This window comes from Mytilus edulis, chromosome 7, assembly GCF_963676685.1.
Source record: "Mytilus edulis chromosome 7, xbMytEdul2.2, whole genome shotgun sequence".
In the NCBI taxonomy this organism is placed as follows: domain Eukaryota; kingdom Metazoa; phylum Mollusca; class Bivalvia; order Mytilida; family Mytilidae; genus Mytilus; species Mytilus edulis.
The window spans coordinates 82153662-82442019 of NC_092350.1; the positions used below are offsets into that span (position 1 = coordinate 82153662).

The window sequence follows — 288358 nt, forward strand, 5'->3', positions numbered from 1 at the left end:
AATGTAGGAGGTTGGACATGTTTGAGAGCGTTTGACCCTTCCCTAACGTGGAACAGTGGTGTGAAAGCACGACATGAGGACAAAATATAAAAATCAGCTGAAAAGGGCTCATAAGATCAATACAAAGAAAAAACCAAAAAAAAACCACACACACACACCTGGCAAGGCAGGATATTTACTTACCCCTCATCCCTAACGAAAACGGGACACTAAATGTATATATGAGAGCACTCGAGGTAACTTCCAGCTAGTGTAAAGACTATATCAACTAAGAGAAAAAAAGACATGTATCTAAGAATAACATAACAATCAATACATATCCAACATTCACTGGATTAAGTGTAGAGGCGTCATTTACAGTCAGAGAAACACATTGCCTTCTGCAATGCTAAAATAAAGGTATTGACAGACGTTAGTATCTTGAAATTACATATGCGTATAACAAAACAATTAAATATTGTTTTAAATTACCGAAAACAAAATCAATATCCATACATGATAAACTAATAAAAACAGTATCCAAAGATCTAATTACAGAGTTTAATTCAAAACTTTTAGAATATGTTTATTCAAATGATTAATAAGTTTACCTGGATCATGTTTACATTTTTGGTCTTGGTAAACAACACCATCATACAATTCAGAATGTGCTATACTGTAGCACAGCCAACCCTACAAACCAAAACTTTGTATCTGTTGAAGAAATTAGTAAAGATTTGAGTAATGTGTTGTAACGAAAACATTGACTTACAAGATTGCCATTAATGAATTTTTAACGCTCAATAATATCTTAAACGTCACTTTCATCTTGCGAGATAACACTTATTACTGTAAGTATCTGATGTATTCAAAGTTAGTTGCTGTGGGTAAAATTTGGTGGTATATTTCTAGAATTCTTCCTTTTTGACTTGAAGATAGGATCAATATAACGGTAAGGGTTGTTGAATTTATCAGTCGTAAAAAATTTAGACGGATCTTTACTGAGTTTGGCCATAAATTGTGATTCTTTACAGTACAGGAACGAGTTTGTTTTTAAAAGAGCACAATTGATGCCTATGGAAATACCTACAATATGTCGATAAATCTTTTGCCGAAATATTCATAAATGTTGTCAAGGACAAAATGTATGGATGTAATCATTTCTATCACATTTCCAGTAAGTATATCTAGCATCTTTATATAATAGAAAAACAAACAAATATTGGGTATCCATATATGACACAAAATTAGAAAATGCACAATAAAAACATACAAAAGCAGCACTTTTATTCATATTCATCATCTAAAAGTCACAGTTAGGCATAAATAATGAGCAACTAAACTCTCATCTAACTGCAAGTTTGAGACGACTCCTTGCGCTAGTTGAAATTTTTTGCAAACCTATTTTAAAAACTTTGTAAGATGCAACACCAATCAATCCGGACCGGTCCAAAAAGAGCATACTGGAAAAGAATACATAACACAGTCACTATGCGCAGTTCAACCTTTCTCGTTTGAATTTCAACTGTGATTAAAAAAGGGTTGATCAACTCAATACACTTTCAGCTGTTGAGATTGTATCTGGTTTGATTTTCTACTGGCTGTTTTTTTTTTAATCCTATTTTGATATATCCTGATTCTGACAAATTTTAAGGGTATATATCTACCTATAGTCGCGTATCATTAACTTCAAAATAATGTAAAATTTACTCAAAGGTCTACATAAATTGATTACTAATGGATACTACAGGTGAACAAAAATATCCTTTATGAAATGCATATTAGATACCTATCTTGCGTTGACTTACAATGTAACACTTATCAAAAAGGTTGATAAAATTGATATACCGGAAAAAATTACAATAGTTATGAAAGACTGCTGACATAAGTACAATTGTGTTGATATAAAAACCGAAAAATTCACTGTAATAGCATCAGTTAAATACAGTTTACGGACATTGTGGTACTGATTGAAATGGTGGTAAAAGTTTGGTTGTTTGTGTGTCTTTTACTTCATTGCACACAACTTTCAACATGTGAGTATTATTATGTACTGTGATATATTCGTAAGCTCTTCAGAAATAAAATGTTTTTAAAAGAGCTTTCTTCCTTTTCGTTTCTCTTAAATAATTCACAACATTTTGAACGTTGGTAGATAATTGTGTCCTTGGCCATCATACTGCATGTCATTGTTGTATATTCAATGAAACATAAAGGTAAATGCATGCATGGTCAGATTGTTTATAAATACGTGTACTTTTTTATGTATCAAATACAACCTGAGGACACTATCCCAAATGGGTGTATCTAATTTGAATCAATATATCATTTTCAATGATGCATGATTGTTTTCAATAATTTATATGGGAGAGTGACTGCATTTCTGCAATTTGAATTTGTTTGATAAACATGATAAATTAGGGGTATCCAATTTCATTTTACATTATCTTGTCCTAAATTAAGATACGATCTCATAACAAACAGTTTCACATACCTTTGTATGCGTCCAGTATGCGATTTCTATCTGTATTAAGTGGACATCATTTACATATAATCAATAAAAAGCATGTACGGTTAATTCGGTTGTTTAGTGGTAATATGTTGTACCTTGACATAAGAGAGTGCAATAATGAAGGTCGAAAGCATAAGTAAACTTGACGACGGATAATGGCATATTGATAACAAATCGAAGTAGAAACACAACCAACCATTTGAGAAGAAAAAAAGATTTTGTATATTTGCTCGATCAAGATACAAAATGACGTCGTTAGTTTGTAAAAGTTGTGTAAATCTTGATTTTTTTGCGTTATATTTGTTTCAATTCGGTTGTAAGATTAAACAAGATAACGACTGATGCACCATTCAAATTTATAATTGCGTGTTTCATTCATTGTGGTTGCGTACATATCGTGTTTGTTTTGTTCTACTCCCTGCATAAACGAAATTGACCAACTGTTGTTGTGGTAACTTGTTGAATTTGTTTGTTTTTACGTTTCTGTATGTTTGTACGATAGAAGAATCATTTTAAACGAGAGGTTATTCAATTCGTTTTATAAACATAGTTTGTATTTATTAATCACGCGATCTAACTTGTATAAGTCGCATCAAACTCCAATATATTGACAACGATGCATTAACAAAACAACAGACATAGGAGGTAAACATGTCAAAAAAAGGTACACAAGTCAACATTGTGTTAAAATCTAAATCACTATAAAAAACAAACAAATATGTAACAAAGAAACCCCAAAAGGCATATATCAAATTGAACAACCCCATTCATTGTTTATTTTTTATTATAAGATTTGATTTGTCTATGTTAAGTCCACCCATCAAGGACTGAACTATTTTATAACTTGGACCAAATCCTTTCTCTGACAGGCACATGGTTAGGATAACAGTATCTCTCACGTAAAATCGTGCATTTGACGAAGAACAGTTGATCGGCATGTAAATATCACACAAGAAGATATAAAATGAACAGAATACAGTTTATAGCTCATTCATGTATATCCTCTGCAAATCTGAATTAAAAGTGTTCCTTGTCCGTCTTGTCGAATGTCTATATGCGTATTGTGAAACTCTTCTTAAAAGAGCCACGTCATTATGTCTAACAGAAACACAGTAAAAAATATAAACAAAGTATAAGACAAGAATACAAAACATTATCATTGAACAGTAACGCAATGGCGGGATGTATAAGTCCGGAGATACGCCATATATATCAACGAAACACACGACAAAATATATAGACAAAACACATTAGCAAAAAATGAAAGTTAATAATACAAAAATGATATAACATAAATACAATGACGATATGGATGAGTCAGTGATAATGTCGAATGGATATCACATAAAGCAGACTTTACAGTAAAAGTAATACTAATAAAGACAAATAATGAATATTAACGTTATTAAGATGATAAACAATGCCAGTACGCTTAATCTATTATTTATGAAGGTGATACGGACTATTTATCAACATGGTCTTGGAACCTCCCGATGAACTTTAGAAAAAAAACAGAAACGTTCTTTGACCTACCCCTGGTTCATCAAGTTTCAGATATTGGTAACGTTTAACAAAGTTTTAAGTAGAAGCTACAAGCTCTTGAATACCGAATAAGTTTAGAAATGTATATCCAATATGCAGGTGAAATTGGTATATTGCGACTAGGGTGGGAGAAATTAATAATTGCAAACTTAACATCGTCTCGTTTGTCGAAGATTATGGTACTGAGATTTCTGTATGTCAAATTCGAGGTATACGTCTACAAATGAGGCGGAGGAAGTCGTGGTTCCTGATTCATTGATTTACATACAAAGAAAATATAATTTTAAGCTTTGTTCGCAGGAACAACAACATACCTATCATGAAGTTAAATTAAAGTGTAGGCTATACCCGTGGTTTTACCCAATTGATTGTTAGGTGGTAAATGTTTTCATCGCTATTTACGAGATTTTACCTTTGATCTTACTGACTGATAATTTCCTTTCTCAACATAGTCGATTGATATGATATTTTTTCTCTAGAAACTAAGCGTACAAATGCCCGTTTCCAATGTTATTAACAACGTCGTCAAAGCTTAAATAGCGATAGATTGCCATTGCTCATCTCAACTCGATTGCTTTTCTCACTTTCGCCGTACTGGCACAAACAATAAAAACAATCTCGTTGAGATGAACAACGATAATCTTTATTTATCTAAATTATAAGGAAAATATTCTTGATCTTTTTTCAGCTTTCTCAAGAAAAGTTTTGTATTCAACTATCAATGCAATTATGGAATTTGATATTGATACAGGAAATGTGACTGTACTGGTAGAGCACGGAAGTAGTAATGTGTTTGCCATAGATTATGATTACAAAAACAGATTCATTTATTTTCCAAGATACACTTATCATGACATCGTTCGGTAGGTAAACGTTTATTCTGATGACGTTAATAGTAAGAGAAGTATTGATCGAAAATAATAATAATAATAATAATAATAATAATAATAATAATAATAATAATAATAATAATAATAATAATAATAATAATAATAATAATAATAATAATAATAATAATAATAATAATAATAATAATAATAATAATAATATAATTCCTTCAGTGTTTAAATCTAAAAAAAAATGCATGGACTTTTTTTCGTTCATCTTTTTTTTTTCGCTTGTCATATTCTAAACCCTTCATAAAGTGTAATATTACAATAACTTCAGATAAAACATTCCTTATAAAAAAAAACATGTTAGACTCACCTCATAAAGGAAAATCATTCACGTACAGACATACACATGTCAACGTATACATAGACATACATTATTTATAGAACCACTAATAAATGTTTAAAACACACAACCTTAAACATTAAATATTTTCTGAATTCACATTAAAAATGTATGTTGCTGCTAGTTCCATCGTGCTGTTGGAATCAAATACTTTACAATACCTCTTGACTGAGATGCAATCTATTACATATATTTTCTCCTCAAATTATGTAGTAGCTTTTACGGTTGATCTTTTGCGTCTATATTTTTTTTTCTGAAAAATTTAATATATACTTCTATTTGCACGAGCATATGGCATAGCGTACTGATATTCAACCGACTTTAACTTGATTCACATCAGCATGACGTTTATTTTGAGAAATACTAACAATAGGTATTATTTTGATATGTACACTTTTTACTTGGACATTAAAAGTAAGCTAGAGGGAAAATGTCAATCGATTCTTAAAATCATGACATATGTGTCTTCCAAGGTATACCAATAAAGCGACACCATAGGTATAAACAAAAGTCTAATTTAATACCATGGTTTTATCGTTTTTGGCAAGTCAAGTAGTGTTTGATGTGTAGTTGATATTCCTAATGAAAGAATGAGAATTTATATTGTGCACCTAAATCAATTTATATTTGTGTAATAAACATATATCCAGAACTAGATATGGGATCGATTTTTCATATCTTTTTTTTATGTTAGGAGGTGCGATGTGGACGCTGAAATGCGATGGTCACGCTGAGGTGCGATGAGGACGTTGAAGAGCGATAGTCACGCTGAGGTGCGATGGTCACGCCGAAGTGCGATGGCCTGTTCGCTGATGTGCGATGGTCCATCGAACGCATGATGGCGAGTTTAAAATTACACAGATCATTTCGAGAAGAACATGCAGATTTTATTAATAGTTAGTTACTGTTTATAAATCTACATTAATCATTTGCTATGTATGTCCTTAATAACAGTTGCATACTAAATGAGAGATCGTCCTTTATGATTTTCTACATGACTTTTTTGTGAACATTATAATTCTAAATTAACATTTTATTTTTGTTCCTTTTACAAGATCGTCGTTTACCGGAATATCATAACACGGAGAGTATGTCTGCTAACCCGTATGTAATTAAAGAATGTCATGCTCCAACGTATACGTAGAAAGGATAGTTATCAAAGGTACCAGAATTATAATTGTGTACGCCACACGTGTGTTTCGTCTACATAAGACTCAGCAGTGACGCTCATATCAAATATTTGGAACCTTTTGTAGATTTTTAAAAAGTCGCTACAGAAAGTTAACTTTCCACTAATCTTCCCCGTTTGCTTTTGTAATTAAATTAAATCAACTTAAAACATATAAAACTGCTTCTTACATACAAATTGTATTCTACACTAACATATGAAAATCATTGAAAGTGTAGTTTATATAGACCATCGAACTTCAACTTGACCACCATCGGACCTCGGCGTTAATATCACGATAACGTCACAATACCACCATGCCACTTCAGCGTGATAAAAAATGCCCTTCAGTATCAAACCATCGAACATCAGCGTGACCATCGCGGATCGGAGAACCATTGCAGTTCAGAGTCCTACATAATTATGTACTCTTAATTTCAAAGCTGATTAGTTAAAATAAACATGCTTGGAAGAAAACTCAATTGCACGCTAATCTCACTGCATGAAATGATGCATTTTTAAGAAAATTATATCCATATTAAAGCTAATATATATTTAAAATTTCAAAATTTATCTTTAGTATAATCAATTTGAAAATATCTTATTTACACCGTATTTACTTTACGTTTAATATACCCAATACACTTGAGAATAAACCCAATTTACATATACTTTTAAATTTGTATAAATCTAAAATTTATTTTCTTTTAAATTGCAGTAAACCTATTTAAATAAGAATTTAAATTTAGGGAAAATTTAAATAAATTTAATAAAATTAGAAATTTAAAGCAGAACAAATGTCTTTATTTTTCTGATTGAAATCATTTACTGTGAATTCAATTTAAAGTTTACAAATGCAATAATTAAAATAAACTTTTTTTAATTGTGTTATATCTGTGTGTGTTTTGTATTATGAAGACTATAATATTCTAACGAGGAAATATAAACGTAAACGACCTATCTGAAATCTCGTATTTCCAAAAAAATCAATTCCAACTGATCATTTCAGCTTATCAGGTCAATTTATTATTTTAACAAAAAGATGACCGGATATCGTTGCCTTTACCAATTATCACACTCAATTTATTATGATTTTATCAAATATTTTATACTGAAGCGTTTATAATGTGCACAATATGTGATTTCTTTATTTTAAAAGTAATAGGTCATTGGATCAAAATCAAAACAAACATACACGAAAATAAACGATTTACGTCTTCGGTAGATAAATCTTTAAGCTATGCTGAATAAAAGAAGTTGTTTTCATTAAGAAAAAAAAGTAAAACAACACGTGAACCTGATGCCTCTTTGCAAAGTCCTTAATTTAATCTTTATTGCAAAATTACACCCACATGACCCATAAGGGTCAAGCAATACACACACACAATGATTCAATTAGATAAAATACAATGCAATGATATGCAATACAATAGAACATATTCTAAGAAAGAGTTCAATTTACAAATATTTAGCACACAAAAACATTATGTGAAATTACACATTTTTTATATGAAATATAGTAAACTGATATGAATTATATATAAATACAATTGGCTTAGATGCTGAGAGGACAAACGCGTATTGCCAACCAAAGAAAAGTAAATTATCGTCCCCTTAACGATTTTAACGGTTTAACTTATTTTTTTTCCTTAATCCATTAAACAGAAACAAAGTAGTTGTTATACAAACTAGTCTAATGGAAGCAGGTATTATCAATTGTTATATACCCTATAAACAACATGTCACGGGGATGATTGCAAATGAGACAACTGTCCTAAAAAAAAAACCCCCAAATAACTTATATGTAAACAACTATATGAAATACCATATGACCTTTAACAATAAGCAAAATGCACACCGTGAGATTATATTCATCATAAATGTTAAACAATTTAATGAGAAAGTGAGCGTTCCGATTTATGGAAACGTAGGAAAGGATAAACTATTATGACAGAAAGCGTTCAAAGCTAGCCAATGAATAATAAATTTCTGACTTAGGATATAGAGATGTTTTGAATGGTTGGATTTACTGTGTTTGCAAGCTTTAAATCACTTCTAGAGAGTTGCTGTATTTATACCACATGTCTAGTTAGATAGTCTGCATGTTAACGATTTCTGAAATAAAAACTATAAAATGTGTAAAGAAACAGCAAACATGATGCTATCATGGCAAAACTTGGACTTTTTCACCATCTTTTATTTTCTATTCCGTTGTGTCATTTACAATTTTAAAGCTCCTGGTTCTCACCGAAAAGGGTAGGGTTTGTGATATACACAGTGACAAACGACAACCACTGATAGAAAAGATACTGACTTTAGACAGGGACGTACACAATTTAACGGAATACATATTATGTGTTTGCTGGAACCAATCCCATCCCCTTATTGTTCGCCAAAGGACATGCATTTGTGATGATCATATATAGGCGGTATGATCTAACTTTTATATTTTGTGAACGGGATGACAATCGGAATTTATTTTTGAAAACTTCGGAAATTAGTACATATACATGTATAAAAAAGTTCTTACTATTAATCGTGTCAATAAAATAAGTTTTATATATATTTTGGTAGGAAGGTTGGCAGTCACCACTGTTCTTTTATATTCTTAAATGTATCTCACTACGCGACATGCATTGTGGTAGACATTAAACTTTTGGGCGTCCGAATGTGTCCGTGTTTCTGTCATTCCACCTGGTTAGTTAGCCCTCTCATGTAAAATTCTTGCCAATTGTGTATCAAACCTATATCAGATAAATCGTCAGTAATGGTTCGGACGGTAAAAGAAAAGTGACCAGTATTGAATTTAAAACTAGTACTAGACATTGCTCAACGATATACTTTTAATAAATATCTGTCAAAAATTGTCGACATGAGAGCTCTTTGGTTCTCAATGCTCTTCAACTTCGTAATTTATTTGGTCTTTTGACTCTTTTGGATTCGAGCGTCACTGATGAGTCTTTTGTAGACGAAACGCGCGTCTGGCGTAAATACAAAATTGAAATCCTGGCATCTATTAATATGATGAGTTAGTTTACTTATAATGCAATTTTCCCTAAAACTGTTCCGTATTCTGAAGCTATAACACATTTTTAAAAAGCTGATCCGACCAGATTTTCAAACTCGTCCGAACTATATATTGCTGATGATGGGCGTATGACATTTTCGCCGATTTGATACAATACACGAAGTATTTATTTTTAGTGTACAGAAATGATCATCTACTCATGTCTTTAGTATAAATACAGGATGCTAATCTATTTTAAGAACCGTACAATCACTGTTAATAAATAAAAATAAATATGTCTGCCTGTGTGTAGTGACAACTGCAAAGTATACCTTGTCCATCGGATTTCTTATGATTAAGAAATGCCAGGCCTTAGAATATGTATAAAGTGCCTAGAAAATCAACCTAACGATGTTAGAGTAGATTTGATTCCTAACTTCCGCCATGGCACCGGAGCTGGAACCTGCACTTTTGTCTAACTTCTACGACAACACCGCCTAGCATTGCACAGAGACCTTATCACCTCCTCTAACTCTAGCTTATAAAAATAAGCTTCGTTTCGGGAAGTGTTACCTTCTTGTAGAAAATGAAACAAAGGATGCCATTTTTATGCCCCACCTACGATAGTAGAGGGCAAAATGATTTCTGGTCTGTGCGTCCGTTCGTTCGTTCGTTATTCCGTCCGTCCGTTAGTTCGTCTGTCCCTCTTCAGGTTAATGTTTTTTGTCGAGGTAGTTTTTGATAGAGTTCAAGTCAAATCAACTTGAAACTTAGTACATATGTTCCTTATGATAATGCCAACTTTGAATTCTGACTGCAATTTTACGGTCCACTGAACATAAAAAATGAAAGTGGGAGTGGGGCATCCGTGTACCTGGGACACATTCTTGTTGGACATATATTATAAGTTTTATATTCACATTCACCTTTTAAAATTGAACACATATGTTTATTTAAAATAACAGATAAGTTTTCATCTTATAACCCCCACCCCTTTTTTTTCTTTTATAGGTTGTATTATAAAGACAAGATCTGATTCAGAGTTAACATCTATTTTTATCTCTGATCATGTTCATTGAATGAAGCTGTGTACCTAGCTGCATGGGGTTAATCTAAATGACATATTAATTTGAAGTTATGCAGTTAACTGATAAAAATAAGACTGGAGCGTTGTAAATGTGCACAACTTTTGTTTATTTTTTAATTATAAAATTTACAAGTCAATAGCAAAGTCACCATTCATGAAATTGAATGAATACCTATAGAAGACAAAAGTTTAGTCATAAGAATAACCTGCTACAATAAAGACGTTCGAAAAGCATCTTTAACTGTGGTTTTTGAAAGAGGAGTCGTCAAATAATATATTACAACCAAAGATGTTAAAAATTATCTTAGAACTTAATGCATTAATCCCCAGGGGTAAAGGCTATAGAGATAGCTTGAATAGGTCTTTCAAGCTTCATAAATATTTATTAAAAGGCTGGGAAACTTAAAACGGTCAGGGTTATTTCTGATTAAGTGTCTGATGTTAGTATTTATTTTATTGCGGTTAAAACCACATTATTTCCCGCATTATTTTGAAATTTGCACCCAATTGACATCACAAATAGACTGTAAGAATTCCCAAGTGTCGATAAGCTTTATTTTAAGAGGTAATAGCAATGTTGCGCATATTTAATCGTTATAATAGGTATAGTTCTCCATTTTGGTATATAAATATCTGGAAATATACATGGGTATATAGCATGTTAACACACAAAAGAATGTATCTTTATACATGTATGTTTCTGTACGGCTTCGTTATTGCGTGGTTATCCATCCGTAACATACCATATCGTCATAGTTGTATGCATATTTGTGTAAACTATGTTTGTATTTTAACCCGTCTGGGTAATGCGCTCTCATAAGTAGACCTTCCGGAAATGAGAACTATGTTGTACAAACGCGTAATATGATTAACGATAGAGTCAGGAGCAAATACAACCAGAATACAGAAAAATCCCGTTTACTTCGTGAATATTCAAAAATTTGCGCTTAAAACAGCTTTCACTTTTTTTATTGTGTCCTTTTATACTAGTATGTGGCAAATTTTGTTAAATTTATAAGGAATTATCCATCCATTCTTAAACTTGTATTAAATATGAAGAGGAAGACAGATTTCATATGTATTTTTTAAGCTTTACCAAAGCAATGTTATGGGGGATAACTTAATTTAAAAACAAATATTTTCCTCTGAAACAGATAATGGTGTATCCCATTATACATATTACTAAAGTATTACGATATTTACGAAATACCTGAGACAGTACACTGTTGAGGGAAAAAATAGTATATATATGATTATTATAAATATTATCAATTGTAATTAAAATGTCATAAATGTCAAAATATATTTAGTTTATTATAAGGGGGATAATCAAAACTGCTTGTTTTCAAAACAAATATTTTATTGTATTGTACATAATGTAATTCAAGAAATTTTTTTGTTGAAGCTTATTAGAACTGAATAATTCCTAAAAAAAAAAACCTATAAAAAAAACGATGAAATTTAGCAATTATTGAAGCTCTTGTTATTTGCTGTGTCAGTTTTGTATTTTTTGTTATTGAGAAAAATAACCAGAATGTCTATGGAAATCCGAGAACGACCTTTATTTTGGTTTAACTATACCCCTTATTGGTGGACATTGTGAAAAGTTTTGGGATATTCAAAATTTGAATATTTCCTTACGTAAGTTTTTGATATATTTGCAACGACACTTTCTATTTTTTTTTTCTGTTTGGACAATTTTAATAAGCCGGATTGTAATGTTGTCTTTTTCTTCTTCTTAATAACGCTCGATTTTACTTTGTACAACATGTGTTCTTCAGTATTGAAGCCTTTTTGACACAAAGAAGAAGAAGGAGAAGTAGTCCTGTGTAATAAAACAAGATACAAACACGTTACGAAATCTGGCATTAAATTTCAAATTTATTGAAAAAAATCCAATTTAAATTCAATTACATTGTCTTATATTAGTAGTTTTGTAAAAATATAAACGTATCTGTTTAATGAGGATAAACTAAATTTAAATCTTTTAAATAACAAATTTAAACTGGTATTATTTTTCAAATAAATAACAAATTTAATAACCCATATATCGGAATTAAACAAACAAAAAATTGAAATTTAACAAAAGCATTACATTTTCATAAACTATTTAAATAATTTTTCGTAAATCAGAAGTTAAATTTTAAACTAGAAATTTGATATGAGAATAAATTTGTAAACGTATCATTTCATGCAGTGTCTATTGTATAGATAAGTTGTTACGGCCAGAACTCGCCTTTAAATTGTAGCCAACAAAAGACACAAATCAATAATAAAATTTAACAATATTTGTTATACAAAAGTTTACAAGAAGTATTACACAAATATTACTGTCAACTTAACTGTCAAAATATGAGTCCAATCTTTTATCTGTATCTGTATCCGGATATCTTTCGGAATCCAATCTGAATATTATGTTCACTACTACGGCCACAATCCAGTATGATGTTGTTTGTAGAATTAAAGTTTCAATCTAAATTGCTTTGAATACTAAAGTCTATCGATGTCTAAGTCTAAGTCCAAGAGTGCAAGAGTGAGAGTTTAACTTTAGTGTCTGTATATATATATAGTTGTCATGGAAGATTCTAGAACAGTCTATAATGGAACATCCTGGAAAGTTACAACGGAAGTTTCTAGTAAAATGTAGAAGTTTATATAACGCATCTTTTATTAGGATCATTCTGGAAAGTTCCAATCGTTCTGTAATTGTTCCAGTGATTTCTAAACTGCACAGTTCTAAGATTATTCTGTAAACAACTATCAGGCCACACAACACAAATCAGGCCAACATAAATAAATACAATAATTACAATATCATAACAAATATACGGGTAAAGCAACTCAACACAAGGCAACAAATAATATTCCACAACGGTGGAAAGAGGGTGTGGTTGAGGAGAGAGCTGGAATCTCTGTAGAAGTTATTAAACGAGACCCATAACATTTTTGTGTACATTTTTTGCAATTCTACTATTGGGGAACGGGAGCGGGTTTTCAAAAACAAAATGAATTTCGGATGTATTGTTTTTTTGGGAGAGGGTGATTCAATATATTTGTCTTCGTATGTCCTTTGGTTAAATAATGAATGTAGGCATATATTTTTTTCATATACTTTGATATGTTGGTATGATATTTGTATACTCCTATTTCGTTTAAGTTTGACATGTGTCATCACATACAGTTTCATATTCCTCGTATCTAAACATTGAGGAAAACACCATCAAAGTCCAATTAAAACCTTGATTATGATTATATAATCATATTTTGAAAAGATTCAAAATAGAGGATCCATCCACCGGATGTGACGTATGATTCATCAACCGTATGTAGCTTTGGCAAATCGTAACAAAGCTTTAATAAGACGAAACGTTTGAAATATGCTATGTTAATTACACTTATTGCGTAGACAAACTGGACGGGATACATAGTGAAACAGCAGAAACTGAAAATTATTTTTAAGTTCAAATGTAACAGCCGACACTGAAAATAAATCAGATAATTCCTCCTTTGTTTTTCTAGAACGAAATTGTTATAAGGTCTAAAAGAATATCTCACTTCATGGAATGTCCTATATGCAAAAACAAGCCGGAGTACATGAATGGCACGTGTGTATACATTGTACTACAATGAGACAACAAACGTAATTGCAAAGACAGACAACTAAAAGACATCTTAAGAGCAATATACAGACACAAACAAAAGAAAGATTAAAAAACATAGCACCATTTTTTGAAAATGATTATGTTGTGGTCTTACATTTTTCAACAACTGTGTAAGTTTTCGGTACAACCAACCCTTTAATAAAGATGATATTTTACGGTAACGAATGCATGAAAACAACAAAAAGGATATCAAATAGAGGGACATACAATTGGCTGTCGATTTGCAATGTTAATCTAATTGTGACGTCAAATTGGGACGTTCATTTGAAGAACGAACGTCTATTAGAGACCGGTCGTCGATCTGAGTAAATCATTCGTTATAATTGTACTGGACATTTTTCTGTTAAATGATGTGTAATTGATATGTTGAAAATGACACAATCTTAAGGTATCTGTTAGATGAAAAAAACATCGATTGTCATTGTATATTATTTACACTATTACGATATTATGATGTAACAGTAGTGTGTGTGTGTGTGTAAATTATGAATTAGACAGTGAAGATGCATTGGTGTAAAATACAAGATGAGTATAGTCAGTGAATCTAGTTAATATCAATAACTTTTCTATTATTTATATAGATTTACATATCCCTCGAAGAACATAACATTACAGACAGTTATCCAGAAAGCTTTACTTCCATCAGGACTAGCTGTTGATTCAGCAAATGATCATCTCTACTGGATTGATCATGGTGCACACATACTTTCAAGATGCAATCTTGACGGAAGCAATACGACTGTTCTGCATGTACTATCAGCTCTCATATATCCTTTTGTGATACGACTTGATGTTACAGACAGGTATTAAGTTTTATGAATTGAGAAATTATGACAAAATTTTATTAACCAAACTATACAACTGTTGTGGTTCGTGTTGCTAATTCTTTAGTTTTCTATGTTGTGTCATGTGTACTATTGTATGTCTGTTTGTCTTTTTCATTTGTAGCCATGGCGTTGTCAGATTATTTTTGATTTATGAGTATGACTGTCCCTCTGGTATCTTTAGTCCCTCTGTTGTGTTGTCGTTCGTAAGGTCTAGACAATAAATCAATATCATAATATGTACTATAAGTGTGATTGGTTGAAAGGTTTTATTTCGTGCTATGACATCAAACCATTTAACAAAATGCCTTTCTAATGACTGCCAATGAACAGGCTATTTCTATGTTCGATGTTTCAACTGAAGAGCGTTTGTGTAGGTTCTTCCCTATCAGTTTTGATCTAAAAAGTTCGAACAACTGTTTAATTGTGCAAAATTGTACTTCTAACACTCAAATTTGGAATGAAAAAAATAACAAATTTATCACCAATAACAATACGAATAACGGCATGCAATGTCATTTTATAGGTAGGGAATTTGAACATATAACATGAACCGGTTGCCATAGCTAGCTTATACAATATGTCAATTGTAACACATTGTGGTCATTATATGTGTATAAGTAACAACATGTGCATGATTTAAGAGTTTTTATGAAAGTGTTTTAAGTATTTTTTTTTTTTTTTAAATTCCTTTATTTTCATCAGTTGCTTGTTACATTGTCTTCAACAAGTCCAAGCTCCTTGTGAAGAATACATATACATTTCAATTCTATTATATTAATAAATAAAACATCATTCTAATAAATGATTGTACAATTGTTTCATATGAAATTCTGTGTGTAATGGTAATACATTTAACCATACATTTTTACCAAAAGGTTTCACAATTTTTTTCTTTACTAATATGTTATATAATAACTTATTTGACAAAAAAAGAAATGTCAATATGTTTACCATTTATTGACACACATTGTCTTTTTATATTGACTATTCTTCTTGTGAATTCTCTGATCTAGGACATTGTAACCAATCTTTTGGAATTGCTTTTTTTAGGGATTTTAACTATTATAATCCATATTCATATAAACTGCTAGGCATTTTTTTCCTTAGAATTGTAAATAATTTAAAGATATAAGATGCCATTTGACCATATCTGTATTTAAGATTTTACCTTTCCATGATGCTTTTAGTGATTCAAAAAGACTTTCAATGTCAATCATATTCAAACCCCCGTTTTCATAACTACCAATCATTGTATTTCTTTTAATTTTATCTGGTTTGTCATTCCAGATAAATTTGACCCATTTTCTTTCTATATCTTTTTTATATTTTTCTGGACATACGCATGAGCTAGCTAAAAAAGGTAAAAAGTGGTATAATCAAAGATTTGATGATCATTATTTTACCTAAACTAGTGATATTTTGCTTTTTCCAAAGAATAAATTATTTATCCATTTTATCTATTTTATTTTCAAAATTCAATTTCTCACATTCGTCATTATTATGTCCAAAATAAATCCCTCAAGCTTTTACAGGTTTATGTGTCCAGTTAATATTTGCTATTTTGTCTTTACTATTTTTGAGTTTTTCTATCCATATCCTTCTGTTTTATTTTTATCTATAATTAATCCGGAATATGATCCGAAAATTTCATTTTCATTCAATACTAGTTTGATATCATTTTTATCATTAAAAAATAAAGTTGTGTCATCAACTAATTGACTTATTTTAATACAATGTGTTTTTCTATCAAATTTTATCTGAAATCATTTTATGTCTTCGTTATTTCGAAGTCTCAGTGCCAATGTTTCAACGGATATGACAAAAAGTAGAGCAGATAAAGGACACACTTGTCTAATCCCTCTTGAATACTTAAACATTTTTGAATTCCACCCATTATTAATTATACATTTTGAATATCAGTATATAAAGTTTGAACGCCATTTTTGAATGATTCATTGAATCCAGAGTGATATAAAGTATCTAACATTAATTTCCCTTCAAGAATGTTAAAGGCTTTTTTAAAATCGACAAAACAATAGCCCCTTATATACACAGCTACTTTTGCATAGGTACTATTTCTGTACTGAAAATATATAAAACTTGAAATTTACTTTTAATATTGTAATAGTTAGGTACCTGTATTTTACAGTACTTAATTTGGACTTGAAATTTAGGTATTACATATTTTTGGTTACTACCGTTACATTTTCAGCATTTTGAAAGTTTTTCTATTTCAAATTTCTTAAAATTATGATTTTCAAACATGGAATATTGTATTATTTCTGTACCAAAATATTTAGTACAAATCAAGTACGCCAATCTTTGCTCCTTTATTATAATATTCACTAACAAAACAATTATGAAGCTTAGAAATGGAAAATTACTAAATACTAAATTTGTTCAAAAGGTATCTACACGTCTCAATCTTCAAAATCGGTTATCTAAAAATACTACCATCGCTAACATTTTTAACAATAAAAATCGTGGTTACCCTTCTATCGATTAGTGTCATGCCAATAAATGACTTACATGTCCCCGTCTTTCCACCAACAATACGATAAGGTTCATGTTTAATGGTCGCACATTTTCTTTTCAAAATTTTGAAACTGATATAACTTGAAAAACAAACAGTATTATTTATTTACTCACATGAAACAAACCGGGGTGTGGTATTCAGTACGTAGGAGAAACTGGACGATATTTATCTTAACGCACTCAAGAACATCTGTATCGTTTTAAAAGACCCAATAAATTCAAAAGTATCATTTACCAACACCTTAAGAAGCACAACCATCCTTTTAAATATTTAGCAGTTCAACCTTTAGAAGAAGTAAATAAGCAGCCTGGTGAATTGCATTCAAAGTTTGTACGATCACGGAAAATAATTGAATTAAATTGGATTAAAAAATTACAGACAGTTTACCCTCTCGGTCTAAATGATAATATCATGGGAATTGGTAATATATCTAGAACCAATTCCGTTAACATTTTGGATATAGTTTCTAAAACTGTTCGTAAAAAACGTTCTCACGGTCGTAGAACAAATCGCAATCAAAGAAAATTTCGGGGCAATCATACCAATATTTCGGACCTAATTTCTATTTAAAAAAACAACGACAGACATTATCTGGTAACAAAACTCTGTTCGTTACCGGTTAATAAGTTAAATAAAATTTTGGAGGATTGCAACACAATTTCATATAGCAGTCCTAAGTATGTAATTGTTCAAATTATTATGGCATATTGTTATTTTAAATTATTTCCCAAAATTGATCGCCCTGAAGATCATAAAAAACATTTGATTAAAATTAAGTATGTCAATAAAGGATTTGATTTTGTAAAAATTGCCGGTATATTTAACGACCATTCTGTTAAAGAACAAATTCCTGGATATTTTGACAATACTTATGTGTTATATTTACAAGAAATCTACCCGGAAATTTGTGTTTAATTATAGTCAATTGTGTAAAGATGTTAATATCGGTGAAAATACACCTACTTCATGTAATTGCAGTAATTCCGAAGATATTTATGGACCCATTTCCCATGTTATAACAGGAGATCTTAACATCGTTAAAGACCGAGAGTTAAAATCATTCCTCAGTAAAGGACCTAAATATCGTCCCCGTCTATTATTAATTAGAATGATTGTCGTAATAGCATCAACGACTCACTCCATACTTACTGTATGAAATGGATAAAACGGGAAAAAGCTGACAAAAAATCTTTGGACTCTTTTTTTAATTCAGTAATGAAGATAGTTGATATACGTATTCAACATTTTAAAGAACATTTTACTATTAACAATAACCACAATAAACCTTTTTCTCGTATCAAACATAAACTCAAAGAATTAGCCAAGGAATTTGTGTTTGTCCCGGCCGATAAAGCTGCTAATAATAGTATTATTGTTTGACGTAAATTTTACATTGAGGTTCTGAAAAAGGAAATCACCAATTCACCAACATTCCAACTGACTCCATTTTCAGAAAACGAAATCTGTAACAAACATAAACTTTTAGCCACCGCTTTACAAGCAGAGCCAAATACAATGAAAGTCACAACTATGTATTGGCTTCCGAAGCTACACAAAACCCCTTACAAATATAGATTTATTTCGTCTTCAAGCCATTGTTCAACTACTAAATTGTCTATTCTTCTTACCAGCACACTTGGTACAATTAAAAACCTGATTATAAATTGTTCAAATAAGGCCTTCAAAAATAGTGGAATAAAATACTTTTGGAGTGTCAAGAACTCGTTGGAAGTACTTGATAAATTGCATGCTTATATTGGTGATTTTGAATCTGTTCAAAGTTTTGATTTTTCTACACTGTATACCACATTGCCTCACATTCTCATCAAGAAAAAATTCACACACTTAATCAAAAAATCAGATTGTGAATATATATGTTCGACTCTTTTAGGTCATTTTTTAGTAGCAATAAACAAAAAAACTATGTTAATTGGACATGCTTTGATACTATATATGCCCTTGAATTTTTACTAGATAACATTTTTGTTCGCTTTGGGGCTTCCGTATATCGTCAGATTATCGGAATTCCAATGGGGACTAACTGTGCACCACTTATTGCGGACCTGTTTTTGCATTTTATGAGTTACAATTTATGACAAAAATAAGCAAAGACCCATCGAAACAACATCAGATAAACAAATTTAATAAAACTTTTAGATATTTGGATGATATTTTGGCTCTCAATAATGACGACTTCAGTATGTATATTAATGAAATTTATCATGTTGAACTTACTTTAAATAAAGCTAATAATAACAATGACCACTGCCCTTTTCTCGATCTTGATATCTATATAACTAATGGAAAGCTGAATACTAAAATTTATGATAAAAGGGATGATTTTTCATTTCCAATCGTTAATTATCCGTTTTTAGATGGTGACGTTCCCTTGTCACCATCTTACGGTGTTTATAAATCTCAACTTGTACGATTCGCTCGTGTATGTAACAATTTTTAACGAGAGAAATTTATGTATTACTGAAAAATTATTACACCAGGGTTTTCGATATCACAAACTAGTCAAAACATTTACTAGATTTTATCATCGGTATAAAAACATCATTCGTAAATATAGCTCAACATGCAGACTTCTAATACGTTCAGGTATTTCACATCCATTTTTTTATGGAAGTATTCTTTATAAAGCACAAAGGTGTCAGAATTCACCTCAGAAACTTACAAAACATTTGAATAGACTTGTTAAGAAGGGATATAATTACGCATACTGTTGTCAAGTCATTAAAGATTGCATATTTTGGCGTTAATATTGAGTCACTGATAAGGTCTTTGCATCGGAACTAAACACATTTATTCTAAAAACAGTTGTTGGCATGACACGGGTTATGTTCTTCTCATATATGTTATGTAGGTATGATACTAAACCCCTAACGGGAAGGATTGTGCCTGATGTTCATATGATGAAATCATAATCTTTCAGTCAGTTTAATTGAAGTCTGGAGCTGGCATGTCAGTTAACTGCTAGTAGTCTGTTGTTATTTATGTATTATTGTCATTTTGTTTATTTTCTTTGGTTACATCTTCTGACATCAGACTCGGACTTCTCTTGAACTGAATTTTAATGTGCGTATTGTTATGCGTTTACTTTTCTACATTGGTTAGAGGTATAGGGGGGGGGGGTTGAGATCTCACAAACATGTTTAACCCCGCCGCATTTTTGCGCCTGTCCCAAGTCTGGAGCCTCTGGCCTTTGTTAGTCTTGTATTATTAGGTCTTTCCACTTTTCCGTGGAAAGACCTATTGCTTTTCTTCTGATTATTATTAGGTCTTTCAACCTTTCAGTTGAAAGACCTATAGGTTTTGTTCTGATTATTATTATTATTAAGGTCTTTCCTTTTACTAAAGGGAAAGACCTTACTGTATTTCTTCCGTTTATTATTATTCTTTTTGTTCCGCCAAACTTTGACAAAATTTCCCTCCGTAACCGTAAGACGTGTCGCTTTCATATTCACACTTTGTATCGGTGTCATGAATACCTATCCGGAACTCACCCTGTGAGTCGAAATATTTTGTCGGTTCGGAGTAATCCCTCCGAAACCAAAAAACCTTGTTATCGTTCCAACACCGTAACCGTAATAGGTAGAAAAAAAACGAAGGGTGAAATTTGTTCAGGACCAGACCCCGGTTCTTCGTTACATTTGGATCGAAAAGATTCAACGACTCATTGGTAGGGTTATGCCCCTATGAAAATTAACCGGTGTCGGTTGGCCACCAAAACTCAGAAACAGTAAGTCGTAGACACCTAGGATCTTCACAAATCATCATCAATTCATGTATCTTTGAAAAATACCTCAAGGTCAAATTTGTATGTTGACCTTGACCTTTGACCTAACACCTTGTTATGGGATAATCTCAGAAACCATTATACTTACAGAAATTTTAAATAGTGGAAAATGTTTGGGTCATTACGGCGCAACTTTGTTACATTTTGACCGCAGAGATTTGACCTTTTTTTAAGGGGCATACAGCCTCTTTTACGTTTCTGAAAAGACAAAATCAGCTTTTACTACATAACCGAAGGTCCTAGACCCATGGGGTCTTCAGCAATGACATTGGGGACTAATGACCTTGACAAAGGTCAATAGGTCAAAGGTCAAGGTCATGTCCAAGATAGCGAATTTAGTGTTTTTAACCTTATTTAAAGGATTTTCAGTGTGTTTTAAAGCTTTTCAATACATTCTACGTCTATTTGAACATGTATTTTACATTGCAAAAGGAAAGACCTCTCAATTGTTCAAGAACAATTGACAGTTTAATTATTATTTTTTTTTTTCTTCCGCCAACTTTTTTTACCTTCGCTGTTTTTTTGTTTCGCAAGATGTCGCTTAGATATATGGTATATGATATCGAACAGTTTATACGCTTTTGAAACCAACTCTGCTTAACCGAATACTTTCCCAAATAAGAGTTATCTCCCCGAACACTGTTTTTCTTGTTATCTCTAAGGCTTCGCAACCGTATAAGAAACCGACAAATTTATTTTTCCAGATTGCTCGTTATATTCTCAGGATGTTGAGTTTTATTTTGACCGAAGCTATCCGGAGACTCCATATGAGAGGTATCCCCCCTTTTGTATATGATATAAGTGATATGCATTTCTTACTGGTGAACCATAAGTGATAGAGACCTAGGGTCTTTTGATTTAAGATCCTTGGTCCAAAAAAATGAAAATTAGGTCAAGGTCAAAGGTCAAGGTCAAATTCTAAATTTTGATTTTGGGTTATTTTCACTTATTTTCATTAACCTTATAAGATATTGACAAATTATTTTTACTAAATTGTTTGGTGCGACATGTCGTAACTTATAAATTTTGGTTGCAAGGGTGCGTAGAAAATAAATGGGAGTTTTGGCCCCTCTTATATTTAGAATTATGCGTAAAGTGATATTACTCATGAACCATACATATTAAGGAACTAGTGTCTTTTGATTCGAGATGTTTAGTCTATGACCTTCAAATTGAGGTCAAGGTCAAAGGTTAATTGGACGTTCTAGATTTTGACCTTTGCTTTAAATTCATATTTATACATCATAAAGCCATAGGAACTGACATTTTCAACTGAATTTTAATATTTTCATATCAAAATAGATCTTTATTAGTTGAAAGACCTTCAATTGTTCTCTGAACAATTGGTTTTTAATTATTTTTTTTTTCTTCCGCCAAATTTTTTTCCTTCGCTGTTTTTTTGTTTCGCAAGATGTCGCTTAGATATTTGGAATATGATATCAAACAGTTTATGCGCTTTTGAACCTGACCCTGTGAAACCAAATACTTTCCTATATAAGAGTTATCTCCCCGTACACTGTTTTTCTTGTTATCGCTTAATCTTCGCAACGGTATAAGAAACCGACAAATTTATTTTACCAAATTGCTCGTTATATCCTCAGGATGATTTGATTAATTTTGACCGAAGCTATCCGGAGACTCCATATGAGAGTTATTTCCCCTTTTATATTTGATATAAGTGATATGCATTTTTAACTGGAAAACCATAAGTGGTAGAGGCCTAGGGTCTTTTGATTTGAGGTCCTTGGTCCTAAAAAATGAAAATGAGGTCAAGGTCAAAGATCAAGGTCATGATTAAAATTTTGATTTTGGCTTGTTATCTCTTATTTTCAGAAATCATATAAGATATCAACAAAATATTTTCACACAATTGTTAGTTACGACATGTAGTAACACATTAATTTTTGTCGAAAAGGGTACGTAGACATTTGACACGAGTTTTCCCCCTTTTTATATCTAATATCATACGTATGGTAATATAACTCATTAACAATATACAGTAGAGGACTAGAGTCTTTTGATTTGAGGTCCTTGGTTTATGACCTTGAAATTGAGCTCAAGGTCATATGCTAATTAAACGTTCTAGATTTTGACCTTTGCTTTTACCTCATATGTACACATGATAAAGCCATGGGACTTTTTGCATTCAGTTGTAAGCAATGTGACCTTTAAAAACACAACCGGAAGTGACCTTTTGTAAACCGGAAGTAGCTATTTTTTATACTAAATCAATGTAAAAGTATATGGAACCATATATTTTTGGAATCAGTGTCAAGTAAACTATCAAACAATACCGGAAGTAAAAGATTATCTCCCTTTTCTGTATATTTTTTTTTATAGAAACCATATATTTTTGGAATAAGCGTTGAATAAGCTGTCATTTGACGCTAAAATTGACATTTAAAACCAAATTTTAATATTTTCATATAAAAAAAGGTCTAAACTGGTGGAAAGACCATCAATGGTTCTCTGAACAATTGGTTTTTAATTTTAATTTTAGTTTCTTGTGTACAATTTGGAAATAAGTATGGCGTTCATTATCACTGGACTAGTATATATTTGTTTAGGGGCCAGCTGAAGGACGCCTCCGGGTGCGGGAATTTCTCGCTACATTGAAGACCTGTTGGTGACCCTCTGCTGTTGTTTTTTTATTTGGTCGGGTTGTTGTCTCTTTGAGACATTCCCAATTTCCATTCTCAATTTTATACTGTAAAATACAAGTACCTAAATATTACAATAATTTTAAAGTTAAGAAATAGTACTAAATATTAAAAGTAAAGGAGAAGGTCCGGTAAGGACTCATTTTGGCCTCAAATTTCAGTTTCATTTGACGAAAGATTTTGACCACTTTTTAAACACTTAAGTGTCTATTTTACTTGATTCAATTAGTTTATGTGAAAGATTTTAACTGAATAAGTCATTAAAAACGATCCGATTCCAGCTCAAATATGAAAAATCTACCAAATATGCTGAAAAATGTCACTTTACAGATGGTTTTTGTCAAAAATGAAAGTGGCCGCATCCGTGTTCATCCACAACCTTTATATATGTTATGTATTATCATAAAATACAACTTACATTTCAATATTAAGGATGAACACGAATGCGGCCACTTTCGTTTTACATGGAAACCGTCTAAAATTTAACTAAAATGCTAGAATTTTGAAGATTTCAGTAATTTAGCATGACTTAATGGCGCTACAACCCGATATATGTGCATTGTATAGTCAAAACAGCCCATATTTATGTGGCAGAAGCATTCAACTGTCCAATAAATAACTAAAAGTTTACATTTTAACAATTTTGTAAAACTGTTATATTTTGGGGCCAAACAGGGGTCTTACCGGACCTACTCCTTTCCAGTACTACATATATTTAGTACAAAAATAGTACCTATGCAAAAGTAGCTGTGTATTATATATATCTTCATAATCTATAATGTCCTGTATTTGCCTTAAATTAAATCCAATGAATCTATCTTTTATGTATCGAGACTGATCTGTGTTTATGAGTTTTGGTAAATCCTTTTTTAGTCGTTCAGCTAGTACATGGGACAAGATTTTAAAATCGACATTTAATAATGAAATTGGTCAAAAATTTTCTAATTTTAATGGGTCCATCTTTTTGAATATTTACGAAAACACAAGACCGCTGAGAGTAAGTCAATACATTATCTTCATGACCCATATTATATACTTTAAAAAGTAGATATTTAAGCTTCTCCCAAAACGTTTTGTAAAATCCTACGGTTAGACCGTCAAGTCCAGGAGACTTGTTTAATTTCCTATTTTTTATCGCTTTAGAACACCCCTCAAGCGTTATTGAACCATCACACAATAGTTTTTTTTCATCATTAAATTTATTTTCAAATTTTGTTTCTTTAATGTATTTTTGGGATGATATATCATAAGGATTTTGTAAAGAAAACAATTTTTCATAGTAGTTTTAAATTTCAAGTAAAATCTTACTTTGATCATTTAAGACATTGTTTTTTTATCTAATAACTTATTTATCGATTTCCTAATCTGCCTTTGCTTTTCAGGTCCCCAAAAATACGCTATTATTTTTTTCTCCTAATTCATCCCATTTTTCTCTGGCTCTGATTTGTGCACCAATGGCTTTCTCATCATAAATCTTATCCAGATTTCAAAATTTTTAATACGATCATCAAAATTAGAGTTTAATAAATTTAATTGGTCTCTTTCAACCATCTTTTCCTGTAATTCTTTTTCTAAGGTGCGTGTGACTTCTCTTTTGGTTTTAGCTTTTGATTTACAATATTTTACAGTGGCTTCTTTAATTTCAAGTTTTAATAAAAGAAATCCGACAGTCTGTATCTCTATTTTGGTATTGATTTAAAAAGTTAGTTATCAAATTGTTAATTAAGCTTTGATAATCTTTATTTTCTAAGACAGAGATATTTAGTTTCCAAAACCCACGTCCTTTTTTCTGACGCCCCCGTTTTAAATATTAAACAAACGCTCAGATGATAGGTATACTGAATTGTTGCCGGTTTAATTTTACATGTATCTATCTGAGGTCTTAAATTGCTATCAATCAATATTAAATCTATTCTACTCGCCTGAGATTTATCTTTGCGAAATTGTTGTTATATCAGCAATATAGAAGTAGATATTTATTTTCTGAAGTTTTAGTTACTATTTAGAATGCATTTTTAGATAAAATATTTATTTATAAAACAATGGTATAACTAACAAAAAGTTGCCAGAATATCATGGTAATATATAAAAACATCAGCTGCACGACAATGTTAATGGCAATTATTAAGTCGTCCATGGATAGTATTTTGAAATTCCCACATTTTGTTTATACTTGAGATAACTTGATAGTCTTATTTTGTTTTCTATATACAAATACACCAAATAAAATGCCAAAAATAAAACAGAAAAGCGAATCTTTGTTTATAATCTAAATGACGTGTCATCTCGTGTATGGAAATGAGCACAAACTAAATGATATCACATAGATTCACTACGGAATTGAAATCGTGGTAATTTTTGCCTTTATGACATTCGAATTCGGTTATTTCTTCATGACCGCCAAAACATTACTAGCTAACTGAATTTGATAATAACTTGTTATGATGTATATGCATTTTAATGAATATTCAGATGAATCTTTCTAATCTTACACGAAAAACAATAACTGGTACGATGATCGTGTTTGTTTTTGAATGACCAAACAGTAAATAATAAAAAAAAAAAGCATCGAGGAAAGATCTGAACAAAAAGTCCACATGCAAATGCCAAAATCATAAGCTCAAACACATTAAATGAATTGATAACAACTGTCATATTTATGACTTGGTACACAAAAGACACAACAGACACAAAATGGAGCGTTTACAGGACACCATATGGCTAGCTGGAAATTCTATAAAAACGAGCTTCATACTTGTATTTATTTTTTAGTCAAGTGAATAACTCAAGCAATAATTAATACTACCACTTTAAAAGGAAAACACTTCTGGGAGACAAAAACAACGACAATTACTGTATTTCGGGCCTCTGTCGTATGGACAGACACATTTTGTTTTTTGTCCATGGATTTATGAGTTTTGAACAGCGGTATACTACTGTTGCCTTATATATAATGTTGTTGAATGGAATATGTTGAAAACTCTTCAATCCTCCACTAACATTAGACATGAATGAAACAATACAGCACCATTTACTTCAATAAACTTACAATTTATCATTAGAACGTTTCCATTTGTAAAGATTAACAAAATAATATGGTTAAACATGCTGAACATGATGCAACAGTTTTGATGGGGTATTTTTTAACAGCTAAATAAAGGCAACAGTAGTATACCGCTGTTCAAAACTCATAAATCCATGGACAAAAAACAAAATCGGGGTAACAAACTAAAACCGAGGGAAACGCATTAAATATAAGAGGAGAACAACGACATTACACCGAAACGTAACACACACAGAAACGGACCAAGCATCAGACAAAACACCACGAGAATAACAAATATAACATGAAAACCAAATACATGAATTTGGGATAGACAAGTACCGTGCCACGTCTTATCTCAATTTCTCAAAAATAAGAGAAAACACAAACGACTCAACGTTAAAATGCAACACACACAGAAACTAACAATAATTCCTCATTGACAAATCCTCAAATTCAAAAGTTACAGACAAAACATTCTTACATGTTCTAAAATGTTGTACAATGCAAAAGGTATAGCATGTACAAATATAAATAAGCCATGTTATAACATGTACAAGATATTGCTTTAAATGGTTTTAATGTGTTTAAAATTTGAAGAAAAACAAGGTTTCTATTATTCACACATGCAATTAACCTCAATGATATTTTCGTCATTTTTTTCTTATTGTCCATTCATGATTGTGTCATACCTTTATGGTATAGTTAATTACCTAATAGCTAGTTTTAGTAGTTAACTAATAATGTAAGGGCCTTTAAAATACACATGTAGTCAACACACCCTATTCGGTATTCTCACTTGATATTCAAACCGAAGAACAGTTAGAAGGAATATGTGAATCAATTTCTGTATCCAATACTACTGATAGTGTAGACGCTTCTATCGAGGCTGAAGATAATACCGACACTGGCATTGAAACTGACAAATCAATGTCAGAGACGAACATTATTAAATTACACACAAACTAAAACTGATGGTCAATTAAATGGTCATGATTCAGCAGTCAACAATGAACAAACCATTGAGCTGATTAATCAAATTTCAGCATGACATCTACTGGTATATATCCTCATAAGTGGACGCTTTCTGATATACTTGCTGTCAATAATAGTGAATGTATGTCTGGCATTTCAAATATTAACATCAAGCGTGTACCGAAGCGGGCCCTTTCTTGTACAAGCTGAAGCCTTAACAAAAAACACCAACAAACTAGATTAATTCTCCTTAGGTGATACCGTTTTAATATATATTCTTGTCCGTTGAGAGAAACACAAAAGACCTTTATTAGGCAAGTTATGCCGTCTTTACACTCATTAGATGTGTAAGCAATGATTTAAAAGATTGAGAAACACGATTTTGGTATAGGTTATAATTTGATTTTAACTGTCTTTCAGTGTCTTTTATGTGGATATGATCAAGAGTCACGTCATTTTCTGAGTGCGATAGTTATTTCTTATCAATAGCTTTATTGCTAATGTCTAATATAATGTTTCAGGTGGTCCATTGCACACACGTTTGACCTTGCTATACTATGTACGTTCATATCATGAAACATTTGTGATCGTCTATCAGATTTCCATTATTTTATGTATATCAACATATCAATTTAATTTCTTTTTAATGTGTAAAAAAAAAAGAGTATACGAGTATAATTATTTTCTGCACTGGCAAACAAGAACAATACGATTTTTGTTTACATAAGAAAAACTCAGGTCTCATATGAAAATTCGTAACTCTGCAATCTGTCCTAAGTAGGCTTTTCCTTAGGTTTGGTCAATAGCACACTTGTCTCCAGGTCTGATCTAAAGCAGACTTGGCAAAAGGTCTGAAACACCTATAACAATCAGTCCTATATCAAAACATTATACAATTTTTGGGGGTAATATAACTGTTGGTATATCTTATTTTATGAGTTGTACTATCCTCCGCTTTCATAATTGTTTATACATTATGTCACAACATATACAAACACAAACATGAAATGAACCTGAAACTTTTTATTTAGGTGGATATACATAGCTGAACACCATAGAGGAATATTAAAATCTAGTTTTGATTTAGCTGCACATAAGAAAATCGTTAACTTTACAAAACCTGTTTATTGCATGGATATAGGTACGTCATTACTAGTAAGCTTTGTTGTAATTATGCTTAAAATGTGACAATCTCTCATTTTTGTATTATAAGATACAAAAGTTAGGTTCAGATTTTTCCAATCAAATTGTATATCTACTTGTATGAATATTTTATAAAAAAAAATCCAACAATCGACGTTCAAGCCTTCCTATCTTTTTATTATTAAAAAATGTTTAATCTCTCAAAAGCGATGTAAACAAAAAGAACATAACAAAGCTGTTCCGCTTATCAGTGAACTTGGGTGTATGCTCCACATTACATCCTATTGACGTGTGGTCTTACAGTTTTGCTTTTGTAAACATTTCTTTTTATTGCTTCACTATTCACTTAAAATATCAATCCTACAGTTTACAGCAAGTTTTAGAAAGTTACTGTGATACATCCGTATATAACTACTATAAGAATGAACTGCAATTGTTCCAATATTTGTTTTCAAATACTGAAGACCCAGATGAAAACAGACTGTATTGGATTAATGCCAACGGTGAAATGAAATCAGCTAAAGACGATGGCTCTGACGTCAAATCAATCATTTCGATACAGTTTGATAGAAATTACTATGCTATTGGTGTCCTTGGTAGCTATATTTATTATGCAAAATACAAGCAGTTGGTAATGGTAACTAAAACACCAGGATTGAAACCGACTGTGCTGTATAACGAAACCAGGCATATTGACAGTATATTTGTATTTAATCAATCCGGTAGGTTAAAAGTAGTTCATTTAAACGTTTTACAATAAGCAGTAGCATGAATCCACTTTATTCATTATTTCGTGTTTGTCATTTCATATATCATTATGATACAACACACTTAAGAAGTGCATAGTTACATTAATGAATAATCCTACATGTGCATAGACTTTTTAACACGAATATATGCCATGTTTGTATATGTTTTAAGGTAGAGAGAGTCGTGACATCTTTATCAGCCAAAATGTTGAATTTTTACATTTTTTTATTTCCAATTCCCAATGAAAAAAAAAAATGAAAAACCAGTTCTTAGAATAAACAAAAAATATTGTATATATAATTATTTTTTACGATATTTCATTTTGTTTTTTTGTAATTTTAAAGACTACTGATGATTTGACTCATGTGTGTTAACATCGTATATCTAATTGCGTGTTGCTTCCTAATGTTTCCTATTAGGCTTTTAACTTAGTATATACACATCTGATTAACCAACAGTACATGAAGTAATTTTGGTATTTAGTTATTTTTGAATACACTTACAGTATCAATCTCGTTAATCTATCTACTGTTGATGATAATTTCTTGGAATAAGGTTATGAAGCTGTTAATTTATATTGATAATGTTACAACTCTTGACAACAAATAATCAATTAACTAAAATGTTCTAGAAAGGACTTGTAAATTTACTTTTCGTAAGTTTATTTTTTAATTAAATTTATAAACTACTTTGCCACGTTTGCCATGTTAGTATTCAAATACAAAAATGTAGTCTCATTTTCGTAAAACGAGCGCCAACAAAAATCAAATCAAATCTTTATCAACCTTTATTTTTCATTCTTTATTGTAATACATCTCATCTGAGTGTGATACAGCACTTGCATTACCGGATTGACGTCAGGGTTAGATGTACAGATCAAACACGTAGCAACATATCATGGGTATGGATCATAGATCTAGAACTACACACAGGTAAATTAAATGGTAATAAGGTATGCCCAAGTTTTCATCAATACATACACAATTTTGATATTATTCCATTGTAACAGTAAATTTATTCGTTTAGTTGGTCTACGAAGTTTGATATTGTTACAAAAAGAAGAAAGATCAGAACAAACACGATTTATCGTATATTGAATCAGCTGTGAAATATGAAAATATAATATCATAGCGCATGTTTCAAGTGCTAGGTTTATACTGAAAAAGAAAATAATTCAATTTTTAAACATGGCAACAAATATTTTTTTATGAAAGATATAAATAATCTTTATTTTACGTTTTGTTTTTTAAACTGACATTTTCAGTAATTGTATTTAATTTACTGGTTCATTTACCTATCCGTTTGTTTCGGTGTGTATAGTATTTCCTCAATTTGGACATTCATAGTATTGAAAAAAGAATGATGTCAACCGTCTTGGTTTTTTTCTGTTCCAAACACATTCATTTTTTTGTGGACATTACACAAGATTGAGCTTTCTTATAGTTTTCATTACAACCGCTTGCATTAGATTCTAAAACAGGTAATGTCTTAGAAATATTACTGATGTATTCATTATTGTCAGTTATTTGTCATATGAAAATAAAAACTTTTAGCATGATCACAATATACTTAATGACTTAAGGCAGAATAAATAACTGTGTATACATCAACAGAGAGAAAATTATTAACAGTATAGTAAGATAAAAAAAAAGCCTTGAAATAATTAATGTTAAACACGAAATCAAGAAAACTAACAGAATGATTTAATAAGATGTATTAATAGTAAGCTAGCCCACTCCTTCTTAACAACCATGATTTATTTACCATACTTATACTTATAGAAAGTATTTCTTGATACAATTTTAACTTTTATATTTGACTGGATAAGTATATATATATATTCTTTAATATATCATCTCGTCCGAAATTTTGAAATTATATATTTTTAGTACATTTCTATTTTTATGTATATCATTTTCTCACTCCTCTGTAACCTGTGTAGTTGTATGGTTTTGTGAGAATAAACTATCTATCTATTTATACAAAATAATAAAAGAAAAACAAATATGAAATACAGTTTAAAACGACAACCAGTGAATTACTCCAGACTTGGGACATGCATGTACATAATGTGACAGAGTTAGATATGTATCATCCCAGAAACTGGAACAGTGGTGTTACAAATTGAATTTAGAACATGTCATAAAAAGAGGTCGAAAAGGAATTAACCCGTCAAACAGTTACCATGTGTGTTTTGTTTGTATCTTTCTTTTGTTATAAACGATATCGCTGTTTTAGTGTTTGTTTTGTTTTAACTATCTTATATTAAACGGAGCGATACTTCTGATAACGTTTAAATTGAATGCGATACCGACAATTGTAAATAAAAACCCCACCCATTTATTGTTAACAGATTATATCTGTGTCCTGGTGTTGGCGTCAACTAACTGATCTGACTCTTACTTAAACAGGTCAATCGTGATTTTCCCATAATTTATCATCGTTGTTTATAGAATAAAAATCATCAACAGATTTCATAACATTGTTTATAACAAGTTTACAGTGGAACTTCTTTAAGGCGGAACCCATAAGTTGGCATGTTAACCAGCTTCTTCCTATAATAGTTATCGCTTTTATCGAATCGTTAGAAAAGTTTGAATCACATTAAAAGAGGTATCAACGGTAGATATTTGTTCTTTTTCTTTTGTTTTCTGTTCTTTCATTTTTCTTGTTTTAATCATTATGAGTTGTTTTTATTTGTGTGCCAAGTTTGTTCATCAGCATAATGGAAATAGCTAGCATGGCTTACATGACCACGTGTATTAGAATAATAATCACGTATTATATTTTTTTAAATAGTTTATTGTAAACCAGGAAACATAATAAAACATACAACATTATACATTAAATTCATGAGTATTATATTCTATTATGCTCAAAGCTTCACGCGGCATGAACACACGAATGTACACTTTTTTTGTGTGACCCACATTAGTAACGGTAATTTGATTCATCCGTTGTAAGATAACATTTGTTTATAATTCTTTTGACGACGTGTCAACAGTTTGTGGTGCTTATTGCAGTAGAAAATCGTTAAGTTTCACAACATAGTAAAGTGAAAAAGAGTTTGAATCCGTATCTGCTTCTTTTGTAGGAACTTATATTAACTTTAAAACTAGATTCAAAATATTTATTACATTAATTAACGAACTAATGTGTTTGTATCTTACATTACATATTACAATTCCTAATTCGTAGTTATGATTTACATTAAAGATGATTTCTTATTTGTCTATTCATGCAAAGAAAAAGGTACGTAGGCAATTTCTATACCAAATATGTCTGTAGTCTTTAATGCAGAACACCCACACATGATATTTTGCAATATGCATGACATCTGTAATGTATGAACACATGTAGTATTTTTTTTTACATCATTCATTTACAGATTGAACCAGAGTTCACGTGATGCAATGTAATTTAAATGTCAAACAAAAACTAAAATGTAAGATCGAATGATAAGAATAACGTGTTGCTTATGTTATTTTAAAATATGTCGAAGTCAGCCGGACAAGAGAAATATTTCGAGATACACGTAGTTCGACTCAAACGAACACCGGAAGTTCGACAATCTAAGAGCCACAACTCTTGCTTAACTTGGTAAAGCTAAAATAAATCCGGGTGAATATGGCAAGGGGATCGATATTCTAGTATCAGATCGATGTATTTGTATGTCACATTCTTTTATTATCATAATAACATTATTTTTACTTATTCAATTGTTTCAATTAAAAAAAATCCTATGGCTTTTCCAAGAGAGTAATTTCCAATCGATAGTTTCGTTATTGAGGTCGGTTATCCATGTAGCTGACAAAATTGTTTATTCTCGGATACAAGAGATTTAAGAAAATTTTGATTTTTATTCATTTTGTTTTATCTCACTCTTTCTTTTCAAAAGAAAATATAACAAGATTAAAGACGCCGTTTGAGTAGTTTTTAGGTGATCATCAACGGAAGCCACACTCCTTACTTTATACCAACCCGAGCTCATTAGTGTAAATCACAAATTAATTGTTTTGTAAACATTTTAAATACTTTTTCATGAACATTAACAATGTATCACTAATTATTTAAAAATTCTATAAAAGATAATCTTAGGTAAACACTCATGGAAATAGCATGCCATAAATCAATACAGTGATCAGTGATCGGAAATTTAAATTCAAGTGTATTGTCAGATTAACTCGTCAATCCATTTAAATCCCGGAGGTCATGTCTTGACATATGTGTATAAGTTCGATGTTCACGTAAGCCATTTACGGACTTATAAGACATAATATAAATTGTGGTTGTCCCCATCAGCCAGTCTTAGCATTTCAGATTTCAGTCGGATAGTTATAATATTGTTTAATTTAAAAATAACAGTTATGTATCAGACGCGGACCATTCGATTTTTGGAGTTGTGGTGTAGGGTTTGAGGTGCTCTGAACTGAAAATGAAGATATTTCTGACTCTGATTTTGACAAAATGAAATGGATTGCACAGTTGCCAGCACCGTAAAAAGGGCCTGTCTTTTGGCCATTAGATAATTTTCAAAAACATATTTCCGCATCAAAATCCCTGCCAACGAAACAATAATGATCGATCAAATTAAAATTGAGGGTGCTCGATGCATCAATGACAAGTTAAACAATTAAACTGCTACTTTTTATTTGATTACAGACGAAAAACAATTGCAAATCAAAGTATTGGTCGTGCCAGAAATCGCCACACCACTCAAAACTTTCATCCGTAAAGCTTGAAAATTATTCGTATTGATCAAGAATAACACTTGCAAATCAAGTTACAACGAACGACAATTTCCAAGACTCAGTACTTCTAGGAGCCGACTACTATTGGTGAATTATAGAAAACAATATCATTATTGTTAAGTGACCTACTGACATGAAGTCTAAAATTGGTTATGTATTATCAGGATCACTTCACATTACATCAAGAAACAGTAACCAGCAAACATCTCTTATGAATCCAGGGGATTCACAATAGACAAAAGAATGCCACCGGAAGAAGTCATTAAATTCATACTCATTTGAACTTACGTAAATTGAAGAGAAGACTAAGAGAAACAAAGAATATAAGATTTATTCAAGATGACATGTATAAGTTACTATAACAACAGATATGTCGCTACTTTATCACAGATAAAAGATCGTCTACCGTCAACGGTGAATAAAGTGATAACATAGTGTAGAACATAAATTGTAATTAAAAGACTGTTAAAGGAACCGCAATTATTATATCCGCCAGAACTGACATTTGAAGAATACCATAGACCGCGTAATGAAATACTACCAGCAAGGTGAGCGATGACCAAAGCAAAAGAAAAGATACGAATGTGGACTAAATTAGACTATCGGATGTGGATGTGGATACCGGGATTTATGTACCAGAATGTTGTAGACTGTTCAAATTGTTATTGAGTTTAATCGTGATTTATTATATATACTGTGAAATCATTGTATTCCATGCATACACATTATCAAAGAGATTCCAAAGATATCTAAAGTTTAATGTTTGTTAGAGACAGTAATTTACGGTGACTTTTCATAATTTATTATGTTTCATTGCTATTTAATTCATTTGCAGGCTCCAATAATGTTAAGGATTGCATATGAGGCGTTCCCGCTACTGCTCTCTATGTACACGACCTATCTTTTGTTATGACGTTATCTATTCAGGGTTCCAAGACGAGTACGTTGCAAACAAACGATCTAATTTCTTAGCCTAAATTTGTTTCCAATACAACCACTCTCAATAGATTTAGTGTAAAGACGTCATTGAAAGTCAGAAACAAACATGGCATTGTACAATGCTAAAATAGAGGTATCAACAGATAATACCGTGAAATTACATATTTGTAAATATATAGTATAGTTTATGTGAACTGATAACAAAATCAATATCTATACCAATAAAAATAATATTTAAAGATTTAATTACAATGCTCTTCAATTTCGTACTTTATTTGATCTTTTTAACATTTTTGGACTCGAGCGTCACTGATGAGTTTCTTTTAGACGAAACGTGCATCAGGTACACATAATAAATTTGAATTCGGGTTTATATGATGAAGTGGTAAATAGTTAATCTTTTAGAATAACTTTATTTTAAGGGTTGAGAAGATAACCAAGCTCGTATCTAAATTGTTGGGCTCGGTTCACAACATAACTGTAACATTAAATATGTGCCATTCTTTTTAAAATCAGTTTTCTACAGGTACAGGCAAATTTGCCTGTGAAAGAATTTAATTAATTTGTGTTAAAAGAATCCCTCACATCAATTTACTAGTAATACATAAATTACCCTAATCAAAATTATAAACGTCGAGGAGAGTGAACCAGCTGGCATATTTAAATATCGCAAGACAATGCCAAATACTCATTACCGCCAAAGAAGTGAAAATATGCAATTGGGAAAGAAAAATCACTGTTGCCGTGCTAGTTTGTATATAGTTTCTGGTGTAGTACTGAAACATCTAAATCTAGGTAAGAACAGCTATTGCTGTTGATATTAGATTGATTTTGAGTTAGTTCCTTTGGGTAAATATCAGCATTATATTTAGAGAATTTTTGATTATTTAACGAAACAAAATTATCAAGATAACTGTAAGTGGTGTTGAATTTATTAATTTAATGAAATTTAGACGGTTATTTACTGAGTTTGGCCATAAACTGTTATTAAAACCAGTAAAAGAACAAGTCTGTAATTAAAGGGGCAAAATAAATGCTCAGAAGGAATACCTACATGTTATTAATAATCTTTATTGCCGAAACGTACACCAATGGTGGGAAGTAGAACCATGTACTGCTTAATTTATCTCAACACACCTGCAGTTAGTATAACTAGCATGTTTACCTTTCTTATTAGACGGAAAAAAGACATAATTTCTTTATAGAAAAAAATATGGCTGCCTACAATCAAATAATAACCAAAAAGAAAGATAGGTAGCAATTATATTAGTTAAAAAGAAACATGTTAAATGAATTAATCAATTGACTTAAATTTTTTAAAGTGTTGCAAAAAATCGAAAACAACACGTCTGTCGTATTACATTATAATCCTGGTACCTTTGATAACTATTAACACCACTGGGTCGATGCCACTGCTGGAGAACGTTTTGTCCCCAGGGTATCACGAGTCCAGTAGTCAGCACTTTCGGTGTTGACATGAATATCAATTATATGGTCATTTTGAAATATATCCTGTTACAAAACTTTGAATTTTTCGAAAAAATAAGAATTTTCTCATTCAAGGAATAGATTACCTTAGCCGTGTTTGGCACACATTCTAGGAATTTTGGGTCCTAAATGCTCTTCAACTTTTTACTATTTTGACTTTACAACTATTTTGATCTGAGCGTTACTAATGAGTCTAATGAAAACGAAACGCCCGTCTGGCGTTTTAAATTATATTACTGGTACCTTTTATAACTATTAACACCACTGGGTTGATGCCACTTCTGGTGAACGTTTCGTCACCGAGGGTATCACCAGCTCAGTAGTCAGCACTTTGTTGTTGACATGAATATCAATTATATGGTTATTTTAATAAATTTCCTGTAAAAAAACTGCGGATTTTCTGATTCCATGAATAGATTACCTTATCGTATTTGGCACAACTTTTTGGAATTTTTGGCCCTTAAATCAACTTTATAATTGTTTAGATTTACAACTATTTTATTCTGATCGTCACTAATGAATCTTATGTAGACGAAACGCGCGTCTGACGTCTTGAATTATAATCCTTCTTCAGGAACGCTCAAAGCCAAACATTTGAAATCCGAGGATGTATAAGTAACGAAACCGTTGACGAGCTATATAACAAAAATACCTACAATAAATAGCCAAATTCATATAAAGTTTAATTTTCCTGATAGAGTTTAAACTTTATTCTTAATAACTTCTAAATTTGTAAACGGAAAATTTTAGAATAGTTTGTTAAATCATGTCAGTACCGACGTGCTGACTACGGAGCTGGTGATTCTCACGGAGACAGATAGTCCACCAGCAGAGGTACATGTATCGACCCAGTGTTGTAAACAATTGAAAACAACACGTTTAATTATTTGTAAACGGACATATATATTATATCCTATAAAACAGCATCAAATTAAACTAAATATTAGGACAGTATACTCATTGCATTCTTTTGTTTTTAATGTTGTGTTTTGTGTATTAGTTCATTGTATGTGTATTGGTCTTTTTCTCTTTATATATATTGCGTTGTCAGATTATATACGACTTCTGAGTTTGAATGTTCCTTTGGTATCTATCGTCTCTCTCTTTCTGATCATCTCTGCATTCAATTACTGTTCTCGTGATTAATGTTTCGTTTGAAACGCTTGACTCCAACAACCAGTATCTGTAACAAATGGCAATGATGTTTTAAAATAAGTTCATTTCTATTGAATATTGATTAAAGTTATTACACTTTTGCAAAGGTCAAATACAGGTCCATATCTATTTAATATTGTTTAAATTTAATTTTCTTAATAATTCGTTGAACATAACTCCGAGAATAAGTAAATACAAAATCACTTGAAAATAAACAATGATTTATGAAACAAGAACACAGCAATCTTATAAAAAATATATCCTTTTCTATTTAGTTACAGACAGATCTCCTTTCACTTTTTATATGATAAGCCAATTGTCCATGCAAGTTATAATGTAAACAAATGTATTTCAATTTAATAATATATCAGATAAAAAAACCTTTATTGCTTTACAATAAAATTGGAGCAAACCCTTTCGGAGTGTTATGTAATTCAAATACATTTCAATTCGTACTTTTATTAAAAATTATATTTTTGACAATTGCAGAAAAACATTATGAAGTTTTACCGTATTTCATGTAACTAAAAACATATACATTTATACACTTATTTGCATATTTTTGTAATAGCTGTATAAAAAAAAACAAGGCATACACGACACACACACACACAAACCAAAAGACTTCAACGTATCTTTGATCAGTAGCTAAATAAATATATACTCGTCTTGTTAATCTTTTTTAAGAGAAATGTGTGACACTATTTTGAAGTTTTCAAATAGTAGTATCAATAGGCAAAACGCGTCTCACACATTCACAACATTTAACCTGCAATTAATTAAATGGAAATCATGTAATTAACATTCTATTAAATGTGTTATCAACATAGGCTTGACAAATGGTTATACTAACAACACAAATGTACTTGTAATATAATCCCCGTTTTAACAACAGGTTTGTAATATTTATACACCGAGGTATAGGTGTGTCTGGATAAGAAACCCCGTCAGCCGGTTCTTATCCAGACACGCCATATCCCGAGTTGTATAACTAACTTACACCCCATTCTAAACCCTATATTTGTTAACATGGATTATTAAATGAAAAATATATAACCAATAGCATAGTTATTGACAATTTGAACCACGAAATCCCCTCTAGTAACATTATGATTTAGTTATCTTCGTTTAAACTTTGACAAGTGAGCATATTTTCCAAATGTCAAAGCTGTTTTGCATATTTCCGTTAGATTTGTGTACTTAAATGGATCAGCAGGTCAAGGTTGCCTGTATCGTGTATTCTTATTGACATTACGCACGATAATGCGTTGGGATTTAAATTACCTTATTACATGATTTTAAAACAGCAACCATTTGCCAATACAAAATCAAATCACCAACATGCATATATCTACAGAAAGGCCTGGACATAATTTTCTTATTTCTTAGTTAATTCTATACATTTTTCCATCATGAATTTATTTTATTGATCACACAAATCTTACTTTTGCGTTAAAAATTGCATGTCCGGCGTAACATTTCAGATTAAATAAAATGCATTTTTCTATATTCCGTTGTCATTTTGCACATCAAATCTGCGAAATTTAGTATATCAACTTCCTACTAGATTTACATTATAACGCCATACCCGTTTTTTGGTATTGGCTCAAATTTGAAGCAAGCCTTCAACGAAATGATCAGCAGAGGAACCTGTCTGAATGTGTTATGACGAAAGTTTATCAAAATTTCAACTTTGCTATTATCCCTATAAAATAATCATATCATATCAAATATATACTCAATAGGAAGTTCTGAAAAAGATAAACACGGAATTTGATGAGACTGTCATTAAAGTGAGAGGGTTAGCGCTATAGAACCAGGTTTAATCCACCATTTTCTACATTTGAAAATGTCTGTTCTAAGTCAGGAATATGACAGATCTTGTCCATTAGTTTTTGATGCGTTTTGTTATTTGATTTTACCATGTGATTATGGACTTTCCGAATTGATTTTCCTCTAAGTTCAGTATTTTTGTAAGTTTCAAATGTACAAAAAAACCTTTACATGAAGCAGAATTTAAAAAAAAAATAGAATGTTTAGCCACTATGTCCAAACATATGTTTTGTCCATATTATAATACAAAACTAACCTATGTATAAGATACAAACTATAGGTTCATACAAATGGCTAAACTCGTCGGGTGTTTTCACAAACATTTTGACCTTACAATTTTTTTCGGAAAGCTTACCCTATATCTAACCATTATGTCCAAGGGTGTCATTTTGACGTTTCTGTACAGTGGCATCTTTTATATAAGTACACACTTTTAACGAACTGTTTTGGCAGTAACATGATGCTGGGAACATGTTCATTCTAAAATGGTCTTCTGAATCAAAATAACACTCCGATTAGATAAACACATACACATAAGGAATAGACCCTTTTTAGACACAGAGAAAAAAGGGGGATTGACCGAGGGATAATTTCTAATGGACAAAAGTTTTCACACAAATCGAAAACACCTTTATACATGCGTAACTGATTAGAATCCGAGGTATAATGGTCTTATAAATTTTAAACATTTATATAAATATGTATTTGTAAAAAAAAAACATCAGTGCTAAAAAGATAGAAAAAAAGCTTTTTAAATATAGTCTGAAAATTCGCACAGACACATTCAGATATTGGACAAACGTGAGTTCAATCTAAAACAAATCAATTCAACTAAAATTATTATAAAATTATAGCTTATTAATATTATATGACCTATTTTTATGAAATAAATGCCATAAGTTTTTATGTTTAATTTGTTAAAAAAAATGTGCAGGCTAAATTTATCTTCTCCCTCCGGAAGCAACATTTTTTTAAAGGTTGCTATGAATTCTATCCAAAATAAAATTGAAAAAAATTGCATTTGTTTTTAACTCATCACAGATCAGAAAATAAGAACGATCCTTACGTAATTAATTGCCTTATCAATGATGAATTTTGAAACATTTCTTCAGCCTAATATGGTATTTATTTGATACAAGTCGATCGAGTAGGTACTCCGCTCTTGATAAAAAAATGTCAAAGTTAGTATATGGCGTCAAATTTGTCAATTATACACGTTACGTCTTGCGACACAATACCGTGCGTAACGTCATCACAAACAACAAACACATCATGGTCCTTGCATACATTTTTTAATAAGGCCCGGTAGAAGACGGACGACATTTTTTTGCAAGCGTTAATTTTGGTAGGAGATACTATATTAAAGGGCACAGTATTACCCAAAGTACTAACCTGTATCAGTTTAACACATGTAATCATAACTTCTATCTTATGGTTTTATTTTAAAAACCCTTCCTTTTCACTCTTCACGAGAATAAACAAACATTCATACTCGGACATACTAAGGGATAGGTGTGTCTGCATTAGAAACCCGACTACCAGACACGCTTAATACAAAAAGATAAAAACTTAAAATATTTGACTAATATACCGTCAAAGAAATATTATTTTTTATAAAGATTTGCAAAATTAAGCATCCTATTTTACCGACCATACTAAAAGGGGGATATTCCTTTATAATGCGTTTAGGTTTAAATACGCCCTACGGCTCATTTAGATGTGAAATAAAACTCACTAATTAATCCAGATATAAAACCTTTAAAAAATTATTATCCATACACAGTAAAAATACTACTGTAACTGCATGAAGAAAGAAACAAATGAATAGTCACCATCCGATAACGGTGTATGACAAATACAAGACACACTGTAGGTAATTTATTGTACCAACTTAGTTTATGAAAAAGGGATTTTGTTTTGTGAGATACCGTTACGTGAATGTTTTTCAATTGAATATAAAAGTATCTTTTGATAGAGCAAAAGATATACATAAATGTTAAAAAAAAGTTTAGAACTGATACGAAGACAAATATAAATACATGTGGATCACAGAATGATTTCATTTTTAATTGTATCGTCCTGAACATGCATGCAATATTTGCAACTGGACGTAAAGCAAGCATTATTCAATCAACCTATTCAGTGTGACTCAATAGATTTTCAAAATCTTACACGCGAATAAGTTAAACCTGACTTTATTTTATGTAGGTTTACATTCAAATGCATCTTACATATATGACAATGTTTCTGTAATGCAGCGATAAATTAACAAAATTTCATGTTTTATTTGTTTCCGAAATTAAAATGCGGGAAAAGACGATTTCTTTTACACCTGTCATCGATTGAACTTTGAAAAATGAATTCCCAAATCGGCAACAAAAAACGATCAGACCAATATAATTTTGAAGATTGCATTTTTATCAAGGAAAATTATGACCTGAAGCAGGTCATTATTTTATGCCTTGGAGCACATTTCATTGAAACATGGTATCGTCTGGGTTGATTCTGAAAAAGAATCACCTATGGTTCTGAATGAAAATAGTTCCATATTGGTATATAATGTTTAAGAATTTATTTTTTGGGGAAATCAGGGTCTGACTCAGCCGGGGGTACCCAACTAGAGATAAAAAGGGGGCTCAAACCAATCAAATGCATTGATCTTTTAAAATCGGGTCCAACAGTCTTTTAAAAGTCGGGTTCAACGCGCGGAACACTCAACCCGGATCGACCACTGGGTAACCAGGTGAAGGAGAGTAAGAATCCCCCTTTTGTTTTTTTTTAGAGATCATTGCTTTAAAATAGAGAAAAATGACATGGATAAAAAATTACCAAGCAATTGAGTATTTAAAGGAATGTATCTGTTTTCAAAATAGATGCTTAATATTTTTCCCTATTGATGGAATTTCCTGAAATGTCTATTTTAATATCTTGAAACAATTTGTAGTGCACACTCTTAGTAATGTTCAGTTATTAAAAAAATATCTATAATTACGAATAACAATGGACTTTGCTCGCGGGATGTAGAAGCGGGTAATAGAAGCAGGGGTTTCCAGAAATTCTGCTCGTCACACCCTGTGGTAAAAACCCATTGTTAGTCGTAACAATGATCTATTCAATTTGCATGTGTTTCAAACATAGAAACTATGATGTATAACAATAGAACGGATATAAAACTAGTTGTGTCCGTATTTCACGTAAATATCACTACAGATCCTATATGACTTATTGAATGAACAAGCATTGATGAAACCATTATCAAGTGCATAACAGGGACATTTTTTTTTATTTACTTTGGTACAATATCTTTTATAAAAATCAATTACGGTGTTAAGTAACTAAAAATCCCAGTTTGTTGATATAAAAGCTGGACACGTTAGGGTTTACGGGTCTTATAAGTTGAAGAATAAGATTCTTACATTGACGACAATGGATATTATTATATGGCTTTTGATGTGTTTATTACCTCGATGCGTACCACAGTCATCACGTATGTATGTTTCGATATTGTGTTGTATAATTTCAATATTGAATGTATGCTGAGATATGTTTGTTGTAAACGACTTGAAGTTTGTTGTTCCCTTCTGCTTTCAATTTGTTATTGGAGTGACAATATTTTGCAGACTCGAACACATATAAATTACATATGTAAATGAGACATTATAAAGTATGTTTAGCAGAAATTCGAGGTTATAAAGACATTTTACTTTAACTTCGTGTTTGCAAATCATTTGATCCCTCAGTCTATACTGTACAATAACATAGTACATAATAATAAAATAAACAATACCAGGAAAAAAACTGTATTAAATAGTTAAAAGTATGAATTAAACAAATTATAAGGCGTGTGTTCTTTGCAAGAGGGGCGAAAGATACCAGAGAGACATTCAAACTAGTAGATCAATTATAAATTGACAACGCTATGGCTAAAAAATATAGATAGTGAAGTTCCCTTGTCACTACTTACGGTGTTTATATATCTCAACTTGTACGATTCGCTCGTGTATGTAACAATGATTTAGATTTTAGCGAGAGGAATTTATGTATTACTGAAAAATTATTACACCCGGGTTTTCGATACAACAAACTAGTCAAAACATTTATTAAATTTTATCATCGGTATAAGGACATCTTATACGTTCAGGTATTTCCAATCAATTTTTTCATGGATATATTCTTTATGAAGAGCAAAAATGTCAGTATTCACTTCAGAAGCTAACAAAACCTTTAAATAGCCTTATTAAGAAGGGATAAAGTTACGATACTGTTGTCAGGTCATTAAAGATTGCATATTTTGGCGTTAATATTGATTCATTTATAGGGACTTTCCATCGGAACTAAACACATTTATTTAAAAAAAAACAGTTGTTGGCATGACACGGGTTATGTTTTTCTCATATATGTCATTATGGTATAATACTAAACACCTAACGGGAAGGATTGTGCCGGATATTCATATGATACAGACATAATATTTCAGTTTAATTGAAATCTGGAGGTGGAATGTCAGTTAACTGCTAGTAGTCTGTTGTTATTTATGTATTATTGTCATTTTTTTTCTTTAGTTACATCCTTCTAACATAGACTCGGACTTCTATTGAACTGAATTTTAATGTGCGTATTGTTATGCGTTTATTTTTCTACATTATCTAGAGGCATAGGGAGAGGGTTGATATCTCATAAACATGTTTACCCCGCCACAATTTCGCGCCTGTCCAAAGTCTGGAGCTTCCTCTGGCCTTTGTTAATCTTGTATGATTTTTCATTTTAGTTTCTTGTGTATAATTTGGAGTTTAGTTCGACGTCAAATCAGTCTGAAACTTATAGGGACTATTTATTATTTCAATCAGAGACAATAGTTTATACATAATTTACATGATAAATGCCATGCATCAAATTGTATTGAAATTTTGTGTATTTCGGTTACTTTGTTAAAAAAAACCATTGGTTAACAAATAAATTACACTCAGTTAAGTCGGTACATTTGAATGAGACAATGTAGAATACTGCTATTGTTATATAATGTTTTCCTGTTTTTTTTATCAATCCTTGTTAAACTTTCCTAAATCCTATCAAATCAATATTTAAATTCTTTACATGTTGTCACTGTCTTGTTTACATATTTCGTCATTTTAAACCCCTAAATACAATCAATTGATAAATTGATCGCGAGTTAATAAAAAGTGACACCGTTAAGTTTTTAGGAAACTATTTTTGTATAAAATAATTAGCACTAATATTGTGAACATTTTATTTCAGCTTGTTTGGGAAAACTTCTGTACTCCAACTCCATTTCAATTATCAAATTTGATGTTGAAACACGTAATTCGACTGTACTGGTTAAGCAAGTGCAAAGTATTGTGTACGCCTTAGACTACGATTATACAAACAGATACGTTTATTTACCAAGATTCGATCAATTTGACATTGTTCGGTATGTAAAATTGTTTTCTGATAACTTGAAAAGTAATAGTCAAATCATATACGACACAAAACTACATTCCTATCAAATGTAATAAGACTTTTAATGTGATATAGTTTGACATCGCTAGTAACATCTAGCCCACTGTTACATAATGTAAATCGAACCCGTGTACATTTCAGACTCATTTTTTTCCAGATATCAACTGTTATACAGTAATTACAATCACAAACAAAAAGTAATGTAAAACAGTTAATACATAATAATTCACTTGAATGAAATTGATCTTGAAATAGTGATTAATTACATATAATAAAATAAATAAATTACAAAAAAAAAATAGAATAAATAAAAAAGAAATGTATTGATTACAAGATAACTATATTAAACATTTAAATGAACATATTAAATTTCAGTATTTTTTTTATAATCTATATAGATTTCCATATCCCTCAACGAACATAAAATTAAAGATCATTATCGCGACAGATCCACATCCAACAGGAATAGCTGTTGATTCAGTCAATGAGCATATCTACTGGGTTACTTATGGCGCACTCTCAAGATCCAATCTAGACGGAACAAATGAAAAGACGGTGTCAACTTCTCTAAGCGTTCCTTGGGTGATACGCCTTGATTTTACAAACAGGTACGACATTTCATGCAGAAATTGAGCAAGTTTGACTATATTTTGATAACCAAACTACAGAATTGTGTATACATGAAGTAGCAACACATACACACACAAACACACATCTAAAATGAAACTTAAATATTCTTAAGTTGTCTAACACTATTTGTGTCTTTCAGGTGGAGTTATATAGTTGAAGAGAATGTAGGAATACTGAAATCTAGATTCGATGTATATGAACGAAAGACAATCGTGAAATTTATATCAACACCTGTTCGATGCATGACTATAGGTACGTTGTCAAAAATTATCGTTGATGCGTTGTTCCTAAAATCTGATAATGTAGCATGTTGTGTTTTTATAAGATACTATATTCATATTCATGTACGATCAGTCGAACTGTATATGTATATGAATAAGTATTTTAATGAAAACGAGTAACAACTAAGTCAAATCGAATACAAATTAAACAACACATGTAAAAAACTGTCAATGTTGTGCAAAAAAAAAAAAAAAACAAACTTATCACACAAATAAAAATAGAGTGTAAGATTCCTCAATACATTGCATGTATTGTAATTGACGTTGTAAAGTCCTTCTTTTACAATTGAATAGCATCTAGGTCCCACATAGTTTGCTTGTGTCGTTCGGCAATATTGGTCATTGGTATAATTATTATTGTTCAATACCATGTTTATAGATCATCAGCATCAGCAATATATTAAAACATTAAAAAGTTCTAAATCTACACTGCTACTGTTTCTATTTTGTTTTTTCTCTGAACATCTAAAGTGCAAGCGTTTGACAGACACTGCAAAGTGCTTTGAATACATTTTTAAAACAATTACATCATAGTTATTCACTTATCTAAGCGATTGTTTCAAATGTAGAATTGGTCGCATATTTTTCGCAATTAAAATGTAAGAACATTTGTTAGTCACAGAAAACCATGTCATATTGATATACGATCAGAAATGTAAAATGCAATATCGTACGATTAATGAACTTGAAAGTATGTCCTCTATGTCACTTGACAGGCTTTCTTCAATTATTTCGTCTTTGTGTTCAACAGCTATTTGTTCATGACTGAATATTTCTCAGGTCCACAACTTTAGTAATTCTTATCAGATGTTTTTGTTTTACAAATGTAGAAATTAAAAAAAATGCATACTAAAATAAAGGTAACAGTAGTATACCGCTGTTTAAAACTCGATTGAGAAAAAGATAAGACCGGGCTACAAACTAAAACTGAGGGAAACGCATCAAATATAAGAGGAGAACATACATGTCTTTGTTCATTGATTGCTTTGCATTTAGTTTCTCGGAGGGATTCTATCGTAATATAAAGGGTACAACAGATAATCAGATAATATTTGTTTTCTTTATAATAAATGTAGACACTGATGAAAACAGACTGTATTGGATTAGTAACGATAGTATAATGACATCAGTCAAAGACGATGGTTCTGATGTTAAAACAATACTTTCAACACATGTTACGAGACGCTACTACGCTATTGGTGTCTTTGGACGTTACATATATTATCATAATTACAATCAGTTGCTGATGGTGAATAAAGTACCAGGATCTACGCCAACTCGTCTATATAACGATACCAGTGAGATTACCAGTTTATTTGTGTTTAAACAATCAGGTATGTTGATAAATATTGACATATTGCTCATATTTGAAGGCCGTACGGTGACCTATAGTTGTTAATGTCTGTGCCATTTTGGTCTTTTGTGGATAGTTGTCTCATCGGCAATCATACCACATCTTCTTTTTTATATATTGTTAAACAATACGCCGCTGCACATGTCGACTTCATTTGAGATTTCATTTTCTATATCTAATCAAGAAGTGCATACATTTACAAATCATCTACTTTTATGCCATGTATAGGCAATGCAGGAATTTAAGTAGAGGTCGAAGAGACAGTATGTGCATTCAAAATACTTGATCTTCAACTTTCGTGAATTATAATTTCTGAATTAATATACAAGAGTAAATTTCATTTATTGAAAGTTAATATGCGCATGATAGACAATCACAAACAAGTAGATAAATGATTATTCACATGACAAATGTTATTGTTATAATTAACGTCTTTAATAAGTAATGCTACCTAGTAAGTGACATCAAAATTTAGGTTGATATCGAACAACATCTATTAGTTTATTTGAAGAATTTAATTTGACCAAACATGTTTAGTAACGCATTGTGTGGTTTAAAGATGGTTCGTTTCTATGCATTTAACGTTGATTAAAACAACTCAACATCCTTGCTTACACGGACATTCGTTTGAAAAAAAAATATATGTTTAAAGTGTCACAACTGAGAACCACTACTAAGAAATATAAACAAAGTCAGTGTTACAAACAGTTCATAACAAAATATTTTGTTTTATATTTTCAACTTGTTAAATAAAGGCAACAGTAGTATACCGCTGTTCAAAACTCATTAATCCAGGGACAATTTATATTTTTATAAGATTAGTAATTGGTACTATACAAATACTTGTACTTATACTTCTGTTTTATTAGAAGATAAATGAGATCCTATGATGTTATTATACATGTGTTTATATCTGTTATACGTTGCGTTCTGAATATTCACATTTGTCTTTTTCTAAAAATAAACATATCTTGCTATTTTGATTAACCACATTCAAAAATGCAGATTCAATGTAACGTTGGCTTCAATGTGTTTCATGCAAGTTGCTGATGCAATGCTTTTTCTGTACAATTAATGTTGCCATTTTATTTTATAATTCTAATATGATCTTCACAAATGAAATATATTATCATTTATATTTGCTTTTATTAATGCAACTCCATAGAAAGATTTCTCGAATTTCGTTTATTCATTTTAATTTTTATTGATTAATGTTACTACCGTTTTTTAAATTTTATTTAATAATTGCATGATACAATATGATATATTTGTTACTATTGCATAAGTTATGTACTTTGATAATTAACTGACATTGCTTTGAATGAAATTGTACAACACGAACACGAGGTAAGTGATATTACCTTTAGTTGTATCTTTATCAAAGAAATATATAACTTAGCTCTATAAGTTAAAAAATGTGGTTGCATTGACACAAGATAAATTTTAATAGGAAGCATATCGTGCTTAATCTTCACTAAATACTTTTACTATTCAATCTTGATAGCACCATACTACAAAACTGGGGTAGCATTGTTAACTGTCCTCAGTTCAATAGACTGTTTTAAAAGGATCCTAGCTTATTTTCCTGAGTTTGTGACTTTGGGTTTATTAAGTGGATATTCTCATTTATCAAAAAATCAAAATACACTTTTTTTTTATTATTATGGTTATATTACAGTATAAAAAGAAATGAATTTCATCTTCAATTTGTTTTACAGTTTCGGCATAATCTTTCTTCTCTTTGTACTTCAAGGTATCTTCCCTTTTATTTTAATAAATTATGGTGACTAACAATTGTTATCTAAATTTTGTTATCTGTTTTCTGAATTCAAGTTTTTAGCAATTTAAATATTTTTCTTCTGTATTATTTATTTTTACATGTGTATTAATAGGGAGTTTGCTGTTATCCTTTATATATCTGATAGTTTATCTTTTACTAGTTTTCATAAAAATGCTTCAATTTTAATTTTATTTGTTCACTTATATTTTTAGTTATCTTTTGTGATGAATATGTTTTCAAAGTGTCCAAATCCATATCAGTTTCTTCTACTATATTTTTTACATATGAGAACCAGGAATAAATTTCTGCCGAGTCAAATTTTGGGACAAAATAAAGGATTCTTATAAGAGAGAATTAATTCATCAGAATATAATCTAATAAAATACAATATAGATTGGAATTTAATATTAATTTCCAGAGGAAGTCTCCCCAGATCAGCTCTTGCACCTAACTTTGATGATTTTTTTCTTATACCACGTGCATATTTACAAAACTGTAGGTGTCACTTTTTAAAAGATGTTTTATCAATGAAGAACAAAGGGTCTAATTGTTTTCCAGAGTTCTTTGGTTCTTTTTTTTGGCTCTAAAATATGTTATATAGGAGTCTAAAATATGTCACTTCTAAATTATATAAAGCTATAGGTTTAACTAACGAATCAAATAGACTATTTGCAACTTTAACTGGTATATTATTCAATAGACCAGTATATGACTTCATCGCAAAGATAACTTTTTTTTAGCTTTTTTTTTAGATCTATAGTACTGTGCGAAAGATTTTTATTATTTTTAATCAACATTCCTTAAAATTTATACTCATTTGTGTCTGATATTGGAATATCTGTGTATATTGCAAATGAGTCAGCGGTTTTTGGAACAGTTTTGCTTTAAAATGATAGTTTTAGTTTTATTTACATTTACATCTGATTGCAAACAATAAAAAAAACCTCTAAAATTGTTTAAACTATTTTGTAATCCCTCTTTAGTTCCTGATATTAAAAGAAGATCATCTGCAAAAAGAAGAGAGTTAATATTTGAAGAACCTAATGCAACTGGATCTGTTTTTGTTTTTGTTTTATCAAACTCTTTGATTACATCATTAATAAAAAAAATTTATAATGTGGGATTCAATGGATCCCCTTGTTTTACCCCTCTTAAAATATTAAAATATTTAGAAAATTGACTTTTACATTCAATTGAAGATTCTGTTTTATTATATTGCTCTTTAATAACACTGGAAAATTGTTTTTCAACACCTGTTTTCACTAATTCATACAAAACACCTATTCTCCACACAGGATCGAAAGCTTAACGAAGGTCAACAAAACAAAGATATAACCTTTTGTTATCTTTTTATGAATGTATTTATTAATTAAAGATTTTAATACAAAAATGCTCTCAGAAGTCCGATGGTTTTCTCGAAAACCAAACTTATTTTCACTGAGTTGACCATCTATAATTTTATATATATATAACTTAGAGGTAAATTGTATCATATTATGATCTGGAAAGATGCTGTATTTTTGGTAATTGTTATTAACATCTTAGAAATGTTTGATTCAATTCTATTTTAACAGTACATTAATTCATTATAGATACCAGGAATGAAAATTTGTAAATGTGCCAGACGCAAGTCTTCAAAAGATTTACCAGTGACGTCCGAATGAAAAAAAGCTTAAACGTCGAATAAAGTATGAAGTTGAAGAGTATTGAGTACAGCTACATTTGTTCTTTTTGTAACGCTAAGAAATTCGAATTGTCAAAGAAGGAAGACATTATTCAGACACTACATTATTTATTGCATATTTATTCAGCTCTAAAATTTAAGTTCATAATATCCTGGCGCATTTTCCGAGCGAATTATTCTGATGGTATTGTATTATCAATAAATATTAGGGATTTGAAAATCACCCTGTTATCTTTCGAAACATTATTGGAATTTTGTCCAAATTTATACAGTTCATATCACTATATGATTTGCAATCAATGTATTCAGTTCTATTCTTAGGCCATTAACAATCAAATATCAAAGCATTGTCAATCTTGTATTGAGTAGACAATATCAAAAAAAAAAAAAACTATTGTTAAATCAAACAAATGTCAAAAAATATAATGTATGCCTCAAATCAACCCTAAATAAAAATGTATAAGGTGTAATACCACCAAATCATGGCACGTCACATCCGGTTGCATACGAAAGTAGGTCTAAAAAAGTATTCCCTTACATTTGACAGTTGTAGAAAATTAACCCTGCATTTCAGTGCACTTATTTGTTTCTGAGTCATTAACATGTATGTTGGGTGTCTGAAAGCATCATTCTTTTTTTATTTGATGGTCTTATAAAATATTTTGGAAAGTTAAGGTTACATAGTAACCAAAGCAGGTAACCAGTAAATAACAGTGTAAACATTGGGTTGTTTACCTCCGGTGATGGTTACTTTCTTATATGCAATGAAATGTAGTGTGACATTTTTAACTGTAGAACTGGAAAGGATTTAACTTTATTGATGCAAAGTATTTATTTGGTTGAAATAAAAGTAAATACTGTACATTTTTTTTTAAATGTCATTTTAACAAAGACTAATAGGGGAAAATCAATGGTGGTATTACACCTTTTTAATTTGGTTCAGTGACAATGGACGTCATAGTTAGCTCCAAAACATGTTATTGATGCATATTGAAATACGTACATGACTTACAGTAACCAGGGTCTCCTGTCTTGGCTATTTTGTCCTACTATAATACATAAAGATATATAAAGGCACTATGACTATACCTGATATCACAATCATTATAAAATGCGAGTTCCGCACATATTCTGTTTGTTGTCGTTATAATTTTGATTTCATAGACATTCAACATAAAGTTAAATGTTTTATTACATGTGTTATACAATAAACGTTAGTACTCTCAAACAAAATATTATCAATATAAGTTTATCGTTAACACTTATCTAATGTAAGAGACAAACAAGTGAGATTGTAACTCATATGTGTATTATTTTAATTCCAGGCCAAACATAACTGTTAAAACGACCATATCGAGCACAGTTACAACGTTGAGATTGACTGAATTCATATAAAAAAGGCAACTTTAAGAATTATTATTAATAAAACATGCATGTACCTAAATTAACCGAAACCAATGAAAGGAAAATAAATTGTAATAACAAGTAAACTAAGGATGTATGCATTATTCAAACAAATATCGTATGGATAATAAAGCCGTATGCATTCAGAACGAGAGACATAATCAATGATAAACTATGTCAGTTTCAGACTAATTCATGTGATACCGATTTTGGTTAACTCATATCGCTATAATTCTTCATCAACTGGTACAAATATCTACTGGTCGACAGTACTTTTTTCCGTGAATTGCCAGCGTTGTAGCTTACATACATGACATGACAAAAACAAGTCCAAAAAACAATTCAATGGATGACACGTGGTCAAGGATATAGTACTGTATTGTAAGTGATATATTGTCAAGGACACATATCCACCAGAAGAAGTAGGTGGTCCTCAGATCTTAAGTTTCAACAAGAAGTTGATACTGAAGATAGTTTTAGAACAGCACATGAATCGCTTGCATACGAAGTACATATTTCGTATGTAATACAATATTCCAGTTCTTGAAATCTATATTATGATTTATTTGATATTTTTTTTTCTATCTACCAGGAAATTATCAATCCCAGATAATCAAGAGGTAAAGTTGAAATCCCCAGTTTTGCCTACGCCATCAATAATTAAATGACCGTTGTGGAATTTTTGCTTCAATGATAACCATAGTTAAAATGTGACGTTACCAACCGAACAGGACTGAGACTGGTCACAAAGAGTATCGAAGAGAGAAAAATAACGCTTTGTAAACTGTGTGTATATTTAGTATCTTAAAGAAAATAGATGTCAATGTTGAGTAATTTTAGTGCGGAAACATGACTGTATACAATAAAGTTATCTTATTTTACTTTTGAAACTAGATTTGGTAATGTCACTAATAAGAATAGTTTGACACAAACGATATGTTAGTGTCACAACACGATAGCGACATGGTGTCCACAGTCTTAGACATGCACGATGATAAACGTGGTCTATTCTGTCATTTAAGGTGGTGGTTCGCTATTCAGTTTCAAATAAACAAGCTTTTCATAACACTAGAATATAATGATAGGTGATTATTAAGGTAACAGGTGCGTAAATGGCTTGTCCTGCGATTTTTAAAAGAAATTGCATGCACGTAGAACTTATTAAAAGATAATGAAAAATCGAAAAATTTAAATTGGTCACCGATCTAATTTCCGAGTTCCAGGCATTTGAAAATGGTAATGAAACAACATAAAGTACATAGACATAACGTCAAATTTGAACCAAAAATAAGAAATTTCAAGCTTTATTTATTCTACAGTTTAAACCAATCATACGATTTTTCTATAAAAATCAAATGTTTTTAAGGTATTATTTTCCTTTCTTTTGATATATAATTTTCATGGGGTTACCGAACTCCTCTTTCATATATCAGCCGTTGAAAGGGTGTTGCTGACGGGAAAAGAGACAAAAATCATGACGTCGCCGAAAGGATTACGCAACGTCAAGGCTATTTCAGCAGAATTGTAAAGACAACGACTGCCTCATTATAATTTGTTTGGTTATTCAAATGCGCTATAGAGTATATTATCCTTCCTGGAAAAGGATTGATTACCTATTATTGTTTTTTCAGTGATTATACGAGGTCCTACGTATTTATAACGTATTTCTGGAATGATTAAAAACACAACGTTTAAGGACATATGTTTATAAACTTATTGAACAGAAACGATAAAAGATATATCATTAAAATAGATTCTCCGAATGACGAGATACATTCATTGTTCACATATTCGACCACAATTTTGCTGCCTCACAATATCGGAGGCGAAATATACCCCACAACGGGAAATTGAAACTTATAAGCCGAAAACATACTGACAATGTCATGTGAAAAAAACGAAAAACGGCCAAAAGACAAACAAATTCATTGGCAAATAAATGGGGAATTGTGTTATGGGACACAAATGATGCGCCCGCTTGCATATGATGTTATAAAGTGATCTTACTAAAAAAACTTTAAAAGTGACGCCACCAAAATTTAAATTAGATCTGTGATTTGGTTTGGTAATCAGCATTGTGTATAAGTCTTCTAACATTTGTTTGAGGCAAACTAAAGTTAGAGAACGGAAACCAATTTTGGACGGTACGATAAACGGACAGACGGAAAAGTGTTAAAAGTAATGCCCCCTCCGCTACGGCGTGTGCATAAAAAAATCACAACATTTAGCTTTTAATCTTCCGATAGTTGCAGGAGGTCATGCATATAAAATACATAAATTTATGGTTCAATGACACGAAAACATAACATAAACATGAACACATACTTCGATCCAAATAATACTGGTCATTTGCAAACTTTAGTAGTGAGTTTAATATGACACGAAAGTTTGTTACATATTATACCGGTGCATATTATCCCTACTTTTTTTCTCCATCGTTGGTTGTGTTCCGTTATTATCGTACGGAGAGTCCATAGATGTGAATATCTAAAAACAAATGTATATAAATTCCAATTTATTTATCTTTTGCTTTTTTTTTGTTATTTGGCTTCGCCGCGGTTGACAATGTTTTCTCGGGATACCAATCTGCTCTATCCCCCACTCAGCTATGTGTTGTTATAAATTGTTCAACATAGACTTTGAACACACTTTATATGACGTTCAGATAAATGTATCCAGTCTAGATTTTGTTTGCTGTAATGGTCAAGCTAACAATATACTTAAATCGCCAGCAGCATTATGGACCTCGTTCGTATTCCTGTTCGGACTTTGCAAGTTTTGCGAAAATTGAGAAGAAATACGTAAAGCAAAGATAAAAACTTTAATTCTAAATTTTTATAGCAGCATTTGCACATGTATATAAACAGTATCAACTAAAATCGAAATAACTGTAATTCCGAAATTTTGTGCAATTAAAAATTAATTGATTGATGCAAGCAAAAATTTCTATATCTTCAGTATAATAAATATACTTTGCTAATTATTAATTTTTATTTTATTTTATTTTTGAAGTGGTGGTAAAGCCGTAAATTTCAATCAGCGGATCTATAGTTTTCCCTTGCCGCTTTTTCATGGTGGAAGCTTGTAATTCACAATGTTCCATTCAATTCAAATTGACCGAAAAGCAACTTGTATTCATTTCTTTTAAATTTTCGTTCATTTTGAAAGACAGTTTTACTTCGGAGTTCCCGTTTGTTCATGCGGAAGTAGGTCCTATCACCATTATAGTCATTACGATTCTCGTTCAAGTTTATTGTCTTGTTCTCTTGCTTACCCGTCTGAAGTAATTTCCGACATTATATTTTACAAATTTCATGTCACACAGAAAGCAATTAAACTCTTATGCAATATTTATTTTTACTAAATATAAATTATTTGTTTTTTAAAATAGCACTAGTACTTTCATTTTCAAATTCTATTTATAGACCATATCGCGGACGTGAAAGAAAGCACTATAAAGAAAGATTTATATGTTTATATTTATATGAGAAAATGGTTATATAACAGTTATAACAGGAATATCAAATTAAAAAATATTAGTATAAACCTCTTTTTTTTTGTATCGAGGATTGAATATGTCCTAGCCGTTTTCACTCACGTTGTTTTGGGAAAATTTATTTCTTTGAATGCAAAAGACTGAATGTATCCGTGACAAAGTTTGCTTTGGAATTTCAATAAATAAAATAACAATATATAGTGGGAGTTTACGTGTGTAATGCATGTACGTGTTTATGATATTCTTATCAATATACTACATTTCGTTTTTACGTCACATATCAACATTCCCGATTTTTTAAGTCTCTGATCTTTGCCGATTACCGGCGTATAGTAAGTTCATGTTTGGACAGTTACCCCAAGGCATAAACAAAATAGTTCCGAGACCCATTCTTTGTACTTCAAACAGTTTTGTAGAAACATAATTTATATGCAAGCTTTATTAATTTGGTCAGCTAGTATTAGTAAACCCAACTCAGTCGCTTTTCGGCAGTCACGACATGTCAAGTTTCTTTCATTTTCATGATAGGAAAGCACTGTTTAACTGTTACAAGATATTTCATTTTACATTCTTCAATTTTAGTTATATTTTTGATGAGATGCATTCAATACTCTTCCACCAAATTGACCATTATTCCGACGAGGCGGAATATATTCCGACATCTTGAAAATATTTTTTTATGGTGTACGGGAGATAACTCCCATAGTAACAAACGCCTATTTTCCCGTTTTCCGCTAGAGGCGTTCATTTACGTACCTCTCACCTTAAAGGAACCAAAAGAGCAAAAAAAAAAATATACAGGTCAATGTGCTTGTTTTCAAGATATTAGCCATTGAAATGTTGGCGTCAAAATGTTCTTTCTTGACTTTTCATAGCTTTATCATTGACAAGTGTAAGTGCACAAAAACGATCAAACAATAAGTTTTTTTATAAGACTTGCACAGATGGCTTATAATCATACAAGTTAAAGATTTATAAAAAGTAAAATGGGGGTCAATGGGCAAAAGTTTTTAAGGCATTCAAATAGAAAAAACCAGAAGATTCCGAAAATCTGTCAAAAATTCCAAAACATGACCAGCGAACATCCTTAACCGATAGTTCTTTACTCACAGTGGTACATTGTTACCTAAGCTTGGTTTACGGTTGATGCATGCATAGCATGATATACATTTTTGTCGATATTCGTAATACTCTATTTGAAGTTCATGTGATTTATTTCGTTAGTTCATTCATTAAGTTGACATTGTTATCAATTGGTTAGATTTGCAAATATGTATACTTCTGTCCCAAGTCAGGAGCCTCTGGCCTTTGTTAGTCTTGTATGATTTTAAATTTTAGTTTCTTGTGTATAATTCGGAGTTTAGTATGACGTCCATTATCACTGTACTATTATGCATATTTTAGGGGCCAGCTGAAGGACACCTACGGGTGCGGGAATTCTCGCTACATTGAAGACCCATTGGTTGCCTTCGGCTGTTGTTTGCTCTATGGTCGGGTGGTTGTCGCTTTGACATATTCACCATTTCCTTTCTCAATTTTATTCTGTTTTCTTAATTAAGAAAATCCTCGTTCATATGAAACATTCTTTTCTTGTTCTTTATATACTGTATTTTTGTGTTTATTTAATGTCATTTCAAAGACAATTAATAAGAAATAAGACATGTTTTGTTTTTCACTATGTGTATCAGTTGTTTTCATGGAATATAGGAATCAATTCATTAACCTTGTTAAATGAACCACACAACTTTAAATTAGGCACGAAAACAGCAACATAAATGAGAAAAGAAAATTATTATTACCCAATCTTATATCATACATATGTTTAAATCTATATAATTCTTCACATTTTGCTTCTTCTCTACTCGTATTCAAATTCTCAAAATTCCTTGTGATTTGTAATCATTCACTGACATGATCGTTACATTTTAGTAATAGTTCTTTGAATTATAAAAAAAAGGAAGGTAAAAAAACGTTGAATATTGGATCGTTATTGTGATCATCAAGATAGTGAACTCCTAATCGTATATGGATATCTGATTGAACAGTTTGAAAGCATTGCAAATTCTACCTATTTACCCGTGATTATAATCAGATTATAACATGGTGTTTCTCATGTCAGATGTATTATTATATTTGATATAAGTCAAAGAACGAGACTCGTAGGGCTGAAATTGACCACAGGGCTGATACTCCTAGGTCAGCCTGATATATTGAATATTTTAGCGGTTTGCAAGTTCAAAATGTGAAAAGTTTACAGACGGAAGACATCAAATGTAATACATTCGATATGAAATATCAGTTGCCTCGACAGAGGAGAAAAACAACAATAAACATTATTTTGAAAATTGACGATTAAAAATTTTAACAAAACAATAAAACATAATGGATGATAGAATAACATTTTTATATTTACTGTAACATTTTACCTATTGTGTCTTTTAGAATTGTTCACACATCGTTGTCAATTTAATGAAACTTGATGCGACTGTCATACAAGTGAAAGGTTTAGTAAGCATTCAAAAATAAAATCACAAAAAACGGAACTCCGAGGAAATATCAAAATGGAAAGTCCTTAATCAAGTGGCATAATCATATGATAAAATACATCAAATGCATGGACAACAACTGTCATATTTCTGACTTGCTACAGGCATTTTCGAATGTAGAAAATATGGATTGAACCTGGTTTGATAGCAATCCTCTATAATGTACACAATAATCGTCCCATGTTATTCATAAATGTACTGCAACATTTATCAAAGATATTGTCAATTCGAATGTTTTGACTGTCATACAGATTTTATTTAAAATAAATATATTGTTGTATTTATGTTCCGGACCAAATGTGTATTTGGACCATACGCGTACAATCATGACCATATGGGTATATACTCATATGGTCCGACCGTACGCATATGGTCGGGATAATTAACAAGTTTACAGGGTTGCGTTCAATATCGTAGAGGCTACGTAGTGCTACGTAGATTTTGACTATAGAACGTGTAGCTATATACTATGCATAGATATTGATAGCAGCTGCGTAGCCGCTACGTAGCTGCTACAATATTGAACTCAACCCTGGTAACACCTAACTTTTCATAAGGTATAACCCTTGTAGTTGTCACGTCAATTAACAAGACGATATCAAAGGCAATTTCATTATATTATATTAAAAAAAGCGGTTTCGTGCATTTAATTTTACTCACTAATCACTAAAGTAAACACATTTTATACATATAGTCATTACTGACTTGTTGTTACGAGTGCATGGCAATATGTCGACTTAGGTAGATATTTCCATAATTTCTTAATGCTGTAATGGAATTTCCCGGTACATCGGTATCACTGCACGCAGCTGATAAGAATGCTAGCTTTTTGCTCGAATGCAAATTGTGTAATTGCAAAGGATCATGCACAATCAAGCCGTGCAAATGCAGTAAAAGTTATGTTACCATGTGGAAGTAAATGCCATCCTAAGCGTAAATTTAAGAATACAATTCGCGATGAAAACTAACTGTGTCAACTTTATTTGATTTTTATATAGCCTTTGAATTATAAAATTAATACATTTGCATGTCAACATCATTGTTGGTTTTTTTTTAGATAAAGTTTATTAATATTTGGAAAAATACTTATATGGTCCAAATACTCATATGGTCCGGCCTGTTAATAACCAATCCAGTATATATACTCATATGGTCCGACCATATGAGTATACGCATAAGGTCATGACCATACGCGTATGGTCCAAATACTCATATGGTCCGGAACATTTTTATGTGCTTTGTCCACGTCTCATTTTTGAAACGGGATAATAGAAAAACAAAATGAGATTTGCACTAAACGAACCTTAGCTGTTGGTTGACCGTTATGGAATAACCGTTTCACAAATGATATCGGATATGTTCCTTACGTCGTAACTACTATCCCCTTCCCTTTCATGAATATGACCTACCGAATTAAGACTATCTACCGGATTTGTAATCACATAAGCAACACGACGGGTGCCACATGTTGAGCAGGATCTGCTTACCCTTCCGGAGCACCTGAGATCACCCCTAGTTTTTGGTGGGGTTCGTGTTGTTATTCTTTAGTTTTCTATGTTGTGTCGTGTGTACTATTCTTTTTCTGTTTGTCTTTTTCATTTTTAGCCATGACGTTGTCAGTTTGTTTTAGATTTATGAGTTTGACTGTCCCTTTGGTATCTTTCGTCCCTCTTTTAGCAAGGCGAAAGCTTTTATTTCAAATAAATTTAATAATTCAGGGAAGTTATTAGACCAAACATCTGTATTTTTTCAAGTACAATCATAAGTTGACATCAATGTCAATTTTCAGACCACGCATTTCTATATTAAACTTTATATTCAAGTGTTCTTTTGGGAAGTAATTTTACAATCAAATGATTCATGCATTGAACATTGTTTATATAAGAGATCATTTTTTCTTTATAAGCTATAAAAATACAATTCAGCTAATTCACAAACGTCAATTGATGTCATGACAAACGCATACCATAATATTTACAAGAAATCGATTTGTATTCATGTTTTTTTTTTTTATCACAAAACATATTGCTCTTATAACATTTTGTATAAAAGTATATACTTTGGTAGGATTTGATGAATATAATGAAATTAGGAAGTCGCTAGGCTGTTTTGCTTTCTTCGTAGTTGTTATTTCGGATACATAATTTACTACTAGTATGTATCCTACCTTATATGTTATAAATAAGACATTACAAAATAGTATATACCGTGGGAATAAAAAATAACCGGACACCTCTCCCATCTTGTAGTTCGTCGCCTCTTACATTTTACATGCGCAACATTTCTTTGGTTGCACATTTTAAAATATCCAGGTTAAAGCTGATAGCTGGATAATAGATCAATACAAAAAAAACAAAAAAAAACATAAAGATTATTATGCAAATGTTGACACAACTTATAAATGACTCAATGATCTAAAGCACAACAAGGATATTATAGCAAAATGTATATTTACAATGATCTTGTTGATTGCACGTTGTAAATGTCACTAATTACAAATGCATACATAAGTTTTATATGCCAATTAGAGATCAACGTTAAGATTGCTCTAGTGCAGGGAATCTGAATATTTCAGTAACTGGCACTTTTATTGCCTACAAATTTATTAAATTTCAAGTTTGTAATGACATTATTTATTTATATAAAAGCCGAAATAGTTACGTTCCCATCAATTGATAAACTTAAAACTCGGTTCTTGCATTGAAGAACATGGCAGTCAAAATGTTGTTCATTCTAAGTGTGTTACTTCACTGCATACTACTGACATTATGTAAGTTTTGTTATTTACTGTACTGTATTGGCAATTTCATTGAAATTGAGCTATTATTCAGCTGATCTTAATCTCATTATATTACCGTGATTACATGTATTTAAAGTACGTCCTTTTGTAAGCTGATATTGGCGAACGAGTAGTGTATGTATTTGAGGGCGGTATTTAAATCAATATACTTAATTATTTCAATATTTTTCTCAATACGACGAAGATGATACGGATGAGCTGATGTTAGTTAGTGTTGCTGATTTTTTCGACAGGTATTTTTGCACCTGGGTATTTATCTACGGGTATTGTTGCATCCTTGGTATTTATTAACGCTTAGAAATAAATCTAGCCTATATCAATTTGGTAAGCTTTGTAAAGTAGCAATACATTTGAAACGAATATATAAAATGTTTCATAAAAGTTTGGAGTGAGTATTACGAATGTAAATTCTATCATACTAGATGTATATTTCATTTAAAAAAAATACCAGTTAATTGCTACTTATTCTAAAATATCATGTAAAGTTTGCCATTGCTGGTGGTAAATAGTGCCATTAGTATAAAAAATCATATTTTTACATACTATATATTTTAAATTCAAATAATGCAAGTAACTATGAGAAAGCCACCGTCCTCTGATCAAGTTGTTTTTCATCCTAAACAAAGGAAGTTTGTACATGCAAAAACATATCTGACACAATATCTGAAAAAGTCTAATTACCATGTTCCATCTTTTATCAGCAATTATTTTTCTATTCAACCATCTTTTTTGGAAAATTCAAAATTTCAGTACTAACTAGAGTATATAATGAACAAACTATTGCTATTTACACACTTTTTCTTATACTTCTTCCAATAAAATATTATAATTTTAATGTTCAGCACCTATAGGAAATGCTTTTATTTTTCCTAAGGTTTTTTTTTAATCCTAAGGGAGAAAATCTATCATATACCTGAGAAGTTCAAATTAATCCAAGAACATGTTTATAGAATATTTTGTAATCTAGAGGTTACATGGTGACTAAACCTTGTACACAGATAAAATAATGGAAGACATTTGATTGGTTAACTTCCAGTGATGGCTATTTTCTTATATGCAATGAAATGTTATGTAAATTTTTTTCTATAGTACTGGACAGGATAAAACTTTACTCATGCGAAGTATTTCTTTATTTGAAACAAATATAAATTCTGTAAATGTTATTGAAAAGTGAAAAATTAACAAAGACTAATAGGGGACAATCATTGGTGGTATTACACCTAATAAGGGTCTCTAAAATTGTTTCCCAAGGGGGCATCCCCCAACCTGTTACCACTGGAAATGTTTAAAAGACCAATATTTAATTCCTTGTGTTGCAATGAGAAGAGCAACATTTGCTAAATGCATGACTACATATGTATAGGCGATTGGCAGCCAGTTTGAAAAATCAGATTTTCCAAAAGATCAGAATTAAGAGAAGAATAGATTTGTTGTTCTTTCTTGTTACAGCCTTTTTGAGCACTTTCTGGAAATATTTCGTTGTCAGCACCATACCAGTATATGTGTTTTTGTAGTTTTTTATTAAATTGATATGAAGATGGAGGTAAACTTCCACATAATTTGGACAATGGCACTGTGTAATTCTTTTCTGTTACGTTCTGTCATGTAACTTGATTAAAAGTAACAGTATAGCCGTAATAAGTAACAGCAAGGCTGTTACAGACAATTTCACTGATGAATCACAAAGTTAATCTACTAAATGCCAACAATATAAGTTATTAACATCATATTGAATAAATATCAATATAATATATAGTATAATGAATGAACACAGTATATGTCATAACCTTTTGTATTGAAAATGCTAAATAAATAATTGGCATTTTAGAAACTATTGTAGTATATACTAATTAATCAGAAATCGTATATTTACCTTATTCCTAATTCCCATTAGAAACTTTTTAAAATTGATAACTAATTAAAGGAACTGCAGATTGGTCAAAGTAGTATTTTTTATGAAGTAATCATGAAGGGACACTTAATTTAGAACTTACAGAGATTTATTTTTTAAAGTACGTCCACTTCTCAATATGAAATTAATAACGTATCTTTTGAAAGAAGATATTTCCCCTGTTCCGATAAATCACGAACGCATATAACATTTGTAAATATATAAACGTAATATATGTCTATTATTTAACACTTCCTTATTTCATCTTTGTAATACTTCACAATATATTAGATCCTATGCAGATGACGTGGCACTGGTCTTCGTGTAATAGCAGGGATAATTATTCAGTTAGAGGATAATATTTCTGAATGCAAAAATAACTATTATTTATTAGTCTTCTTTATATATAAAAGCACGTTTTAAGCGACTGCTGTACGATCAAAATACATATCATATATTTTTTAAAGGATCACTTAAATTTATGAGTCATTTAATCTCATATATGTCATACCCAGTCATTTTTCTTTGTTGACTACTTTTGAGAAGAGTGAGACTTTAAATATTTGTCTCAAACATACTAATTTGATCTGCAAACTTAATTAACTTTGAGGTAAACGTGATATGATCATGGATACATGTTATATTCATTACATGACAAACATGTATTAATAAATATATAATACCTTTATATATAAATTATTCTGTGAACTTATTATCGAAACTTGATCTTAAGATGTCAAAAGGCTTGAATATGACACTGTATAATTTAAATAAATCAAATTTGAGTTTAGAATCAATGAAATATTATCGCTTGAGAAGCCGAAGTGAAAAAATAGCTTTGTCATTAAATGTGAAGGTGTTGTTACAATATTATGACCATTGAAACTGTAATTCATGTTAAACAAGCATAATCTATTTCTATATACGGATGATTTTAACTAAGAAGACAATGTTCATGTCCCATTCTTCTCGTAAAAGTAAAACAAATTGCGAATTGAACTAAAGTCTGTTCATCGTATTTCATTGTGAAATCCATGATACATCAACACAAACATGTTTGCTGCAACTATTTTCGATTTTCAATAAGGATTTTCCGCAAAAGAAGAAAATACAAATAACAAAGATGTTGTTGTGTTGACAATTGTGTCACTTTTCATGTTAATGCTTATTTTTAAAAGTGACATTTCTTGGATTTTTTTTTATGTCAGAACATGAACTGTATGACAATTTTCAATTTGTGTTAATATACATATCATTTAGCCGCATGATCAGCATATATTTTGTAAGTTTGTTTAGGTTTGACATTGAAATGTCCAGAACATTTCTCCAAAAAAGAATACTTGTACAGTCGTTTTTGGAGATCTACTTAGTTGTCTCTTGTAGCAATCGTGGAAAGTAGAAACAATGCCAAATTAAGTAAAGTATACGTTTTCTAGCATGCAACTTCGAAATAATATCATTATACAGATGAGAAGATTTTTACTAAAAGAACGACGGCAGCAACGATAGATGACGGAAGGCGAGTTATTCTGTATACTTATATGCGTTGTAATTAGATCAGGCCGTTTAAATAGGCGCATGTTTGTTTGTCACTGTACTTCCGTCGATCTTTTGTAATTATCTGCTTATATTTACAGAGACTCAGAATGTTCATAAAAAGTAAAATAGCTAGTAGAAAAATCTTGGTAAAGCATTATCACATAATCATTGCAAACATATTAAACAAAAAATTAATTTAATCTGCTGTCCGTATCAATTGTACAATTGTACGATAATACATTATATTAGAAATATGTATATTATGTGGTCAATCTGTTTATATTGTTTGTACTTTATCGTTATTGATATTTGTCAGAATATGTTATCACGAAACTTTATCGTTAGAAAATGACTCTTCTATTAGGGACTTTACTTTTGATTTTTCTTCGGAGTTCAGTTTTCTGGTAATTTTATTGCTTTTCCAAGTATAATTATTTGCACAGGACGTAATTCATATAGCTGTTTGCTACTGTATTCTTCACCGGCTGCTATATTTACCACTGAGCATTAACAGGGATTACGGTGTTTATAAATCCAAACTAGTTCGTTATGCCTGTGTCCGTAGTAAGTTTTGGATTACAACGAGCGTAATCTATGATTGACTGGTAAATTGTAAGTCAGGGATTTCATTTTGACACATTACTCAAAACATTTATCGAAATCATTTTTATATACAAAGATTTTATTTTTTTAATATGATGGTACGGTACCTGCAAATAACATATTTCAGACTAATTAGCACGTTCTGACCATTTACAGTTATTTTGTTAAACGACCCCGGAAATTTTTGTACGATCTAGGTAAACTTATCAATTGATCAAATACACTCATTTTAAATGTTACCAATTCAACACTGTTACTTGATCTTTGAATATTGTTTTTTTGTTTGTATGTAAATATTAATCATGTTATCAGTAAATTAGATTCTAGAAAAAAGTACTGTTTCATATACGTTGCCTTTACTGGTACCACTGTAGATATCCGTATTTGTACATGGTTAGGTTTTTCCCAGCCTGTTAATGAAGTTTTTACACTGATTCCCTTGGATTTGGGATGATAATTTAGTCTCCATATATATGATTTGTTTACTAGTTTTTATTTGCTTTCAACTGCGGGTACTCTTAGATCTATGCTAAGCGTATTTTTTGTTGTAAGGGAAGAGGAATGAACAACTATACTGCTATTTTTAGCATGTGTTTATGTTTGATGTTTTTTTCTGCTTTGAATAGATCTGATCTGTTGAGTTACGCCTTTTGTAACTGACATTGATAATTCGTTTTTATATTGTGATGTTACGTTATTGTGCCGGATTCATCGGAGGGTTGAGCACTCACAAACATGCTGAACTCCGCCACATTGGTTACAATGGGTTATGCAACTGTCCATGATCAGTAGTTGTTTTGGGTTTATCTGTTATATTTATTTTTCGTAAACAGATTTGATTATGAATAAGGCCGTTTCTTTCAATTGAGCTGTTTTCATATTTTTCATGACCGGCCCTTTGTTTTAAATTCGATAACAAGGTATGCGTTTTCTAATTGTTAAAGGCCATACGTTTGCCTATGAATTAAAACATTCACCTTATGTAAACTTAAAGTTATATCAGTTTTATATAGTGTTTAATGTCATGTAAAACTGAGATAGAGCATACACTCATAGAAAAGCTTTTTATCAGAATGACCTATAAGTCGGCAAGTTGGACAAATTTCTACTGCCTTAAATTAATAAATGCTATGTTTAGCTTAACCAAGTAATAAAAACTAAGTAAATGTAAAGAGAGCCTAAAAATACCAAAAAGAATGTAAACTCATAATTCAAAAATAAACTTGCAACATCATGGGTGAAAAAGAAAAGAACCAAACAGCCAAACAGCAATTTCAAAACACAACATAAAAAACTTAAAGTTGAGCAACATGTAGTCCACAAGTAATTGGAGGCGATCGCAGGTGTTCTAGGTGGGTTTAAACAGATCCTGCTCCAAATACGGCAGATATTTCTTTCCAATTTTGCATTATGTTTGTCTTCGTACATTCTGTTAGTAAATCATAAATAAATACTGACGTATTAGAACAAAAACAAACTTGTCAAATTAAGAATAATGCGTACATGTTGTAATGTATGACGATAAAAAAAATCCTCCCACGCATTGTAGGAATTTTATAACACAGGAAATATACAATACATATATATTAAACTTGCAAGTACTTAAATATATGAAATTTTAATGGAGTTTAGCGGTACTACTATACTTTGCTCACAAAGTCTTTCAAAAATAATGTTTATTGATAAGTTTCATACATATTTGATCAATGTTCACAAAGTATTCAAATTTTCAAGTACTTCAAAGAAGTCTAACTTTTATGTTTGAATTGGAAGCAACTCTTAATTGACTTTGAAACGCCTAATTAAAACTAGTTTAGTTTAAACTGTTGAACATCCAGAATAAGAACTGACGTAGTGCATGTAGTGCTTTTTGACAAAAAGGAAGGTAAAACAGCTTAATGGAATGAATTTATAAAACAACATGTGAAGTATACACAATTCAGAAAGTTATTACATGCAATCAATAGACAAAGTAACAGGATATCAAAAAATTGAACGAAATTCAGGTTCTTTCCTCAACTCAAATGATGCAGTTTTCTGTACGCAAATTCTATCGAATGGTAGGCAATTTTAAATAAAAAAACTCATCTTCAATACCAATCTAATTAAAAACCGATCTCTCATCGCTCCTGTTTCTGATATGTCGCGTGGGAGATCTAACGAAACCGGCTTTGAGGTCACATGTGAGTGACCTCGTAGGTGTGTCTTTTTCGACCAATGAAATTGAGTCTTCCACGATCTTGGAAGTTTAACGTAAGGCAAAGGGATGTAACTCATTTTATTTACGACGAAATCGTCAGTCAAAATAATTCATAAACTTTTTTGATTGGCTTATTAATAGGTCGTCAACTCATTTGCATATCTTTATAAATTCATAACTTTTAGTTCACTCACATGTGACCTCAAAGCCGGTTTCGTTAGATCTCCCACGCGACATATCAGAAACAGGAGCGATGAGAGATCGGTTTTTAATTAGATTGCTTCAATACTGAACTATAAATACATATAAATAAGCATACTGTGGAACTAAATTGTAACCATATCACATAAGGAACGAAACGGTAAACAATTTCATCCACCATATGGTACGAACTGGTCATGGTATGGAATGTTTATGGTACGCAATGGTTTTTGTGATGGTATAAAATGGGTAGTCGGAATTTATTTTGGTATGAAATGCCTATTATTTGTAACAATTCATCAGCAGTGGTATCGATCCATTTGTATTCAATGAAAATAACACTAGTATGTTTTAGCCCGGAAGCTTTTAGTAATCTACTTCGATCAATAATAAAGATGAGGAGTAGATTTACGAGATTCAATTTCAAACAGTGACCCCTAACGGATCATCGAAGGTCTACTTTGCCTGAATTGGAAACTTATCGATTTTAATTATTACATAAGTTATATGTGTATCAGCCGAACAATAAGATAAAGGAAAAGCTGTTATAGATACGGACGCGCCTTCCTTTTTATTCAAAATGTATGCATGTCTATTCCTGTCCTTACCATTATAAACGTACATAAATGTGTGCCAATCTTAAAAAGCCAATTATCATCGAAAGGGTTCCGAATCTAGGGGATCTATAATTAAATGAGAAAAGTATTGTTTTTGATGAGTAATGAAAGTAAAAAGATAATGTACATCATTGACATTGTAGATACAAATGTCAGGCTACTGTTTTCAATACAAATACACACACTACTGTTTTTTTTAATATCGACAATTCATCGACGGATAATTTAACGAGATAGTTATTATAAATCATTTCAGTACAGAGGCACGGATTTCTTATTTGATGATATCCTGAGTCGACTAACAGTGCCTCCAGCAATGACTTCAAAAAATATGTTATAAAGGAAACTAACACTGTTACTTCAAATGTCAGATGAATAATTTGCTCAAGAGTTTCTCAAAATATCCAAGTTCCCCAAAACGGTAGCAGTAAAAAAAAACAAGTTTCCAAAAACGGTAGCAGTTCTTTGCCTACAACAATGGTGTGTGTCGCTAAAAAAGGAGAATACAATAATACAGTCACTATGTATATTTGTATTTATATTTTGGTATTACAGATATTGGAAATTAAATCATGAAGAAATTAATTGACATGTTCTCTTCCCCAATACTTGTTTAATCTTTTTTTGCAGGATTGCGTACGTGTCAATAAGGTCCTTAATACGCTATTTGTACATATAATATCCCAGTGATATGTAATATGCCGGTAAACATACACCCATGATAAAGATTCGCTTAACTAAACACATTGTTTCGTTTATATTAATACCTGAAGATTTCAGTTTACATATTCAATCAAATTAAGGATGATACAAGCCTAGCTCTGACTTAAATGGAAGTACAAATTTTGTTGTGTTTGTGTGTTTTACTGCATTGCCAAAAATTGACATCGTGTAAGTATTCTTGTGTACTGTATTATTGTCGCAAAAAAATATTCAAATTTTCAAAAAAAACGTCATTGTGAGATCCATCATGTTGACTCTAGTTGATAGTCTCATTATCAATCATACAGCCTGTTTTTATTTTATATAAAGGAATCTTGAATGTAAATATCAAATGGATAAAATTACATGAAATATTAAATGGATGTAATATGTAATTAAATGTACTTGTTTTAATAGGTGCTTATAAAGGTACGACTTTACAAAATGGAACTTCCAGTGAAGTCTTACAATGTTTTGTATAAGTCCTTTAGATGTTTATATCTTTTTTGGGAGGACATCATTAATAACAAATAAATAACGCAAACATGTATAGGTAACGAGAATGAAGAGTGTTGTAACTAGAGATAATATTTTGAATGTTTACAAAAAATGATGGAATTTAAAAAAAGTCAAAATATATATTTTAAGTTCACGACGATGATAATGACATTAGATACTGAATCAGTGTGCGGGCACACAATCAGACATTTATAGTTTTAAACATTAACCAAAAGGGCTTGACATTTGAAATCAAGATATAACATTGCGTGATAAGTTTGGATCGGTTTGTTTTGATCTGATTTGTTAGGCGTTATTTTTGTTTTATTTATTAGGACTTTCCACTTTTCTGTGGAAAGACCTATTTTATTTGTTCTGATTATTATTAAATTTTTTTCCGCCACATCTCGAAATTTTTGTTTCGCATATGTCGCTTAGATATTTCTGATAAAGTGTCGCACAATTTATACCCTTTTAAATTTCACCCTGCTAAGCTGAACACTTTTCTTTGTAAGAGTTATCTCCCTATTCACTGTTTATCAAGTGAGTGCATCTCCTTCGTAACAAACCGGAAGTGACCTTAAAAACCGGAAGTAGCCTTTTTTGCAATTTTTTCATGTTAAAGAACTCAGAATCAATATATTTTGTCATATAGATACATAAACTTACCACACAAGACTAGAAATGACTTCCGTCAAACCGGAAGTGGCCAATTATGACCCGTTCTACATACACAAGTGTATAGAAACCATATATTTTTGAAAACAGTGTGATTTATCGCATCAGTAGGGAGAAACTATCTTCTTCTCAAAATTTCTGTTGTGTGGAAAGACCTTCAATTGTTCTCTGAACAATTGGTTTTTAATTTGTCTTTGAATTTTGAACAAGAATACATCTACTGAACTACCCAACACTCCCCTTTTTCGTTTTCGTTACTTGTCTTATTCATTCCATTTGCTTGTTTCATTCAATCCAAATTTCGTTTAGAAATGAAAAAAAATGCTACAGTACTCGTATTTTTTCAACATCTTAATACTGATGACCCTCACACCGATCATACTGACTTATCATAGTACATGCATTTAGATATAATAACACAATAGTGAACCGTTGATTTATGTACAAAAAAGTTGTCTCGGGCCTATTACATTGTCTTGTTTACCAACATTATACGAGACTGTTTTATTATAAAGATAAATACATAGTTAACCGGTGTAGTATGTGAGAAGGTTATCTAAATACACATACAGTTAAATTTGCGAAATCCAATCCTAGACTTAACCGAATTTCTTTTAAATGTCGTAAAATATTTCATTATCAAGATGAATACATAGTTAACCAGTATAGTAGGTGAGAAGGTTATCTAAATACACATACAGTGATATTTGCGAAATCCGATCCTTGATTTAACCGAGTTTCTTTTAAATGTAGTAAAAAATAGCACTTAGTTGTTCAATGTTAATAAAGAGAAGACATACCATGCAGTGTAGGAAACGATGTATAACATTATTTAAAGGTGATCATAAATAATCAAAACACAGACATGCATTGTGTTTATTTATACGCAAGTAGTGGTGTCAAATGTGTGTGTAAAAATATATTTACTTCTACAATTTCAAATGGTTATTATAATTATGAGTTAATTGTGTTGACATATACTTGAACATAAAAAAGGTTTATCACAAATTTCTTAAAAATATTGAATTGAATAAACAATGAATAATTCGGGAAGGTTTCTATATACAATTGTTGCTACATACATCAACAATAGTTTTTCCACTGTGGGGCTTTATATCAACTTGAAAGAAATGTGTATACAAATTAACAACTTAAATCACTCTAAACAAATATTTTTTTTATCTGCGCTTGGCTTAGATACATTTTCATTTTATAGTATAGCTCAAATTTTAGGCACCATAATTGGGTAATTTAATATCTTATTATTATAATGTGTCGTGTATGCTGTACTTATCTGTATGATTATAAAACGTATCATAACTGCATTCCTGTCATCAAGTTGTATTTCTCATTGGTTATCTTCAACGGTAGAAATTTCAAAATAGTTTAGGGACATGTTAGCATATGTCGATTCTAGAAAACAAATATCGTCAAAGATTTTTTTTAGAGAATACAAGGAATGAAACATAAGTAAATTATAATAACATACAATTTTCACAGTCAATTTAACTTCCTGTGAAACAAATCTTAATTGTTTTATTGAGTCACAAATATCGAAGAGATTATGGGTTTATGGTGTCTAAAATATTCGTTTTTCTCTGGCAGACTCATTTTTTTTTATATTTGGCACTTTTATAGTAAAATATGCATATTTTCAAGTATGATGAAAGATTAGACATGTTAAAAGTTGCAATTTCCCGTTGTTTTCCTTACAGTGTTTGCAGTGAAGGCATAGAACCACTAGTTCCGGCCTGTCATAACGAAAATACAAGAAAGCAGTACATATTTTAAACTTTATATTTCCTACTCATAACTCCATCTTTTTCCATAGGTGAAAAACATACACCTACCTCAAAACTGCATTTAAAAGCAATATTATCCGAATTTTGAGTGTTCAAGTTACAATAAAAACATTCAGCCGTAACGTATAAATTTGTTTGTCGTTACGTTTTAAATTGATCTCAATGCGTCAAGAGCAATTATAAAAAATTGCAGAATTGGATTTCAAAATGAATTTGTACATTTTGTCGAGCTATAATGCATAAACTTTTTTTTGTTTTGCATCACATCTATAGGTATACAAGATTTGGCTTAAAAAACCTGCGAACACGGCATATGATATGCAAGTAGGGTGCAATACATGTGGATTTACCTTAGGTATAGTTTGTTCATCCATAAGTCTGCCCTAAGTATAGATAAATTTAAAAGATTTCAATATTAGCACAGTGTTGTTTAAAAGAGAAATAAGCATGCCCGTTCATAATTCACATGAACTGTGGGTTTTTTTCGACACTCAAAATGTTCTTATTACGAACTTGAGAAATTAGTGAGGCCGTTTTGCTACGTTTCTGTAGGGTTTTCAGTCAAACGATGATTTCTTGATACGAATGTTGTATCAAATAACGTTTCTGTTAACCATTCTAGATGATGTGCTGATATGCCTATCGAAGAAATTAGTAAATGATATTTACTATGTTAAATCAAAGAGTTGGATCTTCTGAAACATCGCGAAAATCTGATGTATGGGCGCTTGTCTAGCTTACGATTTTCTTTATTGTCCATATTGCCATGTCGAAATATACTTTTCCAGTTTAAAATGAAAAGTCTCCATGGTTTTTTTTTTAAGAACACAAGTTGAAGCGAACAAAAACATCAACATACACAAATACGTATTGCAGTGAAACATATTTTTTTGTTTAAAACTATAACTAATTTAAAACGGAAATAAAACGTCGATTTGAAAAGAGGTTTTTTGGTGTTGTTTGTAATATACAATAACCTTGAACATGTTGAAGACCTTTTGAAAATATATAAACCCGATTCCAAAAAGCATACCTCAATGTCCAACACATGCATGTATAATGAACACCTGACCGATTTTATTAAATAAAAGATTCATACTAATTTTTACATTCAAAATCAGAGGGCCAACATATGACATTCTCCATTTTTCGTTTTATAGACAAGTGTTACCCTATACGTAGGCACATTTTAAAGAATTGCTATGTTTTGTAAGTATATTAATTGTAACTACTGATAAATGGGAAGTTAACAATTGGAGCAGAAACCGTACTCAACTTCTTTCATTTGTTCGTAGAAAACTTTTAATTCAAATGTATGAAATGCAATGAAATAGTAATGATTGACGAGAATATCAGTATGGAAAAGATAGAATTATGTAGACGAAACATATAACAGATGTTATGTATAATTACATTTAGAACTTTTCTTTAAACATTGTTAAACGTGAAAAAAGAAACACAAATGCAAACAAAGTAAATGATTGAAATATGGGACAAATTATGACAGATATTTCTTCTTAAGTAACATCATAACATGTTTATTTCTACGAATTGTAAAGTACCGACCATGTCACACTCCCAATCGCTACATTTTGACTGCGTAAGAGTTTGATGACAGGATGAACCATACATTTTAAGACACACCTACATTTTGTACCTTGTCGATTCACTTGGAATATTCCCTTAGTGAGTTCAAGAATATTTTATTGAGAATTTTCAATTATTTTTGTGTAAACAGGTCAATTTAGATAATTCGAAAATCAATAAACTAATGTATCATCTTTGTACAGATATTTAAAAGTTTCAAATATCTGAAATTAATGAATGAGAGTCCTGAAGTTCATGAGCTTCAGTTGTTCAAGGAAATTTTACTATGCAAAATGCAGTTTTACTAGTGACGTAGACCCAATCAAATCCATAATGTACGGAAGCTACATAACAGCTATATTATAATAATTCCTTATTAAATAAATAACACTATGAACTTCTGCGTTGTTACATTGCATGGACATTTTTGTATTTGTCAATACAAAATTGAATACCAGCAAGCAAATTTAGCGGCCTAATCATTTATTCCGACAGTCAATTTTATGATAGTTCGTTCTTATGTTGTACTGTTACACCACTGTCCCAGGTAAGGGGAGGGTTGAGATCCCGCTAACATGTTTAACCCTGCCGCATTATTTATGTATGTGCCTGTCCCAAGTCAGGAGCCTGTAATTCAGTGGTTGTCGTTTTTTTATGTGTTACATATTTGGTTTTCGTTCATTTTTTTGTAATTTAAATAAGGCCGTTAGTTTTGTCGTTTGAATTGTTTTACATTGTCATACCGGGGCTTTTATAGCTGACTATGCGGTACGGGTTTATCTCGTTGTTGAAGGCCGTACGGTAACCTATAGTTGTTAATGTCTGTGTCATTTTGGTCTCTTGTGGACAGTTGTTTCATTGGCAATCATACCACATCTTCTTTTTTATAATCATAAATGTAATAGTAAAGCAGAGCTTATAAACAAAATGTATTTGAAGGTATCGTTTGTCATGGCTACGAGGGATAATTCAAATTGAAATATGACATAAAATGTTCAGTCCATTTCAAATTAAGGATATGTCCGAAACTTACTGTTAGTTTAAGTGATGTCGTATTCCTGAACGTATCAATTTTTTTTTATATTAAGTCATAGGACTTTGAAAAATCATTATCAATCAAAGATGTATTTTCTCAAGACGTTAGCAGTTAATGTTATAAAATTACCTTTATGTGTGGACAATTACTGTTTTCTTGTTTTCATATCAATATAAGGGATATGTATACTATATGGTATAATCGTAATTGAACGTAAGTGAATTACTAATTCCCTTTCATTCATGAGATTATTATATTTTTCTGTATTGCACGCATACAGTTACCTCATTATCAAATAAAACCCTTATCAAAATGAGTATGCGCATTGATACAGTGACAACTACTAATTTATTTGACAACCATATAGTTATGCTTGAATACTTGAGAAACTATATGACAAAGTTTGAAATACGACAGTTAATTTCCATTCGTTTGATGTGTTTGATGTGTTTGAGCTTTTTATTTTGCCATTTGCTAAAGGACTTTTCTTTTGGAATTTTGCTGGGAGTTTTGTATTTTTGTTGTTGTACTATTTTATTAAAAAACAAAAACATGTCAATACTTCAACACATAAAAAAGATGTATAACGAACTGATAATTAAAGTAATAACATTAACGGTACCAGTTTTTTCTACACCAGATGCGGATTTCGACAATAAAGTTCTGATCATAAGGTACTTGGAGGCTCCTTTTCTAATTATACTAACATATATTAACTTATAGCTTAGGAAATCAAATGCCTACACACAAGTGAAATTAATGATGTAAATGAGTTAGTGATCAGATGGGTCATTGTTGACAGTTTGACTCCCCGATTCATTATTTAAAAAATGGAATATGTATACTGTTTTATATTTTCCTGTGCGTGTATATGTGGTCATATCGTAGCTGCACCTTTCGTAACAATAAACATAGATTCTTAACAATGTTTGTAGAAAATGAGTCAGTAAATTCATTCGGAATCCTCTTTCTTTTAGAAATTTACTACTTTCTTCTGATTGGTTAATCTTTTCTTTTATAGTTTTGATTACTTCAAACAAAAGGTAGAAAAAAGAAAAATATCTTTTGAACATCTCTTTAACAGGATGTTTTTCTCTTTAAGAGCGCACAAGCGATATTATTCAAATTATTTTAAACATGTCTTTTTTCTTTGTACAATTATCTTATAAATAAGGACTTCCAAGTGCACTTAGCATTCGATTCGATATATCCACGTATAGTGACAAAAGTAAACGTATGGCCATAAAAGTAGAAACTGATGATTGTTTTTTAAAAAGATATAACAAAATGGGCAATCCTCTCTATAACGTCAATTTTTTGAAGTAGATGTCGTCCCAAAAAAACATATTACTGATAATTCTTTGTTTAAAGTTAAAAGATAAAAAACACGCCATAAAATTTTCGGAACGTTGCAATACGTTCATGTAAGGTGGTCCTGTGAATTATCATATACATTATTGTAGTATCTTTATTTAGCACATGGAGTGGTGTCGAATATTGGTGAAAAGTTATCATTACTATAATGTAATTTCATGGGACCCATATAAAAGCGAGAGGTTTGTCTAGCTTTAAAACTAGGTTTATTCTACAATTTTCTCCAAGTCGGGGTATACCATTTATTGTCCATTTGTTTGATGTATTTAGCTTTTGATTTAACCATTTGATTGACCACTTTCCTTTTTGAATTTTCCTGGGAGTTTTTTTTTTGGTGAGATTACTAGTTTCCTTTGCTTCATTGAATCTTAAAACTCTGAAACACTTCCAAGAGAGGGGCGACATATACCCGAGAGACATTCAAACTCATAAACCAATAATAGCTCCACATTTTGTACCCTTTTCAAGTATTTATAAAATTATTATACCATTTTCATAGCGAATTATATCTGAGCTCATCTAACATAAAGAATACATTTCACCCTACTTTTTTTGTAAAATAATTTGTTATGGTAACATTTTACCTTTTTCTGTGATTTACTGTTTGCCTAAATTTTTACCGTACACTGCATCTTTCCAAACATATACTTTACTAGATGATATGTTCCCGTAAGGTTTTGATATGCTACATATCATGTAAAAACCACAACTAAGAACATGGTAAATGTTAAGCGATCAATCAGAGTAAGGAAGACTGCCTTATGAACATTAAGTCATTACTTATAAAACAGAATATATGATGTGATTGCCAATGAGACAACTCTCCACAATAAACCAAGCACAACACAGACATTAACATATATAGGTCACCCTACAGCTTCTAACAATGAGCAAAGCCTATACTGTATAACTAGCTATAAAAGGCCCCGCAATGACAAATGTAAAACGATTCAAACGAAAAAACTAACGGCCTAATTTAGGTACAAAATATTAACGAAAAACATATCATAGTAATTTGCTTTCTTCGTTTACTCAATTTCGAGTGGCGCACATATTTTCGTTTACGCAGTCTCCAATTCAGCACATATGTTTGCTTACAAAATTTCGAATGCAGCACAACTGTTTCAAACAGCAAGTCAATAATTGCCAAGTCTTTAAAACAAAACAACAACATTTCTTCCACATCTATAAATGGTCAACAAGATATTAATGTCTTAAAATAAGTAAAAGCAACCTTTCTGTATAAGTTAACATAACGAACTGCACGATAAAAGCTCAAAAAATGACTGTCCTCAGTTAGAATAATATTTTTACAGTAGTTGTTTGCCGTTTTGTCTGCATTCAAAGTAACATTCTGTATTTAAACTTTTTTAGATGAATATAATTAGAAATTAAAGCAAGGTCATGGTATAAATAGATTTAAAGAGAGCATCACAGGGTCACAAACTTGACCCTAAACGTGTATATCCCCGTTTTATCTCGATATTTTAAAAACGATATGTATTAAAAAGTAAAATCACAGAAATACTAAATTCCGGAGAAAATTCGTACCGGAAAGTGCGCAATCAGATGGCAAAATCAGAAATTCAAACAAATCAAACAAATGAACCACAACTGTCATATTTCTGACTTGAAAATAGTGGATTAAAACTGATGTTCTAACTTGCTAAACCTCTCACTTGTATGACAGTCGTATTAATTTGTCCATTATTTTGACAACGATGTGTGAACAAATCAAACAGACATGATGTCTATAGATGTGAAAAAAGTGTTACAGCAGTCAATGTTGTGTATTATATTAATCACTATTAAAACAAAAATATATATATACAGATATACATGTCAACATTGAGCCAACACACCTTTTGAGTTAAATACTTATGATGAGAATTTGTTATTATCAAGTCTTGTAACAGCATACATGTGTATGTGCACTGTACAAATGCATATGCTCCTCACCAATGTTTCCTATTTTGAGTGGTCAAAGATAAACTGCAAAATGTTGAACGATATCGATAGTTTTTACATTTTAAAAATCAAAAACTATATGGGATACAAGATTAGCCCTGTTAAAATAGCAAATATATGACGTACATTATATATTTAAATAAAAGTTAAAGTAGTCAAGGTTTTTGTAGTATAGATTTTTATGAGTATTCGTGTTATTTTTCAGCTTTCACAGGAAACATTTTGTTTTCAACCAACACTGCAATTATAGAGTTTGATATTGATACACGCAATTTGGCAGTACTTGTGGAGCAGAGCGACGTTGTGTACGCCATGGACTATGATTACAAAAACCGATTCATCTATTTTCCGAGATACAGTACCCATGACATCGTTCGGTATGTAAACGTTTATTCTGATTATGTCAATAGTAACATAAGAATGCAAGAAAACAATCAATTGTAACAAGACATTCTAGTGATATACATATATATAGACATCTATATTCTAATTTTCTAAGGAATAGTGATACCTCAACGCAGGAGACAAGGTTGAAACTATTTTTCAACATTTCATTACTACAACCTCCAAACAATTATAAATATAAAGTAAGGATATCTACTCAATTCAATTAATGGTTCAAATTTTTAAATATGTCTTGTGTCATGAAAGATTTGTTTTAAAAATATCAAAAAGTATTGTTAACATAATTATCAATATCAGATATTTCTGACAATTGAACGCTGCATTGACATATTGTTTTATGTTCCAGTAGCTTCATTCTACAAATCCTGATTGAGCTTGTATAGTGTAGTGTCTACACCATCTCTCGTTCATCTATTACATTTTGTCTCTATATCATAGTCTCAGCCCTTCGTTAAATTGGGTAGTGGATTAACTTTAGATAAAACAATATTTATTAGAAAACCATGCTCAAACTCGCCTAATAAAGGAAAATAATTCAAGAACAGACATATAAAAGTCAGTGGGACAATTAGCACTAGTTTGTTGCTATATTTTGTCTGGTAAGTTATGACGGATAGCATTTGACATCTTTGGCCGAACAGGTTTATCATTTTACATAATATAATTTATTGTATGCTGGTTCATATTCTGAACGCAAATCTTTGCTCCTTTCTATTAAAATCCACACACAAAAAACAAATATGAAGTTTAGAAATGGAAAAAAATAAATAAAAACCAAAAGCGTTGAAAGTGTATCTACACGACCCAATCGTCAAAATCGCTTATCTACTACATGTATTACTACCATCGCTAACATGTTTAACAATAAAAATCGTGGTAACCCTTCTTTCGATAAACGTCATGGCGAAAATGACTTACATGTCCCCGTCTTTCTACCAACAATACGGTAAGGTCCACGTTTAATGTTCACACATTTTCTCTAAATTTTGATACTGATATAACTTGAAAAACAAACAGTAATATTATTTACTCACATGAATCAAACCGGGATGCGGTATTCAGTACGTAGGTGAAGCTAGACGATATTTATCTAAACGCACGAAATAACACCTGTACCGTTTTAAAAGACCCAATAATTCAAAAGTATCATTTATCAACACATTAAGAAGCACAATCATCCAATTAAAGATTTAACAGTTCGACCTTTAGAAGTAGTAAATAAGCAGCCTGGTGAATCTCATTCAAAGTGTGTACGATCACGGAAAATAATTGAATTATATTGGATTAAAAAGTTACCAACCCTCTCGGTCTTATGATACTATTATGGGAATTGGTAATTTACACATGGAAAAAAGTATTGCAACACCTTGATTTTTTAAAACTTGAAAAACCAGCCTCTTATTTTGGATGAAATATGATAAAATATTTGTAAAAAAATATTGAAACGTAGTTAATGAAAACATTGGCATTAAAACGAACAAAAAATGCATGAAAAAAAATGTTTAATCCAACCAAAATTTTTATAACAAAATGAAGTGGTTTTTTTTAAAAACGCATTTTACAACGTTTACTGTAGTCGAAATTTAAAATGTCAGACATTTCAAAATTATTCATTAGATGATTGATCACATCATGGTTAATCGTTATACGCCAAAGAGTTGTACTTTGTGCGCAGCCTCCATTCAAACGGATAACCGCATATTAACGTCTTCTGATTCCTGCCATAAGTCGACTAATTTGTTGCTAAGGAAGTAGAAACCATTCCTGATAAATGGTATTGTTTATTTCATGACGTGTTTCAACTGGGGTGTCCTTTCGTGCACTTAACGCCTAAAAGTGTCCCATATACGCTCAATATGGTTCAAATTTGGGCTACAATCGGGTCAAGAAAGATAAACTGAACGCCATTTGAACAATGGATCTTCCTCCAAGATGCTAATTTCCAACTTTGGCTATTAGATACGGACAGCTGTGTGTCTGTTCGTAGGCAAAGGTCCAAGAAATGGTCTTTTCGCACGATAACCAGTAGCGACGAGCCGATGTTGAACAGTTCTTGTTTAAAGGCTCCTGTATGGTCATCACTCTCATTTAAGAATTGTATTGTTTGCAATTGGTTTCCTTCTGACCAACCTTCAGTATGATTGATTTTCCCTAGAAGATGTTATATGTTGCACTTTGTAAATACAACCGTTTCTCAAAACACGCCTCTTTTTGGGAGATCTTGAACATTCAATTCCCAGTTATGCTATATGTGTTCCATCTCACAGAGACATAACTTGGGAATGTTACCAGTACATTTACATGTGCATATTGTTTACATTGCGATCTGTGGCAACCTTTCATTCGAGGTAGGGGTAGTTAAGAAAATTAGTGTTAGTTTAAACTCTGAGAAGTTCAGGGTATATAAACATTGAAAATATACCGCACAGCCCTATAATTTGACCTTTGAAAAAAAATAGGGGTGCAAATCACTGCATGAAATGATACGTTTACAAAGTTTATTCATAAATTAAATTTCTAGTTTTGAATTTAAGGTCTGATTTATGAAGAATTATTTTAGTAGTTTATGAAAGTTTAATAATTTTTTTAAATTTCTTATTTTCTTAAGTTTAATTCCGATTTATGGGTTATTAAACTTGTTATTTATTTGAAAAATAATAGCAGTTTAAATTTGTTATTTAAAAGGTTTAAATCTAGTTTATCACCGTTAAATTTTTCGTTTAAACATACGTTTATTTTTTATCAAAACTACTAATATCAGACGATTTAACTGAAATTTAATTTAGATTAAATAACAAGTTTATACTGATCAATTTTTGTTCGGTAAATTTGAAATTTAATGCCAGTTTTGGTATACGTTTATTTTTTATCGAAACTACTAATATCAAACGATTTAACTGAAATTTAATTTAGATTAAATAACAAGTTTATACGGATCAATTTTTGTTCGGTAAATTTGAAATTTAATGCCAGTTTTGGTAACGTGTTTTACATTGTTTTAACGGGGCCATTTATAGCCGACTATGCGGTATGGGCTTTGCTCATTGTTGAAGGCCGAACGGTGACCTATAGTTGTTAATGTCTGTATCATTTTGGTCTTTTATGGATAGTTGTCTCATTGGCAATCATACCACATCTTCTTTTTTATATTATGTTTCTTGTTTAATTTCAATGATGAAGTAATTCTTCTTCTTAAGGGTCAACAAGGCTTCACTACTGTCATATGAATACATGTTGTACAAAATAAAATGGAGCGAAAACGTTATTAAGAAAACAAGACGACTTTACGATCGGGCTTATTATAATTGTTCAAAAGGAAGAAGAAGAAAAAAGAAACTTTCGTTGAAAAAATATTTACACATTACGTAAATCAATATTTAAATCTTGAAAATCCCCCAAACCTTTAGAGATTTTCAAGTAAGTAAAGGTCTTCGTCAGATTTCCATGGACGTTCTGGTTATCTTTTATCCCAGTAACAGAAAATACAAAACACAACAAATAACAAGAGCTTGGATAATGGCTAAATTTCATTGATTGATTTTTATCGTCTTTTATAAGGAATAATTCAGTTATGAATAGTTTAAACAACATGTATTTATCGAAGTACATATGTACATATCAACAACACAAATAGAATATATTTTTAGAAACAAGCAGTTTTGATTATCCCCCTTATTATAAACTAAATATATTTTGACATTTTGACATTTTTCTTTCATTTGATATTTATAATAATCATATATATACGAAATTTACTTCTATACAGTGCACTTTGTCAGATATTTTTTAAATATCGTATTACTTTTTTGATAATATTTATGATGGGATGTAACTCTTTTTGTCAACAATCATAAAATTGAGAATGGAAATGGGGAATGTGTCAAATCATATCTGTTTCAGAGGAAAATATTAATTTTAAAAATAAGTTATCTCCCATTACATCGGAAAAGCGTAAAGATTTAAGATTATACATTTTAAAATTTGTCTTTCTTTTTAATATATTCAACACAGTTTTACAGATGGGTGGATAATTCTTTAAAAAAAAAATAACCAAATGTGCCGCATACTAGTATAAAAGGGCACACTAAAAAAAAAGTAAAAGCTGTTTTGGCGCAAATTTCACAATATTCACGAAGTAAACGGGATTTTTTTTCCCAGTCGTCGTATTTTGCTAACGACTCTTTCGCAAATAATGATACCCGTTTGTACAACATAAATCGCTTTTCCGTAAGTGAAAGTTATGCGGACGCATTTCATTTGCGCGCATTTTGTGATTATTAAGTCTCCCAAACAAAGTTTGGAGACTTATTGTTTTTGCTCAGTTCTTATTATTTTTATTATTCTTCTTCTTCCTCTTCTTCTTCTCCTTCTTCCTCTTCTTCCGCCACTTTAAAAATGAACTTGTCCTCAGCGTTTCTCCAAATCGCTTGTCAGATTAACTTAGGGTTTCATAGAATGTTAGACTTATATGTCTAGATGAGCAATTTATTGTTCGTTTGTGCATTGGGTTCTATTTAGGGGTATTTTGGGGGGCAGAAAGAAGGGAAAGGCATAGGATTCTATTTTCTAAAATTTTCAAAAGAATATAACTTGAAAACTATAAGTGATAGACACATGCAGTCTTCAGAAATGCTCAAAGGACAATAAAACAAATTGCATAAAACATAGGGCAAGTCCCATGGGGGTCATCCCCACCCCCTTCAATTTGAGAATATGCTATTATCTTGTAAACGACCCAGATACCCACCCCTAAAAGGAAGTCCCGGGGGTCACCCCACCCCATTCAATTTGAGAATGTGCTATTATCTTGTAAACGGTCCAGATCCCCACCCCTAAACCATATATATTCTTATAGAGGACAATAAAACAAATCAAATGTAAGAAAAGGGAAGTCCATGGGGTCACCCCCACACCTTTCAATTTGAGAATATGCTATTATTTTGTAAACCATTCAGATCCCCACCCCTAAACCATATATATTCTTGAATGGGACAATAAAACAAATGAAATAAAACTAATGGGAATGTCATGGGGGGTCACCCCCACCCCATTCAATTTGAGAACGTGCTATTAACTAGTAAACGGCCCAGATCCCCATCCCTTAACCATCTATATTATTGTAGGGGACAATAAAACAAATGCAATGAAATAAAAGAGAAGTCCCTAGGGAGTCACCCCACCCCCTCTTGTTTGAGAACTTGTAAACGGTCCAGATCCCCACCCCTAAACCATATACATTCTTGAATTTGAGGATAAAACAAATCAAATGAAATTATAGGGAAGTACCTGGGGTCATCCCCACCCTGTTCAATTTGAGAATGTGGTATTATCTTGTAAACAGTCCAGATCCTCATCCCTTAAACCATCTATATTATTGTAGGGGTCAATAAAACAAATGAAATGAAATAAAAGGGAAGTCCCTAGAGAGTCACCCCACCCCCATCTTGATAGAAAACTTGTAAACGGTCAAGATCCCCACCCCTAAACCATATATATTCTTGAATGGAAGAATAAAGCACATCAAATGAAATATAGGGAGAGTCCATGGGGTCAACCCCACCCCACAACTTTTAAATGATTGAGATCCCCACCCCATAACCATATATATTCTTGTATGGGACGATAAAACAAATCTAATGAAATGTAGGTAAAGTCCCTAGTGTTCACCACCACCCCCTCCTGTTTGAATACTTGTAAATGGATGGTACCATAGGAATGGTGAGTTATGGGAGCTTTGTTTGGGAGACTTCGTAACAGCATCCTGTTACAATTACTTCTTGGTTTTTTTTTTACGTTTGCGTAATTACATTGACGCGCATTAGTTTTTCAGAAACACTATGACAAGTAAATTAAGATAATTCATTTTTAAAATGACTGTACATATGTAGTTATATTGAACTGAACATGTTCAAAAGTTGAATTTTATATGTTTCACAATTCTGTATTTTATTTGTTTCTGAAAGAAATCGAAATGATATAAAAGCAGACCGCAATGAGGACCCCAAATTGGATGTATTTCAAATAGATATAGGAAGATGTTTTTCTACAGCGGAGATCTATGAACATGCACTGATACGCCTAGACTGGGAAAAGGATATCAAGGTTGGGGTAACCCACCCTTTTTATTCTGTTTTATTTAGTAAACAGCTTTTTTTCTTTTTGTTTCTATCGTAAACACAATCTAACGTTTGGGGCAGGTTACACGTGCTTACCTTTTTCTCTTATGTCCTCTGAGTCATTCAAAAAAAAAATGCAAAATGACGACCTGATTTAAAAAAAAAAAAGAAGGGGAACAATAAATGCAGGACCTTCTTTTGGAATCATACAGTGGATATAACTTCTGATCTCTCGTTAGAATTGTCAGAATAATCTGTCATAGAGCTGTTGTAAACTCTCCTAGAACAGTTCTACCTAGAACAGTTCTACCCCAAAAACTGTTCTAAGTAGAACTGTCAGAACCAGTTTTAGATAGAACTGTATTAAACTGTTATAGGTAGAACTGTTAGATCTGTAAATTTACTCTCGCATTTTTTTTTTTTTGTTCTGCCCTATATATATATATATATATATATATATAACAAGAACAGAACAATTGCGAAAGCAAATTTACAGATCTTACATTATTGGGTTGATGTTTAGACGAGTTGTATATACAGAATGTACACAGTCATGTATCACCATCACTGTAGATACATCTGTTGTAAAATTGTCACTGGTTCAGACGTACTTGTAAATATAATTATTTCTGTGACTGTATCTTACATTAATTTGTAGGATCCTTCACTATATATATAGATAATAGCTGATCTGTAAAAATAACATCTTCATGCCTTTTATAGTATGTACTGTAGAACGATTCTAGATTAAAACTGGCGAGGAAAGGTAACACCCGGCCAGCGAAAGCTTCATTTTTATGAAGCCCATGTGTTCGTGTGATCTAGCGCGCCGGTTACAGTGCAGGCGATTTAGTGCCACGATATCTCAGTAGCATGGGTTCGCCGGGATTCGAACCCATGCTACTGACATATCGTGGCACCAAATCGCCTGCACTGTAGCCGTCCCGCTAGACCACAAGACCACCTGGGCTTCACAATAATAAAGCTTTCAGCGCCCGTGTGTTACCTTTCCTCGTCAGTTTTAATCGAACGCCGGCGAGGGAAGAACAAAAAATTTTCGAAAGCAAAGTTACAGATCTAACATTGTTAGGTTGATGTTTAGACGAGTTGTATATATTTATATATTTATATATACCACTCGACCACCTTGGCTTCACAATATGTATATATTATTATTAATAAGACTTATTTACATTTAAGATAAAGAGTTCTTAATACTGTTCTATGTATAGAATTGACTAAATCAAATCTAGCCAATTTAGAATCGATTCTATGTGAAAGTTTGATATCAGAAGTTGATATAGAAAAAGAAATATATTAAAATATTTATAATTAAACTTTAATTTATTCTATGTCAACTGCAAAGGGATTATGTTGTATTGCAATTTTAATTGTTTTGCACAGCAGCAAATATTACACACTTTTAAAAAGAGAATGACATAGGTTCAGATATTGTCAAGCATTAATGGGCAGGCTGGAAAAGAAGAAATTGATAAATACATTGTACTGTTATGGGGGAGAAAGGGGGATAGTCATTTGGGGTGTAATTAATATTTTTCGTTTATCTTTTGATAAAATTGATTTTGACAAGGGCGTGTGCGACGTTGAAATGACACCAAAAGCTACACCATGTTATTTATCAAATGACATATTTACCTCAGTTTTTGTAGAAATGGAATTTGGCAATATGCCTTTATTGACTTGCATAGGAAGACATATGTAAGATATCTTTAGAAATGCCAAAAAAAAGGTGCAAGTAGTTATTACAACAAAAAGGAATGCTTATCAAAACAATCATACTAATTAACCAGATAGGTAAATACAGGTAGCTGAAACAAGTTCATGTTTTTCAAGTTTTTGAAAATCATGTGTTGCTGTTACTGCATTTGTACTTAAATAAATATGGATTTGTTATCTTAAAATGAAACAAAGTCATGTGCATATTGTCATAAAATCCAGTTTGCTCAAATTCTCTTTGGACTTCAAAGTTTATTTTTCAACATTTATATCTCGATTTATATAGTTGTGTGTGCTGTAATATTCTCCCATATTACTTGATGGAATTTCTTGAAATTTTGTATCGCATGTTAGTTAATTTACTATGTTTTATTTTCTTCAGTTTTTTCAGATATTTTTCTTGTTTTTAATATTTCTCCCTTTTTGTCGAGCCTGCAACTTTTGTCGCAAAAGCGATACATAGCCATCCTACATTCCGTCGTAGTTGGTTGCGGCCTCCACAAATATTCATTCTGTGGTAAAAGGTTTAAAAATGATAATAACCTTCTCAAACTGTCATTGATTTCTGCCAAACTTGGATAGAACCTTGTTTATGATCAAAAGCTAGTACATGTATCTAGTTCCGTATAGAACCTTTTAGAATTTTCTATAGTAGGGTTTCATAGAATAACATTGTGAAGGTGATTCGTTATGGTCACAAATCATCAGAATTCTTGTTACCCTATTTTATGGATTTTCTTTAAACCTTGTAACGTTTCCAGCTTGGAAATTATCAAATTTACTTATAGATTAATTAATTCTGATGATTTTTAAAGTTAAACAAATTGTTTAATTGAAATCTTCGTATAGTTTATATTAACTTATAAAATATTCAAAACGAAATGAAATTGAATAAACCGTTCAAACACTTGCAAAAAAATGTTACAGTAGATTGTCTTTCAAATACAGGTTTCTTGTCAGCAAGTCTTCATTTTGCACCTATTCCAGATTTTCTTGTTTAGGGTCAAGGGTGTCTATCAAAATTATAATCAGGAGAAAGTGAATGCAACTTTGGACCTAAAACCTTTGCTAAAGATATCAAGGGAGAACTTTTTTCCCAAGAAAACAAAATATTTAAGAAGATGAATTACCGTAAGCCAGAAAGAAATTGTCACGCAGAAAAGTCCCAAGGACTACGCAGTTTAAGTAAAATAAATGGTAGCTAAAATGTCAAAACTACTTTACTCCAAAGTATGTTTAAGTTCAATCAATATCTAAAATTTAAAATAAATAAAAAATGAATCCATAGATCAAGGACAATATTTTTGTTTAGCCCTCCCCCTTTTTCCAAGATCTGTTAGTTTTTGTTTTCTATTAATTACAGCTACGTATTACACTTGGAATTGAAAGTTTGTTTGATCATTTAAACAAACTAGACAGGCAGGGCAATGCATACCTCGTGCCTACTTAAGAGTTAATTTTTACGCACGAAAATATATATATATATCAGATCCTTTGTCGATGCTGGAATAATTGTTTATGGTACATCTTTGTTTTTTCCTGAATTCACTTCAACAATAGTTTTAAAAAATAGGAAGTCATTAAGTTAATGAGAAATTTATCTAGAATTTTTTTTTCCATACATTTTATTAAATTAAATTAGATTAAGAAATACAAGGAATAGAAAATAAATATTCGTTTTTTCATTATCAATCTTGTATTTTTTTCTTATTATAAATGTTATCTGGACTATTATACTATTAGTATAAGACCCTGTTTACACTGGCAACGAAACTGAATCGATCTTTATTTGAATCGATCTTAAATTTGAAAGACAAGGGCCGCGTTCGATAAGATCGATCTTATTTGTCAGTGTAAACGGGGTCTAATAGTCCCAGATTTTTTTTTCAAAATCATCATATTTTTGACCAGAGAGAGCAGAAAATACAATGAAACCTGTGGAAGGACAGGGACATACCAATTATACAAAACAATTTCTGATAAAAACAGTTTAACATTGAGGTTTACTTAGTCAACATACATCTGGTTACAATTAGTGAACCATAGAGAAAGTGTGACCACAAAGTTTATATATGTAACAGATTACTGATAACATGCTGAGATAAAACTGTAAATTATGTGTAAAATCAGGGCTTATGACTTAGAGTGAAATATAAAGTTCAATGAAAATCTTTATTCTCCCTGCAACATTGTTTTCTCTCACCAATTTCAAACAAACCTACTAGTAAATAGTTTTCAAATAAGATGTAATCTTAAATATTTTTTTAAAAATATAGACAGGGTTAGTAGAAAACAAAGATTTTTAAACTGGTCTTTTATTCCTGACTTTTATTTTCTGATTTGCCATGCATGCAGTGGCGGATTAAGAAATGTTCATAAGGGTGAGGATCACTGACTGCCGAAGAGGGGTACGCTGCAATCATGCCGCGGCAATTCCCTGTTTGACCAACCATTTTTGTTTTACCAAAAATTGGGGGGGGCTGCCAACTTAAAAAAAAAACCTCTAAATCCGCCTCTGGGCCATGCATGTGTCTATTTTCGTAAGCACGAAGTATGAAACAACGTGATTCTGTCACATGTAAAATTAAAGTCTGTGTTCAGGGTAAAATCAAATTTTCAGGGACCTGATTTTTTGCTTTCTGTCTTATCATGTTTTATCATAACATACCGAAGGCTGTTGGTGATCTTCGTTTGAATTGTCTAACAATTTATTACATTTTATGGCTTTTGCTCATTGTTGAAGGCCGTCTATCAACTTGTTTGTTTAATTTACCGTCGTTTGGTCTTTGGCAGATATTTGTGGTATTTGAAAATAAACAATATATTTCTTATTTCTATATTTTAGCCATCCTTCAATTATGAAATATTATGGGTGCTCGATGAAATACGAAAAGTATCAAAAACACGACATGAACATTATAAAGATTGCAAAAAAGTTAGTATTCAATTTGGGCCTACCCATATATCATATATGAACCGCGCTGAAGTACGTCCATTATTCATAGTTCACTATTCACTATTCAATATTAAAAAATGAATGATGAATAATGAAATGGTTTATGTTTCATTATTCAAATCGAAGCGGTGAATAGTGAAATAAATATAAAAAAAATTTGACTGTGACACTATAGCTATATTTTGATTCACAATGACCATAAGAGGGTTTACGGAGGACCTAAATGCAACAACATGCGTAAAAATGAGGAAATATAAAAAAGAAGATGTGGTATGATTGCCAATGAGAACAATATCCACAAAAGACCAAAATGACACAGACATTAACAACTGTAGGTCACCGTACGGCCTTCAACAATGAGCAAAGCCCATACCGCATAGTCAGCTATTTAAGGCCCCGATAAGACATTGTAAAACAATTCAAACGAGAAAACTAACGGCCTTATTTATGTAAAATACTGAACGAAAAACAAATATGTAACACATAAACAAACGACAACCACTAAATTACAGGTTCCTGACTTGGGACAGACACATACATGTACATAAATAATGTGACGGGGTTAAACATGTTAGCCCATTTTGAATAATGAAATGGATATTTTAAATTATGGAATGGACTGCTATGACCCTTCAGCCCCTAATTACAGATATATATTATACCTCAATCGAAAGCTTATTAAAAGAGGAACAAAAGGTATATAGTCAATATGTTCTGCAACGGATATTACAGGAGTAACCAAGGACTGAAATATCGAATTACGCGTGAACATTGAAAAATAGCCAATTTTAAATAATGAAATGAATATTTTGAATAATGGAATGGACTGGCAGGACCCTTCAGCCCCTAATAACATATATATATTATACCTCGATCGAAAGAGTGTTTCTCGTTTATCTTTTTTTTATATATAGATCAGACCTGGACCGTTGGTTTTTCCCGTTTGAATGGTTTTACACCAGTAATTTTTTATCGACCTTTATATCTTGTTGTTGGGTGTGAGCATAGGCCCCGTGTTGAAGACCGTACCTTGACCTATAATGGTTTACTTTTATAAATTGTGACTTGGATGCAGAGTTGTCTCATTGGCACTCATACCTCATCTTCCTAGATATGTGGATATCTTTCATAGAGTCTTATAGCGATCATTTGTACTCGTGCATGTGCATGGTTAAGTATAGGAATCAAAAGGCGATCGAGTTTGGTGGAGTCGAATATAGGTCAGGTTTGGATTTATTAATGGTGGCAGTAGTCAGCCAGTGATCAAGAAGTATTGTTCGAATAAATCTAGAAAACAGATAAAACGCAGATTAATGGCATTGAGCTCCAAGCGTCGTATATATTTATTTATCAAGTAAAAGTCAAGTTTATCAAGTACTGACCATTAAAATATGTAGGAAAGAAAGTCACTAGACAAAAAGTCACGGACAAAAAGTCACTTGGCAAAATAGTCACAATTTAGTTCTGAGATTAGTTTTCTTTGAAAAAGAAAACACTTAATAAAAAAACTAAATAGGGAATGTGTGCATGGGCCATATGCAGATAATCCCCCCGCTTGCATAAGACGTTATAAAGGCTCATAAATCAAGAACCTTAAAAGTGTGTTCCTGATGTGAGTTTTGTGGCAGTAAGCATTTTTAAACTTCATAACATTTGGTTGAGGCAAATTTGAGTTAGAGACAGGAAACGAAATATTCAGCAATTTTGCATATTTGTAAAAGGCATAACTCTGGAACGGTGAAAATTATTGTGACCAAAATTCAAACTTGATATGTGTTATGTGGTGATAAGCATTGTGTGTGAGATTCTTACATTTGGTTAAGGCAAACTAAAGTTAAAGAACGGATACATTTTTTTGAACGTACGGACGTATTTATAAAAAAAGAGGATGTGGTATGATTGCCAATGAGACAACTGTCCACAAGAGACCAAAATGACACCGACATTAACAACTTTAGGTCATCATGCGACCTTCAACAATGAGCAAAGCCCATACCGCCTATAGTCAGCTATAAAAGGCCCCGATAAGATTAGTACATTTTTACGTATACGTACGATCAGACAAGGTTAAAAATTAATGCCTCCTCGGCAACGGCGTGACTGATTGTAAGTGTGACTGTTAGTTTGTCCTATCAAATTTTCACTTTCTGTCTTGTGACTTTTGTCCTGTGACTTTCTGTCCGTTTACCTCAAATATTTGTATGATGACCTTTCTTGATCTCTCTCTATATATACTAACATTTCCCGACGAATATCTAGTGCATGGATTCTACTTCTTGATCCCTATTCGAATTTTATTGACTTTCAAAGGTTATCGCATAGAAATTGGAATCAGTGTCAAGCAAGATAGACACCCGAAAATTTTCGTTGAACGAGTCAAATCAATCTTCTGGTGGCTTCATCGATCAGTGTTGATTGAGTCTGATCGACAATGTGAACCTACTTCGTTAACTCGATACTTAAACATTTATCTTCTCTTTTCTTACTCGATGTTTGACTTTAATATTGATAAGAACTCGATTATGGGAATTCTTTAATATGAAACATGCCTGGACTATAATATATACATATTTAGATTTTTTTTGGCAGTCAAGTTGCTAATTTTTAAATAAAATTTAAGCCCAAATTAGCGGCCCAAAAAACCCAAATAAGTAGTTTAATTAGCTGATAATCTTTTTGCAAACCATAATACCCAAACGGGTTAAAATGCAAACATAATTTACACAATTATGCATATACATGTAACCAAGACGATGTGGTATGCTACGGATCGATAACGAAGCCGTACAGTAACATACATGTATATAGATACATGTTCTGCGTGCTGTCATTTGAAAGACAATTTCTCTTTATTTTCAAGGAATCCCCATTGCGAGTAAGATTTTATTGAAATATTATTGTATGATGTTTATAAATATTAAAATAAATAGGCATTTCAAAAAAGTTATTCCAAAAAGGCCGTTTTGTAATCTTGAATTTAATTTGTTCATTTATTTGGAGGTAGATGTCAGCCATTAAGACTCCATATACCTGCAGTGGCGATCCAGAACTTTTCATTAGGGGTTTGGGCAATGACTGACCTAAAGGGGGGGGGGGGGGGGGCCGCTCTAATCATGCTTCAGTGATTTTCTATATAATCAACTCTTTTCTTCAGGAAATGGGGGGCGACCCCGTCGCCCCCCCCCCTAACCCCACCCACCCGGATCTGCTTATAACCTGTCTCTTTTCTAATGTATATTTTTGTTTAAACATGATATATATGTCCATGTATATTTCCAGATATTTATATACCAAAATGGAGACCTACACCTATATAATGATCTGATTTGCGCTACATTGCCATTCCCTCTTAAAACATTTTTAAAACAAAGCTTATCGACACTTGCAAATTCCTACAGTCTATTTTTGATGTCAAATGGGTGCAAATTTACAAATAATGCCGGAAACATCTGACACATTTACAAAATTTTAATGTGGTTTTAACCGCAACACGATAAATACTACTAGCATCAGACACTTAATTAGAAATAACCCTGACCGTTTTAAATTTCCCACCCTTTTCATATATTAATGAAGCTTGAAAGACCTATTCAAGCTATCCCTATAGCCTTCCCCTGGGAATAAATGCATTAAGTTCCATGATAAGAAAAATATATAGTATGAGAATAGGGAATTTAACTAACGGATCCAGAAATGTTATACGTGGGGGGCACACTGACTGCTTAAGATAGGGGGGGGGGTGTCCGCTCTGGTCATGCTTCAGTGATTCCCTATATAATCAACCAAACTTCCCCCAGAAACCCGGGGGGGGGATCCCTGGTCCCCTCTAAATCCGCCTCTGAATTTGACACATCCTCTTTTATAATTTTGACGACTCCTCTCCCAAAAACAACAGTTAAAGATGCTTTTCGAGCATCTGTACAATATTGTAGCAGGCTATTCTTCCGACTAAACTTTTGTTTTGTCTTCCAAAGGTAATCATTCAGTTTTGGAATGTTGACCTTGCTATTGAAATTTTATAATTTAAAAACACAAGTTGTGCACATTGACAACGCTCCAGTCTGAACACTCTTAAATTATCCAGTAAAACTGACAAGGAAACTTATCAGTAACTGCATAACCTCAAATTAACATGTCATTTATATCAACCCCATGCAACTAGGTACACAGCTGCGTTCAATGAAACATGATCACAGATAAAAATAGATGTAAATTCTGATTCAGATCCTTTCTTTTCGATACAACATATAAAAAAAAAAAAAAAAAAGGGGGGGGGGGGTGTTCAGAAGAAGAATTATCTTTAATTTTAAATAAAACTGATGTATTGGAATTATTTAAAAGGTGAATGTGTAATATAAGCTTATAATATATTTTAGACGGTTCAATAGAAAAGTATATTGATGCATTTTAAAAAGAGATCATTACTCTATATACCTTTAACTTAAGGGGAAAAAATACATCACCAAAGATTAACCAAAATATTTTAACTGACAATACTACTGTGATAAAAAGTTACTAAACATCTTTACACATTAAAGACATGAATTTAGGAACACGAACTGAAAAATATATATTTATATAACTTCAGTGAAAATTGAAAAACAGTTAGTGAAATATGAATTGTACAACTCAACATGTATTGATTAGTAAATGCAAAATTATGTCCGTAACGCGTTCATCTCTATGTATACAACTAAACTGACATTTTCAGTTGGAATGATTTCGGAGAAGCAAAGGGTTTTTGTTTCTTTGATTAATAACTATCTAGGTTTTACAAAGTATTCAAAAAGTCTTGTTTTGGCCTCTATTATTATAACAATTTTAAGCAATATATCCTTAACCCCTAAATCGACCCAACCTTTCTTTTGTGGAATGAAACCTCAGTGGCGGATCCATGCATAATTTTTCATAAGGAGGGGCCCGTCGACTGACCTATAAAAGGGGGCGCTCCAGTCATGATTCAGTGATTCCCTATATAATCAACCATTTTGTTCCCACAAAAATGGGGAGGGGGCCTCTGGGTCTTATGAATCTTGTGCTTTAAATTATAGATATTATTACTAGTATACTGATATTCCGAAAATCATTAAAAATACCCATTTGTATTCTTCACCAACGCTAGCAGAGGGGCATTATGTTTTCTGCTTTGTGCGTCCGTTCGTCTGTTCGTCGTCCGTCTGTCCCGCTTTAGGTTAAAGTTTTTGGTCAAGGTAGTTTTTTTATGAAGTTGAAGTCCAATCAACTCTAAACTAAGTACACATTTTCCCTATACTATGATATTTCTAATTTTAATGCCAAATTAGAGTTTTGGCCCCAATTTCACTATCTACTGAAAATAGATAATGATAGTGCGAGTTGGACATCCGTGTATTGTGTTTACATTCTTGTTTGCACTTTACTCCTGAACGGTTTGAGCTATAACCAACAAAATAAAACCCAACCCTCCCTCCGTTGTGCAAATATTTGTAGTATAATTTTATAGATATCAATACACTTTTACACAAGTTATTGTCCGGAAACCAGAAAAACGTTGTTTTGCTTATTATGGCCAGTTTTTGGTCCCTAATTCTTTTAAACCATGATATGGGACCATAACATTCAAATTCTAATTTAACGCTATCATTGATTACTCATCATTTGCACAGGTCTGATCTGCATTTCTTTTGCGCTGATTTTTTTTTATTTCTTTTTTGCCGAATTAGTGTTTCATTTGCGTTGTTTGTGTACATGTTACTTACAGGGTCGTTTTGATCATTATAAATCTCTTCCGTTAGCCAGTACATAAGTTATAAATTGTCAATCATAACATGTATATAACTGTTGTAACATACTCAAGAGGAGGTGAAAGTAGGCTTCCGAGCAGGATTATAAAAAAAGAATTTAGATGTGGTATGGTTGCCAATGAAACAACTCCCCACAAAAGACAAAAATGACACAGAAATTAACAACTATGGGTCACCATTTGGCCTTCGACAATGAGCAAAGTCGATACCTCATAATCAGCTTAAAAAAGGTCCCTATCTGACGATGTAAAAAAATTCAAACGAGAAAACGAACGGCTTAATTTTTGTACAATAAATGAACGAAAAACAAATATGAAACACATATACAAACGACAACCATTGAATAACAAGCTCCTGACTTGGGACAGGCACATTACATAATGTTTCGGGGTTAAACATGTTAGCGGGATCCCAACCATCGCCCTAACGTGGGACAATGCCAATGGTATAACTGTTTAAAAACATACCAGTAAAATTAAAATAAAAGCACTCTGTTTACATCCATGAAAAACTGCACCGTTATTCTTACAGTTTTCAACGCGTGCAGCCGACCAGCAATGAGATGGCTAACTTGAAGTTCAGCATATACAAGTACAACATCTTAGAATGCATGGATGACGGCTTCGAGCGTCAGACATAATGTCAAACGTGAAGCAATCCTCGATTTCATGGGGGAAGGAATGGTCACCGCAAAACTGCGATAGCCATTTACCAATTTCACTTGAGTTTTCTCTCTACTAGCCCAACAGACTGGACCCCCCCCCACACACACACACCAGTTATTTCTGCGCCAGATGAAAACGACAGCAGCCTATTTGCAAGGAACAACAATTATTATGACAATTTATAAAGCCCCAGTCCCACTTAACCACGATCGCACCACGCTCACCGCGATCTAAAATAAATTTAGATCGTGGTGAGGTCGCGGTATGAGCGGCATGAAAATATTAATTTTCGTTGCTTTCACGATGCTACTACGTCCTAATTACGCTTCTACAACGATCCCGCTACGATTAAACCACGTTCTCACCGCGCTTATTCTGCGACCTCACTACGCTTATAAAGATCTTTCTACGCTCTTCACGTTCTCACTACGACCATACCACGAGTTATTCGATTGCAACACGATCTTACTGCGATTATAGCACGTTCTTACCACGATTATACTACGTTCATACTGCGATCTTACTACGTTCTCATCAATACCGTCAATATCGTGTTTCATATCAATATAGTTCCATTCCATCTATTTCTGTTGTTGATGTAGAGGCAGAGGGAGCAAAGTATGAACGCCATACTAAACTCCAAATAGTACACAAGAAACTAAAATTAAAAACAGTACAAAACTAACAAAGGCCAGAGGCTCCTGACTTGGGACAGGCGCAAAAATAGTGGGGTTAAACATGTTTGTGAGATCTCAACCCTCCCCCTATACCTCTAGCCAATGAAGAAAAGTAAACGCATAACAATACGCACATTAAAATTCAGTTCAAGAGAAGTCCGAGTCTGATGTCAGAAGATGTGACTAAAGAAAATAAACAAAATAAAAATAATGCATAAATAACAACAGACTACTAGCAGTTAACTGACATGCCAGCTCCAGACTTCAATTAAACTGATACTATACACATAAGTAGTATAATACTTGTCATCAAGAGATGTCGAAACGACCAATCAAACCTAAATTACAACATATTGCTGGTCCTTAAAGCTCAAATGACGATATTTTAGTGAACGATAGCAGAGATGACACAGATGTGTCAATATATATAGGAAGATGTGGTATGAGTGCCAATGAGACAACTCTCCATCAACATGGAGACGCACTGTAGAAAATGAATTAAAGGAAAGATGATATACCTGGGGCACAGTGGAAAGAAAAGCAAACAACAGAGAAGAGTGGAGGAATCTTGTCCTTGCCCTATGTGCCACTAGGCATAGCAAGGACTAAGGCAAAAGGCCATCAACGTAAAAATCTATAAAAGTAAACCATTATAGGCCAAGGTACGGCCTTCAATACGGAGCCTGCTTGGCTCACACCGAACAGCACGCTATAAAGGGCCTAAAAAAATACTAATGTTAAACCATTTAAACGGGAAAAGCCAACGGTCTAATCTATATGTAAAAACGAGAAGCATGGTTGAGCCGTTAGAGCAAATAGATAAATACATTCAGACAAACAAGATCTATAGGGAGTTTTTTAATATATTTTATGTGAAAATGACAATAAAAATGATGGTCGTAGTGTGAACGTAGTAAGGTCGTGAGAAGAGCGTGATGAGGACGGCAAGGGCGTGCTAGAATCGTACTATGGTCGTGAACAGCGTGGTGAAGTCGTAGTGGAAGCGTAGTTGGGTCGCGGTAAGAACGTGATGGTCGTAGTAAGGTCGTGATAACATCGCTGTGAGATCGTAGCACAATCTCTCCGAATAGAATCACGCTTTCGCTACGCTCTCGCTACGATTGTACAGCGACCTTTGCGATCTTACTACGATCTTAGTGCGCTCTCACTACGCTTCTACTACGACCTAATTTCGCCACGACCGCACCACGATTGTTTTGAACATGTTCAAAGTTGGCCACGCTCTTCACGATCTTGAAGACCTCACCACGACCGTGGTACGACCTTACTGCGACCTACACGATCGTACCACGATCATCAAAATTTGCAATTTTTTCACAGATCGTAGTGCGATCGTGGCCTAGTGGGACTGGGGTATTACATGTGTATATAAATAGCGAACAGTATAGGTTTGTAATAATAATGATGATAATAGTAATAATAATCGGTGCAAAAGAGAGATCAAATATTTAAAAAAATGTTAAAATTCAATACTGGTCCGAGCCATTTGTGACGATTCATCTCTGATATAAGTTTGATTCACAATTGACAAGAATTTTACATGAGAGGTGGCTGGACAGAAACACGGACACGTTCGGACGCCCATGAACAAGTTTTATGTCTACCGCAACGCATGTCGCGTAGGGTGGTACATTTAAGAAATATAAAGAAGAACAGTGCTGACTGCCAGGTTGTCAAAATATATATTAGAGCGATATTTTTTACACGATTATAAATAAGAACTTTTTTTTTTACATGTACATGTATGTACTAATTTCCGAAGTTAACAAAAATGAATTCCGATCGTCATCCCGTTCACAAAAAATTATAAGTTATATCATACCGCCTATATATGATTATCACACAGTCATGTCCCATGGCGAACAAGGCGGGTGCAAATAGCAGAAAGAAGTGTGTTTTTTTTTTATTAATTAACGAGTGTGTGTTTACGCCATGTATCTAAAATTTGGGCGAATAAAAAAAAATAATGTATTGGCGAAAATGAAAAGATGTTCATCGAATGTTTTAGAAAGACTACATAAAAAAGGTGATGTGGTATAATTACCAATGAGACAACTATCCACAAAAGACCAAAATGACACAAATATTTAAAACAACTATAGGTCACCGTACGGCCTTCAACAATGAGCAAAGCCCATACCGCATAGTCGGCTATAAAAGGCCCCGATAAGACAATGTAAAACAATTCAAACGAGAAAACTATGCCGGGTAATTCAGATTTAAATGAATATAGTATAAAATTTTAGGAACTACATATGCATGCAGAAGATCCCTCCCCATCCCCCTTGTGACACCACTGCATAAAACAACATAGGTTTGCATACATTTCATTTAGCAAAAAGCAATACAGAAGTAAAACGTAAATTATGTGTGTCTATAAGACACGTTTAAATACCCCAGCCATAGTTGATTTAGTCCAATTATTAGTTATAATGTATATGAATGTATATTTGAAAAAAATATCCTATATATATATAAAAGAAGATGTGGTATGAATGCCAACGAGACAACTCTCCACTAGAGACCAAAATGACACAGAAATTAATAATTATAGGTTACCCTACGGGCTTCAACAATAAGATAGGCCAATACCGCATAGTCAGCTATACAAGGCCACGAAATGACAATGTAAAACCATTCAAAAGAGAAAACTAACGGCCCTATTTATATAAAACATTGAACGAAAAAAAAAAATACTAGTATGTAACACATAAACAAACGACAACCACTGAATTACAGGCTCCTGACTTGGGACAGGCACATTCTTATATTATGTGGCGGGGTTAAACCTGTTAGCGGGATCCCAACCCCATGCACTTAACATGGGACAATAGTATAACAGAACAACATAAGAACGAACTATTAAAATCGTTTGAAAATGGCTTAACTCATCAGATGATAAAACTACAAGTGGACGTGGCCGGGTACTTGTTCATCCTCCAACAAAAAGACACTATAGGAACATATCTCAAAGTACTCGCAGTTAACTGACAGCTAGTTCAAAGCCACCAACAACTAATAAAACAAATCATGTATCTAAGACTAAATATGGACTTGCACATCACTATTATGCGTATAAACATCCCAGTTGCGGAACTAGAAATTTTCAAAAGTGGGTCTCAGTACTGCCGAAAAGGGGGCCTGTGCCAGTCATGTTTCAGTGCTTCTCTTTATAATCAATAACAAAAAAAAAGGGGGGAGGCCCACCTGCTACCGCATTCCTTGATACGCCTCTGCATCCTACAAGATATCAAGGTCGTTGCTTAAAAAAATGTAGGAGTAGCTCTATAGATGCTGGTTATATACATAATTGTTAAGGTTCAACTTCCTGGCATTTAAGAATATTTGACAAAAATCAAGATGCATATATAGGAATACATGCATGAACATCTCAATTGTATGTTCAGGCAACCTCTGAAATATTAATTAAAACTATAAATTTATAGTTAAAAAAATGTCGGAAGAGGAAGCAGGACAAACCATGATCTCTCTCTGCATTTATAATAAAATGTATCCAACTACCTTGAATTTTGAGGATATTTGACTCAAAATGTTTCAGTTGCAACTCAAAAACTGTACGAGGCGATAGCCAGACAAACCAATCTATAGCTTGACGAACAGACGAACGGGTAGACGAACGAACCTGTAGGCGATACATTAATATACCCTTCGATGAAAGTGAGGTCATAAAATAAGCTTGAAATTGCAGTTGATACTTATAAAAAATCAAAACCTCATAGTGCTCAGTATGCTTAAACATTTCTCTTCAGCTTTATAGCCATGAATTCTAAGATTTCTAAGATCGTAATACATTTGAGTTTCTGAATTGAAAGTTATTTTTCAGGGATGCAATGGTTGCTTTCTATCAAATTTTGTTTTTTGTTTTGTTCTTGTTTTTACATACTCTAGGCTATTGTTTCACATTTTGTCACATCGGGACATTTTATAAATTGTTACGTATATACATTTCGCATGTGTTGGTTTATTGTCGAAGGTCGTACGTCGAGTTTTTCGATTGAATCGATGGGTGCATGGATAGTTACAATACATGTGTCGGATCGGCAATTATAGAACATTTTCTGTTATATCCGTATTTTGCGTGGAATTCTCGCCGCATTGAAGACCCAATTGCCTTCGTCTATCGTCTGCTTGTTTTCGAGTCGTTGTCTCTTTTACTTATTTTCAATAGCTGCAAATGTTAAATAACACCAAGATTAAAAGCACCAACAGCTAGTGTATAGTTCGGTTGGTATAGGCGGATCCAGTGGGGGGGGGGGGGGCGTGTCCCCCTCTCGTGGGATTTTTTTTAGTGATTATATACTATATAGGGAATCACTGACTTGAAAGACCCCCACCCACATTAGGTCAGTCAGCACCCTGTCATGTATTTGTTAAAAGAAAAAAAATATATTGCCATTCACTCTAAAAACGAAGCTAAATACTTAAACCCTCTTTTAAGAAAAGTTATATTGTTTCATTTTTACAATTTATTTTCAATAGCTTAAGATTAAAAGCGCCGACATCAAGTGTTTAGCTCGGTTGGTATAGGCGGATCCAGTGGGGGGGTGGGGGGGTCCCCCTTTCGTGGGATTTTTTTTATTGATTATATACTATATAAGGATTCACTGACTTGAGAGACCCCCCACTTTAGGTCAGGCAGCACCATGTCCTGTATTTGTTAAAAAATATATAAAAATATATCAATATATATATGCCATTCACTCTAAAAACGAAGCTGAATACGTAAATCCTCTTTTAAGAAAAGTAATATTGTTTCATTTTTACAATTTATTCTCAATAGCTGCAAATGTTAAATAACACCAAGATTAAAATCGCCAACAGCAAGTGTATAGCTCGGTTGATATAGGCGGATCCAATTTTTTTTTTTTTTTGGGGGGGGGGGGGGGGGGGCCGGGTCCCCCGTTTGTGGGATTTTTTTTATTGATTATATACCATAAAGGGAATAACTGACTGGAGATACCCCTCACTTTAGTTCAGGCAGCACCCTATCATGTATTTGTTTTAAAAAAATACATATATATTGCCATTCACTCTAAAAAAAAAAAAGAAGCTGAATACGTAAATCCTCTTTTAAGAAAAGTAACATTGTTTCATTTTTACAATTTATTTTCAATACTGCAACCAAGATTAAAAGCGCCAACAGCTAGTGTATAGCTCGGTTGGTATATTTAATAGAAAGATATTTGTAAATATGGTAAATAAACTCATCATAAATACCAGGATTGAAATTTTACATTCACGACAGACGGGTATTTCGTCTACAAAAGACGCATCAGTGACGCTTGACTAAAAAATGTTAATAAGGCCAAATGAAACTGACCATTTAACTTAAAAAATGGCGAAGTGCAAACATTTTTTTAGTTTTTCAACGCTATCCTCTTAATGTGTTTTCATCAAAATTGGAAATGATAATATTTTATAAAGAAAAATCTTTACCTACGTCGCATTATATATACTAGTATACTAACATATTGTGTTGTAAAATGATGCCTTTTATGGGTTCTTGATTAGATTAATAAAAAATTCTCTACTATTAACAAATTCAAAATATACTGCTTTACAAAAAAGGTAAAACAACAGATACATTCAAGTCAAATCTATCTTAATTTCTGTCAAGTTTTTCCATTTTCAAGTAAAGAAAATCACGCATTATGGTTCCATTTATTTCCTGTAATAATAAGATCACTTGCATACTTGTAACACACACACAGACAATATGTATTGTTTATTTGTTGAAATATATTAAAATATGCGCTGCTGAACTTATATTAGTCAGTATAGTATATAGACGTGTATACCAAAGACAAATTTATACATTGTTTAATTTCCTGTAGTGTTTGATAATGACCCAGTGACCTGCAACTTTTATAATAAATAAACTACATAGACAACGCTTCTGAATCAGTATAAAAAGTATGAATTATTTGTTAAACTAGTGTAAAATGTGGTGTGAAATAATTGGTAAAGGCAACGATATCCGGCTAATTAAATTGACCCGATGAGCTGACATGATGTTGAATTTATTTTGGAAATATTACACTTAATTTAACCTTACAATTTTTCATTATGTTTGTTTAGTCTATGTATTTGCAATAATCAAAATTGTTTTTTGTTTGTTTTGCAAATAAAGAATCATTATGTTGAATATTTTAATGAGAAAACCTTAAATAATCCATTATTTTCATTTTTGTTCTTAACTGAAAAAAAATGGTAATACTAAATCCATTATAGCACAACCAAGTAAAAAAGTGTCCTTTAGTTTATACTTAAATCATAAATGAGATCATAGAACATTTCTAATCCGACAAAATGAAGATTAATAAAAAAAAAATCGTTTATTTGAAAAAAAGGGGGGGGGGCTTTGATAACTGTTACCCTAGCTTGCCCTACAACATAATACCCCCCCCCCCCCCCCAAAGAATATAGATTTCGTATTCATATACATGTAATTATATCCTACATTGCTCATGTTATCAATTTATTATTTGTGTATTACTTATAATATTGTGTATTTCACTAATGTTTATATAATCACTGTATGATGTTTTTGTATCTTGCCTGACAAGGGCCCATGATTGGTTTAATAAAATAATGTCTAATGTAAGTCTGAAAATCAAACCCAATAGAGTTAGAATTAGATTTTTAGGCTGACAAATATTTTCTGTCAATTTACATTTGCACAAGTCTGTCTACATGTTCACCAGTTTTTCAATTATCCACTAGTCTGTTTTACTTTCACAAGTCTTTCTTATAGCCCCCTAGTCTGTCCATATGATTTTCAACAGTCTGACTATGTCCACAAGTCACTACGTTTTAACCGCGGTCTCTATGTGTCCGTCAGTCTGTCTCCGTGTTTACAAGTCGATATACATGTTTACCCGCCAGATTACGTTTCTAACAGTTTGCCTTCATGTCCTACACGTTCACCAGTCTGCTTATATATATATATATATACCAGTCTGGCTACAAGTATACAAGAATATTATTTGCATCATTGACTAAGTCTGTCTGGATATGTCGTCTGGCGGATTTGCTTGTCTCTCACATTATGAAGATGATGATATTCCTCGTAGTGAAATCGTTAATACAATGTACCAGTACTTAAGTATATCAGTGTCCATCTCCATGCAAGACTCGGGTCTGATGAAGGTTCTAAAACAATTAAAGATTCGTCTATACAGTCCTTCTGAAAGTCTTCTCGGTCAGATGCAAAAGAATGCCCGGTTAGCGCCTCTGGATTTGCCCGGGGCATGTGGAGGATCAGTAGATATCGACACACCAAATTCAGTTATTCGACGAAGAATTTCAACACCTATCTCATTTAACACCAACATTACACAAATTGAATAATGTCAACATGGAGTCAGTAACTGAGGTAACATTAAGTTAATTTAGAAGTCAATATCTTGTATATTTCTGTATACAGTTTATAATGCATATATCATTGTCATGAATCAAGGATGTGTATAGTAATAAGGGTCTTACTATCATCGGAACTTTGTTTTTTTTGGTAACACGCCATTATTCCGACAGCCCATTAGTCCGACAGCCTATTGGTCCGACAACCAATTAGTCTGACAACCCAATAGTCCGACAACCCATTGCTCCGACAGCCCAATACTCCGACAACCTATAATTCCGACACTTATCAAGTCAAATATCAGGATATCAGGTGTCTGTCTGTATTATTACGTTTATATTTGTAATAACATATTTTAAGAAATAACTCCGTATATATAATACATATATATAATAAGGTAGTTCGTATACTTTCAATGTTAATTCTCAATTCGAAATCTGTATATAGAATAAAACAGAAAATAATATTTTATTTTTCAAATTAAAGGATCTATGTAAATCAACAACAAGCATTGATGGCGCGAGCTACTGATGATACCCTGCCCAAATATTTCGGTAGATAGAAAGTTTTTGAGTTGTGAATCTGAAAAAGCATTACACAGTATAACTGACTTATATAAACCTTGAAGTTAAATATCAGAAATCATGGTATTGTAGTACCTGAGAAAAATGTGACAAAAGTTTTCAACTTGGCTGTCATGTAATGAGTAATGCGTTTGAAAAAGCATCACACGATATAACTGACTTCAATAAACCTTTCAGAAATCCTTGTAATGTAGTTCATGAAAAAGATGCAACGAAAATAGTTATGGGACGGGCGGCGAACTGACGGATGGACGGTTGGACGGACGGACAGACAGAGATAAAACAGTATACCCCCACTTTTTCGAAGCGGCGGTCTAATGATTGTGTCAACATTAAGAAATTACAATACTAATATGATATAATTATATTTATAGCACTATAAGCCTCAGTCACAATCGGAGCTAAGACAAAATATAAAAAAAAATACGTATTAATATCAATTAACAGTCAGTATCCAGACATGTACTACATTATTCAAAAGAACTAACGATATGATCCTCATTTTGTTCTCCATAATAGTAAAGTTTTCTTGTGTTCACTTCGAAATTAATCATAATTGTCTAACGTTTTAAAGTTCTGATATGTGCTAGAAATATGGCGAAAGAATTCCTCCCTCAAATTATAATGAAGTGAGCATTCGATTGAAAAATGACGCTCATCCTAAACTTTATCAGCTGTACAATACGATTTTTTGAGTATTTAGCATTTTCAATTCTTCATGTAATGGAAGAGCACCGATTCTGAATTAACATATAAATTACCTTTCTTAAAATCAATGATATCTAAATATGTTTCTTCTTGAAACCAATTTTTAAATGAAAAATAAGTTTCCCACAAAACACATATTACTAAGTTTTTACAATTAAACAATTTGACAAAGACACAAGGACAAGAATGTCACACATTGTCTTATTCTACTAGTTTGTTATTGTCTTTTATACTGCACTCGTTCTACTTGAGCAGTCAAAATGCGTTGACTGTATATTTCTATGACATATACAGTCACTGACACGATATCACTTTTCCTTATGCATATTTAGATAGAAATTGCCGAAATATTCATGTCCGTCATATTTGTTTTTCGTAATAAGTTTTGTTGTAAATCATCATGCAGTCCTGCATCTCCACCAATCATTAAAAAAGAGGCATATCTTTCTAGAATTTAAAATAATCTTAGGATACAAAATCAGTCTCCCAACAAAATATTGAGTGTCTTCTCTCGGATTATGTCTGAACGATCGCTATTAGAAGTGCTACATGTACTGTCTCCGTATTTCGTGGATTCTCATTCCCGAACATGATACCGTATTCATGATTGATCATGATTGGAATTGCTCATCTTTTCTGAGCACATATTTCGTCCTATTTGTCTTCTTATTTTTTAGGTTCTGGGTACGTATTTGTCTCTTTGTTTTTCTTATTTTGAATGACGCTACTTTATCCCATTATTTCTGCAACAAAATAAATTTAAATAAAACTCAGATGAGTAATACAAGGAGAGAAAGTGTTGCGACCAAAAAGGGCGGGTAGTGTTTTCCAACTCCGATGTATTATTTATTTATGTAGTTCATAGTGGGGGAACCTCACTCCCCTGATACCCGAAAAGGGGGATTCGAAGATCTAGTGAAAAGAAGGTAGATCAAGACACACATGCAAGAAATAGCGAGCTAGAACAGCACAGACTGATAGTAGACACACAAACAACGAAATATAAAGATAAATAAAGTAACTAGACACGCAAAACGAAAGAGGGGCGAGGTTAAGGACTGAGCAGTTGCTATAATCATGTGTATCAACTCCAATATACTGAGACAAAATTAATGTCCGCATGCAAAAAATAATTGGAATCATAACGGACAACCACAAAATTATCAGAGAGCCGAGTTGGGTTTTTTTTTAGAGAAAATTTATCCATACACTAAGAAAAACGCATATTGTCGGAATAATGGGCTGTCGGAGTAATAGGTTGTCGTAATAATGGTCTGTCAATAGTACATGTTGTCGGAGTATTGGGCTGTCCGAATAATGGTTGTCAGACTAATGGGATGTCACCATTTTTTTACCCTCCCCCTTTTTCCAATATCCGTTATTTTTTCGTTTTCTATTTTAAAATTCACTCTCTTTAGTAATATATCCGTGACCAGGCCATTCATTAGGAGGCGGTACCCGGTACTTTTACCCTCCTATGCTATTGACAAGTAAAAATGTACCGTCTAAATGTAGGAATTTTTATATAAGATATTCATGGAATAAATTGAAAAGTACCACCTAGAAACGTGGAAAGTACCAGTCAACATGAAAGATAATGAAACCCCTGCGTGACCGTACGTTAGATAGTAAACTTGGAATTGATAGTAAATAGCAAAACCAAGTAATTTGTAGTGTACATGTATTTATGTTCTAATGACACGTACAGACAGACGCGAACAAAATAAATAATACGAAAGTGAGAAAACGAAAATATAACAGATTTTGGAAAAAAAGGGTAGGGTAAAAAAAATGTCCTGTACCCAAGTACCTATCTTCTTCTTCTTCTTCCAGGTAAGGAACCGAATTCAAATTTTGAATGTATGAGGTCCCGCGAAAACTAACGCAATGTCGGACAACACAGAAAGTTTTCTCTTGCACTACTGGACGAAAAAACAACTGTCCATACCAGTAACAGTCGTTGTACGACTGTCTTAGTCTGTGAAAGACAAGTAACGACTGTCAAATCTGTCATATTTCGTTGCAACAGTTCATTTATGTCGGTCCCAACTTTTTTACGGGTTGTGAAAGTCAAAAAATGCTACCATCAGTCATTTCAGAACTGTCGCAGTGGTTTACGGTGTTGTCACAGTCAAACTCTATTTATTACAGTCTTTCTAATAGTTGTGACAGTTGCATAATGTCCTTCCCAACCTTTTAATAGTTGGGACAGTTAAAATTTGTTTGTGTCAACTTTTCAGACGTTGATGCAGTCAAAAAATGTTTGTCACAACGATTTTAGAGTTGGGACAGTCGTTAAAATGTTTGTTACAACTTTCAAAAGGTTGACACAGTCATTAAATGTTTATTACAACTTATAAAAGGTTGACACAGTCGTTAAATGTTTAAAACAAACACTGTATAGGTTGATACAGTCGGTAAATGTTTTAATGCAAATATTTTAGCGTAACGGTAGTCGATCAGCGTAAAAAAAATCACGTCTCACCCGGCTCTCAAGATTTTATTTAGTTGTGAAATAGTCCATAACTTATACTATTATCGTCTATTGTGCGATTGTAAACTTGTTTTGCTGTTTATTCATTTATTTTGCGATCGTTGTTTGTCTTTTGTCGTTTTCCATTTATTGCCGTAGCATTGTCCGTTTATTTTTGGCAGTCATGTGCGTTTGACTTTAAATAATTCTTTTGATATCCTTACTTTTTATTTTATAATATCTGTCGTTCATAACTGGTTTTAAAAACCAGAAGCTGTTGTTTAAAATGGAGTTTTAATATTATTGCAGAAAAATGAGAAGATGATAATGGATTCCAATATGCATTCAAATTTATACTTGAAAAAGTTTTGCCGGATAGATTCTGCGGAATAAAAAAATGTACTATGAGTGTACCTGAAATAAATTTAAAGATTATGACTAAGTTACCAATATTGTACAGCATAATAAAACAGGTTTAATTCGAATTACACCCCGAGGGACATTTCCGATGATTAAAAAAATAATTAGTAAAATCTGTCAAGTTTCATTAAAAACGGAAAACAATTCTTCACCGTAAACGATTTACCCTCTTTAATTTTTTGTCGGCATAAAAAACGGACCTCAGGTCGGCAAACTTCTAAGTACATCTTTACACAGAAAACTAGATGTTAGACCACATGTACAATAATCTGAGCTGGAAATTACAATCGGTGAGTAGAAATTATCAATATTTTAAAGCATGTCTATCGAATAATCATGGTTTCATAATTTTGAAGGGAAAATGTGCACATTTGTCAGCTTACAGACCTTACAGTTTGTTTAAACTCATTGGCGGGTCCAGGGGGAGGGTTCCGAGGGTTGGAACCCCCTTCTTTTGGCCGCTCAATGCAATTGAATGTGGACATACAGTTGGAACCCCCCCCCCCCTTTTTTTGTCCTGGGTTGGAAACCTCCCCTTTTTAAAACATGTAAAATGGCTGGATCCGCCACTGTCAGATCCTACAGATTCCATAATGAGATACTCCGATAGACTATATAGCTATGAATCGACATTCTATACTACCACACTCGTGCAAAGTTGCATATTCCAGGGAAAATTGAGCTTGTTAGTTGTGCATCATAACAAATCATTGAAAGTCATAAAGGACACCGTTCCCCTCCCCCTTTTATCATGTGTATGTCATTTATTCCCTTATTTAGTTTGCATACATCACCCTGAGTGGAATGCAAAAAAGGGTACTCTATATCTTCCCCTTTTTTGTGGGAAAAATTTGTTTGATTATATAGGGGCCCCTTATGAAAAGTTCTGGATCTGCTACTGACCTATACATCATGTAGTGTACATATTGTATGTTAATGAGGGTGGTAAAGGGTTATTTTTGTGCAAGTTTTCCGCCTTTTTAATTCATGTGTTTTCGTGTTTTGTAGTTTTATTTCTCGTTTTCTCGTGTTTGGCTCGACGTGCGTGCCTCGTGTTCTCCTTTATTTATTTTCAGTGTTTCGTGTCGGTACTCTTAATTTCTCGTGCTTGTCCTTCATTTGATTAAAAGTAAGGCCGGGATTAAATTCAAAGCCCTGGTTAGTCAGGAGATTGTTTTAAATTATGTGTTCCAATGCAGAATATTTAAAATTGCTATGAAATTAATTATTATGAATAACATTTTTCTTTCAAATCAGTTGCGTCTAGCGGACTCTAAAATGTGACTGTAGGGTCATCATGTCCATCATATATAATGGCTAGATGATCTCCAAGAACGGCTGATTTATAAATTATTTTACGTTTTACATTAATATTTACTATTTTATTTCTCGTGCTTCGTTTTTTCTGATTTTTATTTTACGTGCAACGTTTTTGCCATTTTTATTTCACGTGTTTCCGTGTTGAGGGTCCCCTTTACTACCCTCGTTAATGTATTGCTTACTCTGGACCTAAATTTGCATGAAATACTTGTCACTGGACATTTTATAACCAACAACCAACTGATTTTTACCTGTACGTATCCGTATAAATGTGTTTCTTATCATGCTTATGCTGAATTACTAGTAATTTCCTGGTTTTGCTTTATCATTTTCATGTTTATCAGCTGATAAAAAAATCTATCTGTATGCATATTTTTTTATGTTAACATGGTTTAAACTTTTTTAAAGTATTTCATTGTATTTTGTGAAGCTCAAAAAAAATATTTTGTAGATATGATATTATTCAGTAAGTTGTCATAAAATTTACTGTGTTAACTGCATTGTACATGTTGTATCTACTAATTTAGTCTAAAAAATTTTTTTATTCAAATTCAAAATAAACATGATAAATAATTAAAATATTTGTATTTACTGAATATGACCATGCAAATGTGACATTAAAATAGGTAATAATCAGGATGTTTTATATAATTATTAATTAACACTGGATAGGTAATAATCAGAAATTCTTATAGTTATATACATGATGTAGCTAATATACAAATTAAGACACAATAGTTTATTGCCTTGGGGATGACATTTAATCTGTCATGGGTATATTGAATATGATTTTATAATAATGTTCACAAATTATGATTAAAATTGTCCTCTTGTACACAAGTATGTGTCTGAGGTTATGAATAAAATCTTGAATCAAATTTTTGATAACTTTTTCAAAACAAATTATAATTTAAGAAAAATATGAAACAGCATGATATACTATAATCATGATTATTGTGGATATAAAAATGCAAATTTTAAAAGTTATCTGAATAAAACAGTGCATTTTTTTTTTTCATTCCTTAAACTTTCTTTGTCATGTTTGTAGTAGCAATATATTTCATATTAAACATGTTAAATGATTAACATAATTAAAATGAACAAAAGAAATAACCTGTTGTGTTTTAGAGAGGAATAACTATGTCTATGTCCATGATGTCTGACTTTAAAGAATTGATGAAATAAAGTATGATGAGAGCCTCAATAAGATAGTAACTCTTCAACATGTTCAATGAAAGTACACAGTCACACTTAAAAAATCATTAATGCAGGAAAAAAGACAACACTATATAGAATTTAAAAGATTTATTTTTCTTGTTAATAGGCACTTGAAAATAGAATTGTATAAGTGCTAGAATTTTTGGGTCAATTAAATGAGAAGTGCTAGTTTTATCTAGGTAAATACAGTTATTGTAATTGACTTTCTTATTATTGCACAATGTATATACATGTAGTATTATATATTTATTATTACATGTAGTTAAAAATTTACTGTACTCGAGTCTAAATGTATATTTTATTTTGTAGAATCATACTGAATATGCATTGGTTTGACCATGATTCCCACTTAGAATATATATGACGCCTGCTAGTACATGTGCACTTTGATGCATAGGAAATATAGATGTCACTGAGTCGCTCTTATAGCTGCAAATTGTGAAACAATGGATTAATTCATTATTTTATGCTAGTTATCTATTGTTTTTGGAAATAATGAATACGGTGTGCAACATTATTCCATGATGATGATCTGATGTTCTGATTAAATTGGACAAGAAGAAAATTGTGCCTTGTACAAATAGGAAACTTACAAATTGTATTAAAGGAAGACCACATTACTGGAGGACTAAATACCTTGGATTATCATGATAATTATTAATTTGCTATATCAATCATGATCAATTGTGAATTTGGAATAACAAAATTTCATAGTTGCAGTGCATATTAATAGTGCAATCATACATGTACATTGTTTCTGTATTCCATGAATACCCAGGATAATTATTCACTTGAAATAGTAATTTGGAATAATGAAAATTCATAGTTTCAGTGAATACTACTAATAATAGTGCATCATATCTGAATTCATGAATACTTTTGATTAGTGGATAATCAGTCATTTTAATATAATAACAATATGGATAATGTGAATTTCTAGTTTCAGTGAAATTTACAAAACAGTACAAGTATATCACATCTGAAGTTTATGTTGGCATTGCAATTGTTAACTACCGCCAGCATGTCCAGGGTGTGTAAAAAGATCTTAACCAACTATTAGGGTCTCGTGCAGTCCGTGTCAATTGTTTAGTGTCAAATGACTGCTTGCTGTACTTAAATTATTAAAGTCTGAATTAGAATTAAATAAAAATCTTAATTAGCATGATTAGTGGCCAAGTATTTGAAACAAATAAATCATGCATGTACTTTAAAGTATAATTTTATTATCCCTCCTGCAACAAAAGTTGAAGTACATGCATGCAAGAAATAGGTACATGTACATGTATTACAATCTGGCAGTGGCTACAGCGTACCGTTTTGTATTTAAGCTTCACCAGATACATTTTAGAACCTGAAAGGCCTGGATATTTCCTTATGTTATGAAGTTCCTGTTATAAGTAATAGGATAATTATATTTGGTATGTGCGTACCTTGCAAGGTCCTCATGCCTGTCAGACAGTTTTCACTTGACCTCGACCTCATTCATGGATCAGTGAACAAGGTTAAGTTTTGGTGGTCAAGTCCATATCTCAGATACTATAAGCAATAGGACTAGTATATTCGGTATATGGAAGGACTGTAAGGTGTACATGTCCAACTGGCAGATGTCATCTGACATTGACCTCATTTTCATGGTTCAGTGGTTATAGTTAAGTTTTTGTGTTTTCATGGTTTTGGTCTGTTTTTCTCATGTTTCTCATACTTTATGCAATAGATCTACTATATTTGTTGTATGAAATGATTGTAAGGTGTACATGTCTAGCGGGCAGATGTCTTCTGACCTTGACCTCATTTTCATGGTTGAATGGTCAAAGTTAAGTTTTTGAGTTTTGGTCTTTTTATCTAATACTATATATGCTATACATGTAGGTCAACTATATTTGGTGTATGGAAATATTTTATGATCTATATGTCAGTCGCACAGGTTTTATTTGACCTCGACCTCATTTTCACGGTTCATTGCTCAGTGTTAAGTTTTTGTGTTTTGGTCTATTTTTCTGAAACTATAAGTAATAGGTCAACTATATTTGCTGTATGGAAGCATTGTTAGCTGTACATGTCTGCTTGGCATGGTTCATCTGACCTTGACCTCATTGTCATGGTTCATTGGTCTTTGTTTAGTTATCTTGGTTAATGTAAAGTTTATGTGACAGTTTTTAATAAAGATTTATACTTAGACATGTTAGAACTATCAACATGATCAACATAATATCAATGATAAGTAAAGAAGGCGAGACATTTCAGTGTATGCACTCTTGTTGTGGTTTGATCTATTTCCAAATGTTTCTCAGATACTACTACAGTATAAATTACATGTACATGCGTGATCACTATTTTTTGTGTCCGCTCCATATCTAGAGAACCATTATGATTTCATACTTTATACTTTACATGTTTATTAACCACCACCAGAGGGCGTGTCATGATGTATGTTCCACTTCCTAGGTCAAAGGTCAAGGTCAAAAAACTTTGGTTTCAGTTGACAACCCTGTGTCCTGTGGTGAACATGGTGAAGATCGTGTCCGCTCTATATCTTGAGAACCGTTATGATTTTAAAGTTTATACTTGACATCCATTTTAACCACCACCAGAGGGCGTGTCATGATGTATGTACAACTTCCTAGGTCAAAGGTCAAGGTAAAAAAACTGGTTTCAGTTGACAACCCCGTGTCCTGTGGTGAAGATCATGTCCGCTCTATACGTTATTGACAGCGGGGCCCACAGAGATGGCTCCCATATCAATGGTATCTAGTTCATTTGATAATAATAGGTATTGTAGTCTTGTATAACATGTATACTGTATGATAACCAGAATAAGGAGATGTGGTATGAATTTCAATAAGACGACCATCAACCGTAAACCAAGTGATGTAATTGTTAGTACATGTAACTGTACATCCTTCAACAATGAGCAAAATCAGTTCCGCATAAGTGTGATAATGAAAAACCTATAACCGGCCTAGCCATATTGGATGATGTAACACAATGTAAGCAAGTTTAGATGAGAAACCAAAGTTTGATTTTTATACCATGTATACAAAAGCAACATTGATACATCAGTGATGACAAATATATTGTGGTTAACCAAAGACTTGTACTATAATAGGTGATCATCTGCCCTTATTTGTGTTTTTTTCTACAAATCCATTCTATCTGCTTTTGAATAAATGCCTTCTAAATATATATCCCAAGATGTTAAGCAACATTTTCCCATTGTTTTCCATAAACACAATAAGCATTACAAAGTCATACATGTATATAAATGCACAATAAGTGAGCTGTTTGTTATAATTTAATTATAATATTTATGTTTGGAAGCATATTTTTGGGGTTTTAATTTGCCATTGTTTTAAAAACTTCTAGCAAAAGAAAATACTAATCTTGTGAAATTGAGTAAAGTGCAGTGTTATTTGAAAGAGACATCAACACATTGTATATATATACGTTCATTATACCGACACACCGTTAGTCCGACACCCCTATGGTCTGACGCCCCATTAGTCCGACACCCCAATAGTCATGATAGTCCGGCACGAAATAATTGAACAATATTTTAAATAAATAGTCTGTATTTCAAGAGGTTAATTAAATTATTTTGAATTGATCTTCATGAGAGTCTCAAAATAACATTCATTAATTACTTACAATATTATAATGTTGCTTATTGTCCAGTAGCAAATATTACATGCACGTTCAGGACAAGAATAATTTAACAATAAATACACTTGGTAGGTTCTTTAATAGTTGCCATCCGGAATGAAACGAGTCACTGAATCTTTGACTGAGAATGGACAATGAAAGTAACTACTATATTGAATACGGTCAGAATTTTGCCATTCAGCAGGCTTAGACAAGAGGTTACAGACGGCCCCGCAAAGAGTTGTTTCAATGGTTCTTAACCTGCAAAGAACCAGGATATAATGTCACCACTCTGATATTTGTGAAAAAGTATACATCCCGCGCAACCAGATGCATGTCCAACTTTAGCAAGGGTTTACTGGAAGTCGGAAGAAGACCAAAATGACCACCTTTCTATTCCCACTTGCATTTTATATTAAAAACCAAAACTAACTGCACCTTGTCCATCAAATGACTAAAGAACAGGTAATGCAATCGATCAAGGTTGGTTTTCAGTCCATCCTTCTTTTAAAGTGAGTCCAACAATTTTTTATGATTTTTTAAATTTTTTTTCTAAGGTGTATATATTCAGAATATCGGACCCATTTGCCTAATTTATAAATGTGACCATTTTTTAAATTTCCAGTACTATACTGTCATAGATATAGGAAGATGGGGTGTGTGTGCCAATGAGACAACTCTCCATTCAAATAACAATTTATAAAAGTAAACCATTATAGGTCAATGTACGGCCTTCAACACGGAGCCTCGCCTCATACCGAACAAAAAAATTTAAAGGGACCCAAAATATTGTCTGTACATCTAGCTATATATATATATAGTAACATTGTTAGTTTTCTTTACTGATTGAATAATATGTCATTATTGTACAAGCATTTATAAGATTAAATAATTTGAATTTGAACAATTGAAATGGGAAAATATTTTGGATAAACGTTAGTACGACATCTGATCAACTGAAACCACATAAGAGAATCCTATGTCAGTCTTTAGAATTTAATAAGACCGGAGTCTAAAGAATACATCAAGTTCTAAACCGTGATGTGAAAAATATAAAAAAAAGATTTGATTTCCCTGTCTGAAATAATGCGAGTTTTCTTGTTTTGAACATTTGAACTTTCACTGGCGCTAGTTATTTTTGTCGGGTCTTGTACATGTACAGTACGTCCATCTACTAGTATTTACAAATGTACAACATATGTATGGTAAATTGTTTGCGAAAAATCCGGTGAAAATATTAATTTTTCTTGCGAGTGATAATAATTTTTTACCTCAATCATGATTGCTGACGTGCTATTTACATGTATCATGTGTATCAATTACAATTGAACTTCAAATAGACCATTCCGTACAATATACAATACAAAGTCGAGTTAATATTGAACTATTCAAAAATAAAATACGGTAAAACAAAATAAATTAAATTTAGATAGATTTAAGATTTGTTTTCCATAGCTGCAAAAGATGTGTTAAATGTCTGATTATTTTTTTTTACATGTATAGAAATCAAAATGGTTAATACGGCAATATTTATAATTTTACAAGAAAAAAATGTAGCACCAAATAAAAGCTCAGAATAAGTGTGTGAAATAAGCCCTCAAGAAAATATAAAGCAGTTTTATATGGGGATAAGTTTGACAAGTGTGTGTATTAGGAGTTCCCCGCTAGGTTTAGAGTATATCATGTATATTGAGCGCGTTATTATAAAGTAATGTGATTCGTAAAACTACGGATATTGAAAACAACCGTGTATGCATGAATGATTTCACACCTAACTAATTTAATAAAAAATATTTAAATTTGTTATTTAGATAATATTAAAAATTGTCAACTTTTAATTCAGTTATAAAGATACATTTGGTTACAAATATATTGGGTAACGTTTTCGATTTTTCTGTTAGTAGTTATCTTTTATCTAGTGAAATTGCAGGTATCTAGTGCTGGTTCTGATTTTATTTGTTCGAAGAGATAAGGGCGATGAAGTGTTAAAAAAATATATAAATTCATCACATTCACTAAATAACCGAGGAATAAAAAAATGTGTTCAGCGGCAAATACTTCAAAATACTATTTTTTTTAAATCAATATCTATCTGAAAGTAATGTATTAAATGCGAGTGATAGTTGTTTCTCTTTGTCACAACATTATATTTCACACGGTAAAATTGTTTTACAAATGCTTTTAAATGTACATGAAGATCAATGTTTGGAAGTTGCTACGCTTATAAATTAGCTATGCCTATACAATGGTTGTAGCTATCATATTTTAACTGTTACAACTTTTTCTGCGTTTAAACAGTTTATTTATGACTGTTTCAACGTTTTCCGTGTTGGGACAGTTATTAAAAAACTGTTACAACTTTCAAATGGTTGCATCAGTTTTATTACGACTGTGACAACCCTTTAGGCGTTTAATCAGTTTATTTATGACTGTTGCAACGTTTTTCGAGTTGGGACAGTTGTAAATCAACTGTTACAACTTTGAAATAGTTGTATCAGTCCTTTAATGACTTTGACAGTTATTTCTTGCGTTGTTGCAGTCGATTTATGTTGTAGACAAACACTTTTAAAGTTGGGACAGTTACAAAATAACTGCAGCAGTGAAATTTAACAACTGTTACAACTTTAACAAACATTAACAGTCTTAGAACGACTGTTACTGGTATGGACAGACGTTTTTTCGTCCAGTAGTGTTGGCTATTTACAGGATAAAACGTTCTCTATATATATACAATTAAAACTATTTACAGGATGTTACTGTCTAAATTTTAGCAGAGCATGCCTTCAGGGCAGCTCTGAATCCATCAACTGTGTCAGCTGATGTTGCTGATGTTGGAAGTTGGTTCCAGTCTCTAATGGTCCTTGGAAAAAATGATTGTCCGAAGGCGTCTGTTGTGGCCCTTTCTTGGAAGAAGCGGTTTTTTCCTCTGGTCCGGCTATCGTTTGGTGTCAGATATTGGTGCCTATCTATGTCTATCAGATCATGTTGAATTTTGAACAGCATGCATAGCCTATTTTGTTTCCTGCGGTCTTCGAGGCTTTCCCATTTTAAAGATGTTACCATTTTTGTTACACAGCCAGGTGTGCGGTCTGTGTAGTTGTTGTTTACAAATCTAGCTGCTCTTTTCTGTACTTGTTCGATTGCTTTTATTTTAGCCTGTTTCGTAGGATCCCATACTGTGCAAGCATACTCAACTGAGGGTCTTACTATTGTTGAATATGCTGCTGCTTTGACCGGTTTAGTACAATCCTTTAAGTTACGTCGTATGAAGCCTAGTGTTTTGTTTCCTTTTCCCACTATGTTGTCGATGTGTCTGTCCCAGGTTAAATTGTTGCTGATAGCAACTCCCAGGTACTTACTAGCTTCAACGGTGTCCAGTGTGTGTCCGTGTAATTTGTAATTAGTTGGTATTACCGGACGGTTCTTGGGTTGTATTCTAATTACAATGCATTTTTTTGCATTGAAGCTCATTTGCCACTTATCTTCCCATTCCTCTAATGATGTCAGATCTTTCTGTAGTAGGTCACTTTCTGCTTGGTTACTGATAGTCCGATAGAGGAGGCTGTCGTCTGCAAAAAGTTTGGTCTCTGATGATGTTGCTGTTTCTGGCATGTCGTTTATGTAGGCCAGGAACAGTAGCGGTCCAAGAACTGTTCCTTGAGGAACACCAGAGAGTACTGGTACTTGTTCAGAGACAGCTCCTTCTAGGATAACGCTTTGCATTCTGTTTTGCAAGAATGATCTTATCCACCTGTTTGCTTTAGGGTTTACTCCGTAGTACTCAAGTTTATGTAGTAGGCGATGGTGTGGCACTTTATCAAACGCTTTAGCAAAATCTAGTAGGATGATATCTACCTGGCTGTTACTTTTTAATTTCGAAGCAATATCATGAATGGTGATGATGAGTTGGGATTCGCAAGATCGTCGTTTGCGGAATCCATGCTGTGCATTTGTGAGAATTTTGTATTTGTCGAAATGGTCCATTACGCTGCTGTGTACAATGTGTTCTAGGACTTTGCATGTAATGGAGGTAAGTGAAACAGGCCTGTAGTTTGATGCTAAGTGTCTTTCATCTTTTTTGAAAAGTGGGACTACATTAGCATCTTTCCAGTCTTGAGGGACTTCTCCGGTGTTGAGGGATGCTTGGTACAGTTCTGTAAGAATTGGAGCAAGTTGGTCTGCTGCTGTCTTTAGTATACAGGATGGTATAGCATCTGGTCCAGTAGCCTTATGTGGTTTCAGGTTCTTCAATAATTTATGAACTCCTTTTACATTGATTTGTATGTCAGCCATGGTGGTATATGGACTTTTCCCTTTATTTGGGAAGTTGTTCAGGTTCTCTTTTGTAAATACCGACTGGAATTGGTCGTTAAGGATATTCGCTTTGCTTTTGTTGTCGCTTTGGAGGAATCCCATTTTGTTCTTTAATGGTGCTACTCCTGTCCATTCCTGACCTTTGCTTTTAATATAGGACCAGAATTTCTTGGAGTTGTCCTTGTAGTTGGAGCTGACTTCTTCCATGTATTTCTTATTGGCTTGTCGTATTTCCCATTGTACTTCTTGTCGTAGTCTCTTGTATCTGTCTTGATCTCTTTTCTTTTTGGTTTTCCTAGCTTTCTTGTGCGCTTTTTGTTTTTGGTTGATCTTGCGTCTTATTGCTGTGTTCATCCATGGGTGTGTGTGTCGACCTTGAGTCATTTTTGTTGGTACTCGCTTCTCAATGGTTTTTTGAATTTCTGATTTGAAGCTTTGCCACATGGATTCTACAGTTCTGTTGCAGGTGCTTTTAAAAGATGTCTTGAATGTTTCGAGGTCTTCCTTTATCTTATATGTATCTGCTTCTTTCCACAGGTATATCTTTCTTTTAACTGGTTTGGGTTTTAAAGGTTTACATGCTATATCAAGTAAGACGATGTCATGGTCGCTGTTTCCTATTGATGGTAAAGGTTTACATCTTAGTTTGAATGATGGATGAGAGGTAAGTATTAAATCCAATGTGTTTTCTTTGCGTGTTGGGAAGTCTACGATTTGTTCTAAACCATTATCAGCTACAGTGTCTAAAAAAGCTTGACTGATTCTTGTGGGGTACTGTCTATTTGTGATAGTCTGTTCTTGCCAATTTATATCTGGTAGGTTGAAGTCGCCTCCAATCAAGAAGATGTTTTTTTGATGTTTTGATTTGATGGTACTTATTTCCTCTTTAACTGTATTAAGGTAGGTGTCATCTGTTTTATCTGGAGGGCGATAAAATGCTCCAATAAGCATTTTCTTTTTTCCTTCTAAGGCGATTGTACCAGTTAATAGTTCTATCTCACCGCTTTTTGTTATGTTCCCTAGTTGTAATGTTTGTTTGGCTGCTATCAAAACTCCCCCATGTGGGTCTTTGGGACGATCCCTTCGTTCGATATCATATTGAAGGTAATCAGGAAAAATTTCACTTGATTTAATGTTTGGGTCTAGCCATGTTTCTGTGCCTATTATGATGTCTGGATCAGTTGACTCTATAATTGCCTCCAGAAGTTTACCCTTTTTTCTTAGACTCTGGAAGTTGATGTTCAGCAGCCTTAGTTGTTTCTTAGGGGTTGGTTTCGTTTTGGCTGGTTTAGGTGATGATGTCATGATCGGTATATCTGTACTGAATGATGTTGTGTTGAAAGATGGTGAGTTAATACTTGATCCTGATGTTGATGGTATTGATGAATCTGATATACTGTCTAGCAATAACGGATTAGTCGATATATTAAAGGAGGTATGTTTGCTGTCGTCTCCACTTGGTATAAAGTATACTTTTGTCGACGAGTTGTTGGGTTTTGAGCATGATGGACATGTCCATGTGTCTTCGCTCTTGCCTAGATTGCTGAATTCTGTTGTAGACATTCCAATGCAATTTCTGTGTGTCCATTTGTCACAGTCGTCACAGGCTATTGATTCTAATTTGCATGCTTTTTGACAGATTGTGCATGGAAATCTTGGTCGTCTGGGGCCTGGGTTTGTTTCTATGCCACTAAGTAAGAGAAGCAAGAGTCTTTGTGAGCTCCTATCTCTGGCGATCGAGTATTTAGACTGTGTCAATTGAATGTGTTTTTTGACATTCTTTATCCAATAGTAAGTTTGTGCTGTTGCTGTAATTGGGTTACTAAGGCATTCTGTTAAGTATATATTCACTCCTTCAATGGTGTTATGCGAGTAAATAGAGTCCTGGTGAGAATGTTGGTATTCATGGCTAGGATTCAATTTTATATGATGTACCATGAAAGCCTGTTTAGTCAAGATGGTAAGTGTAAGTGTAAAGATAGCATAGTAGAACATTTTGTTGTTAAGAGGTTTATACTACTGGTACTTACTGGATGAAGGAAGCTCCAGACTGAGTCTTCGTGTTCCAAACCAATCAGCTGTTATCCACTTCTGGAAGAGAAAGTATGTGTTTGAGTGTTGTTACTTGGTAGTGATGCAATACGAAAGGTAAGTAGTAAAACCTGATAAGATAAACTAACCTAGAATTTTACTACTCGTCTCGACTGTTCACTGGTAACTCTGTTCTCTAAAGCGGATGAAAGCGTTGGTTCTAGAATAGTGTGTTCAGTTCGTCTTGTTCCACTCTGATTTGTAGTAATTCAGATTTCTGATCAATGTTGAAACATTCAATGTATGTGTCTAGTAGGATGGATTTGGTGATAGCTAGACTGAGAAGGCGTCCTGGATGTATACCGTCCTTGTTGTTTATTGAAAGGTTTACTGATTTTCGTATTTGTCCTTTCCTTCTCTTTCGTCCTCTAAAGAAGTACTTGCTGACTTTGACTGATGTTTTATTGAGTTTACTATTGAGTTGGTAGATTTTGTAGTTCAATTCCTGTATTTGCTTGGTAACTAGGAAGTCTTCAACTTTGTACGTCTCTGGATTTTTGTGACCTTTATACTTGTTCCAGTTGGATATCGAAAGTAATGGGCAGTCGATGAATTTTATTTCTGCGTTTTGGTACTTGCTTACAATATTAATTGCTCTATTGTATTGTTTTTCTATAGTTTGAATTGACTGTTTACTGTGAGATTTGAGTTTTATAAATCTCCCTTCTTTTTTGGTGAGGTCGCATGTACCGGACCAGAGGTAAATTATGACGTGTTGGTGTCTTTTGATGGATTTTTCAATTCTACTTTTGATAAGATCTACGAGTACTTCGGTTGTAGCCCCTGATTTGCACCAGGATTCAAGTGGGAATTCCTTTTCTTTGCAGGCGTTTCTTAGTGTGAAGCCTTTACTATCAGAAACTAGGATAGGGGTTTTGTATTGGAACCCATCTGGATATTGAGGCTGGTTTTCGATGTATTTTTCGAGTTTTCTACTCATGAGTTCACTCTAGATATCGTTAGTTGTTTACATTGGAGATTTACCGGAAGTTGGACTGTCACAAAGAGATATGTTCCCGCCGGTTGTCAAAATCATAAAATCACAATTGGATGATTTTTTATCTGGAATTTAGTTTTATATGTGTGTATTGTTGTATTTTACACCCTGTATATATATAGATATGTTTTAGAATGGTCGTAAATGATGAATTTCAAATAATTTTCAGGAGCCGTCGGAAGATCAGCTGTGTTGTCCGAGCATGCGCATTTGAAATCTATGTTTACTATTAAAGCAATAATTTGAGAAATATATATTAAAGGTTATACTAATATGTGAATATTATGAGTCCAGGTAACTCGATCAACTTGATTTGTACGTATGAAAAATTATATTTATTATCTGGTCATGTCCCGCGTTTTTTTTGTATTGTTGTTATAATAACAGTGGAAGTTAAGACCAAAAAGTAGACCAGGAAAATACTTTATTATCTTTAATAGTTAATTTCTGGAGATCATGTGTCTGTCATTTATTCTGTTATTCACATCTTTTAAACAATTATATTATATACGCATCATATCAATCTATCAATTAGGATACATTATTTTATTTGGCTTAATAACATATTATTGGTATTTAGTGCGACCGTGCACCTTTCGGTTGTCTCGAGTGTTTTCTATTATAGCAATGTTTAAGTCGTCATGTTGCGGGATTTTCAAATCCCAAAAGAAGAACACACTTCAAATTCAACATGATTTTCGATTTGGTAACCGCATTACTTTAATATAGATCATTATATATTACATAACCTTACACAATCAATTTACTTTTTATGATTAATCTGATAGATGCATGCCCAATATATTTTATTCCCAAAACCTTATTTAAAAAGGAGGGGACATGGTCAAATTTGTCGTGCAAACCAACTTATTGTTTATTGTCACGGAATAATTACAAACTGTGCTATAGTTTGTAAGATTATTGGATAATTGACTTGTTCTATAGGTACATGTACCTTACTTACCCAGGTGACATATCAGTTGTACCCTTGATATTGGTATAAATTCAAATCACAGGCACTTGTTTCTATCCATTTGAAGACCCACTATTAACGTATATATTTACCAGAAATAATGGTTTTAAGCGGAGAGGTGAAAAAATTACTTGGGTACCTTCTCGAAAATATACATTAATAGTGGGTCTTCCAATGGATAGAAACAAGTGCCTGTGATTCAAATGCTTAATGATATATTAAAAGAAGATGTGGTATGATTGCCAATGAGACAGCTGCAGGGGCGGATGCAGGAATTTTCGAAAGGGGGGTGCTAACCCAGGGCACCCAGGGCAAAGGGGGGGTGCAAAACATATGTCCCGATACAAATGCATTGATCGGCAAAAATAAAGGGGGGGGTGCGCACCCCCGGAACCCCCCCCCCCCCCCTGGATCCGCCACTGAGCTGTCCACAAGAGACCAAAATGACACAGACATTAACAACTATAGGTCACTGTACAGCCTTCAACAATGAGCATAGCCCATACCACAAAGGCCCCGATATGACAATGTAAAACAATTCAAATGAGAAAACTAAGATACATGTATATGTACATGTACATTGTACATGTTGTATATGAAGATTAATTAGATTAAAGTAAACAATGTGGTATGTTTCCAAAATAAATGCTATCCGCTAAAGACCAACTGATGTTGATCCAATTACTATAGCCAAACAAATGATACATACATGTAGGTTACCATACTTCCTTCATTTATATTATGATTATTGAGTATTTTTTTGGAAACATTTCAAACCTTTACATACTGTTTATATATATGTTACAGTAAATAGGTGAAATTAGGAATTACATGTAAAATTTTACTAAAATTTAGGAATTACAGGTAATTCCTGATGCACTTAGTTAATACAAGTAATTCCTTAAACGGCCCAGTTATTACCAGTAATTACTAAATTTAAAATGAATATTTACAACTATTTACTGACTGCTAAAACAACCATAACTTTTGATCACCTGACCATAATACAACATTGTTTTAGCTGTGTAATACTAACTAGAAGATCAGTTAGTACTCTTAAAATTTTGAATGGTTGATATGTATAAAAAATATCTTAAATAAATATGGACTTTCAAATATTTGGTTAAATCAGAGTAACTTTAGTTTTAATCCAAAATAGTTTAAGTTGAGCATTATAATACAGATAATTTTTGACCAACTTCAAGTGTTTAGTAATTACATGTAATTCCTAATTTCACCTATTTACTGTAACATATACATGTTACTACAGTTCAGCGACTCAAGTTTAAAAGGCATTTATATAAAAGAATTTAAACTTAATATCATTTTGTATGAACATCATGTTGAATATTTACATTTTCTCAAAAAGTTTTTATTTTACTTAGCTAATAAAGAAGATGATGGATTCCCAAACAGAAATCTTGATGACAGTGAAAAAATTGAAGAATTGCACCAATTGTTACAGAGAATCGATTTCAAGCAGAAACAGATGCTCAAAGATAAGGGAATACAACAGCCATCCATGTTCCTTCACATATAAAGGTATATATTGTATATATATATTTTGTCTACATTTTCTGAATTTATGATTTTAAAAATCTTTCAAAAGATATAAATGTACATTGTAAGTCATGTAATTCAAATAGAGATGTGCCATTGTCTTTGATAAAAGATAGAGTTACATGTATGCCTTTTTAGTATTATCAGCTTATATACTTACTTAGCCTTGTTAAAATCTATAAATATACCTTATGTATATTACATGTATGTTGAAATGTCTGTCAGAATATATACATATATCATATGCATGTGATCATAATGTTTCAAATAGCCAAACATTGTAATATATATATATACAACTCGTCTAAACATCAACCCAACAATGTTAGATCTGTAAATTTGCTTTCGCAAATTTTTGGTTCTTCCCTCGCCTGGATTCGAACCCATGCTACTGTGATATCGTGACACCAAATCGCCTGCACTGCAGCCGTCCCGCTAGACCACACGACCACCTGGGCTATACATGTATATATATATATATACAACTCGTCTAAACATCAACCTAACAATGTTAGATCTGTACATGTAAATTTGCTTTCACAAATTTTTGGTTCTTCCCTCGCTGGTATTCAAACCCATGCTACTGTGATATCGTGACACCAAATCGCCTGCACTGCAGCCGTCCCGCTAGACATATATATATATATTGAGTATTGGAAATCCTGTACACCCTTTCCTTAGACCAAGTTTAACAAATATAATATGAATGTTTAAATTCAACTAATTATCTCCTGGCAATACACATTTATTTTAGGAACTTTTTATGTTTTATTTTGCAGTAAGCAGCTGTTTGTGATGCTTATAGGCATAAACAATCTAGTCTGGACATGTAAAACAGCAGCTGGTTCTATTTTGAAGTAAGCTATTTGGTGATTACATTAATTTGACAGACCAGACCAAGTCTTGGGATAAGTTAATAGTACTCATTGTCATGATTGTACTAGCTTTTTATTGTTTTATATATTTTATGGAAAATACTGTTAGTTGTGGCCTGCAAAAATTAATTTATAAGGAGATGAAGTGTTGTTGCCAATGAGAGTAGAGATATCTAACAAATAGCATGAATAGAGTCATGGAGGATTGAATTCATACTCATTTTTATTAGAGTGTTACAAATAATTGCAGGAAAAAAACAACAACAACAAAAATCAAAATAATTGTGTATTTAGTAGAATTAGCCAAATCAAACAATAACTGACTTAAATCTTGTTTGAAATTTTCACATTTCTATTGATTAAATATTATTTTATAGATCAAATAATAAATAGATAAAAGGGCAGTAATCCAGTCTCAGATTTTTGTTTTGGTTATATTGTATACAGCTGATTGTATTTTAATACTATTTACAAATACTTCTTATATGTCAAAAGAAAAAAAAATTGCTGTACCTGATATTGTGATTTATATTGAAATTGATAAAGACAACAAACTCAATAATGAGCTATTCCAATATCAATCTCCCTATGGAAAAAATGGGGTGCTACCTAATTTTAGACCTCCATAGTGCCCATAGACACATCAAACACTTGCCAAAATATAAGCCTGAACCCCTGAGGGGATCACACATCAAATTATAAAAGTTGTATATATTCTACACCGTGAATAAGACCAAACAATGATAGAAGGAGTTAGTTTTAAAATATAATTGAAAAACTAAACTGATACAAATCAATAATTTTTTTGATGTTGATAAATAAATCACAATGTGTAATAGTTGTAATAAATTGTTATGCCAGCCTACAATAGTAAAAGGGGTTTATGTTTAATGATCCATGCTTTTGTTTGTTTATTCTTTCATCTGTTCTGCTTTAGGTTCAAGTTTTGGTAAAAGTTTTTGGTCAGGATAGTTGTTAATGATGTTAACGACCAATCAACTTAAAAATAAATATACATGTGCCTTATGTTATGATCTTTCTAAGGATAAATTAATGGTTTGACCCCAATTTCATGGTCCATTGAAAATAGAAAATTTATCACAACTTCTAGCTATTCTTTTTATAGAGTTATTCCACGAGATATTTTTGGGTCACTCATTAGAATATCTTTTAAATATATGATTTTGATTACAACTGCATTAAGATAGAATAATTGCATGCAGAAAATTATTGCTTTTGTCACATATATATCACTTGTCAATTTAATAAAATTAAACATTTTTTTTTATTACTTTATTACAGAAGCTACAAAATAGAGCTAAGGCCCTTTAAGCCAAGAAACTGCCAGTGTCAGAAAAGGACAAACTTAGAAAGGCCATGCAAATTGATTTAATGTCAAGTTGGGACAGTGATTCTGTAGATAAACTCGCCTGATCACAACTGGGATTTGACTGTCACAAGATTTTAAATCTTACATGGATAAACTAAAGTTTACTAGACTGTAAATACCAGAGACAGCTGAATGCACAGGGCAAAGAGCTGAGGTCCAAGTAAATCAGAGAGGCCTTGTCACAAGAAATGTACAGAACTTGCATGGATTTTTACTTAAGGGCATATGACACAAAATTGAGAGATATCAATAAAAATTTCTTTAAATTTTAATAAGGACCAATTCAAAGGTACACTTTTGGAATTTGCAAGAACAAAAATATCTTCATGTTTACTTTTGAATTATAGTTGACAGTTTTCAGTTTAAGGGGGGAACCCTTAAAATGAAGTGGTTTGGTTTATTGAATTTGATTATTTTTTAAAGTAAAAAAATGAATTACTGCTCTTTTATTTCAACATTTGCATTTTTTATTAAAATTATTTACAAGTGCAGCATATCGGTTACATCAGATTATGTTAATGTGTTTGGTTAAGCTACATATTTCTTTTTACTTAAACTTTCTGTTGCCTTTTCTAATTAATTAAATGCTGAATAATAATTTGAGTGTTGCTCATTTCAGTGTCTTGTATTTGCTGTCAAGATTTTTCCTGTAAGATTTCACATTATTTATAATCGCTTGGTCAAAGGGAGATAACTTTTTGAATCTTCACATTAGATAATCTGCGAAGAGGATTATGTAAAATGTAAATAGTTGAAAATTAATTTTATGGTTCAATAAAATCAAAATAAGTTATTGCCATTCATTATAAATAAATTTCTATCAAAAATAAGGCTCAAAGAATTTTTTTATTCTATTTATATAAATAATAACAAAGTACACACATCATGCACATGTTGACTTCATAAAATTTGTAAACAAAAAAAATTGAAAATAAAACTAAAAAATTTTAACTAATCAGGAGACAGTCAATACACAAAATATATTTATAAGCATATAAACTTATTATTTTCTTCAATTGTCCAAGTACATATTCAATATTGATAATTTTTTGCTTGACATTACATAATTTTGTTGATAAAAGTTTATTTGTGTGCTATTTTATTCAATTGTACATATTTGAAGTATTTCATTACACCTTATTATTTTTATTCTTGCATACAGCATTTGGAATGAAATTTTAATCAATGTTCGAGCAGCAGGATGTTTTTTTTGTCGAGCCTGCAACTTTTGTTGTAGAAAGCTCGACATAGGGATAGTGATCGGGCGGCGGCGTTAGCTAACTTTTTAAAAGCTTAATATTTTAGAAGGTGGAAGACCTGGATGCTTCATACTTTGTATATAGATGCCTCATGTTACGAAGTTTCCGTCAGCCACATGTCAAATGTCCTTGACCTCATTTTCATGGTTCAGTGACCACATGAAAAAAAAGATCAGAGTTTTTGTAATGTTGAATTCTCTCTTATTATAAGTAATAGAATAATTATATTTGGTATGTGCGTACCTTGCAAGGTCCTCATGCTCGTCAGACGGTTTTCACTTGACCTGACCTCATTTCATGGATCAGTGAACAAGGTTAAGTTTTGGTGGTCAAGTCCATATCTCAGATACTATAAGCAATAGGGCTAGTATATTTGGTGTATGGAAGGACTGTAAGGTGTACATGTCCAACTGGCAGGTGTCATCTGACCTTGACCTCATTTTCATGGTTCAGTGGTTATAGTTAAGTTTTTGTGTTTTGGTCTATTTTTCTCATACTATATGCAATAGATCTACTATATTTGTTGTATGGAATGATTGTAAGGTGTACATGTCTAGCAAGCAGATGTCATCTGACCTTCACCTCATTTTCATGGTTGAGTGGTCAAAGTTAAGTTTTTAAGTTTTGGTCTTTTTATCTAATACTATATGCCATAGGTCAACTATATTTGGTGTATGGAAATATCTTATGATCTATATGTCAGTCGCGCAGGTTTTATTTGACCTCGACCTCATTTTCACGGTTCATTGCTCAGTGTTAAGTTCTTGTGTTTTGGTCTATTTTTTTAAAACTATAAGTAATAGGTCAACTATATTTGTTGTATGGAAGCATTGTTAGCTGTACATGTTTGCCTGGCATGGTTCATCTGACCTTGACCTCATTTTCATGGTTCATTGCTCTTTGTTTAGTTATCTTGGTTAATGTTAAGTTTATGTGACAGTTTTTAATAAAGCTTTATTCTTAGGACTATCAACATAATATCAATGATAAGTAAAGAAGGCGAGACATTTCAGTGTGTGCACTCTTGTGAATTTACGAATTATGTTAATCATGTAAATAATGTTATGTTTTTTGTTTTTAAAATTGACAAATAATGCTAGCAGGGGAGATTATTCATTAATATTTTTATGATGCCAAACTTGAAATTTAGAGGTGCCTATGTTTGTTATTTGTTATAACCCAATTGTTATGATTCTTAAATAATCTATACAAGTAAGCATGTTAATTTGTCAATAACCATTATTTTATTAATTAGTTTGAATTTGATGAGGTTCTTTGATGTAGAACTTGACTTTTTTAAACAAAAGTGTTTTTTTATTTGTTTTAAATGTTTTTAAAATTGTATAACAAACTTTTTGACATTTTATTTTAATTTATCACCAAAACAACTCTAATTTGTCTGACAGTATCTGAATAAAATTAATTTGTTAGATACTTTGTTTCTTTTATTGAAGTATATACAAAGGGAGATAACTCAAAATTGTTTTTTTTTATTATTCTGACCCGATTAGAATTGATGAAAATAACTATGCCCTAGACAGGATGACAATTAGAAAATGCTAGAAATTGTTGTGTATGGTTATGCTTTGTCCAAAAGTTTTTGTTATCTCCTGTATTGTATATTGCTGCCATTGTCAAAATCCAAATCACTCATAGATAGCCTTGTCCTATAGTTTATATCTGGTGTTTGTGTTTTTTGTATGTCTTAGATTCTAACTCTTCAAGTTCTTATATAAATTCAGATGCATTGCCATTCTTTACATATAGGTAAAGGCATATTTACAAAATGGTATTGAGCTTTGCAAATGAGTGACATGTATTCCTTGGATTATTGTTTAAGTTTCATCTGAAAAATACAGTCTTCAATGTTACTGACAAATTATACATTTGCACATTGCCATTTGAAACCACAAATATTATTCTACTGTAAATACACAGAGCAGCAATCCATGCCTTTCAAGTCTAATACTTTGTAAACATGGATCAGAAAAGTTGGAGGATCAATTTTATATGTACAGTAGCTACAAAGTTATTACCATTAAAGATTCCTGTTTTTCCTAATTTTTGTTTTTTTATTTAATTAGATATTTTCAAACCAGATGTTTGGGTTAAAGTAAAAACAAATCCCCAACATCCCTTTTCCAAAAAGCAGAGGGAAAAATTCTGCCTTTTCTTTATTATTCATTTGCACTATTGTTTTGTAAGTAGTTATACAGGATTATATTGACTTTAAATTGCATTAAATTTGATGGAAGTTCTAATTTAAATAAGTCATAAACAAGAAATTTATTTGAATTTACATGTAATTAAATTACATAATTAATTAAATTTAATTTATATTTAAAATTCTTTAAATTTGAAATTTATTTAAATTTAATTTATATTAAAAGATCTTTAAATCTCAAATTTATTCAAATTTAAATTATATCAAAACTTCTTTAAATTTGAAATTTATTCAAATTTAATTTATATTAAAAATTCTTTAAATCTCAAATTTATTCAAATTTAATTTACATAAACATTTCTTTAAATTAGAAATTTATTCAAATTTAGTCTATACTTAAATTCTTTAAATTTGAAATTTATTTAGATTTAAAAATACCTTTAAACTAGGTTGAAATTTGGGAATTTATTTGCAATATTAAATTTAGTTTAAATCTATATTAAATTAGAAATTTTCCAGCAAAGTAAATGCATAATATTTTTTGTAATTTGAAATTTAATATGCATAACATATGCATTTAATTTTATATTAAATGCATCATTTCATGCAGTGAATGAACTTTCAATTCTAGGAAAAGATTTTTTTTTCAAATTTTCATAGTTAAAGTGGTACAGTTTGAGCCTTAAAAGGAGTTCCTATGGGAAATTGCATTGTCAATATTTACAAAAATACAACATATAGGGGTACTTCTTGATCTCGGAAAGTCTTTAACATCGATTGTTGCCTGATTGTTATTTTCAAAACGACTAACAGTGGAATGGTGATGACCAACAATACGTTCAATTGCCACAGCAACATACCTGCTTTTCTCATGCTGATTATCTGCTATCTTGCTGCAGTTATGAGTTGTGGATGACCAATTACAAGGTGTCAATCACATAACTTTATGAACTTGGTTATTTAAAGTGTTGAAAACAATGAGGATAAAACATCTGTTTTATTGTTTACGAGTACAGTAACTGCATTTGCAGATAAGAATTTATCGAGTCGATATTTATTAAACTCGGGTGATATTTAAAAAGTATTTAACTAGTTCTATTTCAACAAATTATATCACAAAAAAATAAAGAGTGTTTTTTTAATTTGAATTTCAATGTGGTGTTGCAATACTTTTTTCCATGTGTATATATTAAGAACCGATTATGTTAACATTTTGGATTTAGTTTCTCAAATTATATGTGAAAAAACGTTCTCATGGTCATAGAAAAAATCGCAATGGAAGAAAATTTCGGACCAATCATACAAATATTTCGGACCTAATTTCTATTTAAAAAAACAACCACAGACATTATCTGTTAAGAAAACTCTGTTCTTTATCGGTTAATAAGTTAAATAAAATTTGAAGGATTGCAACACAATTTTATAAAGTAGTCCTTAGTAGTAAATCAATCAAATCATAATGGCAAGTTGTTATTCTAAACTGTTTCCAAAAATTGATTGCCCTGAAGATCATAAAAATCATTTTATTAAAATAATGTATGTCAATAAAGGTTTTGATTTTGTAAACAATGCTGGTATTTTTAACGATCATTCTGTTAAAGAACAAATTCCTGGATATTACTGAGCTCCCTCTTATTTGTTATATTTACAAGAAATCTACCTGGAAATACTTGTTTAAGTATAGGCAATTGTGTAAAGATGTTAATATCAATGAAAATACACGTACTTCATGCAATTGTAGTAATCCCGAATTATATTTTATTTTGGCTTTAATATTGATTCACTTATAGGGTTTTTGCACCGGATTAAACACATTTATTTATGAAAAAAAAACAGTTGTTGGCATGACACGGGTTATGTTCTTCTCACATATTTTATGATGGTGTATTACTAAACCCCTAACGGAAGGATTGTGCCTGATATTCATATGATGAAGACATAATATTTCAATCAATGTAATTGAGGTCTGGAGCTAGCATGTCGGTAGCTGCTGGTAGTCCTTTGTTAATTTATGTAATATTACCATTTTACCAACAGCGGTACACTACAATTGCCTTTATTTATAGACGAACAACACGAATATAAGTCAAGAAAATGTGAACAGGGTATGCAGCTGCTAGTAACATGCAGATGCTTATATACAAGTGTAATAATCTATCAAAAATATCAATTTACAAAAACGTTCACAAGTCTAGTTTGAAATATGCATTAATAATGGACTGAATATTTTAAACTCTAATTCAAGCTTGTACAAATTGAATACAATTTAGAAATAGGCCAAACAGAAGACAAATGCGAGAACAAAACTTTAATTAACAATACGGAACAAAAATATATCATAGAGGTAGCTTGCTAATTCATTCGGAAGATGTTTTCATATTCCATGTGTGATTTTTTAACGAATGTTTGAGTTTGATATCGTTAATAGCTTTAAATAGGCTTAATGGCATACATCATATGCATGCAGTTAACAAAATACATGGTACATTATACACCTCAAGGAAAATAAAAGTATAAACCATCATATATGTACATGTCATGCATTGCGTGCGGCATCTCTCCTTAATGACAAAGACTTGTGTAGTGAATGAAAATCCCTGATATCTATATCAGCCATTTCTAAAAAGGTATTTTTTATTTCTTGTCAAATTCTTGTTTTACGCATTGTTGGGGGTAATTGTCATCATTAAAGGTGCAGTAGCTGTAAATTTCATGTTCATCGATTTGACTCAAGTTCTCAAATTTGATTTATAAAAATGGAAATTATTTATCCATATTATTAAACGTCCAAAATAAACAATTTTCAGTGCATTAGCTCGATATAATGTGGCTTTATTTCGTGTGTACTTTAGTCTAGACGCCATCTACAAAACTATCATGTTGACCAAGGAAAACCTCCGATGGCCACATAAGGTATATAAACATGAATTTAAATATAAATAGATTAAGCTAACTCGTGCACATGGATTTTTCTAGTCCTATTAAATTTTATGTTATAACTTAAAAATATATGAATAATAATGCTTTTTTGTCGATCGAATCAGTCATTTAAATAATTTACCTTTTTTTCACTTTCAATGTGAAATTATTTTCCTTTAAATGACGGATCACGCACGATCCGTGCGTATCCATCTCTAGCTAAGGGGTTTAATTGAAGTTCACAAGAATGCAATTGTAATGAGGTCGAATTATTCACTTGCAAGTGAATGACTAATCTTCAATGTTTCTTAGCTTATTTTGTCAAAAAAGCGAATTATTATTTCACTATTTTACTTTCAATAATGAACAAAAATAAATGCTATTTTAGATTTTGCATGCATTTCGTAGCTAGTGTCCCTTTAATCAACTTGATTGCGTGATAATTATTATCATTACTCGGCTAAAATCTTATTTTATGCTTTTTAATTTAATTAGCTACTTTTCAAAATACCTGTTTTTAATTACATTCTGAGTAATTATTTTAAGAAAGTATATGGTGCTAACGTTGAATAACAATAACTGAAATCAAATTCATATATGTTCGTTGTACATCTTTGTGGCTGTCATATGATAATCAAATTGATGAACTTAGAGTGTCATCTAACAACATATCATCACAAAAAACCTAATAAGTGACTCCGAAAAATGGTGTCATTTTTTTTTTAATTTAATCAAGTATATATGTTCCGGACCATATGAGTATTTGGACCATACGCGTATGGTCATGACCATATGCGTATACTCATATGGTCCGACCATACGCGTATGGTCCGACCGTACGCGTATTGTAGGACCATATGAGTATAATACTCGTTTGGTTATTAACGGGCCGGACCATATGAGTATTTGGACCATATAGGTATCTATATTTTTTCAAATTACATTATAAACGTTTCAATAATACAAAAACTTTATCTAAAAAACAGTGATGGTTTAAAACATGACAATTTTTTTAATTTCATAATCCAAAAAACTACGTAAAAATTTGATATTGATGCCATAGTTAGTTTTCATCGCTAGTTACATTCGTGCATATGGGTTTGGATGACACTCACTTCCACACGGTATCATAGCTTTTTTGCACGATCTTTTTCATTTACACATTTTGTTTGCGAGTAAAAAACAAGCCTTTTTGCAGCTGCGTACAGTGATACCGAGGTCTTTGGCAATTCTGATGTCTACGGTGTTTTTAAGACGCTCTAGATCTCCAATATCGTAAAATGACTGCAATACACCATCTTCACAACACAACTTAAATAAACTAATAGTATAGTACTTTCCAGTGACTTCTTATGTAACAGTTCATTCAGAAATTTTTGGAATTTAATTTTTTAGTCGACGTATTGCCATTTTCTCGAAATAACAAATCGGTAATGACCATCGGTATAAAATGTGTTTACTTTAAATTTGACAATTAAGAAAAATTAACTATGTTAAACTTCTTATTTTTATTTAGCTTCTCTTTTTATTATAATATAATGACAAAATTACCTATATGATAGCGTATTTTGAATGAACGGTCATACCATATGAAGAGTTTAGAAGTATTAAAAGTTAACTATAACAGAGTGTTAATTACCCCGACCATACGCGTATGGTCGGACCATATGAGTATATACCCATATGGTCATGACCATACGCGTATGGTCCAAATACTCATATGGTCCGGAACATATATACATTAATGCAACCCATGTCTGGTCTTACGTTTTCACTGTGTACAGTTAAAAAAAAGGTGACCGTAAACAGTATATATTGTTACACAACAATGTTGGCATAACATTGAACAGCACATCGGGGGACTTACCTTGTTTGTATTGGATACCCAAGCTTCAGAAGGTTCCATAAAAACAACGGTACATTGATAGCTTATCTGCATATTCGACGAAATAATTGTCACTATATTGACATAGAGTATGTCTGCAGTAAAATAAGGGTCTTTAGAAACACAGTGAAAATGTTTACTCGAGTTGTGGTATTTACCGTATGTGGATTCTTAAACATTGTAAAAAACTTCTGGATGACTATTATCTCGATTTTTCTCTGAAATTATTTTTATCAAAACTTTAGATTTTTCAACCCTGTTTACCACCATACCCAATATGAAATTATTAAAGATCTTAAAGAAATAATCCACGACGCTTTTAAACATAAAATTGATAACAAACCCTTTAAAGTTTTCTCTTCTAGTGAACAAAACAGTTAACACTTGCTACACAGAGGACGCAAATGCGTATGCTGAAGGTTTCTTATTGACAACATATTTGTTGAATTTTGAATTTATTTAAAAAAAAAATGGTTGTAAATAACTCTGTGCCTGTAAAAGATGGACGACAGATACCAAAAGAGACAGTCAAACTCATAATTATTGACGACATCTTCTTATTTTCATATGAGCCGGACTTCTGTCAAACACTTGTCAACACAAGAATATCAAAGAAGCCAGATTATTTAATATCCGATCACATTATGATACATTGAATATGTTCTGTCCATTAACAATTTAAACTTTTCTGATTGGGGTCCATCTATGTGCCGTGTACATTTTATAATTTTATACAAATTATTACTTGTACAAAAACTTTGTACGGGCAAGTACTTGTATCATGCTATCATACAAGTTATTACTTGTACAAATATAATTGCACCAGTAATAATTTGTACATTTTTTGGTGAGAAAAAGATAATTACTTGTACAACACAATTTGGATTCTATTTGTTTCTTCTATCATGTTCATTGCTTCCAATGTTTTATTCACAAAATCCTTGTGTTTGTAAGTTTGCGGATTTTTGTAAATTGTTGGGTATTCGTTTATTCGTTCTTTTTTTTTATGTATTCTTATCATTCAGCGTATGTTTTTAAAATCTATCTTTGGTTTGTTTTTCTTTTCATTTTAATCAACTGAGTCTCAATGATATTTTCAAATGGTAAAAGATTACCAAAAAAACCAACTGACGCAAAGTAACAACATAAGGTTACCTGACACCTTGAGCAAATTAAGCTAAACAACTCGTGTCACATACAGACTACTTGTGCAAAGTGCAAAAGTCGTTAAAATCAAGAATAACATAAAACCCTTCTACCATTTATGTTCAGACATAAATCATGATAAAAAGTTGCATATGTAATATGATATATTGGAAACAAAAGTAAAGCTTGAAAAATCAAATAACATATTGGTTAACACAAGACAAGGAATCATGACATCTGGAACTATACAATAAGCTCAACCTTTTGCATTTAAATGTGCCTGTCTTATAACCAGTTTGGCAGCTGCAGTGAACATGGCCATGGTAACCACTTAAAGTAAGTAATTGTAAGATGCTTTCATCACGTTCAACTCGGTGTTCTCTGGTATATCCAACATTGACTCTGAATCTTTCCGATTGATTTTGTCCCATTTAACCAATCATGATTCCTTTTTTTGTTTCTATTTTGTATGAATTTTTTAGGCAATATTCAGCACAACTCTTTTGATATTTCTACAGTAATGCTGACCTCGGTCTATTAATTTTTTCCTTTGCGAATGAGTTTTTCGATTTCTGCTACATTCAAAACAACACACTGCCGTAAGAAATATCTTAGATGTGCTGTCTTTTTTCTAATTTAACCTCCTTTACATTACCAATATTCTGTGTGAATGTCGAATTATTAGAAGAGTTGTCATGCCATCATTTTATCATGCTATTTTGTTTCTACACTGTTTTCCATCTTTCACTTTAGTTTTGACGTTTGTAAAAAGTTTTCCTCATATATTTGATAAACAAAAAAGTACACACATGTTGAATATATGCTTATTCTTTAGTTTTCTATGTTTTGACATGACTTTTTTGTGTACTATTGTTTGTCTGTTTGTCTTTCTCATTTTTAGCCATGGCGTTTATTTTCGATTTATGAGTTTGACTGTCCCTCTAGTATCTTTTATGCACCCTTAGGTTTGATTCATAAATTATTTGTTTAATAGGAATAATTTGTTGAGAACACATTACATGCCATAGGCCTATGTAGAATAATGATTTGTACAAGATATTATCCTTTTCTCAGTAAAAATTGTACAAGTAATTACTTGTACAATTGTTTTTGTACAAGTAATATCCTGTATGATGACTTCATACAAGTAATTACTTGTATAAATTGTTTGGAAAAGTAATAACCTGTACAAAATAATAACATGCACACGACATATATATCTTTCAGAACTAGAATTTAAAGAAACAACAGACACCACTTCCCTCTTCCCATTTTAATACCCGAATTTAACATAAACGGTCACAGAATCGATGACAACTCGTCACGGAAAAGTGGAAATACATAATCAGAACAAAACCAAAGGTCTTACCTGAAAAGAGGAAAGATCTATAATACTGCAACCAGAGGTCATTTTTTTAATTGTAATGTTCCACAAGAAATTATATATTGATTGAAAGAGGAAAACGTGTACAATAAGAAAAAAATGGTCGTAAAATTCCAGAGTGAAGTTTGGGTCAAAGGTCAGGCCTAAACATAACAATGTTTTAACCACAAGGACAAAAAGGAGATATTTTCTGATATTTATTCATTAAAATGTTACAGTAACAGTTGAATCACTAGCATATGCTTCAAAGTATGTTTAAACGACAAATTTGACTTATGAGATATAGAGCTGTTATTACAAAAAGGCGTTGATCTGGATCCTTTTGATTTATTCCCATGTATGACATAGCAGAAGTAGAAATTGCCTTGACCTTTTTACATCCAGTAAATTTCATATAGCTTATAACGTTTCACTACAATATACAATGGTATACTACAGAATTATGTTATGAACTATAAAACAACAGTTCAAATTATTTCAATATTATTTTCTTACTATGGAAAACAAACAAGATTCGAACACTGAATCAGTGTTTTTAATTCTGCGTTGTGTTTTTTGAGAAAATTATAATCTATTTACAGATACATAATTATTATGTGTTTGCAAAGTCTTGACAGCTTAGTTATTACATAACAAAGATAATAGTCAACCGAGTCGGATGTGAGGTTTAAAAATATCATAAGTGTGACTTAGATTGATGTAGCGGTTGGTTCAGTGTAAAACAAACTCAGTTTGGTTTATCAACATCTTAGTGGGACTAGCCTTATAAAAACGTGTTAACTCATACATTTTTATGGAAGTAATGGAAAATACAATATTAATGTAATGCGAATTTGCTACAGGGAATTTTATGAAATAACCCAATAAAATTCTATGTGCCAAGTCAGTAAAAATTGACCATTGTTACATTATAATTCGTTTATGTGTGTTACATTTCGCTGTTATATCTCTGTTGTGTCGTAGTTCTCTTATAGTTGATACGTTTTCCTTAGTTTTAGTGTGTAACCCGGATTTGTTTATTCTCTATCGATTAATGAAATTTGAAAAGCGGTGTACTACTGTTGTCTTTATTGTGACCGGATATAAAAATTATTTTTCTGACTCCAGGCTTGAATTTTCGACCTAGAAGACACAACATGGATCGATCCCAACATTTGACAAGGGAAAGATACCTGCAAAGATAAATCTTTTTGCTCAAAATTTGTGTCTGCTTTAAACAAACTCTGTCCGCCACCGATCTTGTTTGTGTCAAGAAAGTGAACTGTATTGTAATGCTAATACGTGTACTGAATCTGCATACGATCAAATGCAATTTGTGGGTTGAACCTGGTTCTGTGTCAAATGGAATAACTTGATGGTCAAACGTTTCTGACAACAGAAAAATGTCTGACATATTTTGACATAGAACGCAAAATTACCCAAGAAATCTCCGATGTGTTTTCCATTTTTCAGCACAATTTGAAATGTTTTTTTAAAGCATTTTGAACATGAAAAGGACACCTCTTACCTTTGGTATAATGAAACAGGATCTACTGTCAGTCAGTTGAAAAGTGTAATCTTGACCTCTGTTCATTTTCATCTGACGCAGACAGGAGCCGATTGTTTATTGACAAACCTGAAAATCTACTCGTATCATGGAATAAAACGTTCCTTACTATCAATAATACCCGTGTTAATGAATATATTGTCTGCACCTTTTTGTATTTCAAACCCCCCTTGGAGATTTGAAACAATGCCAAGCAATTAAGAGTTTTTATCCTTAGGGACACAATACGATTCAGAAGCCACTTTATGTGTTTTTTCATCAATTTACTAACAAATAAAGTTAAAAAAGCGATGCAGGCACTTTTTCGTATAGCATATGACGAGGACAGAGTTCCTCATCAGAGACATTCTTGAGTAAAAGTAATCGGTAGATGTGGAGTCTGTGCTACATGACAAAGGCCTTTTTCTTGAAGAACATATCATCATTAACAATCGTTATCAATGAATTGAAAGCAAGTTCATATTCTAATTCTTCAGTAACAGATTGCACAGGTGTTGACTTCAAAAAGTACTTGGTAATGCATGCTGAAAGGTAGACTGCATTAACAAATAAATATGTACTCGCGATTATCTTAGCTAGGGATAAATGATAACTCAAATTAGCACACCTCAAAAGACTGTCAACACGTTCCAGGTACTCATTTTTTTGTTGTTTTTGTCTTTTTTAAAAGTTTTGTTTTTACACAAAAAACATGTTTTCATATTCAAACTACAACTGAGCGAGAGATCGTATGAAAGTATCAGGTTGTGAGGATACATTGGGATCAGAATTATCACTTTATTGGCTTTCTGGTAACTGGGATATACTGTGGACACTTTAAGGCGAACTTAAAGTTTACAATGACAATGAAGACTAACGTGATGACAAGAAATAATAAAAGGTTAGAAGTAACTTATTTAAAAAAAAAATGTGTACCTTTAAGTTCTTTATTAAAGAACTCCATTTGTAAGTCCATCTCTATATTACGATTGACACCCCCGTGGACATTGACTGTTCTGTTCCATGTTAGCTGCTTGGCTATTCTTAATGACATTGAACCATATGTGTCCATCAATAATCTATGTCCACATAAAAAGTACTTTGTATGTCCCATTTTAAAGAACTCAACCATGTCTTTTTTCCAGTACATTAACATTTAAGGTCCATTGTTGGATCTTATTGCCTTATGACGTATCATCTCTCCAATACCTCTCCTAAGTAACATCTGGCTATATTCATACACTAAATCATCTTTAAATTCAGAACTTGTTTGACTGACCTTGCAAACTTGACAACAGTACCACTCTTCAGAAAGAATTTCATCATTTGTAATGTCTTTACATGAATAATGAAACCATTTTCCCCGATTGCACTTCTTATTGTTACTCCTTATCATATCTTCTTCAATGTCATTTTTACATACACAGTACTTATAAATGTCTTTGCATTTAAAATAGACACAGTATTTGGTGGGTGGAAACACATTTCAACTATCTTTTCTGCAATTTCTGACATATACAGAAGCAAGTCATCTTGTTGGGTTAGGAGATCAGTGGGATTGTCATCAATAGAAGAGCAGTTCATGAATGACAAAGCTGAGGCCACAATGTATGCTGTTGTTGAAAATCTAAGTAACTCGGTTGCTTTATTAAAGCATGCAGACATTTTCTCCTTCACATTTATTTGTCTGTATGAGTTTCTTATGTATGACAATGATCCAGCACTTCTAGCACTTTTTTGGAGAAGCCTAAAAATATCTTGAAAAAAAACCCCATGCATATTGAACATGTTGAAATCAAAGATAACAGTTTCTCTTGTCTTGTTTTGTATATAGATTAGATCGTTGATTTTCCTGTTTGAATTGTTTTACACTAGTCATTTTGGGGCTCTTTAAAGTTTGATGTTCATTATGAGCCAAGGCTCTGTGCTGACTACCGTACTTTGACCTATAATTGTTAACTTGTATGGAGAGTTGTCCCATTGGCAGTCATACCACATCTTTTTATTTATATGGATAAAGAATATAAGACAATTAAAAATGTTTTTAAAAAATATAAATCAATTGCTTTTAAAAAGCAATTGTAGGGGGTTTTTCCCCCTCTGAAATTGATTGAATGGGGGGAGGGGGTGTTTGTTTGTTTGTTTGTATGTTTGTTTGTTTCTCTATGGGGTCTATATTATTGTCACCGGAGAAGTTTCACGTTTGGTTTGAAAAGTTTTTATTTTATTTTAGGTACAGCGCGCGCGCCAGATTGAGGAGACATCACGTGACTTGGGTTTATAATAACGAAAAGTTAGTCTTTTTATTTCTTTTTAGGTGGGGACTTTGAACAGACAACATGTTTAGAGATGGAATGTACACAATGTAATTTCTTTTGTCATTGTAGGAAATTGACATCTTAATGACAGTTCACGGGCAGTGCATGTTTTGGATTTAATTGAGCCGGTGTAACTTTAAAACACATTTATTGATTATTTTCTGATATTGTACATTTTTCAGCACCTGTTTGTAACACAGATTAGTATTTCAATCGCGGAGGGGACATTTTATTGTAGGTTTTTACTGAGATTTACGGACCTAGCAAGCGATTTTTACGGCATTGTCATTTCTTTTCTCTAGGAAAAGCTTTGAAAGATATCTGCACCAAGTTTTTTTATAAACTTTTAGTACATGTATGCCCTACTGACAGGTCGATTGGACTTGTAGTTTCAGAGTACATGTGGATTTTTTTTCAGAAGTGACGCAAGAACAATATTAAATTTCAATTTTTCAAGAAACATGATTGATTGATCATGATCATGATTGATTGATTATTTGATTGATCATGATCATGATTGATTGATTGATTGATTGATTGATTAGTTGGTTGGTTGGTTAAACACGTTGGATAGGGTCAATTGAAACAGCGAAAACGAAAAAAATAGATCTTGGATCGTATATTAAACACATGAGACGAATACATGATTGATTGATCATGATTGATTGATTGATTGATTGATTGATTGATTGATTAGTTGGTTGGTTGGTTAAACACGTTGGATAGGGTCAATTGAAACAGCGAAAACGAAACAAAATAGATCTTGGACAGTATATTAAACACATGAGACGGATACATGATTGATTGATTGATTGATTGATTGATTGATTGATTTATTTATTGATTGATTGATTGATTGATTGATTAGTTGGTTGGTTGGTTGGTTGGTTGGTTAAACACGTTGGATAGGGTCAATTGAAACAGCGAAAAAAGAAACAAAGATCTTTGACCCTATATTAAACACATCAGACGGAAACATGATTGATTGATTGATCATGATCATTATTGGTTGATTGATCATGATCATGATCGATTGGTTGGTTGGTTGGTTGGTTGGCAGACAAACACACATAAAACTCTTCAAGTAGTGCCCCAAATCACATATGTACATGACATTGACCTTTGACCTTGTGACCTTTGTCAAGGTCATTGTTTCACAATGTCATTGCAAAAGACCCTATGGGTCAAGGTCATTTTGTTTAAGAGTTTTGCCTAATAATGGCTTTATATAAACCATCTATGGGGATTATGTCCCTTACACCATGGTAAAACCAATACAGCCGAAATGTAACAAAGTTGCCCCTTGAGGTACCAAACATTTTTCACTATGTAAATTTTCTGTATCTATAACCATTCCAAAGTTATAGGGAAATCAAAGACCAATAAAAATCTCAAATACGACCTTGACCTTTGACCTTGCTCTAATTTTGTAAGTGAGGAATCAGGGGACTCAAATAAAAACATTCCAGGGTTATACGGTTAACGGTTTATGAGTTAAAAAAACATACCGACAAATTTATTCTGTAAAGGTATATAAACTCCTATAAAATTTCATCGAATCGCTTCGATCCAAATTACCCAAAATTCCCTGAGGATGTAACGAACGATTTGTCAAAAGATTTTGTCGTAATATTTTACGGTTGCGAAGGAGTTGCGCTCACAAGGAAAACAGTGTTTGGGGAGATAACTCCTACAAAGAAAAGTATTCAGTTACGCAGGGTAAATTTCAAAAGCGCATAAACTGTTCGATATCATATACCAAATATCTAAGCGACATATTGCGAAACAAACATTTATCGCAAGAACAAAATTAGGCGGAAGAAAAAAAAATCAGAAGAAATACAATAGGTCTTTCCACAGAAAAGTGGAAAGACCTAATAACGTATCTAACAATTTCAAGTCTCCCACAATGCTCAGGGTTTATTTTCATTAAAGAGAGTGGTTAAGGGTTATTTTCTTGCAAAGTGCTTTTTTGCCATTTTCTATTTCATGTGCTTCCATTTATAAAGCTCTTTATTCACAGTGTTTCGGGACATACGCAAAAACAGCAATGTACAAGCATTTTGTTCATGTTCTCTTCATCGTAAAACGGTTATTTTATTTCACGTTTTTTAGTGCACATACCCCCCTTTAGGACCATCATTAAAGTTCTAATAATCTTGGCAATAACATAAAAATTATGATAAGCTAGACTGGTAAATTTTAAAGTTTGTTTCATACCAAACATAATTAAAGTGTATGCCTTATTGCAAACATAATAAATCAAGTTGCTCAACCATAAAAAAACATTTTACCTGTAGCAACATTCCCAGCTTGTGCTATTTTTGGATGGATGGATGAAGACCCTGTAACTGCTGCCATGGATCACCTGCATTGATGCGAGCATCTTGAGCATCAAAGCCCCTTTTTACACTTAGTCCATCTCCAAATAGAGGTATTATCATAGGATTTTCATCTCTTGTACCAGGAACATATTGGTGGTAGTCTTCCATGATATCAACTATTTCTGCAATTCTTGCTTCATCTTTATTAAGGACTCCCGAGGGATCTGAAATTAAAATAAAAAGCGTGACAACTATGTAACTAAAGCAATGTAACTTTTTGCCTGCCTTGCTTCAAGAAATGATGTTACATTATTGAGATATTTATGAATATAAACACAAAAAGATGTGGTTTTGTTGCCATTGAGACAACTTTCCTTTCACATTTTTATACATACCAAATTGCTTTTTCTAGATGAATGTTGCTCATATAAATGGACACGAGAATCTTCATATTCCAAATTCTGGAAGCAAGGAATATTGGCAACCAAAACTTTTTTCACATGCTGTACATGATCTAATCTGAAATAAAAGGCCAAAATCAATTTCACATTAAGACGTTGACTATTTAGAAAAATTAAATGAAGTTTTTGAAAATACTAATGGACACTAAATTGACACTGTATGACGTTTTAACTGATTTGTGTACTATGCTGATTTTTTACTATGTAAGCAAATACTCACCAAAATATGCCTGGTTTTCCCCGTTTAAATTGTTATACACTAATCATTGGACACTTTATAGCTGGATGTTCAGTGTTAACCAAGGTCAGAGTTGAAGGCCCTTACTTTGACCTAAAATTGTTAACTTTAAATACATTGTAACTTTGATGGATAGTTGTCTCATAGACACTCATACCACATCTCCTTATTTATACTAATTGTATACAATAAAATGCAATTAAAAGTCTAACCTGTCACAAACACTTTACAATTAATGTGTTTTATCATATGACACTGTGATCTATAATTCCTTATATATACTACTTTAGGTCATGAGTTGTCTTATTGGCAATCTTTCCACATTGTTTTATTCTTATATATATGGTTGTGTGGTCTACCGCACGAGATACAGTGCATGCGATTTGGTGTCAGATATCTCAGTAGCATGGGTTCGAATCCCGGCGAGGGAAGAACAACAAATTTGAGAAAGCAAATTAACAGATCTTACATTGTTGGGTTGATGTTTAGACGAGTGTCATTTTTCTTTGGTTTTATAAGAAATGTCTGACAAAGAATCAGTTACATATATATATGTATTCTATAATGTGTGACAGAATTACCTATTGAATAAACATGGTAATTGACCTTTTCTATGGGTCTGTATAAAACTATAGCATTAAAAAACGTCGCAAGTAAAATATTCATACCTTATGCTTTTAACCTCTTCCTCATTGGTTAAAAACACTGAGCATGGTATTTCAGAAACTTCTTCAGGTGTTGGCTGTTTATCATCTAGGTGCCTAGTAGGAATGCGATCAACAGCCGCATATGCCTGCACCATATTTTTTTCATAATGTTCCCGTTCGTTCTGCTGGTTTGCTTTGCACGCAAATTTTTGTTGACATTGTCAAAGATCAAGCTGTATAAACAAAGCTCATTTTCAGAAACTTCTTCCTATCAAATAACACAAAAGTAGCTATCAAAGTCATATTTGGCTCAATACATATTACCATCCATAATTGATTGAATATCATTGAATATCATAACACAAGGAAAATATACTGAAACTACAAGCTCATGCAAAATAAAATTCTAAATGTAAATCGATCCAACTATTTCTAAAGTTATAAAAGATACAATGTAAGTCCCTTTTTAATAATGGTCGGTGCTAACACCCCTTTATAAAATATGAACCTTCCTCTTCTTGCAAGTGACCATGTAATACAATCTCATTCAAATCATACAAGTTAATTACTGAAGTAATAGTTTTTAGGGGGTTACTTTTTTGCTGAGGTTGAGTCTATAAATGAATTTTTAGATTTAGCCCCCCCCCCCAAACTGGACATGCCATGCCCTGCCTAAACCTCCCCCTGTTTTTTTATGGATCTGTCACTTAATACTACAGTTAGAGTACCCGGAGGAACATTAAGTTAAAGTTTGAAGGTATTTTGTCCAGTAGTTTCAGAGAAGATTCTTGAAATAGTTTACGACAACAGACGCAGAAGGGTCATGTAAGCTGAAAATCTAACACAGACAACGACAGCATCATCAGACTCAAAAATTATTCCTCATTGTCAACTTCATTAACAACCATTAAATCCTCATTAACCTCCTCTAAGCCATGTCTTTGAGCTGGTGTAATCATAACTGCTTTTTGCAAACCATCAGCTAAAAAAGCTAAAATTTAAATAAAAACTTATTCCAGTGTACTATGTTATTCTTGAATCTATTTTTAGCATGACTTAATACTTGCAATCACATTATTTTCACCATTAATCATAATTATTCATTTAATGTCAAGAATCAAATGATCAGTAAACAGTTATCAGATAATCATATATAAAATGGAAAGTAATCATGAGAAAAGAGGTTCCCCCTTAGTAATAACAGGACTTAATTTTCACTTACAAAAATGTCAGTTTTACTTGTCCTTGCTACTTTTAAATTTTAATCCTAGCTGCTCAAGAAAGTAACCTTAACCAACATTGTCAAGTAATTATTGAGTGAAATTTTGACATTCTATTTAAGTTAGACATCCTCTTTGTTCCTTTCAAATTATGAACTTTGTCCTTTATGATATTTACAGTTTTTACTGTAATATGTACATTCAACTTCATCTTCGTCTTCAAAAGGAATTGTGTTATTTAAGCTTGTTGCATCCTCGTCTCTTTCATTATTTAGATTGTCATCCTCATTGTCACTTTCTTCTGCATACGGTATAGTATCATCCAAAATAGCAACCCCTTCTCCCTCTCCTTCTTCATTTAAAATTGATTTTTGAACTGTTCAACACAAAAGTCAACTAATGAAATATCTGATGAAATATTGAATTGTATTGACACTGCTAAAATAAGGGTAGACAAAAATGTTGGACAGATAGGTGACAAATAAAGAGAATCAGTATATGTCAGCTTATTATCCATCTTTCATATCCAGTTGAGACTGGAGTTGGACCCCCACCTTCTTTTTGTTGATTTTTTTTTAATTTTGTGCAGAATTTGAGAAAACAGTACATTTATGGAAGACTTGCATACATTTGAATTTTACGAAATATAACAAAAATTCAGTTATGAAATTACAGATAAGTTTCACACTAAAATTTAGAGTACATATGTTCAAATTTAATTGATAAGCTAGCACTTTAAGAACGCATCAATTGTATTTATTGTTGTCTGTAGTAAGTGTGCATTTGAAAGTAAAGATTAAATAAAAAAAAATTATGTATCTTTAATTTTTATACATGAATATAGCATATGATACCTTCTTCATCAAACAACCTTCTGCGTATATGTACAGCTGCTCTGTTGTTACTGGTTAAATGCTCTTTCATCTCTGTTAGATCTTTACTAAACCCCTGTCTTATCTTGTCCACTGCACCACGTGTTGCATCTGTTCCTAGCGTGATGCCTAAATGGTTTAGCCGTGTAAATGCTTAAAAAATTAAAACAAATCTATCTTCATGATTTTAAAATTCATACATACATTAAAGTTGAAATCTGTACATTTGTTAGTAAGATAAAGAGTGATTGTGTTTGGGCCATGTGTCTTTTTATCACAACAAATAATGTGAATTACCTTCTATCGAGAAACATGATTAATGTGTCCTTAGATATCTCATTGCTACATGTTTATAAAAAAGTAATGTACTTGTTTTTTGCTTCAAAAGTATTAAATCAAAATGATTTATTCCCAGTTCAAACAAAATGCACTGAATTCTAACATTTTGATAAAAGAAGGGGGTAGCTTTGTGTATGACTTGTTTCTATATATTATACATAATACATTGTACTGTCTATTTTTAACGAACCAATAATGGCGATTTGGGGTTTCATTAAAGTTCAATACAACATGCATATTAGTTCTAGTTTAATTTTTATGGACATACACACATATATCAAACCAATACAGCCTAACCTGTGTAACAAAAAAAAAATAATTGTACAATAACATTGAGGTGGTACATATGTAAATTTACAATTAAAATTTGTCGGACAGTCTCAAATTAAGCTGAACATTTTTAAACACTTTTTTTATTTTTTTTTATCTAATTTTTGTCTCTTACATTTGTCTTATATACACAGGTTTGACTGATTTGTTATAATTTTTGACTTTTTACCTTTCTGGAGGTTCCGGACATCCACATCTGCAGCCCAATCATTTCTTGTAAAAAATTTCATTGTGTAGGTGTTCCTTGCAAAGACAATGTGTCCAATGATGCAACCTAAATTCGGCAGTAAAGACACTTGCGTTTTTCCAACCTTTCTCTGTAGGTTGATGTTATTTGACAAAGATGATGACACAGTTGCTACTAACAGTGGACAAAACCTTTTTGCTTCTTCTACTGCACTGTTCAATGAAAATTGATTGAAAGCATTGATGCCATTTTTCGAACCAGAGCGCCAAACTGTATTATTCTTTGCTTTGCAAAGCTCAGAGAACTCTTTTTTATTTCACTGACAATAATCTTTTTGAAAGAAGTTCTTGCAGCCTTAGAGTTTTTAATCAAAGTTTTAAAAATATTAGAGTATCTGCTAGCTGACAGATAAATTGAAGCTGTTCTTTTATATCCAAAAGAGGAATGCTTTTTGCTTTTCAATTGCAGTTTTACCGACGTTTGGACAAATTGTTTCATTGTATGTTTTGGGGTACCAGTCGTTCGGACACATTGTTTCTTTGTCCTGTTTCTGCAAGGAGTTCTTGGTGATGCACATGTCACTAATATTTTTTTCCCAATGTAAGTTGAACTATCTGCTACTGTTTTAAGCTTCTTCTTTGGAATACAGTAATTGTCCATATTTGGAAATTTTGGAAGAACAACTAGAACAAATGTATGACTGTTCATCTCTATTTGGGGTAAACTAAACAAGATGTTCGAGTACATCACTCACTTTTTCTGGTTGTTTATGTAATTTACTGTCTATGCTTGTTCTATCAAATATTTTTCTTTTTACTTGATAAACAAATTTATCATTACAGATACTACAACTGTCATTGCAGCTGTCAGCAGGTTTCTGACTTGCCATTAATACAATGTCATGTATATCTTACGTTGTTGCCTTTAAATAATGTTATCAAACTATTCCATACATGTGCATAGTACACAATTATGGTTTCTGTTTCGATCATGTGATCAAATTATCTCCCTTCCCATGAAAATGAGGAAGTGATTTTGATTGGTCAGACTATTTATGACTGGAATCCATTGATATTTAAAGTGGAGTGAATCAGAGATGAACAAATATGATAATAGGGGCTATTCTGAGGGAGAATAAACATCGAGACATAGTCGGATATATGGAATAATCCATAAAGAAACGATCGGTAGGTGTTTGCAACACTCGGGAAGCAACAAAACACTGAAAATCCACTGCATACGAATTGTAGGCTTTCTACTACTTTTTGATAGTAGCACTTTCTGTCTCCGTGTGGACACAAACAAAATATATATAAAATAGCCAAATGATGAAAAGAAAATATGAAATGACAAATGTACCCACACTAGAGACAGATTATTCGGTCTAATTAAAGGTGAACATTCACATACAATGTATTTTTACACAAAATCTCTTTTTGGACTTGGGTGAGTAAACTATACAAAACTTCTATAACTAGTCATTACCGGAAAAACATCTTATCCAAAGGATTTTGTTAACTTTTATAAAAAGTCAAAATGCAATCAACAAAAATATAACTTATTTACAAAAAATACATGAATGAATTGCAATTTATAATCAAATCAAAATTCAAAATGTATTAACTTATCCAAGGAAATGTACATCTTTCTTTTTATATATAATCACATCGAAACTATCAAATTCATTGTGAAGGAAAGAGTACATGATGTAGCTGAATTACGGGTATGACATTTTTGTAATATAAAAATAGGTATGATTGATGTTTTTATTTTTGAGTTTTTCAAAGACTGTTTATGAATCATATGTTTTCTTGTTTTTAAAGAAAAATGCATTTAATTTCCATCTAAAAAACTGCAAAGTTTCTGTGTGAAAAGTTGACTCGGGAATGGTTTGATGACTCAATCATTCAGATGATGCTTGATGATATGTGCATCGAAAATATTCATGAAAAAGGCTGGGAAAATGTTTTTCGATTTTAAGCTGATTACCCAAAAACGTAAATTGAGTGGTACCCTATTAAACGTCAAAAATTCTAGTCCAAATAATTATGACGTCTTGAAAGGCTATTATAATTTTTTTCTTTGACGCCTTACATCGACGTCATAACGCCAAACTCATATATTCAGTTGGACTTTGAGAAGGAATTTACTGCTTTATTAAAACGTTTAGCTGATTTCTCCTAAAGATGCTTCATTTTAGGTGTATAAAATATATTTTTTAACCAAACTCGGTACATTTTCACCGACCTGAATTTCCGGATAATGTAAAACAATGGTTCCGGAAATTCGGGTTTTACCGAGTTTGGTGTGAAAATTATTTTATAATCTTCTTAAAGGAAATCAGACAAACGTTTTAAAAAATGCAGTCGACATGTTCCCGCCTCGGATGGAATTGTTCCTTATATTATTATTTCTGTAGGGATTAATTGGAAATATTTTGCACAAACAAACACATAAAAGGTAAGAATTTTTGTTTATGCATTTTGTTTTAGCCTTCAATGAAAATTTGATGGCTAAATTGGGTCTCAAAATTGAGAGCAAAATATGCTCTCAAAGTCCAACCGAAAATGGCGGCTTCAGCATTATGACGTCGATGTAAGGCGTCAAAGAAAAAAATTATAATAGCCTTTCAAGACGTCATAATTATTTGGACTACAAAAATTCAAAAATAAGAACTTTTTACGACAAGACAGAAATTCAAATATAGATTTTATTATATTATTTAAAACAATGTGCAGCCGTGTGTTTTTCCGGAACATAAAACTCGTTAACTAAGCGTCTTTTTCGAGGTCAGTTGCTGTACTACTAATGATAAACAGAAATACAATAGATATAATACTAGATGTACTACTGGTACAACGACTAATAATAACAGTAATAAATATAATAATACTAAGAGTAAAAAGAATATCTTCAATTTTGCAGTTTATTTTGTATGTTGTCCTTTCAGATAAAAAAACAACATTGTCATGATTATCTTAAAACATCACCAACTATTAAATTTTCCTCGAACTATGACCATGTGACTTAATACCATACACCAATAGTATTACACTAAATTTGAAGTTGAAATTAAAGATAACATAAGTCTATTTAGAAAAAGGAAAACAATGGGTACATTAAAGTCTTTACGCTTATTGTAATCTATCAGTTTTACTTGTTCTGGAAACTTTCTTGTCTTTATTGTGCAGCCAACATTGTAACATTGACAAAATCATATGTTCATCGTTGCATATCATTCACATTAGTCTTCTATCTTGATGTAACAAATTCAGCATAGTGTGTTTGTACAATATGCACCATATAGTGGAGAGGTTTTATTAATCAATGAATTAAGATAATGTAAATCATATTTTATGATTGATATAGATTTGCATATCCCTCAAAGAATAGAACATTACAAACAGTTATCAAGTCATCACCATATTATCCAACAGGAATTGCTGTTGATCCAACCAATGGCCATATATACTGGACTGATAATTCAGGACAACGACTCTCTAGATGTTATCTAGACGGAAGCAATGTGACTGTATTATCAAGTCTAAGTCTTCCTTTTGTGATTCGACTTGATCTTACAAACAGGTATTAAGTTTAATGTTTTTAGAATTGAGCAATGATGAATAAATGTTGTTAACAAAAGTACACGTTAATCATTGTTTTATCAATTAGGTTTTACTCCAGAAAGCAATATCATAATGTTATTAATAATATATATTAATGGTCAAATCGTTATCTTTCGTCTTTTGGCATAGAACCATTTGGAAACAAAATATGCATAAACTGTTTGTTAGAGTGAAGACAAATACACACGTGCACCAATAAAATGAAAAAAAATATCATTACTGCAAATACGAATACCCATTGATGGAGGACGGATACACAGGTAAAATAGCTACGGACGTTTTACGTCCGTAAAAAATCCGTAATACGTCCGTATTATACGGCACGTCTACGGACGAATAGTACCACGGACGTAAAACGTCCGTTGCTTCCCATCCGCAAAACGTCCGTAAAACGTCCGTAATACAGATATTTAGTACCACGTCCGTAATACGGACGTTTAGTACCACGTCCGTAATACGGATGTTTTGTACCACGGACGTAAAACGTCTATTATTATTATGCATTATAATATATATATATTATAGTTTATAACACACTTATTGTAGTATATATAACACACTTATTATAGTATATAGTATAGTTTGATTTTTATGTAACAGTTGCATTGTATTGCTGAAACTTTTGATGGAGCTGTCAATGATAAAATGCTATACTTTTTTTTAAGGTGATGATACTTTTTATTTGCATTTCCTTATATCATGTATATAGTCTCCTAGTGTTCTATCTAAAAAATATATTCTGTCAGATGCAATACACATACAATGATTTTGTCATAGAATTTTCTGTCATACAGTGACTTGTTGTTTAACAAGTTGAATATTGATGATATATTACATGCCATTTCAAGAGTAAATCAACAATAATCAGAAGTATTTCAGTGGTGGTCTTTGGTTCATATTAAACCAGGAATTTTGCTTTCATGTATTAACTTGATAAAATAAGGCTCTTAGTTTTCTCTATTTGTCATGTCCAAACCTTTTCACAACACACTATATAGTTCATTTTTTTTCATTGTTGGAGGACATATGGTGACCTATAAATGCTCACTATCACATCATGTAAACTCTGGTGGATATTTTTCTCATTGGCAATTCAACCAAATGTCCTTACTTTTATAAGTCCTTTTAATTATATATCAAGAGTAATTGATCTCAAGAGTATAAATTGAGAATACTGTAATATTTCCTTTTTACAGTTTTGAATGTATCCTTTTTCTTCAAACTTTCTTAGAACAAACATAATCTTCAATCTTCTTCAAAGTTAATAATTTTATTTCCAAGGATTAATATTCACATTATAATTTCTTTACTTTCCAAGTCTATGAATGTAAAAAAAATGTCTTCTTTGTAAATTTAAACGTTCTATTTTTTGTAAAATTCCCAAGTTTGTGAGGTAGTCTTCTATGTCCTGTATTCATGGTATTGGTTATTCTTCACCATGTTCACTGTGATGGTAACTGAAATAAAATATTCATAAAGAATATAAATCTAACTTCCATGAATTACATAAGCTAATTGCTATATGTTTGCAAATTCATTTTGTTAATGCAAAATCATTAACTGGTCGTTTTTTATTTGCTTATTTGAATGTCCAGTGGCAAATATTTTATATTTCTAAATGATAACAACGTTAACTTATCAATACATAATATAGGCCAGTCTGACTAGGTAAGTTTGTAATGAAAATGCTATGATAGTCTGAATTTCTGACATCTCACGTGTGTGTGTATGGAGCAGAAGGAGGAGAGCAGAGTAAGGCTTAATGCATGCATTGAATCAGAAAGTGAGAAAAATAAGCAACAGTATGTACATGTACAATTAAACTTGAAACAGTTTTAGGTAGATAAGGCCAATTAAAATTGCTAGATTTTCATCCCCGCCCGCCCCTCTGAAATCGTCCCGCCCCGATTTTTTTTATTTAACAAAAAAACGATTTCCGGATTTTGTTCATGTCCGTTACCGGGAACCATCGAGAATTTCGTTTCATTCAAAACTTCCTGTTTCAAATTTCGTTTTTGTATTTCTTTGAGTAATCTAACAAAAATGATAAAGTCGACATATTCTGCTGCTCTATAAGGACAACATCATCTACCGAGAATAGAGATTGATAACGAGAAGGGCGTGAAATATTCAATTTACGAGTAAAACGCCTTGTCCTTGAACGCAAATTGCAGTAGTCACAAGTGAATCGAAAACTGTGTTTTTTCTTTATTTATACAATGACTTTGTGTCAGGAAATTTGGACTGTGAATGATATCCAAAGCGCAAGAATCGTAGAACAAATTGGTACAAAAAACATGACTGGATTAAAGAAATTGACACAAGCACGAACTTGTTTGATTTATGACCGTATATTGAGAAAAAAAAGTCGACAAACACACATTTTAATTATAACAGGCCCTTATATTTACCCATGGCTGTTGTTTTTGTTGACAAACAGCAAACACTCTTTGTAACTATCCCAATACCCTCAATTTAGTCATTAAACTGCTTTTCGGTTATGTTCAATACTGAGTTTACATTTTATTCTGTACTCATAATACTTGTGTTGCATACAATTGTACCAATACATTTTATTGATTTTATGGGGACTAAAAACCATTGCTTAGAAAGCAAAATAAATTTGGTGTAGGTATAGTCCAACTGAAGGGGGCATTTTTCTTCTTTTTGATGAATACTATAAATAGGTTTCTAAAGCGGCAATTACATGTATAACAGTGGTTGCCAATCAGGGATTTTTTTTAAGAGTTTAAAAAATAGTGTAGGATTCCTTTTACGGCATGTATATAAATTATACAAGCTTGTTTTCCACTAGCATATACCCTGCGGTATGAAGAACTCGTGACGAGGGTTTCATATGAAATAAAATTTTAAAAATAAAATCCTCCCACCCGCTCCATTTTTTTCAATAATTTGGATGAAAATCTACTAATTAATTTTAGTTGGCCTAACATAAAATTATTTAAATTAACTGCAATTCTACAGATGAACTTACTTTGATATCAGGTCTGTTTTGCAGGGCATTCACACCTACATGACATACATGTTCACCAGTAATATCAATCCTTGCCAATAATGTCCTTTCCTTTCATTTGGTAACAAGCTAAAATTGTATATATATATATATAAATTAACAAGAAGTCCAGACAAAAACTACATGTAGTATGAACCGATCACTAATTTATACCTTTCTTATATACTTTTACTTTTAAGTAAATTGAAACAAAATGTAAGCTAACAACAGAAAGAAGATCAAGTTTAAGCTTATAAAAAAATCCTATATATGTGCAGATTTTGATAAAATAACAACCTTTCAATGTACCTTGGCAATTGATAAACTTCTATTGAATCATAATTTCCTGTCAATATGCACATCTACATAGTATGTCCTTATTATCTACTAAGTTTCATGAAATTCTGTTGTGTGGATTCAGAGGAGTTGCAATGACAAACTGTTGAAGTAGTACATTAAAGCAAATAAGTTCAAGGGGGCTTAACTCCTAGAAAAAAAATTGAATCTTAATTTCCTGTCGATATGCACATCTACATTGTATGTCCTTATTATCTAAAAAGATTTCATGAAATTCTGTTGTGTGGTTTGAGAACAGTTGTGATGACAAGAAACAGGACTTGACGTCAGACAGACAGGTCAAAAACATTATACCCCCCAAAACTTCATTGAGACAGAGTGGGACATAAAAATGCTGAATATCCTGAAACTTAGTTAAATTGTTCATATATTTTGTTGTAAGCTCCCATTTGATTTTTATAAATTTAAGTTTGTCAGTTTCTGAGTTATAAGATTTTCTTCATACATGTCATAAGAAAAGGGGTGACTTTCAAGTTTTTGGAAATAAATGTATCCTTAAAATTTCGTTAAACTTTGATGACTGATTTATAGCTATTAAGAAAACCTCCTTTTAGTTTTCTTTTTATAAATTTCTGATATATACATGTGACATTGAGAATTTATTGTTTGTTTGCAGTCTGACAACAGATTAACCAATTATTGCGCAACAGCCCAGTGTATTGCACACCAGCAAGAAATCTTTAATTGAATATACATGTAGATTCAATTCTTGAATTCATATTATAAAACTGCTACTTTTGCATAGGTAATGTTTCTGTACTTAAAATCTGTAGTACTGGACATTTACTTTTGATATTTAGTATCATAACTTTCTTTGCTTAAAAAATTATTGTAACATTTAGGTACGGTACATGTATTGTACAGTACATGTACTTGTTTTGTACTATAATTTTTTTGTACAAATAATACCCACAGTGATCATATTATTCCATGTTAGAAAATCGTAATCAAGGTAAAGAATCTCAAATTTGATAAAAATAATTAAGCATGTGTTCTTCGTTTTGTGGTTTAAAGTTTCTTTAGAGAAGTAAGATGCTGAAAGAATATAATATACAGATATAAACAATACCAAATTTTCACATTATTTTTTCAAAATGGTCTCAAAGCTTCAAATTTGCAATTTCTTTAATGAAAAATGCACAAACAAAAAAAAATACCTGTAACACTTCAGTTTTGTACATTTCATGAGCAGGAGATTATATAATTTAGTCAAATACAAACTTATAACTCCATAAAAGTATCGTGCTTAAGCCTTTACATAAATTTCAAGAAAATCAACCAAAAACTGACCAAAAAAGGACTCATTTTTGCGGAGTTATCTCCCCTTCCAATGTTAATTTCCAAAGGAAATAAAAAATGCCACTTTTGAGTTTTCCTCAAGTTAGATTTTATGGGACTTTTTTCTGTGTATATAAAGGGCATAACGCTATAGATTTGAACTAAAACATTTTCTGTTTTAATTAGTTTGAGGTTAACCGTTTCCTCCATAATGATGCTTTTTGACGCCTGTGTAGTACATCAGTTGAAATGAATTGACTACAAAATGTCTGCATATTAAAAAAGACTTAAAAAAAATTGTATCTAATATGAAAAGGATATTCATGAGAATATCTGACTTGAATTTCATTGATGAAATGTTCGTTTTCACAATGCATTAATGCTTTAAACCTGATGATATTTTTTTTATTGAAAAAATCCTATGCGAATCAAGTATGTAAAAAAAAATTCCATGGAGGAAAGGGTTAAATCTTAGTTAGACTGGACTACAAATTGTTCATGGTTTTGTAAAAAAATTAATTTGTCACTTCTAACTGTTAACATGGATAATTTTCAAACTTGCCCACAACAAAAATTAAAACTTGGAACTCTATGACCTCAAATTTTAAAATAAATCTTGGAAACTACATGTACATGATTTACCGAGTTTGACAAGAGAGCAAAATTATCAAATAAACTAGGCATCATTTTAATATAAACATACCTCTCATCACAAAATTATTCATTGACTACTGCTCCTCTGTCCTCATAAGCACATAAATCAATGACAATCTATGAATCCACTATATAATCTAGACAGCAATGACCCAAATGAATTCTGTTCTGTTGCTTAGCTTCTCCTACTTCTCAAAGTACTTGTACTTGTACATTCATTGAAAATGCTAAACGAAATAATGTTTAATGAAATGAAGTTATAATATCTGCCAAAATTGCATTTAATATTTGATCTTGCAAAATTGGCTTAGTTTTGATCTTTTAAACTAAACCAACAAACTTTCCCTGAAAAAAAAGGATAGCTCTTCTTAACCTGGCAAACATTTTAAACCCAGGTCAAATTTGCTCTGAATGCTTTAGTTTCTGCTTTCAGAGATAAATGTATTAGCCAACCAGATGCTCCGCAGGGTGCAGCTTTATACGACCGCAGAGGTTGAACTCTGAACGGTTGGGGCAAGTATCGACACAACATTCAAGCTGAATTCAGCTCTAAATTTGGATTGTGATTAAATAGTTGACACAGCATAGGTTTAGGACACAGAATGAATGTGGTCTTATGAACGTAAAATAATTTTTGTTTGCCTTTGAGCAATTCACTATGCTGTTGAATATTAATCCTCTCAAAAAAATGTTTGAAGAAATTTTCTTTTTATTTATGAAATCTGAAATGAGAAAAATTTACCCCCCTCATTTTTTTTTCACATCCCCCTTTCCCTTTTTTCAAAACTGATCTCAATTCAAATTTCTTATGGAGTTTGCAACAATAACTACTCAATTAAATACATCATAAAAAATTAAAATGTAACAAAAGATGCTTGTTATCACTGAATGGTAAAGATTGTTTTAATTTATCAGTTGGTAGTAAAAGGGAATATACATTGTATATTGTATTATAAAACAATGATTTAAGTTGATTTAACTACTATTCTGGACAAAGAAAGTTAACTCCAATCAATTGAAAATTTCTTGCTATTGCACAATATTGTGCAATTAGATATTTCTTGCTATTGCGCAATATTGTGCAATTAGATATTTCTTGCTATTGCGCAATACTGTGCAATTGAAAATATTTGCTATTGCACAATACTGTGCAATTGAAGATTTCTTGCTATTGCGCAATACTGAGCAATTGAAAATTTCTTGCTATTGCACAATACTGTGCAATTGAAGATTTCTTGCTATTGCTGAATACTGTGCAATTGAACATTTCTTGCTATTGCACAATACTTTATATAATAATTTTGGATCCTAATTTGAACCAACTTGAAAACTGGGCCAATAATCAAAAATCTAAGTACATTTTTAGATTCAGCATATCAAAGAACCCCAAGGATTCAATTTTTGTTAAAATCAAACTTAGTTTAATTTTGGACCCTTTGGACCTTAATGTAGACCAATTTGAAAAGGGACCAAAAAATTAAGAATCTACATACACAGTTAGATTCGGCATAACAAAGTTTAATTCTGGACCCCGATTTGGACCAACTTGAAAACTGGGCCAATAATCAAAAATCTAAGTACATTTTTAGATTCAGCATATCAAAAAACCCCAAGGATTCATTTTTTGTTCAAATCAAACTAAGTTTAATTTTGGGCCCTTTGGACCTTAATGTAGACCAATTTGAAAAGGGACCAAAAAATTAAGAATCTACATACACAGTTAGATTCGGCATAACAAAGTTTAATTCTGGACCCCGATTTGGACCAACTTGAAAACTGGGCCAATAATCAAAAATCTAAGTACATTTTTAGATTCAGCATATCAAAAAACCCCAAGGATTCATTTTTTGTTAAAATCAAACTAAGTTTAATTTTGGGCCCTTTGGACCTTAATGTAGACCACTTTGAAAAGGGACCAAAAAATTAAGAATCTACATACACAGTTAGATTCGGCATATCAAAGAACCCCAATTTTTCAATTTTTGATGAAATCAAACAAAGTTCAATTTTGGGCCCCTTATTCCTAAACTGTTGGGACCAAAACTCCCCAATTCAAACCCAATCTTTCTTTAGTGGTCATGAACCTTGTGTTGGACGACAACGACGCTGGACGACACCAACGTGATAGCAATATACGACGAAAAGTTAAAATTTTTGCGGTCGTATAAAAACTGCATTTTATCCCTACATTGTATGTTCTATTTTTAGTCATGTTGGCATGTTAGTCATCCGACACATATTTCTAACTAAATAAGTGTAATTTAGTGGTTCGATTTGTCCTATGTTGCTGTTATCTTATTTTTAAGGTCTTTCCTCTCCGCGAGGAAAGACCTTATTGTTTTTCTCCTGTTTTTTTTTTTCATCCAGCATTTGTTTAACATGGCCTCCCCTTGTTTCTATTGGAGTTATCAAGACCAAATATGGACCATCGGTAGACCTCATCATGAAGTATTACCAGATGAGGCTGTGTAGGATTTCATCATCCCCTTTAGAAGTTATCTCCCTTTTATTGGTTTTTTTCGACATGGCCCCCCCTCGTTGTTTTCTAAGATATCATGACCTTATTTGGACAATAGTTAGATCTCATCATGATGTGTTACCATATGAGGCTGCTAAGGATTTCCTCATTCCCTATGAGAGTTATGTCCCCTTGAAGCAATTTCTTTCTTTTACATTTTTCTCAAAAAGTATTCAAGATAGAATCGATTTGAAAACGGCAACATGTACAGGACCAGATGGCAATGTTAATTAACATATACAATCATTTTGTTGTTAACCCTTATAAGGAGTTATTTCCCTTGAAAAAATATAAACAATTTTTGAAAAATTGTATCTCGAGAACCGGAAGTCGTAAAGACTTAGGACCTACACCAATAATCTTAAATTCATGTGACCTTTAATTTGCACCCAAGGTCAAAGGTCACCGAGTGCAAAAAAAATTACGCTGCAATTTCAAGCTTTCATATTAAGAAAACGATAAGAGTTTGCTGCATACTTACAGCGTATAAAATGTTCCTCTCGAGGAGCTCTACATTTTATACTCGACTTCAAAAGAGTCCGACTGTCTGTTCAAGAGTTACGACGGGATGATTCTTAAAAGTATAGTATTGTGTGTATATCTTTTTAAAGGTAACAGATATCAACCTACTATAAACTGCAAAGATGATCAGCAGTTCAAGACCTTCAATTTGAGGTCAATGTCAGGTCATGATAAAATTTCACCTTGACCTTCACATTTTACTATGACCTTGACCCTGTAATATTTGAACAATATATTTTATTTTGAAAATAATTATGTAATTCAAACATTATTATCATATAAATTACAATATGACAGATTTATAAGTGGAAAAAAGTGAATTTACACTTTTAAAAATTCCTCTATTTTCTCATTCACTATCACCATGATCACCACATTTTTTTGTATTTTTATATTAACATTACGTACATGTAAAGCAGACCTTTCACCTTCTCAAGGAGTCCACTTCCCATGTACAAGAGGAGGCCCAAACAGCTTGATTTTGAGACGAGTCAGCTAAAAAATAGTTCAAATAGATTATGATACACTAAATAAATACATAAATTACATGTACATAATAATTTAATAATAAATATGAATCCACAATCATGGTTTCAGAAATGACACATCAATTTAAATCAATGGATATCATACATCTCCATTGGCTAGAGGTACATGTATAGGGAGAGGGTTGAGATCTCATAAACATGTTTAACCCCGCCTGAATTTTGCGCCTGTCCCAAGTCAGGAGCCTCTGGCCTTTGTTAGTCTTGTACTATTTTTAATTTTAGTTTCTTGTGTACAATTTGGAGTTTAGCATGTTTAGTATGCATGGTATGGCGTTCATTATCACTGAACTTGTATATATATTTGTTTAGGGGCCAGCTGATGGACGCCTCCGGAATTTCTTGCTGCATTGAAGACATGTTGGTGACCTTCTGCTGTTGTATGCTTTATGGTCGGGTTGTTGTCTCTTTGACACATTTCCATTATCAATTTTATGTATATATTAAATTTTTATATTAGTGTTTTCTAATTTCTGGGTAGTCTAGTAGTCCAAATTATTATGACGTCTTGAAAGGCTATTATTATTATTTTTTGGACACTTTACTCTAATGACTAATTATGTAAGGCGTCAAATAAAAAAAATGTAATAGCCTAAAAATTCAAGAAGTTGTAATTATTTGAACTAGCTATTATATATAGGTAGTCTAGATAAGTACAAATTTATGTAAATAAGGGCAAATTTGCAGACTTTTATTTTTTATATAAATTAAATATTAATTATATTCATTTGGATTTTACCCAAGTCATGCAAGATGGGCAAGGCCATTCTTTGCAGGAGTATATTTTACAGATTTTAACCCTTTTTATAAGTAGGGCAAATTTTTTATAAAGCAGAACGAGTTGGTAAGGAAGCCACCACATGACTTTTATGGGGTGGGGGCTACGATAAAAATGTTATCCTGCATTTTTTTTTTAAAGTTGACAGAACTCCAGTTCCGCATATTTTTCAAATAACATCCAAGCACCCCCCACCCAGGCACTTGTCTCAGAAAACAAAATCCTATATTCCTTAATGTGTTATATTATGGTATATATAGGGAAATTTTTTTCTGAGACAAGTGCCTGTGACCCCCCACTTCCAATAAAACTCGCATGGTAGCTCCCTTAACAAGTGTTGGACATTTTTAGATAGGGAGACGTGTTGTTAAAAAAGTAGGCCGTTTTGGCAGTGGGTCGAGTTGACTTGCGTCCGTTCTTGCCAATCTTCTGATCTTTGTCAGACTGATTTTCGGGTTTGCATGCGATGAAATTTATAAATTCAAATGTTTTTTCGTGAAAAGTATACCACTAGCATCTTCTTAAATATGTGCATGATAATATTTACCTTTCGGTGCGCTTTCCAAGTACAAAATAGCGGGTATGTAATCCATCAAAAAGAAACACAACTTTCTTGTTTGTGTCTACATCTACATCTACATCATACGACGATCCATCAGCACATTGATGACTATACGTCGGCGCATCGCAAACAGACGTGTGTGCGTTTCGTTCCCCGGTTTCTTCAAGTTAATCGACAAGCAACCCATTTCAATTTATCTGTTTATAATAACTTGTTGATCCAACAGTTTTGAAAAACCAGTGGTCCTCGTATTATCTATCAGACTAGTATATATCTTTCCATTCTTTTTAACTGTAAAACATGAATTCAGCAGCAGACGAGCGTCCATGGATGAGTTGCGTCATAGTGTAAAAACGGCAACGGTGATTTTTCCGGGTTTTCGTATTCCACTTGTCAAGCTTTCGAGAATACATTTACGATCATTTACGTATATATGATTGTGAGTTAGTCCGGAACCCGGTCTGGAATCAAGAATGGGGATTTAAGTATTGAGAATAAATACAAAAAAGTTCAGAAGTGGTACACTGAGTATTTTAAAATAGGCCTCTGTTATAAACAAGGATTTGTCTACAAATCAGTCACGGCGGCTTTGATATAAAACTATGAAGAAATGAATCGGAGACATAGGCCTACATGACATTATCATACATCAGTGGCGGATCCAGGGGGGGGTCGGTTCTGGGGGTTGGACCCCCCTTTTTGGGACGATCAATGCATTTGCAGGGGGACATTTAGTTATAGAACCCACCCCTATACCCCTATTTTGTAGCCGTCCCGCTAGACCACACGACCTCCCGGGCCTCACAATAATAAAGTTTTCGGTGGCCGTGTGTTACCTTTCCTCGTCAGTTTTAATCTAGCGTCGTACTACAGTACATGAAATATAAGCCATGGAGATGTTATTGTTACAAATTAATGCAAGATACAGTCACAGAAAATAATTATATGTATAAGAACGTCTAAGTCAGTGACAACTCTACAACAGATTTATCCATCGGATCACCAGCAATGATAGTGATACATGGCTGTGTATATATATATATATATATATACAATCTTTATGAATTTGGTATGATATATATGTCTGTATATTTGTCATGTTTGTGTATAACCAATGTGTATTGTCTTGGTATCAATCCTGTGATTTTGGATTTCAAACCAATAAAAATTACTGACTTACTTACTATACACATCCTAGCTTAAATCAGAGAAGAATTAAAGTCTTGGACACGTATTATGGGCGGGGGAAGAAAGGGGGGGAGGGTCACTTATATATTCATTAAAGTGCAATAAAAATTTTACCAATCGGACAGACCTTCAGTTAAAAATTCGTGTCAAGCTCTTTTGTAATCATGATTATTATCTTATAAGTTTTCCTTCTGTCTCCTTGATTTACTCGATACAATTAAGATTCTAATAATAGCCAGTGCTACATTATCAGCCTGATAGATCCCTGAAAAGGCTAACTTGATTTTGGACTTGATCATCAATTGTTCCAAGGTGAAACAATATATTTTGTTTTATAATTCTCCTCCTATATTCAACGTAAAGCTCACAAGATCTTGTGGACGACATCAAAAGTTCAATGTGGAATAAACAAAACTTAATTAACATAGTTTTTTCACTGCCCCCCCCCACCTTCTTTACTTAATTTTGGAAAAAATGATTGAATATACATGTAAAATTGATGTGGGATAAGCAAAACTTGCAGCAATGTTTACCCATCCACCACACCCCTAAACTATTTGATTTAATTTTTTTTATCCTACATTGATCTTTTGATGTCGTCACCCAGGAAACACATGACGTCCTTGCGACGTTATTTATTGGTCGGTGGAAGGTCGTGACTGACGTTACGTTAGTATGACGTAGTTGCAACGTTGTGAGAAATTTATTTTACGTCACGTCAGATACGACGTAGAACCGACGTCAGGACAACGTTATTATTGTTTTTAATAACGTTTATATTACGTTATTGCAATGTCATATATTGCGACGCATCTGTCACGTATCTGTGACGTTATAGCAACGTCGTCATATTTTTGGTCAATAAAGTATTAAGTTGATTTTTAAGCTATTAAAAAGAGGAACTATGTTTTTGTCATCAATAATACATCGTGCTAATAAAAAAATAAAAAATAAATAATTGCAATATATACTGTACATCGATCAAATAAATCACGTAATTAAAACATTGTTGCAACGTAATTTATCGACGTCCCTAAAATTTACAATAGCAAGATTTCTTTTTTGTATTATGAACTAAATTTAATTTTCATTTGTCTTAATGATTGATAGAACTAATGAAAGATATTTGATATGAGGCAGGCATTACCTGTGAAAGGGTACAAAGTCTTTTGATTCAAACATTTAAAAAAAAGATACGGAAATACCGTAACGTTTCCGATTTTGGTTCGTTGTTAGGGCTTTTAGTTGTGACGCTATTTTTAAACTGATGACGTCATATTCAAAGTCAACGCTATTTATCAAGCCACCACTTAGATTCAATGTAAGTACATTTATCTGTATTCTTTATAACTGTTGTTTTTTTCTTTTTACTTTTTATAGAGTTTCAATTATAAAGGAACAGTATGATGTTCCTGTAAAATTTTGACGTCATAACACAAAATATCTGACACCACAATGGAAAAGTGATTGTTAAAAGTTGTTGCAAGCGGCCGGTAAATGTCAAAATACAGGATTTGGTGTTTAGAGCATGAAAATTACGTCCATTTACTTGTAATTATAACACTTTGTAATACTAAAAATAAAGATTGTGATAATGGTGGTCTAAATGTAAACCATATGATCCAATAATATGTATGGTCAGGTCGTACTGGACCATACGCGTTTACTCATACGGTCCGACCGCACGCATATGGTCGGACCTAGTCCACAAAAAGTAACGATTAAAAGTCAGCTTCGTATAAATAATTATTTCGGAGCTGGCAATACTGTGAATTTGTTATTTTACCGTTTTTTGTGAAGTTTAAAAAGATATATCAGTCATTGGATTGGGCCGATTGGATTATGTCATAATAATTAAAAATAAAAAATAAGGAGCTGTGTACTTTTAAATTTGATAAATAATAAATCAGTATGTCATCATACAAAATCAATTATACTACAGTCATGGTGATCATATGGGACAAAAGTGAGTTCCCACTAAAAAAAATATCATTTCAACTAAAATCGGTATTTTTAAAAAAATATTACCAAGTCACTGTATGAGCTATTTTTTAAAAATAGATACCAAAAGATGTAAAAATGTCTGAAGTTTTATTGTTTATTTAGACATAATTTTCTTGAGTTTCGTTTTCATCATTTGATGAGTTAAACACAAATGTCATTTTTTACGATTTTGAATTGGTTAGAATAATAGCAAACTTTTCAAGATAAGTTTTTCTTTGTTTCCATCTCGTCAAAAAATTAAAATGAACATGAATAATATTATAACCAAATAAACAATAAAACTTCAGACATTTCCGCATCTTTTGGTATCTATATTATGAAAATCGCTCATACAGTTACTTCGAAATATTTTATTGAAAAATATCGGTTTTAGTTGAAATGATAGGACTTTTTTTTACTCATACTGGGAACTGACTTTTGTCCAATGACTTGCTTCAAAATCATAAATATCTAATGAAAATTCCGAATTTGGCTTTGAAAACAGGGAACCACCATTTAACTTTTATAAAAGGGGGGGGGGGTTGATATTTTTCTTTATTTTTCTTCTGATTTCCAAAACAAAATAGTCTGTTCGAGTACAGGACAAAAAATATTCTGATTCCCGATTCCTTCAATACCTTAATTATAGTGTTAGATTTGAACAAAATAATTTGAGTGATATCGTTGAAAAATGAAAGAAAATTGTTTGCACGGAAAAAATCTGATTCAAGCAAACACCATGACCCTCCTTGAAGTTAAATTGATGCTCCCTGACAGTCTAAGGTTTATTTTTAAATTATATTAAATATGACACGATGCAAATTTTATTAATGTCAATTTTTGTAGAGTCTTACATGAAGAATTGGTTGGGGAAACCCTAAAACATGCACCCCAAAACCAGGCGGAACACGCTATAAGCATGATTAAGGTAAGAATACCCTTATTGTCCCAGTATAGTACAACCTATCGTGGATTATTTCCAAAAAATATTATTGTTTGTATTCGTCTATGTTGGTTGTCTTTTTTAATTCAGTACAAAATTGTTATTATAGTTATTTATTTGTAACTAGCATTGTGAAGATCAAGATACTCTTTATTTGCGACACTAAAGTGTAACATTAAATTTAACTGAATATATAATTATGTGTACTAATAAGTTTTTATATTGTCATTGCAGGAACCAATTGCTAAGAGGGTAATTCCAGCAGATCCGGAAATACCACTATCAGGGACACAGGAGAACATTTAAAATAAAATAAACAAAGTTAACGATAATCAAATCTTCACTTTTTGATATACAGGCATTATTTACTTTTCATAAACTTTTTTTTTTATAAAACTTTCATGGCCTGGGTTGGTATGTAGTTACCCAAATATTATATCCAGCAGCCGGTTGTACAAATGTTTCATTAGTCATTAAGTCTTCATTAAACCCTTATGATGCATTACGTTAATGAAGACTTAATGACACATTAGGCTAATGACACTTTCGTGAACATGCTAAATGAGAAATGTATACTACGATGAAATAAATTAAATACTAGTATAAAAAAGAAGATGTGGTATGATTGTCAATGAGACTCTCCACAAGAGACCATTCACAGAAATTAACTATAGAGGTCAACATACGGCCTTCAACAATGGGCGAATTACATATCGTATAGGCAGCAATTAAAGATGGGCTAGAAGAGACAGGGGGAACACCCCCTTATAGAGTAACATATATGATAAATGCATATTATTTTTACAAGCACTAACTATCAAGAACTGCATACGAATAGGCAGTGACTCAGCTATGGATGGACCCAGGATTTATTTCTGTTATATCACAATTACTGAAACAGTAACTCGATTAAAGCTACAAAAAAAAGATGATGCAGAATATACGAATTCCTTCAGAGAATAGCACAACATGTATCATCTAGAGGTCACATCATGGTCCCAAACACCGTTGATACTATGTATGTATATACTACTGTATATGATCATTTTTCGGCCAATTATATAGAATATAAATTACTTCGACATAATGAGATATTAACGTTGTTGTAATGTCAGGAATAACGTTTTAAAAACGTAATTTTACGTCACCACAACGTTGATGTATGACGTTGTGACAACATCGACATAACGTGATATAAACGTTGTTGTAATGTCAGGAATAACGTTGTAGTAACGTAATTTTACGTCACCACAACGTTGATGTACGACGTTGTGACAACGTCAAGAAAACCATACACTTTTACGTAAATACAACGTAATAACCTGACGTCAATGCGATGAAAACATGACGTTGTCACGACGTAATTATGACGTAACATTGTTAGCTGGGCAGTGTGTCCCTTATGTTATCATGTTCAGGGGCGGATCCAGCCATTTTAAAAAGGGGGGGGGTTCCTAACCCAGAACAAAGGGGGGGGGGGGGTTCCAACTACATGTCCCCATTCAAATGCATTGATCGTCCAAAAAAAAAGAGGGGGTTCCAACCCCCGGAACCCCCCTCTGGATCCGCGCCTGATGTTTGTCAATATGTCGATTCAAGTCAAAATTGTACTTACTAAATTTGCAATTGAGATGTAGGTTGCCAAATTTTGAGAAGCCACGGGAAGTTCCGAACTGTTCACTAGTACATGGCATGACTAGTGAGGCCTGTTTTTTTAACAGTCAGTGCCCCCCATCCCCTTTATAAAAATTTCTGGATCAGTCAGTTTATGTTTAATGGTAAGTTTAAAGGGGTCTTTAAATATTGATATTTTTATCTTTTATTCTCTGTCTTATCTCGTTTGATTGAATTTTTTGTTATAAATTAATGTAATTGGTATCCTTTTTCCAATTTCATCGTTAACAATAGACCTACAGCAAAAGGCCCTGTATAATTTTCTGTCTTGCCTAAAAATACTTTAAATAGTACCCCTTTCTTCCCATAGTACTGATTTCATAAATGCTTGCTTGAAACACAAATAAAATCGAAGCAGGTAATTTGCTCTTATTCCACACCAAAGGAGGATAAATGTATGATAACATTTTAATGTTACCGGCATTATTCTACATACATTGATTCTGAGACTACTTTAACATATACATTCTAAGGGCTTTTATAATATATTAAAGGGCGGGTATAAGGGACGAAGTAACACCATGTGACTATTGCATTGGTTGTTGTGATTAAAACACGATAAGAGTGTTTCCTTCCCCCTGCATCTAATGATCCTCGTTGAACAGTAGAAACTACTTCAGCAGTTCAGACATTAAACAATCTGAAACTTTTCAGGTACTTTCTATATGCTCATGTGCAATTTCTTGTTAGCATAGTTTTGTACTTGGACAGATAATCAGAATGATCAACAGTCAAGTATATTAGACAACAGTCAGGTATATTGCCATTGGTGAAACCTGGTATGAGGTAATTCTAATTCAGCCTTGCACAATATATACATAGACTACAGTCGTTTTTGCTCAAGCATTGCAAATAAGGTTAAATGTTAGATGTTATATATTGTTTTAACTGCATTCATGGCAATTATTTAACCATCCATCATTAGCATGATTTTATTTAGTTGGTTGTTTGAAAGACACCAAGCAGGGGCGGATCCAGCCATTTTAAAAAGAGGGGGGGCGGGGTTCCAACTATATGTCCCAATTCAAATGCATTGATCGGCCCAAAAAAAAAAGGGGGGGGTTCCAACCCCCGGACGCCCTGGATCTGCCACTGCCAAGCACACTTTGAATTTATAATTCAACTTAATTGTAATTACAGCCTTTAGAAAAAAATATAGAAAGATTTTTTTCAATTTCTTTTTTTTTCAATTAGGTCAAATAAAATAATATCTGTGTTCATGCTATTCAGCTATTACATCTTTGAAAAAATAGGAAAGGTAGGGATTTTTTACATTTTACATATTTTTCATTGACTCTTTGGGCTGATGGGAGAGAAATTCTGACATTAACAGTGCTTATTGATAATCGGTACACTATTTCTAGGCTTAAAATATAGGGTAGTTGCGAATGGATGTTCATAATGAACAAAAGTTAATTATTTTAATAATAAAAAATTATATTAGTACATGTATGTCATGTATGTACTCATATTATGCAAATATTTAAAGTTATAGCCTTGAAGCAGAGATTCACTACACATATGTATGTCTGGCATGCAGAATGTTGAAAGCAAGTTAAGAATTTTACTTTATACATGTATAAGCAGTCGTGCGTATATCATGCACGGTACTTTTACATCTTTTAATATGATACAGCCATAATACGGATGTTGTAGAAACGTCCGTCATACGTATGTTTAAGATACGTCCGTGAAACGGACAATCTGTTTTACGTCAGTTTTTACACGTACGTTTTACGGATGAATTTTTACAGACGTTTTACGGACGTAACCGTTTCATCCGTAATACATCCGTATTACGGATGTTTTACGGACGTTTATTACCACGGCCGTGAAACGTCCGTAGCTATTTTACCTGTGTACATATGTGTAAATGATAGACTGAAATATATATTTAAGAATGTGGTGTTGTTTATAAATTGTACGAAAGCACTAGTTATGTGTTTATCGTGCATTTGCTATCGTTATTTGACGAAATCAAACGATTGTCTAAACGAATAAAACATATTTATTGATGTTTGTAACTAATAACATATAGATATTTCAGTCTTCTAGAATATTTAATATATAATTGAGATAGCTGTACAGTTTTATGAAAATCCATGTTGATTGTAACAAAAAATAAATAAAGGTGACTATCTGAATTAAGTTCGAACTGAAAATTCCAGTTTTTTTCACCTATTATCAATCCTATGCCACAAACAACAAAATAACAAGACATTCTGTAAGATCATAATACCTTGAATATATTTCATATCTTTTGAATAGTTTTGCGGTGTTTCTTAAATTATACCATGGCTTTTGCTGACAGCCTCGGTTTTAACATTCTTGTTTAATCTCACGGTACATGGTATAATTTAGGGGGAAAAAAAAGCAAAACTACCCATTAACAATATCAGTTTTTACCTATTGCAATTTGCAATGTTAAGATAGTTTGCATACATTGTTTTTGTTTTGATTAAGTTAACATATTCTCTCGGTATGGGCCTAACATGTCGATCCCCAATCTTTCTAAAAAAATCCGTCATCTTTAAAAGACGCGAATATCAGTAAGACAAGATTCGTCGATAGTAATGGAGCGTCAATTTTCTTTGTCAACTAAATATCTAAATCAGAAAGAGAAAAAGATTAACGTTATATGTATGATATGAAAAGAAGATATTCGTGAAGATTTGGATATCAAGGTAAAGATCAAATTCTTGACAGTGATCATTAAGGACTTTCAGTGATTGGGGCAAACGGAAAATTATTTTACACGGACATTTCAATGAATGACAGTAAACAAGAATGTTATTTGTTGGACTATGAGTATACTGCATTGGAAATTTAAGCATGCACTACATGGACGATTCCCATTCGAAATGAAATTTGTATTGCTTCGAAGGGTAAGTAATTGTTTTAACACTCAACATTATTGAGGTAAAATGTATTTACCCGACATCTTAAAAATTTGGAATAAACCATACCATTTATATCAAAAGCCAAACCGTAGTTGATTTTTAATATCTTGATTACAAAAATGCTGTATACATTTGCCCTGAATGTAAGCTTTATTTTTGGTCACTCTCTCCAATTTATTAAAACCTTCTTCTATGACATTTTTTTAGAAAGAACAAACAAAACTCAAATCGATTTGTCAGGCGCAGTTTATAATTATATATTTCCGACCAATTTTAGAGTCTTTGAACGTGTCACTAAACATACTTTTTTATCAGGCCTAATAATAAATGCAGTAATCTTGACGATATTTATTTTCCAGGCTAGAAGTCTCGTATTCCGACGCAAAGAAAGATACAATTGATTTCGAAAGTTAACAATTGAAAAGAATCAATGTACGCAAAGTTTACTATCGTAAAGCAGCAAGGAAGCATGTCGGGAGTAGTCGACAAAGAACAAATTGAATCTTGACAACCCAGACTTAGGAGATAAAAGCCACCGATGAGTTAGAAATCATATTTTGAGGACAAGGCTCTATTTATTGTCAAAAATATATTTAAAAAATAATAGAAATCGTTTTGAAATCATAAAACTATTGTATAATTGTCGTCAAGGTCAATTTAAAATGGTACAGTTGATAAAAATGAACATTGGTATAACTATCTTATATATTTGGAATGATGTCTGCCGTAATTTTCCTTTATCAAAGGATAACATTTATTTTGAAGTCTTTAGCACCAATCTAATGTTTGAACTACCTGGATATTCCTGAAGAAACAAACATTTGTACATTATCAGAGCAGGTAACCATGCGCTAGCTATATAAACGTGGAGATTGCAAAACATTGCCCAAAAGTAAAGGACATATCAGTTGTGTAGTTCCAGTGTGAAAGGCGACGAATTTCATTATTTCATTTTCTGTTTGCATTTTAAGAACGAAAGACATTTTTTTCTACAAACTATGTTTTCAAATAGTCCAAATAGTATTTCATTTTGCTCATTATTTAATAATAAAAAACAATCTGTCTCAAGAAAACTTTGTTTATTGATAATAAAAAATGTGAATGTAGTCGCGTAAGCATCTTACTTTTTTTTTCTTTCTAGTGAGGTCAATCTTTTGCGTACTAAGTCATAATCCAAGAATCTTTGATAACTACTTTAATTATAAAATTTACTTAACATTTATGCCATTGTAATTTTGTACTTTTGAAATATCTTACCGTATCTAGGAAGATGTGGTGTGAGTGCAATGAGATTACCTCACAAACTGAATAAAAGTCCGAAGGTCTTATATGCAAAGTTTGTGAGTAAGAGTCCCGGTTTAGACATCAATAACCTTTAGAAAAGATGTGTTTTATCCTTATAATTCTTTAGCCAAAAAATCACGATTTTTAATTAGTTTTGTGTAAATGCGACTATAATGAACATCGAATGCACAATTGACACGCCGTAACAAAGGAGTTGGTCGCCATATTGACTTTCTAAAATCCATAAATGTTCGTAAAATGCAACGAAATGTAGAATAAAATAGCACATACCTCCGAAACTTCCTTTTAATGAGAAATTATCTGAATTTGAAGCGTTCAAGTAAAGAAATAATATATCTAATGGAAGTTTTCATTCGTATGACGTCGTGTTTTGTCATGACGTAAATTCGCCAAATCATTCATGAATTTTTTGCTGAATTTTATTTGTATTTGAATTTGATACATTTTCGAAAATTAAGTGTATTTATTTTTTTTACTTTTTTGTTATATAGCACTAGAATAGCCACAACTGTTATGCAATTGTTTTTTAATCTCAATTTGCTTAAAATCCCGGGATCACTGCAAGCTTGTGTATCGCGCACGAATAGCTTACGAAAGTAGTTTCGGAATCATGGTTTATCGAAGTGTAAACTTAGAGAAAAATTCTAATTGGCCAATCCAGTTCAAGTATATATAGATATGCTAATCATATAAAAAATTATAAGTCAATGTACGGCCTTCAACACGGAGCCTAGGCTTACACGGAACAACAAGCTATAAAGGGCCCCAACATTTCTAGTGTAAAACCATTCAAACGGGAATACCAACGATCTAGTTTATTAATTACAAAAACAAACGACAACTTCTGTACATTAAATTCCTGACTTAGGACAGGTGCAATTATTTGCAACGGGATTAAACGTTTCAATGGTACCAATCTATGGTATCTGTTTACCTCAACTATTGTATATGTATTTATATTGCATGTTTTTCTGTACACTTGTATTTAGTTTTTTAGTGAATAAAGTATATATCTAATGCACACGCATAATTGATTTCTTTAAATCGCACAATCACACACGTTGATTTAAAGAAATTGGTATCTAAGAACATATCTGCTTTTCGAAAAAAATAGTTTTATTGAATTACAAGTTCATTCCTATCATTATCATTATCTCGAATATCACTACGGATCCTCAACAGTTGGAAGATACTTTATTACAAACTAACAATATAGCATGCCGGATACTGCATCTGGATTTAATGTGATGTAATGACTAATTTGATTTAACAGAAAATGAATCAAGCGTCATTGAGATATAGACAATTTGTCTTCATGACATCTCATTGGCAGTAGCACTTAAATAAAATTATGCCTCTGATTTTAGTTTCGGTTGTAAAAGGTAGCTCCCCGAAGATATAATTGCATGTTAAATAATGTATCTATAAGGTTAAAAATCACGCTTATTTGTCGATGACGTTTTGCAACATACAGCAGTAGTTTTTTTCTCTTAAAATGAAAATAAAAGATGCTCTAACTTTTAAAATGTTTTAGGTCGACCTACTACGCTCAATTAACTTCTTCAATTAAGCAACATAATGTATGATTTAAAGTATGTTTTAGTGTTGCAGTTCAACATTTCTGCAGTTCCAAGGTTTTCATCTAATAACTGATATGTTTCCGTCGGTTTGTACTTAATAACCGATATTTGAATTCTCTTAATCGATTGATGACTTTTGCACAGCGGTATACTATTGTTGTGTTTATGCAAGGGGTAATTGAATGTTTCGTTTAGCATGATCCTTATGAAGCATTGTCCACATATCTTATAATAGTTATGACAGATATGATAACAATACATTAGTATACCATTACGAACTGGACCTTTAACTTCAACCTCTTAAGAAGCCAAAACTTTGATTTGACTTTCAGATGGATGTATATAGTTGAGAGTACTATAGGAATATCGAGGTCTAGATTTGATTTATTTGAAAAAGAACCAATTGTTAACTTTACATTAGGAAGATCTGTTTATTGCATGGACATAGGTAAGTTGTTATTAGTTAACTGCGTTGTAGTGTTGCTAAAGATATGACAGTCGAACTGTATATTTTTCTGTATGATATGCTAGTAGGAGCACTAGCTACAGTCCCTGTAACGTAAAAGTTAACACTTTGTTCGTTCGGGAATCGTACGTATAGCGTTCGGTAATCGTTCGTATAGAGTTCGGTCATCGTCCGTACATCATTCGTATAGCGTCTGTACAACGTTCGGTCAGCGTTCTTTCATCGTTCGTTCATCGTATGGTAAATGTCACCGTTTGGGTTTTGTATAACGTATGCTTCATGGTATCGTTAATCGTTATGTTTGTCGTATGGTTTATGGTATCGTTTAGCGTTTAGCGTTTCGTTTATCGTATGGTATGTAATATCGTTTAGCGTTTCATCAATCGTATGGTATATCGTTTTATTAGAGAATTCTCGATATCTGACTTTACTAACGTCATACATAAAGTATACGTAAGAAATCACAATTAAGACTATATTTGAGATTGAATTGTCTCCCTTTTTCCGGAATGCATTCAGGCATAATTTCGCCTTTATCTTCATATTTTTCCTTAATCTAATTAGGATATTTGAATTAAGACAAGATAGTTCTTGTTTGTTTATTGTCGTCATTACATAATTAAGGCAATCTGAAATTGAGCCCTGGGTCTGGACTTAAGCTCAATAATGAAGGTCATAAGGTAACCAATAGTTGCTTAAAATCAACATTACTCCCCCTTGTAGTTAGCTATCTGATTGTTTATATTGTTAGATATCGACCATTCATCTTTTGTGGTTAAACAAAGGATTTTTTAAAAGTTTTATTCTTTATGCTTCATATATACTTCATCAAATTGTATGTACGAATAAAATGCCCCTCTGCACCAAATTTTTAAACAAATAAAAAGATTGTGCGTTCCTTCTATGATGTCAAAATTAGAAAGAAAATTAACGGAATATCTGAGTGGCAATCTCCTGGTTATATTGTACCAAACATCTCTTTAAACAAGTATCTACAGTAAGATTGAACACATAAGTAACGAAGTTTTTTTTTAGGAAGAACTTCTTGCAATCACGTTTATGAAATATCGAATGAAATAAGTGTGGACACAGGCTCGTGGATTTTATCCAACATATAAAGAATAACACGGTCAAACTCACAAAAGACCCACACAAATTCGGGCTTAATCTGGATTTAATCATGGACATTTGCCAGCCAGACAATACCACCAGAAAGACAGATATACAGACAGATAAGACCATCAGACCGACAAGACCATCAGAGAGACATACCGACATTAAAAACACCACCAGACAGACACACAAACAAGACCACCAAAGAGACACAGACAGACAGACATACAGACAGACAGACAGACAGACAAGACCACCAGACAGAAAGACACACCAGATAAACAGACAGACGGACAACAACACCGGATAAACTGACAGATAGACAAGATCACCAGACAGACATACATACAAGACCACCAGACCGACAAGACAATCAGACTAGACCACCAATCAGACAGACAGACATGACCAGAGAGGCAGTCAGACAGACAGACAGACAAGACCACCCGATAGACAGACAAACAAATATAATAAAGTCTCCTACAGCTCCACTTCACAGGTCAGGAACTTGTATAACCAGTCAACACTAGATGAGTAACGATCTATATCAATCAATAAAATGTTTTCTTAGATAATTAAGCACAAGTCCCACACAAATCGATTTAGTTTAATTAACCCAATTTAAACTTAAGGATGTTTGCTACTCTATTTTAAAATAACAAGCTTTTTAAAAGACTGTTATAAATTGATAGTATACAATTAAAGAAACTATAAAAGCAGAAAAAAATGGATGGTCCGTATGCATGTTTTCGAGATATAAGTCGTTGAAAATTTGGCGGGAAACAATTTTCTCTAGACTTTTCAAATGTTTGGTATAAGAATTTTAAATTGTTCATCTTAAAAAATATATAGAAGACAATGGGACATATCGGAGAATCTTTGAGTTCTGACGAAAATTATAGTGTTTTTCTATCTTTCCACAAAGTATATAAAAGTACCAAGCGTTTTTTCTCAACTTTGACAACCTTATTCTGTAACAGATCTTGGCAGAATTTTTCAACGGCAATTTTCAAAGCGCTTAGACTATTACAGTGCACCGTTACGATTCAAATACGATGTAATGGTATAGAAAAACCTTGCAGCTGACTAACTATTGACAAAAACATGCTTCATATGAGAAAAATGGCTGTAAAGATTTTACATAATTTATATCTGCCGTCGCCATATTGGGATAATCGTAATTCCAGTTACGGATATTAATACCAATATTAAACCCAATCCCGCAAGCAGCTGTGGTCAACTTGGAGAGGATAATATTCACTATTTTGTAAGTGTCCTTTTATCAACGAAGTAAGAGAAATATTGTTTTCAAAATTAGAAAGATCTGCTATATCCATTTTGGTTTTATTGGCTGGTGACGGTGACCTTTCATTTCAACAAAACAAAGACATTTTTGAGTCTGTACAATCATATATCAGAAATACACTAAGATTTAAAACATTCAATTAAAATTCAGAATTCCTACTTCTCAACACTTCACTCTAGTTCAGTTTTAAGTATAACTCTTATATATACGTTTTTTTTAAACAAGGCTATATTTTGTCAAAAGACAAGCACAATAACCCCAAAGCGAATTGCGAGAAGTGGTCTCGTATTTCGTTTTTGTTAAAGAAAAAAAAAATACTAATAGTTTATGTAAAATAACGACTCTTGTACGGTGTCGCGTTTATATCTTTTGAATGCACAATTTGATGCCAAAAAAAATGACCATAAAATGACAGGTTTGCGAGATCAGACAGTAACCTAACAACTAAACAATTGAAAACCTAGAGATCAATGTTTAACATTCGCCAGCAATATGCATTTTTCATAAATAAAACATGATTTAGGTGAATTCTTTGCGAGTAAAGAAAAAGAGACTACTGTCCATAGATTTGTTATTAACCCCAGATGATTGATGGGTACAAATCAGTATTCAGGATTTACCACTTTGCATTACACCACATTACAACAGAAATTAGAAAATACATGTAGGGACTCGAAGTATTTCTAAGACATTGTTAATTTCCTGTTCTATGTAGCTTTTTTTTTCTGGCAAACACGGTTTTATAAATGCTGACAGGCACCGACCATTGAAAAACAATCGATCTGTTTAAAATAAGAAATGTGTTTATTGCATATAAGAAAAATGACCGTTTGTTTTGAAATTGTTTAAAATTATTTACAATAGATTGAAATAGATAAAAATAACGTGTTTTAATGTGAAAAGGCTAGACTTTAACTTGTGTCGTAGGGATGCGATTGAGTGGTTTTGTTTCAAATTATTTCCCATTATTTCTCTAGTGAAAATCTGCAATAATTATTGTATCATCATGTTGTTTGAATTTCACATTATAACAAAACTAAGAATATGACGGATGAATTTATAAGTTAGCTGTTTAATGTCCAGTGGCAACTATTAGATGTATCATTAGGAGGACATTTACACTGTTATAATAACATTATATGTATGTATTTGCGCCGATTTTTTACAGGTAAATTACATAAAAACTTGTTAAAAATCGTGTTTTCATAATCATAGCTAAAAGATGTATTTATAAGTATTGAATGCTTCTTTTTGTAACTTCATAGGGTTGTAAAAGCGTTGACCGAGCGCACATTTTTAGAATGAAGTGCTTTTGCGCTTCTTACAAAATGCACTACGGTCAACGCTTTTAAACAAAAATATTCGAGAAATTTCAAACAAAAACAATTACTCATTAGGCACATATTTTTTTTCCCGTCTGATTTAAAAATGAAAAAAAAATTTATAATAAAAAGATAAATGGTTTAATTACGACACATAGATAAAACTGCTATTCAGTCGATTTCAAAATACATGCTTTAAAAGAGAATACATAAAAAATATTAAACTATCTTTTTGAAGAAAAAGTCAACCTTAAGACCCCGGATATATTTTTGTAAGAACATTATATTGATTCCGACTTCCATCTAAAATAACTTGAATTGTTCATTTGGAAAAAAAAGGGTGATTAAAAAATGTTGATTGATCCGAATTTTACGCATATTATCACTTACTTATATAAAAAGATTAGCAGAACACAATTCATGTTTTATATTTAAAAAAAAAACATATACGCTAGACGAAACTATGCACACCAAGAAACGATGTACGCTAAACGATACGATATACGCTAAACGAAACGATGTACGCTGAACGATACGGTAAACACTAAATGAAACGATGTACGCTTAACGATACGATGTACGATAGAAGGGCGCGTATGTTATCGTTAATAGTATGGTTTATGGTACATGGTTTCGTTCGTACATCATTCGTTCAGCGTCCGTACAACGTTCGGTCAGCGTTTCGTTTGCATTCGTACACCGTTCGGGAAGCGTACGTACATCGTTCGGGCATCGTCCGTACATGGTTAGGGCATCGTTCGTATTGTTAACTTTTACGTTACACGGACTGTACGAGATATATAAAAAATCTAATATACTATTTTTTTTACTCAATCATTAATGAAATGCAAATTATGAAATAATAATTCGTTTTTAGCATCCAGAATGGTTCAATTTTCTCAAAATAAGCAAAAGTAACATTGATTATAAATTATTCACTTGCAAGCAAATATCTCTACCTCATTGAATCCGGATTCATGTGAACCTCAATTTAACCCCTTAACTAAAGATAATGTACGTGTATAGCTATTTAAAGGAAAATGTCAAAATTAAAAGTAAAACAAAGGTAAATTGTTTGATTGACTGATTCGATCCACAAACATTCATTCTTATTCAAGTAAAAAAGATTATAAACACTTATTTTTCATCTATAAGACGGAATTAAATAGACCTAGAATAATATATTATCGATTACATTTTAACATTTATTAACCAATATTGTCTTATGCTAAAAATACATTTTTGTCACACTATAATTGTGAAAACGTCTATCTTACGATGACGTTATTGAAATTGAATTAGTACACAACCAACTCATTCAGTATTCAAGTGCATACATCTGCTACTCAGACTTCACCAGTGTCTTGGCAAAAAGTTGACGACCCTTGGTTATGCAAAGAAAGTGTAATACTTTTCTAAAATTGTCAATCGGAAAATACCAAAACCTTGTTGATAATTATCCCTTATAAACTTGACACATTAGACACGATGGTTTTGGAGTATAGATTTTAGGTAATGATTTTGTTTATCATCTGAATTACATTTTAAAGCATTCTCTTTGTATTTCTTTTCTTCAAATTTGTTTCTTTAATTTTAGTTATTAAGATTTAAACACAATGTTGATTTCTGTACCCTATTTTGACATTCTTTTGTCAACGTCTGTTTGGTTATTTTTGTCAATATAATGAAATTTGATATGACTGCCATACAATTGAGAGGTTTAGCTAGCTATACAACCAAGTTAAATACACTAATTTCTACATAGGACAATTCATGTACTAAGTCAGAAATTGACAGTTGTTTTTCATTTTTTGATGTGTTTGAGCTTTTGATTTTGCCATTTGATTACTACTTATATGTATAAAAGAAATATTGTCAATTGAAATTTGTATCTCTAAAGTTTACACAATATGTTTTAAATTGACTGTAATACTCTCAGATATTACTTTTGTAAGAAAAATTTTAAATTGTTTCAACATGGTTCTTTTCCAAAAAAATTGTAGACCCTGAGGAACAGAGACTGTATTGGTTAAATAACGCTGGTGAAATGAAATCATCTAAAGACGATGGCTCTGATGTATCAACAATTCTTTCGACAAATGTTCCAACAGATTACGTTGCTATTGGTGTATTTGGTAGTTACATATACTTTGCCAATTCTTACAATCAGTTGGTAATGATAAATAAAGAACCAGGATCCACGCCAAGTGTTCTGCACAACCATACCAATATAATTAACAGCGTATTTGTGCTTAATGCAGTAGGTATGTTCCAAACAGTTAATGATTACTTGTGACACTTACCTGTACCAAATCAGGACTATGACAGTTGTTGTTCATTCGTTAGATGTGTTTAAGCTTTTGATTTTGCCTTTTGACTAGGGACTTTCCGTTTTGAATTTTTCAAAGAGGTCAGTATTTTTGTGATTTTACTTTTTGCAAACGTCAAACAAGCAATATGGGGTAACTTTTTTTTATGCACTGAGGTCGGAACTGTCATATCAAAATCAGTACTTGGAAGTTTCATTAAAGTAAATTGTGCAAATATAGGATGACCTTTTTTGTGTTTTCATATGTTTGATGACTGCTTATGATGTATTTCTGTTCTATATTCGTTTGTATAGTTTATTAATTTGATTTGCTAGTTGCTTCCTAATTTTTTATATTCAGCTTTTTACTTAGTATATACATATTTTGTTATTCTAAACCAAACATACCTGTGTAGTTACATCATAACGTCAGCTTCATTACGTTTGTTGCAAATTGCTTATGCAGTGCTTTTATTATACATTAAGTCAAAATTTAATTAATTTTGTATTCTATAAATTTTGTATTACTTTCACTTATAAACATGATCAAGTGTATTACTTTACCGTTTCCTGTTGAATAAAACAACTAAGCTTTATGTCTTTTATCTGGTTTATCTACTAGTATTCACTATTTTTGATAACATCATTTAATGAGGTGGTGAATCTGTTATTATTCTTATTGTTAAAAATTTGACAACAATTCTAGTAATCATGTTATTAAAATTGTTATTAATAAAATATGTACGACTCAAACATGAGGTGAGTAATTTCATTTTTATTTTTATGAAATCAATAAAAGATGGACAAAAGATACCAGAGGGACAGTCAAACTAATAAACAGAAAATAAACTGACAACGCCATGGCTAAAAATGAAAAAGACAAACGGACAACAAAAAAATTCACATGACTGAACCTAGAAAATTAGAGATTAAGCAACATGAACCCCAGCAAAAACAAGGGTTGATTTCAGGTGCTCCGGAAGGGTAAGCATATCTTGCTCCACAGGTAGCACCCGTCGTTTTGTTTATGTGATGACAAATCCGGTAAATAGTCTTATTCGGTAGGTCACATTCATAAAAGGAAAGGGGATGTAGTTACGACGTTAGGAACCTACCCGATATCATTTATGAAACTACTTGACCATTATCATAATATTTGAATAAAAAAATGTGGTTTCATTGTTAACTGAGGCAAGCCTTCAAGTTTTTTTTTATTAAAAAGGTTTACGTTTTCAATCATGTCAATCTTATTCAATTAATATACTACACTGCTCTCTTTGTATACACGTGTAAATATGTGGTATCATTCTCATCTAGACAATTTTGTTTCCTTTAATTGAATAGCATTATTATGAACATGTTTATACAATCAATCTAATTTGACACTAATCATTGTTTGAAAAATAAATCTACTTTATACACATGAACCTATTTGTAAGTAGTAAATTATAAAAAAAACCCAAAAAACAAATATATAACACACTCAGGGGGCTTTATATATTGTTTTTCTTATTCATTTTTCATTTTGACATCTAATCGGAGTGTGATGCAGCGCTGTCAGTTCCAGATTGATTTCAGGATAAGATGTGATCAACCATAGAACATGGACATATATCAAAGAGGTAGAAACTATACTGATGAGTTCTACAATATCCAGGCTTTCAGTAGTGCTGTATTTTTGTGAGTGTTTGTTAACATGCTAACATTTAAAAAAAAATCAAATTCTACTCAAACATTTCTTTTTTGTCGGTCAAGAAAGTCGATATTGATAAAGAAGAAAGAAATATCAGAAAAGATATGATTTATGGAATCAATTGTAAATTAATAATTATTGGTTTTATGTTGCATTGTATCAACTCGAGTTTTATAATTTCATTATTATTACTATTTTGATTAAATAACGAAAGTTGAAATAAAGCGATATCCGATTCTAACAAGCTGTTTAAACTGTTTCTCTTATTGTCAACACTTACACTGTGTTTAATTAAAAATTTCACCAATCGTTCATCTAGTCGGGTGCATATACATATATGACGTCACATTTTCTGTTTGGATGTCAAACGTTAACATCAGACATTTTAATACTTTTTCATTGTTTGTGTACGCTTCAAAATGTAATAATATTTAACAAAAAAAACCCCGAAAAAAAGTGTTTAAGCTGAAACATTTGAGCTGTATTTTTGTAGAAATCTCTAATGCAAGTTTCCACGGACGGAATGTACATCGCCATAACATTTGAAAGCTGCAGTGTATATCATATCTATATATTTTTTTTTAATTTAAGGTGAACATGGTGAAGCTAACTATTTAAAATACTGCAACAAAGTGTTGTCTGACTTTCTCTAGTGAAACAATGTCAACGAGAGGCTTTCACGTATATTAGTCGTAATCAAGAATGAACTACTGATGTATGCATTATACAATCAACTAAGTGATGGATACTATACACCCTTATTATCAGAAGACAACAATACTTTTTGTAATGATTAACCAGCTCGTTTGCTAGGTAAAGAACCATTATTCTGGATTGTACGTCGACAAGGATAATAAAAACAATCGATAGGATGTAATAAAGTTAACATTGACTTAGAAAAAAATATTTCATTTAAGAGATGTCATGCAAACAAAAATGTATCTTCGATTGGTCTTTGTGAAACAAACACTGAGACAAGTTTACTTATAATCGGTCCATGTACTGTATAACTATCCGGTCAATTTAAACTTCACACTTCTATGCATTAACTCTTTCCATACTATGATATTAATTTTACTGAAATATGTACATGGTGATGAACTATATTTGATAGAGCGAAAGAAAAGGCTGGATTTTCACTAAAGTAGTAAATGGCGTCTAAAAAAATCAATCTGTGTTTAGAATAATTGAACGATTTTCAATCATTTGTATTACTATGGCAACAATTCACAATATCAAAATGATGAAACTGCAAAATGTGTTATTCCTATTGTCTTGCTCCCAAACATGTCTGCACATAACACACGAAAGTAGTCCTATTAATGGTATTGCATGTATACATTGTATACTAGTTTAATATACATGTTTATGTTTATTGTGAAATATCGTCTGAACTAAAACGGTTTGGCTCTGTTTGTATTATTTATTTTTGATTTCTCACTTTATCATAAAATGTGTATACTTAATACATCATTAGTTTCGTTATATTTTACATCTATTCCGAGTTATCGATCAATTTGAAAACAACAGTTTTTTTTGGAGGGGAGGATAAGTGAAATATCACAGCTTTGTCTGACACTTCCGTTATGTTCAATCCACCTGTTTTTGTTAATTTGACAATGCCTGTACCAAGTCAGAAAAATTATAGTTCTTAAACTATACTAGATGTTTTAACATATTTAGACATACGATATTTTATGATCATAATATAATATACAGAAGCAGATTCTGTAAAAAAAATATATCCAGTTTTTTTAAATATAATATATAAATAGGCTTAGTTTTTGTGATAGTTACTATGACATTCACTCTCTGGTTAATGATTTTGAAATTGTAATAACTTTCGTTAACTATCCTGGAATTTTACCAAAATTGTCTCATTGGCAATCATACCACATCTTCTTTTTTATATGCAGTATTCAGAAGACAATTTTGTAAAATATTCTTTCCTGGTTTTTTTTCTGTATTTAACTCATAAATAGACTTATTTGTTTTACAGTCAGCATTACATTAACTCGGTGGAGAAAGTTTTAAATTGTTTAGTAATGTCTTCCACCATCTTGCATATTTACCAACTTGCATACACGCTTGGTAGTGATCATATAAAGGCCACAAGTATGTTAAATTATGAGTTCTATGTATTACATAGACACTCTTGTTTTGATGTTACTAATAACCTAATTTGGATGCAGAGAAACAGGTCAAATACCTCAAGTCAAACTTATTTGTAAATAGTTTCCTGTCATGCTAACGATGATCATGAAATGACAAAATAAACAAAGTTGACATAAAAGGTAGCAGAGAGCAGACGGAACTTTTCAGAACATTAAGTTTACAGCATAACAAATCACTGAGTAAATACTTGAATGATAAAACATTAATACATCTGCATATTACAAAACAATGCAGTAGACCCAAACATATATCTTTTTATGAACCTGTAATGCATTGGACACAAGTCCAAGAATTCAACTGTCTCGTCCGATTTGGGCCAACCTCCCGTTAACAATTTTTAAAAGATCAGACAACAACAATATGTAAAAACAAATATATGACTGTTATACTGATTGACTTTGCAAAAGAGATCATGCAACTGCTTTTCTCGCAATAAATGGTTGAAGTAAACATGTATTGATGATGTCAAATGCTGTATGTTATATACAACAAGATTCATTGTTTCAATGTTACTTCATCTCTATTAAATATGTATTGAACTCTTTTATAATTCCTCAAGGGTAAAATCTAGGTGCTATACCATTTCATATTGGTTTAGCAGAAGTCGCTCTCAGTGAATGATAAATTGTGTGGAAATTTTGTAACTTTGGTTATTAATAACAATCTACGTGTGTACGTAATTGCGTTTATTTATTTTCATAAAATCTAATCTAGAGTCATTATGATTTCTTTGATCTTTAATGAGTTTGTACTTGTCATCGGTTGATATTAATTAATCTAGTTTGTTTAATTAATGGATTAACAGGGTTTTAAACATGTCATGTCATCGATGTAAGACCAATTTAACATGCATAGATGAACAGTTTAGATTTAGATTCGCGAGTTATTATTTCTGCGATAATAAACCGACCGCGAAAATAAAAACACCGCGAAAATAAGTACAATTACAGTATGTTATGTCATGTTTACTATTATTTGTCTGTTTGTCTTTTCCTTTTAGCCATGGCGTTGTCAGTTTATATTAGTTTAACTGTCCCTTTGGTATCTCTGGCCTCTCTTTTACTGAATAGTTTAACTACACAAATAAGTAAAAACGAAAGAAACTAATACGTAAAAATTGAGTAGGTAACAAGAGCAGTAATCTTATATATTCAATCTCGGTATTTTTTTTTTTATTAAAGACAACTCCCTTTATAATTTTTAAGATGATACCTCACTTTTCTATGCCAGTTATACAATTGAATGAAAATCAGTTTAAATGCGTTTGATTAATTCACTATTAAATGAAACAATATCCTATCAGGTTCTACTCCCAACTTTAATTGATGCCCATATATTTTAATTTGCGATTCACATTCCTCGTTTCCATTCTTTTATTCCATTACTATATATTATATGATATTCTTCCTGTGATCACCATATTTATGCACTTGAGAAGGTAAGTTTTAAGATTGTAAACGTTGACGGGTAACAATGTCTTCAACTTATTACATAAGTGCATTTTTAAAATTAATATCATGAACAATTTTAAGTAATTTGTGTACCTTAACCACTGATCACGTATATACCTTTTATCTTGATCTTTTTAAAACAATGTGTTATTTTCTTTTTGTCAACTGTTAACCAATAAACCTATCAAGTATGTGCAGTAAAAACTAAAGACTAAGCAACTCGAACCCCACCAAAAACTTGGGTGATTTCAGGTGCTCTTGATGGGTAAGCAGATCCTGCTCTACATGTGGCACCAGCCGTGTTGCTTATATTAATACAAATCCGGTAAAAAGTCTAATTCAGTAGGTCACAATCGTGAAAGGGGAAGGGTATTGCAGTTACAACATACGCAACATATCCGATATCATATGTGAAACAGTTATTTCATAATGTTCAACCAACTGGTTATGGCGTCTTTAAAATTTACGAAGGGTCTTTCAGTTTGTTTGTTTTAATATTCCTAGGAGTTCAGTGTATTTACTTTTTTGACTGATGTGTACTGTATCAACTCCGACGAGTAAAATCATTTGGCTAGAATGATTATTAGAAATTTTAAAATATTCCACAAAAAAAAAAAGGACAGCAAAAACGGAAAAAAAAATTGTGTGATGTATGTCTTCAACCAAAACAAGTTTTAGGAAATGCTGAAAAAAGTCAAACACTGTTGGTGTAATTGGGTATATACTTGCTTGTTCCGGTGCTGATTAACATCACGTTTTCTCTAGAAACAAAAACAGCGGTATACTATTGTTGGCTTTATTCATTAACTAATAAAAAAAAAAACATATATTGTGTTCTTCCAGGGATACATGTAACAATCTTTTAAATTTGATAAGTAACTTTAACTAACCAAGATATTGACAAAAGCTGCCTGACATATCCGAGATTCAATAACAAGTGTTATCAATTGACGGACAAACCAAAACAATCAGATGTTTTTTGTAATATAACACCCGTTCAAAAACGGGGCTCCATTAGTAGTTGGAATCCCAATACGTCACATCCGATTGCATACGTAAAAGGTTGGAAAAATATGCTATGTAGGTAGACTATACTTAGGCATAGTCATTTTGATAACCATATATCTTTGGTGTTTCAAAGCATCATTATGTTTTGAAATTGGTGTTTTGTATAGAATGTTTTTGTTTAAAACTTGAGGTTTCATGGAAACTAAAGCTAGTAAATTTAATTGGTCAACTTCAAGTGATGGTTATTTCATTATATGCAATGAAATACTATGTAAATTTTACCTATAATATTGGACAGAATACAACTTTACTCATGCAATTTTATTTCATTTGAAACACAGATAAATATGCACATTTCTTTTGTGTCAACAAAGATTAATAGGGGAAATCAATGGTGGATATATACCTATACGTTTCCCTTATATAAAATAAATATCAATACAAATTGAATACTTCTTTCCGACTGACTGAGTTGCAATGAGAAAATCGTCAATTTTAAAGCCTTACCTCAGATTTTAAAATTAATATGGGTACAATTTCATCTTTTATTGAATAAAGATCAATTATGATGTCGTGTTATTTAAATTAAATTTTTTTGATATAAAAGCCGAGTGAATGAGATTTACGGGTCTAATTAGTTGGATTGCATATAAAGAAGGCATTGCGTTGATGAAAATGGGAGTACGAATATGGTTTTGTATGTTTTTATTAGCTCATTGCGTACCAATGACATCATGTACATGTATGTATAATTCTTTATATTATTGTCCTCTTTTCTATGCATATTCTGATGCATTTTGTTTGAAATATATCAAATAATTGTTTAATTCTGATGTTCCTGAAGTAAAGATAGATTTCGATTTTAAAAGGAAATCTACTTGTATATTGCACCATGGAAGATGGATGGATTCTAAGATTGTTCATTAAAAAAAAATTCGAGGTTATAAAGACATCATACTGAATGTGTATTTTGTCTATCATTCGATTCTTAATCCTCACTATCTGGGAAGAAAATTAAATAACCATATGTTAGAAAAAACTAAATGAAAATAATACCCCTACTGTTTTAAAATGATTATAGTGTGTATGTCGTGTTTATGACGGAACGTTTTTTTTTCCTTTATTTTGTTATAATATCTTTCACACACGTATCGAGTCAACAAAGCAACACATGTATTAAAAAAAGGATGTCAAATATGATATCTTTATTGGGAGACTTCAAATATGACACAAATAACATGAATTAGTGCGTATAAGCACAATTCACTAGTTTGGAATTTATAACACAGAAGCGTAACATTTAAAACTTTGATACAAAACTGCGTCATAGGTTAGATTTGTTTTGTCTTTTTGGTTTTGATTTTGATTTTCACGCTTGAGCCAGTACTAATGATAATCTGTGTATCGCTATTTTACCCTGGAAGACGTTGATAATTTCCTAGGCAACGACACATGTTCCCTTAGTTTCTAGCAATAGTTTTCATATCACCCTACTGCGCTGAGAAAGGACATTGTCAGTTAGCAAGATCAAAGGAAAATTTTGTAAAATAGCGATAATATATTGTATTTGTCTAATATTCTATACTCCATATTTTGATAAAACAAATATGGAGATGGAGTATGATTTCTAGTGATACCAATATCCACCAAAACTTTAAAATATTGCTTATTATCAATGATATACAATGCTTACAACAGCGTTACTGATAATATTAGGCCAGACTTTTATTACAAAACTTATTACTTATAATTTAGCATACATCTTACTTGATAACTGTAAAATAATTAAAATATACATAATACGTATACAACTAAACACACGTATTCATCATTCGTGTTGATAAACTACAAAACGATAACTCGACAATACGTACATGTATTTGCAACCCATGGAGCTTTCAATTAAATTTATTCTTGGAATCAAAGATTATCTGAAGGTGCGAGATTGGTTACCGGGATACAACATGGCAAATGCGTCGGATGCTTCAAGAAATATGAAACATTTTTAACGGAAACTCAACAAATATGCCATGACTAAATATTTAGTGCGGACACTTTCTATAAACAGGCGCATGCCAGTAACTATATTTTATGATCTATAAAAATACAGTATAGAGATAGCAAACACGTTGTGAAGTGTTAATACAGATATATTAGTAAACAAATATATATAATAGACACAACTCTTAGATGTTCGTATATTATAATAGTTTGTGCTCGAAATAATTATGGGAGTGTGGGATTTAAATCATCAAACTAGATCGTTTCTTCAAAATGAAGACATGTAAAATATTTTATCAATATTATTCATTGTCTGCCATATAACTGATAGCCTTTAGGTTGGCAGGAAGTTGTTAAAATATGCAAATATGCTTACACAAATAACAAAAGTTATCTAGAATCAAAGAACTAAAAAATATATGTATTTCTTTACAAGGCAGTTTTCTTTGTGTGAACAGTTATGAAGTGAAAGAGTTGTCACACGAATCTCCAACATAGAAAAAGTGTCTGTAAAATAAAAAGGCAATTATGTACAAATAATTTGATATTCAAATATATATTTAATACTCCCAAATGTATCCTTCCCACAAAACGTGTTCGATTCCATAAATGTTTCTTTTCTCCCTAAACGTGTCCGCAATGTTGAATATTCTCGAAACGTGTCCTATGTCATAACCCCAAAACGTGTCCGATATTTGTAATTCGCCAAAAAACGTGTCAAATATTTAACGCCAAAACGTCACAAGTCTTTGTGCTTGTTAACGTATCTCCTAACTAAAATCGCTGATAACTTTTACGGCAATTATGTGAAGGGAGACACAGGTAATAAAGTTGTCATTTATCAGATTTAGTTAGTTCAATGTAGGTTTATAATGATTATCATAATTCCAAATTGTATCATTATTCTGTAATTGTAAATTAACTTTGACTGAAATTGCTTATTGTCCAGTTGCAAGTATTTCATACACATTGAGATCGAACATACAACTAATCATAGAGTTGAATAAACCGTTAACTTTGTAAACCATTTTGTACTGATAAACTCCGAAAATGCCTTTTATATATATCCGATTACTGCACGGCGGGCTTTCAGCAGCATTTTTGTCACTTTTGTCAACAGTACTTAAATTAAATTATGTGTATTTTAAAGCTCAACAAACCATACTTGGGTAATCGGTTTTTTTTATAAGTTTTAGGTTTCTAGCATTACTTAAGACACACGACCAAGAGACATAACGTCCAGTGCCAGATAGTTCATGCATAGGTTTCATGGATTCTTTTTTTTTATGAATATAAAAAAGAACATGTTGTATGATTGCCAACGAGACAACTGACTACAAGAGATTAAATTGACACATACATTAACAACTATAGGTCACCGTACGGCCTTCAACAATGATCAAAGCCAATACCGCATAGTCAGCTATATAATTGTTATGTGATAAACGCCGGTTTTAATATGACACGTTTGGGGTTTGTTGAGAAATGGACACGTTTAGGCGTTTATACTTATTTTATGGTGTGGTTCGTGTTGTTTATCATTTAGTTTTCTATATTGTGTCATGTGTACTATTGTTTTCTGTTTGTCTTTTTTCACTTTTAGCCATGGCGTTGTCAGTTTGTTTTAGATTTATGAGTTTGACTGTCCTTTTGGTATCTTTCGTCCCACTTTTTTTTATACAAATGATACGCTTCGACCTTGTTTTCAACTAGGCATGTTTTGCAGTTCAGTGACGTCGATGTGGACATGTTTTGGGGAATCGGACACGTTTGGGGGGAAGGACACGTTTCTGAATGTTACATATATAACCACAATATTAGAACTATGATTATATCATATGTATAAAATTACTTTGCAGATTGTTTTATTCTTTTGTATTTGCGCAATCTTGACATAAAATTTATGATCGAAAGCAGTCAAATGAATATGAAACTTTATGATTTAGATAAAGCAATCCAACTTAAATTAAATGATATGGTTTGATAAGCCAACGTGTGAAATTAACGAAGTCATACATTTTCCGGGTGTTTTGTAATATATCAATGATATTGCAATTCATTCGTTGACCAACAATATGCAATATGATTATTTCTTTACGATGTTTAAATCAGTCAAGGTTATTTCTACAATGGGATATATTTAGATGTGTTTACCTCGTGTCATTTAATTTTATTTGATGAGACAGTTAACAACATGTTTTATTTTCTCAGGCGATTATTATTTGTCGAATCCTATAGGGAAGTGTCATATTTCAAAATATGAGCCTCAAACATAATTGATTGTTTCTGTAAAATGAAAGACCTGACAAGTTAAATAATTTAATAATTAAACATTATATTACCATAATTATAAAAAGAGTATGCAGTTACTTAATAAATTATTTTGCTCTCTATTGTCTACGCATACCTGTCATATACTTTTGATCGTTAAAATTGAATCGGTTTGAACACGGCATTATATAGGCTAAATAATGCGATTTTAATCAAGTACATATCATCGCTTGATAAACTAAAGTGGAATACTGCTTTGTCATACAAAAGTCCGGGTGTTGTTATGATATAACAATCATATAAATTGCAATACACGACTTTACGAAATACTCAATCGCTCTATGGAAATATCAACATAATGAATATTACCAAAGACGGATAGTTTGCTTGATATTGTCTTTGTATTGAGAGAAAAGAATGTATTGCAATAAAACTTTAGCTAGTATATCCGATGTTATGGAAAATTCCCTTAATATAGCACTGGGCATACATTAACTCTTACTATTTTCAATGTCCAAAGAAGACAGATTTGGACTTCTAAATAGTCCTAATTGGAAGGATATTGTATTTGGTACAATGTAAATGTGTGGCTTTTCTTGACCATGGATATCTTTTAAATAAATCAGATATATGCATTATCTCGGTGTTTTTAATTCACAACATACAACGAATTACAAAGACCAAGTTGTTTTGGGATGTAGATAATTCTATTACATGTTAGGCATTTGTAAACAGATTTTGTCATTTCAATTTTGTATGACACGCACGTTTCCGTTTATTTTTATGTTACGAATATTAAAGCTATTATAAGAAGTTTTAGAGTAAATTGTTTTGTTATAAAATAGAACGTTAGTTTTCCTAATTAAATTGTATCATATGTTTTCATGACGGGGCCTTCTATAGACGACTACAAGGTATGATTTTTTTCTAATTACAGAAGGTTTGCCTATAATTGCCAACATTCACTCTATTTTAACTTTGGTGGATAGTTGTCTCATTAGCAATCATACCACATCTCTATATTTTTATATTGTTTTTAATGTCATGTTAAACTGAGAAAAAACATACACATAGACAAGTTTCTCATCCGGATAACCTGTATAACATATACATTTTTTCCCAAGACAGTCGAAAACTGAAATTTATTTTGCTAAAATAGTCAGCTGGAAAAAAATCCACTGCCTCAATCAAATCACTGCTATGTTTAACTGACGTAGTAAAAAAAAGAGAGTAAAATATATCAAAGAGAAAGCACTTATATCAGTCAAAATAAACTAACAACACAATGGCAATAGAGAAAAAAGGACCAATTGCAGACAAACAACCGTAGACAAAAGACTAAATAAAAAGTAAAAACTGAGCAACATCTTTAGTCCACTAAAAATCGGAAATGATCCAAGGTACTCTAGATGAATACGCAAATCCAGTTCTACATGCGACAGTGATCTCTTTCTAATTTTAAATTATTTTCGTCTGTAGACTCGGATATACTGTTGATAATAACAACTATAAACAATGATGATTTTGTTTATATCTTTCTTTTATTGTATGGTTGTTGCATTGATTTAAACCCTACCCAAATGTGTGTTTGTTTTTCAAAGAAATATTGAAATTTTATATCAAACTTGTTTCCTCCAGTCATGTCATTTCAAATTCCTAGAATTCCCAATATTATTGAGGTAGTCAAATCAACTATTGTCTGACAAAAACAGAAGCATCAATTTTTAATAGCATACATTTTGTACCTTCGTTACGGCATTTAATCTTAATCAGTTACAAAGCTGAATATGACATTATTACATATAAGAATGACATACATGAAACCATATAAGGTATACACCTGCTGTTGTTCCTTTAAAACCAATGTATCATTGTCGTAATGTTTGCCGATAGAAACGAAAAATTAATTTTGTATCGCAAGTAATATTAATTTAATTTATACAAAACTTTTAAATTTTTGAAGTTATTGATGTTTTTTTATTGTTTTAAAAATTCTATTGTACATGAAATATGTCATAAACTGAATGAGTTTTATAAAAGAGGGACGAAAGATACCAAAGGGACAGTCAAATTAGAAAATAATAATTGAAGAAAACAAAAAATAAACAAATCCTTATTCACACTTAAAACACAGATGTTCATTGATTTCTAAATCATTGCTGAATGTATCAAAGGAAATGTTAACAAGCGCTGTACGCTGATTATTTAGTTGAGGATACTACAGAGCTACTATCAGTCTAACAGAAGTGGTATCGACCCATTTGATGCAAATCAACTATTTACTTATTCTCTAGGAAGCTATTATCCTGGTAATAAGTTATAAATTGATGGCAATACATCGGTCATAAAGAAAAGCTGAAGTAAACACAACATTTCGTTTATTTAAAACCCGAAGATTCACGTTTCAAATATTCAGTCCTGATGGAAATAGAAGTAAAAGTTTTCTATTGTATGTGTTATTTACTGCATGACAAAATGCTGGCCTCGTTTCTTTGTCTAATGCATTGATCCCCCTCAACTTAACATGATTGTGAGATCGAAGTCATCAAAATTCTTGTGGATAGTAGATCATGTAATGTATTGTACTTGTAAGCTCTACACCAGTTATGAAAATATTTGTGAGATGATTGTCTACCCTTAGTTTTCTAATAAAATCAACATCATTTAAGTTTCTTAGATAGTTTGTCACTGATAATCATACCACGTGTTCTTAATTGATGTCCGAAGACTATCGAGTATACAGACGTGTAATTTGTGTATGTAGGCGTTAGTCAGAATGGGTGTGTCTGATTTACACATATATGCTAAACCGCGAAAACGCCAATTCGAAAATACGAAATCGGAAAGCAAAAATATTTCGCCTTTTGTCGTTTCCGATTTTGCGATTTCGCGTTTTTCGCGAAAAACATGATACGAATGATACGAATATGAAGGGCGAAAACGTGAAATGGCCTTAACCGGCCACCATAGAAAACAGCCGAAGCCCACCAATGGGTCTTCAACATACTAGGAAGTGGTTAGCTTATTGATTCTTGATATCAGTATTATTTTGTATATGTCGTCGCAAACATTCTGTCTCAAGTGTACCTAATGAGAATAATTATAAAATGATATGTTATCTGTAACAAGTGTCATACAAGTTTTGTCGTCAGGTTTCACCATTTGCCATAAAGTACTCCATATATAAAAATGAATTTTGGACATGTCTTCATTCATTCTACTTATGAAAATAAGATAAACCAATTTGTCATCAAAGAAACATTACTCTTGTAAATAAAACAACTGTTACAGAGTTGTATCAAAGAATAAATGAAATGTATGAGCGTACATCTTCATTTTAATATCAAATGTCCAAACCTAAACTTTAACTGCGTTATTTTGTTTAAAAGTATTCTATTTCGTTTTTTCCTTTATGTATATACAATTGTGGTGTACTTCCGAACATTACGTATAACTAAAAAAGACAATTTCTGATTGAATGACTATTTGTAAATAATGTTGTATTGTCCATTGTCGATAATTTGTATTTTTTTTATGAAAGGTTATCAGTAGGTAGTACGTTAAACTTGACCTTTGTGTATGTCATTCATTAATTTTTTTGTGACAAGTTTGCATATTTGTCTGTCGTCCTGTTTACATCTGTATTTAATAAAACCATTTGAATCAAATAAATAATTCACAAGTTACATAAAACTAAAAGCTATTGTTATGGTTTCATCATATTTAATGCATTGTTGTAGTATAGCTTTTTATGAATTGATTAGAATGATGTTTATTTTTGTTTTAGCTTGTCAAGACACACTTTTGTATACACGCTACTCTTCAATTATGGAATTTGATGTTTATACACGCCGTGTGACGGTACTAGTAGATGTGGGAAGTAGTTTTGTGTATGGCATAGATTACGATTACAAAAACAGATTTATTTATTTTCCAAGATTCAATACACATCAAATTGTTCGGTATGTAAACGTTAATTATAATGAGGTCAATTGAAATACGACATATAGGCACACCTGTTCTCATTAACAAAAGCGTTAAACAAAAAAATGGTATTGTGTCATATACGATTTATTTTCAAAGAATCAAAACGTTAAAAAATCTACACATCATGATGTGGTTTGAATAGTGCATGCTCATTCATTCATTTATATTCTTGCATCCCCCCCATTACATATTTGTAACCTTTGATTGAGTTAGGTAGTCGATAAACTTTAGATAAACATTATTTAGTAGAAAGGCATGTTCAAACTCACTTCGTTGAGGAAAATACTTCACGTACAGACATGCACATGTCAACGCGACATAAGCATGAACTATTAACAGTAAAACTAATTGACGTTGACACATCCAACCTTAAATACACTTTCCGAATTAACATTAAATAATGTATCAAAGTGTATGTCGTAGTTCTATTGTGCTGTTGACGGAAATCAAATACTTTGCAATGCCTTTTGAAATAGAATCGATATTTAGTCCATGTTTAATTGTTCACAGTCACGTACGAATGGGCCCATATCATAGTTTGTTTTAAAAAGTCGAAAACAATACCATAATTTTACTTTATTTGGCAAGTCAAGTAGTGTTATATTTCTATTGTTAACCTAAAACATTATATGTTTGTGTAATAAATATATATCATGAAATATAGACAGGGAATAGCTTTTTTTTCTATTTTTCTATTTTAAAGGGCAAAACTCGTCTAAAATAAATTGGTTGGTACGCTACCTAGACATTGTTGATATGAGCTTTTGACATATACTTCATATATTCAGAAAAAAAACATATATATGTGAGAATATTTAAATAGCAAAGTTCAATATACATTAAATTTCAGAGAGACATAACATGTTTGATCAGCACTGATTGTTTTTCTCGACACAGACATTTTGCTCATAAACCTAAATTATATATTTCGTGATATAATATAATTACATATAAGAGTTAGCATAATCCTACAATTGACGTCAACTTGAGAGCGCTTACGTAATTTTCTATATAACTATATTGTCAATTTGGATTGTTTCTTAAAAATAGTTGCTTGGCACTGACTTTCTAATTTTTCCAATACATTAATGATACAAATATGAATGTCATAAAACCATCTTTGAAGAATAGTTCACGTAATAGCGCTAATAAGACCGGACAAACGGACACATGGACGGAAACCCGGTGTATGAATGTTCACTGCATCAAGTTTAGTACAACAAAAAGTGAGAAAAAATGGGGATTGTGCTTTAATGAAATAAGGTAGAAACATCATAAACACAATAAACATTCATAATGCTCTAGGCAAACAAACTAAGCCATATATTTGGCTATAACTATTACAATTACGTTTAGGTCACTTATGGTCAGATTGATCGTTAACTGTTTTGATACATTTTGGTTTTCAAATATTTGGCTTTAAGCATTCCTGGTGATGGTGAATCCCGATAATAGCATCGCACGACTGAAATATATAAAAGTTTTTGATTTTTGACATGTCACTAGATAAAAAAATGGAAGACATTTTGTGAAACTGTTGAAATATTTCAAAGTGTTACTGGGTGTCCGCAACAATGTTAACAATACATCTCTAAAATATGTTAGTCAAAAGTTTCATATGCCTAAGTCTATTAACTTCAAAAGTGAAAATAACTGTAGCCAAGACGTAGGAAAAAGAATTGTATACCAAATACACAAGCTGACAGGCAGAATATACTTCTAATTACAGGAAAAAGTGTTTTGTAAGAGAATAAAGGTAACAGCATCAACATATCATTCGTTTAGATCAACATACGTGTAATAAGGCGAAATAAAAGAGCCCATACTATAATTTAAAGCATATATTGTCATTTGTATATGCACAAGTCTACTAACTTGAAAAGAGAAGATAACCGTAGCCAAAACGCGAAAAAAAGACATGAATATCTAATACACACGCTGTCTATCTGATAGGCAAAACATACTTGTATTAAAAAGGGGATAAAAAGTGTTTTTTATTTAATTTAAGGAAACAGTATTATACTCATATTATTCATTTAAATCCGTATATACATGTATGTGTAATAAAGCGAAATCATCTAAAATTGTTGTTGAGGCAACCAAACAATTTAAAACAAATATTATTAATTCGGTTAAATGTTCTAAATCAGACATTACAAATTAAACATAACTCGCATATTTGTTATCATAGGAAAAGTAAAAGTATATGTTAAAGCAAATTCATGGGAGGTGTCCTTTGTAAGTCTATGCGTTACATGTCGTTACTTTCTACTATGCCATTAATTTATACATTTCTCTGTCCTGAGTGTTCTTTATTTGTACTGAATCGTGTCACCTAATTATTTCATTTCAGCGGTATTTTAAACCTTGCCATATAAGCGGGAGGTTGGTGGGAGGTTAGGCTATCCATAAACTAGGTTCAACCTATATTTTTTTCCCAAATGTCCTGTACCACGTCAGGTATATTGCAGTCGTTCTAAAAAAGACCGTTTCCATACATGTTTGTTTTTGCGTTAGTTTAAGTTCAGTGTATCTGTTGTTCTGTTTTACTTCTCATATATCGTTTGCTTCCCTCGGATTTGTTTTGTGACCCGGATTTGTGTCGCTTAATCCATTTAAGATTATTGGACATCGGTATACAACTATTGCCTTTATTTATAGAAGAACAAGGTGATTATAAACTAAGAAGTTTAATATAATAAATAGCTGGTGGTCACATTAAGATAGATATAAGAAGTTGTGGTATGACTGCTTATTTGTTTCAACTTGGGTAGATAGCATAAGTAATACAAAATATATGAAGCTTAGAAAGTCGTTCACACGACCCGTTTGAAATATAAAACAATCTTTTGGAATGAATTATTAATTGACTCAAAATATTAAAACTCTAGCGATTAGAAATTGCATACTAGTTAAAAATAGGCAGAAGAGAAGACAAATGTAGGAATGAAAAATGTTTTAAACAAAACTGATCTTATCAAAATAATACCAATCGCTAACTAATTCCTATAAAAATCAACATGGAGTGGAATTACATAAATTATTTGTTTGAAATAAATTTGAAATGAAAGATAACATTTAGATTTTACGAAAAAAAAAACACAATGTAAATTAGTCTGAACAAGCGTATAACGTATATGTTTAACTTGAACTGGACATTTTTTGTCTATAATGTGAAGCGTTTATCAACATTTGGAATTATATATGTCTCAATAATGATTCAAGTAAGTCGCACTTTAAATCTTTAGATAGGTGTTCTAAATCATTGATTCGTCATTGTCGGTTATGTACACTATTTTGCTATCATGATATAACAGATTCGATATAGCGCAAGATCAGTAAAGTTAATGAATCTATCTAATGCTAATAACTTTTTATGATTCATGTAGATTTGCATATCCCTCAAAGACAATAACATTGCAGACAGTTGTCCAAACAGATCCATATCCAACAGGAATAGCTGTTGATACAACCAATAATCACATCTACTGGGCTAATTATATTGCACAGAAACTTTCAAGATGCAATATAGACGGAAGCAATGTGACCGTGTTATCAACTTTAAATCATCCTTTTTTGATACGACTTGATTTTACAAACAGGTATTTAGTTTTATGTTTTTATGGATGAAGTAGGTATGAAAAAAAAATGTTAAACAAACTAGATAAGTGTTTTATTTTGACATGTGATGTTAGGTCTAGTCGAGAGAGCAATATTTTGATGAGTTCCTTCTTACTAATACTACTTAATAAATGTGACCATATCAGGTCCTTGATACAGGCATATTGTTTAAGAAATAATTGATGCAAGCTATACTTTATTGTAGTTTTAATTGATTATTTCTTGCCCGAGCGATAGTGAGGGCTCAAATAACACGAATATAATGCCTATCCATGGTAAAACTACAATAAAGTATAGTTTGCATAAATTCTTTAAACGGTTGTCGTATCTAGGTCAAATATGTCAATTTCAGAATGCAGCACATTACATTCATAATAAGTGAATTAGTTAAAACATGTGCATCATTGAAGAGTTTGGAAGTGTTTTAAGATAAAACATAAAACAAAAGAAGCACGTCATATTATAATATAGAACATGGTTTTCTCGTTCGAACGATATATTATTTAGGTGTGTTGTTCTATGGGGTGATTGGAATCCGAAAAGAATCTGCCTCCAGTCTAAACATCATTCATAAATGATTTATAGATTTATAAATATTTAACCCCAGCATACATGTGCATGTACCGTAAAAGACGTTTGTGTTTATCTGGTATGGTTGCTTGATAATATTTTTTTATACTATATACGTAAAGTCATAAAGGCGTATGCAATGTCATATCGAGGCCGTTTTTAGTGTAATTTTTGTTAAATCTTGGTCATTTTGTCTCTTTAAATTTTGTGCTTATTTTCACTTCTTTTCAAAAACAGCTTTCTGAAAAGTTGCGAAGACAGGGCTATGAACCAATCAAATTAAGGATATCACTTAAGAAATTTTACGGTACCCATCATGAGCTGATTGACCATTATGACAAAAGTGTGTCAGACATCCTATCTAATATTCTTACCTTTCCGGAGCACCCGATGTCACTCCCGGTTTTTAGTGGTGTTCGTGTTGTTTTTTAATTATGATTTATAACTGTTGATTTTAATGTCCTTTGGTTTTGTGAGATGATTTTTGGTTTTAAGACATCTCAAAAGGTTATTTGACCAATGATGTCGTATAGTGATAGGGATTTCCCCGTATATCCTGTGTGACAGAACAGTTATTCTTATAGGAGTAATCTCCCCAAAACTCTTTTTTGTTTTTATATGTACTTCTCTAATACCGTAACAGATATCAACAACTTTTTGTAACCAAATTGATTGTTTACTCTTAAAAATGTTTTGGTTAAGCTTAACCGAAGCGATCCGACCACATCTGATGGGAATAAGAGATATGTTAAATAAATTGAAGATACATCGTAAGTCATATAATCCTTTTAATTTAAAATCCTTAATTCATTCGGAAGAAATGAGATCAAGGTCGAAGGTCAAGGTCATTTTCTAAGATTTTAATTTTGCTTTTTATCTTTATTCAAAAGACACCGTAACAGTGAATGCTATGATGTGTTTGCCTAATTATTGTTGACGATAGGATGCCACTTCAACCCATTTAAGTCGTAGTGCTTAGATCACCCTTTATATGAATTTTCTCTCCTAATGCATGTCAAATACATGTTTCTCCTCAACAATACAATCCAATGACCTGGGATCTTTTGATTTGACATCACTGATATATGACCTTGAAATTCAGGTCAAGGTAAGAGATAAATTTCACGTTATAGTTTGGACCTTTGCTAGAAATACCAATGATCATAAGTTCATGTTACTTGCCTCAATGTCGAATTTGTATGATGACCTTGACTTTTAACCTAACAACTTGTTATGGAATAGTCCCATAAAACGTTATATTTAAAACAGAAGTTTTGAATAGTGGCATATATTTGGGTAATTATGGCGCGACTTTGTTACAATTTGACCTAATAGATTTATTATTAAATGAAAGGTTCTAGACACTTGGGGTCTACATTAATGTTTGGAAGACTTATGGTCTTGACAATGGTCACAAGGTCAGAGGTCAAGTTCATGTCCCAGAAAATGAATTATATGTTTTAACCCAATAATAGGGTAAAAGGTGTGTTTTAAAACTTTTTCTGTTTGACTTTGACATTTGACATACTAGTACCAACTTTGCATGTGATATCTCAAAAACAATTATCCTTACAGAAATCTTGAACATTGACTAATGTTAGTGACATTAAGGCACAACTGTGTTATCTATTGACTGAGTTTTGACATAAAACGTAAGGGGTATAACCCAAATTAACTCTAGAGCCTACACCCAATGCAGTGACATTGTAAACCAATGACCTTGAATCAAAATTCAAGGTCATGTTAGAAATTGCTGTGTTTCATTGTCATATTTTATAGATTTAAGTGTTTAATTGTTTTGCACAACTCATTTCTGAGGAATTTTCGGTCCTCGATGCTCTTCAACTGCACTTGTTTAGCTTTCTAACTTTTTTGATCTGAGTGTTACCGATGAGTCTTAAGTAGACGAAACGCACGTATGGCGTATCAAATTATAAGCCTGATACCCTTGATAACTAATTCGAGCTTTTTAATTCATGCTACGCCTATTGAAACATATATTTAAAATTACGGAAAGGAAAGACCTAAAAAAAATTAAAATACCTTACTCTATTTCTTCTGATCCTTAAATCTTTCACTTTTTTGTGGAGAGACCTATTTTTTTTTTTTTATTGCTATTAAGTCATTGATATTTACCGCGAAATTACTTATGTTCTGAATAATATTTTTGGTCTTGCACACTATTATTGTGTCACAAGTTGTCGCTAATATTGTTTGTACATGCTATTGCACAGTTTATTCGCTTTATAACTGATCCTGTTTAAACGAACACTTTTTCCTGCGAGAGCTGTGTCCCCAAACACTGTTGGTGTATCCACTAGTCCTTCGAAACAGTAAAAGATTACGAAAAATTTGTTTTACTAAATTGTCTGTTACATTTTTAGAACTAGAATGATCATTTGGAGCAAAGCTATCTAGAGACTCCAGATGAGGGTTTTTCCACTAATGCATTTCATAAAAGTGATATGTATTTTAAACTGGTAGATCATATTCTGACTGGTAAACCATAAGTGATAGAGACTTAGGGTCTGTTGATTTGAGGTCCTTGTTCTCAAAAGAAAATTAGTTCACGGTCGAAGGTCAAAGTCATGTTGTGATTTTCTTACATACAGTTCATATCGCCTCTTTCAAGACAGAGTTATATATATCGACAAAACAATTAAAACATGTCTTGACTGGATATTTTTGTCAAATGGTACACGTCAGTTTAAAACAGGGTCAATATCCTCAAAATAGTCAAATCAATAAACTACTGTAATCGAAACTTCGAATTTGGCAGCTACCATGTTGTTAATGCATCTTACAAAAAATGTCGTATCTCAAGTATAAACAACAGTGTACCAATTAATACACCCCCTGTATTTCCAACATATATTTTTGTTTTAGTTATTCCATTTCTATAAAGAGAAACTGGCATTCAGTCTTCTAACATTTTACTATAACATTTATAATCCTTGTTATGAACAAACTTCTTTCTGTGTGGAAAAAAATCCATCCCTGCAAAAATCTGATCCAATATATATTTTTTTCTGAAAAAAATCGATAGACTTAAAAAACTATAACAACAGCAAGACATGATTGAAGACGATAATGACAATTGTTTTGCTGTAAAATTAATCAAGAACATATATTCCCGTCAGCATCATATATAAAACGTACGTTTGCTTGATTGTGAAACTAAAATCCACGACGCAGGTTCCCAAATTCGGAAATATTACAGAAATCCCTAAGCATGCATTCAAATTCAAAAATCTGTTTTCCTGTGTATAGGTTTAAGACAAGTACATACAAAATCCGGCATCAATGACCATTAAATAATAAAATCAATCGTTATCGTGTTACTCATATCAATACATATGTAGTCTGTTCAACGGTCTCTCCTGAAAAGAAATCAATATTATTTCAGACATATATGTTTTAGCGTCACGTGACTTCACAAACACCTTCAAGCGCGGACATTTTGTCTTAAAAACTTCACTTTCTTTTATAAGATTTGGAATGGTCTGCGCATTTGACGGTGTTTGTGAAGTCACGTTACGCTAAAACATATATGTCTTAAATAATATTGAATTCTTATATACATAACTCGTTAACCCTTGGTAAAAGTGACCTATGGTCTCTTGATTTGAAGTTCTTGGTCCCCCAAAAATTAAGTTCAAGGTCAAAGGTCAAGGTCAAGTTGTAGATTTTTTTAGGGATTATTTGCACTTCTTTTCGGAAACTGTAAACATATCGATAACACATGTTTATTAAATTGTTAGTTGCGACATGTCGTAACACATATATTTTGGTTAAAAGGGTATAGTGACGTTTATTGGGAGTTGTTCCCCTCTAATATTCAATATCAAACGTAATACTATGATGATGTACCTCATGAACCATATATATCAAAGACCTAAGGTCTTTAATTTTATGTCCTCAGTTTATGACCACGAAATTGAGGTCATAGTCACGTGTAAGTTTAGAGTTCTGAATTGTTACCTTTGCTATACTTAATTTGTACTCAGGATAAAGCCACTGTATTTTTGCATTACTATGCACACTATACGAGCTTGTAGAAATCAACCGGATGTAACGTTGTGTAAACTCAAAGTAGCTTTTGTTGAACTTATTTAATGTAGATCATGTAGATGTTTATAGAACAATTTGTTTTTGGAATCAGTGTCAATCAAACTATCAAATGATTCCAAACATGACATTTTTCAAACCGGAAGTATTAAATTATCTCCCTTATTTCAAACAGAAACTATATTTAATTGAAATCAGCATACACTAAGCTAATTTTTTTGTCACTGGCAATGATATTTTAAATACTTTGGTATAAAAAGATTTCTGAACAAATGTTTTTTTTTATTTGTATCATCACTTCGTTCAAAGATACAACAGGGTAAGTGAAATTTTTCTTATACTAATCATATTCTTAAATGAATATTTATCATATGAATTGGATCTTCTTCAAACGAATACTTTCATTTTGAATATAATGCAATGACAACAATTATTTATCAAAACTATATACTATGGAAAGGAGATGGATATCTTAGATTGTATCGACCTGCGCAACCAAGTAGGGATATTGTGTTACAAAGACATTCATATTGTTTATTTAAGTCCAAATATCGGCCTCCTTTTTTTACTGAAGATTGATTCGTCATTTTCAATTAGGCCCACTTGTCGCTCTTATTGTCAAAACCAAGCTCAACAACCACCGTTGAACCCACAATTAAATTTGGTACGCCAAATGTGTGTTTTGCCATCTAAAGGGGGACTTGTACACCTATTCGAATTCTTATTTCACTTAATATATTGGCTTTGCTTGAATTGTAAAATCGATATATGTCTGTCTGTAATAAATGGTAGAACATGCACATTTTGTGTCATACATTTTTTAGTTTTTTGAATTTCTCGAATATAAAGGGGAAACAATAAAGGTAACCGATTCTGTTAACATTTTGGATATAGTTTCTAAAACTGTTCGTAAAAATCGTTCTCATGGACGCAGAAAAAATCGCAATCAAAGAAAATTTCGGACCAACCATACAAATATTTCGGACCTAATTTCCATTTCAAAAAACAACGGCAGACATTATCTGTTAACCAAGCTTTGTTCTTTACCTATAAATAAATTAAATAAAATTTTAGAGGATTGCAACACAATTTCATATTACAGTCCTAAGTATGAAATTGTCCAAATTATAATGGCATATTGTTATTCTAAACTGTTTCCAAAAATTGATCGCCCTGAAGATCATAAAAAACATTTTATTAAAATAAAGTATGTCAATAAAGGTTTTGATTTTGTAAATATTGCCGGTATTTTTAACGACCATTCTGTTAAAGACCAAATTCCTGGATATTTTAATAATACTGAACTCCCTCTCATTTGTTATATTTACAAGAAATCTACCCGAAAATATGTGTTTAATTATAGCCAATTGTGTAAAGATGTAAGTATCACTGAAAATACACCTATGTCGTGTAATTGCAGTAATTCAGAATACACCTATGGACCAATTTCCCATGTTGTAACAGGAGACCTTAACATCGTTCGCGACCGAGAGTTAAAATCATTCCTCAGTAAAGGACCTAAATATCGTCCCCCGTCAACTATTAACTGGAATGAGTGTCGTAATATCATCAACGACTCACTCCGCGCCTACTGTTTGAAATGGGTAAAACGGGAAAAAGCTGACAAAAAATCTTTGGACTCTTTTTTTAATTCAGTAATGAAGATAGTTGATATTCGAATACAACATTTTAAAGAACATTTTACCCTCAACAAAAACTATAAAAACCCTATTTCGCGTATCAAAAATAAACTAACAGAACTAGCCAAGGAATTTGTTTTTGTCCCGGCTGATAAAGCTGCTAATAATATCATTATTGTTTGACGTAAATTTTATATAGAGGTTCTACAAAAGGAAATCACGAATTCACCAACATTCCAACTGACTTCATTTTCAGAAAACGACATCTGTAACAAACATAAACTTTTAGCTACTTCTTTACAAGCAGAACCAAACACAATGAAAGTCCCAACTATGTACTGGCTTCCGAAGCTGCACAAAAAACCTTACAAATTTAGATTTATTTCATCTTCCAGCCATTGTTCAACTACTAAATTGTCTGTTTTACTTACTAGTACACTTGGTACAATAAAAAACCTGATAATAAATTGTTCAAATAAGGCCTTTGAAAATAGTGGAATTAATTACTTTTGGAGTGTCAAAAACTCGTTGGAAGTACTTGATAAATTGCATGCATATATTGGTGATTTTGAATCTGTTCAAAGTTTTGATTTTTCTACCCTATATACCACTTTGCCTCATATTCTTATTAAGAAAAAATTCACATCCCTAATTAACTGGGCATTTAAAAAGTCGGAATGCGAGTACATATGTTCAAACTCTTTTAGATCATTTTTTAGTAGCAATAAACAAAAGAACTATGTCAATTGGACATGCTTTGATACTATTTATGCACTTGAATTTTTACTTGATAACATTTTTGTTCGCTTTGGAGATTCCGTATATCGTCAAGTTATTGGAATTCCAATGGGGACTAACTGTGCACCACTTATTGCGGACCTGTTTTTGTATTGTTATGAGTTACAATTTATGACTAAAATTAGCAAAGACCCATCAAAACAACATTTGATACAAAAATTTAACAATACTTTTAGATATTTGGATGATATATTGGCTCTAAATAATGACGACTTCAGTATGTATACTAAAGAAATTTATCCTGTAGAACTTACTTTAAATAAAGCTAATGATAACAATGACCACTGCCCTTTCCTCGATCTTGATATCTATATCATAAACGGGAAGCTTAATACAAAAATTTATGATAAAAGAGATGATTTTTCATTTCCTATTGTTAATTATCCATTTTTAGATGGTGACGTTCCCTTGTCACCATCTTATGGTGTTTATATATCTCAACTTGTACGATTCGCTCGTGTATGTAACAATGTATTAGATTTTAGCGAGAGAAATTTATGTATTACTGAAAAATTATTACACCAGGGTTTTCGATATCACAAACTGGTCAAAACATTTACTAAATTTTATCACCGGTATAAGGAAATAATTCGTAAATATAACTCAACATGCAGACATCTTATACGTTCAGGTATTTCACATCCAAAATTTTATGGAAATATTCTTTATAAAGCACAAAAATGTCAGTATTCTCCTCAGAAACTAACAAAACCTTTAAATAGACTTATTAAAAGGGGATATAGTTACGATACTGTTGTCAGGTCATTAAAGATTGCATATTTTGGCTTTAACATTGATTCACTGATAGGGTCTTTGCATCGGAACTAAACACATTTATTTCTAAAAAAACAGTTGTTGGCATGACACGGGTTATGTTCTTCTCATATATTTAATGATAGTATGATACTAAACCCCTAACGGGAGGGATTGTACCTGATATTCATATGATGAAGACATAATCTTTCAATAAGTTTAATTGAGGTCTGGAGCTGGCATGTCAGTTAACTGCTAGTAGTCTGTTGTTATTTATGTATTATTGTCATTTTATTTATTTTCTTTTGTTACATCTTTTGACATCAGACTCGGACTTCTCTTGAACTGAATTTTAATGTGCGTATTGTTATTCTTTTACTTTTCTACATTGGCTAGAGGTATAGGGGGGGGGGGGTTGAGATCTCATAAACATGTTTAACCCCGCCGCAATTTTGCGCCTGTCCCAAGTCAGGAGCCTCTGGCCTTTGTTAGTCTTGTATGATTTTAATTTTTAGTTTCTTGTGTATAATTCGGAGTTTAGTATGACGTCCATTATCACTGTACTATTATGCATATTTTAGGGGCCAGCTGAAGGACACCTACGGGTGCGGGAATTCTCGCTACATTGAAGACCCATTGGTTGCCTTCGGCTGTTGTTTGCTCTATGGTCGGGTGGTTGTCGCTTTGACATATTCACCATTTCCTTTCTCAATTTTATTTTAACCATTAACATTACGAATTTGTCTCTTTTTAAATAATGCTTTTATATACAAATACAAATAAGTAATGCAGAGTCTTAAGTTGGTTTCCATCAGACAAATATTTTGTTTTACATTCGTATGTTATTTCTAATTTTACAAAGTATGTACATCACACATCTTCTTTTATTCATATACACGTTATACGTTATTTAAATTAAGCCATCGCCAATAGCGTTAATACACTAAAATAACCAGAATGTCTTATCATATTAATAGTATAAATAGATATAATAAGTTTAAATAAATGAACGGCTGAAACACAAAAAAAACATAGTCACGATGAATTATATTTGAGAGTAACACTAATGCTTAATTAGGCTAGACCAGGGCTTTCTTTTGTTGACTATGGTTTGCAAACTACCAAACTCTTCATGTTGGATTTGCACGAGAAATACAATGTGTATTAAGAGAAAGTACTTGTTTTGACAATGAATCATTACAACATCCACCTTTGAGGCCAGTAGGTGTTCAATTGTTCAATGGAAGCTCCTTCCAGTATACCTGTATAATCGTTTAAATTATTTTTGTCAAATATACATCCTGTATCAAATATATTCACTATGCAGAACCTACATGTACCTACATGTGTCAGTTTATAGTAAAACAATATACGAAGAAACCAATTGAAGGTGTCATTAAATGTTATTTCTATCTTAATCTTCATGTAGTATCGTCTGCCTCTATCTTAATGGCTTATAAATAAAGTAACAACATATTTAGCACAAACTGATCCAGCAAATTAATTTCTGTTTGTCAAACTTTGGTCTGTATTTCAGGTGGATATATATAGTTGAACAAATTAAAGGAATATTGAAATCTAGATTCGATTTTTCTGAACTACAAACGATTGTAAACTTTACATCATCATTTGTTGAATGCATGGATATAGGTATGTTTTCATCAGTTGTACTTGTTAAACTTTTGTATAAAATTGTGACAATTGGCCTTTTTAGTTTCATTATCGTGAAATATGATAATATACTCGTATTTCTATATCATTGTGTTATTTGAAATATATGCATGTACCAACGATCAAAAATACATTTAAAAGATATATAAAGACATTATAAATGTTCTGGTGGTAAACTTTGCAATCTTTCTGGCATTACACTCAAGGTTGATATCCCGATGAGCAGTTCAGTTAAATAACCATAGCAGTAGAATACTGTATTACTTTTGTTTTGCTTCTTATAAATAGTGCTGTCATCTTAACAGATAAAACAGATTGCTTCAAATTAAGATATACACTTTTCATAACGCAATCGAAACGCTTTCATACATAACAACTAGAAAGTTTAAGGTAGATATAATTTTAAGGTAAAAGATAGAACAATACTATTCTTAAGAAACTAAACAAGTAGCTCCATGGAGCCTGTGTATATGATATTTTTGTTATCACTGATGCAAGTAATAATGCAACCATTTTAGTTTTAGTTTCAAAGATTTAAGCCACACACTGCATTTTATCCCTATGTTCCATGTTTAGCCATGTGGGCCATGTTTTTTGGCAGACTGGGTCAAATACCCCAAGAATGATTAAATTTGGCCGAGTAGTTTCAAAGGAGAATACTGTTTAAATATTAACGGACGACGACGGATGACGGAACCCAAATGATGAGAAAGGCTTACTTGGTCGTTCAGGCCAGGTGAGCTATACAGGACTTAACAGAAAAAAATGTCTGATTCATCTGTATTTTGCATATGCTTAGGTTTTAAATATAAATTGAAGACACGACATTTCGTGGTCCTTTTTTTTAAGTTGAAATTGGAAGCCAAAAACTGTGTTCATGTTCATTTGTCTATTTAGCTGCAAACGTACTAATTTGACATGTGGATGAGTTAGATTCTTTCATCACTTTATTTGTTGGTCATATGCAAAAAAGTTAACTAATCCATGAATCGTATGTACCGCAAAAAACGATTCTTTCAATCATCATATTTCGTTTGAGAATATCAAAATTATGACTAGACGACTTAATTAAATGGATTTGAACTAAATTAACAATGGTCTATTGATTTGAAATATATTGTACAAACAGTTATATAACTGAATAACATGATCTGCAACCTGATTCATATTTAGCAATGAAACTTATTTCCCGTTTTATACAAAATAAACAATCGAATTGTGAAAAATTCTTTCTTGCGTTGCCGTTTAAGAAGTTCAATCAGAGGACGGTAACATAACACTATATCCTATCGGTAAAGTATCAAACATAACACATGGTATATCGTATATTAATGAATTTGAACGTATGTCTAGATAAACACTTTTGTTTACTTAAGGTACAGAACAATTGAAATTCTGATCACATGATTTTACTTACAAATGTATAAATTGAAAGAAATATATTATTAACATTTATAAACATGTTAAAATCATTGATGTGTTCCCTTCGCGGTTCATCTGAGTACATCAACCGTAAAATGTACATCAGATTTATGAGATATTGCATTATGATTGATTCGATCACCATTTGTTTCTAAAAATTGTAGACACTGAAGACGAACGATTGTATTGGATTAATATCGATGGTGACATGAAATCATCTTTCTACGATGGCTCTGATGTAAAAACAATTCTTTCAACACATGTTAAAACAAAATACTATGCTATCTATGTATTTGGTAGTTACATATACTATGCTGATGTAAACAATCAGTTGCTAATGGTAAAAAAGACACAAGGATCGACGCCGATTGTTCTGTATGACGATACCAGCGTAATTGGAAGTATATTTGTGTTTAATTTAGCAGGTATTTACTTAACACTTTATAATAACTTATCTCGATAACCTACGTCATAAACGGTTAACTCTTCTTTACAATATCAAATTGCATCATTAAGAATTGACCTGTTAACAAATTGTAACAGTATTTGTTGTTGGTGTCTCTCTTGAACTTCTCGACATTTCAAAAAGAAACACGACAGAAACAGAAGTTTTTTACATACACAATATTTACTATTTGTTCACAAAATCTGAAAAATTGTCATTTGTATATTGAAATGAAATCACTGAAAATTTGAAGTTTGCAATCTGATTAAATTTGAATGCGTTAAAAAGTTTTGTATCCATTTGTTTAAGAATAACACTACATGTTTTTGTTTTTTAATCTGTATTTCAATTCACTTAACGTTTATAGTACGACACAATTGATTCATTGTTTTGATTATTTTATACTTAAATGGTGTAAACGTCCGATAAAGCAGCCAAAAATGTCATACGGCATGGAAAACTATTTGAAAGAACATATCCGCTAACACTCAGTTGGGAATTGTCATAAACAAATCACAAGTACTTAGAAGTATTATTAAAGTGATTCTTGCAAATATGTTATAAAATTTATTGGATTTTGTTTTATACGTTTAAAGTCTGCTTATGATGTATAATTGTCTTATAATGCTTGTGTTTATATTGTTTATTTATAATTGCTAGTTGCTTCTTTGCTTTTCATACTAAGCTTTGACTTATCTTGTTAATTAAATTAATCAAATGTACATGTGTAGTTCATTCTAACATGCATGGTTTTATGAGAATAAACTATCTATCTATCTATCTATAACATTGGCTTTAATGCGTTCCGTACACATTGCTTCTGCAATGTTTTTAAAATATAAATTAATATAATATATATATATCTTTGTGTGAGTTTTTAAAGTTTTGTTTTGTCCTCACTGATAAAACGTATTCATATTGATTTTTTGACGTTGAATGAACTTAGTTTTATTTCTTCAATCTCATTAATATTATTTTGATAATTTAATGGAATACGCTGATGTAAATGTTAATATTGCTAACCAAACAATTTTGAAAACAATAACAATAATCAATTAACTGTAATGCTTAAGACTGAAATTGCTATAAATAAAAATATAAACATGTGGTATCAACTTAGACAACTCTTCACTTTTTAAAACTATACTGTTAATGTTAATAAATGAAGTATACTACTTTGACCTCTAAGTTTAGAATATTAAAAACAAATGTGGTTCCATTGTCAATTGAATCAACGCTTCTTTTTTTTTTAACTTGAATAGCAATATCATGATTTTTTTGTTACAATATCAATTATATTCACAATTTTTTAGGTTAAAATTAAGATTTGTTTTCTACGTCTGTAAACACGCGAAAGTATGAATGTAGTGAGCCTAGCTGTGAAAACTTTATCAAATATTTTTTTTTCTTTTTTTTTTAAAACATATAATCTGACTGTGATGAAGTACCGTTAATACTGGATTGACTTCAAGGTGAGATGAATAGATCATATAAACCACAACATAACATGGGTTTGGATCATAGAGGTAGCATTTAAACACAGGTAAATGTAAATAATAAGGTCTTCAGTAGTGCTGTTTTTTTTAATTTTTATCAACATTTGAGCAATGTGTGTATACATTTCTATAAGAACATTTGTGTTATTGTTGGTCAAGGAAATTAATAAAAAAGGAAGAAATATTAGAAGACACATAGTTTATTGAACGTGTTGTTTTCCATTTTGATTTATGACATATGTAATCAGCTGTGAGATTTGCAAACATGATACCACGGCGCATGTTTCAAAGCGGAATATTAATACACTTATAAACAAAGGCCGGTCAATACAATAGTAAAAACAATTAGCAAAATCCATACCGCATAGTTAGCTATAAAAATAACCGAAATTAAAAATAAATCAAACAAGAAAATTAACGGCGTGATTTTTATGGAAAATAATCAACGAAAAAACAAAACAGTATCGAAAGATAAGCAATGCATTGCAGGCTTATGACTTGGAATGTAGAATGTAACGGATTTGGAATGGTGGTGTAAACAAAAAATCGTAAAATATCGCGATTTCCATTGGATAAGGTATACGACATATTTTGGCGGTAACTATTTTGGCGGATTCAAAACTATTATCAATACCTTTTCATGTACACATTTAAATTGATGGAATTTATTTTGGCCATTTTGTTATATTCGTCAAAATAAGCGAACATTTACATCACGCGAAAATAACCCGCTATTCGGTAGTAGTATTCGTTTGCTGATGTGGTTCATATTAAGTGTTTCTTGTGTCTTGTTTTATATAGATTAGACTGTTCCCATTTCAATGGTTTACATTAGTATTTTTCGGAGCTTGGTGCTCGTTGTTAGCCAGGAATTCGTGTTGAAAACCTTTCTTTGACCTATAATAGTTTACTTTTACAATTGTTACTTGTAAGGAGAGTTGTGTAATATTTTTTCTGTTTGAATTGTTTTACACTAGATTTTTGGGGCAATTTAAAGCTTATGGTTTGCCGTTCTTTGAATTTTAATTGTTTCCTTTTACACAAGGTTACTTGGTTGGAGAGTTGTTTCATTAGCACTCATACTACATATTCTTATTTCTATATCAAAATGGTTGAAAAGGGATTAACTTTTAAAATCGGTACCATGTTTGTTTTGTATGTACTTTCATCTCGTTATAAACTATAGAGCTATATTTGTGTTTTGAAGGCTGATATTTGTTGGTTTCAGCTATTTGTTAGTTATTATGTCGAAACTTGAACGGAGAGGTATATGTACATGTATTAACATTCAAATTAATTGTTGCATAGGTATGTTGAAAGAAAACAAAAACACTTTCTTATTGTTAACATATTCTATTTATAACGTCATATTGATTTTCAGTCTTATTCAAACTGGCAAGACGTGGTTGCATCTGAAGTCAGCAGACTTTTATTTAGACTATGAATGTCGGTTGTGATTTACTACAATGAACTCGGAGGTATGTCTTCGTGTTAATAAATCTATGTTTATTCATTTCTGGTGCTTAACATTTGAAATATTGATAGCATGTTCTTAAATCAAAAGAAATACATCAATAGCATATGCAAATTTTGTTTTGTGCATGCATTTGAATGTTCCTTTTGGGGTTCATCTGAGTGCACCAACTGTAAATGTGAACCTCAGATTTTCAAAGCGTCTGCAATACACTCCTATGTCATTGCTTGAAGAATTAATTATGATCGTTTCATCATTTGTTTCCTAAATTTGTAGACACTGATTAAAACAGAGTGCTTTGGATGAACTACGGTGGTGACATGACATGATCGAAAGACGATGGCTTTGATGGTAAATTAATTCTTGCAACACATGTTCGTAAAAGCTGATATGCTGTCGGTGTCTTTGATACATACACATTATATGCTAATTAGTGCAATCAGTTGTAACGATAAAGAACACTCCAGGATCCGCACCGACTGTCCTGTAAAACTATACCAACAGGATTAACACTATTTTTGTGTTTTTTTTTATCAGGTATCTTCATAACATTTTTTTTTAAACGTGTAACGGTGCAACTAATCCTACCTTTTTAAAATCAAAGGGTCGTTCCCTGAACATTTCACAATTTAATACAAAAGGTAAAGTTTTTCGTTTCCTGTCAACAGGTTGAATAATATATCATTATCACACAGGCATGTATGTGAATAAATAAATGTTTTGGGTAAACGTCAACCAAGACTACAAAAATCACAACAAGCGACCTTGAGGTCAGCATGTAATATACAACATGCCATGAGTCTAAAGAATTGGTAAAACAAACTGTAAACCGTGTTGTGAATAACTAAAAAGATGTTTTCATCTTTTTGTCAGAAACAATATGTTTGGAAAATATTCACCTGCTAGCAGCCAGTTGGATAGTGAATTTCGAATAACGAACCGGCTGCTAACTTTACATACATGGTAATATAAACAATAACTCACATTGAAACATAGAACATTAAAAATTAAAGACAGTATTGGTCTGTTGATATCACACATACAAGCCTTCACTCAGTATATGCAAGCCAACTGTACCTTTTTTGTCTACATGCTATTAGTAATGCTACTTTGATTCATTTAGAGTTGGTTCCTTGGTATACATTCATTAAACGACGTGTCGACATTTTGTCGTGCTTACCACAGTATGACATTGTTAATTCGCAGAATATTTTGTGATATTTAAATCCGTATCTCTTTGGATTCAACGGTAAACATAACTTGTTGATGTGTTCATTTAAACTAATAGTTCATACACCGCTGAAAAATCGATGATTGTTTTATGTAATTTATAAAAGACCTTAACACAAGTATCTTGTTTCCTGTGATATTTAAACTGCATACACATACATTAGTGAAGTTTAAAATTAAGGATTCGGAAAAAACTCTTTTTTACATTCAATGAAATTTTAAAAGAAAGGCCTGACAAGAAGTTTGAGTAAAAAAGGCAGGATGAGCAAATTAGCAAAAAAAGGACGGGATGACAATTTATGTAAAACAAATTAGGATATACTAATAAAACTGAATATATAGAAACATAAAAAGCAGAACAAAGATTACAACTTAAAAAAACAGAACAACATATTTCAGCCTTGTCCCTTAGCAATCAAAATCAAATTGTAGCTCCCTAACAACTTTACAATCTGAACTTACTGGTTTTGTTTGAGGTTTATGTACCCTTCTTGGTCTTTCAAACTAAAAAAAAATTGATACCAAAATAAAGTAACAAAACAGAGGAAACATTCCAACTTTAGAGGTTTTCTCTGTAATTCATATTGGGGGAAAGGGTTCTGACTTATTATTTTTTGTTAAAAGTTGTACCTAACCAAGCTATTTCAGTTTATTTATTGAAATTATTGCAAAATTTATAGAAAATCTAGCACATTGATTGAATACATATGCAGACAAAATTTATGCATGCTGGGGCTTACAGTCATAAAGATATCAAGTATGAATCGTGGCCTCACATTCATTAATCAAGCAATAAAACTGTGTACTGAGATTAATGTTTGGACTACAAATACTGGTGAGGTGTTCAGACAAAGAGGCCAAAGTTCACATTAACAATGGTTAAGATTTCAATGAACAATGCGAATAATGAAGCAAATTATATCACAAAGCTGTTAATGGTCGTACTATATAAACTTTGGCTTAAAAAAAGATGTATTGCACATGTAATTGTTTAATATTACATGCATGAGCTTTTTATAATATGAGATTTCTTTTTTACCTCTAGGAATGCAAGTAACAGCAAAACAACTATTAAGCCATCTACAAGTACAACTGAACAATACACTGGTAAAAGAAAAAAATCAATGAGGTAAATTTATATTTTTAACCTTAAAACAAAAAACCTTTTTTTACAGCTTATTTCCTGATGCATGTAGAGTAAAACTTTGGTTAACTTTCTTGCTTTGATTGTATATTGTACAAATATATTAGGATAACAAACACTTAAATTCAAATATGAAAATAGATATATTGTTTAAAGTCTTATTTTCAAAGCTTGCATACACAACTATACACACAAAGCGAGCAAGCCAAGCAAAGTTTTGCTTTGCAAGCATTAGGAAATCAGCTGTAAATATTGCAAAAAATATTTATTTGTTGTTTTTCAAAATCACATTTTGATTTATAAATCCTGGCTTCTTCTCCATTCACTTCCTTCTAAGAATTGTCTAGATGTTTTGTAAAACTGCTGTGATTCAACTGTTTCTATCATTTAGTTTCTGATCCCTTAAAAAGTGTATAGACTTTTGAATTCTAATTATTAAGTATTTCAGTGTCTATAATGTTAAAAGATTTCCAAGCTTTAGTCAGTTTTGAAACTTTTATTCTTGAAATGATTTTTTTTTATCAAATAGGAGTGTACACAAAAGAAGATGTGGTATGATTGTCAATGAGAGATCAAACGATACAGAACTTAACAGCTTTAATTCACTGTTCAGCCGTCAACAATGAGCAAACCTCATACACCATACATGAAAGGCCCCAAAATTACAAATGTAAAACAATACAAACAAGACAACTAACATACATAGAATGGACAAAAATTATTAAAGAAACCCAACATAACACAGCAGCCAAAAAGTAAAACCACTGAATCTGACACTAAATTCATACCAAGCATAACAATAATTTGTAATTGTATACTACTGAAGATAAACAAATTGTTGAAATGCTGTCTTTTCTTTCTTTTATAGCATATTTTTGTTCTGTTTTTTTTTTCTGAGAATCCAGTGCTTGCTCTCTAACCCAAGATTAACTTAAAAATTTCACCAATGCATATTTTCTGTATAAAATATGCATATATTATATACCTTTAAATACTCATTCAAGCAATTAATCAAAATCAATTCTAAAGAGTATAACTGTCTTCATGTTTTAGGCTACTATTTGATTAAAATGTTCGCTTACAGATAACAAATATTGTAAAAGAAGGAATAATAAAACTAAGAATGAATATTGTGAATGTTGCGAATGTATCATTGGGACAGCAAGTTATCCATTGAGAAGACTGCTGTAGACCACTTATGGGTCTTTAACACAGCCACAAATTCATGCACCAAGGGAAATGTTTCAGCTGGTCCCTATTCAACAAAAAGTGTACTTGATCATGCATGTTCACCAAACTCCCCAACATAGAAATGATCAAAAATTATAAAAATACAAGAATAACAACTCAAAAACACTCTAAACTTGGACCAGGTAACATTGGACCAGGCGACACAAATACTCTGTTAAACATGTTTTATAAGATCACCCCCCCTCCCCCCCCCCCCCACACACACACACACACCCCTATACTAATGTCATTGTAGAAAATATAAAAGTGTTGCAGCCTATAGTATAAAAATTAATTTCATAGACATGACTATTATTCAACAATATTGATATGATTTTAGGTGTTCGAACACTAAATTTGTTGGTCGTAGAATCAAACACAAGTGGATGGTTAATGAAGAAGAAATTTGGTATGAGGGAACAGTTTTAGCCGCAGTTTCTGGAAAAGAGGGTGAAAGATTGGCAGAATATGACATACTTTATGATGGTGAAAATTCCAGTTGTATAGTAAACTATTTAGTTGAAGATTTCAGAGACTCATCAGTGCAGTTTATTGATTTGTAAGGTGTGTATTACACCTAACAACAGCCTGGATATTTTACTTATTCACACTTCAAAAACACTACTAGAGCATAGTGTTTTTGACCCACCCATGCATATGTCATGTTGTTCAAATCTTTTTATACCACACAAAAGAATTTCATCATGATTTGAAGATTATATGGACATATTATGTATATGTGCATATCAACACGAATTATAGATTCAAACTTTTAGGAGTTATGCCGCTTTGAATTTAAGATTTTTTTCAGGATATATAATTGCAACAATTTGTCAGTGACACTCCGCTGAAACTACATGAAACTTTGTAGTTACAAGGAAACATAATTACATTAGATGTACGTTTCATTTGAAATTTTACGGACGCCATCACGAGTTGGTTGACCGTTATGGAATAACCGTTTCACAAATGATATCGGATATGTTCTTTACGTCGTAACTACAACCCTCTTCCCTTTCATGAATGTGACCTACCGAATTAGACGTTTTACCGGATTTGTAATCACATAAGCAACACGACGGGTGCCACATGTGGAGCAGAATCTGCTTACCCTTTCGGAGCACCTAAGATCACCCCTAGTTTTTGGTGGGGTTCGTGGGGTTTATTCTTTAGTTGTCTATGTTGTGTCATGTGTACTATTGTTTTTCTTTTTGTCTTTTTCATTTTTAGCCATGGCGTTGTCAGTTTGTTTTAGATTTATGAGTTTGACTGTCCCTTTGATATGTTTCGTCCCTCTTTCATTATGATACTTTATTCTGGCTTACTGCACATGACATGTAATTACTTAAGCGATTGCATTACTCAATGAAACTTCATTCATGATAACATGTGGTCCCACAATAAAGTGCACAGGTGAATTAAATAAAACAATTATAAATTTTGTGTTTTCATGATCACACTAGCTTAAAAATGTAATTATAAGTATTGAATGCTTCTTTTTGTAACTTCATAGGGTTGTAAAAGCGTTGACCATTCGCACATATTTAGATTGAAGCGCGGAACAAAATTTACTTTGGAACGCTTTTACACCCCAATAACGTTACAAAAAAAACCCATTCAATTCTTAAATGAAAGTAAATATAATATGTAGATGTACCTATCCGCTAGCAATTTACATCAGTTGACTTTTATTTTAAAATCTCCTCATCCTTTATTCAGTCATTATATGATTTGGATATAATGTGACTATAAATATTTGATTATGCTTTTCTAACTATAGAGACATAGGTTCCTTTTGTACCCTTCATATTTTTCTGTTGATACACGTATTACTCTTGTGTTTTTATACTTTTTTATTTCATTTAATTCTTGAAATATAAGGTATGTAACTACAATATTTAACAAACAAATAAAAGAGAAATATAAACATATTAGCATTAAAAAAAGTCTCATAAAGTATTTATTAGTATTTTAGATTTTATCATATGCTATTGTTATTGCAGGTTTATTTATTTTTTATGGAACTCCTATAAACCAAGACTTTTATAATGGCACCAAACAAAGTTTTTTTCTGGAATATCAGAAGTTGTTGATGAATGAAGAAGACTATGAAGAATTGATTTTATTTTGGCAATATAAGATACTCATAAATGTGGATACACCTGAGTGTTTACCACCTGACATTAGATGTTACTTTTAAACTGATCTGTATGTATATAACGGTGTATATTTTCACTTTATAATTAAACATCATTTAGTAAAACTTTTCATATATACTGATTAGTTGATTGACATTGAATGTATTGTTTTTGTTGGTACTGGAATTGTAAGACACACATTGATTGTGTCACTTGAATTTTATTTTTCAAAAACTTTCAGAATTTTTTGAAGGAAATCATCTAAAATTATTTATTACATATATAGGCTATATTTGGATTACATTTTTTGTTGTAAAGTTTTGTTGAAATTTCACTTAGAATTTGATAATGTAATTGGATTTCGAACACATTACTGTACTTGCATTAGAGATTTTTAAAAATGTGTCACATACATGTAGGTAGAAGAGTAAAGAGTTACTAGCAGTCTACGGTTTGTAATTGATATGTATATATACAGGTATTATATTTGACTTTGTAAATTATATATTATACATACATTTTTAAGATTTTGGAAAAGCAGTAATGTTCACTATTGAAAATTGGAGACCTACATATTTTAATATATATACTTCTTATTTAAACCATATACAGTGATTAAACTTATATAGAGACATCATATTTTGTGTTTTTTATTACTCACTGAAGTTTTCATAATTAGGAACAAATGTAATTATTTGAAATACATTCTTTATATCTGAACACATAGATTATCATGTTCCTATAACATACTATTTTGACTGTATATGTTAGATATATAAAATATTGGGTTATTTTATCACTATGTTTACTTGTGTAATAAAGTGATGTCAGACAACCTTACCCCTGTCACTTATTGAACTCCTGTTAATCAAGACTATTATATATGTTTTTAATAAATTTATCAAAAACAGTAGATTTAATTATTTATTTAAAAGAGAAAGAAAAGTTGAAATGGAAGGATTTTAAAACCATTTCACAATATTCAAGTTAGCCAGTAAAAAATTTAAGATTGTAATTATCACACAACACTTTATATATGAATTCCATCAATCTTTGTTTTATCATTAAGGTGCATTATCTCCCTTTTTGTATTTGAAATTTTGTTTTGAGGTTTTTAGTAATTTCAATAGCCCAAATTATGGAAAACTATATTTCAAAAACAATTTAACATAACACATATGTATAATAGACATAAATAAACATGGTTAAGGAATTTTAAATTATTTTCTTTTTATTTATATCAATATGACACTCCATACTTTAGTATTAAAAAAAGTAGTTCCAATAAAATTTGTACTCCATTTTTTTTTCAAGAGACCCTTTATATGATTTGAATTTGTCAGTTCATGAAACTTATTTATCACAAATAAACACTAGCATGACATTGTTTATGTTTCATTCTTTGATTTTCACAATTTTTTGTATAAATTGGTGACTTTTTATGGTAATATGATCATTTGGTGATGAAACTAAAAAAAATACCCATGCAAATGAGTAGAACATTTTATGAGGAAAATTTTGGTGTATCATATGTATATATTTGAATTGAAATATTGAAATAACAATGATTCGTATTTTGCTTGTTAAGAAGGGTACACAATCCCTAACTTATACAACAGAAATGACCATTACATTATATATCACATATGTCTTTTTTTCTTTCTTTTAGTTGAAATTGAATTGTTAAAACGCTGCAACAAGTGGTTAATAAATCCATCAAATTATACGTTGTCAATGAAACACAGTTTCTTAAGTTTAGATTGACTTAATTGATATGAAGAAAAAAGATAAATGTGAAACTTTAAAACAAACTAAAGTGCTTAAATTGACGAAAAAAGGAGGTGTTCACATGTTTCGTTTGAAAACACGAGTGAACTTAGAATGTCTGAATTGTATAATCAAATATAGTATGGGTAATATACCTATAATCTTTCAGTAAACGATTTCAATAGTATGCTTCAGACATATTAGACTATAGACATAATATATGTAACATATATATGCCGTTTTCAGGCTTTTTTACCATCGATTTTAACATCAGTAAACTATCGTTGTACTTCATTATTAAATGGAACACATATTTATTGGTGAACAGGACTTTGCCCGAGGATTAACCGGCCTGTTAGCATTGAATGCCAAATATTAGATAAGATACCGAGAGCTGGAAGACACGTCGACTATGTTAAATGGTGTCAGTTTGATGTTGTCACGGAAACATCGATTCAAACGGAAATAGGTGGCCATATGATCAATTTCAAAGATTTCAGGAACAGAAACGGTTTTCTTCTTCGAATTTCTTTTGTACTGCAAAGTTTAAGACACTTGTATGTATAGTAAACATGTTCTGTACAATGTTCAGATAATTTTGATCTCACAATTTTAGTCATACGATCTGTTCATTATTTGTCAAGGATTTTGTAAGAATATCTATGTTCTACATAACGAATCTAATGGTTGTGTTTTTAGTTAAATGTTATCAAACATCTAGATTATTTCTGATAATATAGAACTTTAGTTAAAAAAAATAAAACAAACAACTCTTTATATCATTCTGGTAATTTTATGTTTGTTATTCACACACAAAATGATTGATAATTTTGAAATCTATTTGCACACCAAAAATGTTTTCGTTTCACAAGGTTTCTTGTTTACAATATCAAGTATTTGTCTCAGTCAGTATACAATCAATCAAGAATGGATTCAGTAACATCTAGTGGCACTCCCCCAAATTTGATCTCAAACTGCAGAAATTTTGAACCGATATACGGAAATTGTTGCAGCAAGTCAATCGGGTGAAGCAATCGTGATACATAAATAAATATCAAGAATCAAACATAAGTTACTTCTGATAAAACACAATTCCAATAGTCAATTAAGCTCTTTTAAGTTTTTGATTTAAATCATCAAATTTTCATCCAATCTTAAACATCGCTAGATAAATAGAGTGTTGGAAGTGTTCAATAGTTTTGCATTAGTTCAATATGCAAAACCCTTTATAAGTATAATGTTCTTCTATGGCAAATAATTTACTTAATCAGGATATCATGAAACAGTATCAGAATTACAAATGGTGAAAACACTTCAGGTTTTTTACGTGATAAGACACAAAATATTCTGGCATGTGTATACGGATTTAGATCCACACCAATACAAAAAAGTGTTCACCTGTATAAAAAGATTTTTAAATCAGATGTTTTCTACACAGACACAGTGTTGCTCTTTTTTTTTATTGTTTTTTTTTATATACATATATACATTTATATCAAACAAGTTTTATACATGTAAGTTATATAAGAACGTATAAATAATTTCGTTACATCCAACTCATCAGTATTTTACATGTATTCAGCTTCAAGCTTTATTATGAAAACTGCATTTTAGAATTGATGAAAATTCTAATTTGCTTGCTGACACAAGATTGTCATAGTTTTGTTAAAGATGTCATTTATATTATATACAATTTTTTTCATAAGAAAAATGTCTTCCTCATCCATAAATCTGATTCAAAGCCTGCATGTTGTTATATATTTGCTCCAATTGATTGTATTAGGTTTTTGTGGTTTTTTTTTAAATGCTTTTCTTCTTGCACCACAGATACATTAATTGAATAATGCGCATATGCTGTAGTTAAATTGATACAGTTTATGATAATATAAAACAATAAAAAAAAATATGATATTATTTTTATTAAATAACGACCCCGAGAAGTCCAAATAATATGGCCTACCAATGAACAAAACCTATTCCATAAAATAGAAGGCCCCGACACAAAAACTTTCTGATCTTTTCGAACAAAAAGACCAACTGCTTTATTAATGACAAAACAATGAATCATTTTCTCATACGATAGTATATAACTAACAGCTACATGTATCACTGTATTATATGCTCCAATGTTTTGTTAGTCATATACAGAATGTGTAGTGGTTACAGATGAAGGCTTCTAAACCCCTCATCATGGTCAGAGATATAACAACATAACAGAAGATCGACGAAAATTAATAAGGAAAGGCAAAATTCGGTAAATTGGCACACCCCTTTAAAACTACATAGTATGGGATAGGATTATTTCCTTTTTGTAAGGTCAATGTCATAAAGTGCTACGAAAATGCATCACTGTCATAGTAAAAGACAGATATCGGAGACATCTGAAGAAAATTTTGTCCATCGTTGGTGATCAGCTGTGTGTCGGCCTTTGGTCGGGTAGTTATCTCTGTGAGTAATTCCCTATTTGCATTGTCTTATTCTGATTTCCTTTTCGATCACTATTAAAAAAAACATCAAGAAAACAGTTATATTCAACAACTATTTTTTTCCCCAAAAAATATATTTAAAAGTGAATGAGTTACTTATCATAAACATACAATATACCAAAGAAAATCAATGGGGATGTTTTAGTCCAGTCAAACTAAGATTTAACCTCAAACTAATTGCAATATAAAATGTTTTAGTTCTAATCTATAGCATTATGCACTTTATATACACAGAAAAAAGTCCAATTAAAGCTTACTAGAGGAAAACTAAGCTCTCTATTGCTAAAAAACAGGAAAGAACAATCCCCGAATAAATAGGCAGATATTGAGAGTTGAGCAACACAAACTATATCAACGATTTAAGAAAGATATATCACAAGATAGAGTATCGTCTCTATCATGTTTATTGCTCTATCATTCTTATAACTATAAAGTTGCTAACATTTTATGAAGTCAATACTTTGTTCTCGAACTGAAAAAAACTTTTTCCAATCAATCAGTGTTACGCAGTTATTATCGTCTGTTTAGATACATCAATATGAAAAGACTGAGTCAACTAATTGAAATACACGTTTCAATTACTGTATGTGTTTATGTCCTTATTGTGTTTCATTATATGTTTTTCTGTTTTGTACTGACAAATTGTTAAGGTTCAGTTTTGTCAGTTAATTTACATTCTGATTAATTTTTCGAATTAACATCATGCACATAGAGATTTCTGGCAAATTGCGCATCTGACGTATTCAAATTGACATTGGACTATTCTTATTCTCACACATGCTAAGAATTTCAAATTAAAAACATAAGCTATTGGAACAAGGGTTGCAAGGTATTAAGATGAAATCATCTCTTCGGCATTTGAATTATATTATCAAATGACCATGCAAACAACAGTACATGACAAACGGAACGCCGTTTTCTTATCCATTGTGTGTATATAAACTCATCACAGAAACCAGGATTACAATTTTAAATTTACGCCAGATGCGCGTTTCGTCTACAAAAGACTCATCAGTGACGCACGAATAAAAAAAATGTTAAAAAGGCCAGTATGCTCTTGTTTAACATGCTGAAGGTTTTTGCATTTCTTTTAAAATGTATGTTATCATATGCATGTATATTAAAGGTCAACAATCTGACTCATAGTTGTTAATTTCTGTCTCATTTTGGTCTCTTGTGGAGATTTTTCTCATATGCAATCATACCACATCTTCTTTTTTTATATTGTAAACTATTGCCTTTTTCACATGATATTTTGTGTTGTTATTCATACGTCTTTTAATATGATTGCGAATGAGAAAACTATTTACAAAGTTCAAATGAAGTAGATGTAAGCAAGTATAGGCAATCGTACAGTCTTAAACTATGAGGGGAAAAACATAACGTATAGGCGGCTATAACAAGGCCAAACATAAGAATATATGAAAAATGTGAATTGAGAAAACAAACAATCTTATTTATAACATATACGAAAAACAAATATGATAGAGATAAACTATCGACAACCACTACATGCTCCTTACCTGGGAATAGCATATAAAGCATGTGATGGGATAAAGCATGTTTATGAACTCTCCACCTTTCCCTTACCTGGGACAATGGTGTGACAGTATAACATAAGAACAAAGTATGAAAATAAGTTGAAAAAGGCTTAACTTTTAAGTTTAGAAAATTAATACTTCCGTTTATGACAAAAATAAGCAAAGACCCATCGAAACAACATCTGATAAACAAATTTAATAATACTTTTAGATATTTGGATGATATTTTGGCTCTCAATAATGACGACTTCAGTATGTATATTAATGAAATTTATCCTGTTGAACTTACTTTAAATAAAGCTAATACTAACAATGACCACTGCCCTTTTCTCGATCTTGATATCTATATCACTAATGGAAAGCTGAATACTAAAATTTATGATAAAAGGGATGATTTTTCATTTCCTATCGTTAATTATCCGTTTTTAGATGGTGACGTTCCCTTGTCACCATCTTACGGTGTTTATATATCTCAACTTGTACGATTCGCTCGTGTATGTAACAATGTTTTAGATTTTAACGAGAGAAATTTATGTATTACTGAAAAATTATTACACCAGGGTTTTCGATATCACAAACTAGTCAAAACATTTACTAAATTTTATCATCGGTATAAAGACATCATTCGTAAATATAGCTTAACATGCAGACTTCTAATACGTTCAGGTATTTCACATCCAATTTTTTATGGTAATATTCTTTATAAAGCACAAAGGTGTCAGTATTCACCTCAGAAACTTACAAAACCTTTGAATAGACTTATTAAGAAGGGATATAATTACGATACTGTTGTCAAGTCATTAAAGATTGCATATTTTGGCGTTAATATTGAGTCACTGATAAGGTCTTTGCATCGGAACTAAACACATTTATTCTAAAAACAGTTGTTGGCATGACACGGGTTATGTTCTTCTCATATATGTTATGATGGTATGATACTAAACCCCTAACAGGAAGGATTGTGCCTGATGTTCATATGATGAAATCATAATCTTTCAGTCAGTTTAGTTGAAGTCTGGAGCTGGCATGTCAGTTAACTGCTAGTAGTCTGTTGTTATTTATGTATTGTTGTCATTTTGTTTATTTTCTTTGGTTACATCTTCTGACATCAGACTCGGATTTCTCTTGAACTGAATTTTAATGTGCGTATTGTTATGCGTTTACTTTACTACATTGGTTAGAGGTATAGGGGGAGGGTTGAGATCTCACAAACATGTTTAACCCCGCCGCATTTTTGCGCCTGTCCCAAGTCAGGAGCCTCTGGCCTTTGTTAGTCTTGTATTATTTTAATTTTAGTTTCTTGTGTACAATTTGGAAATTAGTATGGCGTTCATTATCACTGGACTAGTATATATTTGTTTAGGGGCCAGCTGAAGGACGCCTCCGGGTGCGGGAATTTCTCGCTACATTGAAGACCTGTTGGTGACCCTCTGCTGTTGTTTTTATTTGGGCGGGTTGTTGTCTCTTTGACACATTCCCCATTTCCATTCTCAATTTTATTCTCAAATAGTTTATGAGGTATGTTTCAATTTTGCCTGTGATCGCAAAACTAACAACAGATTTAAATTAAATTACAAATTATCAACAAGACAAGTTTTACAAAACGTTAAGTAGCATAACTCGTCAGTCTATTCCTTTTTCATGTTTTACCCTTTTTATTTCGTTTTTACCAATTATCGTGCAAACATAAAATTAATACATAGAATATTTCCCAACTAAAGATCATTTAAACAAGTTCTTAAAGTAGGTGAAATTGTGGAAGTCATGTCTTGACTCCTTGTTTATTTGTTCATGTATTTGGTTTTGATGTCATATTTGTTATTCTCATAGGATTTTGTCTAATGCTTAGTCCGTTTCTGTGTGTGTTACATTTTAATGTTGTGTCGTTGTTCTCCTCTTATATTTAATGTGTTTTTCTCAGTTTTAGTTTGTTACCCTGATTTTGTTTTTTGTCCAGGGGTTGATGAATTTTGAACAGCAGTATACTACTGTTGCCTTTATTTATAACTCTTTTATAAGACGTTCTAACGATTTTTATGCGTTATTGTCTATGTCTAAACAATTAATAAAAGGCACTACAAAAAGGTCCACATCGATACAATTGCCAGTTTTCTACTTGTATAAGTTATTGCTCAAAGATAAAAGAGAACATGTGAACAGACAAACTATCAGTTATAATGATAATAACACTACCATATTTTTTTTTTTTTTTTTTTTTTAGATTTTTACAATGTTGAAGATTGTCCATTTTCGAAAATGAATACAATTCTTAGAAGGCGTTATAGACTCTTAAGAGCCTCTAGTTTTTTTTTATGTTATATAAACGCCTCACAGTATCAGTACAAACATAATTGTGATCCTCAATATCATTTATCCTACTTTTAATCCTGTCGTGAATTTAAACAAACTTGTTAACATAAACTGATTACACATTCCTTTGTAGGTAGCTAAATGACAATACTAGTGTCTGTTATCTTTCAATGTTTCCTCCTTTTCGAAAGATTCAATGATCGTTTTGTTCTTCGTGGTATCACAGCATATAAAGAATCATGGCTCATTTAATTTGGTTTGGTATAATTTTGATATTTTACCACATCTCAGCTGTAAAATGTAAGTAAAAACATATATTAATTTTACATAAAAAATACTTCAGCAATTGTATATCTAAATAGGTATTCTTAAATATCAGGTGATATAGATTTTTATCCTTCATGTTGTAGTGGATAATCTGCGCAGTATTTTGATTCAAATTTCGTTTTTTTTTTTTTATCAAAAAATGACTGTGTCAACTGATATGTTTAATATAAACCATAGGACTGGTGTTCTCTTTAGAACCATTTAAATTAGCTCTTGAATAAATTGACAATAAATGTTTTCAATGTTAATTGTGAAAGTGTCATGCGTATAACCATATCTCGAAATGAAATCGTCGCTAAAATTTATTTCCGTATCCTACTACAGAAAGTGTATATGAAAATCGCAAACTTAATTCACCGCGAAGTGTGCTAAAAAGGGCTGAACGGGGCGAAATAAAGTATCCGCGAAATAAAGAATATATGTTGGTTTACAGAAAGTGCCAAACCATAACGGCTAGAAAACACTCTCACCCTGTCACACTACCCTTGATATAACCCATAAATATTTATCACAGAAATGTCAAAAAAAAGGACAAATTCATTCTTTGTTGTAATAATATAAATTCATTTTTTTTTATGTTTACATCACATTTGAAATACATACGACAATCTTATTGCTATTCATAATATGTGTTTCCTTGTGACATTTAGACTATATAACATATGATTTTTACTGTATGATAATAGCATTACATTAACGTAAATTCCATATTTTTCGAATTGGTGCTTAGCGGGCTGAAAAGTTTATCTGGTGCTTCGATTGTTATCATATGCCTTTCTGTAATGTAATCGCATTGCATTCCGGTGACAAGAGACTATACTTGTTTTTAACAGTCCGTCAACCCCCAAACAAGTAATTAAATAGGATTTGTTGATGTTTATTCCGTCTCAGGTTATCCTTAATTGATGAGACAGTTACCATGTAATTTTCTTCATGGAAAGCTATAAAGAATTATAAAAGTGTAAATATAAGTTTTCAACTTAATCATGATAATAATTGTGTTTGTAAAACAAAAGAACTGACATGTAAAAATATTCTAATATTCTAATATTTTAACATTATATTACCATAATTTATATAAATACAATGCAATTAATTACTTTGCAGATTGTTCTGTTTTTTTCGTAACCAATATAAACAAGATAAATGAAATAATAACACTGACGTTACTAGTACACTTTAATAGTTAAATACAATAATACACAAACACATCCGTTTGAATGATAATAAGAGTTTTTGCAGTTTATTTTTTATCAGAAAATAAATGTCATTGAGTACAAAGTTTTGCGTTATCAAACAAATATATTCATGCACAATACCTATTCAATGACATACATATACAATTTACGTGTAATATAGGTAATAAGTACAAAAAATATCATATCTCAAATTTTAAAGAATTATAAGAGTTACATGTATAGACCTTTTTAAAGGAATTTATTGGTGTATAAACTCGACCAGTTCACTCACAAACAAAGAAAAGTCTACGGTAAATTAGTCGAGTTTATACACCAATAAATTCCTTTAAAAAGACGTTAAATCTTATAATATGTAAAGGAAAAGAGCTGACATGTTAAATAAGTTGATATTTAAACATTGTTTTAAGTTAATTTATTTCAACTTTATACATTATCCTGTTCCCTAGTATATATTAAACTTGTTATCGTAAGAAGTAAAACGGTTTGAATAATCACTATCTAATCTTTTTAATCAAATTGTTTTTGAATTGACAGATCATCGTTTGAATAATTAAATATACGTATTGTCACAATAATAAATAAGTCTACATTTTAAATCAGTTTGCATCAATCAGTTAATAAGGAAATGTTAACAAGTTCAATATACACTGTTTGTTGATTGAATATCCTGGTGATATGTAATAGATAAGAAAATAAAACGTGGGGAAATATAAGCTTAAGTAAACACATTATTTTGTCTATATTCAAACCGGAAGATTCATGTTTAAATATCCAGTCGTATAAAGGTTGATACAATATTAGTTCTGATTGAAATCATCGCGTTTGTCATACATTTTGGTTTTCAACCTACCATCAGTAGTCATTTCGAGAAAAGAGGTCTTAATATGAAGCAGATTTATCTGTGTCGGTAGTATCTTTAATTTCAAGTTCACTTGGATATATTAAATGTAAGTGATCACTGAATATATTATTATTAAGAAGTTACACTTACTTAAACAGAAGAGCATATATTTTAAAACCAATGAAATTAAGACTAAAATATGTGTACAAAATCCTAATTAAATCATTAAATGATGAATACAATTTACATCAGTGATCCCTAGGAATGCAAATTGTTCTCCGTGTCAATGATTGTTTACGCATGCGCAAAATTATTAAACGCATGTTTGTCACAACCTTAAAAATGTTATCAAACCAAACAATGATACACATGGGTGGAGTTCTAACCTGTATAGCAAGTTAACTTGATAACCAGTCATTTGGACTGGTCAAAGTTAACTTGTGACCGGATTTATGAGTCCTCTGACCAGTCCTAGGACCAAAATCTAGTTAACTTAAGAAAGCGGAATTGGTCCTAGGACAGTTTTTATGTCTGCCAAAAAGTTAATTTGGAAACAGGTCCGCTATTGATGTAAGTTTACTTCACACCAGTCCTGTCATAAGTTAACAAAAGTTAACTTCGAAACCAGACCTGCCGTAAAGTTAACATAAGTTAACTTCGTAACCAGTCCTGCCACAAAGTAAACATAAGTTAACTTTTGCTTTGACAAATCCAATCAAACCAGACCTGTTCCCAAGTTAACTTTTTACTTATCTGCTCAACACCAAGTTAACTTGTAACCAGGACCGCTCTACATCGATTTAAAAAAATATATATTTCGTTGTTTCGTAGAATAAACATCGAAAATAAAGTAGAATTAACCCGTTATATAAACAGAAACAATATTTAGAAATAGAGAACGCATAAAACGTTGCTTGTTACACAGATATATCTGTGATCTCTCAATCTATAAATTAAAAAAAAACAACGATCTTGGTTACAATGATAACGGGCACTGCATATATATTCCAATGTCTATTATATTCAACCATATTTGCACTTTATTATGTATCTATGCAAGGACGTATATTAGATGTTTGTTATACGTCCTTGTTAGTTATACGTTCCAGCTCTATGTAGCCACAATCGACAATATTTTAATTTCAGGAGAGAATGTATTATACAAAATGAAAGCGTCATTACAACACATGACTAAACAATTTTGTCTTCACAAATTAAGAATCCCAGAATGTCCTCCTTTTGTTCAATATATTGATATGTAACAAAATTTCAGTAGTTTTTAATACCTCATGCTGACTTGCACAACAACATTATTTGACCACTTCCACCAAAACTGACCACATGTGCACTTTAACTTGTAAATCTATCTACTCGCATAGTAAATCATCAATATGTTTTATGTCGGGATTCAATTTATAAAACAATGGACAGCTATATTATAATACAATAACAACATGAACAATATATTTTTGTTTGCATACATTTAGGGTGCCAGCAAGTACTCCTTCCATTCAAAATATTGATAAATAACAAAATTTCAGTAGTTTTGACACCTCATGCTGACTTGAAAAACAAAATCTTTTGACCGCTTTCACCAAAACTGACCATATGTGCACAATTTGTACATCTATATACCATGTATACCTGCATAGTAAATCAGCCGTTTTTTTTGTGTCAGGATTCAATGTACAATATAATGGACAGCAATATTGCAATACAATAACAACAAATTTTTGTTTGCATAAATTTAGGGTGCAAGAACGTTCTACTTTTATTCAAACTATTAAGGCGTAATTTTTTTTTAGTAGTTTTGATACCTAATGCTGACTTGTACACCAAATTATTTGACCGCATTGACCAAAACTGACCATATGTGCATTTTAATTTGTAAATCTATATACCCGCATAGTGAATCATCCATATTTTTTATGTTAGGATTCAATGTATAATACAATGGACAGCTATATTGCAATACATTCACAACATGAACAACAATTTGTGTTCGCATGAATTTAGGGTCCCATCATGTCCCCCTTTTATTCAAAATACTGATACGTAACATAATTTAAGTAGTCATGGTAGTTTTGATACCTGACATGCTGACTTGAACAACACAATTATATGACCGTTTTCACATAAACTGACCATATGTGCACTTCCATTTGTTTATCTATATACCATGTATACCCCCATAGTAAATCAGCCATATTTTGTGTGTCTGGATTCAATTTACAATACAATGGAAAGCAATATTGCAATACAATAACAACAAAGTTTTGTTCGCATAGACTTAGTGTGCAAGAATGTCTTACTATAATTCAAAATATTGATACGTAAACAAATTTTCAGTAGTTTTGATACCTCATGCTGACGTGTACAACAAAACAATTTGACCGCATTGACCAAAACTGACCATATGTGCACTTTAATTTGTAAATCTATATACCCGCATAGTAAACTATCCATATTTTTTATGTCAGGATTCAATGTATAATACAATGGACAGCTATATTGCAATACATTTACAACATGAACAACATTTTTTTTCGCATAAATTTTGGGTGGCAGCATGTCCCCCTTTTATTGAAAATACTGATACGTAGCAGTATTTAAGTAGTCATGGTAGTTTTGATACCTGACATGCTGACTTGAACAACACAATTATATGACCGCTTTCACATAAACTGACCATATGTGCACTTGCATTTGTTAATTTATATACCATGTATACCTGCATAGTAAATCAGCCATATTCTTTTTGTCTGGATTCAATTTTACAATACAATGGAAAGCAATAGTGCAATACAATAACAACAAAGTTTTGTTCGCATAAACTTAGGGTGCAATAATTCTTACTTTAATTCAAAATATTGATACGTAAACAAATGTTCAGTAGTTTTGATACATCATGCCGACGTGTACAACAAAACAATATGACTGCATAGACCAAAGCTGACCATATGTGCACTTTAATTTGTAAATCTATATAACCGCATAGTAAATAATCCATATTCTTTATGTCAGGATTCAATGTATAATACAATGGACAGTAATATTGCAGTACAATAACAACAATTTTTTGTTCGCATCAATTTAGGATGCAAGCATGTCCACCTTTTATTCAAAATATTGATACATTCCACAATTTCAATAGTTTTGATACATCATGCTAACTTGTAAAACAAAATTTTTGGACCGGTTTCACCGAAACTGACCATATATTACGTCTTTAATTTGTACATCAATATGGCTGCATTATAATTCAGAAGTTTTTTTAAAATGTTGCGAAGGATTTAATCTGGCGCCTTTATGTCTTCTCCTGACGCTCCTGTGCACATCTAAGTAGTACAAGAAATGTAAGCAATAATATTGGAAATCAATTAATGCAAATGTGTGTCTGCATAAATTGAGAGTGTCAGCATTTCATCTCTGTATTCATAATATTGAAAAGTCACTAGTGATAGTAGTTCAGGATGGTGTGTAAAACAAACTTTTGGGCCGCATCATCCAAGTACCAACAATCACATGTCTGAATTATTTGTACTTTATAATAGAAAAGTATATGAGGTTCTCTTCTGGGAATAGTATACCGTTGACCTTTTATGTCGGTTGATTGATTTTGTTTGTAGTTAAACGTCAAGTGGCAACTATTTTATTCAAGTGCGCACCTCTCGACAAATCTGACAAATTTGACGAGATTGTTGATAGTTTTACAACACCGTACGTATCCAGACACTGTACAATTTTCGTTAGAATATATTCTGCGGAAGAGTAAATCCAATGCAATCAAGTTAAATAACAATGAAATGTCCACGCCTGTATAAATTTAGGAAGAGACAGCGAACGAAGCAACGTTGAAAATGATGTTGATTTAGTTTAGTTTAAACATATTTATTTAAAGTGGATTGGGAAACAAGTTTTGCAACTTATATTAATCCTTTCCACTTTGCGGGTGCGAGTGCTGCCGTGTAGCGGCATTAGCCTACTCTTTTTCGAAATCTACAAAGGTGTCTTTAACGTGCAAGAGATGTGGCTCTCTCTTAACACGGGTCATCCATTTATCGTCCCTTTCCGACGGACTATCATCGTTTTCTCAAGACCATACTCGCAGATGGTGTCAAGGGAGAGCCGAAAATTGAGTTCCTGAAATTTTCATCCAAAACGGGAATCGAACCAGGAACCTTTGTGTTAGTAGTCCGATGCACTAACCACTACATCACGGCTATCCCATGATATAGGAATATTGTTCCGATGCTTTCAGATAACCTATCTATCCGCCTTCTAATTAAAAAACAACAGCTTTTATTTCCATTATAACAACTCTATTTTATTGTATAGCCATTGTTTTATGTACATGATGTATATATAAGAACATATTAAAGAAAAAAGAAAAAAAAAACTGTGCAGTATACTATCTAGTAGAGTCTAGCGAGTAAAGAAATTTGCTATCCAGTGGATTTTAAAAACAATGCGAATGTTGTTAACATATTTTAATTAAAGCTCAAGTTTGATATGAACACTTTTAAAAACAAGATAATCTGTCAAAAGCAGACCTTTCATCAGGTCTGGTCAATATCAGACTTGTACACAAGTCTAGTCAGAAGCAGACCTGTTCACAGGTCTGGTCAGGAGCAGACATGTCAACAGGTCAGGTCTAGTGCAGGACGGGTCAATAGCATACTTGTCCACAGGTATGGTCTGGAACAGACCTTTCGATAGGTCTGGTCCACCAACGACGAACTTGCTTGTCTGCTTATAAATTCTCAAGTAAACTTAGAAAGCAGTCAACAAGTCTGCTCCAAGTTAACTTTTGTCAAGGTTAGGACCGCACCCATATGTATAATTAAAAAAAAAAACAAAAAAACCTTAGTATAAAGAAAGTTTTTCAAATATTTGTATGTGAACATTTTCCCGGATGCACAAATCCTATACATGTCAATTATTCCTTTCTGGTATGAAGGACGGTATCCACCAAACCTGATAATACTTGTTACTAATAGAAGGTCAAAGACAAAGTTTTCCAGAAAAATTAGTATTTCGAACTGGAAAAAACATCCATTTTAGAAAAAGCCACTGACCATCTTGAATTTTCCTGTAAAGGCCAGCAGCCATTTCTTAAAAAAGTATGTTATAAAAATGCTTTATGCTAATTTTCATTGTTGTATCATCATTTGCTCAGTTCATACGATTTTGCATGCGAATATCTTCGACTATTGCTTGCATATGGTGTATACAATTACATCAGAACTAAAATGAAGCAGACATGTTGTCTTAGTTTATCTACATTTCTCAATCAATAAAGACAAATACAAAAAAGAAATATAACACCGGCATACAAACATATGCATTAACACAAAACAAAACACCATATTCGCCACTTTAATCTTGAACTTCAAACTTATGCCAACTGCTTTAGTGAAACATTATAATTGAATTTTAATTATTTTGAAAAAGACTTTCAATGAAAATCGAATTATATTATCTCCGTTAATGATGAATCACAAAGATAGCAAACAATAGTTAATGATAGCTCAAGTTGAAACATTTTGTCCACTAAAATGAATGTTAGTTTATTTAATGACAATAGATAAACATGCTACTCTATGGATTGTCTACATTATAAATCAAACATCGTATCTTTATTTGACACAATCGTTCTTCATTTTGTATTTTAGCTATCTATTCGAACGTCACTTTAAGTGTAATGTACACGAAACGCACATTTTGCATACTACGTTTTACTTCTAGTATATAGTATGAGTTTATTATATTATCTGATGAATATATTTTGCACCAGTTCAGAAAAATGAAGTCGTTATCTCAACACAAATACAGAATCATTGTTTTTTTTTAAGAATTTGAGGTTCGACAAACAAAGTATTCGTTAGATTGACAAAAATTATGTCCGCAGTGAAAGATTATGTTAAGAAATACTATGGAAATGTTAATTTGCGTAGTAGTATTAACCATTTGTGGATGAAAACAAAACTCTGGGTAATATCTCGCGATCGATTAGTTCTACATGTAACAAAACATTAGATTTTTTCAACCTTGTATACCACATTCTCTCATATGAAATTAAAAAAAAAGTCAATGCTTTTTTACATGAAATTGGTAGCATACGCTATCAATGGATTACTTTTGGATATAATACAGCAATTTTTGTTAATATTGAAAAAAGGTTTAACATGCAACAAGAGTAAGAAATTATCAGTATGCTAGAGTATTTTATTGACAAAATATTTAAATGATGCCCCTCCACTTGCCAACCTATTTTTTTTTTATATATATGTCTGGGTTCCTTCAGCAATTGTCAAAAACAAAACGATGAAAGACGCCATATCATTATTTTTTTTTACATATATTGATGATATTCTTTCCATTACCAATTTTCTGAACGGGCTAAAGTTATATATCCACCAGAGCTAGAAACAACAGACACGGTGTCTTCTGTCTTTTCTTCAGACTGATACCTCGAACCAGTCGTAATCGGTCATCTTAGTATCAGAATATCTGACAAACGAAACGATTTTGATTTTGAAATTAACAATTTCCCTAAGTTAGTACCAATATACCAACTTCCCTTGCATGTAGGATACACATGTTCAGTATTCAAGAGCTTGAAACTGCTACTAAGACTTTGAAAAACGTTACCAGAATCCATGTTGAATGTTGCTAAATAAGGGGTATGTCAACGACCTATCGTCTTTGTTCTTAAAAAATCATCGGAAGATATCAAGGCCTAGTTGATAAATATTCCGTATAAACTTCACAACTAATACACGATGGTGTTTTAGTATAGATTTTAGGCACTGACTTCGCTTATCATCTAAATAACGTGTTATAATATTCCTTTATTTGTCTTTGTGGCCGTTATACATTCTGTCCTTGAGTTCTGGTAAAGCTTTGTATTTGTCATTTTTGCTAATGTGCTTTGTTTTTTTGCCTTGATGTGTTTCTTTGTTGACATTTGTATTTTTTTTATTGATCAAGATTAAAACTGTTGAATTTCTATTTTGTTTATCTAATTTTTACCTATTTTGTGTGTTTGATTTGTTTGCACATCATTGTCAATTTGATGGAATATAATGCGATTTTCATATCAGTAAGAGGTTCAGCTAGATTAACCATGTTTAACCCACCTCGTCCTACATACGAAAATGTATGTTCTAAGTTTTGAATATGATAGTTGTTTCATTGTTTGATATGTCTGAATGTTTGATTTTGCCATTTCATTGAAGAGTTTTTGTTTTGAATTTTCCTCAGAGCTCTAGTTTTAGGCTAGTCTGATCCACATTAAGTTGAATTATAACAAATAGTTAAATGTTTTTGTTTCACAGTATACACATACCAATTTATTAACAGTGCATGAATTATAAAATAAATATGTTCTAATTGTCCCTTAAAAATCGAAACTTTATTGATAGTCAGGTAACCCATTTAAAAACAAACAGTTTCAATCCATTATGCTTTATGATTTATTGTTATATGATAGTTTTTGTATATTATTCTTTCATTCTCTTCTCCCTATACCTCTAGCCAATTCAGAAAAGTAAACGCATAATAATACGCACATTAAAATTCAGTTCAAGAGAAGTCCGAGTCCGATGTCAGAAGATGTAACAAAATATGATTCGTTGTTGATTGTTTACTATAAGATGAGAATCGGTAAGCTACGACTTTAAAATACGAAATTCAATAAGCTGTCATATTTGTAAAATCATATTATTAGTCAGAGACAAAACCAAATGACTATTATACGAGATTGTTGCGTAAGAAATGATAAAATCGTGCACACAAGTCTCAGTTTATGATATATACACATGCATTAGTTTAAGAATAAGATACACATTATTTTTCACTAGTCACTCTTTTCATATGACTTTAATCTAGAATTAATAGTTGAGACAAAATAATATGTATTCTGAAAATGAAGTAAACGTAGAATAATTGATGACAGAACTATAACAGTATTTGGTTTGACTAATTTCCCACGTTTCGTCCACTGAGGGTATCACCAGCCCAGCAGTCAGCAATTTGGTTTTTACATCAAAGTCAATTCTGCGGTAATCTTTATTTATTTACTGTTTACAAACCTTTGAATTTTCTGAAAAACTAAGAATTTTCTTGTCCCAGGAAAATATTACCTTAGCCGTATTTGGCACAACTTTTTGGAAATGTATTCTCAATGCTCTTCAACTTTGTACTTGTTTGGCTTTAATAACAATTTTGATATGAGCGTCACTAATGAGTTTTATGATAGATTTCCAATAAAATAACATACGTACCAAACTCGACGTACGCACGAAACGGGTTCGGTTCTGGTTTACCAACAAATTTTGTTAAATGCATCAGTCAAGTGTTGACTAAGTATTCCTAAGTTATTAAACCCACTAATGATAAATGTTATCAATATCAAGTATTTCTAAGATGATGAAAAGCGAAAGAAATCATGATTTTTATATATCGCGTGATTGTTGAGATTTTCGTCTAAACTTCACTGTCATAAGATCACGTATATATACGTAACTCGTACGATTAGTTTGAGTTGTCCTTCATGCTTTTGACCATTTATTTTTTGATATTTTTATTGCTTTTGTTTGTCGTTATCAGATTGGTGTCTATTCTTCATTTCGTTTTTTTTTTAATGTTTCATAATTTTTTTTTCCCGTTTTTTTTTAGCCACTTCCAAAAAAATGAACTCAAAGTGTTAATCAGAATGTGTTTCAGTCACCTGATATCACCCCTAGTTTTTGGTGTGGTTCGTGTTGTTTATACTTTAGTTTTCTATGTTGTGCCATGTGTACTATTGTTTGTCTGTTTGTCTTTTTTCATTTGAAGCCATGGCGTTTTCAGTTTATTTTAGATTTATGAGTTTGACTGTCACTTTGGTATCTTTCGTCGCTCTTTTAAAGTTTTTTTTTGTAATTATTTTATTTTTCAAGATAAAACATATGAAATAACATAATACAGTTTTAGACACAAAGTATAAGATCGATTAAATCATAATAGTATAATTAGATATAAATATTACAATTGATTTTGTTAACTAAATGCTGTTTCTAACAATTGCTACTTCTGCTCCATTTTTATTTGCTGTGTAGGGGTTAGGAAACATACAGAGTATTTTCTATTTTAATCCAATACTTTAAATATTCTATCCCAACATATTTTGTTGGCAATATGCTCTTACATCTATATTTGTATATATAGTATTTAATTAACAACAAAATATTATTAACTGTTTCACTGTTGACAAAATCTTCAGACACACCTTAAATGACCCCGTGTGCACTAAAATGAAAGAAAATATCATAATTTCTAATTCAATCTATTATGGAAAACCAGACGGTTTGTGTTACATTACATTCTCCGAAAATGTGAAAAATATTTTCTCCAACTTCTGAACAAAATGTACAGAGCTCATTTTATTTTGATTTACATTTATACAAAAGGGACTTACATGGTAAAATCCTATGAACAAATATTTTTGTAAAAACGAATAGGTTATAATGAAGGGCATGGAATAAATAGCATTCCAATCTTCAATCTGTATATTTAAGTATATTTCCCATTTGTTACGGGAAGATAGTGATAATACTTTATAATCTTCCAGAAAGAAAGATAGAAAAATTTACAAGATTTTTTTTTTTTTTTAACTTTATTTACTCATTTATTTTCAATATTATCAAGTTAAGAACTACATGTACCTTCTATCATATTTTTCAATCTATTTTGAATAGCACTTAGAATTGATATTATATTATGATTATACTTTTTTTTCAAATTCTTCATATGAGAATAATGTATTATTATCTGACACCAGATCATTGATAAAAAATATACAATTTTCAATTTATTTACCCTTCGAAATCATCTTGCCATCCATTTTGATGTTTGGATTTAGCCATACGAATTGGGCTAAAATATCGGTATTGTTTTCAACATATTTTTCCACTTTGGAAAATCTACCAGGATATCATACCAAAAGTTATTGACCTTTTTTGCTAAATAAAGCAATCTGTAACTAAGCATGACAACGTTGCAAGGAGAGTAATCTTGAAGGTCGAGTAATTTATACAGCCATGACATTTTACACTATAACAAAAATAGTAAAAAAGTAGGCATCTTAAGACCGCCATCACAGTGTTCGGACATAACCACTGTTCTTATCACTTTATCTGGTTTTCCTTTCCATAAAAAAATGAAAAATATATTTTGAATCTCCTTCAAGACCCCATCTGGGGCGTTTGAAAGGACAGTCAGAACTTGAACCAAAATGGGAAGTGCTAAAGTTTTAATCACGACAACCCTTTCAATATATGTTAGTTCTCTATAAGCCCATGGAGAAACTGAAATTTTGGCCAATCTATGTCGAGAACTTATAAATAAAATTAAGAAAGGAAATGGTGAATATGTCAAAGCGACAACCACCCGACCATAGAGCAGATAACAGCCGAAGGCAACCAATGGGTCTTCAATGTAGCGAGAATTCCCGCACCCGTAGGTGTCCTTCAGCTGGCCCCTACAAATATGCATAATAGTACAGTGATAATGGACGTCATACTAAACTCCGAATTATACACAAGAAACTAAAATTTAAAATCATACAAGACTAACAAAGGCCAGAGGCTCCTGACTTGGGACAGGCGCAAAATTGCGGCGGGGTTAAACATGTTAAATATGAATATATTGTAAGGGCTGTTCCGATTGTTCTCACACGTCATATGTTTTTTTTATGAATGAGGTACTCGACGTCATAGAACAATGACGTCAGAAAATAAGCAATTTACTGGAAAATACACGCTTGTGAAACGGAAAATCATCACAACAAGGAAACGTTAACAAATGATGCTTGAATGCGTTATATTAGCCAATTTGTTGTATACATATGAGACATTTAAGTACACTAATAATTAGATTCATCTAAAATTATCTAAATATGTTATTATAAATAGTTTAAGCATCATCATTTATTCAGTTTGCTCCGTTGTTTTCGTCAATTTAAACATGTTAAAAGTGCGTTTATTTATTGGAACGGCAAAAAATGCCATCACCTAGAGCGCTTCGATCCGAAATAATTGCCGTATTTGTCCTATTAGAATCGAAATAATTCATGGGAGCTTGAATATATCTACATTTTACCACGGGTTGTCCCTTTATGCTATCGCTCAGGGGTAAAATATTTGTCATAAAGGGCCAACCCGTGGTATAATCACGATATATTCAAGCCCCCATGAATTATTTCTTAAACAGACTACTAGCAGTTAAATGACATGCCAGCTGCAGACTTCAACAAAACTGACTGAAAGATTATGATTTAATCATATGAACATCAGGCAAAATCCTTCCCGTTAGGGGTTCAGTATCATACCATCATAACATATATGAGAAGAACATAACCCGTGTCATGCCAACAACTGTTTTTTTTTAATAAATGTGTATACATGTTTTATGTATACATGTATATAGTTATATCAAATAAAAAAAAGAAATGTTGTTGATAGGTAGTATAATATGTAGTAGAGTTTAGAGAGTCTATCTGGGCCGGAAACACAATGCGAATGTTGTTTACATATTTTAATTAAAGCTCAAGTCGGATATGAAAACTTTAAAAAACGATAATCTGTCACAAGCAGACCTGTCCTCAGGTCTGGTCAATAGCAGACCTGTCCTTAAATCTGGTCAATAGCAGACTTGTCCACACGACTTGTCAAAAGCAGACCTGTCCACAGGTCTTGTCTGGGGCAGACCTGTCCTCAGGACTGGTCAAAAGCAGACTTGTCCACAGGTCTGGTCTGGAGCAGACCTGTCCACAGGTCTGCAGCAGTTTTAAAAAAAGATAACTGTAGGTCTGGTCTGCAAACGACGAAGTAAACTTGCTTGTCTGCTGAAAAATTCTCAAGTTAACCTAGAAAGCAGTCAACAAGTCTGCTCCAAGTTAACTTATGTCAAGTTTAGGACTGCACTCATCTGTATTCGACAAAACAAAATGTTCTGGACTTTATTTGTTTTGTTTGATTAAATGTTTATGCTGAATTAATACATACATACATACATATGGAAAAAAGTATTGCAGCACCTTCATTTTTTAAATTCAGCCTCTTTATTTGGATGAAATATGATAACATAATTATAGAATATTATTTAAACGTAATTAATGATAACATTGGCTTTAAAACAAACAAAAAAATGTATAAAAACAAATGTATCTATTCAACATTTCTATAACGAAATGTAGAAAAAAAAAAAACATTTTACAACTTTTACTGTAGTCGAACTTTACAGTGTCAGACATTACAAAATTAATCTTTAGATCAATGTTCACATCAAGGTTGATTGTTCCATGCCAAAGAATTAGTACTTTGTCCGAAGTCTCCATTCCAACTAATAACCGCATCTTAACGTCTTCTGATTCCTTGCATAAGTCGATTTATTTGTTGCTAAGGTAGCAGCAGCCATTCCTGGCGAAGGGTATTGTTTAGTTCATGACTTGTTTAAAATAGGTTGCCCTGTCGTGCACTTTACGCCTAATAGTGTTCCATATATGCTCGATATTGTTCAAATTCGGGCTACGATCGGGCCACGGAAGATAACAAAATTCAATGGGAACAAATGGATCTTCTTCCACGATACTAATTTCCAACTTTGGCGAGCTCTGCATTATATTGGTTGTGGGCAACTGTGTGTCTGTTCATAGACAAAGGTCCCCGAAATAGTCTTATCTCACGATAACCAGTAAGTATGAGCCGATCTCGAACAGTTCTTGTTTAAAGGCTCTTTTATTGTCATCACCCTTTTTTTAAGGATTGTATTGTTTGCAATGGGTTCCAATCTGACCAACCTTCATTTTGCTTGATTTTCCCTAAAGATGTTATGGGGGGTCTTCTTGATCTCGGAAGGTCTTAAAAATCGTTTGTTGCCTGATTTCTATACTCAAAACGACTAATAGTGGAAAAATGATGGCCAACAATAGGTGCACTTGTCACAGCGACATACCTGTTTCTCTCATGCTGGTTATATGCTGCAGTTATGAGTTGTGGATGACCAATTACAAGATGTCAATCACATAACTTTATAAACTTGGTTATTTAAAGTGTTAAAAACAATAAGGAGAAAAACATAAAATTATGTTGTATTGTTTACGAGTACAGTAGCTGCATGTGCAGATAAGAACTTATCGATTCGATATTTATATTGATTAAACGCAGGTGATATCTAAATAGAATTTAACTAGTTCTATTTCAAAAAATTACATCACAAAAAAATAAAGAGTGTTTTTTTTTTTAATTTGAAATTCAATTTGGTGTTGCATTACTTTTGTCCATGTATATATATATGTAGGACTCAAATCTATGGTTGGTTTCACATCTATAGCAATGGCAAATATGACGTCATGCCATTCTATATCTATGGCATATTTTATTAAACCCTGATCTATGGCGAGTTTTGTAATTTTCAATCTATGGCGTATTTTTTTTTGGTTCCTATTCAATTGCAGATTTTGTGCAAATGTAGAACAAACCAGTACATATACAATTATTGACTTTTTTTAAATAACTTCAAATGTTCAACAACCGGATCATGCCTATAAAAATTTGTGAAATAAACATTCCCTAATGGTCAACCATAAAATAGTGTAGTAGAAGTGATATACATAATACATTATTCAGGATAAATATGATCCTCCCCGGGAAAAAAAAGCATTTCTTAATCTGTGCATGGTACTGGTTTAATCCATTTATTAAAACAACTAGAAAAAAGTCAATTGACAAACAAGACAGCAGTTTAACAAATAAACAGTTTGACTGGGCGTATGACCTTAGGGATGAAAAATTCTAGTTGCACAGTTTTCTTAAAAAAAATAGTGCAAAGTTGAAGAGACAGCTACATGCAAAAGAATTTGTTTTCAGTAGGGTTATTATGCTTATGGCTTAAATATGTATAAAACAAACTTTTGGTGAAATTTATTTTTACAAAATATTTATTTTTCGTGAGTCTTTCCTCTTTTTCTGTCTGCGTCGCTGCATTGTTCATTGGAATTTCCATATTTTGGTTCAAAATTTGTTTCAAAGTAGATTTTTTTTCTAAAACTATCCAATTATGAGAATCCAAAAATTATAAAAGGAACAATTTAACAGGACACAAAAACATCTATTATCTACGAACACATGGATTGATTTGAGTGTCTGACGTCAGAAAAAATATATACGTCACATAAATTTGTCGTTCAATGTGCATACAAACAATTAAAATGTTCATAGGCAATGTACGCTTACAGGGTTACAAAATCAAAAGTATGTAAGAATAAATTACAGAAATAGACCGAGATTCAAACTAGTCCAAAAGTTATACATAGAATTTATGAGAATCAAAAAATTATAAAAGGAACAATTTAACAGGACACAAAAACATCTATTATCTACGAACACATGGATTGATTTGAGTGTCTGACGTCAGAAAAAATATATACGTCACATAAATTTGTCGTTCAATGTGCATACAAACAATTAAAATGTTCATAGGCAATGTACGCTTACAGGGTTACAAAATCAAAAGTATGTAAGAATAAATTACAGAAATAGACCGAGATTCAAACTAGTCCAAAAGTTATACATAGAATTTATGAGAATCAAAAAATTATAAAAGGAACAATTTAACAGGACACAAAAACATCTACTATCTACGTTTTGTTTTTTTTTCAATTTTTACTTAAACAAGAGGCCAACATGGGTAGATTTCATTGAAAAAAAGGGGAGGGTAAACTATCGAATGTGGTTCAATCAAACAGAAGGAAAACAATTATTAAAAATAGATAAAAAATACTCTTTTAGCTTAACAGTATCCAAGTAATAAGAAAAACATTGATAAAGATAGACTATAATGAGATTAACAGATCATTTGATAGACATGACTGATTTCCAAACTTGGTCTGTTTTCAGAAAGGGTTACTGCTTTAATGGTGTTTTTTTCTCAACAAAACAGTTCTTTGAATGGATTTGTTTATATTCAAATACGGCTACTTAATTAAACTAAGTAAATTAGTTAATTGTTAAGACATGTCATTATTGTTATAGGTACCAGTCTTGTGTTACAACTCCAGTTTCCGGTGTATGTCAACACATGGAGGGAAACAAAATAGTGCAACCTAAAGAATATTTAAATTGCAATTTTTTTTTTAATTTGCAATTTCTGAGAGAAATAAATATTTAAGAATTCAATGATTAAAGTCATACCAGACATCACTTAATTGAATTTCCAATATAAGTTTAATATAAGTCGCAAAATTTAAAGCACTTACGATAAAATCCGCCATATGATTATATTTGCAAGTGTCATAGTTCATTTACAATAGTTGGTTGACACTGACTTTCTTAATTGTCCAAGACATTGTTGATACAAATTTGATTGTCATACAAAATTATTGTTGATAGAAATGTTCTTGTAATAAATTTAGTAAAAAGGAAGCTACATGCATGTCCAACGCATCAGGTATTGTAGGGGACAAAACAAAGTGAATTGAAAAAAGTAATATTTGCTTTGATAACATTATATTGCATACAGAACACAATTTATCATTATGTTTGACGCATCCACAGAAGGGCAACAAAATGCAAGACATGTTGTGCAACTGTTGAAATGCGTCAAACCTTATTAATACAGAACTACCACTTATAAATATATAACAATGATACGTATAATTAGAAACCAATTGTTCAGAGAACAATTGAAGGTCTTTCCACCAAAACAATGTATTTTAATATGAAAGGTGTAAAAATAGGTTTAAAATGTCATTTCAATCATCAAATGATAGCTTATTGTACGCTGATTCCAAAAATATATGTTTTCTAAACAATATTTTTTTAGATAAGGGAGATAATTTCTGACTTCCGGTTTGAAAAACTCTATTTCCGATAATATTTGACTATTTACTTGACACTGATTCCAAAAATTTCTTGTTTTTTATACTTTTATGTAATAAAGTCCAATAAATAGATACTTCCGGTTTACACAAGGTTACTTCCGGTTGTTTTTTTAAACTTAAATGGTTTGATACCGTTTGTCAAAAAGTCTCATGACTTTATTATGTATACACATGGGGTAAAAGCAAAGGTCAAAATCTAGAACGTCAAATTAAGCTATGACCTTGTGATCAATTTCAAGGTCATTAACCAAGAACCTCAAATCAAACATTTGTCAAAAGACCATAGGTCTTAATTATGTTTAGTTAATGAGTTATATCACCATACGCGTATTTTTAAATATCAAAGGGGAGAAAACTCCCTTTCACATTCAACGTATCCTTGCAATCAAAATTTACGTGTTACGACATGTCACAACAAACGATTTAGAAAAAATAATTTGTCGATATCTTAAACGTTTTTTGGAAATGAGTGGAAATGAGCCATATTCAAAAATAAGAATATGACCTTGACCTTTGACCTTGACCTAATTTTCATTTTTTTGGACCAAGGACCTCAAATCAAAAGATCCTAGGTCTCTATCAATTATGGTTTACCAGTTAGAAATGCAATTCACTGATATCAAATGAGTAAGGGGAAATAACTCTCATATGGAGCATTCATATCACTTCGGTCAAAATAGGACAAATCATGCAAAGGATATAACGAGCAATTTTGTAAAATAAATTTGTCATAATATTTTACGTTTGCGAAGGAGTTGCGCTCACAAGGAAAACAGTGTTTGGGGAGATAACTCCTACAAAGAAAAGTTTTCGGTTACGCAGGGTAAATTTCAAAAGCGCATCAATTGTTCGATATCATATACCAAATATCTAAGCGACATATTGCGAAACAAATGTTTATCGCAAGAACAAAATTAGGCGGAAGAAAAAAAAAAAAATTCAGAGAACAATTGAAGGTCTTTCCATCCTTTTTGATATGAAAAGTTGTGAAACTAAGTTTAAAATGTCATTTTAATTGTCAAATGATAGCTCCTAGTAAGCTGATTCCAAAAATATATTGTTTCCTTACATTTTTTTTTAAATAAGGGAGATAATTTGTTACTTCCGGTTTGAAAAATGTTACTTCCGATTATATTTAAATATTTACTTGAAACCGATTCCCAAAATATCTGGTTCTATATACTTTAATATTAATACAGTACAAAAATAGCTACTTCCGGTTTACAAAAGGTCACTTCCGGTTGTTTTTTTTCAAGGTTAAATGGTTTGATACCTTTTTCTAAAAGTTGTATATCTTTATCATGTATACATATAGAATAAAAGCAAAGGTCAAAATATAGAACGTCAAATTAAGCTTTGACCTTGAGATCAATTTCAAGGTCATAAACCAACGACCTCAAATCAAAAGACCATAGGTCTTAATTATATTTAGTTAATGAGTTATATCACCAAACGCATATTTTTAAATACAAGAGGGGAGAAAACTCCCTTTCACATTCAACGTACGCTTGCAATCAAAATTTACATCTTACGACATGTCGCAACTAACAATTTAGTAAAAATAATTTTTGATATCTTATACAGTCTTTGGATATAAGTGAAAATAAGCCAAATTCAAATATTAAAATATGACCTTGACCTTTGACCTTGACCTAATTTTCATTTTTTGGGACCAAGGACCTCAAATCAAAAGATCCTAGGTCTCTATCACTTATGGTTTATAAGATAGAAATTCTTATCACTTATAACAGATGCATAAGGGGAAATAACTCTCATATGGAGCGGTCATATCGTTTCGGACAAAATAGGACAAATCATGCGAAGGTTATAACGAGCAATTTTGTAAAATAAATTTGTCATAATCTTTTACGGTTGCGAAGGAGATGCGCTACAGCTACTAAACCACTCAACGTTCCCTCTTACACGGAACGAAAACGGAACGAACACGCGAATGGAATGGAATGAGAACGAACGAGTTAAATCAGTCAGAATCGTGTTTCTCCACTCATTTCATTCATAGAAGTCAAATCGTGTTTTTTCCGCTCACAGTCATGTGTGAACGAAACGAACGAAACGAACGAAACGATCAGTATATTCCGTGTAAACAAACATGTTCCGTTCAGAAACGATACTATCTCATCTGATTGGTTGTTTGGCGATTATGGTAGTTTTCAAATTTCCAAATGAAACGAATAAATATACTAAAATTAATCGGTATATTATACTACTCATTATATTTATTTATGAATAGTTTTATTCATTACATTATTTCGTTATTGCATTTAAAATAAAAGTAATAAGTCTGAAATTGATATATTAAAAGACAAGTAACATAAACAAAAAATTAAATTATGAAAGGTTAACAAGATCAATCTAAATATTAAAATACTTTCTCTTCTTTTGCCGGCTTGTTATACGAATTCTTAAAAAAAAAATGCATATTACTAATTGTAAAAAAAAAAATGTACGCGAACATTCTTTATTTCATTTTTCACATCTATTATTAAAGTTGTCATTTTTTCTTTTTATTTTTGCTAGGGATCTTCATATTAGTTAGTGAAATATACATCGTAAAAAACGTGGACAAATTTAAAGAGTAACTCAGAAACACAATTTACTGACAGTCGCTCTCCCTGGTTGAAATAGATAGAAATTATTATATCAACATTTGTGTGTCAATCTTTTTCGTTTTCAATGTCAAACGATTTGCATAGTTTTCTTTATTAAAGAAATGAATGACCGTATTCATGCCATGTATGTAATTAAACTAACGCCTATTACGGTTTTTAGAAAAATAAAATAAAAAAATCTTCTGAATTCGTTTAACGTAGGGAAACCATGTCTTACGATGACTGTAGTGAAAACATCTCCCATTTTTTATATTAGCGTATGAACGGTATACATGTATTTAACCATTTTCAAAACTAGTACAATATACTGCAAACGACATTCTTCAATTAAACCATTAACCAAGTTCTGTTAATATATCTGCATAAGTCCAGTATTATCTACATATCGATGTATTTGTTTTTATTCAAGTGCAAACACCGGTAATGATTGGTTGTTGGTTTCTTAACGTCCAGTGGCACATATATCATGCATGCTCATGACGAATTACGCTCACTGATATACTTAGAAAGACTATTCAGTGAAGAAAATATTCATTCAATATATACATGTAGTTCTTTCTGTTTACCTATATGGCTCAAAACAATTAAACAGTTGATATTATTAGAAAATCTATCTAACGGAAATTACAAAACAGACGTTTATAAAAAAAACCTGAAAATTAACCAGACACAAGAGAAGGGAGTCATTCTAAAAGTGTTTGAAAAAGAAATAAAACTGCTTTGAATATCTAAAAATACTATGAAAATATATTGAAATTATCTTGGACAGTAAAATAAATACCAAATATGAAAAAAAATATACTCTTATAAGATATTTGTTTTTATGTAATATGCAAGTAAGTGACGATTGGCTTGGAAATAGAAATAATCATGTTTAAAATAAACTTTATGAACTTTTAAATTAATAACATCACTCTTTATATGTGCCTTTTTTGCGTTCTTCGCAGACCGCTAATACAAAGCTTTGATTGGAATCTCGCTAATTGATAACAGTTTCCAGAATAACTTCATACATGTAACACCTTTTTATTTCTCGTCCATATAATGTACATGTTGATTTTTTGCATCCGTCTATCACATCGTCACTCTTTGAAGTTTCCCACCTTGGGAGAGAAATAACAAGTCGCTATCTATTTCACAATTGGGAACTTTTAGGTGTTCGAACTAAAATCGGAATAATGTTACAGTTTAATCACGTTTATCATTTTACCAATGTTATGATATAGTTTAAACTGTAATAAATCAGAAAATTGATAATTTTTTTACACTTGTTTCATTTAGATTTAATGGCTTCAAAATTGTTATAGCAAACTTAAAAATTGCCAAAAAAGCAATACATGTATATAAAAAGGGGCCCTTTATAGCTTGTTTAGATAGAATGCGTACTAGTATGTTATTTTTCATTTCATAAGCTTTGACATTTTAATATAAACCTTTAATATAAAACATGTTTAGCCCCGCCGTATTTTGTGCTTGTCTCATGTCAGGAGCCTCTGGTCTTTCTTAGTCTTGTATGCTTTTTAATTTTAGCTCATTTATATATTTCGGAGTTGAGTATGACGTCCATTATCATTGAACTAGTACACATTTTTTTGGAGGCCAACTGAAGCACGACTCCGGGTGCGGGATTTCTCGATGTCTTAAAGACCCATTGGTGGCCTTTGGCTGTTTTCAACTCGTTAGTCGGGTTGTTGTCTCTTTGACACATTCCCTATTTCTATTCTCAATTTTACGTCATTCAGTTGGAAATATCCAGGATATTCAAATCATGGTCATATACATACACGTATCTATGATGAAAATATAAAATATTCATGGTCGGATCATTTTTAAAGAAAAGGGGGGGGGGGGGGGGTCTAACACAGGATAACAAAAAGAGTTCCAATCATATGACCCTATCCAAAAGCATTGATCGTCAAAAATAGTTGGTTCCAACCCCCGTGTCAAGTAATATAATTTATGATAGCTTTGTGAATCGATTCTTAGCTTATTTTGTTACGTTTTCCTAACGTACAGTGGCAAATATTTCACTTAAATTCCGGATGAAATAGTGGTAATAACAAAATCTTATAATACTAAAATGCGTTCATCAAAATAGGGTAAGAATTTTGACAGCTACTGAACATTGGAGAAATATTATAAAGGGGCATACATTTTGAGAGTACAACAGGCCACATATATACGATCATTCAAAGTGTTGTTGTAATGGTTCGTTAACTCGCATAGTGCACAGTAATGTACCTACTCGATGTTACACGAGTCGTCGGTTTTAGCGTCCGTTTTCAACGAAACTTGGATGTCTATACTGCCTGCTCATCCATACTTATATCTATGTTCGCGGCATTTTGGTTTTACTGCTAGATGGAAGGTTCGATGATGTTTTTCGTTTTAGACATATACAGATGGGTGCACTCCTAACCTGTACAGCAAGTTAACTTGATAACCAGTCATTTGGACTGGTCAAAGTTAACCTGTGACCGAATATAGGACTGCTCTGACCAGTCCTAGGACCAAAATCTAGTTAACTTGAAAAGCGGACTTGGACCTAGGACTGTTTTTATGTCTGCCAAAAAGTTAACTTAGAAACAGGTCCGCTATTGATATAAGTTAACTTCGAACCAGTCCTGTCATAAGTTAACATAAGTTAACTTCGGAACCAGTCCTGTCATAAAGTTAACATAAGTTAACTTGGAAACCGGTCCTGCCACAAAGTTAACTTCTGCTTGAACAAATCCGATCAAAACCAGACCTGTTCCCAAGTTAACTTTTGACTGGTCTGGTCAACACTAAGTTAACTTGTAACCAGGACCGCTCTTCGTTGATTTAAAAAAAAATATTTTTAATATCTTTGTTTCGTAGTATAAACATCGAAAATAAAGTAATTTGAAAATTAATACTTCCGTTTTATGAACAGGATCAAACACAAATAATTGAAAATAAGTACGCACAGAACGTAACACAAATTTATCTGTGATCTGACAATCTATCTATTATTAAAACGATCTCGGTTACAATGATAACAGGCACTGAATATATATATATATTCCGAGATCAAATTCAATCATATTATGTATATTTTTGAAAAGAAGTATATTTGATGTTAGGTGTATACGTCCTTGTTAGTTATACATCCTTGAACTATGCAGCCACAATCAGCAATTATTATAGTTTAATTCATTTAAATAATGACTACAAATTTTTGTTCGCCTAAATTAAGGGTGCCAGCATGTCTTCTTTTTACTCAACATACTGATACGTATGTAACAAAATTTCAGTAGTTTTGATGCCTCCAGTCTCAGCCTCCAGTTGACTTGTACAACAAAATTATTTGACCGCATCCACCAAAACTGACCATATATGCACTTTAATTTGTAAATCTATATACCCGCATAGTAAATCAGCAATATGTTTTATGTCAGGATTCAATGTATAATACAATCCTGACAATGGACAGCAAAATTGCAATATAATAACAAAAAATTTTGGTTCGCATAAATTTAGGATACCAGCATGTCCTCATTTTATTCAAAATATTGATACGTAACAAAATTTCAGTAGTTTTGATACCTCCAGCTGACTTGTACAACAAAATTATTTGACCGCATTACCAAAACTGACCATATGTGAACTTTAAATTGTAAATCTATATACCAGCATAGTAAATCAGCCTTATTTTTAATGTCAGGATTCAATGTATAATACAATCATGATAATGTACAGCAATATTGCAATATAATAACAACAAATTTCTGTTCGCCTAAATTAAGGGTGCCAGCATGTCCTCTTTTTACTTAAAATACTGATACGTAACAAAATTTCAGTAGTTTTGATGCCTCCAGTTGACTTGTACAACAAAATTATTTGACCGCATCCACCAAAACTGACCATATATGCACTTTAATTTGTAAATCTATATACCCGCATAGTAAATCAGCCATATTTTTTATGTCAGGATTCAATGTATAATACAATCATGACAATGGACAGCAATATTGCAATATAATAACAACAAATTTTTGTTCGCATAAATTTAGGATACCAGCATGTCCTCATTTTATTCAAAATATTGATACGTAACAAAATTTCAGTAGTTTTGATACCTCCAGTTGACTTGTACAACAAAATTATTTGACCGCATCCACCAAAACTGACCATATGTGCACTTTAATTTGTAAATCTATATACCAGCATAGTTAATCAGCCATATTTTTTATGTCAGGATTCAATGTATAATACAATCATGACAATGGACAGCAAAATTGCAATATAATAACAAAAAATTTTGGTTCGCATAAATTTAGGATACCAGCATGTCCTCATTTTATTCAAAATATTGATACGTAACAAAATTTCAGTAGTTTTGATACCTCCAGCTGACTTGTACAACAAAATTATTTGACCACATTACCAAAACTGACCATATGTGAACTTTAAATTGTAAATCTATATACCAGCATAGTAAATCAGCCTTATTTTTAATGTCAGGATTCAATGTATAATACAATCCTGACAATGTACAGCAATATTGCAATATAATAACAACAAATTTCTGTTCGCCTAAATTAAGGGTGCCAGCATGTCCTCTTTTTAATTAAAATACTGATACGTAACAAAATTTCAGTAGTTTTGATGCCTCCAGTTGACTATTACAACAAAATTATTTGACCGCATCCACCAAAACTGACCATATATGCACTTTAATTTGTAAATCTATATACCCGCATAGTAAATCAGCCATATTTTTTGTGTCAGGATTCAATGTATAATACAATCATGACAATGGACAGCAATATTGCAATATAATAACAACAAATTTTTGTTCGCATAAATTTAGGATACCAGCATGTCCTCATTTTATTCAAAATATTGATACGTAACAAAATTTCAGTAGTTTTGATACCTCCAGTTGACTTGTACAACAAAATTATCTGACCGCATCCACCAAAACTGACCATATGTGCACTTTAATTTGTAAATCTTTATACCCGCATAGTTAATCAGCCATATTTTTTATGTCAGGATTCAATGTATAATACAATCATGACAATGGACAGCAAAATTGCAATATAATAACAAAAAATTTTGGTTCACATAAATTTAGGATACCAGCATGTCCTCATTTTATTCAAAATATTGATACGTAACAAAATTTCAGTAGTTTTGATACCTCCAGCTGACTTGTACAACAAAATTATTTGACCACATTACCAAAACTGACCATATGTGAACTTTAAATTGTAAATCTATATACCAGCATAGAAAATCAGCCTTATTTTTAATGTCAGGATTCAATGTATAATACAATCATGACAATGGACAGCAATATTGCAATATAATAACAACAAATTTTTGTTCGCCTAAATTAAGGGTACCAGCATGTCCTCTTTTTACTTAAAATACTGATACGTAACAAAATTTCAGTAGTTTTGATACCTCCAGTTGACTTGTACAACAAAATTATTTGACGGCATCCACCAAAACTGACCATATGTGCACTTTAATTTGTAAATCTATATACCCGCATAGTAAATCAGCCACATTTTTGATGTCAGGATTCAATGTATAATACAATCATGACAATGGACAGCAAAATTGCAAAATAATAACAAAAAATTTTGGTTCGCATAAATTAAGGATACCAGCAATTCCTCATTTTATTCAAAATATTGAGACGTAACAAAATTTCAGTAGTTTTGATACCTCCAGCTGACTTGTACAACAAAATTATTTGACCACATTACCAAAACTGACCATATGTGAACTTTAAATTGTAAATCTATATACCAGCATAGTAAATCAGCCTTATTTTTAATGTCAAGATTCAATGTATAATACAATCATGACAATGGACTGCAATATAATAACAACAAATTTTTGTTCACCTAAATTAAGGGTGCCAGCATGTCCTCTTTTTACTTAAAATACTGATACGTAACAAAATTTCAGTAGTTTTAATGCCTCAAGTTGACTTTTACAACAAAATTATTTGACCGCATCCACCAAAACTTACCATATATGCACTTTAATTTGTAAATCTATATACCCGCATAGTAAATCAGCCATATCTTTTATGTCAGGATTCAATGTATAATACAATCATGACAATGGACAGCAATATTGCAATATAATAACAACAAATTTTTGTTCGCATAAATTTAGGATACCAGCATGTCCTCATTTTATTCAAAATATTGATCATAACAAAATTTCAGTAGTTTTGATACCTCCAGTTGACTTGTACAACAAAATTATTTGACTGCATCCACCAAAACTGACCATTTGTGCACTTTAATTTGTAAATCTATATACCCGCATAGTTAATCAGCCATATTTTTTATGCCAGAATCAATGTATAATACAATCATGACAATGGACAGCAATATTGCAATATAATAACAACAAATTTTTGTTCACATAAATTTAGGATACCAGCATGTCCTCATTTTATTCAAAATATTGATACGTAACAAAATTTCAGTAGTTTTGATACCTCCAGCTGACTTGTACAACAAAATTATTTGACCGCATTACCAAAACTGACCATATGTGCACTTTAATTTGTAAATCTATATACACCATGATGTACCCGCATAGTATTAATCAGCCATATTTTTTATGTCAGGAATCATTGTATAATATAATCATGACAATGGACAGCAATATTGCAATTTAATAACAACAAATTTTTGTTCGCATAAATTTAAGATACCAGCGTGTCCTCCTTTTATTCAAAATATTGATACGTAACAAAATTTCAGTAGTTTTAATACCTCATGCTGACTTGGAAAACAAAACTATTTGACCAAAACTGATCATATGTGCACTTTTATTTGCAAATCTATATACCCGCATACCATTGTACCGAGCGCCTTAATGTCTTCTCCTGGCGCTCCTGTTCACATTTTAGTAGGACCGTAAATGTACACGTAATCAATAATATTGGAAAACCATTAATGCAAAAAATATTCTGAATAAATTGAGAATGTCAGAATTTCATCTCTTTATTTATAATAACAGTCACATCATATATAGGAGTTCATGATGGTGTACGTGTAAAACAAAACTATTATGCCACATCATCAAAGTACCAACACTGACATGTCTGAATTCATTTGTACTGTTTACAATGATTTAATAAAAAAAAGTATACGAGGTTCTCTTCTTGGAATCTATTATGTCGGTTGATTGATTTTGTTTATAGTTAAACGTCAAGTGGCAACTATTTCATTAAAGTGCGCATTGGATAATTTTAGGACGTCCCATATAAATATCGGCAATGACAAATCTCTCGATAAATCTGACGAATTTGACGAGATTGTTGATAGTTTTACCACATCGTATGCTTACGGACACTGTACAATTTCTGTTAGAATATTCTGCGGGAAATAGAATAGTAAATCCAATGCAAACAAGTTGAATATCAATGAAATATCCATGCAAGTATAAATTTATGCATAAAGTAAAATTTAGGAAGGGACAGGTAAACAACGGGGAACGAAGTAACGTAGACAATGTTGCCGATATCCCGTGATATAAGAATATTGTTCCGATGCGTTGGATAACCTTTCTATCCGCCTTCTAATAAAAAAAACTCTGTGTGATCGTATAGCCATTTTTTATTTATATAAAAATACATGTATATCAAATAAAAGAGAGCATTTGTATAATATCTAGTAGAGTCTAGCGAGTAAATAATAAATGATATCTGTGGAAAAACAATGCGAATGTTGTTTACATATTTTAATGAAAGCTCAAGTCTGATATGAAAACTCTTATAACGATAATCTGTCATAAGCAGACCTGTCCTCAGGTCTGGTCAATAGCAGACTTAATTGTCCACAGGTCTGGTCAAAAGCAGACCTGTCCTCAGGTCTGGTCAGGAGCAGACCTGTCCACAGGTCTGGTCTGAGGCAGACCTGTCCTTAGGACTGATCAAAAGCAGACTTGTCCACAGGTCTGGTCTGGGGCAGACCTGTCCCCAGGACTAGTCAAAAGCAGACTTGTCCACAGCAGCAGTCCTAAAAAAGCAGACCGTAGGTCTGGTCCACCAACGACGAAGTTAACTTGCTTGACTGCTTAAAAATTCTCAAGTTAACTTAGAAAGCAGTCAACAAGTTAACTCTAAGTTAACTTTTGTCAAGGTTAGGACCGCACCCATCTGTATGTAAAGCAAAATTATATCCGGGTGAAATTTGTTCCGGAGGAAAAAATGTCACAGTAGTTGTTGTTATTTTTTTATCCGGAAGAAAATATTTCCCTGTGATATTTTTTCCTTTGCCGTGAAATTCTATCTGGGTAGTTAACTTATTGAATAGTTATTAGAAAAAACGAATCCTTTACAAATACTATAAAATAATAAAAATGTATTTGAATTAAACCTATTTTGTAAAAAAAACATATTTTAATGGGAATTATTTCACAAATTATCATTGAAAAAATGTCCTAAAAAAATTTCAGTAAATATCATTCTTTTAAAAGAAAATTATCATTAAACATAGGAAAGAAAACCATAAATAATTTCAAAGATCATAATTGTGAAATAATATCATGATTAAATAAGGTAAGTGAAATACATGTAAAAGTGAGTTGTTTTCAGATCTCAGTACAAATATAGATTAAAACGTAAAGGTAGAAATATAGTTGCATTACTACTATTTAATAACAGTAATGGAAAAAATTGATTATGATAATATTTTTAACTATATAAATAGTCTGGGGACAAATATGTTGTTGTTGATTATATGGAAATCAGATACATTATAGCATAACAATATATTGGAACAAAAGCAGTTTTAACAGCTGGATAGTATTTACCGTTTTAATTTGTTCTACCTTTGTGAAACATTTTACAATTAAAGTCAGGTATATATTGATTGCGAGTAACTTCCATACTAGTTAATGGGAGTATATTTCACAAGGTTCTGTGAAATATGATACGGCAAATATATACCGGTACATACTATCCGCATAACACAGATAGATTTTCACTCCTCTGGAAAAGTTCTACCTGTGAAATACCATGCCTGGAAATAAATTACCGTGACAAATTATCCTCAGGATAAAATATCACAGAGGAAGAAATAAACCGTTACATATACATACATGGATGTACTATGAAGACGACGAAATCTAAGCCATAATTATTTATCAATAATAAATTGGAAAGGGTGCTCTCAAAATTTTCAAATGGCGGTTTTCTTTTATCAAAGACCAATTAACATTTTTTTTTTTAAATATTCGGGACAAATTACATGACAAGCAAGTATTTTTGGATTGAGTTAAGTCTGCCAATTGATATTTTATCGTATGTTTTTCTATGTTGTGATGTTATGCTATTGTTTCAGAAAAAGGGAGAAGGTTTGGATCCATTAAAACGTTTAATCCCGCTGCAAATGTTTGCACATGTCCTAAGTCAGGAATCTGATGTACAGTAGTTGTCGTTTGTTTATGTAATATATACGTGTCTCTCGTTTCTCGTTTTGTTTATATAGATTAGACCGTTGGTTTTCCCGTTTGAATGGTTTTACACTAGTAATTTTGGGGCCCTTTATAGCTTGTTGTTCTGTGTGAACCAAGGCTTCGTGTTGAAGGCCGTACTTTAACCTATAATGGTTCACTTTTTAAATTGTTATTTGGATGGATAGTTGTCTCATTGGCACTCACACCACATCTTCCTATATCCATAGACCAAATATCGTGCGAGACAGGAATTAATTCATTACGTGCTACGTATACAACTCCAATGAAGATAATTAACATTTCGTTTCATATTTCATAAAATATGTCTCTCGCATTTTATAAAAACATCAGTTTTATAGACAACAAAAGCAGAAAGTTTCAAAAAAGGGAGTTTTTTTAATAACACCTTGCATATTAGAAAAAAAGAGAAAAACATTAAAGAAAAACTGCGAAAAGATACTGGAACAGAACTGAAATTAAATGTTTCTATCTCTGATGTTTAGATTGTTCTTTTTTTAACAAAATATTTCTCTTTTCGCGAAAAATTAGGTTGGACACACAGCAATGCAGTGCAGTAAGCAAAAGAAAGCAATTGAAAGATTGATTCTTTCTTTGAACTATTTAATTTATAAACACAACTGTTATGAAGTCTTTACAGCAACAGGATGACTTATTATCTGGTTTGAATCGTTTTGTGTCAGAACCATTTTAGAGCTTACTATTCGGTATGGATTTTCTGTATGGTGACTTATGGTTGCTTTCATCGATCTGTCATTAACTCTTGTGGATAGTTGTCCCTTTTGCAATCATACCAAATCTTATTATTTTAGATTTATGTCATTTTCTGTATAATTAAACTATTAAACTATTCGTTCGGCCTTCAACAATGAGTAAAGCCCATACCGCATACTCAACTATAAAAGGCCCCTCAATGACCATGTAAAACGGGAAAACTAAGAGCCGTATTCATTTTAAGATAAATTTAAAACAAATATGTAACACATAAACAAACGACAACCACTGAATTACAAACTCCTGACTTGGGACAGGCAAATACATACATAACGTGGCGGTGTTAAACATGTTAGCGGGATCCCAACCCTCACCCTAACCAGACAGGTACATTAACTTTACTTATTCTAGAAGTATTTTTGTAGCGTCTATCCATGAAAAACCTCCGATTTTAGCGATAACGTCTGTTACGCTTATAGGCACGAACATCGCGCGTAACGTAATGAATATTAATTGTATATCATTTTGATGTACCCCTGTCATGTACTATAATATAGTTAATTACCGCGAGATTTCAACTCAAACCTGCGTAGGATTTCGAGATGGTGACCTATAACAACTAACATCTATAAAAACTGGATCCCTGTTGTGTTCACTTATCTCTACACTAACAGTACGAAGCTATAGATAGAATTGCGGACCAGCTTAATATCTTTAGGTCATTTGGTCTCTGTTAGCTGGGGCGGAACCACCCATTTTAAAAAGGGGGAGTGGTCCCAACCCAGAGTAAAAAGGGGGGGTTCAACTATATGCTCCCATTCAAATGCATTGATCGTCTAAAAAGGTGGGGTTCCCACCTACGGAACCCCTCCCCCCTGGATCCGCCACTGGTTGGGAAGTTGTTTCGTGCAAAATATAGCTTTTTTATTTGTTTTCTCGTCCTCAATGCACTTTAAGTATCGATAAAATGCAACTGTAGTATATTTCTAAGGTTTTACACGAATTTGCGACGACGCATTTTGTTAAATATTTATTGAATATTCTTTTCTACGCTATCATTGCGATATTTGTTATTCTAGTTTAATCTTAATATTACTTATATAATATATGATATATGAATGAACGAAAATTCAAAACTCTAAATACACTGTGCACTAAATATGACTTTTTGTCCTTGCTGACACAAAAGTGCAATATTTGAGATGATTTGTTGTAAAATTTCATATTGCTGTAAGTCATGAGTACAATTGATTAGAAAAGGAAAAAACTCTTTTTAGCTCACCTGGCCCAAAGGGCCAAGTGAGCTTTTCTCATCACTTTGCGTCCGGCGTCTGTCGTCGTCCGTCGTCGTCGTCCTGCGTCCGGCGTTAACTTTTACAAAAATCTTCTCCTCTGAAACTACTAGGCCAAATTAAACCACACTTGGCCACAATCATCATTGGGGTATCTAGTTTAAAAATTGTGTCCGGTTACCCGGTCAACCAACCAAGATGGCCGCCATGGCTAAAAATAGAACATAGGGGTAAAATGCAGTTTTTGGCTTATAACTCAAAAACCAAAGCATTTAGAGCAATTCTGACATGGGGTAAAATTGTTTATCAGGTCAAGATCTATCTGCCCCGAAAATTTCAGATGAATCGAACAACCTGTTGTTGGGTTGCTACCCCTAAATTGGTAATTTTAAGAAAATTTTGCTGTTTTTGGTTATTATCTTGAAAAATATTATAGATAGAGATAAACTGTAAACAGCAATAATGTTCAGCAAAATAAGATTTACAAATAAGTCAACATGACAGAAATGGTCAAATGACCCCTTTAGGAGTTATTGCCCTTTATAGTCAATTTTTAACCATTTTTCGTAAATCTTAGTTATCTTTTACAAAAATCTTCTCCTCTGAAACTACTGCGCCATATTAAACCAAACTTGGCCACAATCATCATTGGGGTATCTAGTTTGGAAATTGTGTCCGTTGACCTGGTCAACCTACCAAGATGGCTGCCATGGCTAAAAATAGAACATGGGATAAAATGCAGTTTTTGGCTTATAACTCAAAAACAAAAGCATTAAGAGCAAAACTGGCATGGGTTAAATTGTTTATCAGGTCAAGATCTATCTGCCCTGAAAATTTCAGACGAATCGATAGTCAATTTTTAACAATTTTCATAAAATTTGTTAATTTTTACTAACACTTTCAACTGAAACTACTGGGCCAATCATTATAGATGGGGATATATGTACGCAGCAAGAATGTTCAGTAAAGTTAGATCTACAAACATATCACCATCACCAAAACACAATTTTGTCACGAATCCATCTGTGTCCTTTGTTGAATATTCACATATACAAATGTACCAAGGTGAGCGACACAGGCTCTTTAGAGCCTCTAGTTTATACCAGTTCCTTGTTTCAAACAGTTTTGATTCATTATTTGTAGGTACTTTTTTATTGAAAATTTAAAGACAAAGCTGAAATATCTACACTAGATTATTCATGGTTTTCTAAAATCTTTCATCGGCAACGTTTAGGGCTGAATACCAATTTCTGGTTTATGGGAATTTGTAAAAGATCAAATTTTTTTTTAGAAACATTATTTATAAGCTTTAATTTTACCCCCCCCCCCCCCCCCCACAAAAAAAACCCCATTGATGATGATTGAAGTTTTTTTAACGAACTTGACTGGCTATACATGTATCTACAGGTATGATATGCGTATTCAAATTAATTTTAAGCGTCAAATTACGGTGATAGTAAATAGTAACTGAAAAAGCACCTGTCAGTGAATAAATCGACAACTTGTTCTGGTGTATGCTTTTGTTTACACAACACATATCATTCATATATAAGAAAAGAAGATGTGGTACTATTGCTAGTGAGATGATTCATAGATCCACTAATTGACACAGAAATTAACAATTTTTTTATATATATCAGCCTTTGACAGTGAGCAAAAACCATTACACATTGTTAGCTCCCGGTGATTATTTTTCATGTGACTTCTATTCTTGTGGCTTTTTTTCCTGCGACTTCATTTTCTAGGGACTTTGTGTGACTTTTTCCGTGACTTTTTATTCGTTTACCGTTATCTTAACAGGTATCACGTTATAACTACGCTGTTATTGTCAGATTAGCTGAAAGCTAAAACATTTTGAATAAAAGAAATTAAAATACTGAATCAAATACTGAACAACATTTTGAACACCAAAAAAAAATCAAAATCTGTATATATTCATATATCTTTATCAGTCTCATTTGCTAATACACACTGTAATAACAAAAATAAAAGATCCATTGGATAAACAAATGATAAAGAAATTTAAGGTGATTGGCGGTAGAATAATTATCTGTTGAACAACTAAGTGTGAAATGTCTGGCAATTTCTCTAAAGATGTCCTGCAGAGTTCGCCCGCTGGTTATTTAGATTGATTCAAAAATGCATTCTAACCTCGAAATCGTTGTCACCACTTTAATTATTACACAACTGTTGCAATAAAATGTTGTTATAGCCATGTTTAAAAGTAATTTTAGCCTTACAGAAATATTTTATTTTCAATAGTCCACTAAACTCAAACACAATGCTGCATATACTTGTTTCATAATATGCATGATATTTATAATATGTAAATAAAAAAAAAAACACTTTCCTATAACAGTAAGATAACAGATAACTGAATTAAAAAAAATTATCTACCTTGTTTAATTTAACGAAACACAGACTTACTGAAATATTGTCCCTATTTTTTAAGCAATCGTAGATACATTTTATTTAGCATTTACTTCATTTAAAATAGAAAGAAAAATAAACAAACTACCACACTGCAATTTTGTACATTCGTTTTTTTGTAAATTAGTTAGACAATCATAGCTGAAACTCGGTTATCCAATAAGCCATGTTTATAATACACTTTAAAATAGATATATTTAAAAACATCCTTTTTACCAAAGAAAATAGGGAACCAGTGAATACATTTAATCTCAATATGGAAGTAAAATATATAATATTTCCCTCGAGATATTTCCATGTCTCAACCAGTTTTAATGGCTATACTGTGAACCAAAAAGTTTTACCAAATTTCACATCATACAATTATATTAAACGGTCTATTCAGACCTGAGCCAGTGACCATCATTATCACTGTTGAAATTTCGTCGTCCAATCTTTATTTATAATCCCATCCTCATTTTAGACACGTTCTTAGATTTTTTTCTTTCACCTTTTCTATACTTTTGTGTGTTCGTGACATATACATTTGAGGAAAGTGATAAACATTTTCGATAATAAATCGTAAGGGAAGAGCTAGATAAGTTCATGAGAGAGAGACAAAAAACACAGTAAAGAGAAATCGAGTTTTTTTTTGTTCAAACTACTGAAATCTTTATCAGAAAAGTATACTGTAGTCTAAAGTATGTATTGAACAATGGACATACATTTAAGATTAGTTTTTATAATTAGAATAATAACACCCATAATTTTGCAATAAGAATATAAAATACAAGTTTGTTTTTTTCTAAACATATCTTCCGCAATTAACGAAAACCTCGGGAAAATGTATAAGAACCTATACGGAAGCAAGTATATAAGTCTAATTGTGTTTTCAAATAATTTACGTAATATGTTTGCGTTATAATGTCAGGAGTTACCAGTGTGATTAATTGGCGACTGCTACATTGTGATCGTGTTATTTTTTTTTTGTATTCAGTTACAAATCATGGGTTTGATCATAATTAATAATAAAAAAATGACGGGAATGACTTTTTGTGGACTGTTATCCTGTGAACCTTTAGAAGTAGAAGTAATTTTTATAACCCATCGACCTTTTTTTCGCGTTGATTTACATATATGTTTGCCACTGGACATCAAATATAAATTAATCATCATCCTTAACGGTGTTATCTGAACACCCAGTCAGAAATATTACATTGCTACATTGTTCCTGTTGAAATGAATATGTGCAACAATCCCATAAAGATATACTGTGTAACGTTCCATGCAAAGACAGCAATCCAACAATTAACGTTAAAATAGAAATCTATACGACAAGTTTGACCTATAGATATAGACAAGTATCCACAGTATATTATACATCCTTGAAAATTCATTTTAATTTCAGCAGAAGCTACAACAAACATTTTTCATGATATCGGAATGAACACCAATTCTTTGGCATGCACACTTTTTTTTTTTAGTATTTTACTATAAAAGTTATAAGTATTCTATTTTACAAAAGCTAGTGCTCCAAAGAGATTGTGTGCAGTCGATTTTTAGTCTCAAGTTAACTGATTCTAATCAATATTTTTTTTTTATACAAATAGTATATTTATCGCTTCAATTGTTTAACTAAATAATCATATTGTTACAGAAATAGATTCATTTAAAATGAATAAACTATCATGGTCGTTGACGTTGTGGTGGTCGTCGGGTTTGTTGATGAAGAAAATACATGTGATGATTTGATTATAAAATACGAAATTTGACTGTGAAACGAACCAATTTATATTTTGCTTTAGAATGATATAATCGTTCACACACGCTGTAAACGTTCTAAAGGACGAAATGATTAGCTTCACGCGTTTACCGAACAACACGCTTGATATCATTCTATGTCGTGTATAAACGGAATGGAACACGGAATGTAACACGAAATGAACTCAAACGAAATGAACGAAATGAATGACACGGAAACGGAATGAACGAAACACGCAAACGGAACGAATGAAAAACGGAGCGAAAACGGAAAAACGGGAAACTTGAGTGGTTCAGTAGCTGTAACAAGGAAAACAGTGTTTGGGGAGATAACTCCTACAAAGAAAAGTATTTGTTTACGCAGGGTAAATTTCAAAAGCGCATAAACTGTTCGATATCATATACAAAATATCTAAGCGACATATTGCGAAACAAATATTTATCGCAAGAACAAAATTAGTTGGAAGAAAAAAAAAAATAATCAGAAGAAAAACAATAGGTCTTTCCACAGAAAAGTGGAAAGACCTAATTATAAAAAAGAACATGTATTTTATTTTTGATTTTTTGAATATTGTTATCTTTTTTGTGTTAAGTGCGTGCAGATTAAAAAAAAAACATTTTCTTTAACAATTATCTATTTTGCCTTGAAAAGTGACAACTTTTAAAAATTATCAACATTATACTTAGGGATGTCAACTCGTTGACGATTTACTTATCGAATACTCAAGCTCTGATTTTACAGAGCAATACTCGAGTACTCGCGCGGTAAAACATTTACTAAATGGAAACACAAACTTATACACATTTATGTATTTATAACGTTGTCTTATGATCGTAAAACCATCAACATTATTACCTAGCACTAATTAATTGTCCTAGGAATTTTAAACCATAACTGATAGTTCATTTGCTTTATGTACTTACCATGTAAACTGATTAATCTTATCAAGTTACTTATTAATATCTCTTGAAAAATATTACTCAAACAACGAAAAAAATCACGTTTAATGATTAACAAAGAGGTGATTGTTAGAACTTTCTGATACCATTAGCTATTTTCTGAGGGTCAATACAGTGTGAACCAAATTTTTCCTTTTTAAAAATAGTATTTGGTCATCTTTTTATGCAACTGGTGAACATATATGCTCTAACGGTACAGAGGTCGGGGAGAGACTAAGATGAGATACAAGTGTCAGCGTGGAAAAAAGCTCTTACATGTACCTCTATTTGGAAGAATGTTTAATGACAGTTAAACAGAAACATTAAAATCATATTTAATGTTTTTAAAAATTTTGTATAATATATAATTGCGAAGGAGGTGCTTTCAATAAAAATATAGTTTGTTTTAAACTTAAGTAAGCAGAACAAATCTAACAGGAAACCGATAAGTCGAGTTTCAGTTTGGTAATCAATAATCGGTACTACCGAGCGATACTAGTACACTCGAGCACTCGTTGGTATTCATAATAATAATATATTAATTTTACTAGTACTTGAAACATTATCGTCTATGATGTGCAGCCTGCATTGATATGATGGTAAATACATGTTTAAACACTCGTTCAAATTAGTGGCACAATCTCAAGGTAATTGTTTAAAAAACACATCAATCCATCATTGTATTTTATTCACACTAGGACCCTATCATGATTTAACAGATTCAGTAAAGTGTTTGTTTCACATGAATTAGATAGTTTTTAGTATAAAAGATCAGTTAATAAATGTATTTAAAGTGAATAATATTTTTTGATTTATATAGATTTGCATATCCCTCGAAGAACATAACATTACATACAGTTATCCAGTCATTATCATTTCCATCAGGAATAGCTGTTGATCCAACCAATGACCATATATACTGGATTGAATATTATTATGCACACACACTCTCAAGATGTAATCTAGACGGAAGCAATGTGACTGTGTTATCAAGTCTTAGTCATCCTTTTGTGATACGACTTGATCTTACAAACAGGTATTTAGTTAAATGTTTCTAGGAATTGACCAATGATGAATACATTTTGATAACACAAATCGATCAATCAGGTTTTATTCCAGAAAACAATGTCATCTTAATGTTATCTTAATCATATGTTCATGATGTGTCAATGACGGAATCAGTATATTTCGTCTTATGTCCCCGCAATAGGTTTATTTTTTTCTTGTAAGATCTGTGATTATTCATAAGTAGAATTAATGGAATATGTGTTCATGAAATTAATCACAAGCTATTCTCGATACCCTAAACCCCGTGATAATGAAGGAACTATTTATTAAATACAACAGGTTTGACCATAACTAAGAAAGATTATGAAAAGCAAAATGTGGCAATGTTTACGATAAACGACTAGATAAAGTTTGAATACAAATAAAGTAAAAGACCACGCCATTTTTGTAGATTGAATGAAGGTAACGACAGTAACATGCTAATGATTAATAACTAATCCAATATACTGGGACTTATCTTTAACGCAAGACTTATGAGGTTAAAGCCGGGTCTTTCAATAAAAGTTATCGTATAATTAACGAAACACCGTAAAACTATTCAAAAGATATGACAATTCTTTAACATGTATATTAATTTTACAGAATGCCAATTTATATTGTAGTTTGGGGTATTGCTGTCAACGTTTTGGATATAGGTATAAGAGAGAAAAGGGTGAAATTTTCAGTACGGGCTTAATTTAGAGAGTCACCTTTTCTTTCTTTTCTGGATTTCCTGGGATTTTTCTAGTACTTCACAGCTATCTCAATTACAAATTGATCACATTCTAAAAGACTGAAATATCTATAGTTTATCAGTTTCAAACATCAATGGATATGTCTTTGTTCTTTTGAAATCTAAACGGTAGCATCAGCACGAGTTAAACACAACTAGTGCTTTTTTTTCATGTTTATAAACACAGCCACGTTCTTCCTTATTGTTTTAGTCGTACTCGTTTACAAAGATATAATAGTCATATTTTTTTTTTAATGAAATCACCATTACAAAAGTAGATTATAGTGATGCTCGAGACATGAAAAAAATTATGAAACAACGCAAAACTATTCAAAATCATGCAGTATTTGTTTTAACTAATTGCCACCTCACTGTTAATAATAGTCATATCTATTTGGTTTTGCATTATAAATAATTTGACACGATTCAGTAAAAATGTTCCCTTGGGATGAGCTAAACATTCAAATCTCGTCAATTTCAAAAATCGCAGATTTCTTAAAAGGCGTCAATATACCTGCAAGATATTTCTCAGTAAGACCCGTTTTTGGCCCCAAAATATTATTAAAATGTTACAAAATTGTTTATTTGTAAACTTTTAGCTTCTACTAGAATGTAGAAGACTTCTGTTATATAAACATGGGCTGTGTTTGGCAATTAAATGCACATAATTAAGTCATGCTAATCTACCGAAACCCTCGAAAGTTTAGCATTTTTGTTAACATTAAGATGGTTACTGTCCGAAATGGAGGTGACCGCATCTGTGTTCATTTCCAATTTCTAAATATTAGTTGTGTTTGGTTGTAATACATAACATATATAAACGTTGGGAATTAACACGGATACGGCCTCTTTCATGTTTGACAAAACACATTCGTAAAAAGGCATATTATTGTATATTTTGTACATTTTTCAGTTTTATGCTTGAATTGATCGTCGTTAAAGGCTGAACCAGTTTCAATCTTTCACAAAAACTATTTGAAGTGACCAAAGTTTTAAAAAAAGTGTCAAAAATCTTTCAACAGATTTACCTGCAGTTTGAGGCTAAAAATCGGCCTTTACCAGACATAATCCTCTGATTTACAGAAAAAGAAATACATTATGTATAAAGGGGCCTTAGCACGTTCTATGAACTCATATATCACAAATTAACTTGAATAAGCTGCTAGACGTTAAACCTAAATTAGTCTGTCTCGTATAAGTGAAACACCATGCACATCTTAGTTGTTATACATGTTTGACTTGGACATTTTATTTTATTGTATAATGAAAATAAAAAAAGGAGGTAGGATCATTTATTACCAGATTGAAGCTTTTAAAAAAATATCGTACAAAATGTCTTGCAGATGCCTTGCTTCGGTTTAAAAAAAAAACAAACAATTATTCAAATATGGGTATAAAAGTATTTGAGTTTTATCTGTGTTTTTAGTACATGTTTGAGTAACCGTGGAATCAAAAATGCAATAGATATACCAGAGTTTATGATCATATTGATGATACAAACATTTCTTGAAATCAAGAGTCATTGAGAAATAGAAAACGGTCTGCATGACATTTTTTGGCAGTAGCACTCAGTATGAAACATGCCTCGATTGTTTGGTGTCGGATGTAAAAGCATCTACCCGAATCGATAATTTGATGTTAAATAACATGTTTCTTTAAGGTTAACAAATCTCGCTCCTTTTGCCAATGACGCTTTACAACATCCAAATTTGATGTCAGTATTTTTTTTTCTTCAAATCAAAATATAAGACGCTCCAAGTATATTAACTTTTGTAAAATGTCAGTCGACCAACTACACTCAACCTACCTTTGTAGTTCTAATGTTTCTGGTGTTTCATTGTTTTCCTCATATAACTGTTGTGCTCTCCCTTGTTTAAGATTGTAACCAAGATTTTCTTTTTCTTTTGAACAGCGGTATACTATTGATGCGTTTAATAAAGCGGTCATCGAACATATTCTTCATCATAATCCTTATATCGCATTGTCCGCTTATCTTTTAATTGTTTGTAACTAAAGTTACAACACATGTGCACAGAAACACAAACTTAACCTGTACTAAAATCTATTGTGTTGTCAAATATATGATTTTCCTTTCAGATGGATGTATATAGTTGAAAGCGATATAGGAATATCAAAGTCTAGATTTGATTTATTTAAAAAAGAGTCTATCGTTAATTTTGTATCGACATATGTGTATTGCATGGACATAGGTCAGTTGTTATTAGTTAACTTAGTTTTAATGTTGATAAAGAGATGACAGTCGACTGTATATTTATCTGTATGATATGTTAGTTATAAAAAAGAACCAACAATGGTACATAAGCCTGCTTCAGCGAAAACATTAGCACTTCTGCTGTTAACAAAAACGAATAATGTTTTATTCAGGACCTCGATAAAAGCTCTGTCGTTTATGAATACACTTGGAGGTACTTCTCCACCGCCAATTATAATAGTATCTGTTGATGCTTTGTCTTGGTGTTAGAATAAGTAAAAAACTAAATCATATGTATTTCTTGTTTAGAAAAAAGTAAAAACACTAAAATACTGAACTCCGAGGAAAATTCAAAAAGGAAAGTCCAAAATCAAAATGCAAAATCAAAAGACCAAACACATCAAACGAATGTATAACATAGAACCTAGCTAGGCTGATCAAACGTTTTTCTTTCTTTGAAGACAAAATTGATAAAATTTATAAACATTTCCTTTTGCATTGTCTCACGATACATATGAGTACATCACTCGGGCAGTGAACACAAGATTAAAAAAAAAAATAACTGCGGTACACTCATAACTTATTACATGTATTAATGTAAAAGATAATAAACATTTTCAAGCATTTGTTTCCAAATATTGTAGACACCGATGAAAACAGACTGTTTTGGATGGTAAAAAACAATGGTGACCTAAAATCAGCGTCATACAATGGCTCTGATATTACAACAATTATTTCGACACATAATAGTGGCAACAAAGTGGCTATTAGTGTCTTTAGCAACTATATTTTTTATGCTGATAATAAACAGTTGTTCATGGTAACAAAAACACCTGGATCAACGCCGACAGTTCTGCATTACGATACTAGTAGGATTGAAAGTATATTTGTGTTCAATCAGTCAGGTATTTATCATATTATGATTATTATATCGCACTTCATTGTGATAGAACGATGTAAAGCAGTTTTGAATATATGAATTATCTCACAAGTTCCCAATTATTTTTAACGTCATGAAATGTGAATTAACTGAAACTTAGTATACATGTACATGCAGTAATAAAGTTTGTCAGTTATTTCAAGAGTATCATTTGATGACATACACTTGATAACGAATGTATATAGGCAATCAAACATTAATAAACAAATCTATATTAACACGTGTACACTCAGTTGTTAAGGACCATAACTAAAGCACTTGTACACGAAAATTGAAGTAAATCATGCAACTGTTTGATATATTACATATTATGTCATAATTTTAAAGACATCTTATGATTTATTATTTTCCTACATTTGATTATATCGTTCATTTTGATTTGCTAGTTGCTTCCTAAGTTTTTATATATTTAGCTTTTGATTTAGTATAAACAATTTATATATTTCTTGTTGTTTTGACTAACCAAATGTGCATGTGTAGTTTCATCCTAACTTAGCTTATATGCTCATTGCGTATTCAATGCTATTACTGTATAAGTTACAATACAATTTGATTTCTTTAAGTTTTGTATTGTCTTGATTGATAAAATCTCACAAGTTCCCAATTATTTTTAACGTCATGAAATGTGAATTAACTGAAACTTAGTATACATGTACATGCAGTAATAAAGTTTGTCAGTAATTTCAAGAGTATCATTTGATGACATACACTTGATAACGAATGTATATAGGCAATCAAACATTAATAAACAAATCTATATTAACACGTGTACACTCAGTTGTTAAGGACCATAACTAAAGCACTTGTACACGAAAATTGAAGTAAATCATGCAACTGTTTGATATATTACATATTATGTCATAATTTTAAAGACATCTTATGATTTATTATTTTCCTACATTTGATTATATCGTTCATTTTGATTTGCTAGTTGCTTCCTAAGTTTTTATATATTTAGCTTTTGATTTAGTATAAACAATTTATATATTTCTTGTTGTTTTGACTAACCAAATGTGCATGTGTAGTTTCATCCTAACTTAGATTATATGCTCATTGCGTATTCAATGCTATTACTGTATAAGTTACAATACAATTTGATTTCTTTAAGTTTTGTATTGTCTTGATTGATAAAATCTATTCATATTTAAATGTGTTGTTGTTGAATAACATATTCAATTATTCTTCAATCTCTTTCATTAATTAACTATTTTTAAGAATTTCTTGTATTTATCTGTCATTATTGTTTGCATTACAAATTTTAACAACCATTTAAATACGCAAATAACATTTTCCAAGACTGAAATTGTCATTTAAATGCAATTATAAGACACAATTTAGAGGTACTTAATTTTGATTTGGTATCATTGTAAACAATATATTTCTTTGTCCGTGAAGTATTCAAGTTCATACATGTTTTTTTTTTTATTTTTAACTGAAAGAACTCGTCAATAATGTTTAATTGAATAGTATTTTTATGATTCATTCAGAAAATTAATTTTATTCACAAAATGCTGTTGTTCGATATTTTGTTTTCTCTACTGTACAAACATTGACCTGTTTTCTAAGCCGAGAAACATACAAAAAATTAACAATTCTATAATATTCATTTTTCATTTTAATACATGTCATCTGAGTTTGATGCAGCACCGTCAGTACTTGATTGACGTCAGGGTTAGATGTAAAGATCATATATTCAGCAACATACCATGGCCATATATCATTGAACTTAACTCAATACAGGTAAAATGTATAATGATAAGTTCTTCAGTAGTGCTGCTTTTTGTGATTTTTATCAACATGCTATCATTAAATTCTTTTATATTACAAAAAAGTTTCGTCATCCGGAAATATTATACTGACATATCTTGCGTTTCATTTGTAGTCAATCCAATGCTGTACCTAAGATAGTGTATCGACCATTGCAGCATGTGAACACTTAACTCGGATTCTGTTCTGTAACTTAGATGAGGAATCGTATAATGAGAACTATACTATAAAAATATAAACGAGTCTAAATTGAAAACTACATTCAAACCTATGATTGCGTTGGCTAAAAACCGCAATTTTTATACGTGTGCATGTAAAACAAATTTCGTTGTAGAAGGGTCTAAAAACAGCACAAATAACATTTTCCAAAAGATAAAAAAAGTGAAAAAGTATATTTAAACAAAACGCATTTGACTAACAGATCGAACAATTGATGTTCTTAAACCCTGCTGACTGCCATTGGCGATTGCCAAATAAAATTGATCACAAGATTCGAACAAAATGGATCTTAATATAAATTTAATACTAAACAGAAAAAAAAAAATAACTTGTGGCCACGATGTTATGCCACAAACATTCGGTGTCAACATTTGTTTAGTACACCAGATCCGGATTTCGACAATATATGTCTCTTCAGTGATGTTAGGGATCGAAACGGTATTTGGAAGGTCATATTAAAAGTACCCTCATTTTAGATAGACTCTTGAATTTTAAGAGTCAATATAGGATGAACGGATCAGATAAACCGGAGGGAAAATATGATACAAGCCCAAACGAAAAAATAAAAACGAGCCCAAACTGAAAACTACGTTCAAACCTATGATTGCGTTGGATAAAAACCGCATTTTTTATACGTGTACATGTAAAACAAATTTCGTTGTAGAAGGGTCTAAAAACAGCACAAACAACATTTTCCAAAAGATCAAAAATGTGAAAAAATGTTTTTAAACAAAACGCATTTGACTAACAGGTCGAACAACTGATGTTCTTTAACCCTGTTGACTACCATTGGCGATTGCCAAATAAAATTGATCACAATATGTAACAAAATGGATCTTAATATAAATTTAATACTAAACAGAAAAAATAACTTGTGGCCTCGATGTTATGCCACAAATTAGTTGTAAGTGGATTTGAACTAGATGTTAGTTTATTGCGAGTACTCTCAGATCTGTTCCTAGTGTCTTTTTTGTTGTTGGGATGTAAAAGTAACCGGCCTTGTCCACTTGTATTTTTGTCCATCTGAATAGTTAAGCTTTTTTCAACTGATTTGTATAGTTTGTTCTTATGCTGTACTGTTATACCACTGTCCAATGTTAGGGGAGGGTCGGGATCCGGTTAACATGTTTAACCCCGCCACATTATGTATGTATGTGCCTGTCCCAAGTTAGGAGCCTGTTATTCCGTGGTTGTCGTTTGTTTATGTGTTACATATTTGATTTCCGTTCTACTTTTGATATAAATAAGACCATAGGTTTTTTCGTTTGAATTGATTGACATTGTCATTTCGGGTCCGTTTATAACTGACTACATGTATGCATTTTAATTATATATTAAAGGGGCACTAGCTTACAAATTCATGTTCACCGATTCTAATCAAATTCTCATATTTGATTTTTAACAATGTTAAACATTTATCCAAACTATTAAAAGTCTAAATCATGCAATGAACAAGGCACAGGCATGAAAATACGTAGCTTCGTTTCGTGTGCATTTGAGTGTAGACGCCATCTAATTATTTATCGAGTTGACCTCAATAGTTATTCGATGACCATATAAGCGATGTGAACATAAATATAGATATGAATAGATTAGCAAACACGTGTTGTTGAAATATTCTTGGTCTATTTAATTTCATATTACAGATAAAAAAAAATGTTTATCATCGTTTTACCTATATTAGAATGTTTATTTATGGATCGAATCAGTCAATCAAATGATTTACCTTTGTTTCACTTTCAATGTTGATATTCTCTTCCTTTAAATATCTGTACACATAGAATTCACATGTTATTCATCTCAAACTTAAGGGTTAAATTAAAGTTCACATGCATACGGATTTAATGAGGTCGAGTTATTCACTTAATAAATAATAATAATAATGAAAATTTATAAAGCGCCCTATATAAAAAATAAAAATTACTCTAAGGCGCTGTACATACACATGGTAATTAAAACATATCAATGACAATAACATAAAACATAAAAAAAAATACATCGTGTCAGATTCAAATACTGAAATAAAAAATGCCTACCATGAAATAAAAGGTCAATACGAAATACATGTTAAAACAAAGAATAAAAAAATAACAATATAGGATAAAAGCATGCAGAACAAGCAAAAACTCTAAAACGAAATACAAAGAGTAAAAAAAGCCCGTAAAAGAGAAAAGAATTCAGTCTAATTAAAAGCAATACGATAAAAATGAGTTTTTAACTGTATTTTAAAACACTCTAGGGACTTGCATTGTCTTAAACTATTCGGGAGATTGTTCCATAGAGATGCCGCTACCCAATCAAATTGTCTTTCACCGTACGTCTTCGTTCTCACTTTTGGAACGGTGAGTAGTTTTGTGAAACTTGAACGCAAAGATCGGTTTGGCACGTGTAGATTGACTAGTTCCCGGATGTAAGCAGGGCCAATGTCATTCAAAGCACAGTACACATAAGTCAGTATTTTGTATTGTGGTCTATATTGGACGGGTAACCAATGTAAATCAGCAAGTATCGGTGTAATATGTTCATGTTTTCTTGTCCTGGTGATAAGACGAGCTGCTGTATTTTGTACTTTTTGTAATCTGTTCAATGTAGTCTTGTTGATACCGTTCAGCAGAATATTCCCATAATCAAGTCTGGATGTTACTAGACTGTTCACAAGTGTTTTGCAAGCAGTTGTTGTTATGAAGTTGCGAATGCGTCCAATATTACGGATGTGAAAATGACAGGATGTTACTATGGCAGAAACTTCCCGTTCCATCGTTAGGTGTTGATCAAAGTATACACCTAGGTTTTTCACGCAGGATACACTACTTATAACAGTATTGCCGACTTTGAGTTGGAGATTTGGTACACTAGCCTTCAGATGTTTCGGTGTGAATATGATAAGTTCGGTTTTATCTTGATTCAGTTTTAACATATTTGTTGACAACCATAAACTAATGTCGGAAAGACATAGTTCAAGTTTCGAAAAATAGTTCTCCCAGTTGTCTAGTGGCTTGATAACCATGTAAACTTGTGTGTCGTCCGCATAGCAGTGATATGTCATGCCATGGCGACGGCATATTTCACCTATTGGCTTAGAGAAAATACAGTACAATTTCGGGCCTAGCACGGAACCTTGTGGAACACCGAATGTTAGATGACATTTCTTCGATGTAGTTGTTCCAATCACCACACGCTGATGTCTATTCGTCAAATACGATTTAATCCATTTCGAGAGCGCAACCAGTTATGCCATATGAAAATGACAGACGTTCTAGAAGAATTCTGTGATCTATAACATCCAATGCAGCGGAAAGGTCCAATAGCACCAATACTACTGAAGACTGTTTATCTAAAGCTGCATTGATATCATGATGTACTCTCGCTAATGCAGTTTCAGTTGAATGGCGTGGTCTGTATGCTGACTGAAGTGGATCACACAATGAGTTCGAGTCCAAATGAACATCTAGTCTCTTATCAACTACCTTTTCTAGAATTTTCGAAATAAAGGGTAAATTGGACACTGGTCTGTAATTTTTGTAAATTTCGGAATCAAGTCCAGGTTTTTTCAGAAGAGGTCTCACAAGAGCCTGTTTAAAGTCTGACGGCACGATGTTTTCATCAAATGATGCATTGACGATTTCTGAAATAAGTGGCACGACAACATCGGAACACTGTTTCAAGAGGTTCGACGGAATAGGATCAAGCTCGCAGGACTTATTCGGGGCTTTTTGAATGATAGTTCGTATCTCATCATTGGTTGTGTGTTTGAATGACAACAAAGGTGTACCAGTGAATTCAACATCAGCCTGTAGAAATGCAATGTTATCACCATTCACTACGTTTTGGTCTCTTAGTCCATATCTTATTGTTACAACCTTATTGACGAAAAAATCAGCAAATGAGTTTGACAGTTCTAAATCAGAGGATGAACTTGGCAACGGGGTTTGTTGTTGTTTACCCATGAGATGTTTTGTTAGTTTAAATAACTGCTTGTGGTCGTTTCCACAATTCTCAATTTTAGAGGAGTAATAGGTTTCCTTGGCGATATACAACAGTTTACCAAAAGTTCTACACTTTTCCTTAAAAATTTGACGGTGGACTTCCAATTTCGAATCCCGCCATTTTCTCTCCGCTTTTCGCTTATCTCTTTTGGCATTATTAAGATCGTCTGAATACAATTCTGTATTAGGTCTTAAAACAACTGATTTGATCGTGACTGGTGCGTGTTTATCAAAGATATTGGATAAATTACCGCGATTATGTTCCACTTGTTGCTCTACGGAACTATCTATTCCAGTACATGAAAAACAATCTACAATGTCCTTTTTAAATGCCGTCATGTCGATCTCTTTACACTTTCTCAAAGAAATATCCTTGCGCATACTCTTTGGTTTCTGGCATGTTAGCGTTGCATGAACAGAAAAATGGTCACACGCTAGGTTACCTTGTGCATCACTGATGTTAGAACGCTGAACGTTTGGAACTCCGTTTAATATCTGACTGTCTTTGTTCGTAATAATAAGGTCTAAGATATGCCCACGTTCGTGTGTGGCATCCTTGACATGTTGTGTAAGGTTACGATCCTTAAGGCTCTGACGGAAACGTAATGCGTCTGGATCGCTGAGATTATCTAGGTGGAAATTGAAATCTCCGGTGAAAAGAACGTTATGCGCAGGTACAAGAATAGCATTTTGATCAAGGTATGATCCCCATTCCTCAAAGAAAACAGTATTGCGAAAACCATTAGATTTGGATGGTGGGGGTCTGTATATTACACAAGTGAATAATTCATATTCAATGTTTTTTGCTTATTTTGACAGAATTGAACCTTATTGGCTACTAAACAGAAATTATTATTTCACTATTTGTATTAATTTCTTTGAGCCAAACAATAATATATTAGATTTTTCATGTGTCTTGTAGCTAGTGGCCCTTGCAAGTACAAACATTACAAATGTAAAACGAAAAAAAAACCAACATTGATTTTATCAATTTATATACAAAATAATTAACAAAACAAAATATGTTACATTGTGTTATACAGTATCAAACGACAACTAATTACCACTTCCTGACTCGGGAACCCAAAATGCAGAATTTGAAAAAAGTAGGATATGTACCGTTCATGAATACTAAACAGTTGTGTATTTAGTAAACATGAAAAATGTGAAAAGCAGTCGATCGAAATGGGCATTACTGGTCAAATCGCTAACATTTTTGTTTTCCTTTAACCTTCATTTTGTTATAACTTAAATGCTATTTTAGTGTTTTTTTTTGTGGCTGATAGTAAGCTATATTGTCAAAATTCGAACAGTGGCTTATATTTGTGAATGTTTAAGTTAATTGTAACATTGATGGATTGTACAACACTTGCATTTATTGTTAACGAATGGTGTTTAGTATTGTTACTACCTAATATTTCAAGTCATTTTTCATTTTACCAACTTAGTGTGCGGTAACGTCAAATAGATGATCTTATTCTTATTCAAGTGATAGAATGTGGTGTCGCCGAAATTTAGCACCGCACTATTGAGAATACAAACATTGGAATAGAAAAGGACTAGTTTGTTTTAAATACAATGTGGTTTGTCTTTATTTGTTTCAAGAATAAAGAGCAACCATACATCATATATTGCAATATGCTTGTTATATGCATATAAGGCATGCAAAAGCGTTATATATCATAGATCTCATCTTCTTTCCTTTATAGATTGACATGGAGTGGTGGAAAACAGTTCAAATGTCAAACAAAATAATGAAATATCAAGTCAGATCGAAAGGTAAGCATAATGTGTTGATTATATTACTGCAACACATAGTTTATTGACACTTTTATTTTGAGTAAGACTATATCTAAATGCACCATTTGTATTAGAGTAAAACAAATATCGTTAACGTAATCAAGTTATGTTTCAGTGTTTTGTGTAATCTTTTTATACCAGCTCGATTGATACTGCATATTGCACTTCTTTGTTTAATCTCGTCAACGTCATTAACACAACAAATTAATAATTTTCTAAAATGCATTTATGAACAATTGGAATTGAAATAGATAAACAAATAAGATATCATTTTAAAAATTCACTAAAGTGTTTTTGTATTTGAATGTAGATACCTTATGCTAAGAGGAATATTTTTGTGGGCATACATGTATGTATGTACATGAGCTATTAAATACGTATACCGAAATGCGTAAAGATATTTCTCCGTAAATGTAATTCTATAATCTATCATACACAAAATATAATGTAATCTCCACACATATTCGTTACACTGGATATTCTGACATTTTGCTACTATCTGTTGGTTGGTCACTTTTCGCAAAGTTTCAAAATTTTAACTTACTGGTTTTGCTTGACTCATCCTAGAGAAATGATTTAGTCAATGTAGATCGTATATGTTTTATTTTTTTTTTATTTTAGGTCCATATGAGTCGTAACAAAGTTGCAAAAAGTAGTGTCAAATCCAGCAAGTTATATAATTTCAACGATAGATGACAGTTATTTAACTTAAACACGTTGCTATTGATTGAACGTACATGTATTTGCAAAATAAAAAAAGGGAAAACAAGTTAATCAGTAGTGAACTCATAATTTTGAAATCAATAATATATTGATAATATACCATTCTTTTTCAGTAGATATATATTTTGATGTAATGAATATATCATCAACCATGACATTTTCAGACTTATTTGTGAGATTGCAACATAGTAAACTACTACTGTAACCTTAATTCATTATCAAATGCTGTGCATTCCCTGTCAATTGAAATATTTCTAAAAAGTGAAGATGGAATAAACAAAGTATACATTGGTTCTCCTTAACATACGATAGTGATGATAACATTGAAATTTATACACTAACATATGATAGTTTTCCCCATCGTTACACACACGTTTAAATTATGTAAAAACGTAATTTCAGATAAACTGCATTTCCTTTTTAAAAAGTCCTGTTCAGAACAATACAAGATCACAACATCAGTCTACTTTAAATTCTTAATACAAAAAGGAAAGAAACCTGATGAGCTGAACTTAGTTTTGTTTTTGTCATCTGCAAATGTTTGCTACTTGAACTTATATGATTTATTTCACTCACTTTTGTAAGAAGCAAAGAAATTTCTAGGAATATTTTTGTAGTTTGATAAATATAAACATAAACAAGTTGATCGACAGTTGTGTCCCATAGTCCTTGGTCTACAAATTGTTTATGAAATGCTTTTTCCAAATCACAGTGGCTTCTAAATAACTTATGTTTTATCAATGACATTGTTTTTTATAATTTCAATACTTTTTTTATAGTGTTTACATGGCTCTTAAAATAAACTAATCATATATACCAGGATTAAAATTTATATTTACGCGTTTCGTCCAAAAAGACTCATCAGTGTCAAAAAAGGTTTTAAAGGCCAAATACAGTACGAAGTTTAAGATCAATGAGGACCAATGAGGACCAAAAGTTCCTAAAATGTTTGCCAAATACAGTTAATGCTATCTATTCCTAAGGTAAAAAGCCTTAGAGATACCGTAATCACGCTGATCATTATAATCAATTACTGCGCTTTATTTTGTAACCCATTGTATTAATTGTAAAGCTCAAATTTTGGGCACCATTATTGATAATTAAAATGCCTGATAATTATAATGTATATTGCATTATTTACATTTCTTTTGATTTCAAAACTTACAGAAACTTAATTCTTTTTTGCTAATGGCATACCAAACAGTTACAGAAAGATTATGACGTTCCTAACGTAAATTGTTATTTTCGCGACGTGACACGGTGACTTATCGGGAAAAGATGCAGTTTTCGGCTGATTTTTATCATTCCAACTGATTTAACTTAAAAACGAGTTCATAGATCGCTCTTTTTTATAATGACATTTGGTTTGATTACGTAAAAAGATTATGTGTACCATTTTTTTGTGGGCCAGGTGAGCTTTTCTCATCACGTTGCGTCTGTAGTCCGTCGTCGTTGTCGTCTGTTAACTTTTACAAAAATCTTCTATGAAACTACGGGGTCAAATTTAACTTAATTTGGCCACAACAATCATTGGGGTATCTAGTTTAAAAATGTGTCCGGTGACCCGGCCAAACAACCAAGATGGCCGCCATGGCTAAAAATAGAACATAGGGGTAAACTGTAGATTTTGGCTTATATCTCTGAAACTGAAGCATTTAGAGCAAATCTGAAATGGGATAAAAATGTTTATTAGGTCAACATCTATCTGCTCTGAAATTTTCAAATGAATCTGAGAAACTGTTGCTGGGTTACTGCACTAAAATGGTAATTTTAAGAAAATTTTGCAGTTTTTGGTTACTATTTTGAATATTATTATAGATAGAGATAAACTGTAAACATCATAATGTTGAGCAAAGTAAGATCTACAAATAAGTCAGAATGATCAAAATGGTCAGTTGACCCCTTGAGGAGTTATTGCCCTTTATAGTCATTTTTTACCAATTTTTCGTAAATTTTTGTAATCTTCTACAAAAATCTTCTCCTTTGAAACTACTAGGCCAAATTTAATCAAACTTAGCCTTAATCATTATTAGGGTATCTTGTTAAAAATAATGTGTGCGGTGACCCGGACAACCAACCAAGATGGCCACCATGGCTAAAAATAGAACATAGGGGTAAAATGTAGATTTTGGCTTATAACTTTGAAACCAAAGCATTTAAAAAAAATCTGGCAAGGTGTTAAATTGTTTATCAAGTTAATGTCTATCTGCCCTGATATTTTAAGATGAATTGGACAACTGGTTGTTGGGTTGTTGTCCCCCAATTGGTAATTTTTAAGAAATTTTGCCATTTTTGGTTATTATATTGAATACTAATACATGTAATATAGATAGAGATAAACTGTAGACAGCAATAATGTTCAGCAAAGTAAGATCTACAAATAATTCAAACATGACCAAAAATGGTCAATTGACCCTTAAGGAGTTATTGCCCTTTATAATCAATTTTAAACAATTTTCATTAATTTGGTATTTTTTTTTAATATTTTCTAAATATTTTCCTCTGCAACAAAAGGACCAAGTTGATTATAGATACAGATAATTGTAAGCGCAGCAAGAATGTTCGGTAACGTAAGATGAACCAACACATCACCATCACCAAAACACAATTTTGTCATGAATCCATCTGCGTCCTTTGTCTAATATTCACATAGACCAAGGTGAGCGACACAGGCTCTTTAGAGCCTCTAGTTATGAAAACGTTAATAGTGTAATTTTTTTCGAATTTGATATATATATATACAGCAAAAATGATGTTTGTTTCCTACATTCATAAACCTTTGATAAATTTGAGTTATTTGTAAAAAAAGAATGTACAAATTGATGCAATATTTATATAACACATACTTTAATTAAAAAAATTATTTAACAAAAAACAGATCGTGTTTATCTTTTAAAACAAAAAAGTTAAGTATTTCTATCGAAAGGAATATTACGTCCACAAATCCGTAGTTTGACGAAATTTCCGAATTTTGAACCTCAATTTACTCAAAAAGTAGCACATGAAGGTATATTTCTTATTTCATATTTGATTTAATCAGGTGAAAAATAGCCTACATGCAAATGTTCATCAAAGTGTAAATACGGGATCAAAACTGTATTGTATGCCCTTTAATTGATAATCTTCAACGGTGGACGTTACGGAATGGTTTATATTAAGGATATGTAAGTAGTAAGTCGATTCTAGAAAACAAATATCGTCTAACATAAATACATTTTGAGAATTCCAGGAACTAAACATTAGTAATTAAAAAACAAAAAAGTAGTAAATATTTTAAACAAAGTTGTTCCTACGCATAACTCCATTTTTGTCAATAGTTAAAAAACTGCACTCCGAGGAAAAATCAAAACAGAAAGTCCCCAATTGAATGTCAAAATCAAATGATAAAATGCATGAAACGAATGGACACCAACTGTCATATTCTTGACTTTATACAGGCATTTTAAAATTCAGAAAATAGTGGATTTAACCTTGTTTTATAACGCTAAACCACTCACCTGTATGACAGTCGCATCAAATCTCATTATATTTACAACGATGCGTGAACAAAACAGACATACTAGGTAAAACAGTCTCAATATAAAATATATACACCTATCTCAAAACTGCATTAAAATGCAATATTATCCGAAGTTTTAGTGTTCACGTAACAATAAAAACATTCAGCTTTAACGTGTTCATCCTTGAAAATTACCTGTCTTGTCATCTCAAAATAACACGAAAGCTTAGCTTTTTAACTAAATCTATACAACTGCTAATGGCAAAGCTACATATCATATAATAATAATTAATTTAATTGGTAAAACGTGTAAAAGAAACCAAATACTTATATTTGAGTTTACCATATACTTCTTTTAAAAATGAAAAAAAACACAATATTTGTCATAAACTGAGTAACAATTTTCCCCTAGTTTTTGGTGGGGTTCGTGTTGTTTATTCTTTAGTTTTCTATTTTGTGGCATGTGTACTCTATCATTTGTCTTTTTGTCCTTTTCAATTTTAGCCAAGCCGTTGTCAATTTATATTCGATTTATGATTTTGACTGTCCCTCTGGTATCTTTCGTCCCTCATCTACAATAACGAGCCATGCTATTTTAAAATAAGGAAACAAGAACATAAATATACATTATAATTTTTTTTTAGAATTGAACAGTGCATAAATAAAGGCAACAGTAGTATACCGCTGTTCAAAACTCGCAAATCTATGGACAAAAAACAAAATAGGGGTAAAAAAACTAAAACTGAGGGAAACGCATTAAATATAAGAGCAGAACAACGACACAACATTAAAATGTAACACACACAGAAACGGATTAAGCATTAGACAAAATCCAATGAGAATAACAAATATAACATCAAAACCAAATACATGAATTTGGGATAGAAAAGTACCGTGACACGTCTTATAGTAATTTGAATTCACACTCAAATATAATAGAAAACAAACGACATAACGGAAACACAACGTTAAAATGTTACACACACAGAAACGAACTATTATATAACAATGGCCATTTTCCTGACTTGGTACAGGACATTTGTAAAGATAAAAATGGTGGGTTGTACCTGGTTTAGTGGCATGCCAAACAATACAATGAACTAAGACTTTCAAGTCATAAATTACCAATCAGATATGTTTGTGACAATAAAAAAGTAGTTCAAAAGGTACACTAAGTAAAAAAAGTCGTAAGGATTCTGCGGAAGCCAGTGTCTCGACTATTTTTGCTTTAAATCGAAGGCTCCACAAAAATGAGGGAAAAATTCAATAACAATATTCCTATCGATACAATATTTTAATTGTAAGAAGCTTCCGTCCAAGTTTATCAATTATTTAAAATCTTAAACTGCATACTGTATGGTGTTAACTGGAAAAAAAAATAAGTCCATTTATAACTAAAATACAGAAATTAAAAATTAAAAAATTTTCATACAATGTCCTTTTTTATACTAAACACTAACAATCAAAACCAAGGAGTAAACTAAGGTTAAAAAAAAAACAAAGGACATTAACATCAACAGTTATAAATAATAAATAAAAAACAACACGAACTCCACTAAAAACCGGGAATGAAATCAGGTGCTCCGGAAGGGTAAGCATTTCCTGCACCGTATACGGCACCCGTCGTGATATTTCTTTGTACAGTTTGGTAATAATGGAAGGTTATTATGACTGAGGAAGAATATCAGATATGATTTATGGCACATTTGTGTCATAATGGTCAATCAGCTCATGATGGCGACCGTAAAATTTCTTGAGTGATGACATTAATGTGATTGATTCATAGCCTTGTCTTAGCAACTTTTGAGAAAACTGTATTCCTCGTTCAACAAAATCAACGTACTTAGAACTAGCACTAGAGTACCTGATCCATTGAGACACATATACTCCATATGCTGGTGCCGCTGAGATGGTGCTACACAGAAATGAAAAGTTGACTACGGTAAAATTAAAATCATCGCGTTTGTCATACATTTTGGTATTCAACCTGCAAGCTTTATGTCACAGTTTTGTACAAATCCAGGATAGTATAAGAAAGTTATTGGAAATTTAAACCTCAGAGTGAATGTAATGTTTCCCGACAGAAAATTAAAACTAAGCCCGTGCATAAGTAAAATACTGAAAAAATGGAATTTTGTTTTTACAGAATTTACTTCAGGATACTATCTTATGATCATAAACAAACTTCTGTCCAAGTTTGGTTCACATCTAGGGTAGTTTATGAAAGATATTTAAATCTTAAAAACTTTAACCACAGAGTGATTGTCATGTTTCCCAGCAAAAAAACAAAGTCCATTTATAAGCACACATTTATATACACGCGTCTGGCATACCAAATAATAATCCTGGTACCTTTGATAACTATTTGCCCGAAAAAAAAATTAAAACAGTTTTTGATAAGCGATTAGTCGCAGCCAGAATCTTGTACAAAACGTGCCTGATTTTCATTTTATTTTTCGACAAATATATCAAGAAAGGAAAGAACTTAAATGTGTAATTTTCTACAAACTCACTGTAATAATTTTATCAATCGAATCCATATAATTATGTAGTTAAAATAATAATATCAATTTACTTCATTATTACAACTAAGGAAAAAAAGTGATTGATAATGAAAAGTGCAGTGCAGTTATTTATTGAACAACATGGAAACCGAATGTTTTTTTTTCAAATATATTCAGTTTTTTGCTGTTGATTGTTCTATGTTGTGGTATTGCCAAGTATAAAAACAATACAATAGGCATCTTAAAATAAATTAGATGATGAACACATGATGAAATTATGGAAATCTCCTTTAAAAAAGTCTAAATACAATTCAAAACATAAATAGTAATGTCTATGGAAATAAAAATAAACAATATGCTTATGATAAATTGGATGTGTACTATTGATTTGTATGTCCAAGGACATATTGTCTATGCAGAAGTTAAAACAGGGCTTTGGTTCATTGGATGTTGGATGTGTACGGATTGCTAATTTAGTCTTAGATGCATGACTTTTTTATTAGTTGTTAGTATCTTTGAACTAGCTGTCTATTAACTGCGATAACTCTCAGAGTTGTTCCTTGTGTCTTTTTGTTGTTGGGGTGTACAACTACCCGGTCACGTCCACTTGTAATTTTGTCCATCTGACGATTAAAGCCTTTGTCAACTGATTTTTATAGTTCGTTCTTATGTTGTGCTGTTTTACCACTGTCCCAAGTCAGGAGCCTGTAATTCAGTGGTTGTCGTTTGTGTATGTGTTGCATGTTTGTTTTTCGTTTATTTTGTTTTTAAATAAATAAGGCCGTTAGTTTTCTCGTTTAAATTGTTTTACATTGTCATTTCGGCGCCTTTTATAGCTGACTATGCGGTATGAGCTTTGCTTATTGTTGGAGGTCGTACGGTGACCTACATTTGTTAATTGCTATGTCAGTTTGGTCTCTTGTGGAGAGTTGCCTCACTTACAATCATACTACATCTTTTTTTATATTTAAACTTAATTTCAGTTTCGGCGAGTACTATAAGTATTAGATTAGTAATTCGTGTCTGTTATCGGTTTGCTAGTTGTTTTTATACTTAATACCAGTAGTATCAGGATATAAGCCCTTTCTATCTGATGAATGTAGTATGTTTTTCTTGTGACATGATAATATCCTGCTGTTACAAAACTGTCACAGGTGAGAGGAGCCTTTTGCACTCACAACCAAGTGAAACGACACAACAGGCATACTGTGTGTGCCTCTCCCATGAAGTGAGCCTGTAGTCAGGTGGGTCTCTATAATTTGTCTGTTTTTACTTTTTGTCTCAATATCCTGTTATATCAGAGATATTTTTTGCACTACTGATTTGCTATAAAATGAGAATGGAATTCGGGAATATGTCAAAGTGACAACAACCCGACCAAAGAACAGATAATAGCCATTGGATCTTAATCGGAGCGAGAAAGTCCGTACCCGGAGGTGGGCCTAAGCTGGCCACTTAATACTAATATGTACTATTTCAGTGAAATGGACGTCATACTCAACTCAAAAACATATAAATTAACTGATATTAAATAACATTTAGGATACAGGCCCGGAGCTCCTGACATTGGACAGTAGCAAAATCACGGCGGGTTAAACATGTTATGTGACATCTCAAAATCAATACTCGTTTAGATATTTTAAATACCACACTAGAGATTAGTTCATACACATATGTACATTTTTTCCCCAATATCTGGTAAATCGACTCATTTCGTATATTGAAATAGTTTAGTATATCCATTATAGGGGTAGCTATGCAACCATTCTGCGGGTGATTAGCAATCGCCATTCCAATACAGCCTTGAACCTTTTGAACAGGATCAGCAATATAGATGCACATTCCTGAATCTCCAGGCTGAAATCGTATATTGGTTATGTGGATTTGTCCGTACATTCTGCGTGAAATTCTTTTAAATGATTCTTTGTCAAAACTCATCTTTAAGAAGGTCTTTTGCATTTGTACATCGCTTATTATTCCCGACAATATACTAGAGGTATGGTAAATTGTTGATGTCTGAAGTAGTTTATCAATGTCTTGTGGTGCATCACCTCCTCCATTTGCTTCTGATTTACAATACACGTCATACGCAATGTTAGCAATACTTTGTTTAGTTTCTTTTGAAAAGTTGATATCACTTTCGCCTTCTACTATTTTTAGTATTTGTTGTTCTAATGGTAAAGATGAGTTAAACGTTTTTTTAATAGTTGCGACTACGGAAGTCGCCATTTTTTCATATTTTGCAGAATCACATCATTTAATGACTCATCAAACTGTTCTATGTCCACATCAAATGCCTTTTTAATTTCTGACACTTCCGAATCTACCTTGAAGTTTCTTGCATCAAGAAATGGCTCCAACTGAGACGGTAGCTATAGCTTGTTTCGGATTAGAGAAAGAAAACTGGCGGTAATCTACACAGCTGTCATTTAGGAAATCCGATTTAAGTCCTATACGAAAAAATAAATACTGTTTAAATATATCATGAGATCACTATCAACGATCAACATTTCCATTTTAGAAATTATTAAGATTATACATGTTCTATAAACAACGTTTGTTGCTGTAAATCATATTTGTTTTTCGTTCATTTTTTTTTACATGTATAAGGCCGTTAGATTTATCGTTTGATTGTTATACATTTGTCCTTTCTGGACATTTTATAGCTGACTATGAAGTATGAGTTTTACTCAATGTGAAAGGCCGTATGGTGCCTTATATTTGTTAATGTCTGTGTCATTTAGTCTCTTTTAGAGAGTTATCTCATTGGCATTAACATGATCATACTACATCTTTTTATTATCATTTATCAACACATAAGGTTATTGCTATTTTACAAAAACAAGAATCAACTGAGTTGTTATTTTTAGTTCCGTGTATACGGTTAACGTGTACACAATATCGATATTAGCTACTGTCATAACTTGGTATGCACACACCTTCTTTTTTTTCTTTTAAATCGTCTACTAAATCTTGAAATTGTGTATTTAAAGTTATGATCAAGTTTACCCTAAATATTTTGTATCTCATATTTAAGTTTTTCTTGATCTAAATTATATACACGATGTCCACAAGAGTGAACAATATAATCGGTTCACACATTCATGTCTATAATTTTCTGTGTGCAGTTTAATAGACACATAAAAATGTATTAAGAATGGTTATAACTTCACATCTTAACTAAGTCAATAAACTATGCGCATGAATATTCTACCAAAAACAACGTAGCGTGGGAATGACATATATCAATACTTATACAATTGCATGCCAAATATCATTTACTAACCACAAATGATTCCCCTTTAACTTAACTAATCACACATTTTGAAAAGAATGCCAACGTCCAGAAATTAATGTTTAGATAATTTCTAAGGGGTGCAGGAAAACATAATATAATGGGAAAAAAAATGATTGCTTAATCCTGCACACCAAAAATGAATGACTTATCGTCCCTTCCATGAACACGAGATCGGCTTATACAATTGTAAAATGAAAAAACATTCAGTTACCGTCAGTAGTTAGCCTTCAACAACCTTATGTTGTATTTGTACATCAATTTACCAGGTTAGGCGGAGGGTTGGATCCGGCTAACATGTTTAACCCCGCTTCATTATGTATGTATGTGTCTGTCCCGAGTCAGGGGACTGTAATTCAGTCGTTTTCGTTTGTATATGTGTAACATGTTTGATTTTTCGTTCAGTCTTTATACATAAATTAGACAGATACTTTTTCATTTGAATTGTTTTACATTGTGATTTCGGGGCAATTCATAAATCACTATGCGGTATGATATTTGCTCATTGTTGAAGGGCCTACGATGACCTATAGTTGTAAATTAATGTGACATTTGATCTCTTGTTGAGACCTGTCTCACTGATAATAATAATGCATCTTCTTTTTTAAATTAATATCAAACTTATATTCTTAACTTATTGGAAATTTCAAATTCAAAGATAATGACTGGTGAGGCGGGGCAGAAAAGACTGCATACTAAACATCTTAGTTTTAGGCTGTGTTCACATTAAACGCCATGTACAATAAACATGTTAACATTTAGTTCATTTAGTACACTGGTTTCATATTTGTTCACATCCATACACCTGGTTTAATAACCTGAACATAAGATTTGTTCACACTTGTAAACTAGTTGTTATTTAAACGCAATTACATTGAATCAAATTCAAATTACTCGAACAACTTTTCTAGCTGTTATGAAAGCCATTTTGACGAAATGCTGTACTTAAAACATGTTAAAGGTACTAAGGATGTCTCGAGTACAAAACAAAAAATTAACGATGCAAGAGCGAGCTTAGGGTTCAACCATTCAACTTCATAAGAGAGTTATGGTTTGTTTGTTTTCGTCAGAATTTGTTTTCCTGTATCAATTTTGTAGTTTTGTTTTTAACTCTATCGATCCATTTTTTTTTTCTTTCAATAATTATCACTAAAATAAGAGAAAAATGGAAAGATATCATGTTTCATGGAAGTGGTGCGGCCTTGTCAAGACAACAAACAGAAAGTACAAAAAGTAGTTTATACTTCAGGGTTTCATAACTTTTTACTTTTCAATCACAATTATACATAACTTAATACATTGTACATGTGACATATACATGCACAAAAAACCGTTTTGTGGATTTTTTTATTATCAAATTTTTGCATGTAAACCTATGGATCAGTCAATTACAGGATGTAAACTTTGATATGCACAAGACGATAAAAAAATAAAAAAAAAAACTCTTGATAGATACGAGAATTGAAATTTTGTATTTGGTCCAGATGCCCGTTCCGTCTACAATAGACAGTGACACTCGAATCAAAAATGTTCAAAAGGCCAAATAAAGTACGAAGTTGAAGAGCACTGAGGACCCAAAATTACAGAAATTTTTTTTTTCTCATCCATCATGCCAACATATTTTTCATATCTTTCGAATCTGTTAACAAAAGCATGTGCACGGCTTAAATCTGCGTGCAATCGTTGTGAAAAAAACTTCAAGAAAAATATTTGAAGCTTCGTTGTACATAAAAATTAGGCTTGACTATAGAGCCGTGCAAGTACTAGACCTGATCCAGCTTGTGAGTGATAGGTAAAGAAAGTTAACTAGGTATGTAGACTTCCTTCATTCTAAATTTCCCTGTTCAATATGCTTCATTCCCCTCTAATTAATTCCTATGCACTTTTATTAAGGATAATAATGAAATTGATGTTGATTTTATGATCGATTTTAGCCTGCTTGCGTCGAATTCAGTAGGTTATGGGTACAGTTCGACGCTGTAATCAATCTAAGGACTTGTTTGGATTTGTTGCTTCTGCGCTAAGCCAGTTAATGTTCGGA

At 31.7% G+C, this 288358-nt stretch overlaps 3 protein-coding genes and 4 long non-coding RNA genes across 11 annotated transcripts; 6 read left to right on the forward strand and 1 right to left on the reverse strand.

Annotated features, from left to right (window-relative positions):
• The first annotated feature begins 43231 nt into the window (after positions 1-43231).
• LOC139529645 (very low-density lipoprotein receptor-like) lies at positions 43232-53568 on the forward strand. Of its 2 annotated transcripts, XR_011665850.1 has the most exons (7): positions 43232-43582; positions 45352-45526; positions 45954-46163; positions 46325-46437; positions 47543-47800; positions 51193-51288; positions 52610-53568. XR_011665850.1 is itself a non-coding variant. In XM_071325506.1 (6 exons), exons 1-6 carry the CDS (start codon positions 43522-43524, stop codon positions 52618-52620), a joined length of 828 nt encoding a protein of 275 aa, XP_071181607.1. In that variant the 5' UTR covers positions 43299-43521; the 3' UTR covers positions 52621-53568. The 2 variants fall into 2 exon arrangements, 1 of the variants encoding a protein (XP_071181607.1); XM_071325506.1 differs by lacking the exon at positions 51193-51288 and having other exon boundaries at positions 43299-43582.
• A 15717-nt stretch (positions 53569-69285) lies between these two features.
• On the forward strand, positions 69286-179691 carry LOC139482399 (very low-density lipoprotein receptor-like). Its single transcript, XM_071266305.1, has 5 exons — positions 69286-69472; positions 78432-78603; positions 151117-151332; positions 173506-173621; positions 179384-179691. Exons 1-5 carry the CDS (start codon positions 69412-69414, stop codon positions 179674-179676), a joined length of 858 nt encoding a protein of 285 aa, XP_071122406.1. The 5' UTR covers positions 69286-69411; the 3' UTR covers positions 179677-179691.
• On the forward strand, positions 108305-111850 carry LOC139529646 (uncharacterized). Its single transcript, XR_011665851.1, has 2 exons — positions 108305-108442; positions 111000-111850. It is a non-coding gene; the product is annotated as an uncharacterized lncRNA (long non-coding RNA).
• Positions 122171-129218, forward strand: LOC139482402 (uncharacterized). Its single transcript, XR_011654849.1, has 4 exons — positions 122171-122437; positions 124090-124246; positions 125044-125121; positions 126442-129218. It is a non-coding gene; the product is annotated as an uncharacterized lncRNA (long non-coding RNA).
• Positions 152625-161662, reverse strand: LOC139482401 (uncharacterized). The gene is made up of 5 exons (XR_011654848.1): positions 161586-161662; positions 160124-160210; positions 156725-156902; positions 154369-154476; positions 152625-152830 (listed from the first exon to the last, which is right to left on the reverse strand). It is a non-coding gene; the product is annotated as an uncharacterized lncRNA (long non-coding RNA).
• Positions 164007-166025, forward strand: LOC139482400 (uncharacterized). Its single transcript, XR_011654847.1, has 3 exons — positions 164007-164109; positions 165618-165699; positions 165949-166025. It is a non-coding gene; the product is annotated as an uncharacterized lncRNA (long non-coding RNA).
• Positions 179692-186594: 6903 nt separating the features above from the next.
• LOC139482398 (low-density lipoprotein receptor-related protein 5-like) lies at positions 186595-220515 on the forward strand. Of its 4 annotated transcripts, XM_071266303.1 has the most exons (10): positions 186595-186757; positions 194075-194249; positions 197664-197876; positions 207262-207374; positions 208982-210805; positions 212140-212236; positions 212509-212583; positions 214508-214591; positions 216177-216400; positions 217840-219623. In XM_071266303.1, exons 1-5 carry the CDS (start codon positions 186631-186633, stop codon positions 209278-209280), a joined length of 927 nt encoding a protein of 308 aa, XP_071122404.1. In that variant the 5' UTR covers positions 186595-186630; the 3' UTR covers positions 209281-210805; positions 212140-212236; positions 212509-212583; positions 214508-214591; positions 216177-216400; positions 217840-219623. The 4 variants fall into 4 exon arrangements, with proteins under 4 accessions (XP_071122404.1, XP_071122401.1, XP_071122402.1 ...); XM_071266300.1 differs by lacking the exons at positions 214508-214591; positions 216177-216400; positions 217840-219623 and adding an exon at positions 219644-220515 and having other exon boundaries at positions 186597-186757; XM_071266301.1 differs by lacking the exons at positions 214508-214591; positions 216177-216400; positions 217840-219623 and adding an exon at positions 220070-220515 and having other exon boundaries at positions 186597-186757.
• The last annotated feature ends 67843 nt before the right edge of the window (positions 220516-288358 follow it).

Excerpts from the sequence above, each read along its gene's own strand:
- LOC139529645 (XM_071325506.1), top strand. The coding sequence starts at position 43,522 with ATGGATATTATTATATGGCTTTTGATGTGTTTATTACCTCGATGCGTA. Across the intron at positions 43,583-45,351 it reads ATGCGTACCACAGTCATCAC|CTTGTTTGGGAAAACTTCTG; the intron begins GTATGTATGTTT and ends ATTTTATTTCAG. Across the intron at positions 46,438-47,542 it reads TGTTCGATGCATGACTATAG|ACACTGATGAAAACAGACTG; the intron begins GTACGTTGTCAA and ends TAATAAATGTAG.
- LOC139482399 (XM_071266305.1), top strand. The coding sequence starts at position 69,412 with ATGGAAGTACAAATTTTGTTGTGTTTGTGTGTTTTACTGCATTGCCAA. Across the intron at positions 69,473-78,431 it reads TTGCCAAAAATTGACATCGT|CTTTCACAGGAAACATTTTG; the intron begins GTAAGTATTCTT and ends GTTATTTTTCAG. Across the intron at positions 151,333-173,505 it reads CGACTTGATCTTACAAACAG|ATGGATGTATATAGTTGAGA; the intron begins GTATTAAGTTTA and ends TTTGACTTTCAG.
- LOC139482398 (XM_071266303.1), top strand. The coding sequence starts at position 186,631 with ATGAGATTTACGGGTCTAATTAGTTGGATTGCATATAAAGAAGGCATT. Across the intron at positions 194,250-197,663 it reads AATACACATCAAATTGTTCG|ATTTGCATATCCCTCAAAGA; the intron begins GTATGTAAACGT and ends TGATTCATGTAG. Across the intron at positions 197,877-207,261 it reads CGACTTGATTTTACAAACAG|GTGGATATATATAGTTGAAC; the intron begins GTATTTAGTTTT and ends TCTGTATTTCAG.